Consider the following 239,991-nt stretch of genomic DNA (forward strand, 5'->3'; position numbering starts at 1 on the left):
CCAAATAGCTGGGACTACAGGTGCATGCCACTGTGTCTGGCTGGAAGTCATTTCACGTGAATACTCTGAGATCTGCCTTATTGGAGATGATGTCAGGATCACATACAGTATGTTATCTATCTCAGATAACATGGTGGCTCATGCCTGTAATCCCAGCACTTTGGGAGACTGAGGCAGGTGGATCATTTGAGGTCAGGAATTTCGAGACCAGCCTGGCCAACATGGTGAAACCCCATCCCTACTAAAAAAACACAAAAATTAGCCAAGTGTGGCGGTGCACACCTGTTGTCCCAGCTACACGGGAGGCTAAGGCACAAGAATCGCTTGAACCCAGGAGGTGGAGGTTGCAGTGAGCTAAGATTGCGCCACTGCACTCCAGCCTGGGAGACAGAGCAAGACTCCGTTTAAAAAAAAACAAAAAAAAAACTAAACTAAAAAACGAAGGAAAAGGAAAACATGGAGTTGTTCCTTTGGCCACATGCATGCAAATCTGTAAGAAAAGTAATGTTGTAGACATCAAGGGAATGGGTACTGTTCACAAAGGAATGCCCCACGACTGTTATCATGCAAAACTGGAAGAGTCTACAGTATTACCAAGCATGCTGTTGGGATTCTTCTAAACGGACAAGTTAAGGGCAAAATTCTTGCCAAGAGAATTCATGTACGTATTGAGCACATTAATCACTCTAAGAGGTCAGGAGTTCAAGACCAGCCTGACCAACATGGTGAAACCTTGTCTCTACTAAAGATATAAAAATTAGGTGGGCATGATGGTAGGCATGTGTAATCTCAGCTACTCAGGAGGCTGAGGCAGGAGAATCACTTGAACCTGGGAGGCGAAGGTTGCAGTGAGCCAAGATCACGCCACTGTACTCCAGCCTGGGCAACAGAACGAGATACCGTCTCAAAAAATAAAAATAAAAAATAAAAGATCAATAGACTGTTTAAAAAAAAAAAACAAGGATAAATTTATATAGCATGTTCAGCTCTGAAAACATCAGAAAGGTTGGGTGTGGTGGCTCACACCTGTAAAACCAGCACTTTGGGAGGCCGAGGAGGGTGGATCAGTTGAATCCAGGAGTTTAAGACCAGTCTGGCCAACATGGCGAAATGCCACCTCTACAGAAAATACAAAAGAAATTAGCTGGGTATGGTGGTGCATGCCTGTCATCCCAGCTATTTGGGAAGCTGAGGTGGGAGGATCATTGGAGCCTGGGAGGCAGAAGTTGCAGTGAGCCACAATTGAGCCTCTGCACTCCAGACTGGGCAATGGAGTGAGACCCTGTCTCAAAAAAAAAAAAAAAAAAAAAAAAAAGGAAAAAGAGGCCGGCCGGGCTCTGTGGCTCACACCTGTAATTGCAGCACTTTGGGAGGCCAAGGTGGGTGGATCACCTGAGGTCAGAAGTTCAAGACCAGTCTTGCCAACATGGTGAAACCCGATCTCTACTAAAAATACAAAAATTAGCCGGTCACGGTGGTGTGTGCCTGTAATCCCAGCTACTTGGGAGGCTGAAGCAGGAGAATCGCTTGAACCCGGGAGGTGGAGGTTGCAGTGAGCAGAGATCGCACCACTGCACTGCAGCCTGGGAGACAGAGCAAGATTCCGTCTCAAAAAAAAAAAAAAAAAAAAAAGGAGCTGGAGGATTTGTGTCTTGTATCAATGCCCACTTTCCAATGGGAACTTGCCCACAAAGTTACATTCTAGAATTTATAGTTAGACCTAGAGAAGGCAAGTGAGTCACCCAAGGTCACACATTTACACAGAGTTGAGAACCTAGATATCCTGACTCTGTAAAGATTGCTTGCATTTTTTTCCCCTAGCCCAGGGGTTGACAAACTTTTTCTGGAAAGAGCCAAATACTCAACATTTTAGGCTTAGAGGGCCATACAATCTCTATAACATGGCCAATTTTTAAAAAAATTTTTTTGAGACAGAGTCTTGCCGCATTGCCCAGGCTGGAGTGCAGTGGTGTGATCTCAGCTCACTGCAACCTCTGCCTCCCAGGTTCAAGTAGTTTTCATGCCGTGGTCTCCCAGGAAGCTGGGATTACAGGCTTGTGCCACCATGCCCAGCTAATTTTTGTATTTTTATTAGAAACAGGGTTTCACCATGTTGCCCAGGCTGCTCTTGAACTCCTGACCTCAGGTGATCTGCCCGCTTCGGGTTCCCAAAGTGCTGGGGTTACAGATATGAGCCCTACAGCGCCCGGCCTTTTTTTTTTTCTTTTAGTCAGGGTCTCATTCTCTCACCCAGGCTGCAGTTGCAGTGGTACCATCAGCGCTCACTGCAGCCTCAACCTCCTAGGCTCAAGCCATCCTCTTGCCTCAGCCTTCCAAGTTGCTGGGACTGTAGGCACATGCTACCATGCTGGGCTGTTTTGTTTTTGTTTTTGTTTTTTTGAGATGGAGTTTCACTCTGTCACCTAGGCTGGAGTGCAGTGGCGTGGGTCTCAGCGCACTTCAACCTCTGCCTCCCGGGTTCAAATGATTCTCCTGCCTCAGGCTCTGGAGTAGTTGGGACTATAGGCGTGTGCCACCACACCCAGCTAATTTTTGTATTTTTAGTAGAGACAGGGTTTCACTATGTTGGCCAGGCTGGTCTTGAACTCCTGACCTCGTGATCTGCCTGCCTCGGCCTCCCAAAGTGCTGGGATTACAGGCAGGAGCCACTGTGCCCAGCTGTTTTTTTTTTCATTATTTTTAGTAGACATGGGGGTCTCATTTAAGTTGCCCAGTGTGGTCTCGAGCTCCTGGGCTCAAATGATCCTCTTGCCTTGGCCTTCCAAAGTGTTGGGATTACAGGTGTGAGCCACTGAGTCCAGCTACACTGTTAATTTTTGTAGCTGTACCATTGTGGCACAAAAACAGCCATAGATAATATGTAAACATATGGCATGACTGGCAATAAAACGTTACGGATACTAAAATGAGAGTTTCATATACATTTCATGAGTCACAAAATGTCATTATTTTGACTTTTGTCAACCTTTTATTTATTTATTTATTTATTTATTTTTTAGACGGAGTTTCGCTCTTGTTGCCCAGGCTGGAGTGTGGTGGCGTGATCTCAGCTCACCACAACCTCTGCCTCCTGGGTTCAAGCAATTCTCCTACCTCATCCTCCCAAGTAGCTGGGATTACAGGCATGCGATATCACACCCGGCTAATTTTTTATTTTTAGTACAGATGGGGTTTCTCCATGTTGGCCAGGCTGGTCTTGAACTCCTGAGCACAGGTGATCGCCCACCTCGGCCTCCCAAAGTGCTGGGATTACAGGCATGAGCCACCGCGCCCGGCTGTCAGCCTTTTAAAAAATATAAAAACCATTCCTCACTGGAAGGCTGTTCAAAAACAGTGGCTGAGATTTGTCTTGTAGGCCATAGTTTGCTGGTCCCAGTTCTAGACTCTCAAGCCTAGAGAAGCAGAAATTTCTTTACATGCATCTTTTTTATTTGTTTGTTTAAGACAGGGTCTCTTGGCCGGGCACAGTGGCTCACGCCTGTAATCCCAGCACTTTGGAGGCTGAGGTGGGCAGATCACGAGGTCAGGAGATCGAGACCATCCTGGCTAACACGGTGAAACCCCGTCTCTACTAAAAATACAAAAAATTAGCCGGGCCTGGTGGTGGGTGCCTGTAGTCCCAGCTACTTGGGAGGCTGAGGCAGGAGAATGGCGTGAACCCGGGAGGCAGAGCTTGCAGTGAGCCGAGATAGCACCACTGCAGTCCGGCCTGGGCAAAAGAGTGAGACTCCATCTCAAAAAAAAAAAAAAAAAGACAGGGTCTCTCTGTCACCCAGGCTGGAGTGCAGTGGCACGATCACTGCAGCCTTGACCTCCTGGACTCAAGCAATCCTCCTGCCTCAGCCTCCTGTGTAACTGGAACCATACACAGGTACATGCCACCACAATGGGCTAACTTTTGCATTTTTTATTGTGACGGGGTTTTACCATATTGCCCAGGCTGGTCTTGAACTCCTGGGCTCAAGAGATCCTCCCACCTCAACTTCCCAAAGTGCTGAGCTTGCAGGCACGAGCCACTGTGCCCAGCCTACACGTATCATTTCTGTAATGATACAGAAGCTACTCTGCTATAATTTTTAAAAAATTAATAGACTATTTTGTTAGCAGTTTTAGGTTTACATAAAAATTGAGGCCAGGTGCAGTGGCTCACGCCTGTAATCCCAGCACTTTGGGAAGCTGAGCCAGGTGGATCACCTGAGGTCAGGAGTTTGAGACCACCCTGGGCAACATGGCAAAACCCTGTCTCTACTAAAAATACAAAAAATTAGCCGGGCGTGATGGCGCACACCTGTAATACCAGCTACTTGGGAGGCTAAGGCAGGAGAATTACTTGAACTCAGGAGGAGGAGGTTGCGGTGAGCCGAGATCGCGCCACTGCACCTAGCCTGGGCAACAGAGCGAGACTCAATCTCAAAAAAAAAAAAAAAAATTGAAGCTGGGCGCGGTGGCTCACACCTGTAATCCCAGCACTTTGGGAGGCTGAGGCGGGTGGATCACCTGAGGTCAGGAATTCGAGACCAGCCTGCCCAACATGAAACCCCGTCTCTACTAAAAATACAAAAATATTAGTCAGGTGCGGTGGCACACACCTGTACTCCCAGCTATTCAGGAGGCTGAGGCAGGAGAATCGCTTGAACCCAGGAGGCAGAGGTTGCAGTGAGCCAAGATCGCGCCATTGCACTCCAGCCTGGGCAACAAGAGCAAAACTCCATCTCAAAAAAAAAAAAAAAATTGAGTGGAAAGTACAATTCCCATATATGCCCTTACTACTACCCTCCACCCCATTTTCCCCAATCTCAGCATTAACATTAGTGTGCTACATTTGTTACAGCTGATGAGCCAGTATAGATCCAATACCGATACATTATTAACTAATACCTGTACTTTACATTAGGGTTCATTCACTCTGTGTTGTATATTCTATGGGTTTTGACAAATGTATAAACACATGTAGGCCGGACATGGTGGCTCACGCCTGTAATCCTAACACTTTAGGAGGCCGAGGACGGGGGATCACTAGAGCCCAGGAGGTCGAGACCGTCACGGGCAACATGGTGAAACCTCATCTCTGCAAAAATACAGAAAATTAGCCAGCTATAGTGTCGCATCCCTGTAGTCCCAGCTACTTGGGAGGCTGAGGTGGGAGGATCACCTGAGCCTGAGAGGTCCAGGCTGCAGTGAGCCAAGATCACACCGCTGTATTCCAGCCTGGGCAATAGAGTGAGACCCTGTCTCAAAAAGTGAAAATAAAGACATGTATATACTATTATGCTTGCCAGTTTGTTTATTTGTTTTGCGTTGAGACAGGGTCTTGCTCTGTTGCCCAGGCTGGACTGCAGTGGCATGGTCACAGCTCACTGCAGCCTCAACCTGCTGGGCTCAAGCGATCCTCCTGCCTCAGCCTCTCAAGTAGCTGGGATTATAGGTGTGTGCCACCATGCCTGGCAATTTTTTTCTTTTTTTTAGTAGAGATGAGGTCTCCCTATGTTGCCTAGTCTGGTCTCAAACTCCTGGACTCAAGTGATCCTCACCAAAGCCTCCCAAAGTACAAAGATTATAGGCGTGAGCCACCATGCGTCCGGCTTGCTTGCCGTTGTTTTTGTTTGTTTGTATGTTTTGTTTTGTTTTTGAGACGGAGTTTCACTCTTGTTGCCCAGGCTGGAGTGCAATGCCGTGATCTTGGCTCACCACAACCTCCACCTCCCGGGTTCAAGCGATTCTCCTGCCTCAGCCTCCGGAGTAGCTGGGATTACCAAGTAGCTGGGATTACAGGCATGCGCTACCATGCCAGGCTAAGTTTTATATTTTTAGTAGAACTGGGATTTCACCATGTTGACCAGGCTGGTCTCAAATTCCTGACCTCAAGTGATCCACCCACCTCAGCCTCCCAGGGTGCTGGGATTACAGGCGTGAACCACTGCACCCAGCCTGCATTTTTTTTACAAACAGATTTTCGCCATGTTGCCTACACTAGTCTCAAACCCCTGGGCTCATGTGATCCTCCTACCTCGGCCTCCCAAAGTGCTGGAATTAAAGGTGTGAGCCACCGTGCCCATCCAGTTGACAAAGTTTATTTCTTTTTTTTTCTTTTGAGAGAGAGTTTCACTGTTGTTGCCCAGGCTGGAGTGCAGTGGCGTGAACTTGGCTCACTGCAACCTCTGCCCCCCAGGTTCAAGCCATTCTCCTGCCTCAGCTTCCTGAATAGCTGGGATTACAGGCATGTGCCACAACACCTGGCTAATTTTGTGTTTTTAGTAGAGACGGGGTTTCTCCATGTTGGTCAGGCTGGTCTCGAACTCCCAGACTCAGGTAATCCTCCCGCCTCAGCCTCCCAAAGTGCTGGGATTACAGGCATGAGCCACTGCGCCTGGATGACAAAGTGTATTTCAAACACTGCGGAGAATTGTTGTGGTCTTAATTCATTTGGGGTAATCGGTATTGTCATTCTCATTGTCCTCTTGTGAGGAGGAATTAGGAACTTAGGTCTCTCTAGGGAGGCTACAGTTTTCCTTTTGGGGACCATTGTAGTAGAGAATTCTCACATTCACACATTTCATTTCCCTAAAGTTAGTCACCGGCCCATGTGGGTAATCTCTAAAGAGGACAACAAGTATTTAGCAGTTATTTCAGAGATAATTTTCTGCCAGCAAATATGGGAAACTTGCATGCATTTTTGAACTCTGCCTCTTCACATCTATTTAGAGAAATGTTCCCAAGTCTTTGTAGGCATCTGAGAAGCTAAAATCCCCAGGCATTTCCCACAGGGCAGGTTCGGCTGTCGTTTTGAGTGGGTAGCGATGGGCTGGGTGGCCTATTAAGTGAAAACATGGTGATCTGTGCACCCACAATGCCTAGGCCCTGCAGACACAAATGCCCAACTTGTTGACCTGTGACTCAGACTTAGACCCGAAAAGGAGATGTTATATACACTCTGTTCTTTATTGAAATAATCCAGCTTGAATGAGTTGGCTGGAAATATAGTATTTGTAGGAATAAATGGTCTTCCACATCAACATAATGGAATTCAGTTGAGAGGAATATTACTGGGGATGTAAATATGCTTTAAAAACAGGCTCGTGGTGGCTCACACCTGAAATTCCAGCACTTCCGGAGCCTGAGGCAGGCGATCACTCGAGGTCAGGAGTTGGAGACCAGCCTGGCCAACATGCGAAACCACATCTCTACTAAAAGTACAAAAAAATTAGCTGGCTATGGTGATGTGTGCCTGCAATCCTAGCTACTCGGGAGGCTGAGGCAGGAGAATCGCTTGAACCCAGGAGGCGGAGGTTGCAGTGAGCGGAGATCGTGCCATTACACTCCAGCCTGGGAGACAGAGCAGGACTCCGTCTCAAAAAAAAAAAAAGAAAGAAAAGAAAAGAAAAGAAAAAAGAGGCTGGGTGCCATGGCTCACACCTGTAATCCCATCACCTTGGGAGAAGTTTCTCTTAAGCCCAGGAGTCTGAGACCAGCCTGGGCAACATGGAGAAACCCTGTCTCTACAAAATATACAAAAATTAGCAGGGCGTGGTGGTGCATGCCTGTAGTCCCAGCTACTCAGGAGGCTGAGATGGGAGGATCACTTAAGCCTAGGAGATTGAGGCTGCAGTGAGCTATGGTTGTGCCACTGCACTCCAGTCTGGGCAACAGAGCAAGACCCTGTCTCAAAAAAATAAAAGAAAAGAATAAAAGTGTTACAACAATGCCAGCACTGTACTGGAAGACAGTAATCAAAGAAGTAAAACTGTATCTATTCACAGATGATGTGATTTTATAGATACGAAATCCTGAAGAACACACACACATACACACACAAACTTATTAGAGCTAATACATTCCACAAAATTAGCATCCATGATCAACACACAAAAACCTCTTACTTGTATTTCTGTACACTGGCAACGAACAACCCAAAAATGAAATTAAAAAACATTCTCGGCCAGATGCAGTGGCTTACGCCTATAATCCCAGCATTTTGGGAGGCTGAGGCGAGCAGATTGCCTGAGGTCAGGAGTTCGAGACCATCCTGGCCAACATGGTGAAACTCTGTCTCTACTGAAAATACAAAAATTAGCCAGCCGTGGTGGCAGGTGCCTGTAATCCCAGCTACTCAGGAGGCTGAGGCAGGAGAATCACTTGTACCCAGGAAGCAGAGGTTGCAGTGAGCCGAGATTGTGCCATTGCACTGCAGCCTGGGCGACAAGAGCAAGACTTTGTCTCAACAACAACAACAAAAAAATTATCAGGCAGACCCCCTGAGTACAAACAAAATTTTTTTCTTTTTTGAGACGGAGTCTCACTCTGTTGCCCAGGCTGTAGTGCAGTGGCGCGATCTCGGCTCACTGCAAGCTCTGCCTCCCGGGTTCACGCCATTCTCCTGCCTCAGCCTCTCAAGTAGCTGGGACTACAGGCACCCGCCACCACGCCCAGCTAATTTTTTTGTATTTTTAGTAGAGACGGGGTTTCACCGTGTTAGCCAGGATGGTCTTGATCTCCTGACCTCGTGATCCGCCCGCCTCGGCCTCCCAAAGTGCTGGGATTACAGGCGTGAGCCACTGCACCTGGCCCAAAATTTTTAATTAAAAATGTTTTAAATAGGCTGGGTTCAGTGGCTTTCACCTGTAATCCCAGCACTTTGGGAAGCCGAGGCGGGCTGATCGCTTGGTATCAGGAGTTCAAGACCAGCCTGGCCAACATGGTGGAACCCTGTCACTACTAAAAATACAAAAATTAGCTGGGTGTGGTGGCATGCACCAGTAATCCCAGCTACTCAGACGTTGAGGCAGGAGAATCGCTTGAACCCGGGAGGCTGAGGTTACAGTGAGCCAAGATCACACCATTGCACTCCAGCCTGGGCAACTGAATGAGGCTGCGTCTCAAAAAAAAAAAAAAATTTATGGTAGCTCACGCCTGTAATCCTACCACTTTGGGAGGCTGAGGTGGGTGGATCATGAGGTCAAGAGTTCAAGACCAGCCTGGCCAACATGGTGAAACCCCGTCTCTACTAAAAATACAAAAGTTAGCTGGGCATGGTGGTGTGCGCCTGTAATCTCAGCTACTCGGGAGGCTAAGGCGAAGAATTGCTTAACTGGGACCCAGGAGGCAGAGGTTGCAGTGAACCAAGATTATGCTGGCACTGCACTCCAACCTGGGCTGCAGAGCAAGACTCTGTCTCAAAAAAAAATTTTTTTAGTCCAGGCATGGTGGCTCACCCCCGAAATCCCAGCACTTTGGGAGGCTGAGGGCGGATCATGAGGTGAAGAGATCGAGACCATCTGGCCAACATGGTGAAACCCTGTCTCTATTAAAAATAGAAAAATTTGCTGGGCGTGCGCCTGTAGTCCCAGCTACTTTGGAGGCTGAGGCAGGAGTATCATTTGAACCCGGGAGGCGGAGGTTGCAGTGAGCCCAGATTGCACCATTGCACTCCAGCCTGGCAACAGGGCAAGATTCTGTCTCAAAAAAAAAAAAAAAAAGATGTTAAAACTTCATTTTACAATAGCATCAAACATATAAAAAATACTTAGGAACAAAAGAGGTCCAAGCCTGGGCACGGTGGCTCACGCCTGTAATTCCAGGACTTTGGGAGGCTGAAGCAGGTGGATCACAGGGTCAAGAGATCGAGACCATCCTTGCCAACGTGGCAAAACCCCATCTCTACTAAAAATACAAAAATCAGCTGGGTACACTGGCACACGCCTGTAGTCCCAGCTACTCAGGAGACGGAGGCAGGAGAATCGCTTGAACCCGGGAGGCCAAGGTTGCAGCGAGCTGAGATCGCACCACTGCACTCCAGCCTGGTGACAGCGCGACTCCGTCTCAAAAAAAAAAAAAAAAAGCAATATTACCTCAGTTGATCTGTAGATTGCCTGTCTGATATCTCTGTCAAGAGTACCAGCTGGGTTTGACAAACTGACCCTAAAGTCCATATAAAAACTCAAGGGGTGGGGCCGGGTGCAGTGGCTCACGCCTGTAATCCAAGCACTTTGGGAGGCCGAGGTGGGCGGATCACCTGAGGTCAGGAGTTCAAAACCAGCCTGACCAATATGGCAAAATCCCATCTCTACTAAAAATAACAAAATTTAGCTGGTTGTGGTAGCACGTGCCTGTAATCCCAGCTACTTGGGGGGTTGAGGCAGGGGAATCGCTTGAATGTGGGAGGTGGAGGTTGCAGTGAGCTGAGATCGCGCCACTGCACTCCGCATTGTTGACAGAGCGAGACTCTGTCTCAAAAAAAAAAAAAAAGGCCCGGCGCGGTGGCTTACACCTGTAATCCAAGCACTTTGGGAGGCCAAGGCGGGTGGACCACGAGGCCAGGAGATCGAGACCATCCTCACTAACACAGTGAAACCCCGTCTCTACTAAAAATACAAAAAATTAGTGGGGTGTGGTGACAGGCACCTGTAGTCCCAGCTATTCGGGAGACTGAGGAAGGAGAATGGCGTGAACCTGGGAGGCGGAGCTTGCAGTGAGCCGAGATCACGTCACTGCACTCCAGCTTGGGCAACAGAGAGAGACTCCGTCTCAAAAAAAAAAAACAACAAAAAAAAACAGGGACACAGAATAACCAAAACAATCTTGAAAAAGAGGAACAAAGTCGGAGGAGTCACATTTCCTTATTTATTTTATTTATTCATGTTTTTATTGTATTGAGATGGAGTCTCACTGTCGCCCAGGCTGGAGTGCAGTGGTGCGATCTCAGCTCAGTACAACCTCCGCCTCCCAGGTTCAAGTGATTGTTCTGCCTCAGCCTCCCAAGTAGCCGGGATTATATGCATGCGCCACCACACCTGGCTAATTTTTATATTTTTAGTAGAGATAGGGTTTCGCCATGTTGGGTGTTGGCCAGGCTGATCTCAAACTCCTGACCTCAGGGGATCCACCTGCCTTGACCTCTCAAAGTGTTGGGATTACAGGCGTGAGCCACTGCACCCGAGCTTGTATTTATTCATCTATTTTATTTATTTATTTATTTGAGATGGAGTCTGGCTCTGTCACCCAGGCTAAAGTGCAGTGGCACGATCTCAGCTCACTGGAACCTCTGCCTTCCAGTTCAAGCAATTCTCTGCCTCAGCCTCCCGAATAACTGGGATTACAGGTGCCTACCACCATGCCCAGCTAATTTTTTTGTATTTTTAGTAGAGACGGGGTGTCACCATCTTGGCCAGGCAGGTCTTGAACTCCTGATCTCATGATCCACCCGCCTTGGCCTCCCAAAGTGCTGGGATTACAGGCGTGAGCCACCACGCCCAGCCTATTTATTTTTCTTGAACACAGTCTCTGTCACTCAGGCTAGAGTGCAGTGGCATGATCTCAGTTCACTGCAACCTCTACCTCCCAGGCTCAGGTGATACTCTCACCTCAGTGTCTCCACTAACTGGAACTTCAGGTGCCCACCACCATGCCCAGCTAATTTTTTGTATTTTTGGTAGAGAAGAGGTTTCACCATGTTGCGCATGCTGGTCCCCAACTCCTGAGCTCAGGTGATCCACCTGCCTCGGCCTCCCAAAGTGCTGGGATTACTGGCATGAGCCACCGTGCCTGGCCGACTTTGAGTTATTTATTATTTTAATTTTTGAGGCAGAGTGTCGTCACTTTGTTGCCCAGGCTGGGTGGATTACAGGTGGCACGGTATCAGCTCACTGCACCCTCCACCTTCTGGGCTCAAACGATCCTCCCACCTCAGCCTCCCAAGTAGCTGGGATTACAGGTGCATGTCACCATGTCCAGCTAATTTTTTTTTTTTTTTTTTTTTGAGACAGAGTCTCACTCTTGTTGCCCAGGCTGGAGTGCAATGGCGTGATCTCGGCTCACTGCAACCTCCACCTCCCTCCTGCGTCCAAGCGATTCTCCTGCTTCAGCCTCTAGAGTAGCTGCGATTACAGGTGCGCACCACACGCCCAGCTAATTTTTTGTATTTTTAGTAGAGACAGGGTTTCACCATGTTGGCCAGGCTGGTCTCGAACTCCTGACCTCAGGTGATCCACCCATCTCGCCCTCCCAAAGTGATGGGATTACAGGCGTGAGCTACCGCTCCTGGCCTGTCCAGGTGATTTTTATATTTTTAGTAGAGATGAAGTTTCACCATGTTGGCCAGGCTGGTCTCTAACTCCTGGCCTTACCTGATCTGCCTGCCTCAGCCTCCCAAAGTGTTGGGATTATGGGCATGAACCGCTGCCTGACTTTAAATCTTACTTCAAAGCACGGTGACATAAGGATAGATACGTAGAATAGAATAGAGCTGACAGTCCAGAAGTAAACCATGTAGTTATATGGTCAACTAACTTTTGACAAGGGTATCAAGACCATTCACTGGGGGAAAGAACAGTCTCTTCAACAAATACTGTTGAGACAACGCGATAAGCCACATGGAATGAAGTTGGACCCTTACCTTACACGTATATAAAAATTAACTTGGCCAGAGGCAGTGGCTCACGCCTATAATCCCAGCACTTTGGAAGGCCAAGGCAGGAGGATCACTTGACATCAGGAGTTCGAGACCAACTTGGCCAACATGATGAAACCCTGTCTCTACTAAAAATACAAAAAGTAGCCGGGCGTGGTGGCACAATTTTGTAATCCCAGCTACTCGGGAGGCTAAGGCGTGAGAATCACTTGAACTGAGGAGGCAGAGGCTGCAGTGAGCCGAGATTACGCCACTGCACTCCAGCATGGACAAGAGAGTGAGATTCCATCTCAAAAAAAAAAAAAAAAAAATTGGCCGGGCGCGGTGGCTCACGCTTGTAATCCCAGCACTTTGGGGAGGCCGAGGCAGGCGGATCACGAGGTCAGGAGATCAAGACCATCCTGGCTAACAAGGCGAAACTCCGTCTCTACTAAAAAATACAAAAAAATTAGCTGGGCATGGTGGCGGGCGCCAGTAGTCCCAGCTACTCGGGAGGCTGAGGCAGGAGAATGGTGTGAACCCGGGAGGCTGAGCTTGCAGTGAGCTGAGATTGCGCCACTGCACTCCAGTCTGGGCGACAGAGCCAGACTCCGTCTCAAAACAAAACAAACAAAAATTAACTCAAAATGAACTACAGACCTAAATATGAGCTAACATTATTAAATTATGGGAATAAAACATAGAAGTAATTTTTTTTTTTTTTTTTTTGAGATGGAGTCTCACTCTTGTTGCCCAGGATGGAGTGCAATGGCATGACCTCGGCTCACTGCAACCTCCGCCTCCTGGGTTCAAGAAATTCTCCTGCCTCAGCCTTCTGAGTAGCTGGGATTACAGGCACCTGCCACCACACCTGGCTAATTTTTTGTATTTTTAGTAGAGACGGGGTTTCACCATGTTGGCTAGGCTGGTCTCGAACTCCTGACATCAGGTGATCCACCCACCTCAGCCTCCCAAAGTGCTGGGATTACAGGCATGAGGCACAACGCCCGGCTTACAAGACTTTTTTCAGACTGAATCTCGCTCTGTTGGCTCAGGCTGGAGTGCGGTGGCGTGATCTCAGCTCACTTCAACCTCCACCTCCCAGCTTCAAGCGATTCTCCTGCCTCAGCTTCCCAAGTAGCTGGGATTACAGGCATCTGCCACCATGCCTAGCTAATTTTTATATTTTTAGTAGAGATGGGGTTTCACCATGCTGGCCAGGCTGGTCTTGAACTCCTGACCTCAGACCATCCACCTGCCTTGGCCTCCCAAAGTGCTGGGACTACAGGCATGAGCCACCATGCCTGGCTACAAGGCTTTTAAAAATTAGCTGGGCATAGTGGTGCACTCCTGTAGTCCCAGCTAATCAAGAGGCTGAAGTGGGAGGATCACTTGAAACCAGGATTTGGAGGCCGCAGTGAGCTGCTGTGGTGCCACCGCACTCCAGCCTGGGCAACAGTGAGATCCTGCCTGTAAAACAAAACAAAATAACAACAACAACAAAATTATGTAGTTTCACCAAGAGGTGGAAGGTGGAAGAGCCTCACTGACATTCAGACCAATTTAATGACAGGTCTTGGATTGACATATACATATTTTGAGACGAAATTTTGCTCGTCGCTCAGGCTGGAGTGCAGTGATGCAGTATCAGCTCACTGCAACCTCTGCCTCCAGAGTTCAAGTGATTTTCCTGCCTCAGCCTCCAGAGTAGCTGGGACTACAGGCACCTGCCACCACGCCTGGCTAATTTTGTATTTTTAGTAGAGATGGGGTTTCACCACGTTGGCCAAGATGCTCTCGATCTCCTGACCTTGTGATCTGCGCCTTGGCCTCCCAAAGTCCTGGGATTACAGGCATGAGCCACCACACCTGGCCTGATATTTTATTTTTTTGAGACAAATTCTTGCTCTGTTGCCCAGGCTGGAGTGCAGTAGCGCAACCTCGACTCACTGCAGCCTCTGCCTCCCTGGTTCAAGCGATTCTTCTGCCTTAGCTTCCCCAGCAGCTGGGATTACAGGTGCGTGCCACCACACCCAGCTAATTTTTGGTATAGACAGGGCTTTGCCATGTTGGCCAGGTTGGTCTTGAACTCCCGACCTCTAGTGATCCACCTGCGTTGGTCTCCTAAAGTGCCGGGAATACAGGTGTGAGCCACCATGCCTGGCCGGGTCTTGGATTTTTATAAGAAGAAAAAAAAGGTGTGGGGTAGGGGAGAGCTGGGTGCAGTGGCTCATGCCTGTAATCCTGGGAGGCAGAGGTTGCAGTAAGCCAAGATCACGCCACTGCACTCCAGCCTGGGCAACAGAGTAAGACTGTCTCAAAAAAAAAAAAAAAAAAAAAAAAAAGAAAATTAAGGAAATAAAGCAGTTCCACTAGTGATGTTTTTCTGCACTACTGTTCAATGCTACCGACATTTTTGCCTTAAGAGAACAAGCTTAAAAGGCATGCTCACCCTGCGATTAAGACGCATCTACACAACACAAACGGATGCTGAGCAGAAATGACCCAGAGGCACCATCGTCTTATCAAGCAGTTTATTTCCATTTTCAGTTCTAATGTTGACTTTTTCATAAATATTCACCTGGAATCTCCACTAAGGCTCCTCATGAGCAGGGCCCAATTCCTAGAATGTGCTTGGTGAGTTAGCCCCTGGTATACAGTAGAGGCTCGGCAAATATTTTACTGCCTCCTAATGATTTCCCAGTGGCCAGCGTTTCCCAACATGTGAGATGTACAGTTCAAAAGGCCACAGGGAAACTGACACAGCAGGGCCATTTCAAAAGGGGAGGATCTTCCAATTCTTCTGATTTTAGGAAATTCTGTTGCGTGCTAACCTTGAACACATGCTAGCCTCCCTTTCTCAGATTTGGAAAGATCTAAAGTAATAGTTATTTCTCTAAAATGAAACATATATTTCATTATATATATATATATATATATATATTACAGATACCTTCTATCTATGGCAATTTATGTTGGATTATTCCATCTATGGCAATCACATCAAGTTTTCTTTCCTTTTTTTTTTTAAGAGATGGGGTCTTGCTATGTTGTCCAGGTTGGTCTTGAACTCCTGGGCTTAAGCTATCCTCTCGCCACGGCCTCCCGAAGTGCTGGGATTATAGGCATGCATCACCGTGCCTGGCCAAATTTTCTTTGTAAATACATTTGAGTGGTAGTAACTAATTTTAAAGGAAAAAAACCTGAAGTAATCTAGAGGTGGAACACAAATGAGGTAAAATATTAGAGAACTGATTCAGCAAGGACTAAAGATTGGGACGCAATGCCCTCTGCACAGTCTGGTTCTTGAGGTTGCGGTGGGTGTGTTTCCAGTGGCGTAGGTCGGTCAGATACTTCTGGCCTTTGGGAGTGCGTGGATGTGACGCGGTCAGTGCCACATGTGAACCAGGTGCTGCGAAGTCCTGTGAAAGTCACACACCATATGGTGCACTACAAAGGTATAGATTAAAGGCTGAAGCTTGAAACATACAAAAAAAAAATCCTCTATAGAGCAAGATATATTCCTAGTATTGAGCTGTTCCCAACCAAATAAAAAAAAAAATTAGGGAAAAAAATAAAAAAGGAAGCATTCCATCAGTGGCTGTATTGAACAAGTAATGTATCGTCAAGATATAATCACCCAACCTTTATTATTCCAAGTGCACTACTGTCAAGAGACATGTTACAGCCGCTAAGGACAATGTACTTCAGCTTTCAAACCTGGGCAAGAAGCCACACGACTGCATGAGACAAGCCGTGAGAGGCACTGCTCAGGAGGAAACGGCTGGGTCTCTTCACCAAAATTAGATTACAGCATATTCTGGGAGCACACGCCCTTGTACTGCTTACAAACCAAGGGAGAAAGACCAACGCATCCATCATCCCAACGCCTTCCCTGGAACAGGGAAATGAGCATCATTCTGTGGGAACAGCGTCTTTAGACTCTGCATCAGTTTGTTCCACTTCAGCATCCGCGGCAGCTGGGGCAGGAGCAACTCTGGTTTGGGCACTTTCTGCCTCTGCTGCCATTGTCTCGGCGCCATTTCCAGCCTCTGCAGCCTCACTTCTGGCCTTGGGGATGCCCTTCTCATGTGCCGTTCCACAGGGCACCTGCTCTTCCAGCAGCTGTTCAGCTTGAGGATCACTACCGGCCTCCGCTGTGTCCATGGGGCCTTCGTCCTCAGCCGGCTCCCCGTTGCTCTCTGGAGCGGGCGCTCCTTCCCCATCTACGGCCCTCACTGCTGCTGTAATCACCTCTGCTAAGACGTCCGCGGCCACCTCCTCAGGTGTCTCTTTCTTATCCTCACCTCCTAAATTGTCATCTCCTTCCATTTCTGGATCAACAGTTTCACTGGTGAAAGGGTCCTCACCCTGGCCAAAGAGGAAACACAGGTCAGTGTGGTGTAAGCAGAGCTCAGGAGGCCCATGATTGCTGGGATGTCAGCTTTTCAGAACCAGCAGTCCACAAGGGAAACACTTCTGTAAATTATGCCACAGGAGTGAATCCTACATGTTCTCAGAGCCTACAGATTCAGAAAACACCTCGGGGAGATATTCTGCAATTTTTTTTTTTTTGAGATGGAGTCTCGCTGTTGCCCAGGCTGGACTGCAGTGGTGCGATCTCGGCTCACTGCAACCTCCGCCTCCTGCGTTTTTAGTAGAGATGGGGTTTCCACCCACCTCAGCCTCCCAAAGCGCTGCGATTACGGGTGTGAACCACCATGCCCGGCCCATTCTGCAATTTTTCTTTTTTTTTTTGAGACGGAGTTTTGCTTTGTTGCCCAGGATGGAGTGCAATGGCGCGATCTCGGCTCACCACAACCTCTGCCTCCTGGTTTCAAGTGATTCTCCTGCCTCAGCCTCCTGAGTAGCTGGGATTACAGGCAGGAGCCACCACGCCCGGCTAATTTTGTATTTTTAGTGGAGACGGGGTTTCACCATGTTGGGCAGACTGGTCTGGAACTCCAGACCTCAGGTGATCCGCCTGCCTTGGCCTCCCAAAATGCTGGGATTACAGGCACGAGCCACCGTGCCTGGCCTGCAATTTTTAATCAAGCATGTACCAGCGAGGAAAAGTTCACAAGCCCAGCCTTAACTTGATGTTTTTTAAAAAAGGGCATGAGGCCAGGCGTGGTGGCTCACACCTGTAATCCCAGCACTTTGGGAGGCCAAGATGGGTGGATCACGAGGTCAGGAGATGGGACACCATCCTGGCTAACACAGTGAAACCCCATCTCTATTAAAAATACAAAAAAAAAATTAGCTGGGCATGGTGGCGGGCGCCTGTAGTCCCAGCTACTTGGGAGGCTGAGGCAGCAGAATGGCGTGAACCTGGGAGGCGGAGCTTGCAGTAAGTCGAGATCATGCCACTGAACTCCAGCCTGGCAGCCTGGGCGACAGAGTCAGACTCCATCTCAAAAAAATAAAATAAAATAAAATAAAAAAGGGCATGCAATAGGAAGTTAACACTACGTAATATTTTAGTTTCATTAAGGTACAGTGGCTCACGCCTGTAATCCCAGCACTTTGGGAGGCTGGGGCTGGAGGACTGCCGGAGCTCAGGAGTTCGAGACCAGCCTGGGCAACGTGGCGAATCAAGATTCAAATCCAAGTCTGACTCCCTCAGAAGTCAAAATTCTCCTACGTATATGCTAGAAAACTATCTGTAGTCTAAAACAAGCAAACTAAAAGTTATCATTACCAGATTAGGAAACATGTTTTAAAATATGATGCTTAGGGCAAGGCGCTCACGCCTGTAACCCCAGCAATTTGGGAGGTCAAGGCGGGAGGATCACTTGAGGCCAGACCAGCATGGGCAACAGAGCAAGGCTGTCTTAAAAAATTAGCCAGCGTGTGGCCGGGTGCAGTGGCTCACGTCTGTAATCCCAACATTTTGGGAGGCTGAAGCAGGCAGATCACAAGGTCAGGAGATGGAGACCATCCTGGCTAACACAGTGAAACCCCATCTCTCTCTTCTTTTTTTGAGACGGGAGTCTTGGTCTGTCGCCAAGGCTGGAGTGCAATGGCGCGATCTTGGCTCACTGCAACCTGCACCTCCCGGATTCAAGCAATTCACTGCCTCAGCCTCCCAAGTAGCTGGGATTACAGGTGCCCGCCACCACGCCTGGCTAATTTTTTTTTATTTTTAGTAGAGATGGGGTTTCACCATCTTGGCCAGGCTGGTCTTGAACTCCTGACCTCGTGATGCACCCGCCTCGGCCTCCCAAAGTGCTGGGATTACAGGCGTGAGCCACCACGCCCGGCCACGCCATCCCCCTGCAAAACATTAGCCAGGCGTGGTGGTGGGCGCCTGTAGTCCCAGGTACTCAGGAGGCTGAGGCAGGAGAACGGCATGAACCCAGGACACAGAGCTTGCAGTGAGCCAGGATCGCACCACTGCACTCCAGCCTGGGTGACAGAGCAAGACTCCATCTCAAAAAAAAAAAAAAAAAATTAGCCGGGTGTGGTGGTGTACTATTGCAGTCCCAGCTACCTGGCAGGCTGAGTGGGGAGGATCTCTTGAGCTCAGGAATTCAAGGCTGCAGAGAGTCTCTGCAGGAATCTCTTGGCTGGGTACCAAGAGAACAAGACCCTGACTCAAAAAAAAGACGCTTAGAAGCCTGAGCCCACACTTGACTCTGGAAACTTTTACCTTGCTTAAGCTGCAAAGGTAAAATATACATCAGTCATGTTTCCTCCCTCTTTTTTTTTTTTTTTTTTGAGACAAGGTCTCACTCTGCCATCCAGGCTGGAGTGCAGTGGCACGATCTTGGCTCACTGCAACCTCCGCCTCCTGAGTAGCTGGGACCACAGGCGCATGCCACCACGCCTGGCTAATTTATGTATTTTTTGTACAGACAGGGTTTCACCATGTTGTCCGGGCTGGTCTCGAACTCCTGAACTCAAAGTGATCCGCCCACCCCAGCCTCCCAAAGTACTGGGATTACAGGTGTGAGCCACCACGCCCGACCCAGTCATGTTTCTTCAATTGGTTATTTAGATTCTGTGCCTTTAATAGATGGAACTGTCAAATATGGAAGTGTTTAGTAACTGAGAGGAGGACAAAGGTCCTGAAGTCAGGTTGTGGACTGGGACTTAGCCACCTGCCCCAAATGCTAAAGTCCTGGGATGAACACTGAGCAAAATGGGTTTCACAAGGAAGAACTGGGAGCTCTTCTAACCAGCCTTCTCTCCATGAGCACCCACTTTGGGACTTCGATATGCTGCTCCCATCATGAAGGCTCTGGTTCTTCACTACCCCTCACCTTCAACCTCACTGTCAGTTGGCTCTGTCAATGAAATCTCTTTTTAGCTTCTCTCCTGGAAAATTCTCGTGTACCTTGGATTCTTTTTTTTTTTTTTTGAAATGGGGTCTCGCTCTGTCACCTGGGCTGGAGTGTAGTGGCGCAATCGTTAACTCCTTTTAACTCCTGAGCTCAGGGATCCTCCTGCCTCAGCCTCCCAAACTATTGGCATTACAGGCATGAGCCATAACTCCCAGTTCCCCGCTTTCCTTTATTTTAAAGACCAGTCTTGCTATGTTACCCAGGCTGAAGTGCAGTGGTACCACCATCACTCACTGTAGCCTCAAATTCCTGGGCTCAAGCAATCCTCCCATCCCAGCTTCCCGAGTAGGGCTAACCTTGGGTTTTTCTTAAAAAATCACCTAACCATCATTTGCTCAGAATTTTAAGGCTAAACATTCAGGATTTTTCATGGTAAAAATCCATTATGCACTGATTAATCAAGCAGCGCCACATCCCCAGAGTCCCCGGGCAAGCATTGACTCATTGGAAATCCCAGGTCATGTTCCTGAGCTTGATGCATTCCAGTGTCCCTCAACTGTCAAAAGACTCAGAAATGCTAAACGCTGCACTCTGGATTCAACTCCCTGCTCGTGGGGTTCATCTTCCCTTTTGAAAGCTTTTCCTGTCTGTGGTACTTGCAAGCACAAACCTTGAGGTATTTTTCCAGCATCTTCACTATATGTCTGTTGTTCAAAACACTCTTAGCCACATGGAGACTGGTTTTCTTGAACTGTTCAGCAGCCAACTGCAAAGGGAACCAAATGTGAGCTCTTAAAAATGGCAAAGATTAAGGAAGAGAATAAACCAGCCAGGCTCTGCCGAGTCATCCTGAGATCAGCCCTATGCAGAGAAGCGAATCTCAAAACGCCAGCCTCCAAGAATAGAGAGAAGGCTCCAGAGACTGTGCAACCAAGACTAACAAACTGGAAAAGCTGGGCAATCTTAAGAGATAAATGCAAAGATGCACCACTGATACCCATGTAGCACATGCAGAATTGGGGGTGAAACAAGAGCATTTACAAATGAAAGGCTGTGTGGACTCAGTGGAGGAAAAGGACAAGCTCTTTTCAGTTTTTGGGGTTACATTGATTTCATAAGTTCAACAACAAAAGTATGACTATGCTGGGTGTGGCAGCTCATGCCTGTAATCCTAGCACGTTGGGAGGCTGAGGCATGTGGATCACTTGAGGCCAGGAGTTCGAGACAAGCCTGGCCATCATGGTGAAACCCTGTCTACAAAATATAAAAATTAGCTGGGTGTGGTGGTGCACACCCGTAATCCCAGCTACTCAGGAGACTGATGCATGAGAATTTGGGAGATGGAGGTTGCAATCAGCTGAGATTGTACCACTGCATTCCAGCCTGGGCAATGGAGTGAGACTCTGTCTCAAAAAATAAAATTAAAAACAAAAACAAAAACAAAAACAAAAAACAAACACACAACCATGACTGCACCAAGTCTCTGACTGTTTTAGAGCCTGACTTGTTTGCACAATGGTCCCTTGTTTGTATACTGCTTTTCAGCTGATCTTTAACAGTACTGGGGCTGGGTGCAGTGGCTCACACCTGTAATCCCAGCACTCTGGGAGGCTGAGGCGGGTGGATCACCTGAGGTCAGGAGTTCAAGACCAGCCTGGCCAACATGGTGAAACCCTGTCTCTATTAAAAATACAAAAAATTAGCCGGGCATTGTGGTGTGCGCCTGTAATCCCAGCTACTTAGGAGGCTGAGGCTGGAGAATTGCTTGAACCTGGGAGGCAGAAGTTGCAGTGAACTGAGATCGTGCCACTGCACTCCAGCCTGGGCAACAAGAGTGAAACTCCGTAAAAAAAACACAAAAAAACAAAAACGTAAACCAAAAAACCAAAACCAAAACCAAAACCAAAACACAGTACTGTGAGATGGGTGGGCAGCTCTTGACCTCCCCATTTAATAGCTGAGTAAACTAAGGAGAGAGCTGCTAACCCAGGGCCAGAAAGTGACAGGCTGCAGAGCAAACGCAGCCACAGGCACTCTTCACTGTCTGCTTTTCTGCACTGACAGCAGGTAGAGCTGTCGCTGGATAGGGCCTCTATGGTCTGCAATGCTAAAAATACTCATGATCTGACTCTTTACAAAATAAGGTATTTTTCCAGCATCTTCAACACTTGACCCCTGGGCTCAACATTTAGCCTGAAGCCCCAGCAGCTAGGTAAGGACAGAACCAGTCCTTTAGTCCAAGTCCCCTGGGCCACTCGGCTTTCAATGGCCCTTCGGTCTCAGCTTATGGAAGCCCCCAGGCCTTCCGCTAGTGGGAAACTGACCAACGTGGAAACACTATCAGGAGAATCTCAGCTACTGCATTTAATCGAGTCTAAGCAACACATTTTCTCACATTTTTATAAAAATTGAGACGAATCTTACGACCCATCGATGGAAGTGATAGACTTGAAACATAGCAAGAACCCCTAAAGATGTTGTTATTCCCCATAAGACACAGCAGGCTCTGAGCCGCAGCCCTGCAATGAGCACCCCAGGCAGTGTGGGGAGGAAGACTCACCCTGCGGTTGTGATTGTGGTCCACGGAGTGCAGGTGCCGCTGGAGGAGCTGCGGCTGTGCAGGAATTAGCATGTCGCAGGCCAGGCAGTGAGCAGCCTCGATCTTCTTGAAGAAGTGCTCCTGGCCAATCCCTGCCGGGAAACGCATGTCTTGTAGGATCTGGGACAGCAAGTGATGCTTTCCTCCTACTCCCCATCCGGGCCCACATTTTCTCTCTGCAACTCTAAGGAATCAGAAGGGCACAGCCTGCCTTTCTATGGGGAGTATGGGTCAGCACATCGGCCTCTATAGCTGTGAATTCTGCACTTTTCAGCTTTTCTGTTCCTCCTGGTTGTTTCTTTTCAAACCAAGGAGGAAAAGATATGAAAGTGCTTAATGTCACTGATATAAGCTGCGATCTATGCAAGGCCACATCCGAAGGTTTCTTTCTTTCCATTGCTGCTGAGTGCTCTTCCCACGGGTCTCATCATCACCTTCTCAGCCAACTTGGGCTGGCTTCATGCCACTTTTTTTTTTTTTTTTTTGAGACAGAGTCTTGCTCTGTCGCCTAGGCTGGAGTGCAGTGGTGCAATCTTGGCTCACTGCAAGCTCTGACTCCCAGGTTGACACCATTCTCCTGCCTCAGCCTCCCAAGTAGCTGGGACTACAGGTGCCCGCCACCACACCCGGCTAATTTTTTGTATTTTTTTAGTAGAGACGGGGTTTCACCGTGTCAGACAGGATGGCCTCGATCTCCTGACCTCATGATCCGCCTGCCTCAGCCTCCCAAAGTGCTGGGATTACAGGCGTGAGCCACCGTGCCCGGCCTCGTGCCATGTTTTACGGGTCCTGTCACATGCCTTACTACCATCCAGGAAAGCACTCATCCTGGGATCACAACTCACCTTTGAAAGGATCTGGTTTTGGTTTCGCGGTTTCTTTCTCCATCAATTCCTGACGCCGCTTCTCAATTTTCTTATTTCTGTTTACAATGTATTCCTAGGTGGGATTGGAGAGGGCATAAAGTAAAATGAGAGGTGGGCGCATGTGGGCATTTCTCAGCTGCCAGGGCTAGGCAGGCAGCTATCAGAGTAGCTGCGTGGGGCAGCACAGCACGATGGCTGGAGCTCCTGGTTGTCCCTGTGACTCAGGGACTTACACAGCTACTCTATCTGGGAAAGGAAACCTTGGCCAAGTATAGCCTCTGATTTCCCTTCCTCCTTCAAGGATCCGGCACCTGCGGGATGGGCAGGAGACGCGGTGACGGGGCCCAGGTTTCCTTTACCTGGAGGAACTCCACGGTCTTGTCGGGCAGCTTGGTGCTTATGAACCGCAGGGTCTCTTTGTGAAATTTGCTTTGCAGATGCTTCTGGATCTCTTCGTCATCAAAGCTACGGAACTTGCATACAGAACAGGCAAACTGAATTCTGTAGAAGGAAAACAAGGAGGGGAGTGAAGCAGGGAGCATCAGCGAGTGAAGCAGGGAGCATCAGCTCACCTCTGGGGAGAGCTGAAATAGAAACAGGATTTTCAGTAATTTTTTTCTTTCCTTTTTTTTTTTTTTTGGAGATGGAGTTTTGCTCTTGTTGCCGAGGCTGGAGTGCAATGGTGCGATCTCAGCTAACCGCAACCTCTAACACCCAGGTTCAAGCGATTCTCCTGCCTCAGCCTCCCGAGTAGCTGGGATTACAGGGGCCCGCCACCAAGCTTGGCTAAATTTTTGTATTTTTATTTTATTTTATTTATTTATTTTTTTGAGATGGAGTCTCCCTCTGTTGCCCAGGCTGGAGTGCAGTGGTGCGATCTTGGCTCACTGCAACCTCCGCCTCCCAGGTTCAAGTGATTCTCCTGTGTCAGCCTCCCGAGTAGCTGGGATTACAGGCGCCCACCACCACTCCCAGTTAATTTTTGTATTGTGAGTAGAGACGGGGTTTCACCATGGTGCCTAGGTTGGTCTCGAACTCCTGACCTCGTGATTGACCCACCTCAGCCTCCCAAAGTGCTGGGATTACAGGCGTGAGCCACCGCGCCCAGCCTATTTTTTTTTGTATTTTTAGTAGAGACAGGGTTTCACCATGTTGGCCAGGCTGGTCTCGAACTCCTGACCTCAGGTGATCCACCTGCCTCAGCCTCCCCAAAGTGCTGGGATTACAGGCGTGAGCCACCGCGCCCAGACTTTTCTTTTTCTCAAGATGAGATTTCACTGTATTGCTCAGGCTGTTCTCAAACTCCTGGGCTCAAGCGATCCTCCCACCTCAGCCTCCCAAGTAGCTGGGATTAAAGGTGCATGCCACCGCACTCAGCCAGGGAAAGTGGCTGCTGAACCAAGAGTTCTGACTTCCCAAGGGGCAACAGAACGGCAGTTACCCAAACTTCCCCAGCTGAAGAATGGGAACACAGGCTTGCAGGTATCTCAGGAAAATGACTCGCATAGTAATCTGCTGGCACTGCAGCCCCTCTGGCCCCAAAGCCCCTGAGAAAACACCAGAAAGCTGCAACTGCTTGGAACTGGGGACACCCTAGGCTCTGGCTGGCAGCTCTTGGGGCCCAGCATCTAGCTTCACAGCTTCTCAGATGAGTTCCTCTCTGCAGGCACTGGGATGACATAAGGCAACCTCATTTTACGTGCAGACAAAACACCTCGCACAATTCAAAACACAAAACCCAGTATCAGTTCTGCCATGAGACTACACATAAAGACATGTCACATCAAATTCTACAGATAAAAAGTGAGGCTTCTTTGTCACAGGCTTTCAAAGCCTCCCCAAATGCAACCACGCTGCATGGCAAGGGAGAGCAGCCTGCAGGCCCCCAGGCCACCACACTGGGGTGCTCCCTCCCTGGCTCTCTCCTGGAGGCTCCTGCCCCTTCTGGTGTAGGGGTGCAGGCCCTGTGGCACTCAGGACTTCACCTCTGCCAACTCCACATGCCTGGCTTCTGACCTCTGACAAGCACCATGAAGACACCTCCGCTTCTGCAGACAGCCCCTACGTAGGCGGGGAGGGGACAATCTCCCGGGGCTCATACACAGCACTGTCAGGAAGCTACTGATGAGCTGTGTGCTTCCCTGCTACACCTCTGCCTCCCCGTGAGAATTCCTCCAAGTCCCTTCGAGATCCTCAGTCATGGCCAGGCGCGGTGGTTCATGCCTGTACTCCCAGCACTTTGGGAGACCAAGGTGCGTGGATCACCTGAGGTCAGGAGTTTGAGACCAGTCTGGCCAACATGGTGAAACCCCGTCACTACTAAAAGTACAAAAATTAGCTGGGTGTGGTGGCGGGCGCCTGTAATTCCAGCTACTTGGGAGGCGGAGGTAGGAGGATCACTTGAGCCCAGGAGGTGGACTGTTGCAGTGAGCTGAGATCGTGCCACTGCACTCTAGGCTGGGCGACACAGCAAGACTCCATCTCAAAGGATAAAAAAAAAAAAAAGAAAAAGATCCTCAGTCACTAGCGCACACTCTGAAGGTTTCTTTTTTTTTTTTTTTAAAGTCACCTGTTCATTGGAAGAACATACAAGATGAAAAAAAAGCAAAAAGAAAAAAAAAAAAAAAAGCAAATAGTAGTAAAAAAAATGTCATCTCTATACCCTCCTCCCAGTACTCTGGGAGGCCAAGGCAGGAAGATCTCTTGAGGCTAGTTCAAGAACAGCCCATGCAACAGAGAAAGACCCCTGTCTCTTTATTAGATTATTTAAGTTTAAAAATAATTAAAAAGAAAATGTCATCTCAGTTTCCATGTGACATGAAAAGTCATCTACTCTATCCATTTATCTGTTTAAAATAACAAGGGTTTCAATGTTCCTGTACCACTTAAGAAGAAACAGTTCTGCGTTTGGTTCCTGGCTTCGTTTTGCTAAGCATTTCTCTTTTTTTTTTTTTGAATCCTTGATTTAAGGTTCACATGGAACAGTGATTTTCTTTTTTTTTTTTTCTGTTCCTGAGATGGAGTCTTGCTCCGTCGCCCACGCTGGAGTGCAATAGCACAATCTCGGGTCACTGAGATGGAGTTTTTGAGATGGAGTTTTTATTTGAGATAGAGTTTCGCTCTTGTTGCCCAGGCTGGAATGCAGTGGTGTGATCTTGGCTCACTGCAACCTCCACCTCCTGGGTTCAAGCAATTCTCCTGCCTCAGCCTCCCGAGCAGCGGGGAATACAGGCATGCGCCACCATGCCGGACGAATTTTGTATTTTTAGTAGAGACTGGGTTTCTCCATGTTGGTCAGGCTGGTCTCGAACTCCCAACCTCAGGTGATCCGCCTGCCTTGGCCTCCCAAAGTGGTGGGATTACAGGCGTGAGCCACTGCCCCCAGCCCGTTTCTTTTTCTTTTTGAGACAGAGTCTTGCTCTGTCGCCCAGGCTGGAGTGCAGTGGTGCAACCTTGGCTCACTACAAAGTCCACCTCCCCAGTTTAAGTGATTCTCCTGCCTCAGCCTCCCGAGTAGCTAAGATTACAGGCACCTGCCACCATGCCTGGCTAATTTTTGTAATTTTAGTAGAGATGGGTTTCACCATATTGACCAGGCTGGTCTTGAACTCCCGGCCTCAAGCGATCCGCCAGCTCAGCCTTCCAAAGTGCTGGAATTACATGTGTGAGCCACGGCATCTGGCCCCTTTTACTAAGCATTTCTTTGAACACGACAATCACTGCCCAGACTGGGCGCAGTGGCTCACGCTTGTAATCCCAGCACTTTGGGAGGCCAAGGTGGGCAGATCACAAGATCAGGAGTTTGAGACCAGCCTTGCCAACATGGTGAATCCCGACCTCTACTAAAAATACAAAAATTAGCCAGGCGTGGTGTCAGGCGCCTGTAATCCCAGCTACTTGGGAGGCTGAGGCAGGAGAACTGCTTGAACCTAGGAGGCAGAGGTTATAGTGAGCCGAGATTATGCTATTGCACTCCAGCCTGGGCGACAGAGCAAGACTCCATCTCAGAAACAAACAAACAAAAAGAAAATCACTGTCCCATGTGAACCTTAAGGTCAAGGATTCCCCAGCATCACATGATCACTGGTGATTTCAGTTTCTAGTCAGAAGCCACTTAACTCCTGGCAGGGAGAGGCAGGCACATGGTGTGCTCACAATGACATCCTTTGGGCTCAACATTTTTGCAATCCTTTTCTATTGTGGGACAAAATCTTGATGGTAGGATCATCTCTCTACCTGTCTCCTAGCTATGTCAAACTCCAGGGGTGGTCTGGACTTGGATAAGGTGAACACAGGACAGTGTCTGAGATGCCAGACACCAGGCTAGGGGACAGGGATGCCCCTCAGGCCTGCAGGAGAGTAACAGAGCCCGCTGCTGAGCAGTTATGGACCACACAGACCCACCAGCAAGGCTGGGATTCCAGAGGAATAGAGACACAGGAGTCAAACACCAATCCTCTAAAGCAAGAACAGAAACCTAACCACCAAAGCAACGTCCCAGCCATCCTAGAAGACAGGTAGCTCGTGTGCTGGGAGCACGAGTGATGGTCTTTTCTGCACTCCCAATTGTTTACTGTTTTGCCTCCCACTGGTTTGGCCAGAGGAGTCAGGCCACCAGGCCCCCAGCATTGTGGAGCGAGGACAGGTGAGCTCGGCAGTGCCTCCACCGCACGAGTCCACCTCCTCCTGTGGGGTCGTGTGCCGGCGCCTCACCTGTCGGCTGCACGGTCCCGCGTCCTGTCTCTTCTCCTTTGCTTTTCCCTTCTCTTCTTCACATCCTCGTCCTCGTCCTCCTTCTCTCCTGTAACAGACAAGTCCCTTCGAGACGCTCTGAGTGGCCTGCAAAGCAGCTGAGCTCCAGGGCCTGGTCGGGGGGCTGCAGCTTGGCCACCGCACCCTGTGCCCTGCCACTGCCTGCACCACGTGGCAGGGTCCAGGATGCCCCAAGGCACTGTCAGAGACTCCTGGTGGACACGGGCCTGGAGTGAGAGCCCGGAGTAGTCACCAAACTCCCCACATGGCCTGAGGCGGCCAGGATGGGCTAGGGACACAGCCTGCCCACCCCATGTGCACCACAGCCCCCTGCTCCCTCTGTCCTCCCCATTCTGCTTGTCCAATCTCATGCCCTGCGATGGGGTCTTCTCCCAATATCACAGGAGAAGCCAATTCTCCCCGGATGAAGAGGCGGCAGCTGAAGGCCTCAGGAAGTGAAGCAGCTGCTCCGCCGCCCTCTATCCCACCTCTAGGTGGACCGTGACGAGCGTCCTGGCGGCCCCGTCTGAACTAGGGCCTCAGCAGGTCTGACAGTCCTTGCTGGCCCGACCTCTATCTTCCACTCACAAAAACCGTCAATCTAGGGCTTTCCCAGGGCTGCGTGGGAAGCAATCCTAGAAAAAAATTTGGGAAGAGACCAATTGGTCCTCCCGTCCATCCCCCGGGGCCAGCAGAGGAGCTCCTCGGAGAGCCACGCGGCCATCATCCCAGCATGAGGCCAGGGACGGACGCTGAAAAAAGGTTGGAGAAGCATCTGAACTGTAACCCCTACCCCTGATGCCAGTCCCGAGACTGTCCCACGAAGATGGCGACCGGCGTGCGCTGCTCAGAAGCCTCTCAAAAGGGCGTGTGGGATTTTTGGCAAGAGGTCACTGCCTGAAACTATGACTGCTGTTTAATAGCAAAGTCATCCCGGGTAGGTAGCAGGACCTGCGCGCAACAGACATGTCACCTTTGCTTTAGCATTGTGCCGCTAAGCGCTCGGGGCGCCCCGTGCTACGGACAGGACTGCTGCGGGTCGCGGGGGGGAGGACCGCAGAGGGCTGGCAAAGCCTGAACAGGAGGAATATCTAAGCCAAGGGCCTTCAGAATGGATGGGAGCAGGGCCACTGAGGAGCCAGCCTATGATCCTTGGGGTAACCAGCTACGGAAAGACCCACAGGACAGGTAAAGAAACGAGTGGCTTCAGGGTGAGCTCCAGGCCGCGGCACCTCAGGCCGCTCTGCCATGAGGGATTTAAGCCTGCTCTGCTGTTGCTGCAGACCCTCTGGTCTCCTGCATTGGACATGAAGAGACCTGCTGAAGGGCGCCTGCCTCTCAAAGACCCAGTGGGCCTGGGTGCTCCCGACCCCGCAGGTGTCTGCTGTCACACACTCGCAGGCACGAAGCAATGTGCAGTGCAGCTGCCAGTATCCCCACCACAGAGGCCCACAGCACAGCCCAGGGCAGGCGACTGAAGGAACTGGACAAAAGGAAGCCCCAGAGAAAACAGTTCAGGGAAATGCACTGGCCGAGGAGGGCACAGAAGATGGGCTGGGGGCCTCTTCTCTCATGTTTCTCCTTCCCTACAAACTTCGACTGTGGTGGACACCCAAGGCTGCCCCCCATCCCCACTGCAGCCCGCATCGGGTCAGGCAGACAGACCCGTTTCCAGTAAATGCTGCCCTAGACACTTTGAAGCAAAGTGTTGGCTGATCGCCACGGTCAAGGCCCATCTGGTGGCTGCAGCCCCTCTTCCCCCACAGCCACGGGCCCCTCCATCCAGGCCCCTGGCTTGCTCAGAAGCTGGGCAGTAGGTGCGGGGCAGCTGGGAAGACACAGGAAAGCTGCAAGGGACACGGTGATGCCTACCTCTTTGCCTCCCAGAGTCGCAGAATTCATCCTCCTGGAAAAGAGTATACACAAAGTCCGGCAGTGAGCTGGTGTGTCCAGAACTCTCCACAACCAGCCCAGTCCCTGGCCACTGCCTGGTGGGCAGTCTCACCCAAGACCTAGGTTGCTATGCCACCAAGAATGAGCCACAGTGTGTTAGGACCAGCCTCCGGGGCTCAGGACACGGCCTGTGTGTCCTGTTATTACTCCTAGTTGCCTTCAGAGATTCTGTGACAATCACCTTGCTAAAAAGCCACTCACCCACCCTCTCTCGGTTCCTCCTAAGCTGCAGAACTGCCTGCCCCATGACAAAGACCCACCCGTACAATTCTATGAACGGAGCCTGTTCACCAACCGTAGGGAGACAGAGTCTCACTTGGGGGATGCCAGTTCCCGCATTCTTCATAGAAAATGGGTTCCACCACGTTTCCTGAGCTTTTGTTTATATTTACCCAATGTCTTTTTTTTTTTTTTTTTTTGAGACGGAGTCTCGCCCTGTCTCCCAGGCTGGAGTGCAATGACGCAATCTCGGCTCACTGCAACCTCTGCCTCCTGGGTTGAAGCAAATCTTCTGCCTCAGCCTCCCGAGTAGCTGGGACTATAGGCGCATGCCGCAACATCCAGCTAATTTTTGTATTCTCAGTAGAGACGGGGTTTCACCATATTGGCCAGGATGGTCTCAATCTTGTGACCTCGTGATCCACCCGCCTTGGCCTCCCAAAGTGCTGGGATTACAGGTGTGAGCCACCGCGCCAGGCCTATATTTACCCGATGTCTTAATAACAATCACGTATAGATAAAAACGATTCAACTGAGAATCTGAACAGAGCTGACTCCTTAGGCAGCGAACATACGGCTAAATTAACAATCAGCAGGTTTACAGAGATTCCTAATCTCAAGACCAGCAAAATAGGGATCAAGTGAGACTCTGAAAACCTGAAAAGCCACCATCTCCTGCCTGTTCCCTGCCTGTGTGACTCTAAGGAGTTGGGGAAGGCCCTTCTTCCCACGCTGGACCTCCAGGCCCTACACCTCCAACTTGGATCAGAATCTACACTGGGGTGGCTGAGGCACCTCCCCAAGAGCTTGGGGTGGTCCCGGCTATGAACTGGCCCCACGTGCTGCCTGCCTGTGCCTTGTTGTGAGGATGGAAGGATGAGGACACCAGTCAGCGGCACCCGGCACGGAGCTGGCGGCAAATGAGCCTCCAGCCTGTGCTTGGAGGCTTCAGCCCACAGTCCCTGCACTTACTGGCCTAGAGACCAGGGAGAGGAACTGGGAGCTTTTTTCAGAAAAGGAATGTTTGTTGTAAGTTGAAAACTTTTTTTTTTTTTGAGACGGAGTCTCCCTCTGTCACCCAGGCTGGGGTGCAGTGATGCAATGTCAGCTCACTGCAACCTCCACCTCCCAGGTTCAAGTGATCCTCCTCCCTCAGCCTCCCAAGAAGCTGCGACTACAGACAAGTGCCACCACTCCTGGCTAATTTTTGTATTTTTAATCGAGACGGGGTTTCACCATGTTGGCCAGGCTGGTCTCCAACTCTTGACCTCAAGTGATCCACCCACCTGAGCCTCCCTAAGTGCTAGGATTACAGGTGTGAGCCACCGTGCCGGCTAAGGTGGAAAACTTTTAGAAACCTAGCTAAAAGTCAGGGTCCTGAATCCACACAGAGGTAGTCACATCTACCATGGCAGCTGCTCCTGCCCCTTTGTGAGGAAGGGTGATTAAAGAAAGAAGAAATCCCACACTAGAGGCAAAAGGGCTGCCTGGTGGACTTACACCCTTGAATTCTTCATCTCCTGAGCGGAAGTCACCAGCTGCGTCATCTGCCAGACACAAAGAAAGGAAAAGTCAGTCCCCGGAGAATGGTCCCATCCGGTTTCCGCCCTCCCAAGCTCGCCATCCAGGGTGAGTCTGCCCTGACCACAGTGGGGTTGAAACATGCCACCTGCGAGTGTCCACGACACAGATGGGGCAAGCAGAGCCCCCAGCAGGCAGCCGACCCATCCTACATCTGTCTGGCCCACCTGGCCCCCAGGACATACCATTTTCGGAGAAATCTCCTTCACTGTCAACCCGGGCCAGTTTGGTGTCTGGCTCCTCGTAAAGTTGGAACTGCTTCCGTTTCCTGCCCGTGCCATCTGGTCCGAAGCGGTCAAACCCTCTCCTCTTGGGCTACAGACAACAAGCACACCCCATGAGCTACTTACCAGGGCCATGAAGATGCCCCACAGAAAAATACAAGGAGGTTGTAGGATCAGACAACACAGGCACAAAAGGTCTTTTCAAAAAGCAAACAGACAACATAATTTGAAACTAAAAAGAAAATCATGCTGAGTGAAAAGAAGCCAGGAACAAAAGGCCACACGTTTCGCGACTCCATTTGTGCAAAATGTCTAGAACACACAAATTCAGAGACCAGTGGTGGTTGTCGGGGGCTGGCGGGGGCGGGGAAGAGACAGGGGTGACTAATAAGAAGAAGTTTCTCATCTGGTTGACATAAATGCTAAGATTAGACTGTGATGGTGGGGATGGTTGCACAATCCTGTAAATTAACTAAAAGTCGAACTGCGCACTTAAAAACATTTAAGTGAATGTTGAGATGGGGAAATTTTACCTCAATAAAGCTGCTAAAAAGAGAAGCAAAGGCGGCCGGAAGGAACCTTGCGAGGGCTTACCCGATCCCGATCCCGCATCCGAGGCTGCGAGCGGCCACATCCGTAGGGCATGGTGCTGTCATAGCCGCCCGCCCCCTGCATGCCCATCACGCCGTAGTCGGGAGCCATGGACTGGGAGAAGAGGGACGGAGGTGGCCGGCTGGGGGAGGGCCCTCCCAGGCCCCGTCCACCCACGTAGTTCAGCTCGTTCCAGGGCGTGGACAGGGGCTCAGAGGACGCAGCGGGGGGCACGAAGGGGTCGCTGCGCATGAAGGTGCCAGGGTTGCTCCGGTCCTGGAAGCGGCCCTGGCCCCGGCCCCGCATGAAGCCATCAAGGGAGCCCCGCTCCCGGGCCGGGTCTCGGCATTCACTGTACTGCCCCCCAAAGCTGCCATTGCGGTCGGACCCCAGGTCGAACTCATAGTCGTAGCTGTAGCTGGGGCGGTAGGGGTTGTGCTCCGGCAGGCAGGGCCTGGAGTCGTAGGACTCGAACGGCTGGAAGCGGAAGGAGCTGCAACAGAAGCACAGCCCATCGGGGCGGTCACCCCGATCACCCACTGCCACACTCCCTCAGTATAACCTCGACGCCCCTACATTCAAAACAGCAAACCAAACCACCCTGCATCCCACCTAAGTGCTGGGATGACCAAAACTGACCAACACCCTCCCTGGAACACTGCTGAGCAGGGGACAGAGCCCCTGGCCACAGGAATAGCATGATGTAGAAAAAAGGAGTCTCGGGGAGCTTAGCCAACAACCACGCCCAAGCCCCGCCATGAAGAAAAGCAAGGAAGTCCTACTGTAACATCACTGACCCCCCAACGAGCCCAACTCGTCAATGCCACACCCAAGAGGGAGGCGGGGACAGGCCCTCCCTCAAGAGTGGGTGCCCACTCCCATGTGCACAAAGGTGGGGATGTGTGGGGTCCCGGGGAAGGGCTTGGGTCCATAATCACCTCTCCCGGTCCTGTATGCCCTCCCCACCGCCGCCGCTCCCGCCCCTGCCTCCTTCCTTGGACATCATGTCCAAACGCTGGTTGATCTTGGCAATGAGGGAGTCGGAATTGTCGGTGCATGGCTCTGGGCCGTAAGAGGCCATGTGCATGGCAGGGGCCCCGGCCGCCAGGCCGCCATCATTGGCCTTGGCGGCCTCCCACGAGGCTGGGCCGTAGCTGTAGGTTGCGCCTGTGGTGACACTGGTGTTCTGGGCGCCGTAGTAATTGTAGTTTTCATAACCTATCACAGGGGGAGGAGCCAAGTCAGACTTCAGCAGCCACGAGGCCTGTCCATGGTGGACACAACCGGGGAGGGGCACCCGCTGCCACGGAGAAGGAAAACGGGTGTGGGACCCATTGCTGCTGGCATCACTTCACACTGCACTGTGACCTGCCAAGAGGCAGCAGGAGGTGGCCAGAGAAAGGGGCAGCCTCAGTGCCGAGCGGCGGGTTTTCCATGCCAGACGCTAGGACCTGTTTCCCATTCAAAGTCGGGTGACTGAGAGCCTGGGAACAGCAGTTCCGGCTGCTGACAGGCCCCACAAAGGACCGCTGCTCCCAAAGCACGGTCGCAGTCCTCCCCATCATGCTCCCCTGAGGCCGCCCACCACAGCCCTCTGCAGTCCCCCCATATACACAACAGCAGCCGTGGCTGACTGCGTCCTCAGGAACAGAGCCAGAAAGTCCACGCCAGACCTCCCTGACGGGCTGACCCGCCTGGCCTTCAGATCAGAGGCCCACTTGCCCGCCCACAGACCCCCCCACAGAAGGGCTTACCTTGCCAGCTGGCCACACCAGTTCCATATGCACCTTAGGGGAAACAAAAACACACAAGAGCCCTGTTTGCAGAACGAAGGCACTGACACCCCAGCTGTCACCTTGCTCCACCCTCCACAGCCCCAGGGCCAGGGCTTCCCTCCGCAGCGCTCAGGGAGACACCCTTGGGTGTTTTTAGCTCACTCAACTCCTACAGAGCACTAGGCTGAGAGGCTGAGCACAAGCAAGCCCTCTATCCCGGGCAAGGCCAACCGTCCGTCAGGGCAAGGGAAGGGACGCTGCACGCTCCCCAGGAAGCTCGTCCACTGTGGGCTGCTGGCCAAGAGGTTGGCCAGGCCAGGCCCCAGGCAGAGTCCTCGTAAAGGGCCAGTTCCCATCAGAAGCCAGAGTGCAGGCGCTGCCAACTGCACAGCAAGGCATTGGTGCAAAGTCACATCCTCAACTCAAGCGAAAAAGAGGACGTTATGTGCCACGAGCGACTTGGAAGGCCTCCTCCTGAAACACCGGGTGGTGGCTCAAAAGCAGCCCCACTCCCCATGTTGCCTGAGTCAGATCTCAGGCTCAGAAAACAAAGGAAGCCCTCGTGCCCTAAAACACGGGCTGGCAGAAAGCAGAAAGCCTCGCCAGCAGAGAGCATGCACTGGTCCGCCAAACAAGCCTAGCATCATGGCCCTGACTCTAGAGCAGGGGTCTGCAAAAAGTCCAGCCACACCCAGCCCACTTCCCGCCTTGGCACAGCCCTTAGGATTTTCGAATTTCAGTGCCCATAAATAAGTACCAGCACACTGCCCGTAGCCCTGTGTTCTCAGGCTCTGCCCTCAGCTAAGGATGAATTTTACGTTTTTAAATGGTTGGGGTAGTTTCTAAAGTATATTCAATGACAAATTTTGACATGAGATACATCACTTACACACTGGATCAAAACTCAGAGAACTATACAAATTAACAAAAACTATGAGCTATAGTGAATAATATCACATCAACATTGGCTGATTAATTGTAACAAATGCATCACACCAATGCAAGATTTTTTTTTTGTTTTTTTTTTTTTTTGAGATGGAGTCTCGCTCTGTTGCATGGGCTGAAGTGCAGTGGCGCGATCTCAGCTCACTGCAAGCTCCGCCTCCTGGGTTCACGCCATTCTCCTGTCCCACCCTCCGGAGTAGCTGGGACTACAGGCGCCCGCCACCGCGCCCGGCTAATTTTTTTTGTATTTTTAGTAGAGACGGGGTTTCACCGTGTTAGCCAGGATGGTCTCGATCTCCTGACCTCGTGATCTGCCCGCCTCGGCCTCCCAAAGTGCTGGGATTACAGGCGTGAGCCACCGTGCCTGGCCTTTTTTTTTTTTTTTTTTTTTTGAGACAGGGTCGTGCTCTGTCACCCAGGCTGGAGTACAGTGGCATAATCACAGCTCACTGCAGCCTTACCTCCTGGGCTCAAGCAATCTTCCTATCTCAGCCTTCTGAGTGGCCGGGACTACAGGCACGCACTGCCACGCCCCACTAATTTTTCATTAGTTGGATAAAAGGATCACTTGAGCTCGGGTCTCGAACTCCCAGGCTCAAGTGAGCCTCTTGCCTCAGCCTCCCAAAGTGCTGGGATTGCAGGCGTGTGCTGCCTCGCCCAGCTAACGAAAGATCTTACTAATGAGACCAGGCGTGGTGGCTCACGCCTGTAATCCCAGCGCTTTGATTATGGGATTGATTATGAGGTCAGGAGTTCGAGACCAGCTTGGCCAACATGGTAAAACCCTGTCTCTACTAAAAATACAAAAATTAGCTGGGCGCAGTGGTGGGTGCCTGTAATCCCAGCTACTCGGGAGGCTGCGGCTGCAGTGAGCCGAGATCACACCACTGCACTCCAGCCTGGGCAACAGAGCAAGACTCTGTATCAAAAGAAAAAAAAAATCATACTAATGAGATTTTTAGTACACTCACTACAGGTGTAGTGTACACTCAGTACACCTGAGTGGAGGTGGGTGGGCGTATGAAACTCCACTACTCAATCTAAAGCTGTACTAAAAAGTCTGGTAATTATAGAGAAAAAACACCTCGGATATACCCTCAGCTATTTACTCAGAATAACAAAAATATTTTGCCAAAATAGAGTATTGACTAACACACAAAAATTAGGAACTTCAAATTGTATTGTCTGTAAGTAACTACTGGCATTGTCCCATCCACTCTTTCACACATTTATGACTGCTTTCCTGCTACAGAGACTGTGGAGCCCATAAAGCCACAAAGATATTCACTATCTGATCTTTTACACAAAGTTTGCTGACTCCTGGGCTACTACTCTCCCTTGACCCAAGTTCAGCTCTGCCATGCTAGGGCCTTGAGTTAGGGGAAGCCCACGCCTCACCCGCAAAGCAGAGCCCACTTACCCTGGGTGTTGGCAGGTCCAGCACTCCACGCCCCGTAGCCTGCAAGAAGACCCCGTGAGTTAAAATTCTATTTGTCACACCAGAGAACGGGTCCTTTTGGGGGTACTCCTAAAGGGATCTCCTTACAGTTCAGTGCCAGCCTTAGAAGAAGGAAGACTCCCCCCCACCCCACCAAAAAAAAGCCATCACACAACTGGCTAATGGCGTCATCGCATTCCACCTGGCTGAGATCAAAGCAGAAAAAGAAGGGTGGGAAGTGGGCTTGGAAGTCAGCTCCGCCCTGCAGAGGGACCTTGGCCAAGGACCTCACCTCTCCAAGATTTCATCCACAACTGAGGCTAACACAAGACAATCCACTCAGCATGAGGACACGTTCCCCCACCCACCACACAGCTAGGAAACCAGTTCAGAGTGCCATCACAAGTACTTCGTAACTGAAAACAAGCATGGGAATTTAGTGACATAAATTGCATCTTTCTAAGCTGCACTTCCTGCCACTTTTTTTTTTTTTTGAGGCGGGGTCTTGCTCTGTTGCCCAGGTTAGAGCGCAGTGCCGCGATCTCGGCTCACTGCAAGCTCCGCCTCCTGGCTTCACGCCATTCTCCTGCCTCAGTCTCCGGAGTAGCTGGGACTACAGGCGCCTGCCACCACGCCCGCCTAAATTTTTGTGTTTTTAGTAGAGACGGGGTTTCACCGTGTCAGCCAGGATGGTCTCGATCTCCTGACCTCGTGATCCGCCATCCTCGGCCTCCCAAAGTGCTGGGATTACAGGCGTGAGTCACCGCGCCCGGCCCTTCCTGCCACTTTTAAGGCCTCCACGGATCCCCTGGACCTTTAAGTCCCAGAGCCTTCGCCTGGCCCTAAGGCATCAGACAGCACTCTTCACCCCTCCACACCCCCCGCCCACTATGGCATCTGTCTGGTCCCTCCAGGAAGGAGAATGGGAACTGTGTTCTCTTTATTTCTGTGTCCCTGGGGCCCAGCACTGAGCTGCGCGTGGGTGGCCATCATGCCTGTTAAATGACTTCACTTTGATGAGGCAGGAACATATCCATGTCTCCCTCACCAGAACAACCCCCCCGCCCCCGGCTAAGTGCCTAGTGCGTGCCGATACACCGCAAGCACCCAGCAAACCCTGTTGTCCGGAATGCCATTCAGAGACAAGGGAGCTAGGCTCATGGGTTACGAGACTTGACCCAGTCATACTGCTGAGTTTTGCCCTCTTGCTATGCTACGCCTTCCCCTCCGTCATACCGCAAAACCTTCTAAATTCGCATCCGTGCAGCAGAAAGGCAGACTGCAGATTCTAACAGCAAGTAACCAACCTCGAGAGACTGCTTCTCTGTGAAGCTCTAGTGTAAGTGGCACGCACTATTAACCTTAAAACGCTCCCGGAAGCACAAGAAATCAGGGAAGCTTAACTATCTCCACTGTGTCTGAAAGGTTTTCGGCAGGTAGGAAGAGGGGGTAAAAAAAAAAAAACCTCTCCAAACTAAGAATGAAAAGGAGGAATACAATACCTGCAGAAAAGATCTGATGGGAAAGAAGGGAAAAAATGGTGAAATCTACCCAGGCTGCGGAAGACCAGGAGAGCCAGGCTGAGCCTTCGCTAGGACCCGGAAGACACCAAAGCACACCGCGCACACTGCCGCCTCAGGACCGAAACCTCTCTCTGCAATTTCTGGTGCTGGGATACTTTTGCCCTGCCACTTCTCAAGATCGACAACTTCTCGAGCTCCTGCAGCCAGGATCAGACCACTAGCTTCTCTACAACCAGTCGAGCTCCACCCAGCATGTCCCAACTATCCCCTGTGGGCAAACTTTGCTCCCAGAAGGCTCTGATTCCAGAAGCAGGGAGCAGGCAGCTCGAGAAGATCGGCCCTACTGCAGGCCAAGCGCTAAATCCTAGTGGGGAAAGGACACGTTCCCTCCTGCACAGCTCCTCGGCCCCTCCAGGCCACCACAACAGACTGCCTAAAGGAGAACTGCCAATGTCACCAGCCCCAGGGCACATCAGGTTTCCAGCTTTGTACGAACACTCAGCATCTGCCCCTCACCATCCTGTCCCAAGCCAGCACGCGCCGGGTACAGAGCTGGAGCCCGGCGAGGCCGACTCTCGCGCCGGCAGCACTCGGCCCCAACGCGCTGCACCGGGGACTAAAGGCCCGACCCCGCGCAGCCCGACGGCTTCCGGGACAGTCGCCCTGGGCCACGTGAGCCCAGCGGAGACCCTACACGGCCCCGCGGGCCTAGGGCAGGTCGGGAGAGAGGCGGACCCCGCGGTCCGCCCGCGGCCCCAGACCCAGCTCCCCGGGTCCGACCTCACAACCCCACGCTGTAGCTCCGCCCCCCTAGCGCCGCCATTTTGTGGCGTCTTCGGAAGAGGAAGCCGGGAGTGCAAACCCCGGGGTCGCTGGGGCCCGGAAGGACTCCGCCGAAGGTGAGGGGCAAAAACGGCCCACACTGTCCAAGACGGCCCCACGAAGCCCACCGCGGCGTCTGCCCCAACCCCGAGTCCCGCCCGCCTCCTCGGGGCCTGGCGGCCAATCCGCACGCAGCGCCCCGGGAGCGACGGCGCCAAAGCCCAATGAGCGGCGCGCGCGCGCCCTGGCCGCCTCTCCGGAGGGCCCAGCTGCGGCAACCACGCTCGGGACGAAGGCCCGGCCCGCGGCAGTCTGCGCAGCGGCTGCGTCGCCCGCACAGAGCCTTCCCTCCCCGCTCCGCACCCAGCAGCCAACACAAACCTCCGTAGCCCTGGTCCATGTCTTCGACGCGGCCCACCAGCAGCCCCTTTTACTAGGCGACCACAGCACGCATGCGTTCAGCGCACCTCCGCCATCGACTACTGGAAGACCAGGCGCACACGTCACTACTTCCGCGCGCCCCCATTGGCTGGTCTTCACGAGGGCCCGCCCTCGCCGTCCCAGCTGGCCTTTCGGGCTGCTAAGATCCAGCTCCGTGGCCTGATGGGAGTTGTGGTCCCACCGCGGTGCCCGACGGCCCGGCCCGCGCGCATGCGCACCCCGCCCCTCTGCCCACCCCGCCCCGCCCGCGCGGCACAGTAACAGAGAAACCCGGAGGTGGGATGGGAAAACTTTATTAGGTTTGGTTTCCAGCTTCGGCCACGCGGGCCCCGCCCGCCCCGAGCTCGGGTCACGGGGCGCCCCCGCCGCCCTCCTCGTCGTCCTCCACGTCGAGGCCCGGGATGCCGCGGATCTGGCGTTGCAGCGCCCCTCCCAGCAAGGGCACGGCGCCCTCCTCCTCCTCCTCTGGGGGCGGCGGCGGTGGCGGCGACACGGCCCCGGGGGCTGGCTCTGGGGGCACGGGAGGCTGCGCCGGCACGCCCTCTGCGCCCTCCGAGATCCCTGCCGCTTCGCCCGGCGCCCCCTCGTCCAGGGCACCGCCCTCAGCCTCCTCCTGCTCCTTCTCCTCCTCGGGGCTGTCGGTGAAAGGGTTCTCGCCCTGTGGGGAGGGGCGCGGACACTGAAGGGAGGGAGCACAGGCGGGGACTAAGCTGGGGACAGGGCAGGCCCGGACCAGTGCCTCACCTTCAGGTAGCGCTCCAGCTTCTTGCTGATGAGCTTGTTGTTGAGAATACTGCGGGCCACCATGAGGGAGGACTTCTTGGACTGCTCCATCATGAGCTGCGGGCAGGGCAAAAGGAGCTGGAGAGGCTGCTCTGAGTGCCCTACAAGTTCCTGCCCCAACCCTGCCAGCTTAGAGGGACCCCACCCCGCCCCCGCACCCACGCACTTCCAGCCCCACCAACAGAGGGCCACTCCACAAGCATGGAACCACAACCTATCTGATCTTTGTTCAAATTCCCTCTCCTTCCACACCACACTTACTGTAGGTAAATAAAAATACAGATCTATATATCTCTATCTTTACGGCTGTATTACAGAAATCTGATTTGCTTACAAAAAAGCTATAAGCAGTGAACAATTAAGAAACTAAGAGCCAAAGGTGCAACCTGTAACAAGGTGCCAACTAGGCTAATAGGCAAGGAGCACTTTGGGGCCAACGGGGAAGATATAAAAACAGGAACAGATATTTAATGAAACGTCTTTTTTAACCCACAGAATTCCAAGAATGAAGAATTATTCCCAGTCATGCAAGGGTGAAGAGAGTCTTCTCTGCTGGTGGGAGGATCAACTGTTTCCGTATTTTTTGGAAAGCAGTTTGACACAATGTATGAAAAGTAAAAATCTGTCTCATTAATCCCTTCCCAGAACGTATCCTAAATTTAAGAACTGGAAACATGCGTGCACACTGATTGTAGTGGTGAAAAATGGGAAAACACCTAAACGTTCCTCAGTGCAGAAGAGGTTAAATAAATCGTACATTCAAAAGAACATCATGCAGCCCTTCAAATCGGGCTCATCTCTGCACTGGCATAAGAAAGGTGTATAATATAGTACTGTCTGCAGAGCATGCCAGAGCCATTTTGTCTGGAAGGATTTCCATCAATATGCTGGGCCATCTCCTCATGGTGGGAGTACAGGCAAATCTCACTTTGATCATCATAAAAACCATAAGGTAAAAGAAGGATATTTTTGGTGGGGTGGGAGAGCCCATTGAGTCCTTCCCACTCCATTTACATGTTTCAGAAAGCCTTCTCACTTGCTGTTTCTACTCTCTCCATCTTCATTTTTTTTTTCCTTAGCACGTTTTCTCTACTACTGGAGGAAAATATTAACAGACATCATACATGCTCACAATAAACTAAAGATACACAATTAGGATACTACTATAGACCGTTCCCCCAGTGACTCTCACTTGCCAACAGTTTATCCTCCTGGTTCTAGATGCCCAGATAACCACACCATAAATTCTCCCAAGTGAGGCACATTTATGTTGCTTCCAGATCTTCTCCACAATAACCCAGCAACACCAGAATAAACTTGTACACTTCCATGCTGGTGCTTTTCATTCTAACCAGGTTTGGTTTCAAAGTGATAGTGCCCAATTAACTGCAGAACATTTGCAAGTCATGCTTCTTCCACCTGTGTTAAAACAATGACCTGGTCCTCCTGCCTGCCCATCAGCACTGGATGTTGTCACTGTTGGGTATTTTTGCTGTGGATAAAAGACAGAAGAATCTGTGCTGCTGCCTCCCACGGCATTTCCCTGCCCACCGGCGAGTGAGTGCTCTGGTAAGCACACTGGAACACCCGCCCACAGTTTATAATTTTCTAACTATTTTCTGATCTTGGTTTTTATTTTTCACATTTAAATTTTCTTTTTTTTTTTTTTAGACAGTCTCGCTCTGTCGCCCAGGCTGGAGTGCAGGGGCTCTCAGTTCACTGCAACCTCCGCCTCCCAGGTTTAGGCAATTCATATGCCTCAGCCTCCTGAGTAGCTAGGACTACGGGCACGCACCACCACACCCAGCTACTTTTTTGTATTTTTAGTAGATACAGGGTTTTCCTATGTTGCCCAGACTGGTCTTGAGCTCCTGAGCTCAGGACCTCCACCCATCTCGGCTTCCCAAAGTGCTGTGATTACAGGCGTGAGCCACCACGCCCAGCCACATTTTCTAGAATTTGATACAGATTGAGTATCCCTTACCCAAAGTGCTTATGACCAGAAGTCTTTCAGATTTTGATTTGCATTATACTTACCAGTTGAGCATCCCTACTCCAAAAACCCAAAATCTGAAATGCTTCAATGAGCATTTACTTTGTCATGTCTGTGCTGAAAAAGTCAGATTTTACTAGGCACAGTGTCTCGCGCCTGTAGTCTCAGCTACTCTCATGAGGCTGATGCAGGAGGATTGCTCGAGTTCAGGAGTTCAAGGCTATAGTGTGCAATGATTTAACTTGTGACCAGCCACTGCACTCCATCCTGCACAACATGGCAAGACTCAATTCTTTTTTCTTAAGGAAAAAGGTTTTGGATTTCGGAGCATTTCGGATTTTTAGATGACGGATGAACTCAATCTGTATATGTTATGAGGTAGAGGGTCCAAAATTTTCTTTACCAGAAATGTACAAAACACACCATTTATTTCCCTACCAAATTGGCATATAGGTCTACCATCCCTTATCTATAAACTGGAAATCCAAAAGGCTCTAGAAAACAAGTCTTCCCCCAAAATTCATTTGGTGGCTAAATGTGAACTGACATTACATTTTTCATTTATATGTAAGTCATGTGAAGAATTATTTGTGACTCAACTACAAGGCACCTTCCCCAGATCCTGTTGGAGAGGTTAGTGCTAATACCATACTGTCTTTCTTTTTATTTTATTTTAGAGATAAGAGTCTCACTCTGTTGCCCAGGCTGCACTGCCATTGTGTGATCATGGCTCACTGTAGCCTCAAACTCCTGGGCTCAAGTGATCTTCCCATGCTAGCCTCTTGAGTAGCTGGGACTATAGGCACTCACCACCATGCTTGGCTAATTTTTTATTTTTTGTAGAGACGAGATCTCACTATGGTCAGGAACTCCTGGGCTCAAGCAATCCCACCTAAGCCTCCCAAAGTGCTGGGATTGCAGGTGTGAGCCACTGCGCCCAGCCTTGCATATTGGCTTTCTGAAGCTGAAAAATTAATTCTGAGGCTTCTGGCCCTAAGGTTTCAGATAAAATATCTGTACTAACTTTAACAAATTACTAAGTCTGAAATATACTGAGATCTTTGGCTAGACTCTCTATTCTGGTTCCACTGTTTCATTACTGTGCTAATTATCACTTTTTTTGTTTTTTAATTACAGCAGCTTTGTAGTAAGTTTTAGTATTTCTGAAATCAATCTCTCAGCTATTGTTAGACTGAATTTTACAATGTAAAACTTTAAAATAATTTCATTTCATTCAGTCCTACTCCCCGACTGATATTTTTGACTAGAAATGTGCTGTCTATATTAATTTGGAGAGAACTGGTTTTTGTTTTGTTTCACTATTAAATTGCCTATTTAAGAACACAGAACATTCCTCCATTCATTAAGGTCTATTTCTTTTTTTTTTTTTTTTTTTGAGATGGAGTCTCGCTCTGTTGCTCAGGCTGAAATGCAGTGGCATGATCTCAGCTCACTGCAACCTCTACCTCCAAGGTTCAAGCAATTCTCTGCTTCAGCCTCCCAAGTAGCTGAGATTATAGGCGCCCACCACCCCGCCTGGCTAATTTTTTGTATTTTTAGTAGAGACAGGGTTTCACCATCTTGGCCAGGCTGGTCTTGAACTCCTGACCTAGTGATTCACCTGCCTCCGCCTCCCAAAGTGCTGGGATTACAGGCGTGAGCCACCGTGCCCGGCTAAGGTCTTATTTCATATCCTTGGAGTATTTGCAGTTCTTAAAGATCTCAAGCCTTTCTTCTTCCCTCCCTGTTTTTTTTTTTTTTTTGAGACGGAGTTTTGCTCTTGTTGCCCAGGCTGGAGTGCAATGGCGCGATCTTGGCTCACTGCAACCTCCACCTCCCAGGTTCAAGCGATTCTCCTGCCTCAGCCCCCTGAGTAGCTGAGATTACAGGCGCCCACCACCACGCCCGGCTAATTTTTTGTATTTTAGTAGAGACAGGGTTTCATTATGTTGGCCAGGCTGGTCTCAAACTCCTGACCTCAGGCAATCCACCCGCCTCGGCCTCCCCAAAGTGCTGGGATTACAGGCATGAGCCACCATGCCTGGCCCTCAAGTCTTTCTTCTTAAATCTGTATTCTTAGCTATTTCATACATTGTGTGGTTATTTTAAGTAGTTTTTTTTCCATTTAAATTTCTAACTGGTTAATACTAGAATAGAGAAACACTACTACTTTTTGTACGCTATTTTGAATCCCATCACCTTACCAAATTCTATTAATTCTAAGAACATTTTGCTGGGATCATTCAGCTTTTCTAAGAGCATAATCACATTATTTGCACATAAAGAGAGTTTGCATTATACCAATAATATTGCTAGATTTTTTGTTTTTGTTTTTGAGACGGAGTCTCGCTTTGTCGCCCAGGCTGGAGTGCAGTGGCGCGATATCAGCTCACTGCGAGCTCTGCCTCCCAGGTTCATGCCATTCTCTTGCCTCAGCCTCCCGAGTAGCTGGGACTACAGGCGCCCGCCACCACGTCTGGCTAATTTTTTGTATTTTTAGTAGAGATGGGGTTTCACCGTGTTAGCCAGGATGGTCTCGATCTCCTGACCTCGTGATCCACCCACCTCGGCCTCCCAAAGTGCTGGGATTACAGGCGTGAGCCACCGCGCCCGGCAACTGTTGCTAGATTTCTTAGGGAACCATCCCTCCATTCCAGAAACAAACCTTACTTATAATGTATCATACATAGGGATCACTACTAGATTGATAGTTACTAATATTTTATTTAGCACTTTATTTTATTTATTTTTTTGAGACAGAGTCTTGCTCTGTTGCCCCGGCTGGAATGCAGTGGCATGATCACAGCTCATTGCAGCCTCAACCTCCTGGGCTCAGGTGATCCTCCCACCTCAGCCTCCCAAGTAGCTGGGACCACAGGCCCCAGTACCTGGCTAATTTTTTTATTTTTAATTTTATAGACACAGGGTCTCACTATATTGCCCAGGCTGGTCTTGAACTCCTGGGCTCAAATGATCCTCCCACCTCAGTCTCCCCAAGTGCTGGGACTACAGGTATAAGCCACTATATCCAGCCAACTTTCTTTCTTTCTTTTTTTTTTTTTTTTGAGAAGGAGTCTCACTCTGTTGCCCAGGCTGGAGTGCAGTGGCGCGATCTCGGCTCACTGCAACCTCTGCCTCCTGGGTTCACACCATTCTCCTGCCTCAGCCTCTCGAGTAGCTGGTACTACAGGCGCCCGTCACTACGCCCGGCTAATTTTTTGTATTTTTAGTAGAGATGGGGTTTCACCGTGTTAGCCAGGATGGTCTTGATCTCCTGACCTCGTGATCCGACTGCCTCGGCCTCCCAAAGTGCTGGGATTACAGGCATGAGCCACCGCGCCCGGCCAATCCAGCCCACTTTCATATCTTTAATAATAGTAAACTAATCTACAGTTTCATTTCGGTATCATCTTTATCAGAATTTTGGAATTAAGGTTTAAGAAGCTTCCTAAATATTGAGAGGACAGACTTCTAGCATAGCAGTCTGAGGTGTTCCCTGGAACACTCCCTAGTGAAACTGATGAAAAGTATTAAAAAACAACCATTTAAAGTCTCTGAAAATGTTCCTAAGGACATACAGCCCTATGAGAAAGATTTAATGAGGAAAAGCTACTAAAACTCAGTTCCATGAAGAGTTGTGATGTCTGAAACACAACCTATTGCATCCCTGCCTCCCCCAGCTTAGTGTGATGGAAACTCCACTCCAGACAGTACAGCCAAGAAGACAGGTCTGCCCGCATCTACCCAGCTCATCTCAGTTAAGGGGTATGATATCTTCCCAGGAGGAACAGAATGTCAGCATCTATTTTTCTGAGTTGGAGTTTCACTCTTGGTTGCCCAGGCTGGAGTGCAATGGCGTGATATCGGCTCACTGCAACCTCTACTTCCCAGGTTCAAACAATTCTCCTGCCTCAGCCTTCCGAGTAGCTGGGATTACAAGTGCCCGCCACCAAGCCCGGCTAATTTTTGTATTTTTAGTAAAGATGGGGTTTCACGATGTTGTCCAGGCTGGTCTTGAACTCCTGACCTCAGGTGATCTGCCCACCTTGGCCTCCCAAAGTGCTGGGATTACAGGCGTGAGCCACTGTACCCAGCCGGATGTCAGTATCTCTCATCCCGCCCCCAGCTACCTGCTGATGAGGCTAAGTTCTAGACAAGCATAGCTGAGAGAGAACCGTTCCTATCTTCTACCCAGCCACACACACGTGGAATGGAGGCTTGACCCTGGGCATGGCACACTAAGAATGTAAGGGCTCACATACCCATGGCTTGTTCATAAAGCGGAGGTCCCATGCCAGGAAAGGCAAACCAAGACCGGAGGCTACAGCCTACTGTACCTCCTCCCATGTCTCTCCTAAAGTGGCAGAGTCACTCAGAGAGAGGTACTCCATTGTCTCCAACCCCAGAGCCTTGGCTCAGAGATTCTGCCCACAGTGAGAGCAGGGCCTTAAATCAGTAAACTCCCAATCTCAAAGGAACTGACTGACTTCACTGGCAAGAGTGTTGGGAAGTGCAAGACTAGGGCCTCTCTCAAAAACAATGGAGACTAGGGAGAAAAAAAATAAAAAGGACATTGATAGCTTTTTGTTTCTTTCTGAATATTTATTGGAGTTAAACACTGATAGCTTTGTCCTTTTTTTTTTCCCCCACCACACAGCCATAAAAAAGAAGGACCGGTAGATTTGACAGTGATATTAGCTAACCCATAGGCTAACTAGGTTACCAAAGAGGACAAGGACCAGTGAAATAGCTAAGAACAGACTCCCTGGGTTCAGAATAAATCTCAAACAACCACCTCAAAAACTATCCCTGTTGGGCCTGGCGTAGTGGCTGACGCCTGTAATCCCAGCACCTTGTGAGGCTGAGGTGGGTGGCTCATAAGGTCAAGAGTTCGAGACCAGCCTGGCCAACATGGTGAAACCCCGTCTCTACTAACAATACAAAAATTAGCCGGGCGTGGTAGCACATGCCTGTAATCCCAGCTACTCGGGAGGCTGAGGCAGGAGAATTGCTTGAACCTGAGAGGTGGAGGTTGCAGCGAGCCAAGATCGCGCCACTGCATTCCAGCCTGGGCAACAGAGCAAGACTCTTGTCTGGGAGAGGGGGCGGGGAGGGGAGGGGAAAAAAATCCCTATAAAGGAGCCCAAATTTAATTGGATCAGATTGGGCAGCAATCTATGCCCCAAAACATTGTTGAAAACAATAAAGCAATCAGCCAGCAATTGGTAGAGTTTAACAGCTGAGTATGGTCTGGGAAAAAGAGCGAGCCCATGGCTTCCTCCCTCCAAGACACACCACCAGTTTCATACTGTGTGAGGATGAAAGAGACCTAACTAAAAAAATCTAGCTAGTCACTAAACAAATAGACAAGCAAATACAGTAACAAGACCCTGGGAGGGTGGGTGGGGGATCAGTGCCCAGAGTTGCCACAACAAATTATCTAAGATGTCTAGTTAACAGTGAAAAATTATGAGACATCCAAAGGAAACTCTGACCCAGGCACAGATGAAAAAGCAGACAATAGAAACTTCCTGTGACAGTGAACAGATGTCAAATTCAACAAACATTTTAAAGTAGCAATTGTAAATAGGTTTAAAGAAAACTCAAGTAGAAGAAGGTATAATGACACTGTCTCATGAAACAATTTAAACACAGAGATAGAAATGATAATAATAAAATGGTAAATCTTAGAGCTGAAAAGTACAATAACGGACACCAAAAATCCATTTGAAGGACTCAACAGATTTGAACTTAAGAATTAGTGAACTTGGGCCGGGTGCGGTGGCTCACGCCTGTAATCCCAGCACTTTGGGAGGCCGAGGCGGGCAGATCATGAGGTCAGGAGATCGAGACCATCCTGGCTAACGTGGTGAAACCCCCGTCTCTACTAAAAATACAAAAAAGTTAGCCGGGCGTGGTGGCGGGCGCCTGTAGTCCCAGCTACTCCGGAGGCTGAGGCAGGAGAATGGCGTGAACCTGGGAGGCGGAGCTTGCAGTGAGCCGAGATCATGCCACTGCACTCCAGCCTGGGCGACAGAGCTAGACTCCATCTCTAAAAAAGAGTGAACTTGGCCGAGCTCGGTGGCTCACGCCTATAATCCCAGCACTTAGGGAGGCCGAGGCAGGCGGATCACAAGGTCAAGAGATGGAGACCATCTTGGCTAACACGGTGAAACCCCATCTCTACTAAAAAAAAAAAAAAAAAAAAAAAAAAAAATTAGCCGGGCGTGGTGGTGGGCGCCTATAGTCCCCAGCTACTTGGGAGGCTGAGGCAGGAGAATGGCGTGAACCCAGGAGGCGGAGCTTGCAGTGTGCAGAGATGGCGCCACTGCACTCCAGCCTAGGCAACAGAGCGAGACTCCATCACAAAAAAAAAAAAAAAAAAAGAATTAGTGAACTTGTGTATCAAAAGAGATTATACAATCTGCAGAACAGAGGGAAAAAAGTGAGGTAAAATGAACAGTCTCAGACAACCATGGCACACTATTAAGTGATCCAACATACGGGTAATGAGCATTAGAAGAGGAAAGAGAGAAAGGAGTAGGAAAACAAAATACTTGAAGAAACAATGGCTGAAAGCTTTGGAAGGTTGATGAAACCTGTAATCTATACATCAAAGCAGCTCAGGCCGGGCGTGGTGGCTCACGCCTGTAATCCCAGCACTTTGGGAGGCCGAGGCGGGCAGATCACAAGGTCAGGAGATCGAGACCATCCTGGCCAAGATGGTGAAACCCCATCTCTACTAAAATACAAAAAATTAGCCGGGCATGGTGGTGTGCACCTGTAATCCCAGCTACTCAGAAGGCAGAGGCAGGGGAATCACTTGAACCTGGGAGGCGGAGGTTGCAGTGAGCTGAGATTGTGCCATTGCACTCCAGCCTGGCCACAGACCAAGACTCCGTCTCAAGAAACAAAAAAGCAGCCCAACAAACTCCACGTAGAATAAACACAGAGAGATGCACAAAGACATAATGAAGGTGCCAAGAGTCAAAGACAAGGGAAAAATCTTGAAAGCAGCAAGACAAAACAAATCATCACAAGGAAACCCCAATATTAGGTTAAAAGCCGACTTCTCAGCGGGGCACGGTGGCTCATGCCTGTAGTGGCGAGACCCTGTCTCTATTTATTTTTTTTTAATCAAAAAAGGGAACTCTGTAGACAGACACAAATTACTAAAAATGACTTTAAAAAAACCCCAGAATATCTGAATATACCCTATAACAAGTGGAGACTGAATTATTAATAATAATTAAAAAAACTAGTTAACAGGCTGGGCACAGTGGCTCATGCCTATAATCCCAGCACTTTGGGAGGCCAAGGCAGGCAGATCGCTTGAGTCCAGGAATTTGATACCAGCCTGGGTAACATGACAAAACCCCGTCTCTACAAAAAACTACCAAAACTAGCCGGGCAGGACGACACACATGCCTTTAGTCCCTGCTATTTGGGAGGCTGAGGTGTGAGGATCGCCTGAGCCTGAGAGGTGGAGGTTGCAGTGAGCTGAGATCACACCATTGCACTCCAGCCTAGGCGACAGAGTGAGACCCTGTCTCAAAAAAAAAAAAAAAAAAAAATCTAGTTAACAAAAGCCAGGCCTAGATGGCTTCATAAGCAAATTCTACGAAGCACTTGAAGAATTAATACTAGTATATACTAGTTCTTCACAAACTCTTCCAAGAAACCAGAAAAGGAAGAAAAATGACAACTGTATGAGGCCAGTATTAATTAACCTGATACCCAAACCAGACAAATATATCACCAAAACACTACAGACTATATCTTTTATGAATATAGATGCAAAAATTCTCAATAAAATAGCAGCAAAACCAATCTAATATATAAACATAATTACACACTATGACCAAGCAGGATATATCCCAGGGACACAAGGGTGTTTTATATCCAAATAAAATAATCTAACATACTGTAACAACACAATTAAAGACAAAAGCCACATGATCACCTCAACAGAGGCAGAAAAAGCATTTGACAAAGTCCAACACCATTTTAAGATAAAACACTTAACAGGACTAGAAGGGAACGTCTTCAACTCAATCAAGGGCACCTATGAAAAACCACAGCTGACATCACACTTAATGGTAAAGACTGGTGCTTTCCCTGTAAGATCAGAAAGATGAGGACATCCATTCTCACCACTTCTATTCAATACTGTATTGGAGGTTCTAACCAGGGCAATTAGGTAAGAAAAAGAAATAAAGTGCATCTAGATTGGAAAGGAGAAGTAAAACTAACTCTATTTGCAGATGACTGATGTTGTACAAAGAAACCCCTAAGAAATCCACTAAAAACTAGGTTGGGCGCAGTGGCTCATGCCTGTAATCCCAGCACTTTGGGAGGCCGAGGCGGGTGGATCATGAGCAGGAGATTGAGACCATCCTAGCTAACATGGTGAAACCCCATCTCTACTAAAAATACAAAAAATTAGCTGCGCGTGGTGGCAGGCACCTGTAGTCCCAGCTACTTGGGAGGCTGAGGCAGGAGAATGGCGTGAACCTGGGAGGCGGAGGTTGCAGTGAGCCGAGATTGCACCACTGCACTCCAGCCAGGGCGACAGAGTGAGACTCTGTCTCAAAAAAAAAAAAAAAAAAAAAAAAGAAATCCACTAAAAACTATTAGAACTAATAAACATTATTTTATGTTTTTATTTTTATTTTATTTTATTTATTTATTTTTTGAGATGGAATCTCGCTGTGTCTCCCAGGCTGGAGTGCAGTGATGCGATCTCAGCTCACTGCAACCTCCGCCTCCCGGGTTCACGCCATTCTCCTGCCTCAGCCTCCCAAGTAGCTGGGACTACAGGCGCCCGCCACCACACCTGGCTAATTTTTTGTATTTTTAGTAGAGACGGGGTTTCACCACGTTAGCCAGGATGGTCTGGATCTCCTGACCTCGTGATCTCCCGCCTCAGCCTCCCAAAGTGTTGGGATTACAGACATGAGCCACTGCGCCCAGCCTTATGTTTTTATTTTTTAGAGACAGGGTCTTGCTCTGTCCCTCATGCTGGAGTGCATGGTAGGATCATAGCTCACTGCAACCTCAACCTCATAGGCTCAAGCCATCCTCTTACCTCAGCCTCCTGCGTAGCGGGGACTACAGGCACTTGCCGCCACACCTGGCTAACTTGTTTCTTTTATACAGACAGGGTCTCACTATGTTGCCCATGCTGGTCTCAAACTCTTGGACTGAAGCAATCCTCCCACCTTCACCTCCTAAAGTGTTTGGATTATAGGTATGAGCTATAATGCCTAGCCATAGCTGAAATATTATTAAAATTATGAAATATTAAAAACGAATAGTTCAGTGAGGTTGTAGGGTATAATATCAATATATTGGCTGAGCACAGTGGCTCATGCCTATAATCCCAGCACTTTGGGAAGCTGAGGCAGGAGGACTGCTTGAGCCCAGGAGTTTGAGACCAGCCTGGGCAACATGGTGAAACCCTGTCTCTACAAAAAATACAAAAATTAGCTGGGCATAGTGGCACATGCCTGTAGTCCCAGCTACTTGGGAGGCTGAGGTGGGAGGATTACCTGAGCCCAGGAGGTTGGAGGCTGTAGTGAGTCATGATGGTGCCACTGCACTCCAGCCTAGGCAACAGAGTGAGACCCTATTTCAAGAATAAAAAAAAAAAAGTATTTTTATACACATGCAAAAAAAAATCCAAAAATATCAAGAAAACAATTCCATTCATAATAGTAACAGAAAGAATAAAATACTTATAAATAATCTTAACAGGCCGGGCCTGGTGGCTCATGCCTGTAATCCCAGCACTTTGGGAGGCTGAGGTGGGTGGATCCCCCGAGGTCAGGTGTTCAAGACCAGCCTCGCCAACATGGTGAAACCCTGTCTACCAAAAATACAAAAAATTAGCTGGGCGTGGTGGTGCGTGCCTGTAATCCCAGCTACTCAGGAGGCTGAGACAGGAGAATTGCCTGAACCCAGGAGGCGGAGGTTGCAGTGAGCCAAGATGGCACCACTGCATTCCAGCCTGGGCAACAAGAGCAAAACTCTGTCTCAAAAAAAAAAAAAAAAAAAAAAAAAAAAAAAAAAAAAATCTTAACAATAAAGAACAAAGCTTACACCCTGAAAACTACAAAGCATTTGAAAGAAATTAATTCATTTACTAGATCTCAGTAAATGAAAAGACATCCCATATTCATGGATTAGAAGACTTAATAGCTATGGTCAACTGACTTTCAACAAAGATGCCAAGATCATTCAATGGGGGGAAAACAGTCTCTTTCATTTCTTTTTCAAATGGTGCCGGAACAACTTAATATCTAGATGCAAAAAATAAAGTTAGACCCTTACCTCATACGATATAAATAAATTAACTCAAATGGAACAAAGACCTAACTGCAAAAGCTAAAACCATAAAATTCTTAGAAGAAAACACAGGGGTAAATCTTCGTGACCTTGGATTTATCAATAGATTCTTAGTTATGACACCCAAAGCATAAGCAATAAAAGAAAATTGGACTTTATAAAAATTAAAACTATTGTGCTACAAAGGACACATCAAGAAGGTGAAAAAACCCACAGAATGGGTGAAAATATTTGTAACTCATATCAAATATGGGACTTTACAAAAAGAACTCTACAAAAGACAATACAATTAAAAAATGCACAAAGAACTTGAATAGACATTTCTCCAAAGATACAAAAATGGCCAACCAGCCCATGAAAAGATGCCATTAGTCAGTCATCAGGGCTACACAAATCAAAACCACAATGAGATACTACTTCCCACCCACTAGGATGACTAGATCAAAAAGTCAGAAAATGCCAGGCGCGGTGGCTCATGCCTGTAATCCCACCACTTTAGGAGGCCAAGACAGGGGGATCACCTGAGGTCGGGAGTTCGCGACCAGACTGACCAACATGGAGAAACCCCGTCTCTACTAAAAATACAAAATTAGCCAGGCGTGGTGGCACATGCCTGTAATCCCAGCTAGGAGAATTGCTTGGACCCGGGAGGCAGAGGTTGTGGTGAGCCGAGATCGCGCCATTGCACTCCAGCCTGGGCAAGAAGAGCGAATCTCTGTCTCAAAAAAAAAAAAAAAAAAAGTCAGAAACTAAGTGTTGGTGAGTATGTGAAAAAATCAGGACCCTTATATGTTGCTGGTGGAAATGTAAAATGGTGCACAGTCACTTTGGAAAATAGTCTGGTGGTTCCCTCACAAGTTAAAGTGTTACTATTTGATCAAGACATTCCAGTCCTAGTCATATACTCAAGAAAAATGAAAACATATGTCCACATAAAAACTTGCACAATAATGTTTCTAAGAGCATTATTCATAATAGCCAAAAGGTGAAAACAACCCAAACACCCAAAAAGATGAATAAACAAAATGTGCCACATCTATCTACACAATGGAATAATATGAAGCCATATGAAGGAATGAAGTTCTGATACATGCTACAATGTGGCTGGACCCCAAAAACATCATGCTTAGTGAAAGAAGCCAATCACAGAAGACCACATATTATGTGATTCTGTTTATATGAAGTGTCTAGAATAAGCAAATAGAGAGAGATAGATTAGTAGCTGCCTAAGGCTGGAGGAGGACAAGAGGTTGGGGGGGCTGATAGCTAAAGGGTTTCTTTTTGAGGTGATGAAAATATTCTGTAATCGACTGGTTGATGACTGCAGAATTCTGTGAATACATGAAAAACCAATGAATTGTTTTTTTTTTTTTTTTCATTTGTTTGGTTTTTTTAGAGACAGGGTCTTGCTCTGTTGCCCAGTCTGGACTGTGGTGGTGCAATCATAACTTACTGTAACCTTGAACTCCTAGCCTCAAGCGATCCTCCCGCCTTGGCTTCCCAAAGTGCTGGGATTGCAGGCATGAGCCAACATGCCCAGCCCAAAGACTACTGAATTGTATACTTTAAATGCGTGAATTGTACAGTATGTGATTCTATCTCAGTAAAGCTGTTACCAAAGATAACAATAATAATTAGAAGCTTTCCATTAATCTCTACAGTCTAGAATTCTAAAAAATACAGTATTTAGACTGTATTCAAATTATCTCTGTAAACCAATGACTTCTGGTGCCTTCTAAATATCTTTCATCATCCTTCCAAACCTCTCTACGGTTACCAGCTGCTATGGCTTGTTCTTTTTTTTTTTTAACTTCTTTTAGGATCAATTTTGAGTTTATATTTTGCTATCACCTCCCCCGTATTTTCCAACTTTTTTTTTTTTTGAGACAGAGTCTCGCTCTGTCGCCCAGGCTGAAGTGCAGTGGCACGATCTTGGCTTACTGCAAGCTCTGCCTCCTGGGTTCACGCCATTCTCCCACCTCAGCCTCCTGAGTAGCTGGGACTACATGCACCTGCCACCACGCCTGGCTAATTTTGTTTTTGTATTTTTAGTAGAGACGGGTTTCACCATGTTAGCCAGGATGGTCTCAATCTCCTGACCTCGTGATCCGCCCACCTTGGCCTCCCAAAGTGCCCTGCCCATTGTTTTGGTTTTTTTGTTTTGTTTTGTTTTGTTTTTGAGATGAGTCTTGCAGATTGCTCTGCGAGTGGCGCAATCTCGGCTCACTGCCACCTCTGCCTCCTGGGTTCAAGCGATTCTTCTGCCTTGGCCTCCCAAGTAGCTGGGATTACAGTGCCCACCATCACGCCCAGCTAATTTTTGTATTTTTAGTACAGACAGGGTTTCACCATGTTGGCCAGGAAGGTCTCCATCTCTTGACCTCGTCATCTGCCCACCTTAGCCTCCCAAAGTGCTGGGATTACACGCGTGAGCCACCACGCCCGGCCAGATTTTCCAACTTTCATTAATGACATATAGTTTCCATCCTCTGCAGTCTTCTAACCCCTACTAGTTCCTAGCATAAGAATCTGTTTTTGGCAAGTTGCCTAAAGCTTCTCTGTTGCCAAAGCCAACTGACACTTTCCTTTTCTTCCCAGAACTCTTGGTGGCATTTCCCAATCCTGAGTCTCTGCAACCAGAGAGACCCCTGACCCTGTCCACCGTTCAGAATCATCACACCGAAAAAGACCAGAGAGGAATTGTGATGAGCATGGAAAAAGGTGGAGAAATGCTGCTTCCCACGCTCACCTTGGATGCGAACATCTGTTCATAAACCCCACCACCCTCCTCCAGGGTGAAGACAGCCAAGCCCCTCTTTGGCCCAGACCTGGTCCTGGGCCTCTTTGCTCTCTGCTGATACACAGCCCCTTCACCCCCACCTGCAACACAGCATGTCATCCATTCAATCAAAAAACACCTACTCTGGCTTCCATGCTAGGCACTGGAGCAACGCTGGAAAATGAGACAGAATTTGCTCATTCTCTTACCTTATGTTCTCCATGCTGCACAACACACTTCCCTACTGCTCCCTGCTCCCTGACAATCTTGGCAGCACCGCTGTCCTCCCAGTTCCCCAAGTCAGAAACCAGAGTCACCCCAGGCTTCTGATCACTCCCACACGCCAGCCCCCGGCTCCCTTCCTTCAACTGCTCTTCTCCCCTTCACTCCCAAGGTGGGGTCTCCTCTTGTCTGGAGACTGCAGGAGCTCCTCCTTGGCCCCCACCGCCCCACCCAGGAGCAGGCCTGAAGTCTCTAGTTCAACACCAACTCTAACCTGTTAATCCCACACTTGAAACTTTACTGCCTACAGGAACAAGCCCAGGCCTCTCAATGCAGCTCTCCTGAGCCTCAAGCCCAACCCCCTCCTCCAGCAACACTTGCACTGTATCATCTCCATTTGGTTTCTGAACCTAATCTGGCGCTGGCCCCTATGAACATGGAGGTCCCCATATCCCACAGAATATATCACCTTCTCCCAGGCAGAGTCCCCATCTCCCACCCCTCTCTCTGTAGCTGTGCTGCCTGCACTGAGCTGGAAATGTCCATATCCACCTCCTCCTGCCTCCACTGCAGTCCCTCACGGGCTGGCAGAGGTTCCAACTGCACAACCTCCCCAGAGGCCTCACTCAATCTACCCACAGGACAGAGGGAGAGCACTGTGGCCACTCACCCTGCGGTTCCGGTTGTGATCCATGGTCTTCAGATGCTTCTGGATGATCCCAAACTGCATGGGAATGAAGAGGTCGCAGGCTGCACAATGGGCTGCCTCCACCTTCTTCACAAAATGCTCCATGGCAATTTCTGTAGTGGGGAGGAGGGAGTCACCACTGGGCCCAGGTGCCTAAGATAGACCCAGGTGTTCGAGAAAAAACCACACCAGCTCCTCCTCAACTCGCCCTGCCACTTCCACCTGGGCCTGAGCCGAGGCTGGTCTCCTGACCTTCCCTGGGGGAACAGAAGGGTGTCCTGACCCTGCACCGAGAATCAGGAGGGCAGGCTGAGGCCTTGCCTGGTGGGAGTGGGCTGAAAATCTCCTCACCCTGGGTCAGATCCTGGTCTCTGTAGATTTGCTGGATGAGGCCATCAAGGTCCTCCACAGTTTTTCGGAGCTCCTCTGTCTTCTTGGTCTTGTTAGTGACGTACTCCTGCAAGGAATATAAAGGTTCATGTGGGCCGCCTTATGTTCTCAGGGGTCCAAGAAACTAAGAGCGGCTGTGTTACTCCAAGGCTCACCTGCAGAAAGTCAGCCGTCTGCTTAGGGAGCTTGGTGCCTACGTACTTAAAGTGTTCCTTGTGGAACTTGCTGTCAAGATGGCTGGCCATCTCGTCCTCATAGAAGGTCCGGTATTTGCACAGAGAACACACAAACTGGATCCTGCCACAGGAAGGAAACGAGGGGCTGAGGCTGCAAGTGTCCCAGGGGATAGTGCTGCCGCCTCACCCAACCCAGACACAAGCCCTGAAACAGGCCTTGCTCACGGGCCTCTGAAGTACGGTCCCAGCAGAGGGACAGGCTGGGACCAGTGGGGTCGGGAGTAGAAAGGGCCAGAAAGTCTGTAGGCTGCAGTTACTGCAACGTAGGGGACAGGGGAGGAGCTCTTCCTTCCCACAGGCAGGAGGCTGAAGCCTGAGACAGCAGCTGCTGCAACAGGCAACGAGTCGCTGGTAAGTTGCTGGAGGGCCTCGCTACCAAGGCTGGGCAGGAGCGTGTGCACTTGGCCCAGGTGGGGACCGGAAGGAAGGATGCCCTGGCGTGAGCCAGGTGGCCCTGAGGTGCAGAGTGGAGTACGCAGTCCCGAGGCAGGGCCCGAAAAGGTGCTGCATCTTCCTTCTGGGATCTGGGGGACTCAAAGGCCCAGCCCATCCTCTGCTCAGAATGCTTGGGGGTGGTGTCGGGAGGGATGGGAGGCAGCAGGCCTGGGCACCTGCTGCCTCATCTTCCTCTTCCAAGAAGAGACCAGTCTGAGCTGGAAGGAGGGCGCCCGCTCGGCCTGCCAGAGGGCAGCCTGGAGTCACCTGGGCGAGGTGCTCTGTCTGGGCCTGGTGTCCACAGTAGAAGCCCGGGGTCTGGGGCCTGGGCCGGAGCAGGCCGCCGTGGCAAGGGGCGGAGGAGGCCAGCCGCCACCGAGACCTCGGGGCGGGTCCCTACCTCTGCCGGACGTCCTTATCTGGGCCACGGGGTCAGCTTTGTCTGGAGAGCCCAGGGGCCGGGCGCCGGCGAGGCTGAGGAAGGTCCAGCAAGAGCAAGAGTCTGAGGCGGAGGAGGCAAGCGCCAGTGCGGGAGCCCTGAGGGCAGACAGACCCGACCAAGGGGCGTGAAGGGCTCAGCCGCAGACAGGCCCGGCCTGACAGGGCCGGCGGGCAGGGCAGAAGGCAGGCCCGAGGCTGCCACAGCCCACAGGTGCTGCCATCTCTCCTGGGCACGGCGGTGGCCTCTTGGCAGCTAGCTGGGGCGGCACAGGCGCCTTGGACCTTGAGTCTCTGATGAGCTGGCCCCCTCCCTCAGGGGCATCAGGCCCCCAGTGCACCTTGGGGTTCGTGCGCCGAGTGACCTAGCGCCAGAGCTTCTGAGCAACGGTGCCGAGCGGTGTCAGGTCTCGGCCCACAGACGCCAGCGGTCGCCAGGCGGCCGCAGAGGGGCAGGGGATGAGTCAGGCCTTGGGAGCTGGGCCTGGCGGGAAGCAGGGTCCATGCACGGCCGAGCAGGTGGCAGCTCCCAAGGGAGGCCAGAGGGCGGCGAGCTGGCAGAGCTATGGCCCTGCTCTCCTGGCGGCAGCCCCACAGCGAGGCAGAGGCAGAGGGGTGGAGGGAAGCTGGTTACCTTTCCACCATGCGGTCTCGCTGCCGCTTTTTCTGCTTGTCCTGACTCTTCTTGCCTGCCTGCAACTTGCGCTTGGTCTGGCCATTTTCATCCTGGGTGGTTAGGGCCCCTGTGGGAGCAGATGGGCACTGTCACCAATTTGGCTCTGCCAGGACAAGGCAGGCCCTGCGGCCTCTGGCTGAATCACCCACTGTCCACTCCAGAGGGTCCATCGAGAATAGCTGTCCAAGCAAGGCCTCTGGCCATGAGCAGGGCTGGGTATCCTGGGCTGTGCAGGGAGTGGGTTTGGCCTAGGCCCTAAGGAGTGGGGGCCAGGCGATGACCCCTCCACTCTCCAGGACACCCATGCTCTCTGTGCAGTGGGCCAGGAGGAGGCTGGAAAGCAAAGAGGGGGTATCTTTGTGGGGACACTGGCACATGTTCAGAGGGGCCAGGTGGTGGGATGCAGGGAGGCTGCTCACATGGCCCTGCCCACCCCCAACCGGGCACCGCGGCAACAGTGGGCTGACGCTGGATTTGCTGTTAGGTACCTGCTGGCGCTCATCACTCAGGTGGGGGGACACGGAATCCCAACAGGGGCTGGAGAGGCGCTAAGGGAGAGGACACGCACACCAGAGCCGTAAAAACTGCACCGAGGGTCCCAGATCGGACACCAGCCACTGAGGACTTGGAACTGCGCGTTACTGAGGGACCGAGGGCAGGGGGCGTGCCTGGGGTTCCCCACACTTTTACTAGCTGCCCCCATCTGAAGGCAAAACCAATGTGCTAGGCAGGGGTCACCACCATCCACAGCCTCCGCCTGGGAAGGAGGAGGAAGAGTGGGAAGGGGGTGGAGGTGGCGAAAAGAAAGCCCCCTGCCAGCGCACACCCGGGCCCACAAGGGAGGTCCCCAACTGGCCGCATGTCTGCCACAACCCTGCCCTCAGCTGGGTCCCTCCCACTGTGAGCCCCTGGAAGAGCTGCCCTAACACCAGGCACCCCAGGAAAACTCACCCTTCTCTGGATCCTCTTTGCCTTCTTCTCTCCCATCCTCTTTTCCCTCCTCGTCCTCTCCGTCCTAACAATTTCAAATTCCAACTTTAAAACAGGTGCCTTTTTTTTTTTTTTTTTTAAAGAAACCAAGTTTATTAGAGCAACGGTATATAGTAAAACAGCTGCTTGCTCCATAGACAGAGCAGGGCTATCCTATAGGCAGGGTGGCCCAGAGTAGCCCAGTTATTTACAATGGCTTTAAATGACAAGGCCCGGCTATGTGCCAGAAACCTCACATCCTCCCACTACCTGGTGCACAGGGGCTCATCCCATTTTCCAACAAGGAAACTGTGCCTCCAGCTAGGCAGCCTGTGCTTTCTGCCAGACCACACTGCCTCCCCATGCTGGTCACCATGCACGCAGAGCTGACACAGCACTGCCTCTGGCCCCCAGGGAGAGCACCACTCTTTAGGCCAGCTCGCCCTGCCTGCAGACAGAAAATGCCCAGCCAGAGCCACTTACCACTCTGGAGCCCTTCTCCACAGCCTCGGTGCCTTCAAGGCCCTCTGTGGCTTCCCCCTCGGTGCCCTCATCTGAAAGGGAAAAGGAGGTAAGCTCAACCCAGGAGTTCCCAGAGGCAGCGGGCAGGCGCCCAGTACCACCTAGTGGGCTCACCATTGTCTGAGTCGCTGTTGTCCGAGCAGTCCGTGCGGGTGGCTTTGCTATCTGGCTCGTCAGGACTGCCGCCCTGCTTTCTCTTCTTCTTCTTGGTCTGGGTCATAAAGGGGGGAAGCCGTGTCAGGGTGCATGGCACCCGGCCCTTAGCTCCGCCCCAGTGGGAACTAAGCTTCCCAGAGGGGAAGGCTGCCTCCACTCACTCGGAAGTCGGCTGTGGTCCAGGTCTTCCAGGTCCGCCTCATCTGCTTCATGCCATTGCCAAACCCGAAACCAAAGCGGGAGCCGCCCGGGAAGGCGCCCCCGCCTCGCATGCCCTGGAACATGCCGTACTCGGGGATGATGTTCTGGGAGAAGAGGGAGGGCAGCCGAGAGGCACCAGACATGCACTGGCCCCGGGCCCCCATGGGGTCTTCCCACATGCGCCCATAGCCTGAGGCCATTGGCCGGCCGCTCCGGGCATCCCGGGCCCAGCCCTGTGCCCTGGGACCGAAGGTGTCGTTGCCACGCATGCGGAACTGGTCGCGGTAGGCATCGTATTGGCCCTCATAGGCCATTTCCATCTCAGGGTCAAGCTCGCTGTAGTCATAGCCTGACCGGTACAGGTCGCGCTCACTCAGGACGGCCCTCGAGTCGCAGGACTCATAAGAGTCATACCTGCAGAGGCATGGGGTGAGCATCAGGTGGAGCCCCTCAGGATCCCTCACCTCCAGGCAACTGCTCCTGCCCTCCCCAATCTCCCAGTCCAGCACCCACCCTGCCCTGGTTGGGAGGCTCAATGTTCAGAAATGCCAATTAAAGAGTTCCAGCCTCTCAGCTGATATAGGGGCACCACTGCCCCAAACTTGAATGTAGCCACACACTGGCTTGGGGACCCTAAGAAGGACTGAAGGACTGACAACTGGGGTGGAGGCTCTAGTCCAGTGAGTCTCAACAAGGGGCAGAGCTGCTCCACAGCCCTTTGGGAACATGTGCACCATCTGTGGGAGCTGCAACGCCCAAGGCTGCTCCTCACGGGGCAAGGCCGAGCACCCCAGCACCCTGCAGGATGCAGGCAGGTCCAGCACAATGAATGCGCAGCCAGTGAGGCTGATGATACCCATGGGAAACACTGTTCTTGTCCCTCATGGCTGGGGAACCTTCAAACTCTGCAAAGTCCCTCATTACCAAAACAACTGAGACAAAAGGGGGAGTATTTCCCAGGGAAGACACTGAGAGCTTGCCCAGGGACAAGAAAAAGAGCTGTATTACATCAACCCTGGAGCCCAGAGCCAGACACCAAACTCTACATACCCTATATTGCAACTGGGAAGGCAGGCCAGACCTCCTCCCAGGACACAGAGGGCACCGCAGAGAGCTCTTTTAACCGTGACTGCAGCCCGCAGCCCACACCCCCACAGGCCTGGACCCCACACACCTCACAGGCACAGGGGCTCCCCTTGCACACTCTTCCCTAAACCTGGGCCACCAAGAGGCACCGGCAGCTCTAAGAGCAGCAGTTGGTGCTGCCGCTGCTCTGCTTACCCCGATCCCAGGCTCCAGGCTGTGGTAAGAAGGTGCTTAGCAGCAACGCAAGGCCAAGCCTCACATGCCAAGCCCTCAGCTCTGAGTGCTGCAGCTGTTGGGCCAGGAGTTACAGAGCCCATGGCATCAAGTCCCCTTGTGCCTGTTCCACACCCTGCCACCACAGCCCCGGGGCCTCCCTTGGCCCTATCAGTGCTCAGCCAGGCAACTCCTTACTCTTGGCTCTCACTCATCTGTTAGCTGGTGCTCCACTCTATCCCATGCTAGAGATACACCCACGCTCCTCACCAAAGCCTCGCACTGGGCATAAGCACTCCTGGGCCAAGTCCAGTTCAGTTAATAACAAATGCCCACAGCATGATGCTTTGGAGTAGGGCAGATCTGGTAGGCGAGGCCCAGCCCCACCATGTACTTGCTGCGTGCCTTCAGGGTATGACCTGCCTGCACTTCTGTATCCCCACCTGCAAAATGAGGACAGCAGCAGTTCCTCACAGGAGTGCTTCCATCAGGTACATGTTTGTAAGGCACAGGAGAGTAACCAGGAAATGCCCACACCTGCCCCGACCCTTACGTGGGGGTGGCCCAGCTCGCAGTGATCAGCCCCAAACGCTCGTCCCACCCTTCACACCAAACTCCATCTGTCCTGCCCTGACACCACGCAGGAGGCAAAGTCTCGAGAGAATTCCAAATGGCTGTCCTTGGAGGGAGGGGCAGCTGAACACTCTGTTTTTGAGGGCACAGTGAAGTCTGCCCAATCTGGGCTTGTTCCTCTCACCGCAAGCTGGGAAAGGCTGACCACCAGGCAGTGCGGCAGGGGTTGAGGGTGGGTGAGAGGAGACACAAGTCAGAGACGGGAAGTGCAACGGACCCTGCTGGGAGCCACAGCAGCACCAAGCAGGGGGGAGGAAGCAGACACAGAGGGGCACTCAGAGAGGAAAACGCAGTGGGCAGCAGGCAGGAGCCGCCCCTGCAGAGTCTCAACCACTAGGCAGGTGTCCACTCACCTTTCTCCACCTGAGCCGTACACGCCTCCTTGCATCATGTCTGTCTCCAAATGCGGCACCATATCTAAGCGCTGGTTAATTCTGGATAAAACGGAATCGGCACTGGCGCTACCCGAGGCACTAGTGTTTGCATTTGTGTCAGAGCTAGGCATTTCCCAAGAGTGTGAAGTGGCCATACCATACCCATAGTTGGTGGTGTTATCCTGGCCATAGCCATAGCCATAGCCATAGCCCTCGTAGCCTGCAGTGAGGGAGACAGAGACAGACAGATGGTGGGGGCAGGCAGAGGGGACGCAGACAGAGACAGAGACAAACACAGATACAAGGGTATCTTCTGTCACAGAGAGAGAAGACCCTAGCCACTGAGGCTAGATGGGCCTTGGTCATTCTGATGAGGGCCTCCTGTTAAGGAGTAGGTAACCCCAGAAACATGCCCCCTCCCCACTCCCAACCTTGGCCAAGCAGGGCAGCAGCAGAGAAACACAGCCAGGACAACCCCAAGGGACAGGACAGCAATCACAGGAATGACACTTGCCTCTGTTTGTCCCAGAGTTCCAAGTTCCATATCCTACAAAAAGTAAAAGGGCAGTTACATCTATACTTGCTTACAATACAAGGCCATAATTCAGGCGCAGACAATTATTCCCAGGACCTGACTGGTCAGAGCAGGCTGCACCTCCCCTAACCGAGAAGCCTTGAGCTTGCGAGCACTGCGCAAATGACCCAGGCCACTTGCTGCCCTGGTGCCTGGCTGCCTGTGGCTCTGAGCATCTGTTATTTAAGGATCCTTCTGTTCCCAACACTCTCAACTAAGGAACTTGGCTCCTATACTCCTCCCTTTAAGAGCCAGAATTAGAAGGTGACCTCCACACCCCAAGCTAAGCGCTAATCAGTTTATAGCAGAAAACCCAACCCCAGTCTCCCAAGAGTCTGCCTTAAAAGGGAGGGCCAACAAGCCCTTGAATTGTTGACTGTGCTGTGCTGGAACACATCAGTGAGAGAAGCCCAAGAAGCAACCCCTCGCTTGAGAAAAGCTGTGGAGAGAACAATCTGGATTATCAACTTAATATGCTCTGGATTCAATCACAACACATGATAAAACCTCATTCCTTCAGTAACATAAAGCCACTGAGAAGTGACAAAGTGTAAAGTCCCCTGGGAACTCTGAGTCAAACACACAGTTCCTCCCCAAAGGAGGGCACAGAGCAGGTGACCCCTTTCCCTGGGTCTCTGGTGAGACCCAACAGTTGTTTCCCATTCCATGTCATCTCTGCCCCGCAGAGGACATGCTCATCCCAGGGCAGGGGACCGAAGCTCAGTGAGACAGACAGCAGGGCAATAAGTGGCAGAAGCCAGACCACAGCAGGAAGAGTGTAAGTCAACTGAAAAGATGAGCCAGAGAGAACAGGCAGGCTGTCGTCCTGCACTTGGGTTCCTCCACGACCCAGTGCACAAAAAGAATGGGAAGAAATCAGAGAGAAGCTGAGGAACTGCTGATGACCACTATGTTTAACAAGAGAGCTCACAAAACAAAAACTCTTGGGCTGGAGAAACCAAAACAGAGGCTTCTCATCCATTTGTTTATGTATCCCCTGAGCACAGGGAACAGAGGCTTGCAGTCCCAGGCACTCTCAGGCATGGAGATCTGCCTGTTGGTAAGAGAGACGCTAACAGCCAGAGAGCAGCATGGGTAAGTCAGGAGTGGTAGCTGAGGAAAGAATGGAGCCATTCTAACAGGCAAGAGAGGCTGGCAGAGCCACATAAAGAAAAACACACAAGGCTGGGTGCAGTGGCTCACGCCTGTAATCCCAGCACTTCGGGAGGTCGAGGCGGGCGGATCACCTGAGGTCAGGAGTTTGAAACCAGCCTGGCCAACATGGTGAAACCCCTTCTCTACCAAAAATACAAAAATCAGCCAGGCGTGGTGGTGCACACCTGTAGTCCCAGCTACTCAGGAGGCCGAGGCACAGTTGCTTGAACCCAGGCGGCAGAGTTTGCAGTGAGGTGAGATTGCGCCACTGCACTCCAGCCTGGGCGACACGGTGAAACTCCATTTCAAAAAAAAAAAAAATAGAACAACACACAGGTAGCCCAGGCAGCTACTGTACACCTGGCCAAGTGACTGTTTGTACCAGGGACAGTGGGCACTAGCTATTCTAAAGAAAATAGGAGTTGGGTGTGGTGGCTCATGCCTGTAATCCCAGAACTTTGGGAGGCCAAGGTGGGTGGATTACGAGGTCAGGAGTTCGAGACCAGCCTGGCCAATATGGTGAAACCTCATCTCTACTAAAAATACAAAAATTAGCCAGGCGTGGTGGTGCGCATCTATGGTCTCAGATGCTTGGGAGGCTGAGGCAGGAGAATCACTTGAACCTGGGAGGTGGAGGTTGCAGCGAGCCAAGATTGCACCACTGCACTACAGGCTAGGCGACCGAGCGAGACTCTGTCTCAAAAAAAAAAAAGAAAATAGGATATGGAGGCAAAAGCAGATCCATCAGGGCTCTGCTTGGGAGGCTACAACGTGGTCACTGCAAGCTTCACCTGCTGAGGATCTGCCACAACAGAGTGAGGAGGCACAACGAAAGGAAGCAGCATCAACTCCGTGAACACCACTTTACCCATGATGGGCAACTCTCAGGAGTCCCTCCAGGCAAACACTCACTACATGCCACTTGCTATGCCTGGAGCAACCCAGACTCCTTGATGGACATCCCAGCTGGGTCCCTTCAGGAGGAAGCCTTCATCTAGACTGGCGTTTAGGGACTCCCCAAGACCTGCCCTTTCTGAAAGAACACCCCAACTCATTTCCATCCCCAGAAGGGATGAGATCATGGTTGACAAAAGAAATTTTAAGGAGAGAGAGAGAGAGATCCTTAAAATTTATATATTTATTATTATTAAATATATACATATATATGTAAAAATAAGATATATGTACATATATATTTTTGAGATAGAGTCTTGCTCTGTCCTCCAGGCCGGAGTGTAATGGTGTGATCACAGCTCACTGCATCCTCGACTTCTTGGGTTCAAGTGACTCTTCTGCCTCAGCCTCCGGAGTGGCTGGGACAACAGGCATGTGCCACCATGCCCAGCTAATTTTTTCTATTTTTTGTAGAGATAGGGTTTTACTATGTTGCCCAGGCTGGTCTCAAACTCCTGGGGGCTCAAGCGATCCTCCCATCTCAGCCTCTCAGAGTGCTGAGATTATAGGCATGAGCCACTGCACCTGGCCCCAAGGACATAATTTTTAAAAGAAAAAAGGACATGGTCACAGTATGTGATATTTATAGACCAAAAATAGAAAACAATTTAACACTCAACTTTAACATAATAGTTAATCAGATTACAGCCTACCTACTCAGTGACATATCATGTAAGCATATAAAAAGAATTTACTATGCCTTATGTGGCACAAGGAAATGCTTCTAACATAAAATAAAGCAGGACCAGCCAGGCGCAGTGGCTCACACCTGTAATCCTTTTGGGAAGTGGGGCAGGCAGATCGCTTGAGCCCAGGAGTTTGAGACCAGCCTGGGCAACATAGCAAAACCCCATCTCTACAAAAAATACAAAAAATAGCTGGGCATGGTAGGGCATGCCTGTAGTCCCAATTATGCAGGAGGCTGAGGTGGGAGGGCTACCTGTGCCCAGGAGGTGGAGGTTGCAGTGAGCTGAAATTGTGCCACTGTGCTCCAGCCTGGGGGACAGAGTGAGATCATATCTTAAAAAAATAAAATAAAATAAGAGCAGGACCCACAATTCTATCCACCTATAAATTATTAAACTACACAAAATCAGTAAGCTGATAAAAATTAAACATTAATATGGTAGGATCTTGGTTGACTGTTTTTCAAAATGTTATTTAAATGTTATATTGTTCTTGCAATTCAAGCCAGAAGGAAAAATAAATCCATCTCTATTCTTTCACAATTGTGTATGTAAAAAAATCTCAAACAAATCTACAAAAGAGCTACTAGAATAAGTGAGCTTAGCAAGGTTTATTACAAGGTCAATCTGTAAGTCAAATTTCAAATATTACAAGGTAAACCTACAAATCAAATAGCAATCAAATTTCTATATATCAGCAATGAATTGAAAGTTTTTAAAAGTACCATTTCCTATAGCACTAAAAGCATGAAAAACTTGGCGTAAATCTAACAAAGTATGTGTAGGATCTGTGTTGAAAACTACAAAACACTACATCGGTGAAGTGACATACTGCACTCATGAATCAGAAGACTTGATATTGTTAAGATGTCAATTTTCTCAAACTAATCTCAAACTAATCTATAGATTCTACAGATTTGATAGATCTATAGATCCAAGGCTCTCTCGCTCAAAATCTCAGCATGAATTTTTAAAAAAACTTCATAAACTGATTCTAAAATTTATATGCAAAAGCAAAGAAACTAACAATTTTGGAAAAAAGAACAAACCTGGAGGACTCATATTTCAAGATTACTACTAACCAGTAATCAAGACTGCATTGCTGGGCGAGGCGCAGTGGCTAATGCCTGTAATTCCAACACTTTGGGAGGCCGAGGCAGGTGGATCATGTGAGGTCAGGAGTTTGAGACCAGCCTGGCCAACATGGTGAAACCAGTCTCTACTAAAAATACAAAAAGACTGTGCTGCTGAACGAAATTTAGATGTACAGACCAATGGAACAGAATGAGAGTCCAAGAGTCCAGAAATAGACCCACAGTATATGGTCAACTGATTTTCAGTAAAGGTACGAAGGCAATTCAATAGAGAAAATATAGGCCTGGCACAGTGGCTCACACCTGTAATCCTAGCACTTTGGGAGGCCAAGGCGGGTGGATCACCTGAGATGGGGAATTCAAGACCAGCCTGGCCAATGTGGTGAAACCGTCTCTACTGCGTGGTGGCACATGCCTGTAATACCAGCTATTTGGGAGGCCAAGGCACAAGAATTGCTTGAATCTGGGAGGTGGAGGTTGTGGTGAGCTGAGATCGCGCCACTGCACTCCAGCCTGGGCAACAAGAGCGAAACTCCATCTCAAAAAAAAAAAAAAGAAAGAAAGAAAGAAAGAAAGAGGCCGGGCGCAGTGGCTCACGCCTGTAATCCCAACACTTTGGGAGGCCGAGGCGGGAGGATCACGAGGTCAGGAGCTCGAGAACATCCTGGCAAATACGGTGAAACCCCATCTCTACTGAAAATACAAAAAGATTAGCCAGGCGTGGTGGCGGGCAACTGCTCGGGAGGCTGAGGCGGGAGAATGGCATGAACTCAGGAGGCAGAGCTTGCAGTGAGCTGAGATCGCGCCACTGCACTCCAGCCTGGGGGACAGAGTGAGACTCTGTCTCAAAAAAAAAAAAAAAAAAAGAAAGAAAAAATGGTTTTGTTTTTGTTTTTGTTTTTTAAACAAATGGTGCTGGAACAATTATATATCTATATGCCATAGAAGAAGAAGAAACCTTAACCTATACTGCACACCTTGCAGAAAAATTAACTCAATATGGATCACAGACTAAATGTAAAACCCACAACTAAAACACCTAAAAGAAAATTCTAAAGAAAATATTACAGATTTCTTAGATATAAAAGCAAAACCATCATCTATTAAAGAAAAGATTGAATTGGGCTTCAAAATTAACAACTTGTGTTCTTTCTGACACAAGACAAGACACACTGACAAGAGAATAGACAAGCCACAGTCTGGGAGAAAATATTTGTAAATGGCATATCCGAGAAATGGCTTGTACTCAGAATATGCAACCCAGAGGGAAAATAATTCAAAAGGATGTGCAATTAGGGACTACATTTGATGAAAAGGGAGAGGCAGGGAGGGCAGGACAGGGAAGTCAAGCAAACCAAGTTTCTCCTCATTTATGAAACACCTGATACCTTCTCACTCAATTTCAAAATATTTTAAGTCTTCCCTTTTCCTGGGACTAGCTGCTGTTACTTGGGGAGCTTACTTAAGTCTCTTTATGCAGTGACCCCTGAAGGCATGTTAGCTGTGTAGGATCAGTCTTTCCCCAGATCTTGGTAGTAAAAGAAATTACCCATCTCAGTAACTAAGACATTATCCCTGTTAATTCCAAAGAGGGCTCCTTCTCAACAGATACCCCTAGAGTCACAGACAACCAAAAACCAGCTTTAACAGCAGTTCGGGCTGCCACAGCACACAAACAAAACAGCATCTGTGAATCCTACTGGTGGCTACTTCTGAATTAGCTAATTAGGTGTTTCTGTCCACGATGGAAAACTCAATCAGAGATCTTCACTCAACTCTGTGTGTGTGGAGTCTGCTGGCTTGAGGTGGCCTGGCTGAGTCTCCAAAAGCTGCCAGATTCACACACTCAGCCTCTCTCCCACAGCAAGGACATGCACTACGCTGGGACTAAGTTAATAGCTTGCTTTCTCCTGGACCAATCCTTTGGACTTTTTTTTTTTTTGAGACAGAGTCTTGCTCTGTTGCCAGGCTGGAGTGCAGTGGCATGATATCGGCTCACTGTAACCTCTGCCTCCCGGGTTCAAGTGATTCCCCTGCCTCAGCCTCCTGAGTAGCTGCGACCACAGGCACACACCACCATGCCCGGCTAATTTTTTGTATTTTAGTATAGATGGCATTTCACCATGTTGGCCAGGATGGTCTCGATCTCCTGACCTCAAGTGATCCACCCGCCTTGGCCTCCCAAAGTGCTGGGATTACAGGCAGGAGCCACCGCGCCTGGCCTCCTTTGGACTTTAATTGGCCACTGTGACTCCCAGTCCCTCCCCCATGGGGATTTGAAGCCAGGCCTTTTATCAAAGAGCCTAACTTGCTCAGGAACACAGCTACTTTTCCCATAATTGCCCGAAAGGGAAGCACTAGCTATTCAAATGGCCACACCATTTCACACAAGTTTAGGTTTAAAAAAGCATGACAGGGTGACAGCAAAGCCAAAGGCAACTAAGAAGACAAGGAACTGCTCTGCAGAACACTTTGGTTCCCACCAGAAGTCCACACTTACCATAATCACAGGTGGGCTGAGCGCTGGTATCCGAGTATGTCGACTGCAAAGTGGTTTCAGATCCCTGGACAAAGCCTAAACATAAAGACAGTGGGGTTAATTTCCACAAGCAAGTCACAGGGAAATGACCTGAGACTACCTAACCTTTGGTATAGGATTGCCAGCAGGCCCTTCTCTCAACGAAAAGCCACCAAAACCTCTAGATTCCACAGTTTAATTAGACCGTCAGAAAATATTACCCAATGGAAAGGCAGGCTATGTTTAACTTGCTATACCAGGAGGACTAGATTAAAAAATTATTTATTTATTTTTTAAAAACAAGGTCTCACTCTGTCCGGGCTGCAACGCAGTGGCATGATCACGGCTCACTGCAACCTCGACCTTCCAGGCTCAAACAATCCTCCTGCCTCAGCCTCCCAAGTAGCTGAGACTATAGGTTCGTGCCATCATGTGCAGCTAATTTTTATACTTTTTTGTAGAGATGGGGTTTCATCATGTTGCCCCGGCTGGTCTTTAATTCCTAGGCTCAAGCAATCCACCCTCCTGAACCTCCCAAAGTGCTGGGATTACAGGTGTGAGCCACAGAGCCTGGCCCCAAATAAAAATTTTTAAACATTTAAGCCAGTAGCCTATTTTGAGAAATGAACACCCAAGTTATCATTCTGTTAAATGAGGAAACTATTCAAATCCCTGAAGGGTGAGCCACTTGGAATTCAAACAAGGATGGAGGTTAGCTTCGAAACCATGTTAAAGCAAATAATACCCCCCTCCCTGTTCTAAATCTGAAACAGAAACTGCTTTTTATTTTGGTTTTCCCATTAAAAAGTGTGTATAACAATTATAACAATTATTTCTGGGCCGGGCAGTGGCTCATGCCTGTAATCCCAACACTTTGGGAGGCCAAGATGACCAGCCTGGGCAACAGGGTGAAACCCTGTCTCTACAAAAAAAAAAAAAAAAGCCAGCTGTGGCAGCATGTGTCTGTAGTCCTAGCTACTTGGGAGGCTGAGGTGGGAGTGTCACTTGAGCCCAGAAGGTCAAGGCTGCAGTGAGCTATGATTGCGCCACTGCATTCCAGCCTGGGTGACAGAGCAAGACCCTGTCTCAAAACAAAAACAAAAACAAAAAACAATTATTTCTTAAAAGTAATTATTTGGGGTGGCATGGTCATATGGAAATAAGTATTATTATATATACATAAAATTTCCTATCTTCTCAACTTTCGAACTATTTCTCAACATAAAATGAATTAGGGCTGGATGCAGTGGCTCAAGCCTGTACTCACAGTACTTTGGGAGGCCAAGGCGGGGGGTGGACTGGTTGAGGCCAGGAGTTCAAGACCAGCCTGGCCAACATGGTGAAACCCCATCTCTACTAAAAATACAAAAATTAGCTACTAAAAATACAAAAATTACAGGGCACGGTGGCTCACGCCTGTAATCCCAGCACTTTGGGCGGCCGAGGCAGGTGGATCACGAGGTTAGGAGTTCGAGATCAACCTGGCCAATATGGTGAAACCCTGTCTCTACTAAAAATACAAAAATTAGCTGGGCGTGGTGGTGTGTGCCTGTAGTCCCAGCTGCGCAGGAGGCTGAGGCAGGAGAATTGCTTGAACCCAGGAGGCAGAGGTTGCAGTGAGCCAAAATCATGCCACTGCATTCCAGCCTAGGCGACAGAGCAAGACTCCGTCTCAAAACAAACAAACAAAACCCCAAAATTAGCTGGGTGTGGTGGCACCTGCCTGTAATCCCAGGTTCTTGGGAGGGTGAGGCAGAAGAACTGCTTAAACCCAGGAGGCGGAGATTGCAGTGAGTGGAGATCGTGCCACTGCACTCAAGCCTGGGTAATAGAGCAAGACTCCATCTCAAAATAAATAAATAAATGAAATAAAATAAAATGAGTTAGTGCCAAGTAAGGAAAACTTCTACCTCTATCAGAAACCAGTGCTCCTACAGACTATGACTGATGCTAATCCTGACACTTGCTTTAAAACTACATTTAAAAAAAAACAACAACAACTCTACAGTTAGAAATACATATATATTTTTTTGAGACGGAGTCTCGCACTAGGCTGGAGTGCAGTGGCACGATCTCGGCTCACTGCAACCTCCACCTCCCGGGTTCAAGCGATTCTCCTGCCTCAGCCTTCTGAGTAGCTGGGACTACAGGCGCGTGCCACCATGTCTGGCCGATTTTTTTGTATTTTTAGTAGAGATGGGGTTTCACCATGTTAGCCAGGATGGTCTCGATCTCCTAACCTTGTGATCCGCCCGCCTTGGCCTCCCAAAGTGCTGGGATTACAGGCGTGAGCCACTGCGCCCGGCCAGAAATACATATTTTTGAATAATTTTCTCTCAGCACTGAAATTACGACAGATACCATAAGAGGCAGTATTTGCCTTTCCCATCAGAGCCAACTCATGACCTGAAAATTAAAGCCTATGCCTTTAACAGCTTGTTTACATCAAAAACCTACAGAAGTGCCTTCCCCCTGGGTAGGCGTTCTCTTATTTGTTGACAGTGTCTCCGTTTTATCTCTTAAGACCACAGCAGCAGCAGCCAACAGCGAACAAGTGCTTTCCCTGCAGGGTGCTAAGAACATTTGTCTGCAATGATCTCATTTCATCCTCACCACAGACAAAAAGGGCAGGTGGGCAAGATCCCTTACTCTGCAATTCCCCCAGGTCCAAAAGGGTCTGAACACCAAGTGTTTTCTACCAGTGTGGTGCCAAAACTCACGCTGGAGCCGTTTTCACCTGTAAGGACATTTATAATCTTTCTTTGTCCTACTTAGTGCAGAATTAATCTATTTAAATACAGGGTGCTTCCCCAGACCCCACGTGACTTCTCTTAAGCTAGAATTCCAAAATACATCTAGCTCCAAGGGTTCCAAAGACGGAGCTGTGAACCCAGCTTCATCTTCACTTTCCAGAGTAGGGACTGGGACCTGAGGAAGGATAAAACCGAGGGTATACAGATCCAGTCTTCTACCTTCCCTAAGTAAAGAGGCTAGAAATCCATTCAAATGGATTCCTTCCAGGGATCTGGACCTTCCTGAGATGCCTAAAATCCAGGCATTGTTGATTAATAGCTGTCCATAAGAAACACTGACAGCAGCTTTGAAGAGTTCACCCAGGGGAAAGCCTTATAATGTAAGGAATACCCAGCCCCTGCGGTCTCCACTGTTTGCTCAACTGGCCTCTGGAAACTTGTTCTTTCAGCAATTGGGCCACCAGTAAAATGGCCTCAGACTTTAGGTAATGTGATCTGTGAGTACTGCAACTGCAAATGACAGCCTACCACACCCTCACAAGAATACAGTCAGCAAGCTGCTGAGCAAAATATCTGTGTCTGTTCAGGCGAGAGGGGCCCTGGTTCTTCCCTAGGAAGGAAAGACGATCCATCAAACCCTCCAAGATCAATGGCAATCTCTGCTCTAACTCTATACCCTGCACCACATTAACATTCTGTTCCACAATACCATCTGCAAAGATCGCAGAGCAGGCCCTTCTGTAGCCAGTTGTGGCTCCTATTATGAATAATTCTTTTTTTTTTTTTTTTTTTTGAGACGGAGTTTCACTCTTGTTGCCCAGACTGGAGTGCAATGGTGCGATCTCGGCTCACCGCAACCTCCACCTCCCAGGCTCAAGCGATTCTCCTGCCTCAGCCTCCCGAGTAGCTGGGATTACAGGCATGCGCCACTACGCATTTTGTATTTTTAGTAGAGACGGGTTTTCTCCATGTTGGTCAGGCTGGTATCAAACTCCCGACCTCAGGAGATCTGCCCGCCTCGGTCTCCCAAAGTGCTGGGATTACAGGCGTGAGCCACCACGCCCGGCCTAAATTCTTAGCTGGTTTGTAAAGTGTTCTCTTGGTACAATTTATCAGCCTGATTAGCGCTGGTTGAAAAAAATAAAATATGCCCTATATGGCCCTATAAAGCTAAATGTTAGATCACAGATTTCTTTTTGTTTGTTTGTTTGTTTTTGAGACGGAGTCTCGCTCTGTCGCCCAGGCTGGAGTGCAGTGGCACGATCTTGGCTCACTGCAAGCTCCGCCTCCTGGGGTCTCGCCATTCTCCTGCCTCAGCCTCCTGAGTAGCTGGGACTACAGGCACCCGCCACCACGCCCGGCTAATTTTTTGTATTTTTCATAGAGATGGGGTTTCGCTGTGTTAGCGAGGATGGTCTCGATCTCCTGACCTCGTGATCCGCCCGCCTCGGCCTCCCAAAGTGCTGGGATTAGAGGCGTGAGCCACCACGCCTAGCCCACGGATTTCTTTCTTTCTATTGTTATTAGAGACAGGGGGTCTCACTGTCATCCAGGCTGGAGTGCAGTGGCACAATCACTGCTCACTGTGGCCTCAGCCTCCGGGGCTCAAGTGATCTTCCTACTTCAGTCTCCTTTATAGCTGGGACTATAGCCACGCACTACCAGGCCCAGCTAATTTTTGTTTTCTTTTTCTTTTTTTGTTTTGAGAGACAGGGTCTCACTATGTTACCCATGCTGGTGTTGAATTCCTGGGCTTAAGCAATCCTCTCACTTTGAGACCATGGATTTCTAGTTCTGCAGCAACACTCCTTGCTTTTAACCAATCTCTCGTCAACTTTTTTTGCTCAAAAATACGAAAGCAGGCCAAATGCTGTGGCTCATGTCTGTAATACCAGTACTTTGGGAGGCTGAGTTGGGAGGATCACTTGAGCCCAGGAGTTCAAGACCTGCGTGGCAACATAGTGAGACCTCATCTCAGAAATAAAAAATTAGCCAGGCATGGTGGCATGCACATGTAGTCACAGCTACTTGGGAGGCTGAGGTGAGGTGGGAGGATTACTTGAGCACAGGAGGGCGAGGCTGCAGTGAGCTATGATTTTGTGCCACTGCACTCCAACCTGGGCAACATAGTGAGACCCTGTCTCAACAAAACAAAACAAAAGCTTCTCAGTTTTATACTTTTCCTTTCTCCTTTTTAAAAAAGAGTATATATTTTCTTGAGACAGGATCTTGCTCTGTTGCCCAGGCTGGAGTGCAGTGGCATGATCATAGCTCGGCAACGTTGAACTCCTGGGCTCCAGCAAACCTCCCAGAGTCAGCCGGGTGCAGTGGCTCATGCCCGTAATCCCAGCACCTTGGGAGGCCAGGGAGGGCGGATCACAAGGTCAGGAGATCAAGACCATCCTGGCTAACAAGGTGAAACCCCGTCTCTACTAAAAATACAAAAAATTAGCCGGGTGTGGTGGCGGGCACCTGTAGTCCCAGCTACTTGGGAGGTGGAGGCAGGAGAATGGCATGAACCTGGGAGGCGGAGCTTGCAGTGGGCCGAGACGGCGCCACTGCACTCCAGCCTGGGCGACAGAGCAAGACTCCGTCTCAAAAAAAAAAACCAAAAAAAAATCCCAGAGTCTCGCTGTCATCCAGGCTGGAGCACAGTGGCACAATCATGGCTCACTGCAGCCTCAACCTCACAGAGCTAACTTTTTTATTTTTAATTTTTATAGAGAAAGGGTCTTGCTATGTTGCCCAGGCTCATCTCAAACTCCTGGCCTCAAGCAATCTTCCTGCCTCGGCTTCCCAAAGTGTTGAGATTACAGGTGTGAGCCACCATGCCTGATCTAAAAAAAAAAAAAGAGTCTTATTTGAAGGAGTAACACAGAGTACCAAAAATTAAAAGATAACTGGAATTAGGTTAGGTTGCCTTCAATCTTTATTATCTGAGCCAAGAGTAGGGTGACAACCATCCTCAAAGATGGTCTCCATTCCTGCCTCTTAACGTTATGTAGATCCCTCCCAACTAATAGAGCTAGCCAGTGCAACCAATAAGATTTATGAAAATGACTGAGTGTGACTTCTGGGATTTTCGCCTTGCTCTTTCTGGGATCATTCAGTCTGGAGAAAACCAGCCACCATGTTGTGAGGATACTCCAGCAGCCAGCCCTAGGGAGAGATCCATGGGGCCAAGAATTATTGGCCAGCATCAGCCTGCCAGGCATGGGAGTTTAAGTCACCTTGGAGGTGGGACCTCCAGCCTCAGTCAGGCTTTCAGATGACTCTAGTCCACATAGAGATCCTAAATGTAACCTCATGATATTCCAAGCTAGAACCACCCAGCGAAATCACCTATCCATTCCAAACATAAAGAAACTGTGTGAGACAATAAATGTTTCTATGACAAGTACGGTAGCATTTCAGACCTTTGTTTGAGGGCCTGATTCTGGATATTTCTGTGCTGTTTTCCACTGCTCTCCTCTTCCCCTCTCAGTGCTAGAGATGCAGCTTCCTTTCCCACGTATAAATAAGGTAACTGGGTTCAAAAGCAGGGCGAGTTAATAAAAAAATTTATCAGTCACCTTTTATGTTTAATAATGCTAACATTTGCTTCGAGGCCTCTAGGACTTACCCTTAAAGCTATTGGTTGTCTGAAATGTGAATTAAAATGCCTTTGACTTTAGTGCCCTACTTCTTAAATAAGGGGAAGACTCACATTGTAAATTACTGTGGTTTTCAGTTTATCAAGATAAAGGAAAAACTAATCATTACTTTTTTAGCTTGGCTATCTCAGTGCCCACCCAAACCCAGAACTACAGCCTACAAGACCTAGAGCTGGAATTCAGGCTTGGTCATTAGTGACCTTGTATCTCAGTTTCCTCATCTATTAAAAAAAAGAGCTCCATTACTCAGCTACCCCACAGCACCCAACCATTCATCTTCTGGTTTCTTCAAGAGTCCTGTTTTTAAAAACCATGAAACTGTCTTCCAGTTCATGGTAAGACTTGGTGAGAATTATATTCCAATCCCAGGGATGTCAGGAACAACCCTATAGTCTTTCCTCCTGAACTAGGAAAGCTACAAAAAGGCTCTGGCAGAGCTGCCCAACTTGGGCACTACTGATGTTTGACGCCAGATACTTCTTTGCGGTAGGTGTCATTGTGTATACCGTAGCAGGGCAGCATCCCAAACCTCCATCCACTAGATACCAGCAGCACTCCCACTCCCATATGTGACAACCAAAAATGTCTCCAGACATTGCCAGATGTCATCTGGGGCAGAATCACCCCTGGATGAGAACCCACTGGGCAGGGGGATGGTTGCTAGAAAAACTGGGGTTCTTGGAAAGCTCCTGACCTGGCAGCCAGCGTAGAGGGGACTGGCACTACCTTCTTGCCTATGCCAACATAAAGTGGTCTACAGAGGAGCCCCACAGACTCACGTTGCATTCTCAGTTCTCAAAATTCCAAGTAGAATGCAGGTTACCTGGCAACTACACACGCTCAAGCCTATAATACCCTCACCAAACGGGGAGGACTAGTGTAAGTCTCCTGGCCGAGAAGCCTCATCAGTCACTGCCAAGGCAAACCCAGGAGGCCTTGGCAATTCACCCAGTGATGATTTACAGTCGCCCAAGCATATTGCGGGGGGCGGAGAGGGGCTCTGGGATCTCGTCACCCACTCTCCCTTTCAAATCCCATTGGCCTCCCACTGGCCTCCCTGGCTGATCTTCTAACAAGCCAGGCAGTTCCTGCCCGTAAGCCTTTTACAGCAAAAGCTCCCTGGGCTAGATATCTTTATTCGCTCACTCCATTTAGGTCTCTGCTCAAATGTCACCTCTTTACAGAAGGCTCCAACCACTCCACGTAGTGGAGCGACCCCCGCACGGTACTGACCACCCTAAAATATATCCTACACTCGCTTATTTGCCTATTAAGATCCTCGCCTCTAAACTGCTTGAGGAATTCTTGTCTGTATTCCCAATACCCAGTCTGTACCGGACACGGTTCATTTGACAGACGCAGAGGGAATTAACATGGAACCTTGTCATTCCTTGCAGTTCAGCCCCTAGGGGCCCAAGGCTCCCCGCTCAGCCCAAACCCTTCCAATATTTACTTATCCCCCTAGGGCCTGGCGCCTTTCCCAGTTCTGAAATAGACAAAAGGGGGTGGTGGGTGGGATCGGGATGGGGGTGTAGAGCTGCGGCGTTTTTGCAGAGAAACTGCGCGGGGGAGGACGCGACAATGGCGACGGCAGCCGAGCCTGCTGCCTGCTCGCAAGGACCAAGGCCTGAGAAAGGGAAACCTAAGGCGTCGAGGTCCAGGAGCGCAAGCCAGGGACGGAGGTGGTGGGGGCGGAGACCTCGTGCGCTGAGGCCCGGACCCACGGACACAGGCGACAGAAGCCAAGACATCAGGCGGCCGGGAGCCGGGATGCCGGCTGCAGACACAGAGAGCTGAGGCAACGAGGCGTGAGGGCAGCGACCCTGAGGCGACGGGCCAGCGGCGCCATTTTGTGACCGCAGGGAAGGCAGTGACGGGGCCCCAGGGGAGGTGCGGGCGAGCCTGGTGCGGCATCCGCACGTCCCTGTCCCATCCCCCACGCAGAGCCCGACCCCACCCTGCCAGGCCCACCTGTGTAGCTCATGGTGGCGGGCAACACAACATCCGACGACGCCGGCTTCTGCTGCTCTGAACATCCGACGCTGCGATAGCTGCTGCTAACCACAGGGTCCCCTCCACACACACCCGAGCCCCGCCTCCCGACCGCATTGGCTCATACCGGCCTCGGCTTCACGTCTATTGGAAGGAACCGCTGTCTATCTCTACGCCTCCTCATATCAGTGGCTGGAAACTGCTGGCAATCTCGTGAGAGCCCCGCCTTGTTCCCGCCTTCTGTTATTCTAAGGCCTCAGTGATTGGCCTACAGAAGCCGGCAGAGAGGCGGAGTCCTATAGAATTTGAGGGGGCGGAGCTGTGCACTACGGAAAGGCCCAAGGCCCAAGCATGGTCGGGCTGGAGCAGCGCCCGTGCCCTGGAGACCCGCCAGAGGGAGTCGGGTCTACGGCTCAGGGCAGGGCTGGGATACCAACTCCGCCACCGAGGTGCTGGGTAGGGGACCTAGCTAAGTCTCTCAACTTCTCTGGCCTTCGGCTCCAAAACAAGCATAGCAAAGCCATGTTGAGAAGAGAAAATTAAAACAGCACCAAACAAGATGCTGGACACACGTTTCAACGTTACGTGACAAAGTGTGTGTAAAGAAATCATTCTGGTGCCAGTGCACTGAATAAATGTGATTAATCGTAACAAAACGATAATATATTTATATGGCATATGCTTATATGTGTAATAATTCCGTTTGTATTGTGTGTCATTCGAACGCTCCTTCAAACCTGCAAAAAGCTTTTAATCCTCACTTAAAACTGAAGCTTGGAACTCATGATTTGCTCAAGGTCCTTGACAGTTACGTGTTAAAATGGGAGCTGTGCTTCTAAAACCCTCCTGATTCACTCTGGGCTTGAGAGATCCTGCAATAGTGCAGCCGGGCACCAGTCATGTCCTCAGTCTGTTTCCTGGGCATATGGAAACCCTGCCAGGGACAACTCATAATTTCTAGAGATGACAGAGCTGCACCGAAAAGGGTACTTAACGTGTGTGTTTGTGAAAACTCATTAAGCTGCGCAATTACGAACTTCTACACTTCGTGTGTTTTAAAACTTTTTTTAAGGTATGCTGTTGCTTTTTGATATTGTTGATTTCTTTAGGTGTAATAGTGGCATTTACAACGTTCAGAGAAACATACTGAAATACTAAGAAATTAACTGATCTTATGGCCAGGATGTGCTTCACACAATTCAGACAGGTAGAGAGAGAAGGAGGAAGCAAGGAGCTATAAGATAAATCTCTGACAGCTGAAGACATTGGTCATGGGTTGGTGATGGATAGATGAGAGTCCATTTTACTGTTTGCTCTACTTTTGTATGGTTGGAATTCTCCATGATAAACTGTTTTAATAAAACTCCCCCCACCCAAATGAGGCTTCTGCAGAACTTGCTGCCATACGGAACAAAGCCACTTCTGATGTGTTAAGTGAGCAAACTCCAAACATGAAGCAGAGATCTGATGGATAAGCACTCTGGCTTTGGGGTTCATCTCCCCATCAGCCTCAGGGATGCCTGCCTGTCTTCCAAACCAAGGCAGGGCCCCAGGGCACGTCTTCTGCGCCCTGCAGGTTCGTTCCTTCATCGCACTTGCCACAGTCATCATTGTACCGATTTGATTTCGTTCACATCCAACACCCTCAGAGACCACGGCTCAAACGCTGAGACTTTGCTGCCTGAGGTACATTGAAGTGGCTTGAGCAGAGAAGAGCAATGCTCAGAAAGTTTTAGGAAAACATCCTCCTGCAAGAACTGGAGGTGACTCTTCCAAGGACACACATGACCCTCACTTCACTGCATGATTGGTGGGGAGGAACTTGCCGTATGACTTTATAAGCTCTTGTATCATTTGACTGTTTTTTGTTACATCTAGCCTATACCACTTTTATATTTCAAAAACTGACTTACGGGCCGGGCATAGTGGCTCACGCCTGTAATCCCAGCACTTTGGGAGGCTGATCACTTGAGCTCAGGAGTTCAAGACCACCCCGGGCAACATGGTGAAACCCCCGTCTCTACAAAAATCACAGATATAAGCCAGGGGTGGTGGTGCATGCCTGTGATCCCGGCTACCTGGATGGCTGAGGCAGGAGAATCACTTGAACCCAGGAGGCAGAGACTGCAGCGAGCCGAGGTCCCTACACTGCACTCCAGCTTGGGCAACAGAATGAGACCCTGTCTCAAAAAATAAAATAAAAAAATAAAAACTGACTTATGAAAAGTTGAAAGAGGAAGAAACACCTTTGAGTCAGCTCACAAGATGCTCTCCCTGCTTCCTAAGTCCTGGATACATCCACCCGCCCACAGCACAGGATGGAGAGAAGTGGTTGCGGCCTTCTGCCACCAGGCGAGATGTGCGTCCTGACCCCACAGGAGCAGACGTGTGGGCCAAGACCACCCTTGTGGGCGTTATTGCAGCCTGTTAGTCCCTCCTTCCCAGGAAGGGGTATGGTGGGAGGGCCCAGAAAGCAGGGCTGGGGGTAGAGGTGGCCCCTTCTGTCCACACGCCATGAGGTCGTTCCCACTTTCCAGCACTTGACCGTTTAGTAAAAACGATGAGCTGAAAAACCACATGCAATAAACAAGAAGGAGCAGCCAACAAAATCTCTTAAAATCTCAGAAATGTTCAATAAACATTTGCAGAGCGAGAAAATAAATAACATCGCAAAGGAGCCAGTGGCTCCTCTTTTCCCCGCATGTTCCTTGGGTCAGGGGTGCATGTGTCTCACTAGAAGTCACATGTATTAAAAGCAGGTGAGTTCCAGCTCTCTACACCCCCACTGGCCCCCACCCAAATGCTCCCAACGGGTCCCTGACACCCTCGCTGGTAGCTCCTGCCTTTGATAAGCTCCTCTAGCCTCAACTGCTTCTTGGTCCTGGCTCCCTTCCCAGACGGGCTGCCCAGAACCCTGGTTCGTCTGCTCACTGGAGCCGCTTTGCCAGCCAGCCAGAGACCCCCTCCCAGCCATGGCCTAAAGAGCCAACAGCTGGGAACTTGGGCTCATCCCCAGCTGCGTCTGGTCGGCTTGGCGGCCAACTGGAAAACCCAGGGCCTCCATGGCACTCTGGACAGAGGAGGCCCCGATCCCAGCCCCGGCTGCCAGCCAATGCCAGCCTGTCCACTTGACAGAAAAACACACGCTGGCCGCCTGCCCCAGGGCGTTTCCAGAAGAGAAATTTAATCTAATTTACATACTTCTAGGTACATTGATAACCAAAATGTGGCCACTGAAAAAAGTTAAAAGGTCATTCAGCTCCTGGCTTCTAGCTGGCCCAGGATTGCAAAATAAAAAGATCCACGTTCCTTATTCTCTACACAAAACGCGTTTTTAAAAAAGTGAAAGGTCTAGGGAGCTATACATAGAAAGCAACAGTGAAAAGGGAGAGGGAGCAGGAGTGGGGGAGGAGAGTCCCACCCCCCAACCCCACCCTCCAGGGCCCCAGAGCCCCTGAGGCTCTTTGGGGGGCCTTGACATGGCAGGAGGCAGCTGTCAGCTCTGAGCTCTTCCCAGCTGGGAAGGCCCCTCTTGGGGGCAGCCAACAAGGATTTCCGTGGCATTGTGGGCTCAGTGGGGGGCTCCCAGGCCCCAGCAGGCCCCACAGAGGGAGCGTGGCTTCCCCTGAGCAAGCACCGTGGCATGATGTGGTCGTTCAACCCAGGAACTGGGGGTCCGGGGCAGGTCCCGGGTCTCACGAGGTGCGTGTTGTGTGTGTTCGCATGTACATGTGTGTGAGAGGATATTCATGGGGGAGAGAGGGAACCAGAACAGGGGTCTTTGGGGTCTTTGCAAATGGCCACGGATGGCAGACATCGCCCTGCCTGGCTGCTAGACGGGGGAGTGCTGTCCTCCCCTGTGACCAGATCGGCTGCCACCAGAGACCTGGCTGCTGCCCCTGCTGGACCAGGTGGGCATGGGCTGAAGGAAGACACCCTGTGGCCCCAGAGTCCTCGGGCTGGGGGAAGGGCGGCTAGCTGGCTCCCGGCGCCCTGGCTGTAGTGTGCCCGGCCCCCAAGGGGCGCCGGTTTGAGGTTTTGGCTTGCTCCTTTGGAAACGGAAAGAAAGAGGAAGAGGGACGAGGACACAGAGGAGGAAGAAGAGGAGACAGAGGTGGCACGAGAGGGGATCTGGAATGCTTTTGTGTTAGGGAGCCTCTGCCGCCGCTGTCTGTGCCTGCGGGGCCTGGGACTCCTCAGGTGGGGGGTCCGCTTTGGAGAAGTTCATCTCCAGGATGTGCCGCTGTAAGTGCCGCACCCACTCTTCCTGGATGGAGAGGGGGCCCTGGAATTCCACCTCACAGAACCTGCATGGGGGAACAGAGAGAGGGAGTGGCCAGTGCTGTGAGGAGAGGCGGAAGCATAGCCTTGCCAACATCCCTGGGCACACCTGCTGCTACTCAGTGTGGACAGAGCCAGCCCAGGAGGCGGGGGAAGAGGGACCCAGAAGTCAGGTGTTTCCTGTGGACAGCCACCTCCATTCACCATGGGGTCATGGCAGGGTCTCACAGAGACCCCTGCCTCTATGCTCAGAAGTCACTGGTGCCAGGTAAGGGCTACTGGCTTCCAGGTACCCCTGCCATCTGGCAGATACATAGAATCTGAGACAGTAGAGGGCACAGAGAAGCAAATCCTACCCAACGCGCCAAGCCCCCCTCCTCCTCCTGTCTTCCTGGCACCTAAAAAGGCCTCACAGCACAGAGGCCTGGAGCCCAAGCTCCATGGCTCAAGATGTGGCTTTGACTCTGACTTCTGACTTGGCCTGTATGGCCTCAGGCAAGTCACCTCACGTCTCAGAGTCCCAGTTCGCTGCTCTTCAATGTACTTGTGGACTTTGGTAAGAATTAACTAAGATCTACTTTTTTCTTGAGCCAGACACTAGTTGAGTGCTTACTTACCATGTGCCAGGCAGTTCTGAGTGCTTTATAAATATTAAATTCACTTACTCCTCGTAACAAATCTGTAAGGTAGGTTTGTTATCAACTCGCTTTTATGAGTGAGGAAATTGAGGTAAGGAGCAGGTAAGTCCTTCCCTGAGGTCACTAAGCTGGTAAGTAGCAGAGTTGGGATTTGAACCCAGGTCTCGCAGGCTACAAAGCTCAGGGTGTCAGCCTTTAGCCTGAGCCCCACCACACCCAAGGGCAGCCACTGAGGCGACACCTCCCAGCTTCCACCAAACCCTATCCTGTTCCAAGGCTCCGGGTGACCAAGGTCCACTCAGGTGGTCTCCCTCCCTCCCCCAGGGGCAGCCTACCTGCATTTGAGGGTGTAGATGTTGCCCACGAACTTGACAAGTGATGTCTGGGGGGGCCGGGGCACCAGGGAGGGGACTGGCCGGACTCGGGGTGGGGGTTGCCGCACCTCCTCCAGCTTCTGCTGTAGGTCATTGGTGTCCTCGCCTCCCCGGGCTGCGGAGGCATCTGGAGGGCGGGCTTGTCGGCGTTCAAATTCTAAGGTGGAGAGGGGGAGTGGAGATGAGTGGGAAGGGTGGATGCTGCAGAGACTTGGAATACACAAGAGCTGAGGACTGATGCTACCTGGATGGGTGGGATGGGGGATGGATGGGTAAATGGGTAAGCAACTGGAGAAAGGACTTAAGGGCCATGGCAGAGTGCCTGGGGAGTGGCTGGGTGGGCCTGACAGGTGCCCGCTGTGCTCCCGACCCTCCTCCACCAGCACTCACTGTTGATGTTCTGCCGCTGGTGCTCCTCAGCCTTCACGGTGCCTGGCGGGCTGGCTGCCAGAGGCCGCTCACCACCGTCGGCTGCCCGGCCAGCCTCGGGCCCTGGCTCCCCTCCAGCACTGCGGCCGACCACGGCCAGGCCCCCGGGTGCCAGCCCCAGGGACGGCCGCTTGTCACTGTCACGGCCATGGCCGGCACTGCGGAACTTCTTGGTGAAGGGGCGGCCACCCTGGATGTAGCTGCGGTAGGCGCCCACCTTCTGGGGCCGGTGTTTGATCCACTCGCTCAGTGTCTCGATGGGCGAGCCATTGACGCACCACTCGGTCACGCCGAACTGCCGCAGGTGTGCCCGTGCGTGGCTGGCCAGGGCCTTGCGGTTTTCAAAGTAAAGGCCACACAGCTCGCAGCAGGCCTCGGTGGCTGCGGGGCGGAGGGGGTGCTGCTGAGTCACAGCCCGAAGGGGGCAGGTGCACCCAGATGGCCCTGACCAGGCCAGGTGCCAATCCCGCCTCCCACATAGACCCAGCCATGGGGGCCCCACTTGGGGTCAGTGTGCACGCTTGTGGCATTGCCTGGCCTGGCAGGGCCTGGCGTTCGCCCTCCCAGGACCCTGCCGCCCGCTGCTTACAGGAGTGGGAGGTCTTCTCATGAAGGGTCTTTGCCTTGAAGGGCAGTTCAGTCTGGATGTAGGTCTTGGCCTTGACCTCTGCTGGGAGGAGGCGGTCCTCCTGCAGGGGCCGCTTGGCTGCCACTGAGCCCAGGTAGCCAGTGGCTGAGGGCTTGGCCCCAGTGATGGGCGTCAGGCTGAGCTCACGAGGAACCTGGGCCGGCCCTGCACCTGGTTTGCCTGGCCGGCCAGCCAGGGGCGACAGCGGCAGTGGGGACTGCACAGGCCCAGGGGCCACGGTGGGAGGCCCGTCCTCAGCCAGGGCAGGGGCCAGGTCTCCAGCCGGTGGCTCCTTCTTGATGAGGCACGGCTTGGACTTCTTCTTGAGGATCTCTCGCAGTGTGTCGATGGGCGAACCATTGACGGACCACTCGGTCACACCCATCTGCCGCAGGTGTGAGCGCGCGTGACTCGACAGGCCCTTGCGGTTCTCGAAGAACTCGCCGCAGAACTCACAGCGGATGTCGCGCACCGGCTCTGCCCGGGACGCTGCAGGGGATCCAGGGTAGGGGGAAGGAGAAGGAGGAGGAGAAGGAGGAGGAGGAGGAGGAGGAGGAGGAGGAGGAGGAGGAGGGGGAGGGGGAGGAGGAGGAGGAGGGGGGAGGAGGAGGAGGAGGAGGAGGAGAAGGAGGCGGCGGCTGCGGGCAGGAAGCCTCCAAGCTCAAAGCCCCCGTATCAGTGCCAGCTGCCTAGCTACCCCTGTCCACACCACCCACCAGACCGCAACAACCTGCTCCCTCATCTGGGCTTCCAGAGGCCCTTTTAACATCTGGCTCTTCTGCTTGTTCTGTCACTTCAAATTCTAGCTGGCTTCAAGATATCTCCCTGTATGATCCTGGGCAAGTCACTTTCCCTCTCTGAGCCTGTTTCCTCCGCTGCAAAATGGAGATGAAAACCCCTACCTCCCAGTGTTACTTTGGGACGGTCTAAAATGGGAACAGCTCTGAGCATGGGGCACAGAGCTGGTACACAACGCACGTGAGCGCTAAGGCACAGCCTGGGCTGCCCTCACCTGCTCAGCACACAGTGGGCATCCAATCAACCTGAGCAGAATGAACACAGTGCTGGTGTGACAGGCAAGCAAGCAAGTGACATTACAATGATGGCATACAGAGTTTTCTGTAACCAGGTGCTGTGCTAAGTGCTTTATCCCACTTAATCCTCAAGAAAACCAGACAGAGTTGGGACTATGCTGATCTCCATCTTCCAAATGAGGAAACTTGCCCAAGGTCACATAAAGCTAGACTGTGGAGGAACAGAGATCTTAACTCACACTTGACTCCCAATGTCAAGCACTTCATTACCAAAAATGTCAGAAAGACACAGTTCAGACGTTCACTGCCAGTTCCTACGCTCCTGCTGTAGCAGACATCACTAATGGATCCCCACAGTCTTTCTCCCTAGGAGTCTGGCTGGCAGCCACTACCAATCGATTGAAATGGCACAAGAGATGGAATCTTTCTGCTGTCACTGAATGACACAATCCTGCTTCTCAAATGAATAAAGGACAATTGAGCAGCAGCTCAGTTGCAGGGGTCTGCGTAGCAGGAATACACAGCTAACCCTGTGTCCTCTCTACCTGCGTGTCCTCCCTTCCAATTCAACCCTAGGCACTCTGGATACCCCCAAGGGGAGGCAGGGAGGAGACCCCTCCAACTGTTCTCCCTGCCCTACTGCAGGGTCACACTTACACAGGTTCAGGGGTGTCATGTCTTCCCGTGGTGCCCCCCAGGGACCCTCAGATGGGTGCAGTTCCCCATGAAGGGCCCCCGGCAGCATCTCCCGCTTGATCTCCACCCGTATTTGTTCAGGCTTCAGCTTCTTGGGCAAGGAGGGTGCAGCCAGGCCTGGGAACATCTTTCGGGCCGTAGGAGGAGGAGAGGCAGTTGGTGAGTGGCCCAGGGGGCTGCCCGGTGGTGGTGGCAACTTCTTGGCCAAGGGTGAGATGTGAAGGTCCGAGGGGCTGCGGGCTTCCAGTGAGCTGCCAGGACCTGCGCCGCCCATCATCTTGGCCAGGGCTTTTGGGCTTGGCCCTGGTGGGTTGGGAGGTCCACCAGGCCGAGACTGGGTCCGTCTCTTCAGGATCTCCCGCAGCGTGTCGATGGGCGAGCCATTGACGTACCACTCGGTCACGCCCATTTGCCGCAGATGGGAGCGCGCGTGGCTCGAGAGGCCCTTGCGGTTCTCGAAGAACTCACCACAGAACTCGCAGCGGATGTCTCGTGCTGGCTCTGGGCCTGAGGCTGCAGCAGGAGGAGAAAGGGGCAGTTAGCATCGTGGAACTGCCAGCATGGTCACCTGCAGGAGTGTCCTGGTCGGCTGGGCGTGGGCGGCAGCAGCACGCCCACAGGTTAGGGTGGTGAGGGCAGGTGCAGGTAAGGGAGTGGAGGAGCGGGGCTGGGGGCCAGATACCCGGCAGGAGTGAGGGGAGGCTCCAGAGAGCACATGGGCCCTCAGTCCTGGCGGAGGAGGATGGAACCAAGATTCCATTGCTCTGTGGGTCCCAACAAGGACAGGGTGAGGCAGGGAGGCAGCCTAGGTGCTATGTGCCATCCAGACAGGGGCAGATGTGGGTGCTCTGCACACTAAAAGGCAGGATCTCCCCACCTTGGCCTTCATTCTCAGGAAGGGTCATGGAGGTCAAAGGCCAAGAGAGAGGGCCTAGCAGCCCACTGCCAACAAGATCTCTGGGCAGAACCGGCCCACTGCCAAGGGCCCCTGTCTACTCCCTGCCCCAGCAGGGAGGGGGCTGTGACCCCCCCCGGGAGGGGCTCCAGGGCCCGCAGTGAGGAGGGGGCAGCTGAAGCGAGAACCTACAGAGGTTGAGAGGAGACGGCTCCACATCAGAGGCCCAGAAAATGCCGGCGGCTGCGGCGGCCGAGAGGTCCTGCTTCCCCCAGGGGCTGGCCATACCCGCGGCCTTCAGCTTGGCCTTCTTGGCCGGCGGTGGGGGGGGAAGCAAGGAGAGGGCCGCGGAGGTGGGAGGCGGCCGCCCCGGGTGGGCCAGGGCGCCGCGCCTGGGTGGGAGGCGGATCTGGACGCCGTCCCTCCTGATGAGCCCGTGGAGCACGTCTATGGGGGATCCCTTGGCGTCCGGATCGCTGACGCCCAGGTGGCGCAGGTGGGCACGGGCGTGGCTGGACAGGCCCTTGCGGGTCTCAAACCAGGCACCGCACAGCTGGCAGTCCAGCTCTCTGCCCCCGTCACTATCTAAAGCTGCGGAGACAAAACACAGGGGGGGTTCACGGCCGCCACCTTGGCCGGCCTTGGGGGCCTGAGGTAGGAGGGTCTGGTGTGATTTTTGGCTGCTCAGGCAGTTGGGGGGTCCAAGACTCAGGCCGCAGATTTCTTTTGAAGTTTAGGAAGCAAGACATCCTGTTTCCTGCCTAGCCCTTTGGCATCGAGGGGAGTGTAGAGAGCTTAAGGACTTTGGGTAGACAGGCAGTGACCAAATTCTAGGTAATCAGATACTCCCAGACCCTCTCCCCTAGGATCCCTGCTATGGGAGCTATTTGGGGGCGATGGTGGCTGCTGGGCTCACGCAGCCAAGGGCACACCTGCTCAAGGCCCTGCCCCTGGAAGCATGGCAGACTCAGTGGAAGCAACTTCAAGGGAACATGAGGTGCCAAATGGGGGGCTCCATTGGGCAGGGGGTGAGACCCTGGGGTCACCCCCAGACTCTAATGTCCACAAAGATATGGGAAAGCCTGATGTTGTAAGGGACGTCCTTGTTAAACCTGCTCACTGCACCTGGAGGGTTTCTTCCCAAACCCTGCCTGCCGTGCCCACAGGCAGCCCAGGAGGTGGGGCTTCACCGGCAGGCGCAGAGAGCTGCCTCTGCATGGTGGACAGCCAGGAAGACTTGATGACAGGACCAATCGTGGGCACCTCCCATCAGGTGATCCCCTGTCTATCCAAGATGCTTCCAACTACCACTGAGAAAGCTAGGCCACAGGAACCCTGGTTACCTTCACTGCCCCTACCCACAGGCCCAGAGAAAGCCAAGAGCTGCCCCTCAGTGGCGAGCATGACCCTGGCAGGCTCATCAGCCGCAGTGAGGCTTTCAGGGGAAGATCAGCAAAGTAAAGTGGGAGGCACGATCCACATCCAAGGCGGCCCAAAAGGAGATGCAGAGGCTTGACCAATACTCTGGCCTGGCTGGCCCAGGACATGGGAGCTGTAGTCCCCACCGCCCCCACCCACCCTGGGCCCTGTCCCTGGGCTACAGCCCAACCTGAGGTCCCGTCCCTCCCAGCGCCAGAACCTCCCTCGGCTCTTGGGACCCACACTCACTGAGGTTCAAGGGCCCCTCATCCTCAGACTGAGGCCACTGTGCCTTTGGGGAGGCCGGCCGGGGGCTCAGGGACAGCTGGGGGCTCTTGTCCTCAGGATTCTTAGGGGTAGGGGAGCCCGCCAGGGCCAGTGGTGTCTTTTTGAGGAGTGGAGAGCTGGGTGGGTGGCCCAGGCCCTTGGCCGAGAAGCCGGGAGGTGACTTGATGGCTTTGTTGACAGCAGGGGCATCCAAGGGCTTGGCCAGGGTGAGCAAGCCGGGCCGGGGGGCCCCGGCGACCACCTCCTTCAGTGAGCTGGACTTCTTAGCCAGGCCTGGGGGCAGCCCAAGGTGGGCGTCAGGCAGACCCTTCTGCTTCACAAGCTCGTAGAGGAGGTCGATGGGTGCGCCGCTGCTCTCCGACTCTGCCACTCCCAGCTGCCGCAGGTGGGAGCGCGCGTGGCTGGACAGGCCCTTTCGGGTCTCAAAGCAGGCACCGCAGACCTCGCAGGTGGTCAGGCTCTGGGCTGAAGGGCAACACAGAGGCCGGGAGAGCAGGCTGTGAGGCCCGCGGCCCAGCTCTCCCGCTTCTCCTCCCCCGAGAGTCCCACTCACCCAGGCTCCATGGAAGTGTTTTGCCTCCGTCAGACCCCCCAAACCTCACAATGACCCTAACGCAGAGAATAGCTTGGCTGCTTTGCCAATAAGGGTTAGAAACTGAGACTCAGAGAGGGAAAAGTTGTGCCCAAGGGCACACAGCAGGAGATACAGCCCTTCTGTCATCCAGCCAGTGGGACACCTTTCACAACCTTTCAGGCCTACGGGGTGCCCTGGCAACAGGTTCACACAAACGCTGACCTGACAGCCACATGCTTCACTGAACTAAGTTCTAACCACCCTCTGTGGCTCAACTCCTGCCCGAAACACTGGTCCTTGCAGTCTCCTGCACCCTCTTCCACAGAGCCTTTATCCTTGCCTATCTGCTTCTCTGTCTCCCCGTTCCCCAACTTGAATGGCCCTCAAGAGCAAGGGCCAAATTCATTTTGCTCTTCTCACCTCCCTGAAGTCCACCCCAGGGCCCGTCACTAGTCAATAACAACCTTAGGATCAACAGACGAAGAAATGGTGTCATGCGAGAGACTGCACAGCTAGCAAAGGCCAGATTCAGCAAATGAGCTGGGTCTGAGTATGAGCTCTGGACCACCACACCCACTGCTTCTGGATGCTGTCCCTCGCCCCGTGAGGGTGCAGCTCAGGGCCACGCATGCCCAGGACAGTAGAAGTTCAAGAGAGAAGACAGCTGAGTGCCAACCTTGGTGCCTCAAGGTGCCAGAGGGAAAACTGCGGGCAACCTTGGGCCCCACATTAACCCCAAGGCACGAGAGTGCTCCTGTGAGTGTAACCAGCCTGGCCAGCATCCCCTGCCATGCCACCTGGGCCACTCACCCTTGAGGTCCTGCAGCTCCTGTTTGCTGCCATGAGGAACCTCTGCAGCCACTTTGCTGCTCAGCCGACTGGCCACCTGCTCCAGGGCCCCAGGGACAGGCAGGCTCTTCTTAGGGAGCGAGGGAGAGCCCAAGTCCATGGCCACCATTGCGTTTTCCTCAGAACCCAGGCCTGTGGGTTGGGGAGACAGGCTCAGCCCAGACAAATTTCAGGCTGTCTATACCCAGAACTAAGAAGATGGCCTTCTTCCTTATCCTTGATGTCTGCTCTCACTCTGCGAAGCGACTCACCCCAGGAAAGCTGAGGTTCCACCATAACCCCCAGCACCAGTCCAGTGCAGGGACACTGAGGCTGCCACTGACAGCAGACGCCAGCAGCTGCTTCCACACACTACAGCATGGACAGGTCTGGGGTCTAATGCAAATCTGAGCCCAAACTCCCATCCCAGAGGATCTCAAAGAAAAGATCTCTCTGGGCAGAACTTGTGAGGGGGAACGTCTGCCTGTCTCGAGGGTGAGGGTGGGAGGCACTCAGAAAGGGAATTCAACACAACACCAGGGTCAGGAGGCTGGAGAGGCCACGCAGAGGCAGGGAGCCAGGGAGCCAGGGAGCCAGGGACAGGGAGGTGGCTTCACAGCACTTGTGAGGAATCTCCACCAGACAAGACAGCTGGGGCTGCAGAGACAATGGGGGACCAGGGGTGGCCTACTCATCACAAGCTGGGCCCTAAGTGGGGTAAGGTGTCTGCACCTACAGCGATCTGACTGCGGACAGAAAGAGTTGGAATCACAGAACTTTGTGTTAAGTTTCTGAGACATCTATCAGGCCCGCAGCATCCCTGGGTGAGGAGTGTGTGGCAGAGGGAACCAAGGGTGAATTTTCACGTCTAGTTGTTCAAAGGGGCCTGGGAGGCCAGTTGAACTCCAAATTTAGAGTTCAGAGCAAAGGATGAAGGAACTGTGCCAGATGGGGCCTTGGAGGCGTTCAGTGGGATGTAACGGGGCAGGGGGCCATGTAGGTTCTATGCTCAGTTTGAGTCTCGCAGAAGCAAAGAGTAGGCGCTGAGGACTGGGGCACCGAGGACTTTGTCAAAGTCTCCGGGTCGGGTGGGCGCGTCTGTCAGATGGGGCAGGGCTGAAGTGAGTTTCCGCACCGGACGGACCGGAACCGTGGCAAGGGACGCTCCCGGGGCTCCAAAGGGGGCAAGGGACATCTGTCAGACGGGGCAAAGGTCTCGAGGAGCGGCAGAGGAGTGTTTCTGAGGCCTGGGACCCTGCGAGCGGCGACAGAAGGCCCTGGGCCCACACAACTAAAGGGCCTGGGGGAGGGGGGGGTCCCGCAGACTGGACGGAAGGCGTCGGGGGCGGCGGCACCGGCAGGCGGGATTCCGACCTTCCCCTCCCCGCACCCTCCCAAGCGCGGGCTCTTACCGGGCGCGGGAGCGGACGCGGGCCCGGGCCCCGGCTCCGGCTCGGCCTTGGGCCCGTCCCGCGGCGGCGGTGGCGGTGGCGGTGGTGGCGGCGGCGGCGGGGGTGGGGGCGGCGGCGCGGGGGGTGCCGCGGGGCCCGGGCTCGGGGGGCTGGGCGGGGGCGCCCCCGCGGGCGCGCGCTCCCGGGCGCCCCCCGCGCGCGGCCCCGCCGCCGCCTTGCTCTCCGCTTTTGTCACTCGGCACTGGGCGGTGGAGGCGGCCATCTTGGCTCCGGCGCACGCGGGGCGGCCGCCCCAGGCGGGAGCAGCTGAGCGCCGAGTGCCGAGCGCCGCTGCCGCCGCCGCCAAACCCGCTCCGCCCCGCCCCTCAGGGCGCGCCCAGGGTGGCCTGCCGAGTGCCGAGCGCCGAGCGCCGAGTGCCACGAGCGAAACAGTTCGTCTGGGCCCTGAGGGCGGGCGGCTGCAGCTGCTGGAAGCTTGTCGCGCGCCCTGGCTAGCGGATGCACCCACGCTGGGCGCCCAGCGGCCTCTAACCGCCGCCCCAGCCCAGTCCCCGGACATCTCTATCCCTAGGATGGGAATCTTCCGGCCTCACTCAGACCCCCTTAAACAACGTCCAAACTCTTAAGAGCCCCGACGGGCGGAGCTAGGACCTGCCCTAGGACCCTGCCCCATTCCCTTTCCGGAAAGTCTCCATCTCCGAGTCGGTGATCCTGGAAAACACCTGATCTCCAACCACAAGAATCCCTCCAGTATTATCCTGTTATTCAACCGTCCCCCGACGGTGCCGTTCCGCAGACCTAGGGAACCCCACAAGGCCGGCAACACATTTCAATCACCGCCTGCTTCTCTCTCCGATTGTCCCCAGCTGTTCCTTGACAGTTGGGTGGGGCTAGAATCGGAACATTGCCCCGCCCCCAACCTGGCACCCGCCCCCTCCTGCCCACTTAGGGAGAGGGGGCAGGCTTCTAACGACAGCCTTGCAGCGCCAGTGCCCAGACCTAGCCCTAATGTTGCATATCCTTACTTAAGGCAAGGCTTCCAAGATCTTCCCAATCACTCCTTAACCGCCAACCCTCTGCCTCGCAGTTATTCACTGAAAGACTGGTCATAGCTCTCCCTCCCAAGGACAAGGCCAGGGCAGTGCCAAACCTGGCTCCTCTCATCCGTAGGCTGATTCCTTATACCCCAGTGCCTCCTGCACCCCTAGCCATCCTCAGAGCCAGCTCTGTCTCGCAGCCACCCCTGAGACACTACAAGCCAGACGTGGGTGAGCTGAGTGCCTGGGGAGCAGCCTTTAGCAGAAGCAAGAAGCCTGAGGTCAAGTCCCCACTCTGCCCCTTCCTGAGGTGTCACCTCAACCAGCCCCTGTCCTCTCTGAACCTCCAAGGAGAGGGGGCTTTGATAGCCCCACCCTCCCCTTTGCAGACTCATGAATGCCCTTCAAGTGGGCTTGTGAGTAGGTCTGACTGAGCCCAGAGTACAGATCTAGGTAGGACCCCAGCAGCTGCAAGTAGGAATAGTACCGAAGGGGCCGGGTGCGGTGGCTAACGCCTGTAATCCCAGCACTTTGGGAGGCCAAGAGGGGTGGATCACTTGAGGTCAGGAGTTTGAGACCAGCCTGGACAACATGGTGAAACCCCATCTCTACTAAAAATACAAAAAAAATTAGCTGGGCATGGTGATGGGCGCCTGTAATCCCAGCTACTTGGGAGGCTGAGGCAGGAGAATTGCTTTAACCCGGGAGGCGGAGGTTGCAGTGAGCCAAGATCGTGCCACTGCACTCCAGCTTGGGCGACAGAGCAGGACTCCATCTTTAAAAAAAAAAAAAAAAACAAAAGGGCCAGGCGTGGTGGCTCACACCTGTAATCCCAGCACTTTGGGAGGCCGAGGCGGGCGGATCACAAGGTCAGGAGATCGAGACCGTGCTGGCTAACACGGTGAAACCCTGTCTCTACTAAACAAAATACAAAAATTAGCCGGGCGTGGTAGCAGGCGCCTGTAGTCCCAGCTACTCGGGAGGCTGAGGCAGAAGAATGGTGTGAACCCAGGAGGTGGAGCTTGTAGTGAGCCGAGATCGTGCCACTGCACTCCAGCCTGGGCGACAGAGCGATACTCCATCTCAAGACAGAGCGAGACTCCATCTCAAAAAAAAAAAAAAAAGAAGGAATAGTATCAAAGGAAGCCCCAGCCTCCAGCAGTCCCAGGGGCGATTCCCCCTGTTCAGACACTCTCCATTCCTCAGAGCCCAACTACTTTTTGTAGCCAAGTTCTCTGCCTTGTAAAGGCTCGTGCAAAGTCAGGCTGTGCAAGACTGGGCCCTTCACTTGTCCACTCCCTTTGCAGTGCCCAGTCCTGGGCTCCTTCACCAAATAGGACTTATGGATTTCCAAGCCATCCTCCACTAGAGACACCACCAAACAAGCTGCTCAGAAGTCTAGCTCTACAGCTGTGTGGCTGTGGCAAAGAAGATGACCTATGGTTTCCTTATCCTTAAAACAGGGACATGGCCGGTGCGGTGGCTCACGCCTGTAATCCCAGCACTTTGGGAGGACGAGGCAGGTGGATCACGAGGTCAGGAGATAGACACCATCCTGGCTAACATAGTGAAACCTCGTCACTACTAAAAATTAGCCAGGTGTGGTGGCACGCCCTGTAATCCCAGCTACTCAGGAGTCTGAGGCAGGAGAATCGCTTGAACCTGGGCAGCGGAGGCTGCAGTGAGCCGAGATGGCACCACTGCACTCCAGCCTGGGCGACAGAGTGAGACTCTGCCTCAAACAAACCAACCAACAAACAAAAAAAAACCAGAAACACAGCAATCTTAGTTGTACAGACTTACATTGAGGCATAAATGAGATTTAACACATGTTAAAATCTTAGTACAGGGGCCAGGCGTGATGGCTCAGGCCTCTAAATCCCTGCACTTTGGGAGGCTGAGGCAGGAGGATTGCTTGAGCCCAGGAGTTCCAGACCAGCTTGGGCAACACAGCAAGACCCCGTCTCAAAAAAATAAAAAATTAAAATTAAAAAACCTTAGTACATAGCAAGCATTTGATAATGGAGGAGCATATCAGGTCTGCCAGATAAAGCAAACATTGGTTGAAAATCTAGACTCTAGGCCGGGTGCAGTGGCTTACGCCTGTAATCCCAGCACTTTGGGAGGCCGAAGCGGGCAGATCACTTGAGGTCAGGAGTTTGAAACCAGCCTGGCCAACGTGGTGAAACCGTCTCTACTAAAAATACAAAAATTAGCCAGGCGTGGTGGTGCACGCCTGTAATCCCAGCTACTCAGCAGGAGAATCGCTGGAACCTGGGAGTTGGAGGTTGCAGTGACTGAGATCGCACCGCTGCATTCCAGCCTGGGTGGCAGAGTGAGACTTCATCTCAAAAAAAATCTAGCCTCTAGGCTGGGCACAGTAGCTCACGCCTGTAATCCCAGCTCTTTGGGGGCCTGAGGCAGGCGGATCACTGGAAGGCAGGAGTTTGAGACCAGCCTGGCCAACATGGTGAAAACCCATCTCTACTAAAAATACAAAAGTTAGCTGGGCGTGGTGATGGGTGCCTGTAATCCCAGCTACTTAGGAGGCTGAGGCAGGAGAATCACTTGAACCCCGGAGGCGGAGGTTGCAGTGAGCCAAGATTGTGCCACTGAGCTCCAGCCGGGGCAAAAGAGCGAGACTCCATCTCGAAAAAAAAGAAAATCTAGACTCTAGATCTGCACTATCCAATAGGATCCCCACTAGCCTGGCACTAGCTTCATTTCAACTTCTTAACAGCCATACATGACCAATGGTGTCCCTGTAAGACGTGCAGATATCTAGAGAATATTTCCAGCCATCATCTCAGAAAGTTCTATACAACAATGCTTCTCAAGATAGAAGATGTCATTAACAGCAAAGAATCTGGGGCCCAGCTGCCTGGGTTTTAAATCCCTGTTTCACCCTTTCCAGCTGTGTGACCTCGGGCAGGTTAATTAAACTCTCTGTGCCTCAGTTTCCTCATCTGTAAAGTGGAAGAAATAATAACACCTGCCTTATAGGATTGTTGTGAGGATGTAAATGAGTTCATGTTTGTAAAGTGCTTAGAAGGATGTCTGGCTCCCAGTAAAAGCTCAGTAAGCATTTGTCAAAGTCACTGGCAGGAAAGATAGTGAAAAACTGGATCCAGAAAGAGACCTGGCCCAGATCCTGAGTGAAACAGAAAGGACACCTAAATAGCAGGGTGGTTGTAAGGAAAGTCATCAACATACTTTGTAAAGTGACTCAAAATGCTTCCAGGAAAGCTGAGCGGCTGCCCCTCCAGCCCCGCCCCTCCAATGCTCTGGGCCCCTGGGAAGGATGGGGCTCCAGCACAGCCCGTCCCCTCCCCTTACCATCTCCATAGGCTGGCCCAGGGTCCTCAGCCCAGGTGGGTGGAAAGGGCACCGTGAGAGGTAAGCGGGGCCGACGGGAGGTCAGGAAGCTGCCAGGCGGACCTCCAGGCTCTCGGCCTAGGGGGCTGGGGGGCTGCTCAGCCGCAGAGGTGGCCAGCAGCTCCTGCAGGATGTTGATGGGTGAGACAGTGAGCTCCCAGTTGGTGATACCGAAGTCACGTAGGTGGGCCCGGGCGTGGCTGGAGAGGCCGGCCCGTGTGTCGAAGCCAGCCCCGCAGAAGTCACAGCGCATCAGGCTGAAGGTGCCTGGGTCAAAGTTGGCCACTGTGGAGAGAGGACAGGACTGCCTGAGGTGGAGAGGGGGCTACTCCCCAGCCCCAACCCCTCCCCATATTCAGGGCTTCACCCTGGACTGCCTTTCTTCCCCGTGGCTGTCCCTTTTGCTCCTGCCTGCTCCTCAGCTCTCAGCTCGTGCATCCTCCCACCCCATTCCAGGAAGCCTGACCCTCCCAGATACCCCCTTCCCACATCTGGCAACATCAAGGAGGGTCCTCTTCTGCAAAAACCCTTCTCCAGGGCCAGGTGTGGTGGCTCACGCCTGTAATCCCAGCTCTTTGGGAGGCCAAGCGGGAAGATCTCTTGAGCCCAGGAGTTTGACACCAGTCTGGGCAACATAGTGAGACCCCATCTCTATCAAAAAATTAGCTGGGCATAGTGGTGCGTGCCTGTAGTCCCAGCTACTTGGGAGGCTAACGTGGGAGGATTGCTCGAGCTTAGGAGTTTGAGGCTGCAGTGAGCTATAATTGCCCCATGGCACTCCAGCCTGGGCAACAGAGCAAGACCCTGTCTCTTAAAAAGAGAAAGAAAGAAAAAGAAATGCTTCTCCAGTTGTGGACCTGCCATCATCTATGAGAGTATTTGATTAATAGCCTTCTCGTGACTATTTTTACTCATGATCACCCAAGTGCTGTAAATTAAATATTTGTTGGATGAAGAAATGGACAAATGGATGTAATGCCCTCTGCTGGGAGCCTTCTCTGAGCCCTGCAACTGGAGTTAGGGACTTTGGCTCAGCTTCCCCAGCCTCCTGGTTCTCCCAGCTTTCCCCGCATCTCAGCCCTGCTCACTCGGTGTCGTCACTGCCTGGTTTCCTGGTTGTCACCCCTTGCCCCCAACCCCTAGTGCGTAGACACACAGACACACACACACACACACACACTCACACTCAAACACCATACTGGCACCTCCCCAAGTGGGCTTTGTGTCTGCCAATGTCAGAACCACCCAGGGTGCTCCTGTTGGAAACAGACTTCTGGAATCAGAGCCTTGTACTGTGGGAACTGACAAACCTTACAGGCAGCCCCAGGGGGTTCTGAAGCTGGCCAGTGTGGGGTGGAGGGGGTCCCACCACTCCTGGACTGGGCCATGAACTCCAAGAGTCCAAGAACTGCTATTCTGTCCACTGCTGTGTCCCCAGGTCCCCAGAACAGAGGGGAACCTTTCTCAGTAAATATTTGTTGAATGGAGGAATGAATGAAATTCTCTGCCTGAGGCTGACTCTTCTACCCACACTCCTTCCTCCAGTGGCTGGAATGGCCAGGGGACTGGGGCGTCTCCACACATCCACCGACCAGGTGGCCTTTACTGTGGCTCTCAAGTCTCTCAGGAGCAGAGGCCCCAATGTCCCCCTGCTTGGCGCTAAGGGAGAGAATTTAGATCAACGGTGGGTTGCCCAGCCATGTGTCTCCTGGGCCTTTAAAAGTGAAGCTGCCCTACCTTTTTTCTTCTTCTTCTGGAAGGAGAACCTGCGCTCAATGGCCTTCACCTCCTCAGCGGAGATGAAATGGCGCACATTGTAGCTGACGCCCACGCGGTTCAGGTGGCCCCGGACGTGGTTGGCCAAGCCGATGCCGTTGTGGAAGCGATCGGGGCAGTAGGGGCATTTCCGCTCCTCGTGCTTCAGTGCCATGGCCGGGTCCCCATCCAGGAGTGTGTCCAGCCCCAGCGGGCCGCCCAGCGGCGCGTCCAGGAGCAGGAAGTCCAGGGGGTGGGCGCCTGCCAGCCCCAGCTCCTCGGGCTGCAACCTTGGGGGCACCCTGGCTGCCGCCATGACCTGCGGCCCCAGCTTCGCCACGAGCACAATGGGTACCATCCCTCGGAGCTGCTGCTGCTGCCCCTGGGTGGCCTCTACTGCCTGCAGGGCCTCTCGGAATGCCTGCTTCAGCTCCAGGGCCGGCTGCGGGATGAGGCTGGGGGTGGCTAGGGGTGAAAAGACCCCATTTTCAGGGGAAAAATCCATCTCAGAGGTCAGCACTACATCCTCCTCTTCCTCCTCCTCCTCCTCCTCTTCGCTCCAAGGGCGCCTCCGTTCCCCCAGCCCTTGTGGGTGGACGGTGCTTTTGTTTCTCCCGAGCTGTAAGGAGTAGGGGGTGGATGCTAGCGTGGAGGGAAAGGCCAGCCTTCCGAGAGGCCTCTGGCCCGTGCCATGCAGGAGTGGTTTTGACAGCGGGAAATCTCTGATGCTCAGCTGCTGGCATCCTGGGCCAAAGGCCAGGCTGGGGTCGTATCCAGCAGGGTTCTCCCGCCACATGGGGGCCAAGGACGGCTCGACTTTGCCAAAGTAGTCCACAGCAGTGTCAGGGAAGCAGGCGTGAGCATCCTGGCTAGTGCCCGGCTGGCTGGCAGGGTCTTCCTCATAAGCCTCGCCATCCTCCTCCCAGTGGGGATGGGCATGCACCAGCCTCACGTGCTCCCTGAGCAGGCTCTCGCTGGGCGCGGGAAAACCACAGAAGACACAGGCGCTGAGGCCAATGGCAGCTCCGTAGGGCTGATAGAGGAGGGCGCTGGCCTCAGGGCTGGGGCTGCCAGCCCCGCTGCTGCCTCCAAAAGGCTCTTTGGTGGTCTGGCCTGGGGGCTCACGCATGTGCAGCTTGGCATGCTGCACATAGGCCCTGGAGGAATTGGTGCCAAAGACACACTTAGGGCACTGCAGCCGTGCCTCCCGGCCCTCGTCTCCTGGAACTTGCTTCAGCTTTTGGATCTCCTCAATGATCTTCTCCCGGGAGGCCTGGTGCAGCTGCCGGTGCTGCTCCAGGGCAGTGGGGTCAGCAAAGGCCCAGCCGCACTCCCCGCAGGCCAGCGGGGCCAGGTCCGCAGGGGGCTCCTGGCCCGGGGCTCGGCGGTGCTGGCTCATGTGCTCCAGGAGGTGCTCCTTCTGCTTGAAGTAGATGCTGCACTCGATGCATGGGAACACGGCCGGCTCCTCGTCCTCGTCCTCATCTGGGCTGGCCACCCCTTCGGCCACCTCCTCCAGCAGCTCACACAGGTAGGGCCCGGTCCGGATCGGGGGCAGTAGCGGCTGCAGCCGCTCCACAGAAGCCTCCGAGTTCACTGTCCAGGTCTGTGTGGCTACCTCCGAGGCTGACGTGGGTAGGCCCCACTCGGACGGCTGGGCCAGCCCCTCCAGGTCCTCCAGATCTTCTCTGCCACCCACCACCGCCATGTCCAGCGTCTTCGGGGTGTCTTCCACTGGCACAAACACCCTCCTGAAGGGGGCGAGGGGTGGCGGCTGGGCAGGCAGGTCCAAGTGCAGCCCTGCGTCCTGGGGGGATCCCTGCTCGTCCTCATCTTGGAGCCAGTCGAACCTGGGGCGGCCCTGGGCATGTTTCTCCAAAAGCCTTGGTTCCCCCCGGTGGTGTAAGAACCTTCTAGAGCCCTCTAGCTCAGCGTGGGGTTTCATGGTTCTCACAATGACTGAGTCCTCGAATCTCCGCTCAGATAGGATGCCCTCCCCAGCCTCCTGGACAAGGGGGTGCTCCCAGGGCCCCCGGCCATCAGGGGTACCTGGGAAATGGCCCAGGAGATGGGGTGGTGGGGAGCCCGGCCGGAAGTCCAGGCTGCCTCCATCCCAGCAGCTGCAAGGAAGTGCCAATGGGGACAGGTTAGCCATGGGCCGCAGTTTTCCTTCCTAGGGTGGTGATGGGGGTCCTCCCAGGCCGTTTGAAGCAGGCCCCAGAGATCCAGCCCGAGGGTGACAGGGGTGTGGGGGTGAGTGTGGGAGGTAGGGGGAGTCCACGTGGATCCTTCCGGACCTATCGGGTCAAAAGCCAGGTTCAACTCCTAGGATGCACCTGTCCACAAAGCCTAGCCCCACTGCATTGTGAGGGAATGTACAGAGACCACCCCTGGGCCACACGGGGATGTGGCCACCTCTAAGAAGTCTGGTGGCAACAGTCAACTCTCATCTCTCCCCAGGGAGGACCCAAGCCTCTCATCTGTGCTCCAGGCTGCTTCTGTCTTGGTTCTCCCCAAACTGGGGTGATTTTGCTAATTTAGTTTCACCTCTCCCCCAGATTTGGCGATTAACTTTGTGGCAGAACAGTTCAAAGGAATGTTCCTTTTCCCTGCATCTCCCCCTCCAGAAAGGCAGAGTCAGGAGAGGTTGAAGGTCCCTGCTAAGCCTTTGGCCCCAGTGATCCTGACCTTCTTGGGCAGAGGGGTGGGAGTGGGGTTGGGGGAGGCAAGGTAACCACTCTGGGCCTCAGTTTTCCAATCCTGAAATTGGGGGTAATTCCCAAGAACTGGGAACCCCTTTGTTCTTATACAACCTCTGTGGAGCTTTCTCATAGCCATCATCAACAAAAGGTGCTTGCAACACAAGGCAGGTGCTTCTTTAAATGCTCACAACCACAACCTTTCAATGACCCCGCAGGCTGTAGGGTGAAGATGACACAACTCAGTGCTTGAGAAATGCTTTGTTTCACCTCATGCCTGGCCCAGTGTGGGTTCTTATTATGACCATTTGAGATCGGTTCTCCCTTCCTTTTCAAGATCCTGCCTCCATCAGGGGATGCCAATCATGCTTATTGAACAGATGTGGAAATGTTCCATTCAGATGTTGGGTGGAGACCATAAGGTCACCTTTCTAAGCTCCATCACTGACATGCGATACTAAAAGGACCATCCTCCTGGGGCTGTGGCAAGGATTCAGTGGGGATAAACACATGTTCAGAGCATAGCTCATAGCAGCTATTATTAATTAATTAATAATATTCTTGTTCATTCTGAGAGCTATTAGTAATCCTGATAAACTTACTATGACCTGGCCAGGCATGGTGGCTCATGCCTGTAATCCCACCTCTTTGGGAGGCTGAGGTGGGTGGATCACCTGAGATCAGGAGTTCTCGACCAGCCTGACCAATATGGTGAAACCCCATCTCTACTAAAAATACAAAAACTATCTGGGCATGGTGGCAGGTGCCTATAATCCCAGCTACTGGGGAAGCTGAGGCAGGAGAATCGCTTGAACCCAGGAGGTGGAGGTTGCAGTGAGCCAAGATCACGCCACTGCACTCCAGCCTGGGCGATAGAGTGAGACTTTCTCAAAAAAAAAAAAAAAAAAAGATGACTATGATTTATTAGCACCTGCCAAGCCATTTAATAAAGAGTAGGGACCATCAGCATTGCTCTTGATTCCCGCTCTCACCCAATGCCCCTTGGATCCTCAAGGCGAATTCATGAGATGCATCTTATGGACTCCATTTTGCAGATGAGAAAACTGAGGCCCAGAGAGGCCTAGTATCATTCTAAGGGTCACCTGGCAGAGAGAGGACTTGAAGGGTCCAACATCCAGGCTCCTGCCCCTCTGGCCCTGCTCCTGGCAGGGATAATGAGAGTTGACCCTCTGTGTTCATCCCAGACCTCCCCCAACCCCAGCACACGCCCAGGGGCTTGCCTGCCGGGAGCTGACTCCTCCTCCTGCCTGGCCTCCTGATTCCCTCCTGTCCCCTTCTCATTCCCCAGGGGCTTATCTGAGGCCTGGGCATGTCCTGCTTGCCCCCCTGCCCTCCCTGAGGTCAGGGCCAGCATGGCACTCACCAGCTGCTGATCCGATGGGTGGCGGAGGTGACACGGGGGAGGGCTTCGCTGAGGCCGGGATGGGGCTGCCCGTCTGCAACAGAGAGGGGAGACCCTGAGGGGCTGGGGTCCCCCTGGCCGGGGCCCTCCACACCCCAGCTCCAGGAGCCCTGCCAGGTGCCTCAGAAAGGCCCTGCTGGCTCCCAGTTCCTCTCCCTGAGAGGCCCGTGGCCTCTGTGGTCCTGAGCCCTGAAAGGGGTTTCTTTGGAAGAGTCCCCTTGGCTCTCCTGGGGGACCCCAGGGCCTTGCTGCCTTCCAACCCTCCTCTCTTTCCCCCAACCCAGCAGCCAGGGTGGTTTTTTACAAGCCTCACCCTGGTAAAAACTCACCTGGCTTCTCATTATACCTATAATAAAAACCAGACTTCTATTTTTTGAGACGGAGTCTTGCTCTATTGCCCAGGCTGAAGTGCAATGGCGCAATCTCGGCTCACTGAAACCTCTGCCTCCTGGGTTCAAGCGATTCTCCTGCCTTAGCCTCCCGAGTAGCTGGAATTACAGGCATGTGCCACCATGCCTGGGTAATTCTTCTATTTTTAGTAGTGACGGCGTTTCGCCATGTTGGCCAGGCTGGTCTCAAACTCTTGACCTCAAGCGATCCACCCACCTTGGCCTCCCAAAGTGCTAAGATTACAGGTGTGAGCCACTGTGCCCGGCCTAAAAACCAAACTCTTAGCCGCCACCTACAAGGCCCTATGAGGTCAGACCTCTGCTGGTCTCTCCAACCTCCCCTCTCTCTCCTGGCCCTTCAATGCCTCCATTCTGACTGTATGGGCCTCCTCAGGAAGCCCCAAGCCCACCTAACTCTTTTGGGCCTCAGGGCCTTTGCACCTGCTATGCCTTCTGCCCAGGGCACTCATCTCTGACCGCCTAACTCAAATGAGCCCCTATGATTTTCTCTCTCAGCACCTGTTTCATTTCTTTCTTAGAACTTTCTGAAATCACCTGGCTCTTTCTTGGGATGACTGCTTGCTGGGTCCCCTACTAGCATGTAGTCACAGTAGACCAGGTTCTTTGTCGGCTTCGTTCACTGTAGCATTCCAGCACCTGGCATGGAGCAAGTGCTCAGCAAATCCTTGCCAGATGATGAATGAGGCACCTGTTCTAACCTGAGCTGCAGAGAGCCCATCCCTGCCTTCTGCACCCTCTCCCAGGCCTATGTCCTGAAATCCAATCCCGTCCTGGGACCCCCTCCCCACCAACACAGATGGAGCCAACTCTCTATTATCCGCCTGTGGAGCCAATGCCTGGAGCGACCACAGGAATCCTGGCCTGCATCTCTGCCCGCCACACTTGCCTGACGCGGGTAAGCTTGCCAATCGGGGAGCAGGCCAATTGCCCGGGCCAAGGTTAACACACTGGGGGAACTTGTGCCCCGTCCAGAGCCCGACAGATGCAATTGTTGGATTAGCCTCAATTTGAGGATGGTCCAGAAAAAGGGATAGGGCTGGGGCGAATTCTTTTTCCAATCCCTCATCATCCAATTGGCCCGAGAAATTGAGAGCTGACTGTTGAGAGTCAAGGGATAAAAATGGAGGTAGGGTGGGGAGAGGGTGTTGACCAGAAAGGTGTGGTCACTGGCTGAGGGTCCTTCTTCTGAACCCAAGAAAAGGGTTGTGACTGTTGTGTGACCTCTGGAAGGGGTGGTGGGGGTATGGAAATTTGCATCATCTACAGCGCAAGGTGTCTCAACATCAGCACCATTGGCATTTGGGGCCAGATCATTTTCTGGGGTGGGGTCCATCCTGTGCATTGCAGAATGGTGAGCAGCATCCTTGGCCTCCACACTCCAGATGCCAGCACCTCCCCAGCCCTCGGTCATGACAACCAAAATTGTCACCAAACATTACCAAAGTGTCCCCTGGAGGGGGAGGTGAATCACCCCCATTTGAGAACCACCGGGATACACTGATGGGCAGCAGAGCTGTGCCTGGGTGCAAGGGCTGGTTTTAGGATGGGGGTGTTGGAGAGGGCGTTCAGAGTTGGGAAAGAAAGGCCTGGCCCAGCCAAGAAACAGGGTCTCTAGAGAACATGTGAGTCATAGATTTGACTTTTTTCAGGAGAGGGCAGCCGGTTCACATATAACCTGCCCTAGCATGACCTAGAGGTGTGGGTCTGAGGGTCCCGGGCATCCTGCTTTTGAGGTTCTAGGACCCCAAGCTCCCAAGATTCCGGGCGTCCCAGATTTGATGATTCTGCGATTGCTGTTGTCTAAGAATTCCAAGAGCCAGGGGACCGCGTGGCCTCTTTGTCTGAGAAATTCCAGCGAGGCTCCTATTTTTAGTGGCAGTGACTTTGGAGGAAGCAGGCCAAGCAGTGCCCTGTGTCCAAGACACCTTGGGGGTGGGGGCTTCACCCAGAGGCCTCCACAGTTGATGGGGATCCAGGAGTCCCTACGGGTCAGATGAGGCGCTAGGTCGCAGCCCTTAGGCAGTGGCCATGCCAAGGGGCCCTTGTTGGCTCCTGCCATCTGGGTTCCCCGAGAGAGTTTGCAAATGCTGATGGCAAGGGGTGTCCATAAGCAGCCTGAACTCCAAGCCTGGGGTTCAACTTGGTAGAGTGGCCAAGAACCTAGATTCTGGAGCCAGACAGATCCGAGTTCAATACCCCAGGGGTGCCCTGAAGGGCGTGCCTCTCCCACTCCGAGCCTTGGTTTCTTCCTCGGTGCAATGGGAACAGCCACCGACCCAGTCTCGCAGGGCCAGCAATGGGTGCCAGCAAGATTGTAGTAAATGCTCCATCCAGAGAAGTGGCGGTGGAGGGGAAGAAGGCTGGTGGGAGGCCTGGGGGATCAGGGCTGGTTCAGCGATGTCTCAAGGGGGAAGCTTGAGGCTAGACCCCAGAGCCTCAGGTCCGGTCACTCCATGCTCTGATTTTCTCCCCAGGCTGGGGCCTCAAGACAGCAGAAATGATATGTCATTTGTCCCTGGGTGCCCTGTCCCCAACACAATGCCAGGCATGTACCAGACTCTTCATCGATCCATACAGACCACCTCAGCCCCTGAGTCTTTTCTGAACCTGGGAGGCCCAACCAGAGAGGCAGGAGCTGCAGAGGGGGTGTGGGAGCTCTGGGTAAACAGCCGTAACGGGGGACAGAGGAGGCAGCGGGCACACCCCTGCCCAGGCAGGGAAGTTTGGAGGTGGCCACTCCAGTGTGCTCTTGGGGGGTCTGAGGGCTGAGTGGGGATAAAGGAAGGCCCAGGCTTTGGGGTGGAATAGCAGCCCCAGAGCCTGTTCCTATTTATAGGCATCACAAGACTAGTAGGGCAGGTGCCCGTGTCCCGGAGGGGGAGATCAAGCGGGCAGAGAGGGCAGTGGGAGAGACGTGGTGTCCCAAACCCAGGCATTCTTCCAACATTCAGGCCATGACCTCACTCCAAGTCAAGCCATTCCTATCCCTGCCCCCAGCTGCTGAGGGAAACCTTCAAGGGTGGGCCTGGCCCCCCTCAGCAGCCACATTTCTCTCTTCCCCAAGCTATAAAACAGATGCATGTATGAGACCCTGGGTGATTCCCCAGTGGGAGTGAGGATGCACCTACCTGCCTGCTTTTCCCCTCTCCCCAGACCTGGGGCATCTGCGAGGTAGAGAAGAGATGTCCAATCCCTCAGAACCAGACCCAGAGAGGACCCTGGGATCCCTAGAGCCTGTACCCTCAGGCTCCCACAAAATCACAGTCCCCGCCCAGCCCTGGCCGGCTGTGCGACCTGGCACAAGATCCTGCCTCTCTCTGAGCCTCAGTTATTAACTCAGTTATTAATGGCTTAGAGGAGGGGATTGCTAAAGTTTCCCTGAGTGCTGATACTCTGGAGTTGGGTGTACCCTCTGCCCTCAGGGGTCTCACCTTGCCACCCCACTGCCTGACACCTGCAGATGCCACCAGCTACCTCTAAGCCTTTGCATGTACACAGCCCCCTGCCTAGATGCTTGCTTCCCCCTTGGTCTGGCTCATTGTCCCTCATCCCACCTCTCACTTCCTGCAGGAACTCCTGGTTGCTCCCCACCAGGTGCTTTCCTCATCACAGCCCCAGCCGCTGTGTCATAACACCTGGTGACATAACACCAGGTCATAACACGGTATCATGACGTCTGTCTCCCCAGCCTCAGATGGTGGGGTCTATGAGAGCGAGGATGGTGTGTGCTCAGTCACCGCTGTGCCCCAGGGTGTGGCCCCTAGAAGATGCTGTGTATTTATAAATATCCAAGCATCATGAGTGGTAAAGGTGGCCAGAGCAGGTCAAGGATCTGTAAGGATGCAGCAGGGTGGTTAAGAGTGAGGGCTGTCAAGCCATGTTACTCCCTGGCTAGGTGACCTTGGGCAACTTATGTCACCGCTCAGGGTCTCAGTTTCCCCATCTCTGACACGGGATAATAATAATGAAGGCTATTCCACAGGGTTCTTTGGAGAATGACAGAAGATGATCTTGCAAAAGCCTTGGCACGGAGGAAGCCCTTGATGAGGTGTTTGGAGATGGGGGTGGGGGGTGTGATGCATCAGCCCACTGTTTTCCAGGCATACCAGCCTCCTACCAGGTCCTTGGACACGTCAGGCTCCTCCCCACCTCAGGGCCTTTGCACTGGCTGTTCCCTCCACCCAGAATGCCCTTCCCACCATTCACTCCATGCTCCATTCAAATGCCACTCTATCAGGGAGGGTCTCCCAGGTCTCCCAGGCATGATCCTGGCACTCTGTTTAATGCCTTCACAGCATCTGTCACTACCTGTCCTTCTGATATTTGTTTAGTTGCTTGTTGTCCATTTCCCCTACTAGAGTGTCAGCCCCTTGAGGGCAGGAATTCTTGCCTCTTTGGTTTACAGCTGTCTTCCCAGCGCCTAGCACATACCCTGGCACACCGAAGGTGCTCAGTATTTAATGAATGAATAACACGTCTGGAGGTGGGGAGAGTGTGAGATACCTTTTTGCTGGGTAAACCGAGGGGTGGCCAGCATCGCTGACTACCCAGCCTCTCCCTAGCCACTACAGAAGCTGTTTTGGCCCATGGTTCAGGAACAGGATACACCCAGACAGCCAGAGGGAGCTGGGATAGACTGATGGGAGTGGGGAATACCTGTGGAATAAGTGGGCTGGGGGCAGGGAGTCTGGGGTGCTGAGATGGGCCTCTGGACCCAATTAGTATGCTCAGAGGAGGAAGCCAGGCTGACCTGAGTTCAAGTCCCAGCTCCACACCACCCAGTGGGGAGCCTTGGTGTGGTCACTGGCTCCCAGGACACCTGTTTTCACAACTGTCAAATAAGAAACTAAACAGAGTACAAAGAAAAGGCTCTGGACCCAAGCGGAATCAGCATCCCAGCTCAGCCGCTGCTGCGCTGGGTGACTTGACTCTCTCTGAGCCTTGGGGAATGGGCTGGATGCTCCCTGGGGGCCACACGGCCCATTCTCTTACCAGAGATGCCACCTCTGCCATCCAGAATGTCTCGGGGGCCCTCCTTGGTGACAGGCAGGTAACGGGTGGACCGGAAGATGCCACCTTCCCCCTCAGCAGCTTCGGCCCCACCCTCGATGTTTTCCCTTGGCGCCGGGCCAGGCAGTCTCTCTGGGCCTCGGGGACGATCTGGTGCAGCCAGGCTGCCTGCCAGAGATCCCTCCATCGGATTTTCTCTGCTTGGATCCACTCAGCTGCTGGACCGGCTCAGCGGGGCATTGTGGGCCTGGGGATAGAGAGAAGGAAGTACTTAGGGGATGGAGGAAAGGGAATCTGCCTCAGTTTCCCATCCCTCAAAACCTCAGTCCTCAACTTTGCAGCTCACTGCCTCAGTTTACCTCCCAGCCCAGGGGAGCTAATGGTGTTCAGACCTTTTCCACACACCTTCTATCTCAATGGCCCCTACCCTCAGCATGCCTCCGTCTCCCCATCAATAACTCCTCCCCTTTATACAGATCCTGCACTGCCTCAGTTTACCCATATTGACACATGCACACTCAGCCACCTGGTCTTCTTCCATCAATCTTACCATTTCTCCAGACGCCTCCCTTCATTCACACACAGCTGCACTTTCCCCAGTCCTGCCCTCACATCCATGCACACGCACATCCTACTGCCATGCCTTCGTTTCCTCGGCAAGAATCCCAGCCACTTGTACACTCTGATCCTATACACCGTCAGGAGTCTCCCATCATTACCCCTTTACTTTTCTCCATTGGGTTGTCCCATACCAATGATCCCTGCACTTTTCCTACACTCCAACCTTTCCCCCACACAGGACCTTAGGGTTCTCCAGCATTAACCCCTTCACCCCCCTCCACACACACAGCCTCAAGTGACCCCAGCATTAACCCTTTCGCTTCTCCCCAACATTATCCCTCATGCATACCCAGCTTGGGCTCCTCCATTCCCCCCACCCCCTAACCAAGATTGCTCTAGTCCTCGGGCGAAAGAAAACGATAGGGCTCCTGGTCCAGAAATGAGGACCCTGGGGAGCGGGGGTTGTCCTCTCTACCTATAAATACCTTCAAGGTAACGGCGGAAAGTGAAGGGCAGGAATGAGGCGCCCTCCCCAGGGAGATGGTGGGGAGGCCGGGCCCAGGCAACCGGGGCGGGGCCGGGGCGCCAGGCCTGGTTGCAGGCGCTGCCCTCGGGGGCCTGGGGATTCCCAGGGGGCTCCTCCGTGGGCTGGCAGTCTTGGTGGGGGTCCCTACCCAGGCCCGGAGGAAGCACCTGCGGTTGTCCACTGGGTGGGCACTGCCCGCGGGGAACGGGCGGGACCGCAACTTCGGAGCACTTTGGCAGCGTGGGGAGGGGGCTCCTACCCGGACGCCCCCCAGGGGTCGCAGAGGTGGGGGCTGCGCCGCGCGGGCCCACTCCTCGGGGGTCCAGGGTCCGGGGGATGCGCCCTCCGCCCGTGCACCCCGGGGCAGGAGACCCCGCGGGACGCGCCGAGGTAGGGGGGACACCTGCCCCAAGACCCCCGCCCCTCCCCCCACCTGCACGGCCCCGCCCCCGGCCAGGCCCCGCCCCTGAAGGCCCCGCCCCCGCCCCCGCCCCGGGGGGTCCCGCCTGGCCCGGCCCGGCCTGGGGCCTCCCCCGCCCCGCTACGGCTCCGCCCCACCCGCGGGCTCCCCAGGCCGGGCCGGGCCTCACCGGGGAGGCGGCGCCGCCGGCCAGGTGCCGGGGCTCGGAGCTCCCCTCCTTGGTGCGGCCGTCGCTGCCGCTACCGCCGCTGCCGCTCCCGGTGCCGGTGCCGCGGCCTCCGCAGCCGCCGCCGCCTCCACCGCTCGGGGGACATTGTCCCTTTAAATCGCTCCCCCCGCCGCCCCGCCCCCCCGGCGCGCCGCCGTGACCTCAGCGCGACAGCCCCGCCGCGCCGCCATGATGGGGAGGTCCGGGGCGCCCCCCCCACCCCACCCCCCACTCGCCGCCCCGGGGGGGGCGGCCAGCGGGCGCGCCGCCATGTTGGGAGTGGCCAAGCGGGTCACCCTTAAAGGGCCCGCACGGCCTGAGTCCAGGGAGAGGCCCCGTTACCATGACAACACCCTTGTCGTCCCACACCCCAATGGCTCCTTATCGTCCCACTGGTACTTCCAATGGTAGGCTCGCTAAAAGCACTAAAAGAGTGGGGAGGGGGCAGAGAAGTTCCCCCATGGGTCATTGATGGGTCATTGATAGGTCATTGAAGACTCCACCCAGCCAATTTTTAGCCTTTTGTCCCCTGCCCCCCATCAGCTACCTTCCAACCACAAGCTCACTCCCTCCTTCCCAATCATCCACACTGGACTTCAGCACCTCCATGTCCCTAGAGTTGCCCTAGGTCTTCAGTCCTAAGTCACCTTCTCCACCCAGTTCCCAGGATCACAGCTTCCAGGACTACCCCATCAGACACACATCATGGCCTGTTGTCTTGTCTTATCCACCATGTATCCAGATATCTAACCACCTAGCTATCTCATCCACTTCCTCAATCTATCAATCACTCATCTACCTATCCAATGAACTAATCACCTATCCACCCACCCCTCCAACCACCTATTAATTCACCCAAACACCCACTCAACCCACCCATTCACTTCCCATCTACCCACCCATTCATCCAGCACCCAAGTAAATACTCATTTATCCATACAACCAAGCAAGTACCCAACCATCCCCACAAACATCTTTCCGCCCAGCCCCCCAAACATCCATCCACCAGTTTGTCTGTTGATTTGGTCCCTCCACTAACATGTAAGTTCCATGAGGCCAGGAGTCCTGTCTAGTTCATTATTGTTTCTCCACTGCCCAGTTCTCAGGCGTCTCAGGAGACCTCAACATATGTACATATGATATATATAATCACAACATTGAAAAAAATTTTTTCTTACTATGAACCAGGCCTTTTCTAGGCAGACATACCCAACCTGGTTAACCAACTACCCAGCTACTCACCTACCAGGTCAAACATACAGCAAATGCTAACCTATCCGTCTGCCGTTTGCTCCACCCACTCTACCCCTCACCCATCCACTCACCCATGATTTGAATGACTCGTTTACCCATTCATACACAGTATCCAACCATCTCCACACCTGACCCCTTTCCTTTATCCGCCTCCCAGACCCATGGCCTCCGTGACATGAGGAGGGCCTAGGAAGATGCTCTCACTGTGGGATTGGGAGGTTGCCAGGGGTGGAATCCGTGCTTCATTGAGAAGCAGGTGCTGCCTATAACAATGGTGAATACCTTTTATCGAATGCCTTTAACTATGGGTCCTCTCACTGTGTAGGGAACTTTATGTCCATTTCACAGATAAGAAAACGGGCTCTTAAGAGAATGAAGGTCTAAGGTCACACAGCTGGTGAGAACTTGTGTACATGGCCCTCTCCATGAGACTTCTAATTAGGGGAGAATTTGGGAGAGATGAATAGGGCTTGCGGGGCAAATGCCTAAGAACTGGCAATTCTTAGTGGGCAAAGAAACCACCAATTTCACTGAAATCAAGATTTTACTGGGCAACTTCATACTGCCAGAGTGGTTGGGACCAGCAGCTCCACTCCCCACTGTAGGCCAAGTAGGGCTAAGGCAAGGTCAGACACCCCCCCTAAGATGGCTATCTCTCTGCTCCCAGACCACGTGTGATGAGGCAGGATGGGCAGCTCAGGTGGTGTCTCCATTGAGGCAGGGTGCTTTGAGGGGCTGGGGTTGACTCCAAGACCCCCGCGTCCTTGGAGAAAGCTGCAGGCTCTGGACAGCATCCCTCAGCTGAGCCTGAGTTCTCTCCATCTCATTTAGGCGGTGCTCCTGGGGAGGCAGTGGTGATGGGGTTCAGAAACCAGGAGAGGGCTGCACCGCAACCCTTGCTCCTCCACCGCCCAGACCTGCCCCAGGGCTCAGATGGCAATCTCACCAGGTTTTTCAGACTGTGCCCTTCATTGCTTGTTAGGTTGTGCTCTGAATCAAACTCTGAGCTCCTGTGGGGGTCGGGGGATTGGGGCGAAGGGCAGAGGCTAAGGAAGTCCCTTCCAGCTCCTGGTGGGAGTGCCAGGGACTCCGGGGGCGGAGCTTGGAGTGGAGGCGGAGCTTGTTCAGACTGAAGGGCGGGGCCTAAATATGCTTGAAGAAGGGTCAGACCCGAGACGGGAATGGTTGGAATGACAGGACCTATCAATCATCCCTTGGAGGTGGGGTTTGGCCAGTCCTGGGTGGGGTCGTGACTGAGCTGGACGGAGTGCCCAGGCTGAGATATCTCAGTGCCCGGCCCAGCCAGGTTGGGAGGGGCTGATGGAGGGGTGGGGCCTGGATGAGAGAATCTGCCAGGGTCCTAGGCCGACCTTCGTTGGGTGGGTCCACCTGGGGGCGGGGCTTGCCAAGAGGCAGGACCTGGACAGACTTATTGGGGCGGGGCCAGGGTGGGGCTTGGCCGTGCTAGGCGTGGTTTGGATCGGGCCCACCTGGGGGCGGAGCTAATGGAGAGGGCTGGTCTCACCCAGCACGGAGCCTGGAGTCCAGATCCTGCAGCTGGCCCCGCAGCTGCTCCTGCTGCTCCGTCAAGGCCCGGATGTGGGTGCTCAGCGACTCCACGAGGCGGGAGAGCACTTTCTGCTCCTCACGCAGAGCGGCCACCTCGCACTGCAGCTCTGCCAACTGTGGTGGGAGAGCTGCTGTAATCTGACCCGTTGTCCCGCCCCTGTGTCTCCCCGGAGACCCTGACCTCCCAGGCCCAAGCGCTCAGCGTCATCACCGGCCTGCCTAGTTGGGGAACATCCCTCCTGCGGTACAGCTGGGGAGACTGAAGCTCAGAGAGGGTCGGGCTAGGCCTGGGGTCACACAGCGCAGCGAGCTGGGTACTTGAACCCAGACTTGCCTGGCCCTTCAGTCTTCCCCAGTCGCGTCCCTGTTCCCACTCCCCAGGCGCGGACCTGGGCCTGACCTTACCTTGTTCACAGGTCGGTGCGTGCCCAGTGCCTGGTTTCGGTCTTGCGGCTGGTCCATTTGGCGCTGCCAGGGTACCGACGGCTTCCGAGGCAGCGAGGCGGAGTCCCGGGTCCAAGGCCGGGCGCGGGGCGCTGGTCCCGTGCTCAGGGAGCCTTTGGGTCGCGGCCAGGGCCCCGCAGATTGGCGGCGGCGGGCAGGACGCCGGACCGGGACACTCTGCGTGCGCTGCACCGGCCGGGGCCGCCGCAGGGGCCGCTCTTCGTCCGGCCGTGGCCGGGCCCAACTCTCTGAGCGGCGAACGCTGCGCAGAGACTGGCTCTTGGAGATGAGAGGGGTGTGCTTGGGGAGGTCCCGGGGGGCCAGGAAGCCGGGCTTCTCCCCTGCGGAGAGGCTAGGGGTGGGATGGAGGATCTTAGACCCTCTACTGGCCTCTGAGACGACCCCATCCCGACCTGACCAGAAGTGACCTCACCCCCAGGTGAAATTGTCCTTTCTTTTTTTTTGAGACAAGGTCTTGCTCTGTCGCCCAGGCTGGAGTGCAGTGGCTAGATCATAGCTCACTGCAGCCTTGAATTCTGGAACTCAAGCTATTCCCCAGCCTCAGCCTCCCAAATATCTAGAACTACCAGCACATGCCACTATACCCAGGTAATTTTTTTTTTTTTGGTAGAGATGGGGTCTCCCTGTGTTGCCCAGGCTTGTCTTAAGTTCCTGGCCTCAAGTGATCCTCCTGCCTCAGCCTCCCAAAGTGCTGGGATTACAGGCATGAGCCACTGTGCCTGGCTCCTGTCCTTGACTTCTGACTATAATACTGTCCTCTCTATGACCCTTGACATCTCTCCACCCTAACCTCTCCTCTCATCCCCGACCTCAAACACACTGTGACCTTTGACCCAACCCTTTCTATAACCTGTGATTCCTGTCTGACCCTGGGCTTGACCTCTGCTCACAATGATCCAACTTCACCTCTGACCCCTGTCTGAGCCCTGCTCCTTCCTGTTCCCACCCATCAGACCCCAGATCAGACTTGAGGTTACCTGGAGTGGACCTGGGCCGGGGGCAGTGGGAGACGCATTGGCACTGACACAAGCACAGGCTGGCCCTCCTCAATGGCTCGCAGGATGGTGGGCAGCGGTTCCAGGGTGTCTCGGGTTGTCTGGTGAGGCATGCAGGACAGAGACTGAGCAAAGTCTCCAGGGTCAGAGTCTCCCAAGCCTTCTTGCCTCCCTACTCTGGGTTCAGGCCATACCTGGTCAAGCTCAGCAAAGATTGTACAGAGCTGGGCATGCAGGACAGCTAACTGGAGGGCCAGATCACCACTGCCCTGGTAACCACTGGGGGCAGCATCCACATCCACCATGGCCACCTGGTCCAGGAAGCATTGCATGGCTGGTCCATGTTCCTCCAGGAAGCTATTCATGAAGCCCATGTAGGCCTCCTTCTCACCGAACCTGGATCAGGGCCAGGCTGGGTGGGTCAGGTCAGGCACCTGCCACCCCCATACTCCCAGCATGGTCCCCCCACCCCAGCTTCCCAGCACCTACGGGGCATGGTTGGCGAGGTTCTGGATGACCTTGGCAATCAGTGTGAGGGTGCGGGCTGGGCCGGGTGCTGGATGGTCTGGTGCTAAACCAAAGAGGCTGGGTGCCAGGATGGCAGGGCACAGGAGCCGCAGGAAGAGGGAGGCGCACACCAGTCGGGGGCCCAGCACCTCAGAGCCACGTTCTTTGCATGCTTCTCGCCAGCTTGAGAACACGATGCCCAGCTCCGCAGGGAACCAGCTGGTGCAGAAGAGGCAATGAATGGTCAGACGGGGAGGCTATGGGCATAAAGGTTAAAGTCATAAGGTTGGGAGTCCCAGAAGCACTGCATGATTGGTCCATGATCCTCCAGAGAGCTATTCATGAAGCCCATGCAGGCCTCCTTCTCACTGAACCTGGGGTCTGGGCTCCAGGATTGGGAATATCTGAGATAACAATGCTTGGGGTTATGAGTCAGCATGGGGCCATGGCTTATGGTGTAGCTATGGTAATCGCTGGGGATAATACTCTTATAGTTGGGGATACAGGGTCACATGAAGACAGAGGTTATGAGCTTGGATGTACTTATAATTAGACATGAGACTGGTGGGCCAGAGTACAAGATATAAAGTAGGATTGGGGCTCTGGAGGTCACCTAGGGTCAGAAGTCACTTGATTGAAGTCAGGGATTAGGTATGCAGGTTAACCTAGGGTCAGAGGTCAAGGGATTGGAATTCCAGGTCTCCTGTGATCAGTTGCATGGGATTTGAGGTGGAGGGTCACTTAAAGCCAGGGATCATGGACTTGGGGCATCATCTGGTCATAGGATTGAGGTCCTATGTTAACTGGAGCCAGTGGCATGAAATTGGGGATATGGAATCAACTGTGGTTACAGGACAAGGAATTGGGTCTCAGGTTACTTGGGGTCAGTGGTGATAGGGTTGCATGGTGATAGGGTTGCCAGATGCAGCAAACGAAACTTCAGGACATCCAGTTAAACATGAATTTCAGATAACGGAGTGATTTTTATTTATATTTTTACTTTTATTTGGGACAGGGGCTCTGTCAACCAGGCTGGGGTGCTGCGGCATGATCTTAGCTCACTGCAGCCTTGAATCCTGAGCTCAAGCGATCCTCCAGCCTCGGCTGGGAATACAAGTGTGTGCCACCATGCCTAGCTCATTTTTAAAAAGCTTTTTGGAGAGATGGAGTCTTGCTATGTTGCCCAGACTGGCCTTGAACTCCTGGGCTCAAGCAATCCTCTTGTCTCGGCCTCCTAAAGCATTGGGATTACGGGCGTGAGTCACCACACCTGGTTCAAATGAGTAATTTTTTAGTATAAGCATGGTCCCAATTATTGCATCAAATTTAACTGAGTGTCTCCTGTATTTTATCTGGCCACCCTAAACTGGAGGTTGGGGCTAGCATGGTAAGCAGGGGTGGGCTAAGCTGCTGGGGCCCTGATTCTCACTCGTAGGAATGGATAATGGTTTCGAAGACCTCCTCGCAGCTGTTCCGAAGTCTGGCCTGGTGCTCTGGCAGCTCCGAGGCTGGACATTTGCTGGGGTCCACTTCACAGTCCTCAGTAGAAGCACAGAGACGCCGCACAACCTGTCCTGCAGCCCAGCACAGCCAGATAGGGGCTGGGGCCATGACCACCAAAACCTGCCACACCCATCCTCCAACCTTGTCTTCAGGTTATTCCGGAGGCACCCAACATCTTGGGGAGCTCCCAATTGTCCCCAGGATCCTAGCACCCCCAAAACACCACTCACTACCAGAATCCAGGTTGCTCAAGGACTCCTAGAACTTCACCCAGGTCCCCTAGCTCACCAGCAGGCCGCTGACATGGACTCTCCCCCAGCTCACCCAGGGTCTCCTGGAGGTAATCCTGTGCCACGAGCTTCATGTACTCATCGATAGCCTTGGTGGCCAATGTGTTTTCCCGGAACAGCAGCGCCTCACGGCCTCCACAGCGCGCCAGCTCCGCAGTGCCCAGGTCAGTCACCAGCGCCTAGGAAGGGCAGGAGGTCAGGTTGCACCAGATGCAGACAGAGTCCAAGGGAATTCGGATCCTTGGCTGGTCCCTCACACCAGAGGCACAGGCCCCGCCCCTCGTAGCTGATGCTTAGGCCCAGTCCTTACTGCTGGGGCTCATAACCGAGGCCGGAACCTCTAACCCTCACAGCAGAAATTTAAGCCTTTCAGCGCTGAGGTGCAACCTGGGCCCCGCCCCTCACGCGTGATGCTCAGGCCCCTGTCGCAGCTGAAGCTTAGGCTCCGCCCTTCAAAGTGTCCCGCCCCTTATGGGTGATAATTAGGCCCCGCCCCTCACAGCTGAAGCTCAGGCCCAGTCCTTCAAGGTGCCCCGCCCCTTACAGGTGCAGCTCAGCCCCAGCCCCTCACAGCTGACGCTCAGGTCCCGCCCTTCAAGGTGCCCCGCCCCTTACGGGTGATGTTCAGGCCCCGCCCTTCTAGGTGCCCCGCCCTTCTAGGTGCCCCGCCGCTTACAGGTGACACTTGGACCACGCCCCTCACACCCCTTCAAGGTGTCTCCCCCATTACAGGTGTAACTCAGGTCCTGCGCCCCAACTCCTGCCCGAAGCGCGTTATCGGTCTACCTCTGGTAGCCCCGGTCCGCGCTGTCGCGGTGCCGCACCTGCGCCCGGCCGGTGGCCCGCAGCACGCGCACCATGGCTGCCGCCAGCTCCTCCTTGGCCTGCGCAGGCAGCGCGGGCTCCAGGGCCCCGCAGAGGCGCGCATAGTGGAAGGTGAGGAACTCCGCCAGCTCCTTGTAGCGCTCGGACGGCAGCACGCGCAGGCGACGCGCCCGAATCCGCGCCCGCAGCGCTGCGCCTGCCGGCGCCCCGAGCAGCGGGAACCAGCGCTCCAGACCGGCGGCAGGCGCGCGTGGGGCGCCCAGCTCCTCCAGCGCCAGGGCCACGCGGCCCAGCACCGCGCTTCCCGGGCCCAAGCCGCGCAGCCGCAGCGACAGGCGACGTGCCGGTGGCAGCGCCTCGAAGTGGAAGCGCTCGGCCCAAAAGAGCTGGCCTGGGCCGGCCCGAGGCGCCGTGCGTGCCAGCAGCGCGCCATCCAGCCACAGCTCGGCGCGCACGCCGGGTGCCCCCGCCGCTGCCCGGGGAAGCCCCTTCGCTTCGTGCACCCACACGCTCAGCCATGTCTCTTCCCGCTCCACGTTGTCCTGCAGATGGGAGTGGGATGGGGGGAAGCGTTTTGGTTTGTTGGCACCCCGAAGAAGGCACCGCAAGTGAAGCGTGGAGCCTCAAACCTGTTGCGTCGGGTCCCTAGGGAGATTGCTGGGCCTTTGGGGAAAGAAGTGGAGCCACGGGAGTCCGGAGGCGGTTACGCGGAAGTCTTCTAGCTTTTCTGGGCTCTCCGGGAGAGTTGGGGGCTCCAGGGCATAGAAGAGTAGTACTGGAGTAAAGACTTCGCGATTGCCTGGCAGGCAGGGCTTTGGGTGCATATGGGGCCGGGAGTGGACAGAAAGGGCGGGTCTGATATTCCCGGGGCTGGTAATAGATGGAAGGGGAGTCTTGGAGCCGTTGCAACGATGCAGGCGGGGCAGGTGTGTTGGGAGCGCGGGTTATGGAGCGAGCTGGCTTTGGGTAGAGTGGAAGGGGCGGGCCAGGCCTGTGGGCGGGGTCTCCGTGTCCCGCTTTTCTGAGGGCAATGACCTGGGTGGGCTGGAATTGGCGACGAAGGTCCTCGATCCAGCGGTCTCTCTCAGCGGCCGAGCGACAAGAGAAGCAGCGGCTTCCACCCGTCCAGGTTACCTGTTGGGATGGAGAATCCAACGGTGTGATCGAGGCCAAAGGTGAAGCCAAAGGGTGGGAGGTGGGACTGAGGTGGAATCGAGGTGGATTGTCTGCACTTACCTGAAAGCAGTGGGGCTCCCCCAGGAGGCTGGGGTGCAGTGGCCAGATCCGCACATCCCGCTCGGCGCCCAGGTCCAGTTCAGAGAGTGTGGCCAGCGACTCCCTAGAGCCCAGAGCACTGGGGGGTCTGGGAAGGGGGTGGGTGAGCACACCGTCATTCCTGCCTCTTCCCCATCCCCCATAGCCTGAAGGGTAGAGGAAGGCCAGGAAGGACTTCAACCCAATTCGGATCTCGTTTCTCCCCTGTGCCCCCTCCCCATGGCACCTCCTTGCTTTTAGGATAAACTCAACTCCTGGTGACCTACATGACCAAGCTGAGTCCAGATGTTGTCACCTCATCTCCCTCCACCTAATCCATCACTTTCTGAGCTCCAGCCTCCCTGGCCTTGTTTTATTTTATCCTATTTATTTATTTATTTATTTGAGACAGAGTCTTGCTTAGTGCGGTGGCTGGATCTCAGCTCACTGCAACCTCCACCTTCCAGGTTCAAGTGATTTTCCTTCCTCAGCCTCCCAAGTAGCTGGGATCACAGGTGCCCACCACCATGCCTGGCTAATTTTCTAATTTTTGTATTTTTAGTAGAGATGGGGTTTCACCATGTTGGCCAGGCTGGTCTTGAACTCCTGATCCCAAGTGATCCACCTGCCTCAGCCTCACCAAAGTGTGGGATTACAGGTGTGAGCCACTGTGCCCAGCCCTATTTATTTATTTATTTATTTATTTATTTATTGAGATGGAGTCTTGCCCTTTTGCCCAGGCAGGAGTGCAGTGGCACAATCTTGGCTCACTGCAATGTCCACCTCCCAGGTTTAAGCGATTCTTCTGCCTCAGCCTCCTGAGTAACTGGGATTACAGGCATGCACCACCATGCCTGGCTAATTTTGTATTTTTAGTAGAGATGGGATTTCACCACGTTGGCCAGGCTGGTCTTGAACTCCTGACCTCAAATATTCCACCTGCCTCTGCCTCCCAAACTGTGGGATTATAGGTGTGAGCCACCACACCCAGCCCTATTTATTTTTGAGACACAATCTTGCTCTGTTGCCCAGGCTGGAGTGCAGTGGCATGATCTCTGTGCACTGCAGCCTCAACTTCCCAGGCTCAAGCAATCCTCCCACTCAGCCTCCCCAGTAGGTGGGACTACAGGTGCCCGCCACCATGCCTAGCTAATTTTTGTATTTTTTGTAGAAATGGGGTCTCACTATGTTGCCCAGGCTGGTCTTGAACTCCTAGACTCAAGCAGTCTGCCCACTTTGGCCTCCCAAAGTGCTGGGAGCCACTTCACCCAGCCCTCTTGGCCTTGTTTTACTTGCTTTTTTCGGCCTCTTGGCCTTTGCACTTGTTGTTCCTTCTGCCTGGAATGCTTTTTCCACCCCCCTGTTGGCCTAGTTAACTTCCATCCACCCTTCAGATCTCAGCTCAAGGGTACCTTCCCTAACCCTCCCAGACCAGTTGATTGACTTAGCTCCCATTTTAGTTATTGTGTCAGACTTTGCCCCCACCCTGGCTCTGTGCTAGATCATTCAATGTCCCCAGCATCAACTGATGTGGGGCAGAACACAGAGGCCACAGGGGGTGTTTGGTGTAGATTGGAATGATATGCAGGAGGTGGAGGAGGAGGGGCCAGTGTTGAACCCCAGCCCCTCCAGCCTCTCATACACCCTTACCCATCCCGGGGCTCCAACCTGGCCTTTTTCTTCTCTTTCAGCCTCTTGAGCAACCCCTGTGGGGAAGGGAATGTCAGCTGGACAGAAATCTGTGCTCCTTCCTCAGCTCCTTCCCTCCCAAGACATCCCAGAGGGTCTACTGGTCTTGGAGGACCAACACCAAGCTCAGGCTGTATTAGCAGGAATAATAAGAGCAACCAGCAGCTCCTAATTCTTTGTTCATTTGTTTTTTTAAGACAGGGTCTCGTGCTGTCGCCCAGGCTGGAGTACAGTGGTGCGATCATGGCTCACTGCAGCCTCAAATTTCTGGGCTCAAGTGATCCTCTTGCCTCAGCTGGGACTACAGGTGAATGTTACCATGTAGAATTGGGGACTTGCTATGTTGCCCAGGATGGTCTTGAACTCCTGGTCTCAAGCAATCCTTCTGCTTCAGCCTCCCAAAATGTTGGGATTACAGGTGTGAACCACTGTGCCTGGCCCAAACTCCCATTTGTAAAGCATCAATCATATATTCTCCTATACTATTCATTTATTTATTTAAGAGATGAAGTCTCCCCATGTTGCTTAGGCTGGTCTTGAACTCCTGGCCTCAAGCAGTGCTCTCTGCTCAGCCTCCCGAGTAGCTTGGACTATAGCTGCGCACTGCCCTGCCTGGCTCCCGCACTCTCTATTGGCTTCCCATAAACAACCCCTAGAGAAAGGTTATTTCATTAGCTCCATTTGACAGACTGGGACTCTGAGGCCCAAAGAGGGTCAGCAACCTGCTCCAGATCACCCAGCAAGAGTGCCCTTTCAGCTTTGAGGGTCTGAGAGTCTTGGCTCTCCCCTCTACCTCCCACCTTCACTGGCTGCCTTACCCGAACGTTGTGGACCTGGTTGGGACCAGCAGTCTCTGGTTCTGTTTTTCCAGGCATCCGATCTGTGGGTCGTTACGGGTGGCAGGTTGGGGGATTGGAGTCATCTTAGATTCTGCCCCACTTTTAGAGCCTCCCAAATGCCCCAGGCCTTTCCACCCCTCAAGCTTACCTGGATCCCTGAAGTTCCCCATGGCCACGTGGATGCTGCCCTCGGAGCTAGCACTTCCCACCCGGGGCCTTCGAGGACCCTGTTCTCCCGCAGGAGTGGGTAGTCAGAGAGGGGAGGCAGGCAGGCAGGCAGACCGAGAGAGAGGCAGACACCTTCCCATTATCCTCCCTCCAGCCCCTGCCTCTGTTCTGCCCTCCTCCTTTTTCTTTCTTCCCTCCTCCCCTTTCCCAGGTGCCCCCTCTCACCTCCTCCTCTCCTCCAAGCAGCACCAGCTTCCCATCAAGCAGGGTGAAGCCCCCAATGTCCCAGACAGGCACGTTGGGTGTGGGGGCCTCAGGGATCTGTGGGGTAGGGGGCTCCAGCTCTGGCTCCGGCTCCAGCTCTGGGAAGAAGAGGAGGCACTGGGGGACTTAAGAGATGTTTTCTCTCCCTCAGGCTACCCTTTCCATTCCCGAAGGCTCATGGTGGCTTCCCTCCTAGGTGCCCCCCACCCCAGCAGCCGTATCAGACTGTATGACCTTGGGCAAGCTTTCATCGCTGTCTGGGCCTTGTCCCCACTAACCATGGGTAGCAGACACAACTCACCTACCATGTGCCCAGTACCCTGTATACCACTCCACACACCTTCTTGCATTGAATCCTCCAAAAGCCATTCAAAGGGCTATGATAACAGGCTCAGAGAGGTTGAGTGACTTGCTCAGGGTCACACAGTTTGTGAGTGGTTGGGCTGGGCTTCAGTCACAAGCATTCTTCTCTCTCTCTCTCTTTTTTTTTTTTTTTTTTTTTGCATTCTTCTCTTAACCAAGACATTATGTGGGTCCAAGAGGTTAAAAAACAGGACAGGGGCTGGGCAAGGTGGCTCATGCCTGTAATCCCAACATTTGGGAGGCCGAGGTGGGGCAGATTGCTTGAGACCAGGAGTTTGAGACCAGCCTGGGCAACATAACAAGACCCTGTCTTTAAAAAATAGCCTGATGTGCCTGGGCTCTGTGGCTCACACCTGTAATCCTAGCACTTTGGGAGGCCTAGGCGGGTGGATCATCTGAGGCCGGGAGTTCAAAACCAGCCTGACCAACATGGAGAAACCCCGTCTCTACTAAAAATACAAAATTAGCCAGGTGTGGTGGCACATGCCTGTAATCCCAGTTACTCAGGAGGCTGAGGCAGGAGAATCTCTTGAACTTGGGAGGCAGAGGTTGCAGTGAGCTGAGATTCCGCCACTGCACTCCAGCCTGGGCAAGGAAGTGAGACTGTGTCTCAAAACAAAAACAAAATGGGAATATAAGCAGTGAGAATTAAATGAGCTTCCAGGAAATAGGAGGGCTGAATTAGCCCTCCCAGATTGCCTGTCTGTTCCCTTGTTTTTACCACCAGGAGCAATAAATGATAACTCCCGCTTATTAACGGATCACTTAAAATATGTTGGGCCTGGGGCCGGGCGCGGTGGCTCATGACTGTAATCCCAGCACTTTGGGAGGCTGAGGCGGGCGGATCATGAGGTCAGGAGATCGAGACCATTCTGGTTAACACAGTGAAACCCTGACTCTACTAGAAATACAACAATTAGCTGGGCATGGTGGCGGGTTCCTGTAGTCCCAGCTGCTCGGGAGGCTGAGGCAGGAGAATGGCGTGAACCCGGGAGGCGGAGCTTGCAGTGAGCCGAGATCGCGCCACTGCACTCCAGCCTGAGCAACAGAGCGAGACTCCATCTCAAAAAATAAAAAATAAAAAAAATGCTGGGCCCTAGGCTAGTGTTACATTCCTGAGCCCTAATTCTTGTGATATCCATTACTCTTCTAGATCCCCCTGTGTGACACTTAGCATCATCTGTCATTTTTTTTCTTTCTTTTTTTTTTTTTTCTTCCATTGAGATGGAGTCTCCCTCTGTCGCCCAGGCGGGAGTGCAGTAGTGCAATCTCAGCTCACTGCAACCTCCACCTCCCGGGTTCAAGCGATTATCCTGCCTCAGCCTCCTGAGTAGCTGGGAGTACAGGTATGTGCCACCATGCCCAGATACTCTTTTTTTTGTATTTTTAGTAGAAACAGGGTTTTGCCATGTTGGCCAGGCTGGTCTCGAACTCCTGAGCTCAGGTGATCCACCCACCTTGGCCTCCCAAAGTGCTGGGATTACAGGTGTGAGCCATCATGCCTGGCCCATCTGTCATTTTCTTGTTGATGGATTTCCTGTCAATTCCACTACACTGTGAGCTCCATGGGGCAGGGAGGGTCATCTGTCTCTTTCACTAGTGTGTCCTCAGTGCTAAATCAGGGCCTGGCACATACAATAGAAGCTCAACAAACCTCTGCTTGAATAAATGAATGAATATGAGCAAATAAAATTATATACTCTCCAAAATGGAGATCATTATTCTCACTGAACTGATGGAGAGGCTGAGGCTTAAGGGCTCAGAACAAAGACACGGAAGCTAGAAGGTAGGAGAGTAGGAGGCAGGCTGAAGATGGATATCCAGGTAGGAAAGGATGGGCCTGAGCCATTGAAGGAGAGACCCGTTGGGGCCAAGAGCCGTTTAGCCTCTGGACAATACTATCATGGGTTTACATTCACTGTTCCTTCCTCAGATGGACCCTCTGCCCACAGGACCCCGGCAACTCCTCCTACCCTCTTTAGGGGGAAAGACGGAACAGGGTAGCTGGGCCCCAGCGGCTTCCTGCTGGGCTTTTGCACTCCCCACAACTTCCTGTGTCTGTATGGTTGATGCTCCGGAGGCAGACAAAACCCAAGCATCCGGCTTCCCAGCCCGGCCCAAGCTCAGGGTGGGGAAACCATGTACCTGGGGCCTCCTGCTCCGGCTCCGGGTCTGGCTCCGGCGGTGGGTTCTTATGCCTCCCCCAGAGGGCCTTGGAGAGTCGAAGGCGACTGGTCCGTGACTCCTTGGGAGGCGCAGATAGGACCCGACGGAATATCGAGCGAGGGGCTGGCTGGGTGCTGACCATGGGCTCCTGGTGGCTCAGGGCCCTGCCCCAGCCAGCAAAGCGGCCCCAGCGGAACCCTCCAGCCGCCTTCTCCCCACCGCCCCCTGTGTGCCAGCGGTAGGAAGTCAGCGGAGAGGTGGCTGTGGGCTGGGTTTGGGAGGTCCGGCTTGGCGACGGTGGGTCCATGGTTGGGGGGGGGGTCTCCTGGGGGACGAGACAGTGACAGTAGTGCCCAGTGTCTGTCCACATACTGCCCTCATCTCGGCCCCCTCCCCACCCTCAGCTCTGCCTCCAGGAATCCCCCTGCCCCCACCTCCACTCCCTCCCTTACCTTGGTTTCCTGACCAGCCCCAGAATCAGCAGCCGTCTGCACCCCGCCTGGCTTCCTCCCTCGGAACCCAACTCCACGTGACCCTCTCTGTCCCACCCCACCCCACAGCCAGGCTGGGAGGGCACAGTGCGGGCAGGTTGCTGGAGGTTCGAGGGAGAAGAGAGGAGGTGGGTTACCAGGCTTCTAGCAAGAAGGACCCAGACTGCCTCCCTGACGGGGAGGCAGCACTTGCCCCTCTCTCTGAGCCTCCGTTGCCTTCTCTGCAAAATGAGTACAGGCTGAACAAATGCTGGCGAGAATACAAAGCACCTAGAACTCTAATCCACAGTTGGCCGGAGTGTAGACCCATTCACTCATGTTGGGAAACGGTTTGGCAGGATCTACTAACACTACTAGCTGGATCTTCTCTGACTCAGCAATTCCATTGCTAGGTAGACGTCCAATAGATATGCCCCCCCAGCACAATGCATAATAGCCCCACATTGGAAGCAGCCCAAGTACCCATTAGTGGGAGAAGGAATAAATTGTGATCTCTTCGCACAGCAGAATATCATACAGCAGTGAGAACAAACTAAAGAATGATTTAACTTGGGTGAATCACAAACAATGTTGAGCCAAAACCAAAACCAAAGCCATAAAATGCCAGTAATCTGAGCTATTCAGGAGGCTGAGGGAGGAGGATCGCTTGAGGCCAGGAGTTCGAGGCTGCAGTGAGCTGTGATCACGCCTGTGAATAGGCAGTGCACTCCAGTCTGGGTGACATAGGGAGACCTCATATCTAACTTTTTTTTTTCTTTTTCCCCTCCCTGCCCCCGGGAGACCCCATCTCTGAAAAGCAATAATAAATAAATTTAAAAACCCCAAAACAATGAAGAGTATACACTTTGTGATTCCATTTACATAAAGTCCTAAAGCAGGCAAAACCATGTCTAACAAGCAGGGTATCAGTTTCTTTTGGAGGCACTGGTGGCTGGGAAGAGGGTACAAGGGGGGCTTCTGGAAGATGGCAAGATTTATTATTACTCTTATTATTATTAATTAATTTATTTATCGAGAAGGAGTTTCACTCTGTCTCCCAGGCTGGTGTGCAGTGGCACGATCTTGGCTCACTGCAATCTCTGCCTCCCGGATTCAAGTGATTCTCCCTACTCAGCCTCCTGAGTAGCTGGGACTACAGGTATTCACCACCATGCCTGCCTAATTTTTTTGTATTTTTAGTAGAGACGGGGTTTCACCATGTTGGTCAGGCTGGTCTTGAACTCCTGACCTGAAATGATCCGCCCGCCTTGGCCTCCCAAAGTGCTGGTATTATAGGCGTAAGCCACCATGCCCGGCCCTTATTATTATTATTATTATTTATAAATGAGTTCTATAAAAATAATATAGAGCTCATAAAATAAAAATATAATATTTATATTACATAGTAATATAAATAATATTATATTATACATAATATGAATATTTTTTTTTTGTAGATGAGGTCTGTCATCCAGGCTGGAGTGCAGTGGTGCCATCATAGCTCTCTGTAACCTCCAACTCCTGGGCTCAAGAGATCCTCTCGCCTTAGCCTCCTGAGTAGCTGGGACTACAGCTGCATGCCACCACACCTGGCTAATTAAAAACAATTTTTTTTGTTGTTGTTGAGATGAGGGTCTTGCTTTGTTGCCCAGGCTGTTCTTGAACTCCTGGCCTCAAGTGATCCTCCCACCTCAGCCCCCTAAGTAGCTGGGATAATAGGCACATGCTACCATGCCTGGCCTATTTTTTTTAAATTGAGGTAAAATTCATATAACACAAATTTAGCATGTTCTTTTTTTTTTAATAAGATTTTTTTTTGAGACAGGGTCTTGCTCTGTTGGCCAGGCTGGAGTGCAGTGGCACAATCACAGCTCACTGCATTCTCGACCTCCTGGGCTCAAGCGATCCTCCTACCTCAGGCTCTCGAGTACCTGAGACTACAGGTGCATGCTACCTGGCTAATTTTTAACTTTTTGTTTGTTTGTTTTTTGTAGAGATGGGGCCTCACTATTTTGCCCATGCTTGTCTTGAACTCCTGGGCTCAAGCAATCCTCATGCCTCAGCCTCCCAAAGTGCTGGGAATACAGGAATAGCATGAGCCTCTGTGCCCAGAGAGACGAAGCCTTGTTCTGTCACCCAGGCAGGAGTGCAGTGGCTATTCCCAGGCATGATTGTGGGTCACTGCAACCTTGAATTCCCGGGCTCAGGCAATCCTCCTGCCTCAGCCTCCTGAGTAGCTGGGACTGCAGGTGCATGCCACCATGCCTGGCTAATTTTAATTTTTTTTTTTTTTTGTAAAGAGACAGGGTCTCACTATGTTGCCCAGGCTGGTCTCCTACTCCTGGGCTCAGGCAGTCCTCCTGCTTCAGCCTCTGTAGTGGCTGGGACTGCAGATGTGTGCCACCACGCTTGGCTTAACATGTTCTATTTCTTGAGCTGGGTCCTGGTTACATGGCTGTGTGCTGTTGTGAAAATTCATCAAGCTGTGCCCTTGGGAGCACTTTCTTGTATCTCTGTTAGGCTTCCACAGATGTTTACTTGAAAGCCAGAGGTAAGTAAGTGCCATTCTGAGGAATAAATGAGTCAGCATAAATCCGGTCCAGGAGCCGAGTACCAGCTGGCCCCTCTCCCTCTGTGTGACCTCAGACAAGTCATTTCCTCTCTCTGAGCCTCGGTTTCCTTATTTGTACAAGATGATAATATCAGTTTCAAAAGATTCATGTAAGCCTTTGTCTAGTCAACAAATGTTTCCCGAGTGCCTATTACATGCTAGGTGCTGGAGAGGCCGCAGAGAACTAACCAAACTTGGTTTCTGCCTTCCTGGAGCTCACAGATGATGGAGGTAGATAAGATCCTAAACTCATAAGTGAGACATTTCTAGCTGGTAAGGAGGACCTAGAAGGAAATAGGCTGCAGTGAATGCTGAGCAAAAATGCCACTCTTTGAGCTGGAAAAATCAGGGAGGACTTCCCTGAGGAGGTGACATTTGCAGCCATTTGTATCTAGCAGATGGAGTCCACTATGTCTGTGTAACAAGCATTCCAAAAGTGCCAATGAATTAACATGTCCCTGAGAGCAGCCCTCACCTAATAACTGGTGGGAATTAGTGTATAAATACCCCAGTTCCCTCAACCCTTGTGTGGGATGACTCAGGTATGTGTCCTATGCTCTCCCCCAGGGCTTCCAAGTGAGACTGAGCTCTCTTGCCTACAGTGGAAACTTGCTTGAAAACACATTATTCCCTGGCTGCCTCCAGTTCCCTGCATCGGTACCTGGGTTGTTCACCTCTCTATTTTTTCTTTTTCTTTTTTTTTTTCCTTCCTTCCTTCCTTCCTTCCTTCCTTCCTTCCTTCCTTCCTCCCTTCCTCCCTTTCTCCCTTCTTTCCTCTTTCTTTCTTCCTTCCTTTCTTTTTTTTTCTTTGAGACAAGCTCTTACTCTCTTCTCCAGGCTGGTGTACAGTGACGCAATCATGGTTCACTGCAGCCTCGACCTCCCAGCCCAAGCAATCCTCCCACCTCAGCCTCCGGAGTAGCTGGGACTGCAGGCACACAACATTGTACCTGGATAATTTTTTCTTTTTTTGAGACAGGGTCTCGCTCTGTCTCCCAGGCTGGAGTGCAGTGGTGTGATTTCAGCTCACTGCAACCTCTGCCTCCTAGGCCCAAGTGATCCTCCTACTTCAAGTGTGTGCCACCACTCCTGGCTAATTTTTTGTATTTTTGTTAGAGACGGGATTTTGTCATGTTGGCCAGGCTGGTCTTGAACTCCCGAGCTCAGGCGATCCACCCTCCTCAGCATCCCAAAATGCTGGGATTACAGGCATGAGCCACCGTGCCTGGCTATGCCTGGATAATTTGAAATTTTTTTTTTGCAGAGATGAGATTTCACTCTATTGCCCAGGTTGTTTTCGAACTCCTGAGCTCAGGTGATCCCCTCACCTCAGCCTCCCAAAGTGCTGGGATTACAGATGTGAGCTGCTGTGCCCTGCCCTGGGATCTCCTCTCAATAAACTACTTGTACTGGAATTATTGTCTTAAGGTCTGCTTTTGGGAAGACCCAAACTAAGACAATGCATGATGATGCATGAACAGAGACTTTGTTTCCATGCTGTCTTTATTGGAGGTCTGTGGCTGGCAGGGTCCTTGGGGGTGGCTCCCTCCTGGATCTCTCAGAGACACTCCTGGCAGGTCTTGGCTTCACAGTCTGGAAAAAGACAAGGGAGTGTGAGGCTTGGGGGTGGTTGTGGTGTGTGGCTGGGTCTGCCCTTCTGGTGGTGGAACCCTGGATCAGGGAGGGGACAGTGGCCCAAAGTGAGAGAGTGAGGACAAAGCCAACTATAGGCCGAGATGGATGTGCTAGTCAATAGCTTAATGAAATGGAGTGGCAGTATGTAGGTAGCACGAGATTGTCCAGGTGTGATTCTAAAATTGTTTTAGTGATGGCGATCAAGGGCTGGGATGAGGTCATCAGGTCAGAGTTGTGCTGGCATAAGAGTTGTCATCAGGGGTTAAGGAGTCAGGGACGAAACAAGCAACCTCAGAGTTGAGATTGTCTGGACAGAGAATTGCAACACACAGGATTAAGGACTGGACAGAGGTTGTGAAGGCAAAAGGTCACAGCCTAGGTTCATGTTGTGTGGACAGAGGGCCTTCGGGTAGGGGCAGGGGTGAGGTCAAGGTTCGGCGGGCCAGGATGAGGTGGTGCAGCCTGACAGGTTGTGACTTGGGTAGACAAGTCATGAAGGCCAGGCTGAGGTTGTGAGGGCAGAGGGGCTGTTGGCAGGTGTCAGGGTCCATGCCCTGGCTGGAAAGGTAGAGGTATTAGGAGCTGGGGAAAGGACAGGCTGGCTGGGTCTGGGGCTGAGCTGAGGCTGCATAGGCAGAAGTCACAGGATCAGGGATGTTGCCCGCAGAGTGACCCGCAAAGGCTGGGCCTAGGTTTCCTGAATAGACGTGCCGCCGGGAAGTTGGGGGCCTGGCTGAGGCTGTGCGGGCACAGCTGTTACAGGCAGGGGGCAGGGGCCTCGTGGAGCTTGTGTAGACGGAGGGGCGGCGGGCCGTGTAGTGCAGGCTGCGAAGACTCACCGCGGTGAAGTGCGGCCAGGTGCGCAGCAGGTCGAAGAGCGCGTCGCCGGGGCAGTCGGTGCGCACCAGCTGGCGGTGGCCCAGCAGCGCGTAGTCTGGCCGCAGGAGGCCGGCGCGCACCGCACAACTCGGGAGCGTGTCGCGCACCGTGCGCAGAGCGGCCTCGGTGGGCAGCGCCGCGGTGTAGTTGCCCACTATGGCCACGCCGAAGCCCCGGGAGTTGTGGCCGAGCGTGTGGGCGCCCACCCAGTGCCAGCCGCGTCCCTCGTACACGTAGCCGTCCGAGCCCACCACGAAACTGCAGAGGGGAGGGAGAAGCAAGCACCATGCGGCGTGAGGGGGACCCGGGCCCTTATCCGCTCCCCTCCCCGATTCTGTTGGTGTGCCAAGGGCCACCGACCCCAAGACCCGCGCGGTCGCGCTGCCTGTGTCCCATCCAGCTCTGTTCCACTCTCACACCAGCTGCCACTCCAGGACCGTTCGGTTTCTCTGGATCCGCCCTTCAGTACTGGCACGCCCCTTTCTGCCCTTCTCCTCCCCACCTCTGCCTTTTCTCAAGCCCAGTTCTTGCCCAATTCAGAGCGCTTTTCTGTTTTTGGGGTTTTTTTTCTTTCCTTCCTTCCTTTCTTCCTTCCTTTCTTCCTTCCTTCTTTCTTTTTTTTTTTTTTTTGATGGAGTTTCACTCTTGTCGCTGAGGCTGAAGTGCAAGGGCGCGATCTCGGCTCACTGCCACCTCCACCTCCCGAGTTCAAGCGATTCTCCTGCCTCAGCCTCCGGAGTAGCTGGGATTACAGGCGCCCGCCACCACGCCCGTCTAATTTTTTTTTAATTTTTATTTTTAGTAGAGACGGTGTTTCGCCATGTTGGCCAGGCTGGTCTCGAACTCCTGACCTCAGGTTATCTGCCCTCCTCGGCCTCCCAAAGTGCTGGGATTACAGGCGTGAGCCACTGTGCCCAGCCTTCTCCCCTCCCCTCGCCACCCCTCCCTTCTTCCCTTCCCTTCCCTTTTGGAGACGGAGTTTCGCTCTTGTAGCCCAGGCTGGAGTGCAACGACGCGATCTCGGCTCACTGCAACCTCCGCTTCCCAGGTTCAAGTGATTCTCCCGTCTCAGCCTCCCGACTAGCTGGGATTACAGGCATGCACCACCACGCCCGGCTAATTTTGTATTTTTAGTAGAGACGGGGTTTCTCCATGTTGGCCAGGCTGGTCTAGAACTCCCGACCTCAGGTGATCCACCCGCCTCAGCCTCCCAAAGTGCTGGGATTACAGGCGTTAGCCACCGCTCGCGGCCTCCTTCTTCTTTTCGAGACGGGTTCTCGCTCTGTCACTCAGGCTAGAGTGCAGAGATGCGATCATAACTCACTCAAGCCTCGAACTCCTGGGCTCTAGCGATCCTCCCACCTTAGCCTGCCGAGTAGCTGGGACTACAGGCGCGCAACACCATGCCCAGCTTTTTTTTTTTTTTTTTTTTTTTTTTTGAGACGGAGTCTCGCTCTGTCGCCCAGGCTGGAGTGCAATGGCGCGATCTCGGCTCACTGCAGGCTCCGCCTCCCGGGTTCACGCCATTCTCCTGCCTCAGCCTCCCAAGTAGCTGGGACTACAGGCGCCCGCCATCACGCCTGGCTAATTTTTTTGTATATTTTAGTAGAGACGGGGTTTCACCGTGTTAGCCAGGATGGTCTCAATCTTCTGACCTCGTGATCCTCCCGCCTCGGCCTCCCAAAGTGCTGGGATTACAGGCGTGAGCCACTGCGCCTGGCCTTTTTAAGTTTTTTTTGTTTGTAGAGATGGGTGGTGTGTGGGGGGGGTGTCTTCCTATATTGCTCAGGCTGGTCTCGAACTCCTGGGCTCCAGCGATCCTCTCTTCTCAGCCTCCCAAAGTGGTGAGATTACAGGCGGGAGCCACCGCACCAGGCCTCCTTGTCTGTTTTAGGCCATCTCTGCCTGGCCCCAGACCCAGACTCTGCCACAGGTCCCGCTCCTCTCCCAGATCCCGCCTCCTGTACTAGTTCTCTACCCTGACTCGAGTCCCATGATTTAGCTATTCCCGGTCCCTATTAAGGCCCCGCCCCTAGCCTAAGCCACGCCACCTCTCCAACTTTGCTCTACCTATCAGGACTTCTCCTTGGTCTTGCCAGCTTTCCTCGGGTTCAAGCCCGGTCCCCTGCATCAGGCTCCGCCCACTCAGACCCCATCCCCGAAAGTGGGCCCCGCCCCCTCCCCGGTCGGGCCCCTCCTACCTGTAGCCGATGTCTCCCCAGCCTTGCGTGTCCTGGTGGTAGCGCTGCATGGAGCGCATGTTGGCTGCGCAGCGCGTGAAGTCCGTGCAGGGTGGTGCAGGCACGTAGGTGTGATGCACGTACAAGAATCCCAGCGGCAGCTGCAGCAGCTTCGGGCGGCCCCGATAAGGCGCCGCTCCCCAGCGGCAGCGGGGGTGGATGGCCGGGCATCCTACAGGCAAGGGGGTTGAAGGCTGGGGTCAGGAACTGTTTCTCTGCCTGTTCCTCCACCCGCATTAAAGCGCACATACAGACCATCCCTCAGCCTCCTCTCAGATTTGGAAAGGGTCCAGTCTCACCCCACATTGGTCCTCCCTGGGGACCAACTAACTATACTCAACTAAATCTATTTTATTTTTATTAAAAAAAATTGGGGGTGGGCCGGACGTAGTGGGTCTCACCTGTAGTCCCAGCAGTTTGGGAGGACGAGGTGGGTGGATCACTTGAGGTCAGGAGTTTGAGACCAGCCTGGCCAACATGGTGAAACCCGGTCTCTACTAAAAATACAAAAATCAACCAGGCATGGTGGCACATGCCTGTAATCCCAGCTACTTGGGAAGCTGAGGCATGAGACAACTTGCTTGAGCCTGGGAGGTGGAGGTTGCAGTGAGCTGAGATTGTGCTATTGCACACCAGCCTGGGTGACAGAGCAAGACTCTGTCCCCCCAAAAAAAAATTGGGGGTGGGGGCAGGCATGGTGGCTCACTCCTGTAATCAATCCCACACTTTGGGAGGCGAGGTGGGTGGATTGCTTGAGCCCAGGAGTTCAAGGCCAGCCTGGGCAACATAGTGAGACCTCATTTTCTAGAAAAAAAGAAATCAGATTTCCCAAAGCAATCTACAGATTCAATGCAATCTCTATCAAAATATCAATGTCATTTTTCACAGAATTAGACAAAACTACCCTGAAATTCGCAAGGAACCAAAAATGAGCCCAAATAGCAAAAGCAATTCTAAGCAAAACGAGCCTGGTATCACATTACCTGACTTCAAATTATACTACAATACTATAGTAACCAAAACAGCATGGTACTGTTACAAAAATAGACACATAGACCAATGGAATGAAATAGAGAACCCGAAGTAAAGCTGCACACCTACAAACAATAATTTTCAACTAAGTCGACAAAAATAAGCAATGGGAAAAGGACTGCCTATTCAGTAAATGGTGCTAATGGTGCTGGGACAACTGGCCAACCATATGCAGAAGAATGAAACTGGACCCCTAACTCTTACTATATACAAAAATTAACTCAAGGACAGATGCGCTGGCTCACGCCTGTAATCCCAGCAATTTTGGAGGCTGAGGTGGGTGGATCACCTGAGGTCAAGAGTTTGAGACCAGCCTGGCCAACATGGTGAAACCTCGTCTCTACTAAAAATACAAAAATTAGCCGGGCATGGTGGTAGGTACCTGTAATCCCAGCTATGTGGGAGGCTGAGGCAGGAGAATCGCTTGAACCCAGGAGGCAGAGGTTGCAGTGAGCTGAGATCACATCTTTGCACTCCAGCCTGGGCAACAGAGCAAAAACTCTGTCTCAAAAAAAAAAAAAATTACTCAAGATAGATTATAGACTTACATGTAAGACCTGAAACTCTAAAATACCAGAAGAAAACCTAAGGAAAACGCTTCTGAACATTGGGCTAGGCAAAGAATTCATGACTAAGACCTCAAAAGCACAGAGCAAAAGAAACAAAGTAGACAAATGGGACTTAATTAAACCAAAAAGCTTCTGCACACCAAAGATATAATCAACAGAACGAACAGACAACCTTCAGAATGGGAGAAAATATTTGCAAACTATGCACTGGTATGGGACTAATACCCAGAATTTACAAGGAACTCAAACAATTCAAGAAAGAAAAGAAAGAAAGAAAGAAAGAAAAAGAAAGAAAGAAAAAGAAAGAAAGAAAGAAACCCACTAAAAAGCGGGCAAAAGACATTAATAGACATTTTTCAAAAGAAGATATACACATGGCCAATAGGCAAAGGAAAACATGCTCAACATCACCAATCATCAGAGAAATGCAAATTAAAACCACAATGAGATATCATCTTACTCTAATCAGAATAGCTATTATTAAAAAGACAGAAAAGCCGGGTGATGGCTCACGACTGTAACCCCAGCACTTTGGGAGGCTGAGGTGGGTGGATCACCTGAGGTTAGGAGTTTGAGACCAGCCTGGGCCAACATGGTGAAACTCTGTCTCTACTAAAAATACAAAAATTAGCCGAGCATGGTGGCAGGCACCTGTAATCCCAGCTACTTAGGAGGCTGAGGCAGGAGAAACGCTTGAACCCAGGAGGTGGAGATTGCAGTGAGCCGAGATTGTGCCATTGCACTCCAGCCTGGGAGACAAGAGTGAAACTCTGTCTAAAAACAAAACAAAACAAAACAAAAATAATAATAATAATAATAAATTGGAACTATCATTCAATCCAGCAATCCCACTACTGGATATCTACCCAAAGGAAAATAAATCATTATATTAAAAAGATACCTGCATTCACATGTTGATCAGGGCACTATTCACAATAGCAAAGGTAAGAAATTAACTTAAGTGTCCATCAAAAGAGAATTGGATAAAGAAAATATGATATATATTACAGGCCTGGATGGCTCTGGGTCTGAGAGCCCTGGACGAAGGTCAGGCCCAGGTTTCCAGCTAGGGTGATTGCCAGGAGGTTGTCTACAGTGGTCGGCAGGAAATGGAATACTACTCAGCCGTAAAAAATGACATAATGTCGGCTGGGCATGGTGGCTCACGCCCATAATCCTAGCACTTTGGGAGGCCGAGGTGGGTGGATCACGAGGTCAGGAGATCGAGACCACCCTGATAAAATGGTGAAACTCCGTCTCTACTAAAAATACAAAAAATTACTCAGACATGGTGGCACATGCCTGTAGTCCCAGCTACTCGGGAGGCTGAGACAGGAGAATTGCTTGAACCCAGGAGGCGGAGGTTGCAGTGAGCTGAGATTGTGCCACTGCACTCCAGCCTGGGCAACAGAGAGAGACTCAAAAAAAAAAAAAAAAAAAGAAGAAAGAATGTCTTTTGCAGCAACATGGATGGAACTGGAGGCCATTATCTCAAGTGAAACAAGTCAAACACAGAAAGGCAAATACTGTAAGTTCTCACTTGTAAATGGGAGCTAAATAATGTGTATGCATGGATGTAACGTTTGGAAAGACAGATAGTGGAAATTCAGAAGGGTGAGGGAGAGAGAGGAGGGAGGATGATGACAGATTGCTTAATGGGTTGATGTATGTTATTGGAGTGATGGGTACCTAAAAGCCCAGACTTGACCACTATGCAATCTATGCGAGAAACAAGGTTACACTTGTACCCCATAAATTAATGCAAATAAATATAATGAAGCAAAACAAAATTAGATGAACTCCTATTCATCCCTCAAGGCCCAACTCTGGCATTTCCTCACCTGTGCAGCTGTCCCACCCACCCCCGACCAGATCCCTTATTGCCCCCTCTGGACTCTCCTAGTCCTCAACTTCCCTGAATATACGGGGTGGGGGTGTCTGTATCTGTAATGGGAAGGATCACAGGGTGTGGGGAACTTCCTCACCCAGGAAGGCCTCAGTGAACTCCTTGGTAGCATTGGCAGCCACCTGGGCCAGCTGTTCTTGGCTCATGCACTGAAGCTGGGGGTGTACTGGCTCCAGCCTCTGTAGAAGGACAAGGGTTCCCCACACCTGCTGGGCCAGGATGGAGGCTGAAGTCAGAGCAGCACCATTCTGCCGTCGGAAGTTGCTGCGGAACCCTGGGTCTCTGGCCACCCCAGCCCCATAGTACTGGCTCAGCAAGTGGCTGAGGGATGGCTGGGGCTCAGGAGTCCGGCTCAGGTAGTCTCCAAGGATGACCCCATCCAGGGCGCCATTGAGGAAGGCCATGGTTAACAGAGATGCCTTGGGGTCCAGAAGCATAAAGGTCCGAGGGGCAGAGAGCTGGTCCCAGCAGCCTTCAGTTCCCAGGTCTGGATGTCTCTGGGTCTGGGAACCTCGGAGGAAGGTCAGGCCCAGGTTTCCAGCCAGGGTGACTGCCAGGAGGCTGTCCACCATGGTCGGTGGGGACTTGGCTTTGGCATCTGGCAAGGAAGCTTGGACATCTGGACAGCCTTTTGTAGCATCTGGAGTGTTGGCTCCAATATCTGCAGTGGTGACATCTGGAGAGCCATCCCTGAGTCCTGGGGAGGAGGTGGCTCTTACATCTGGAGCAATGGCCACAACATCTGGAAAGGTGTCTCCAGTCTCCCAAGGGGCAGCCATGCTGTCCAAGGGCAAATTTATGACCCTGCGCCCTTGCAGCCCTGCCTCCAGCCCCGCCAGCAGAGGCTCCACAGCCACGGTTGAGCCATCGGGTGCCAGCACCACCCCATATTCCTTCCCTTCTCGTACGTCATGTCGGGCCACCTCCTTGGTCAGGCCTAGCAGCTCTGGGCTTAGTGGGCAGGGATCCAACTCTGTAGCATTGAGGCTCCGTGCCCCCAGCAGGAAGTGGTAGAGGCGATTGTGGGGGCCGGAGTTTGGAGCTGACATCAGCCACGCAGAAGCTGTGTGTCTGGCCTTGGCAGCTGGCACTTTCTGCTCCAGCTCAGCCAGGGCCTGGATGACAGAGTCCATGAGCAGGGGCAGGGAGGCTGCAGGAGGAAAGAATGTGTTAGCCCAGCCCCACCCATTCCTGAGCCTCCTCGTATTGATTCCACATCTTCCCAATGCTCCCAGCCCTCCATCTGATAACCCCATGACCCCCAACACTATCCTTGTGTAGATGAGGAAAGTGAGGTACACAGACTGTTGCCTGTTGGTTAAGGAGCTCAGACTGTCTGTGAGTACTGGGGAGCCATGGCAGATTTATGAGCAGGACAGAGGTGTGACGAACCTGGCATTCTAAGACTCCTTTCTTAGGCTTAGATTTATTAGGCTGCCATAAGGAAATGGATTTTTGGGGTGCCAGGATAGAAAAGGGGAGACAGTGTGGAGGTGAGAGATGAAGGTGGCAGAAGGTAGGTAGTGACATTGCAGTGGACAAAAGTGGAAGAGTCCCCAGATCTTGAGAGGGAGAGATGGATGGTCTTTTGTAATGAATTGAAGTTAAAAATTGGGGATGTTAGAGGGAAAGGTATTTTGAAAGATGCCTGGGACTGGCTGTGGTGGCTTAGGCCTGTAATCCCTGCACTTTGGGAGGCTGAGGTGAGTGGATCACCTGAGATCAGGAGTTCAAGGCCAGCCTGGCCAACACCGTGAAACCCCGTCTCTAATAAAAATACAAAAATTAGCCAGGCATGGTGGTGTGTGCCTGTAATCCCAGCTACTTGGGAGGCTGAGATGGGAGAATCACTTGAACATGGGAGGTGGAGGTTGCAGTGAGCCGAGATTGCGCCACTGCACTCCAGCCTGGGTGACAGAGCAAGACTTTGTCTCAAAAAAAAAAAAAAAAAAAAAATGCCAGACGCAGTGGCTCACACCTGTAATCCCAGCACTTTAGGAGGCAGAGGCGGGTGGATCACCTGAGGTCGGGAGTTCAGGACCAGCTGGATCAACATGGCGAGACTCCGTCACTACTAAAAATACAAAAATTAGCTGGGCGTGGTGGCACACACCTGTAACCCCAGCTACTCAGGAGGCTGAGGCAGGAGAACTGCTTGAACCCGGGAGGCAGAGGTTGCAGTGAGCCAAGAACCCCCCACTGCATTCCAGCCTGGGTGACAGAGTGAGACTCCATCATAAAATAAATAAAATAAAATAAAATAAAATAAAATAAATAAAAATAAAATAAAATAAAAAATAAAAATAAAATAAATAAAATAAAATAAAATAAAATAAAATAAAATAAAATAAAATAAAATGGCCTGGAAGGCAGGGGGAAGAGCAGGATGGGCTTGTGCCATGTTGGGGAAATGTCAGTGGCTGAACTGCAAACCTAGAAATGCTAAGTTAGGCTCAGAGCTGGTTCAGAGATGGGTTATCAAATAATAGCTAACTCGCCGGGCGCGGTGGCACGTGCCTGTAGTCTCAGCTACTCGGGAGGCTGAGGCTGGAGGATCGCTTGAGTCCAGGAGTTCTGGGCTGTAGTGCGCTATGCCGATCGGGTGTCCGCACTAAGTTCGGCATCAATATGGTGACCTCCCGGGAGCAGGGGACCACCAGGTTGCCTAAGGAGGGGTGAACCGGCCCAGGTCGGAAACGGAGCAGGTCAAAACTCCCGTGCTGATCAAATAATAGCTAACTTTCAGTAAACATTTACTATGTGCTAGCTACTAGTCTAGTTGACTTATATATTAATAATTTAACGCAGTTAATCTTCACAACCCTTGTGAGGTAGGTCCTTTTAGCCCCTGTCTTAGTACATTGGTGCTGCTATAACAGATCTCTGAGGTTGGGTAATTTATGAAAAACAGAAATTTGGCCAGGTGTGCTGGCTCATGCCTGTAATCCCAGCACTTTGGGAGGCCGAGGCAGGCGGATCACTTGAGGTCAGGAGTTTGAGACCAGCCTGGCCAACATGGTGAAACCCCGTTTCTACTAAAAATACAAAAGTTAGATGGGTGCGGTGGTGGGCGCCTGTAATCCCAGCTACTTGGGGGGCTGAGGCAGGAGGCTCTCTTGAACCCGGGAGGTGGAGGTTGCAGTGAGCTGAGATCATGCGGCTGCACTCCAGGCTGGGCAACAGAGTGAGACTCTGTCAAAAAAAAAAAAAAAAAAAAAGAACAGACATTTATTTCTCATAGTTCTAGAGGCTGGGAAGTCCAAGATCAAAGCACTGGCATTTGGGACTTCCTAGCCTGCAGAACTGCAAGAAAGTAAATTTCTCTTCTTTACAAATTTACTCAGTTTCAGGTACCCTGGCCTATATAGAAGCACAAAGCGACTAAGATGGTGTCCCTTTAAAGATGAGGCATCTGAAGCACAGAGAGGTTAAGTTACCTGCCTAAGGTCACACAGGAAGGAAGTGGCAGAGGCAGGATTTGCCTTTGTCTTTTTTTTTGTTTTTTTTTTGTTGTTTTTTTGAGACGGAGTCTTGCTCTATCATCCAGGCTGGAGTGCAGTAGTGCTCAGCTCACTGCAACCTCCTGAGTTCAAGCAATTTTCTGGCCTCAGCCTCCTGGGTAGCTAGGATTACAGGTGCCTGCCACCACGCCTGGCTAATTTTTGGTATTTTTAGTAGAGATGGGGTTTCACCATGTTGGCCAGGCTAGTCTCGATCTCCTGATCTCAAGTGATCTGCCTGCCTTGATCTCCCAAAGTGCTGGGATTACAGGCCTGGACAGTAGTAGAATTTGAATCCAGGAAGTCTTACTCGACACACTCTCCTGTCTAGAATCTAGGTTCTTCTCCAGTCCACCACCTAACCTGTGTAGCTTTGCTCTTCTCTGCAAAAAATGCTCTTTCTGGCTTCTCCCCCAAATCATTTCTCTTTCTTCCTAGCCTAGCTCTTATGTCTCCTCCTCCAGGAAGCCTTCCCTACTTTTGCTCCCCAGGCCCCAGATTCCTTCCCTTATCCTTGCCTTGACTTTGTGGAGCTGGGAATATCTATGTCCCCATGCTGGAGCTTCTTTGAGAGCTTGAGTCTCCAGCCTCACTCCATGCAGGGCAAGACATAGATGGGACAGTAGTACGCCTTCTGCAGAGCCAAGAGGTTTGGTCCCAGGACTCTGCCCCCTGACTCACCTGTCCCTGGGTCTGACCACAATAGCAATCCGAGTAGGATCCAGAGGACACCCTGGGCCATTGTTGCAGGATTCCAGCTTCCAAGGGGTATTTCTGGTTGGCCTCGGCAGAGAACCTCGGCAGTGCTGGAGGGAGACAGGCACAGAGAACTGAGCAGAGCCTTTGACCACTGTCAAAGTCCAGCGGCGAATGACAGACCTGCCTCTCGTAGAGCTGTGGGCGGGAGGCAGCAGGGACATGGGGCAGCGTACCCTGGGTCAAGGTCATCTGGGCATCATGGTCTCCCCCAGTCTCTTCTGTCCCTCCTAGGCTGAGGTCAGTGGTCAGTAAGCCAGGCCCATCCCCGGAGGGGCCTGGAGACCAGGTGGTTCAGACTCCATAAACTCTGCCCATTCTCCAGTGAGGTGGACCGAGGCAACCCCTCAAGTCCTGTCCCTCCCCATAGTGACGGCTCTGTAGCCGCTGCTGGCCACCAGAGGGGACTCTCAGCTGCCGCCTGCTGTACTGGTAAGACCGGCTGTGTTGAGGGAGAGGAGAGAAGCAGAGGCCTGAAGTTGGCACTGCCTTCTGCTTTTTTTTTGCAACCAACACTTCAGGCTAAGGCACAGCATCGGTGCGGGGGCTGAGGACAGTGTTTGCTGAGGCCTGAAGTTGGCACTGCCTCCTGCTTTTTTTTGCAACCAACACTTCAGGCTCAGGCAGAGCATGGGTGCAGGGGCCGAGGACAGTGTTTGCTGAGGCCTGCTCTGAGCCCATGGGGACCAGGGGCTGTCACCTCTCATCCAGTTCCAGCCCTTGATTTCAAGCCACCAGCAGTAGCTGAGAGCAGGGGTTGAGCTTGAGTGTTCAGGACCCTGGCATTGTCCCAGGAGCTGACTTCTGGACTCACCTGGGCTGACAGTGAAATGTCCTTCCTCTTCTCCGGGTGCCCGTGACTGAGACCTGCAGAATGGGCCCATCTCCCCTTTATTCTGGCATCAGATAGGGCAGGTTGACATGACTGGGCTGTTGTGTATGTAAATTGCTTCCCTGTGGGGCTCCCACCTCAAAACCAGCCCGGGGAGTTTCCAGGAGACCCACCGGCTGGAGACTCAGCCAGGGCGGGCCTGGGAATGTCCAGCCTGAGCCAGGCCTGGGATTCCCCTGGGGGCCACCCCTGGGGCCTCCTCAGGTGTCCTCTTTCTGGGGACCTCCCAGAAAAAAGCTGGGCACATAGTGGAAGCTCAGGATGTAGGGTGCTACGTGATAGAGTGAATGGGGGACACTTCCCATGGGAGTAAGAGACAATGTCCTCCTCCAAGCTCGTTTCCCAGGATTTGGGGATAGGAGCTTTGCCTGGGAGAACCATGTGAAGGTTGTGGGCTGAGGCAGGGACTAGGTTGAGGCATCCTCCTTGCCGCAAAATTTAAGGCAGTGTTGAAAATCTAAGTCACCAATAATTTTTTTTTTTTTTGAGACGGAGTCTCGCTCTGTCACCCAGGCTGGAGTGCAATGGCACTATCTCAGCTCACTACAACCTCCACCTCCCAGATTCAAGCAATTCTCCTGCCTCCCTGCCTCAGCCTACCAAGTAGCTCAGATTACAGGCATGCGCCACCATGCCTGGCTAATTTTTGTATTTTTAGTAGAGACGGGGTTTTGCCATGTAGGCCAGGCTGGTCTTGAACCCCTGACTCAGGTGATCCACCCAACTTGGCCTACCAAATTGCTGGGATTACAAGCGTGAGCCACCATGCCCGGCTGATAAATAATTTTAAGACTTTTTTAGAACAGTTTTATTATTATTATTATTTTTAAAGATGGAGTCTTGCTATGCTGGCCAGGTTGGTCTTAAACTCTTGGCCTCAAGCAATCCTCCTGCCTCGGCCTCCCGAAGTGCTAGGATTACAGGCGTGAGCCACTGCACCCAGCTTTATTTTTTATTTTATTATTATTATTTTTTGAGGCAGGGTCTCCCTCTGTCACCCAGGCTGGAGTGTAGGGCTCACTGCAGCCCTGCCTCCCAGGTTCAAGTGATTCTCCTGCCTCAGCCTCCCAAGGAGCTGAGATTACAGGTGCCCATCCACCACTTCCAGTTAATTTTTGTATTTTTAGTAGAGACGGGGTTTCAGCATGTTGGCCAGGCTGGTCTCAAACTCCCAACCTCGGGTGATCCACCCGTCTTGGCCTCTCAAAGTGCTGGGATTACAGGCTTTTTTTTTTTTTTTTTGAGACAGAGTCTCACTCTGTTGCCTAGGCTGCAGTGTAGTGGCACAATCTCGGCTTACTGCAGCCTCTGCCTCCCAGGTTCAAGCTATTCTCCTGCCTCAGCCTCCCGAGTAGCTGGGATTACAGGTGCCCGTCACCACTCCCGGCTGATTTTTGTACTTTTAGTACAGATGTAGTTTTACCATGTTGGCCAGGCTGGTCTTGAACTCCTGACCTCAGGTGATCCACCTGCATCGGCCTCTATTTTTAATTTTTTATAGAGATGAGGGTCTCGCTATGTTGGCCAGGCTGGTCTCATCTCCTGGACTCAAGGGATCCTCCTGCCTTAGCTTCCCAAAGTGCTGGGATTACAGGCGTGAGCCACCATGCCTGGCCTAGAGCAGTTTTAGGTTCGTGGCAAAATTGAGCAGAAGTTACAGAGAGTTCTACTCCCTGCCTTGACACATGCACAGACTCTCGTATTATCACTATCCAGCACCAGAATGGTATATCTGTTACAATCGATGAACCTTCACTGACACATCATTATCACCCAAAGTTCATCATTTCCATTAGGGTTTGCTCTTGGTGGTGTACATTCTATGGGTTTGGACAAATGTATAATGACATATGTCCACCACTAGAGTGTCATACGGAGTACAGTTGACCCTTGAACAACATGGGTTTGACCTGTGAGGGTCAACTTATACCTGGATTTGTTTCAGTAAAAATTACATAGACTGTGCCTGCCTCTCCTCTCTCCCCTTCCTCCTCTTCCACCTCTGCCACCCCTGAGACAGCAAGACCCCTCCTCTTCCTCCTCCTCAGCCTACTCAACATGAAGACGGTGAGGATGAAGACCTTTATGATGATTCTCTACTTAATGAATAGTAAATATACTTCCTCTTCCATATTTTCTTCCTTCTCTTCCTTCTCCTTCCTTCCCTTCTCCTTCCTTCCTTCCCTCCCTCCCCCCTTCCTCCCTCCCTCCTTTCTTTCTTTCTTTCTTTCTCTTTCTTTCTTTTCTTTCTCTTTCTTTCTTTCTTTCTTTCTTTCTTTCTTTCTTTCTTTCTTTCTTTCTTTCTTTCTCTTTCTTCTCTTTCTTTCTCTTTTTCTCTTTCTTTCTGGCAGAGTCTCATTCTGTCCCCCAGGCTGGAGTACAGTGGCGTAATCTCAGCTCACTGCAGCCTCCATCTCCTGGGTTCAAGCGATTCTCCTGCCTCAGCCTCCTGAGTAGCTGGGATTACAGGTACCTGCCACTATGCCCGGATAATTTTTGTATTTTTAGTAGAGATGGGGTTTCACCATGTTGGGCAGGCTGATCTCGAACTCCTGACCTCAGGTGATCCACCCACCTCAGCCTCCCAAAGTGCTGGGATTACAGGCGTGAGCCACTGCGCCTGGCACGTGGATTTTTTTCAATAAATTACATGGAGTGTGTCTGCCTCTCCTCTCTCCCCTTCCACCTCCTCCACCTCTTCCGCCTCTGCCACCCCTCAGACGGCAAGACCAACCCCTTCCCTTCCTCCCCCTCAGCCTATTCAACATGAAGACGATGAAGATGAAGACCTTTATGATGACACACTTCTACTTAATGAATAGTAAACATACTTCCTCTTCCATACGATTTTCTTAGTAACTCTTCTTTTTTCCCAGGTTCAGGTGATTCTCTCGCCTCAGCCTCCAGAGTAGCTGGGACTACAGGCATGCACCACCAAGGCTAGCTAATTTTTCTATTTTTAGTGGAGATGGAGTTTTACCACATTGGCTAAACTGGTCTTGAACTCATGACCCCAGGTAATCCACCTGCCTTGGCCTCCCAAAGTGTTGGGATGACAGGCGTGAGCCACTGCACCCCACCTGATTTCCCTTTAAAGCTTGGAGTTGGGGCAGAGACTGCCTTGTTTTAAGCCAGGGGCATGTCATGGATGGCAGGCTCTTTCCTTAGGGTCTACGTAGGATTTGTGACCTTCTGGGGCAGGACCCTTCCTCCAGGGAGCCTCTGTGGTTACCCCTTGCTCCCCTTACTCCCTCCCAGCTCCCTGACCTGCTGTTCCTCCCTTCAACCTAGGCTGTGCTTACAGTGCTGGAAGGTTCTTTGTCCAGTTTTGTCTCCCCAAATCTAGGAGATGCTGAGTTTTTTGGGGGTGTCCAGAAGTGCCCAGCACAGACTCAAGACCAAGTGAGTGTCAGGGAGGGATTGCTAAATGCACAAAAAGCCTGATGAATGATGTGGGGCCAGTTTGGGGTCAGGATCTGAAACACACACATGTACACCCACATTCAGGCACTCACACACCAACGCATCAGGGCTGGGCTGGGCCTGGGAGGCAGAAGGAAGGCTGGAAATCCCACAATGAATCACCTCTACCCCAGGTTTCCTTCAACCTCAGGAGGCCCACTTGTCAGGATAAATCAAGGCCTCTTGGCCGGGCGTGGGGCTCACGCCTGTAATCCCAGCACTTTGGGAGGCCAAGGCGGGCAGATCACCTGAGGTCAGGAGTTCGAGACCAGCCTGACCAATATGATGAAACCCCGTCTCTACTAAAAATACAAAAATTAGCCGGGTGTGGTGGCATGCACCTGTAATCCCAGCTACTCAGGAGGCTGAGACAGGAGAATTGCTTGAACCCAGGAGGCGGAGGTTGCGGTGAGCCGAGATCGCGCCATTGCACTCCAGCCGGGGCAACAAAAGCAAAACACTGTCTCAAAAAAAAAAAAAAAAAAAAAAATCAAGGCCCCTCCAGGCTGCAGAGAGACTAGAGGGGTTACAAGAGTAGCCACTGATTATGGAGCAGGGCCGGCTCTCATGAGTTGTAGCATTGGCACAGATAGGCAGAGCCTCTGGCCCTGGATCTTAAGCGAGGCTGGGATGAGGCCAGAGGAGAAGGAACTTGGGGCAGGGCTGGGCTTGGGCTCAACGTCAGAGTCGACAGCATTCACTATGATGGCACTAATGATGCTAATAATGAAGACCCCGCTCGCTACTACTGTTACAGGAATGGGGTCCCGATCCAGACCCCAAGAGAGGGTTCTTGGATCTCGCGCAAGAAAGAATTCAGGGTGAGTCCACAGAGTAAAGTGAAAGCAAGTTTATTAGGAAAGTGAAGGAATAAAGAATGACTGCTCCATAGGCAGAGCAGCCCTGATAGCTGCTGGCTGCCTTGTTTTTTTTCAGACGGAGTTTCGCTCTTGTTGACCAAGCTGAAGTGCAATGGCATGATCTCGGCTCACTGCAACCTCTGCCTCCTGGGTTCAAGCGATTCTCCTGACTCAGCCTCCTGAGTAGCTGGGATTACAGGCATGTGCCACCACACCCGGCTTTTTTTTTTTTTTTTTTGAGACGGAGTCTCGCTCTGTCGTCCAGGCTGGAGTGCAGTGGCGCCATCTCCACTCACTGCAAGCTCCACCTCCCTGGTTCACGCCATGCTCCTGCCTCAGCCTCCCAAGTAGCTGGGACTACAGGCGCCCACCACTACACCCGGCTAATTTTTTGTATTTTTTTTTTTTTTTTTTTTTTTTTTAGTAAAGACAGGGTTTCACCGTGTTAGCCAGGATGGTCTTGATCTCCTGACCTCGTGATCCACTCGACTCGGCCTCCCAAAGTGCTGGGATTACAGGCGTGAGCCACCGTGCCTGGCCTAATTTTTTGTATTTTTAGTAGAGATAGGGATTCACCATGTTGGCCAGGCTGGTGTCAAACTCCTGACCTCAGGTGATCCTTCCGCCTCGGCCTCCCAAAGTGCTGGGATTACAGGCGTGAGCCACCGCGCCCAGTCTGGTTGCCTATTTTTATGGTTATTTCTTGATTATAGGTTAAACAAGGGGTGGATTATTCATGCCTCCTCTTTTAAGACCATATAGGATAACTTCCTGTCATTGCCATGGCATTTGTAAACTGTCATGGCGCTGGGGGAGTGTAGCAGTGAGGATGACCAGAGGTCACTCTTGTCGCCATCTTGGTTTTGATGGGTTGGGCTGGCTGCTGCTGCTTTTTTTTTTTTTGGAGGAGTTTCACTTTTGTCACCCAGGCTGGAGTGCAGTGGCGCAATCTTGGCTCACTGCAACCTCCACTCCGGGGTTCAAGTGATTCTCCTGCCTCAGCCTCCCGAGTAGCTGGAATTACAGGCGTCCGCCACCACACCCGGCTAATTTTTGTATTTTTGGTAGAGACAATGTTTCACCATGTTGGCTAGGCTGGTCTCGAACTCCTGACCTCAGATGATCTGCCCACCTTGGCCTCCCAAAGTGCTGGGATTGCAGGCATAAGCCACTGCATCCGGCCGTGCAGGCTTCTTTACTGCGATCTGTTTTATTAGCAAGGTCTTTATGACCTGTATCTTGTGCCAATCTCCTATCTCATCCTGTGACTTAGAATGCCTTAACTGGGAATGCAGCCCAGCAGGTTTCAGCCTTATTTCACCCAGCTCCTGTTCAAGATGGAGTTGCTCTGGTTCACAGGCCTCTGACACTACTAATAAAAAGTGCTGTGTGTGGGGCTCTGAGCTAAGGTTTTATGTGCCTGTGCCTGTGGTTATTTTTTTTTCCTTTTTTTTTTTTTAATCACTGGGATTTGTTAAGCAATGTTCTACAGCAGAAGTCAGAGAACCTCAGCTTATGAACTGGATGTCTGTTTTTGTAAAACTGTTTTTTGAGGTGAAATTCACCTAACACAAAATTCACCATTTTATTATTATTTTTTTTTTTTTGAGACCGAGTCTCACTCTGTTGCTCAGGCTGGAGGGCAGTGGCGGGATCATGGCTCACTGCAGCCTCGACCTCTGGGGCTGAAGGGATCCCCGCCCCCAGCCTCCCAAGTAGCTGGGACTACAGATGTGTGTCACCACATCCAGCTAATTTTTTGATTTTTTGAAGAGATGGGGTCTTGCTTTGTTGCTTGGACTGGTCTCGAACTCTTGGGCTCAAGTGATCCTTCCACCTTGGCCTCCCAAAGTGCTGGGATTACAAGTGTGAGCCATCACACCTGGCCAAAATTTACCATTTTAAAGTGTGCGGTTTAGAGGCACTTAGCATATTTACAGTGTTGTGCAGTTGTCACCTCTATCTAGTTCTAAAGAATTTGCATACCCCTAAAAGAAAACCCTGTCCTCATCAGCAGTCATTCCTCATTCACCCTTCCCCTGCCCCTGGCAACCACAAACCTGCTTTCTGTCTCTATGGATTCGCCTGTTCTGGACATTTCAGATCAATGGAATGTCACACTATGGCCTTTTGTGTCTGTCTTTTTTTTTTTTTTTTTTTACTCAGCATCATATTTTCAAGGTTCATCATCATAGCCTGGATCAGTGCTTCATTCCTTTTCAGGGCTGCATAATATTCCATTGTGGGAAATGATCACGATTTGTTTAGGTGATTGAATGTTTATTGGAACACACTTCCTTCCATTCATTTACATTTCTATGGCTGTTTTCCTGCTATAATGGCTGAGTCACAAAGCAGAAACTATTGACTATCTGGCCTTGTCCGCATCAGCAGTCACTCCTCATTCCCCCTCCCACAGCCCCTGGCAACCACAAATCTGCTTTCTGTCTCTACGGATTCGCCTGTTCTGGACATTTCAGATCAATGGAATCTCACACTACGGCCTTTTGTGCTTGTCTTTTTTTTCACTTAGCATCATGTTTTCAAGCTTCATCGTTATAGCCTGGATCAGTGCTTCATTCCTTTTCAGGGCTGCATAGTATTCCATTGTATGAAAGGATCACAAATTGTTTAGGTGATTGAATGTTTATTGGAACACATTCCCTTCCATTCATTTACATAGCTATGGTGGCTGTTTTCCTGCTATAACAGCTGAGTCACAAAGCAAAACATATTTATTCACTATCTGGGCTTTTTTTTTTTTTTTGAGATGGAATCTCGCTCTGTCGTCCAGGCTGGAGTGTGGTGGTGTGATCTCGGCTCACGGCAACCTCTGCCTCCCAGGTTCAAGCAATTCTCCTGCCCTGCCTCAGCCTGGCTCTTTTTTTAAATTCTTTTTTTTTTGAGACAGAGTCTCACTGTGTCACCCAGGCTGGAATGCAGTGGCACGATCTCGGCTCACCACAACCTCACCTCCTGGGTTCAAGTGATTCTCCTGTCTCAGTCTCCCGAGTAGCTGGGACTACAGGCATGTGCTACCATGCCCGGCTAATTTTTTGTATTTTTTTTAGTAGAGATGGGGTTTCACCATGTTAGCCAGGATGGTCTCGATCTCCTGACCTCGTGATCCGCCCGCCTTGGCCTCCCAAAGTGCTGGGATTACAGGCATGAGCCACCGTGCCCGGCCTATCTGGCCTTTTAATACAAACTTTGCTGACCCCTGCCGAGCCAGCTCGCCTGGATTCAAATGCCTATGCTGCTGCTTACTGGCTGGAGAAGGTGGCTTTATCTCTAGTCTTCATTTTGTCCATCTCTAAAATGGAGGAATAGTACCAACTGCAAAGGGTGACTGTTAGGGTTAAATGAGTTGATACTTGTATAAAGTGCCTAAAACAGTGCCTAGCATGGCTGAGTGTGGTGGCTCAAGCCTGTAATCCCAACACTTTGGGAGGCTGGAGTGGGCGGATCACCTGAGACCAGGAGTTCGAGTCCACCCTGGCCAACATAGTGAAACCTCATCTCTACTAAAAATACAAAAATTAGCCAGGCGTGGTGGTGTGTGCATATAATCCCATCTACTCAGGAGTCTGAGGCAGGAGAATTGCTTGAACCCGGGAGGCAGAAGTTGCACTGAGCTGAGATTACTCCACTGCATTCCAGCCTGGGCAACAAGAGTGAAACTCTGTCTCAAAATTAAACAACAACAGCAAAAACAACAAAAAACCCACCCACCCACACACAAAAACACGTGGAATGCACTTGATGAGTAGGGAGTAGAGGATGGTGATGTCCTGGGTTCCTGTTGTCCCACCCGCCTGCCCCAGCCTCCCCAGCAAATGTTTAGCCCAGCCCATGGGAAAATCCATTTAATTATTGTCATGGCTGGATTCCCATCTCCTAGAGGAGTCCAGACTCATAGTCATGCATTATTTCTCCATCTGGGGCACCTGTCCAAGCCCAAGGCTTCCCTGCTGGCCCCTGGTCTTCCAGTAGCCAGCTGGGCCTTAGGGCTGGGCCTGGAGCCGATCTGGAACCACAGCCAAATCATGAAAGCCAAGGTCAGCCAGCCCCCAAATCAGTCGAGCCCAATTCACTAAAAAGAGACTCAAGTCATGACATGAGCCAGCGACCGTGCGGCCCCCAGCTGGGGCTTTTCTGCCATTCCCAGTGGGCAGAAGTTGACTTCAATTGCATCTTTCTGGGACATCAGAGGTGAGATTTAATCTCTCAGGCAACTGGTCCTGGAACTGGGGAGGACAGAGTTTAGTAATTCGAGATGTGGGATACTGTAGAGATATGGTGAGCTTAGCTCTTGCCAGTATGTGAGGGGCCAAGACTGAGTGTGGGGGGATGGGGCCATATGTTAGCGCTTCCTGGTGGAATATTTACAGAGCACCCACGGGCTCTTAGCTGTCATCACCCTGCTTCAGAGAATGACACAGGGCAAAGGGCTTTAAACATATCTTCTATAGAAAATCCCAAACATATTCAAAAGTAGAGAGAATTGTAAAAAACCCCTACGCATACCGATCACCGAATTGACATCTTCAAATCACAATTCATCTTGTTTCTTCTATACTCCACCCATTGTCTCTCTTTTGTGATATTATCTGCTATTGACGATCATTGCCAGGATCTATTAATTCATTAGTAGGAATAACATAATGACATTTGAGTGATAATATTCCTCTTTCATGTATTAGCTGAAATACTTCTTTTTATTATTATTATTATACTTTAAGTTTTAGGGTACATGAGCACAACATGCAGGTTTGTTACATATGTATACATGTGCCATGTTGGTGTGCTGCACCCATTAACTCGTTATTTAGCATTAGGTATATCTCCTAATGCTATCCCTTCCCCCTCCCCCGACCCCACAACAGTCCCCAGTGTGTGATGTTCCCATTTCTGTGTCCATGTGTTCTCACTGTTCAATTCCCACCTATGAGTGAGAACATGTGGTGTTTGTTTCTTTCTCCTTGTGATGGTTTGCTGAGAATGATGGCTTCCAGCTTCACCCATGTCCCTACAAAGGACATGAACTCATCATTTTTTATGGCTGCATAGTATTCCATGGTGTATATGTGCCACATTTTCTTAATCCAGTCTATCATTGTTGGACATTTGGGTTGGTTCCAAGTTTTTGCTATTGTGAATAGTGCCACAATAAGCATACGTGTGCATGTGTCTTTATAGCAGCATGATTGCTAATCCTTTGGGTATATACCCAGTAATGGGATGGCTGGGTCAAATGGTATTTCTAGTTCTAGATCCCTGAGGAATCGCCACACTAACTTCCACAATGGTTGAACTAGTTTACAGTCCCACCAACAGTGTAAAAGTGTTCCTATTTCTCCACATCCTCTCCAGCACCTGTTGTTTCCTGACTTTTGAATGATTGCCATTCTAACTGGTGTGAGATGGTATCTCATTGTGGTTTTGATTTGCATTTCTCTGATGGCCAGTGATGATGAGCATTTTTTCATGTGTCTTTTGGCTGCATAAATGTCTTCTTTTGAGAAGTGTCTGTTCATATCCTTTGCCCACTTTTTGATGGGGTTGTTTTTTTCTTGTAAATTTGTTTGAGTTCATTGTAGATTCTGCATATTAGCCCTTTGTCAGATGAGTAGATTGCAAAAAATTTCTCCCATTCTGTAGGTTGCCTGTTGACTCTGATGGTAGTTTCTTTTGCTGTGCAGAAGCTCTTTAGTTTAATTAGATCCCATTTGTCAATTTTGGCTTTTGTTGCCATTGCTTTTGGTGTTTTAGACATGAAGTCCTTGCCCATGCCTATGTCCTGAATGGTATTGCCTAGGTTTTCTTCTAGGGTTTTTATGGTTTTAGGTCTAACATTTAAGTCTTTAATCCATCTTGAATTAATTTTTGTATAAGGTGTAAGGAAGGGATCCAGTTTCAGCTTTCTACATATGGCTAGCCAGTTTTCCCAGCACCATTTATTAAACAGGGAATCCTTTCCCCATTTCTTGTTTTTGTCAGGTTTGTCAAAGATCAGATAGTTGTAGATATGCAGCATTATTTCTGAGGGCTCTGTTCTGTTCCATTGGTCTATATCTCTGTTTTGGTACCAGTACCATGCTGTTTTGGTTACTGTAGCCTTGTAGTATAGTTTGAAGTCAGGTAGCATGATGCCTCCCGCTTTGTTCTTTTGGCTTAGGATTGACTTGGCAATGCGGGCTTTTTTTTGGTTTTACATGAACTTTAAAGTAGTTTTTTCCAATTCTGTGAAGAAAGTCATTGGTAGCTTGATGGGGATGGCATTGAATCTGTAAATTACCTTGGGCAGTATGGCCATTTTCACGATATTGATTCTTCCTACCCATGAGCATGGAATGTTCTTCCATTTGTTTGTATCCTCTTTTATTTCATTGAGCATTGGTTTGTAGTTCTCCTTGAAGAGGTCCTTCACATCCCTTGTAAGTTGGATTCCTAGGTATTTTACTCTCTTTGAAGCAATTGTGAATGGGAGTTCACTCATGATTTGGCTCTCTGTTTGTCTGTTATTGGTGTATAAGAATGCTTGTGATTTTTGCACATTGATTTTGTATCCTGAGACTTTGCTGAAGTTGCCTATCAGCTTAAGGAGATTTTGGGCTGAGACGATAGGGTTTTCTAGATATACAATCATGTCATCTGCAAACAGGGACAATTTGACTTCCTCTTTTCCTAATCGAATACCATTTATTTCCTTCTTCTGCCTGATTGCCCTGGCCAGAACTTCCAACATTTTGTTGAATAGGAGTGGTGAGAGAGGGCATCCCTGTCTTGTGCCAGTTTTCAAAGGGAATGCTTCCAGTTTTTGTCCATTCAGTATGATATTGGCTGTGGGTTTGTCATAGATAGCTCTTATTATTTTGAGATACGTCCCATCAATACCTAATTTATTGAGAGTTTTTAGCATGAAGGGTTGTTGAATTTTGTCAAAGGCCTTTTCTGCATCTATTGAGATAATCATGTGGTTTTGGTCTTTGGTTCTGTTTATATGCTGGATTACATTTATTAATTTTTGTATGTTGAACCAGCCTTGCATCCCAGGGATGAAGCCCACTTGATCATGGTGGATAAGCTTTTTGATAAGCTGCTGGATTCGGTTTGCCAGTATTTTATTGAGTATTTTTGCATCAATGTTCATCAAGGATATTGGTCTAAAATTCTCTTTTTTTGTTGTGTCTCTGCCAGGCTTTGGTATCAGGATGATGCTGGTCTCATAAAATGAGTTAGGGAGGATTCCTTCTTTTTCTATTGATTGGAATAGTTTCAGAAGGAATGGTACCAGCTCCTCCTTGTACCTCTGGTAGAATTCGGCTGTGAATCCATCTGGTCCTGGACTTTTTTTGGTTGGTAAGCTATTAATTATTGCCTCAATTTCAGAGCCTGTTATTGGTCTATTCAGAGATTCAACTTCTTCCTGGTTTAGTCTTGGGAGGGTGTGTGTGTCGAGCAATTTATCCATTTCTTCTAGATTTTCTAGTTTATTTGCATAGAGGTGTTTATAGTATTCTCTGATGGTAGTTTGTATTTCTGTGGGATCGGTGGTGATATCCCCTTTATCATTTTTTATTGCGTCTATTCGATTCTTCTCTCTTTTCTTCTTTATTAGTCTTGCTGGCGGTCTATCAATTTTGTTGATCTTTTCAAAAAACCAGCTCCTGGATTCATTGACTTTTTGAAGGGTTTTTTGTGTCTCTATTTCCTTCAGTTCTGCTCTGATCTTAGTTATTTCTTGCCTTCTGCTAGCTTTTGAATGTGTTTGTTCTTGCTTCTCTAGTTCTTTTAATTGTGATGTTAGGGTGTCAATTTTAGATCTTTCCTGCTTTCTCTTGTGGGCATTTAGTGCTATAAATTTCCCTCTACACACTTCTTTGAATGCGTCCCAAGAGATTCTGCTATGTTGTGTCTTTGTTCTCGTTGGTTTCAAAGAACATCTTTATTTCTGTCTTCATTTCGTTATGTACCCAGTAGTAATTCAGGAGCAGGTTGTTCAGTTTCCATGTAGTTGAGCGGTTTTGAGTGAGTTTCTTAATCTTGAGTTCTAGTTTGATTGCACTGTGGTCTGAGAGACAGTTTGTTATAATTTCTGTTCTTTTACATTTGTTGAGGAGAGCTTTACTTCCAACTATGTGGTCAATTTTGGAATAGGTGTGGTGTGGTGCTGAAAAGAATGTATATTCTGTTGATTCGGGGTGGAGAGTTCGAGAGTTCTTTCTTTCTTTTCTTTTTTTTTTTTTTTTGAGACGAGTCTCGCTCTGTTGCCCAGGCTGGAGTGTAGTGGCACGATCTCGGCTCACTGCAACCTCCGCCTCCCAGGTTCAAGCAATTCTTTGCCTCAGCCTCCCGAGTGGCTGGGATTACAGGTGCCCACCACCACGCCCGGCTAATTTTTTCATATTTTTAGTAGAGACGGGGTTTCACCATCTTGGCCAGGCTGGTCTTGAACTCCTGACCTTGTGATCCACCCGCCTTGGCCTCCCAAAGTGCTGGGATTACAGGTATAAGCCACCGCGCCCAGCCTCGGGGTGGAGGGTTCTGTAGATGTCTATTAGGTCTGCTTGGTGCAGAGCTGAGTTCAATTTCTGGATATTCTTGTTAACTTTCTGTCTCGATCTGTCTAATGTTGACGGTGGGGTGTTAAAGTCTCCCATTATTATTGTGTGGGAGTCTAAGTCTCTTTTTAGGTCTCTAAGGACTTGCTTTATGAATCTGGGTGCTCCTGTATTGGGGGCATATATATTTAGGATAGTTAGCTCTTCTTGTTGAATTGATCCCTTTACCATTATGTAATGGCCTTCTTTTGGTCTTTAAAGTCTGTTTTATCAGAGACTAGGATTGCAACCCCTGCCTTTTTTTGTTTTCCATTTGCTTGGTAGATCTTCCTTCATCCCTTTATTTTGAGCCTATGTGTGTTTCTGCAGGTGAGATGGGTTTCCTGAATACAGCACACTGATAGGTCTTGACTCTTTATCCAATTTGCCAGTCTGTGTCTTTTAATTGGAGCATTTAGCCCATTTACATTTAAGGTTAATATTGTTATGTGTGAATTTGATCCTGTCATTATGATGTTAGCTGGTTATTTTGCTCATTAGTTGATGCAGTTCTATAGAAAGAAACAGTCTCGGCTGGGTGCGGTGGCTGACGCCTGTAATCCCAGCACTTTGGGAGGCCGAGGTGGGTGGATCACCTGAGGTCAGGAGTTCGAGACCAGCCTGGCCAACATGGCCTACTAAAAATACAAAAATTAGCTGGGTGTGGTGGTGCATGCTTGTAATCCCAGCTACTCAGGAGGCTGAGGCAGGAGAATTGCTTGAACCTGGTGGGTGGAGGTTGCAGTGAGCTGAAATCACGCCACTGCACTGCAGCCTGGGTGACAGAGCGAGACTCTATTTCAAAAAAAAAAAAAAAAAAAAGGAAAGAAACAGTCTCTTCCATTTGGTTACCCAGTGGTACCATTCATATGGGAAAGGCAAGATGAGCACTTGATTCTTGTTCTTTTCTAGTTTATTTATTTATTTATTTATTTGAGATGGAGTTTCTCTCTTGTTGCCCAGGCTAGAGTGCAATGGCATGATCTCAGCTCACTGCAAACTCTGCCTCCCAGGTTCAAGCGATTCTCCTGCCTCAGCCTCCCGAGTAGCTGGGATTACAGGTGCCCGCCACCATGCCCGGCTAATTTTTGTATTTTTAGTAGAGACGGGGTTTCACCACGTTGGCCAGGCTGGTCTCAAACTCCTGACCTCAGGTGATCTGCCCACCTCAGCCTCCCAAAGTGCTGGGATTACAGGCATGAGCCACCCCGCCCGTTTATTTATTTATTTATTTATTTATTTTTGAGACAGAGTCTCGCTCTGTCGCCCAAGCTGGAGTGCAGTGGCATGATCTCGGCTCACTGAAACCTCTGCCTCCCAGGTTCAAGTGATTCTCCTGCCTCAGCCTCCCGAGTAGCTGTGATTACAGGCGCCTGCCACCACACCTGGCTAATTTTTGTATTTTTAGTATAGACGGGGTTTCACCACGTTGGCCAGGCTGGTCTCGAACTCCTGATCTCAGGTGATCCACCCGCCTCGGCCTCCCAAAGTGCTGGGATTACAGACATAAGCCACTGCGCCTGGCCCGTTTATTTATTTTTATTTATTTATTTATTTTTGAGACGGAGTCTCGCTCTGTCACCCAGGCTGGCATGCAGTGGCATGATCTCGGCTCACTGCAACCTCTGCCTTCTGGGTCCAAGCAATTCTCTGCCTCAGCCTCCTGAGTAGCTGGGACTACAGGTGCGCACCACCTCGGCTAATTTTTGTATTTTTAGTAGAGATGGGGTTTCACCATCTTGGCTAGTCTGGTCTTGAACTCCTGACCTCGTGATCCACCCGCCTCGGCCTCCCAAAGTGCTGGGATTACAGACATGAGCGCCCAGCCTTGAGTCCCTTAATATCCTCAAAAAGTAAACACTGAGATTTTTTTCCCTTATAGATTTACGATCTCATTAAACTAATGAAATATGTCAATACATTGCAGTTTTTATCATTACTGATAATCAAATTGGCTTCCTTCTTTGGCTGGTGGGAGTCTCTTTATGTTGACTCCTGTGTTCTTTTGGCATGGCTCAGAGTCCTAGGTGGCTTTCTTGCTTCATGACATAACAAGATGTTCTAACCGGATGCTGTGGGAACATCTTGTTCATTTCCTGCCACAGGCCTGGGATCAGCAATTTCTCCCAGGAACCCTTATTCCTTTGATTGGAAAATGAGGAATCAGCTCCACAATCAAGGAGCTGAAGTGCTCATGGCTAATAAGTTAGTTTTGTTTCTAGGTATTTTCACTGGACACAAATAGAAAATCCCCCACTATTTTTTTTTTAAAGACGGAGTCTTGCTCTGTTGCCTAAGCAGGAGCGCAGTGGCGCCATCTCGGCTCACTGCAACCTCCACCTCCCGGGTTCAAGTGACTCTCCTGCCTCAGCCTCCCGAGTAGCTGGGACTACAGGTGTGCATCACCACGCCCAGCTAATTTTCGTATTTTTATTAGCGACGGGGTTTCACCATGTTGGCCAGGATGGTCTCGATATCTTGACCTCGTGATCTGCCCACCTAGGCCTCCCAAAGTGCTGGGATTACAGGCGTGAGCCACTGCACCAGCCCCCCACCTATTTTTTCTTTTTGAGAGGGGGTCTCCATCACCCAGGCTGGAGTGCAGTGGTCCCATCTCGGCTCATTGCAACCTCTGCCTCTCAGGCTCAAGTGGTCCTCCCACCTCAGCCTCCCAAGTAACTGGGACCACTGGTGTGCCACCATGTCCAGCTAATTTTTGTATCTTTTGTAGAGACAGGGTTTCACCATGTTGCCCAGGCTGGTCTTGAACTTTTGAGCTCAGGTGATCTGCCCACCTCAGCCTCCCAAAGTGCTGCGATTATAGGTGTGAGCCACCATGTCTGGTCTCCCACTACCTTTTTAAAATTTTTAAAAAATATATATAACATGGGCCAGGTGTGGTGGCTCACACCTGCAATCCCAGCAATTTGGGAGGCCGAGGCAGGTGGATCACCTGAGGTCAGGAGTTTGAGACCAGCCTGGCCAACATGGTGAAACCCCACCTCTACTAAAAATACAAAAATTAGCCGGGCATGATGGTGGGCACCTGTAATTCCAGCTACTCAGGAGCCTCGAGATATATATATATATATATATATAAAATGAGTTTGTATTGATGCTTCCAATTCATATTTTGGACTAAATGCCTTTTATTTAGCCTGATCAATTTGATACCTGCATTTTTATTTTCCCACACTGAAAATCCAAATTCTCACCACCACCAACACATTCACTCATTTGCTTTATTCCACAATACACACACATTAATCTCAGAAGAACACACCAACAGTATCTTAAGTGATATGGTTATGGGAAACAGTTTAACATTTTTTCCCCTGTCCCATTTCATTTTGGTATATTCCACTAGGGATGTACCATTAAATTACTGAGCTAAAATACTTTCTTTCTGATTGGTTATGCCGGTAACCAGAAGTGTTTAATTTCTAGGGCCTTTTTTTTTGAGTGTAGAAAGTATTTACTTTAAAAATAGCTACAATACTCGGGAGGCTGAGGCAGGAGAATGGCGTGAACCTGGGAGGCAGAGGTTGCAGTGAGCCAAGATCGCGCCACTGCACTCCAGCCTGGGTGACAGAGTGAGACTCTGTCTCAAAAAAAAAAAAAAAAAAAAAAAAAAAAAAAAAAAAAAAATTACCTACAACAATAAAAACAACATCTCACAATAAGATTGTGCATTATAACTGCAACTATTAATAGAACCACTGTTCAATTAGAAAATACCTGAAATAGGGCTGGGTGCAGTGGCTCATGCCTGTAATCCTAGCACTTTGGGAGGCTGAGGCAGGTGGATTGCCTGAGCTCAGGAGTTCGAGACCAGCCTGGGCAACATGGTGAAACCCCATCTCTACTAAAATACAAAAAATTAGCGGGGCTTGGCGGCATGCGCCTGTAATCCCAGCTACTCAGGAGGCTGAGACGGCTGAATTGCTTGAACCTGGGAGGTGGAGGTTGCAGCCAGCCGAGATTGAGCCATTGCACTCTAGCCTGGGCAACAGAGCAAGACTCCATCTCAAAAAAAGAAAAAAAAAAAAAGAAAAGAAAATACGCCAAATAACAGGATTAATAATGTCATAATAACAATTATCATTAATCTATTATTATTTATTATTATTATTTTTGAGACAGAGTTTTCGCTCTTGTTGCCCAGGCTGGAGTGCAATGGCACCATCTCGGCTCACCACAACCTCCGCTTCCCAGGTTCAAGTGATTCTCCTTGCTCAGCCTCCCGAGTAGCTGGGATTACAGGCATGCACCACTATGCTTGGCTAATTTTGTATTTTTAGTAGAGACGGGGTTTCTGCATGTTGGTCAGGCTGGTCTCAAACTCCCGACCTCTGGTGATCTGCCTGCCTCGGCCTCCTAAAGTGCTGGGATTACAGGCATGAGCCACCGTGCCCGGCCTGTTATTATTAATATTATCGTTAATATTAATCTGTTACTATTGCAAACTTCACCTATTACATCCACCCCCCCCCCATTTAAAAATATCATTATAAATATAGTACCTTAGGCCAGGCACAGTGGCTCAGGCCCATAATCCCAGCACTTTGGGAGGCCGAGGGGGGTGGATCACCTGAGGTCAGGAGTTTGAGATCAGCCTGGCCAATATGATGAAACCTCGCCTGTACTAGAAATACAAAAAGTAACCGGGCATGGTGGTGCATGCCTGTAATCCCAGCTACTCTGGAGGCTGAGGCAGGAGAATCGCTTGAACCCAGCAGTGGGAGGTTGCAGTGAGCCAAGATCGTGACACTGCACTCCAGCCTGGGCGACAGAATGAGATTTTGTCTCAAAATAAACAAATAAATTAATAAATTAAAATAAAAATAAAAAAATAAAAAATAAATAAATATAGTACCTTACCACATGCAGCTTTGAGTTACTGGGTCATTCGGACGAAGTAATACCACATTACTTTTTTACTGTGGTAAAATACACATAACATACAATTTACCATTTTAGCCATTTTTACGCGTACAGTTCTAGGGCACTGAGTACATTCGTGTTGTGCAACCATCACCACCAGCCATCTCCAAAACTTTTTGGCTTCCCCAGCTGAAACTCTGTCCCCGTTAAACATTAACTTCCTATTCCCTACTCCCCGCCAAGCCCCTGGCAACCATCATTCTACTTTCTGTCTCTATGAATTTGACTGCTGTAGATACTTCATATCAATAGAATCATACAATATTTGTCCTTGTGACTGGCTTATTTCACTTTCCTATAATTAGATAAACGCATATATAATTCTGCCAGATATTGCCAGTTTTCTCTCCCCAGGGATTACTTTGCATTCTCCATTAGTTAAGCATGTGAGTGTGTAAGATACTCCCAAGCCTTTTCATTTGACCTGGCAGACTCCTATATATTCTTTAAAACCCACCTCTGGCTGGGCGCGGTGGCTCAAGCCTGGAATCCCAACAATCTGGGAGGCTGAGATTAATAAGGGGATTTACACAACACTTTCCTGAGGACAGACCACGTTCACACCTACCTCCCTGTTGGAGCCTCAGGACCACCTTAAGAGGGAAGGAGGAGGACCACTCCCATTTTACAGTTGAGAAAAATGAAGCACAGAGACGCTAAGATGTGTACCTAAGGCCACAGAGCTGGTAAGTGTCAGAGCCAGGCCTAGATACCTACCTGCCTGCTTTTCCTGAAGGGGAATTCTTATTAACAGAGGGACAAGGTTGCTTCTGATAGGCTGTAGGAGCCGGGGTGCAGTAGGGGGTGGGGGTGCGGGGAAGGGGAGGGAAGAATCTGATTGGCCGAGGAACCGAAAAGTGGAAGTAGTTGGTAGGGTGGGTAGACAAGCAAAGTCTGATTGGCTGGAAAGTAGGATATGGAAGTCTGATTGGGTGAGAGTTAAGAGAGTAGTTTAGTTGACTAAGGCAGACTCTGATTGACTGAGGGGTTGGAGAGCAGCGTTTAGTTGCGGGAGGGGGAAGAGGGCGGAGTCTAATCGGATGAAAAACAGGAGACTGGGGTTTGATTGACTGAGGGATATGAGAGCATTTAATTTGCTGAGGTGTGGGAGGGTGGAATCTGATTGGCTGGGGGAAACTCAGCATGAAGTTTCCCCGGGGGTGTTAGCAATGTCATTTCTGCTCTCCTTCACAAATCCCGTGTCTCTGGGCCCTGGTAGAAGGAGGTGGAGATTAATCTCCTAGGACTATGGGGAAATGGAGGCAGATGTGTGTGGAGGAGGGGAGGGGGCTGAGTCACTCCAGGCAAAGGCCAGAGAGAACACCTCCCCAACCATACCTGCTGAGAAAGAATCTTGTTCTCCACCTCCCATCACGCCTCCTCCAGAGTGACCACTAGGATTTATGGCCCAGACGAGAGAGGTGTCACCCAGCCCCTCTATAATTCCCAGGGAGGAAGCAGGGGTCCTCTTCACTCCTTCCCCCTCCCAGCAGAACCCCTTCTCCCCAATCCTCTCCCTTCCTAGGGGACCACACTCTCCATCTCTCTAGTTTCTGATGACAAGGACCTCTCCTCCCTCCACCTGCCTGCCCAAAGGCATCTTCTTGCACCCACTGAGTTTTTTTGTTTTTTGTTTTGGGACGGAGTCTCGCTCTGTTGCCCAGGCTGGAGTGCAGTGGCGCGATCTCGGCTCACTGCAACCTCCGCCTCCCGGGTTCAAGCGATTCTCCTGTCTCAGTCTCCCGAGTAGCTGGGACTACAGGCGCCTGCCACCACACCTAGCTAATTTTTGTTATTTTTAGTAGAGACGGGGTTTCACCATGTTGGCCAGTATGGTCTCAATCTCTTGACCTTGTGATCCTCCTGCCTCGGCCTCCCAAAGTGCTAGGTTTACAGGCGTGAGCTACCTCGCCCGGCCCCCACTGGGTTTTTATCGCTATTGTCTTCCTCCACCGGGAGCTTCTCTCCCCTCCTTTCCTCCACCCCAATCTTCCTGTTTGACTGTCTTTATCTCTCTTCCTTCACCCTTCTTCTTCTCTTCTACTCACTCCGTTAAAAACTCCAGCCTAGGCCAGGCACGGTGGCTCATGCCTGTAATCCCAACACTTTGGGAAGCTGAGGCTTGAGTCCAGGGCAACATAGTGGGATCCCCCCTGCCCATCTCTACAAAAAATTTAAAAAATTAGCTGGGCGTGTTGGTGAGCGCCTGTAGTTTTAGCTACTTGAGAGGCTGAGATGGGAAGATTGCTTGAGCCCAGGAGGTCGAGGCTGCAGTGGACTATGTCTGCACCACTGCACTCCAGCCTGGATGACAGAGTGAGACCCTATCTCAAAAACAAAACAAAACCTCCAGCCTAAATGATGCCCAGGTGGAAAACCTTGGAGTTACATCCAGTCTGTCAGCAAATCCCATCAGCTCCACCTTTTATTAAACAAATCCCAAACTCTACCACCTTTCACAACTCTAAGTTCCTTCAGGGTTGGGCAGTGAGGAAGCAAGCTCTTGCTCCCCGTTTACTCTGTTCATGATATTGCAGCCAGAGGAAGCCTGTTAAAACCTCTCAGGGGACATCCCTTCTCTGCCTAGAACCCTGTATGGCTCCCACCTTCCTCAGAGTAATAACCTAAGCCCTCTCAGTGGTCCCCCAGGTCCTAGACAACCTGTCCTGTCACTTCCCTGCATTTATCTCCTCCCGGTATCCCCCTCACTCACTCGGCTGCAGCTTCACTGGCCTCTTGACTGTTCTTTAAGGCATGGTCCAGCCTCAGGGCCTTTACACAGGCTGTGCCCTCTGCTTGGAATGCTTAAGATCCCTGTTCAAATATCAACTCCTCAGAGAGGGCTTCCACATCTCCTTACCTTGCTAGGTTTTGTCCCATAGCATATATCACATAGATTATACACTTTTAATTTATGTGTTTTTGTTTATTCACTGCAGAGCAATGACTGGTACCATGTGCAAACTTGGCATTTGTTGAATGAATATGTGCTATGTGACAGCTGGGGCTGGGGACAAGGCAGAGAAAGAGAAAGATCCCTTTTACCTGCGTGGAGTTTACAGCCCTATCCAGGGCTAAACAAATCATTCCAAGAGGCAGGCGCGGTGGCTCATGCCTGTAATTCCAGCACTTTGAGAGGCCGAGGCGGGTAGATCACCTGAGGTCAGGAGTTCGAGACCAACCTGATCAACATGCTGAAACCCTGTCTCTACTAAAAATACAAAATTATCTGGGTGTGGTGGTGCATCCCAGCTACTTGTGAGGCTGCGGCAGGAGAATCACTTGAACTCGGAAGGTGGAGGTTGCAGTGAGCCAAGATCGCGCATCGCACTGCAGCCTGGGCAGCAAGAGCAAAATTCTGTCTCAACAAAACAAAACAAAACAAAACAAAACAAAAACAAAACAAAAAAATCATTCCAAGAGCAATTTTGCTGGGAGCGAGGACACTCAGGGGCTGTGGCTGCATTGAGTATGGGCTGGAACTAAGCCCAGTGACTGGGGAAGCCCTCAGAGAAAATGGCCTGAAGTAGGAGTTAGTTGGGTGGGTGAGAGGAAGATAATTCCAAGCAGAGAGAAGAGCATGTGCAAAGGATTTAAAGTTGGAGAGATGGTCTTTGATGGGTTTGGCAAAAATGGTCCCAAGTGGCTTGTGTGTGGATGGGGAGAAGGAAAGTGACCAGCACATGTTAAAAGGGGCCATTTAACACCCCACTTGCCTCTCACCTTTGAATTGCTTTCCTTCCTTCCTTCCTTCCTTCCTTCCTTCCTTCCTTCCTTCCTTCCTTCCTTCCTTTCTCTCGCTCTCTCTCTTTTTTTCTTTTTTTTTTTTTCAGAGTTTTGCTCTTGTTGCCCAAGCTGGAGTGCAATGGCATGATCTCGGCTCACTGCAACCTCCACCTCCCAGGTTCAAGCAATTCTCCTGCCTCAGCCTCCCAAGTAGCTGGGATTACAGGTGCGCGCCACCATGCCCAGCTAATTTTTTGGTATTTTTAGTAGAAATGGGGTTTCACCATGTTAGCCAGGCTGGTCTCGAACTCCTGACCTCGGGTGATCTGCCTGCCTTGGCCTCCCAAAGTGCTGGGATTAGAGGCATGAACTACCATGCCCAGCTGAGTTGCTTTCTTTGTTTGAAATCTCTGATATCACCTGTTCTGTTTCCACTTTTCTGCCTCACTGTTTCTGTGTCCCAGGAGGCTGATGTATATGGACCACTCAATGAGCTCCTTTGTCTTGTGGCTTCCAGTTGGGTTGAAACAACAGGGAGCCATAGCAGGCATTGGAGGGAGGGAGGAAAGTGAGGTTAGGGTATTTGTAACTCATCTTTCCATGCAGGCTGGCTGTGTCCCTCCACTGGAGGTTCAGAACTCTTGACAGGTGGACCTCTTTGCATAGCCCTGTCTGGTCCAGGTTCTAGCAACTTTAGTTCCTTGGCCCCAGGTCCTAGGGCTGGTAACTAATTTCAGCTGTTACCAGCCCCTGGTGTGCTGCACTATCCCTTTGAAAATAGTGCTTTTTATTAAACTCTCTACAAATTACTCCACTTAAGTGTTCGGTCTGTTTCCTGCCGAGTTCTTTTTTATTTTTTATTTTTTTGAGATGGAGTCTCACTCTGTCACTCAGGCTGGAGTGCGGTGGCACGATCTTGGCTCACTACAACCTCCGCCTCCCGGGTTCAAGTGATTCTCCTTCCTCAGCCTCCCGAATAGCTGGGACTACAGGCGTGAGCCCCCATGCCCGGCTAATTTTTGTATTTTTAGTAGAGACAGGGTTTCACCATGTTGACGAGGCTGGTCTCGAATTCCTGAGCTCAGGAGATCTGCCCGCCTCGGCCTCCCAAAGTGCTAGGATTAGAGGCATGAGCCACCGCGCCTGGCCCTCTTTTGTTTTTAGAGACAGGGTCTCACTCTGTTGCTCAGACTGGAGTGAAGTGGTGCAATTGTAGCTCACTGAAACCTCAAACTCCTGAGCTCAAGCAATCGTCCCACCTCAGCCTCCTGAGTAGCTGGGACTACAGGCGTGTACCACTATGCCTGACTAATTTGTTATTTTTTATAATTTTTACAAAAAATTATTTTTTTTAGAGATGGGGTCTGGCTATGTTGCTCAGGCTGGTCTTGAACTCCTGGACTGAAGCAATCCTCCTGCCTCGACCTCCCAATAATAATAATTATATATATAATTATTTTATATATATTATATATATTTTATATATTATATATATATATATATATATATATAAAGTATTTATTTTAATTGAGGTGAGGCCGGGCACAGTGGCTCATGCCTGTAATCCCAGCACTTTGGGAGGCTGAAGAGGGAGGATCACTTGAGGCCAGGAGTTTGAGACCAGCCTGGCGAACATGGCAAAACCCCGTCTCTACTAAAAATATAAAAAAATTAGCTGGCTGTGTGTCACAGGCCTGTAATCCCAGCTACTTGAGAGGCTGAGGCACGAGAATTGTTTGAACCCAGGAGCCGGAGTTTGCAGTGAGTTGAGATCGCACCACTGCACTCCAGCCTGGGCAACAGGTGAGACTCTGTCTCAAAAAAAAAAAAAAAAAAAAATTGAGGTGAAATTCACATAACATAAAATTAACCCTTTAAAGTGTAGAATTCAGTGACATTTAGTGCATTCACAATGTTGTGCAACTATCACCTTTATCTAGTTCCAGTGTTTTTGTCAGCCCAAAAGGAGGTCCTATTACCACTCCCCCTGGGTATGGGCTTCTCTCTCCATCCCCCCTCCCCCAGCCCCTGGCAACCACTACTCCACTTTCTGTCTCTGTGAATTCACTTAGTCTGAATATTTCATATAAATGGAATAATGCACTGTGTGACCTTTTGTGTCTGGTTTCTTTCACGCAGCACAATGTTTATGAGGCTCATCCACATTGCGGCATGGATCAGGGTTTTATTTATTTTTATTTGTATTTTTTTTTCAGACGGAATCTCACTCTGTCCCCCAGGCTGGAGTGCAGTGGTGCGATCTTGGCTCACTGCAATCTTTGCCTTCCGGGTTCAAGCGATTCTCCTGCCTCAGCCTCCCGAGTAGCTGGGATTACAGGTGCCCGCCACCATGCCCAGATAATTTTTGTATTTTTAGTAGAGACAGGGTCTCACCATGTTGGCCAGGCTGGCTCAACCTCCTGACCTCAGGTGATCCACCTGCCTCGGCCTCCCAAAGTGCTGGGATTACAGGCAAGAGCCACCTCGCCCGGCCTTTATTCTTTTTTATGACTGAGTAATATTCCATTGTATGGATGGACCACAGTTTGTTTATCCATTCATCTGTTGGTGGAATTTGGGTTGTTTCCACCTTTGGCTATAATAAATCGTGCTATCCCGAGCACTCCTCTACAATTATGTGTGAGTAACTGTTTTCTTTTCTCTTTCTTTCTCTTTCTCTCTCTCTCTCTCTGTCTCTTCTTTCTTTCTTTTTCTTTTTTTTTGAGACAGGGTGTCATTCTGTAGCCAGGCTGGCGTGAAGTGGTACAATCTCAGCTCACTGCAATCTCAGCCTCCCAGTCTCAAGCTGTCTATCCTCCCACCTCAGCCTCCCAAGTAGCTGGGACTACAGGTACGCACATCATGTCCAGCTAATTTTTTATATTTTGTAGAGATGAAGTCTTGCTATGTTGTTCCCCAGGCTAGTCTGGAACTCCTGGGCTTAAGTGATGCTCTCTTGCCTCAGCCTCCCAAAGTGCTGAGATGACAGCTGTAGACCACTGTACCTGGCAAGTACTTGTTTTCAGTTATTGTGTGTGTATACCTAGGAGTGGAATATCTGGGTCCTATGGTAATTCTGATTAGCTTTTTGAGAAATTCGCAAACTGTTTTCCACTGCGGCTGAACCATTTTACGTTGCCACCAGCAGGGTATGGTGAGATCCCTCTTCTTTTTATCTTTGACTCCCTGCCATGACCTGCCACATCCACTCCCAGACAGCTTTCTACTACCATTTCCCAAGTCCAGCCACAGCCTCCACTTCCTCCCCTCCCACTTCAACCTCACCCCACTGAGCCCTGGGCTGTGGCAGGCTGAGGGCTCTGGTGGCATGGGAACCACACAGCTCTAGAGCCTGGGTTCCTTGATGTCTAGGTGCCAGTGATGGTCCCTACTACCACTCTTCTCAAACTCCATCTCCAGCTCCAGCTCAGTGCTGCTGCCTGTCCTCTCTATAAATGTAGCTATGATCTCTGAGGTCAGGAGTTCGAGACCAGCCTGGCCAACATGGCAAAACCCTGTCTCTACTAAAAATACAAAAATTAGCCGGGCGTGGTGGTGCAAGCCTGTAATCCCAGCTACTCAGGAGGCTGAGGCAGGAGAATTGCTTGAACCCGGGAGGTGGAGGTTGCAGTCAGCCAAGATAGCACCACTGCACTCCAGCCTGGGTGACAGAGCAAGACTCTGTTTGATTAAAAAAAAAAATAAAAGGCCAGGCGTGGCAGCTCATGCCTGTAATCCCAGCACTTTGGGAGGCCAAGGCAGGTGGATCACCTGAGGTCAGGAGTTTGAGACCAGCCTGGCCAATACGGCGAAACCCCGTCTCTACTAAAAATACGAAAATTAGCCGGGCTTGGTGGTGGGCACCTGTAGTCTCAGCTACTCGGGAGGTTGAGGCAGGAGAATCGCTTGACCCCGGGAGGCAGAGGTTACAGTGAGCCAAGATTGTGCCACTGTATCCAGCCTGGACAACAGAGCAACAGAGCGAGACTCCATCTTAAAAAAAAAAAAAAAAGGTGGCTGTGAGCCCCACTTCTGCCCTCCCCTCCTCTTCTCTGCCCACCTCCCTCCTGAGTGATCTCGCTGACCTACTGCCATGCCATCCACCGTCTTCCCAAGGCAGGTGACTCACAGATGCAATTCTCAGGAGGTGCCCTCACGCTGAGCCCAGCTGCCTCCTGGATGTCTCCCTGAATGTCATCCCATGAGACCCACGAGACTTTTAGACTGAAGGTGACCCACGGTTTCCCAATCTTAGCACTGTCAACATTTGAGGCTGGATTATTCTTTGGGGGTGGGGGTGTTCTGGATGTTGAATAATATCTCTGGCCTTCTCCCACTAGATGTCAGTTGCACCATCCTGAATTCCCCCACCCCCACCTCTACCCCCCACCCAGCAGTATGATCTCCTGATGTTGCTAAACATTCCCTGGCGGAAAACTCTACTCTCCTGGGATGGCCCCAATCAACTGCAAACTCAAACAGCTGATGTTTGTCCAGCCTGGGCCCTGTGCCAGGAGTGGGGCTGAACACCACCTCATCACATGGGCTTCTTCTGCATTTTATCCATAGGGAGATGGAGGCTCAGAGCAGCCATGTGACTAGCTCAAGGCCACACATCCACGAAGCCCACTCTTAGTGCTCCAGGCCCTTTCACTTACTCCTCCTTCCTGGTCTCCAGCTCTTTGAGAGCAGAGAAGCCAGGCAGATGGCTTCTTTTCCTTCTGTCTTCCCTAGAACCCCGTATTTAGCCAGTGGCCAGTGGAGATGACCTCCGGGACCTCATCTTTAACCCCTTCCTGGGTCTCAGCTACCCCCACCCTTTGTCTCTGTCCCCTGCAGCCACTGGAGGGGTCCCTCTCAAACTTCACTCTATGTGGATCTCTGCATTTTCCAAAGTGCTTCTAGTAAGCTCCCCCTTGGCCAGAATTACTGGCAAAACAAAATTCATATCCCTAAAAAATAGGCTTTCATGCTGCGTTAATTATGAATAAAAAATTAATAAAATAAGCTCTTCCTCAGAAGTAAAAAAGATTAAAGACACAAATAAATATAAATAATTTTTTTTAAAAGTTCTAGGAGCTGGGAGAATGGCTTGAGCTCAGGAGTTTGAGACCAGCCTGGGCAACATAGTGAGACCCTGTCTCTAAAAAAATGAAAAAAAAATTAGCTGGGTGTGGTGGCATGTGTCTGTAGTCCCAACTACCCAGGAGGCTGAGGCAGGAGGATGGCTTGAGCCCAGGAGTCACCCCAGCCTGGATGACAGAGTGAGACCAATCAACTAACAGGGGGCACCTCCCCTACTCAAGCACCATCCATGGCTCCCCACTGCCCACCAGATCAAGATCCAGCCATTCAAACTGGCCTTCACAGTCAACTCCTGCATCCCTCCAGCCTCCACACCTCTCACACTCCAAGGCCAGGGAAAGCCATCTGCCAAGTCACACCCTCCAGTTTCTCTGTGCTTGAGCTCTACCCCCTCTCCTGCACTTGTTGAAATCCAACCTCTCCATGCAGTCTCAGCTCAAATGTCACATCCTCCACGTCACCTTCCCTGACCTCATGTCTGCCTCCTCCAAGCAGCAAAACTTCAATTACTTGTGTCTCCTCTTCTTCACCAGGAGACATGCCCCACACCTCCCACGCCCTCTTCCCAAGGGCCCAGCACCAAATGAGAGCGTACTCTTAGAAAAAAGAAGGATAAGGAAGTCTTCTAAGTTTACCACCTGCTGGGGCAAGTGGAGATTCTTGTCTTCTCATCTGTCTGCCCACGTGCTAAGGTCAGCCACACATCCACCCACCGACTCGGGAGGACAGACACATCCAGAGGCGGAGCTGACTCTGTCTCGACACATCTGGAGTAGACGGGTTGGCCAAGGACAACATCCTGGCCAGAGGGTCAAGGTGTCTGGCAGTGGGTGGGGAGGAGTGGCGGAGGGCGGGTTGGCGGGGAGCAGAACCAGTCTGGTGCTGCTTGTTGAGGCTGGAGGTCTTCCTGGAGGAAGAGGCTGCAGAGCCTCCAGGGGTGGGTGCGGGGGAGAGGTTAGGCCCAGGATCCAGAGAGAGGGGAAGGGCTGGTTCCCAAGGGCTGGTGGAGCCAGAGAATTCCTGAGGGCCCCAGAGGAGGCTTCTCGGGGGGTCAGTGGGGCCCCAGGGGGTGATGGTTTAGGGATCGCTGTCCAAGCTTGGGAGCAAACCTGGAAGTAAGGGCCATGGGGGGTGTTGGTGTGGGAGGAGTGTGGTCCAGAGCGGGACTTGGGCGCTAATGCGGCCCAGCAGTGGCAGGAGGGCGGGGAGCCTGATGGTTTGGGACTTCTAGGTGTCCAAGTCTCTGTCTCTCTTCATCTCTCCATCTCAGCCTCAGTCTCTCTCTCTTTCCATCGCTCTCCACCCCTCCACACGCCTATTTCTTGTTCTCTCCTTTTCTAGGGGGCAGCGCTGGAGTCCCCGCCCAGAACCCTGCGGGAGCCCGGGGCGGGGTGTCCGGGGGCGGACCCCTCGGCACGGCCGGGCGGGGTTAAAGGGTTGGGCTGTGGGACGGCGTGGTCAGATCCCAGGTAGTGGCGCCGGTGGATCCGGATCGAGGGCAGGAGGCTGAGACCCGCGGGTGAGTGCGCGCGTGGTGAGGGCTGTAACCTGAGCGCGGCCGCAGCGCTGCGCTGGAACCCGAGGCTCGCGCGGTTCGGTGCTGGCGGGGCAAGGGCGAAGGTCTGCGCGCGGCGGCGGGCGGGGCGCAGCCGGCCACGGGGACCCCCCCAGGACCCAGGACGGGGCTGCATGCCCGGGGCACTCGTGGGGAGAGGGGCACGTGGGTGTGTCCCCGACGTTTGCTGCATTTGTGAGTTTTTTTTTTTTTTTTTTCTGTGTGCGCCTCGGAATCCTAGGCGCATCCTTTTCTCTGGGTATCTGTGATGGGCAGGGGGCCTCCAAAAGACCCCTCTGGTGGTCAGGACATCCCAGATGGGTTCAAGCCCCGCCCTGGGACGCCTCTTTGGGGCTGAATGGGGATTCGCCCTGAGATTTCACCACTGCACGTTGTCTTGACGGGGAGGTTGTAGTACATTCAACCGATGGGGTTAGGCTTGTGGTCCAACTGCTATCAGGAACCCTCTGCCCATCCATGCCAGACGCAGAGCCCCTCTATGAAAAGACGGTGTTCTTCTGGCCCCGAGAGTTGGCTCTGAGGGTTGTGTGAGGTCCTGGGGTTGGTCCCAGGTGATGTTCGTCTGATAGATGCTGGAAGGATGATGTTTTCTGGCCTCCCAGGGGCCTGGCCCAGCCCGGGTATGCAAGTTGGCCGAGGCTGGCCACCTGGGGAGTCGCAGGCTGGAGAGGCCCAGGCTCAGGGCATCTCTCCTGGTTCATCTGCCCGCTCACCCCTCATTCATGCACTCATTGTGTGTCTCACCGCCCCGTAGGCAAAGGAGATGGCCAGGGCTGGCTGCGCACCCAAAATTCCTCCTACCCTGTGCCCCTTGCTCCACCCCTTATTTCTAGGTCCTGGAGCTGTGCCCAGCCAGGGCTGGCAGCATCAAACTCCTTCTTGTGTAACTCCAAACCCCAAAGAGAAGGAACCTCCCCAAATCTTCCCTACCACCCTCATTTTACAGGCAAGGAAACTGAGGGCCAGAGAGAAGAAGCCTGTGCCTGTGGATACCCAGTGCTCAGTGGGAGAGCTGGGATTTGAAAAAACAAGCCCTGTTTGACCCCAAAGCCTCGGTCCACTTTCCGATGTCCCCGGCATCACCAAATGGCCCAGCTTGGGTTTCTGAACAGTAACATTAACTCTGGCCTGGTGTCTGGCGGTGACCCAGGTTGGTATCTGCAGAGGGGCTTGGATGACTTGAGAGGCATTCAGGGAATGGGACCCATCTCTCCTTCCTTCCTTTCTTTCTTTTCTTTTCTTTTCTTTTCTTTTCTTTCTTTCTTTCTTTCTTTCTTTCTTTCTTTCTTTCTTTCTTTCTTTCTTTCTTTCTTTTCTCTGTCTCTCTCTCTTTCTTTCTTTCTTTTTTTTTTTGTTGTTGTTGAGACAGGGTCTCACTTTGTCACCCAGCAGGCAGGAGTGCAGTGGCATAATCATAGCTCACTGCAGCCTCGATCTCCTGGGTTCAAGCAATCCTCCTACCTCAGCCTCCTGAGTATGTAGGACTACAGGCATGCACCACCACTCCTGTCTACTTTTTGTATTTTTGGTAGGGATGGGGTTTCACCATGTTGCCCAGGCTGGTCTTGAACTCTTGGGCTCAAGTGATCCACCCGCCTCAGCCTCCCAAAGTGCTGGGATTACAGGCATGAGCCACTGCGCCTGACTCATCTCTCCTTGTTGATAAAACTTGGACCTGATTCTCCAAACCCCAGATGGCCAGGTCACAATAATGAACGTGATGGCAGCACCAACAGTAATGAGAGATATGATTGATCAAAGGCTTACTATGTGCCTGGAAGATTGCAGCCCCATGAGGTGGGTAAATAGGGCTTCTGTCTTAATGGATGAAGAAATTGAGGCTCAGAGAGGTGCAGACACTCACCCGAGGTCGCACAGCAAAGAGGCAGACCTTTATAGAATCTTTTCTGAGGCTCATGTCCAGGTGTGGCCACACTTGGGATGGTGGGCAGAAACAATTACAACCCTGCAATGGTCTAGATTATTAGTGGTTTTAAAACTTCTTTTTCTGCCAGGATCCCCTTTGGGCCAAGGAAATTATTAGCAAAAGGTTTGAATATGATCAAAGCTGCGATAGGACTGTCTCCTTTACCACATTTGCCAACTTGGCCCTGCCCTCATTAGTCATAAATGACTCTGAAGCTCTTTCTCAGAACCTTAGAAATTTAGAGTGCTGAGTGGAGACTGAAGACCTAGAAGCCAGGCTGAGCGTGGTGGCTCATGCCTGTAATCCCAGCACTTTGGGAGGCTAAGGCTGGAGGATGGTTTGAGCCCAGGACTTTGAGACCAGCCTGGGGAATATAGGGATACCATATATATATATATATATATGTATATATATATATATATATATATATTTTTTTTTTTTTTTTTTTTTTTTTTTTTTTGAGATGGAGTTTTGCTCTTGTTGCCCAGGCTGGAGTGTAATGGCGTGATCTTGGCTCACTGCAACCCCTGCCTCCCGGGTTCAAGCTATTCTCTTGCCTCAGCCTCCTGAGTAGCTGAGACTACAGGCATGTGCCACCATGCCTGGCTAATTTTGTATTTTTAGTAGAGATGGGGTTTCTCCATGTTGGTCAGGCCGGTCTCGAACTCCCGACCTCAGGTGATCCTCCCTCCTCGGCCTCCCAAAGTGCTGAGATTACAGGCATGAGCCACCGCGCCCAGCACTATATTAATTTTTTTTAACAAAAAAATTTAAAAAAAATTAGCTGAGCATGGTGGCAGGCGCCTGTAGTCCCAGCTACTCAGGATGCTGAGGTGGGAGGATCACTCAAGCCCAGGACAGGGAGGTTGCAGTGAGCCAAGATCACACCACTGCACTCCAGCCTGAAGGACACAGCAAGACCATGTCTAAAAAACAAAACAAACAAACAACAACAACAACAAAACAACTTAGAAGTCCCCTCTCAGCTCCAGTCTTCTGGGGTCTGGCACTTTGGGGGAATATGTGAGTCTCTGGGGTAAGCCAGCCCTCTGATGTTGAGGAAGCCAAGGTGGTACCATGAATCAGTGGGGACGGGGGCAGGCTACCTTGACTACAGGCTTGGAGTGAAAAGGAGGGCTGGGATGTGGGGTGATGGGGCCAGCGTTGGGGTGCTCTTCCATCAGGCTCCTGGCTGGTCCCAGCCCCTGCAGTTCAAGAAGAGGCATGTATCTCGTACCTGGCGTCGGCCTGGGTCCGTGCCCTCCACTCCTTCTTGGGAGCCCACACACCTTGTATAACAAGTCCTCAGTGGGTGAATGGCTGGGCCAACCTGACAAACCAGCGCGACCTGGGCGTGGGCCGGGACACAGAGCCAGTCGCTGGCTTTCACCACCACCAGATAATGCGGGCCCTGGCAGGGCAGGGCCACCTCTGCCAAGGCGGGCCTGCTGGATGAGATCGGGGGCCGGTGTAGATAGGGAGTGGACATGCCAGCCGCCCACAGCATTCTGAGGGTGTCACCTTTGAATTGCTCTCACTTCTATCAAATAGCAATAATAGGAGTAGTCATCATGGCTAACATTTTGTGAGCTACGTGACAAGGCCTTTCCATGCCTCATTTCACTGAGCCGTCCCAAACACCTTAGGGGGTAGGTCCTGTTATTATCAACCCATTTCACAGATTGGCAAAGGGAGGCTGATGGCAGGGACTGGGTTCACCCAAGGCTGCTAACCTAGGGAATAGGAGAGCTGAGATTTGAACCCAGGCCTGTTGAAGTCAAAAGCGAACATTAAATTAAATTAAATTAATTTTAGTTTTTGAGATAGAGTCTCACTCTGTCCCCCAGGCTGGAGTGCAGTGGCAAGATTTTGGCTCATTGCAACCTCTGCCTCAGCCTCCCAAGTAGCTGGGGCTACAGGCATCCACCACCATGCCCAGCTATTTCTTTTTTTCTTGGTAGAGACAGGGTTTCATCATGTTGCCCAGGTTGGTCTTAAATTCCTGACCTCAAGTGATCCTCCCTCCTCGGCCTCCCAAAGTGCTGGGATTACAGGCATGAGCCACCATGCCTGGCCTGATTTTTTTGTTTTTTAGTAGAGATGGAGTCTCACTATGTTGCACAGGCTGGTCTCAAATTCCTTGGTTCAAGTGATCCTCCCATCTTGGCCTGCCAAAGTGCTGGGATTACGGGCATGAGCCACTTCACCCGGCTGATACCTTTCCTCCATTATCTAAACTCCATAGTTCACATTAGGATTCACTCTTTGTGTCATGCAGTAAACTAATGAATTTTTATAATTGATTCAATTTTTTTTGAATGGGTGACATGTGCTCATGGTATAGGAAACCAAAACGACTGGAAAAGTGGATAGTAAACTTAAGTTTCCCTTCCACCCCTGTCCCGAGTTCTTTCAGGCCCTTTCCAGAGGCTGCCACCATTTTTCCTGGGTCCTCAAAGCTTTTCTCTCTCTCTCTCTCTCTCTCTCTTTTTTGTATTACCATTTATTGGTGACAAACACTAAGTTTTACTTGCATTCCATGAGGAGAAAAACTCCGGTGTAAACAATGAATGGAGGCAGTACTTAACTCGCAGGAGTACCAGGCTTTCCATACGGACCACACACAGAGCCTCAGTGCGCACACTTCTTTTTTCATTTTTATTTTTTTGAGACGGAATCTCGCTCTGTGACCCAGGCTGGAGTGCAGTGGCACGATCTCGGCTCACTGCAACCTCCGCCTCCCGAGTTCAAGCGATTCTCCTGCCTCAGCCTCCTGAGTAGCTGGGACTACAGGCGAATGCTGCCGCGCCCTGCTAATTTTTTGTATTTTTTTTTTTTTTTTTTTTGAGACAGAGTCTCGCTCTGTCACCCAGGCTGGAGTGCAGTGGCGTGATCTCGGCTCACTGCAAACTCCGCCTCCTGGGTTCACGCCATTCTTCAGCCTCAGCCTCGCTAGTAGCTGGGACTACAGGCGCCCGCCACCTCGCCCGGCTAATTTTTTGTATTTTTAGTAGAGACGGGGTTTCACCGTGTTAGCCAGGATGGTCTCGATCTCCTGACCTCGTGATCTGCCCGCCTCGGCCTCCCAAAGTGCTGGGATTACAAGCGTGAGCCACCACGCCCGGCCTAATTTTTTGTATTTTAGTAGAGATGGTGTTTCACCATGTTGTCCAGGCTGGTTGCGAACTCCTGAGCTCAGGCAATCCACACCCCCCTTGGTCTCCCAAAGTGCTGGGATTACAGGCGTGAGCCACCGCACCCGGCCCAGTGCACACACTTCTGTGTATAGTAACACAACATCAAAAGCAACACAACTGTATAGAGAAACATAGGTCATTCTTTTCAGCCCTAATTGAGATGTAATTAATAGTATCGAGCACTCTGGAAAATCAGTCTGCAGTTTTATGTGAACTATATGGAGATCATATCCTGTAGTGTAGTGAAAGCTAAGTCCTCAAGAGCCGTATGTATAGACACATGATTTTTTTAAACAGTATTTAAAATGGAGATCAAAGTTCATTTGTTTAAGTCCTGTTTGCATTAACAAAAATAAAAATAAAATAAAAATGGAAGCAAATGATCATCTAAAGTTTAAAATTCCTAAATTGTCCAATTTATACAACTGTGGGAGACTTATTCAAGGTTTTTGAAAGTCCAGGACTGTTTCAGCTGAACCACAGGGCACATAATTTGCATCACTGAAATGGTGCTGGGTTAGTCAATGAAATAAAAATGTCTAACTACATACACGTGGATATGATCTTTGTCGGTTAGATTATTGATAAAGTCAGTCTCAGAAAAGTTTCCAAACTGTGCGATATAACTGGATACAGTTGAGAAACTCTCAAATGAAAATTTTATGTAGTGTCGTCGGGCACGGTGGCTCATGCCAGTAATCCCAGCACTTTGGGAGGCCGAGGTGGGTGGATCACGAGGTCAGGAGTTCAAGACCAGCCTGGCCAAGATGGTGAAACCCCGTCTCTATTAAAAATACAAAAACTAGCTGGGTGTGGTGGCCCAGCTACTCGGGAGGCTGAGGCAGACAATTGCTTGAACCTGGGAGGCGGAAGTTGCAGTGAGCCAAGACTGTGCCGTTGCACTCCAGCCTGGGTGACAGAGTGAGACTCTGTCTTGAAAGAAAGAAAGAAAGAAAAAGAAAGAAAGAAGGAAGGAAGGAAGGAGGAAAATTTTATATAGTGTCATACCAATAAAAAGGAAATAATGAAACTAAGAATACAGATCACAGTTGGAAGAGAAAGCAGTGGTGATGGTGTGGGTACTGCAGGATGTGGGGCCGTAGCACACTAGAAGTTAGGTCATGCTGAATAGGAAGCATTTGACTTTCTCTGGTGCTTTTAGCTCTGGGGCTGGTTGAAGGCCTCTCTCTGGTGTGGCTGTCCAGGGTTTGTCCCAAGTAAGCCAGCTTGAGAAGGGGTCATGCTTTCAGTTTCTTCTTTCACACGGGAAAAAAAAGACCAAACAGGAAGGTGCCCAGGGTGTGGATCTGCTGGTGCCCCAGGAGAGCCAGCTGGCTGGGCAGCCCTTCTTCCCCAAAGGCAGCTGGTATTGCGTAGGGACAGCCAGGTCACCGAGTGGCTGTCACAACAAACCCCAGCACAGTCCAGCCCGGCCACAGCTACCTCCTCTGTTGTGTTCCCTGCTGCTGCCCATATCCTTTACCCACCGTGTCTCTCGGCCCACTAGAGGTATCAGAAATTCCAAAATTTCAAAGCAGTTTTAATATTTTCAGTGTATATGTTGGGATTTCACAATGGTTCATGGCCAGAAAAGGTTCAGCACCTCACACACAGACATTGATCCATTTCCTGTTCTTGGCATCTCTGTACTTTGTTAGTCCAACTCAGACAGCAACTTTAAGGTGTTCAGTGCAGCTGGCCAGGCACGGTGGCTCACGCCTGCAATCCCAGCACTTTGGGAGGCGGAGGTGGGTGGTTCGCCTGAGGTCCGGAGTTCAAGACCAGCCTGGCCAATATGGTGACACCCCGTCTCTACTAAAAAGTGCAAAAATTAGCCAGGTGTGGTGGCGCATGCCTGTAATCTCAGCTACCCAGGAGGCTGAGGCAGGAGAATCGCTGGAACCCGGGAGGCAGAGGCTGCAGTGAGCTGAGATAGCACCACTGCACTCCAGCCTGGGCAACAGAGCGAGACTCTGTCTTTTTTTTTTTTTTTCTTTTGAGACAGAGTCTCGCCCTGTCACCCAGGCTGGAGTGCAGTGGCGCGATCTCGGCTCACTGCAAGCTCTGCCTCCCGGGTTCACGCCATTCTCCTGCCTCAGCCTCCTGAGTAGCTGGGACTATAGGCGCCCACCACCACGTCCAGCTAATTTTTTGTATTTTTAGTAGAGATGGGGTTTCACCGTATTAGCCAGGATGGTCTTGATCTCCTGAACTCGTGATCTGCCCGCCTCAGCCTCCCAAAGTGCTGTGATTACAGGCATGAGTCACCGCGCCCGGTCGAGACTCAGTCTTGAAAAATAAAAAAGAAAAAGAGAAAGATGTTCAGTGCAGCCATATCATAGCAGGACTCAACATCCTTGCCAATACTATGTGTTAGATATAAGGGAATAAGTACATTCTATGTCTTTGTACTTTAACCAAGATATTTGTACTAGACATGCTCACAGGCACATAGTACATTCTACGTCTTTGTACTTTAACCAAGATATCTGTCTGTGCTGGACGTGCTCACAGGCATGTCCCAACTCGCAGCCCATGCCCTTTCCTTATTTGGAAATATTATTGCTTTTCTAAGTCCTTTTGCAGGCAACTTCCTCTTTTCCTTTGCTCTCTATTGCCTTTACCTATTTAGGAAAGTTTTAAATTATTAGCCAGTCGGGTTTAATTTAGATTGTGAGGTCTCGCTCCAGCCAATGGAGACAGGACACAGTAGCAAGGACAAACTGCATAAGGGATAAAAATTGCTTCCCTCCTTTGTTCAGGTGTGCTCTCACCATTATTCCATCTGCAAGGAGCACCCTTTATGCAGAAAGTAAAATTGCCTTGCTGAGAAAACTTATTATCTGAATGCTGATTTTTACTTGCAGTACCGAGGAACAAGCATTGTTTCTGAATAAACATTTTACTTATAACACTATGGCTGATCAGAGGCGGCTGAGAGGAGCAATGGATAAGAGATACAAATTCATTCTTGTTGTTTTTGGGGAAGTCTTTGTATTCAACCTGGAATCCCTGGACTCTGGAAAGATAGTCCAGTTGCTCAGAGGATCTCATGAGAGGTCCATGGGGTATGTGGCCTGAAGAGATGTTATTCTTTTTTTTTTTTTGAGACGGAGTCTGTTGCCAGGCTGGAGTGCAGTGGCGTGATCTTGGCTCACTGCAACCTCTGACTACCTGGTTCAAGCGATTCTCCTGCCTCAGCCTCCCAAGCAACTGGGATTACAGGCACGCATGGCTGATTTTTTGTATTATCAGTAGAGAAGGGGTTTTGCCATGTTGGCCAGGCTGGTCTTGAACTCCTGACCTCAGGCAATCCGCCCACCTCAGCCTCCCAAAGTGCTGGGATTACAAGTGTGAGCCACCGCGCCCGACCTCAAATGATAATTCTAGGGTTTCCCCACAGTGGCTGCACTTTTTTTTTTGTGGGTGCCAGACAGAAGTGTTCTTGTTTGACGGACAGGAGGACCCCAGCTGTGGAAAGTATAGGACTTCCCCAATGTACCATTCATGGTGGTCTTCCCATGGGCATCTGGTGGACCTCTTGTCATGATTCCCATTTTGTAGTGGAGAAACTGGAGGCTTCCAGAGAGTGTCCCAACTGGGGACTCACAACATGTGGTCCTGCCTGGGGGCAGAGCCAGGGGTTGTTTGTCCTGGGAAGGACTTCAGCCCATGCCTAGTAGGGGGACGGGGAGGTGAAGCGGACACAGGGCTCCACAACTCCCCTCTCTCACCCTCCCCAGGCACCCATCTCCCCATGTACCCAGCCACCTGGAGCAGGGATCCCTCTCTAGGGCTGGCACCTTCTCTTATCCCAATTCTTTCCCATTTCATTCATTCATTCCAGAAGACATTTCCTTTGTTGAGATTTCAGCTGGGATTTTCCTGGGTGCGGGTTGGGGGCTGTAGCTGTGATTTCACTCAGAAGTCTTCCAGCTCTCTTTAAGGCTTACTGGGAAGATGGAGTGAATGATAGTGAAAATCATCACACATAACAGGCACTCAATGATTCTTTGGAGAGTGATCTAGGGGAGGTGGCTGATTGTGGTGCAAAGGAGTGGACCATCAGGGCAGAGCTGGGGTTGGAGGATGAGGAGCCGGTGTGGGCACAGCTGAGGAAAGGAATGTGGATGGAGGGAACAGAATGTGCAAAGGCTCTGAGACGGGAAGTTGCTTGGCCTGTGGAAGGAGTGGCCTGGAGCGGCCTGAGGTGAGCAAGTGAGGAGGAGGGTGGTGGGAGACAGGGCTAGAGGCATCAACAGGGGTAGGCCATGTAGGTTGTTGTGGTCCATGACAAAAAGTCTAAATTTAGCTGGATGAGGTGACTCATGCCTGGAATCCCAGCACTTTGGAAAGCTGAGGTGGGAGGATTGCCTGAGACCAGGAGTTCAAGACCAGCCTGGACAACATAGCCAGACCCCATCTCTACCAAAAATTTAAAAATTAGCTGGGCATGGCTGTGCATGCCTGTAGTCCCAGCTACTGGGGAAGCTGAGGTAGGAGGATCTCTGGAGCTCAAGAGTTTGTAGCTGCAGTGAGCTATGATTGCACCACTGCACTTCTGCCTGGGTGACACAGCAAGACCCTGCCTCTAAAAGAAAAACTGTGATAAAAGGCCGGGCACGGTGGCTCACGCCTGTAATCCCAGCACTTTGGGAGGCCGAGGCGGGCAGAACACGAGGTCAGGAGATCGAGACCATCCTGGCTAACATGGTGAAACCCCATCTCTACCAAAAAAAAAAAAAAAAAAAAAAAAAAAAAAAAAAAAATTACCTGGGCGTGGTGGCAGGCGCCTGTAATCCCAGCTACTCAGGAGGCTGAGGCAGGAGAATAGTGTGAACCCGGGAAGCGGAGTTTGCAGTGAGCCGAGATCGCGCCACTGCACTCCAGTCTGGCGACAGAATGAGACTCTGTCTCAAAACAAAACAAAACAAAACAAAACAAAACACAGAAAAAAAAAAAAGAAAAACCGTGAAAACAAAAGAGTCTAAATTTCATTTGGAGCAAAGTGGGGAGCCATGGGAGAATTTTGAGCAGGGAAGGTTCATGATCTGATTTAATTTGAGGAAGATCCCTCTGGCTGTGTGTGCAGAATGGACTTCTTGCAGGGAGAAAGGATGGAACTCAGGGGACCAGTGGGAAGGGGCCACTGCAGTGCTGGCCTGATGTGGGTTGGGATGATGGGAATGGAGAATGATGAATGGATTCTGAAGATGTTTAGGATGGACAACTAGCAGGACCTGGCAACAGATTGGATGTGGCCGAAAGGGGGAGGAAGAGGGTGAGGTGAATCTGAGAGTCTAGGAGATGCCCCCAGGGGGATGTTCAGGAGCTGGCTGGACCTGGCAGTGCTGGACACTGAGACATGGGAATTGCCTTTGAGATAGGATTTCTGAAACCACGGGAGGGGTGAGATCCTCAGGATGTGGGCACAGAGGAAAGGGGAGACAACGTGGCTCTTAGAAGCCCCAACATTTACAAACTGGGTGAAGAAAGATGGGCTCAAAGCAGACTGAGAATGGGAATTTTTTTTTTTTTTTTGAGACAGAGTCTCACTCTGTCGCCCAGGCTGGAGTGCAATGATGCGACCTCAGCTCACTGCAACCTCTGCCTCCCAGGCTCAAGCGATTCTCCTGCCTCAGCCTCCCGAGTAGCTGGGACTACAGGCGCCCGCCACCATGCCCGGTTAATTTTTGTATTTTTAGTAGAGATGGGGTTTTGCCGTGTTGGCCAGGCTGGTCTCGAACTCCTGACCTCAAGTGATCCACCCGCCTTGGCCTTCCAAAGTGCTGGGATTACAGGTGTGAGCCACTGTGCTCAGCCAGAGGAGGGGACTTTTTGAGGCTGAAGTGGAGGATGGGCAGGAGTGAGTTCCTGAAGGGCTTTGGATGCCAGGCTGAGGGGAGTAGGGAGCCATGCAGGGTGTTAGAGCATGGGAGTCACAGGCTGTTAGAAAGGGGATTGTGGTGGCTGGAATGGGAACTGAACTGCAGCCAGGTGGCTCCTGGGGGTGGATGTGATGATTCATGTGACCCCTGTTGGCTGAATATGTTGACTCCCTCTCAGCACTTTTGGGCCTGCCAAGATGGTAACACCCACCCCACACCCACTGACCGGGCTGCAGACGAAAAGGTCACACTGGTGTGGACCCAGAGATCATCTTTTTATAGTCACCCCCAGGTACAAACAGGGAAACTGAGGACCAGGCCACATAGCCAATCGGTGAGGAGGCAGACATAGAATCCAGGTGTTCATCGTGTATGTTTGTGTCTGTGTGTGTGTGCGCGTGCACAAGTACACGCATGCATTTAAAAAGAAAGTCTCAGCCCGGCGTGGTGGCTCAAGCCTGTAATCCCAGCACTTTGGGAGGCCGAGGCGAGCGGATCACGAAGTCAGCAGATCGAGACCATCCTGGTTAACACGGTGAAACCCCGGCTCTACTAAAAATACAAAAAAATTTAGCTGGGCGTGGTGGTGGGCGCCTATAGTCCCAGCTACTCAGGAGGCTGAGGCAGGAGAATGGCGTGAACCCGGGAGGAGGAGCTTGCAGTGAGCTGAGATCGCGCCACTGTATTCCAGCCTGGGCGACAGAGCAAGCCTCCATCTCAAAAAAAAAAAAAAAAAAAAAAAAACAAAAACTAAAAAAAGAAAGTCTCTTTCCCTTTTTTTGCTGCTTTTTTTTTTTGAGATGGAGTTTTGCTCTTGTCACCATTTATTGGTGACAAACACTAAGTTTTACTTGCATTCCATGAGGAGAAAAAGTCCAGCGTAAACAATGAATGGAGGCAATACTTCACTCGCAGGGGTACCAGGCTTTCCATACGGACCACACACAGAGCCTCAGTGCACACACTTCTTTTTTCATTTTTATTTTTTTGAGACGGAATCTCGCTCTGTCACCCAGGCTGGAGTGCAGTGGCACGATCTCGGCTCACTGCAACCTCCGCCTCCCAAGTTCAAGTGATTCTCCTGCCTCAGCCTCCCGAGTAGCGGGTACTACAGGCGAATGCTGCCACGCCCTGCTAATTTTTTGTTTTGTTTTGTTTTGTTTTGTTTGAGACAGAGTCTCGCTCTGTCGCCAGGCTGGAGTGCAGTGGCACGATCTCGGCTCACTGCAACCTCCGCCTCCTGGGTTCAAGCAATTCTCCTGCCTCAGCCTCCCGAGTAGCTGGGATTACAGGCGTGAGCCACCACACCTGACTAATTTTTTGTATTTTTAGTAGAGACGGGGTTTCACCATGTTAACCAGCATGGTTTCGATTTCCTGACCTCATGATCTGCCTGCCTTGGCCTCCCAAAGTGCTGGGATTACAAGTGTGAGCCACCACATCCAGCCGTGATCGGCTTATTTCACTGAACAGGATGCCCTCAAGGTTCAACCTTGGTGTAGCATGTGTCAGAATGTCCTTGCTTTTGAAGGCCGAATAATATTCCATTATATGGATGGACCCTATTTTGTTTACACATTCATTTGTTGGTGGGTACTTGGGTTACTTCCACCGTTTTTTTTTTTTTTTTTGAGACGGAGTCTCGCTCTGTCACCCAGGCTGGAGTGCAGTGGTTCGATCTCAGCTCACTGCAACCTCTGCCTCCCAGGTTCAAGCGATTCCTGGGCCTCAGCCTCCCCATTAGCTGTGATTACAGGTACCTGCCACCACACCTGGCTAATTTTTTGTATTTTTAGTAGAGACGGGGTTTCGCCATGTTGGCCAGGCTGGCCTCGAACTCTTGACCTCAGGTGAGCTGCCCCCTCAGCCTCCCAAAGTGCTGGGATTACAGGCATTAGCCACCCCGCCCAGCCTACTTCCACGTTTTAGTGATTATGACTTGTGCTGCTCTGAACATGAGTGTGCAAATATCTCTTCGAGACACTGCTTTCAATTCTTTGGGGGTATATCCCCAGAAGTAGAATGGATGGATTATAGGGTAATTCTATGTTTAATTTTAATTTTTCTTAAGATACAGGATCTCCCTATGTCACCCAGGCTGGGGTGCAGTCGCACGATCATAGCTCACTGCAGCCTTGAACAACTGGGCTCAAGCAATCTTCCCATCTCAGCCTCTAGAGTAGCTGGGATCACAGACATGCACCACCACGCTCAGCTTGTTTAATCTTAAAAGGAACCACCAGTGGCCGGGCCTGTAATCCTAGCACTTTGGGAGGTGGAGGTGGGTGGATGGCCTGAGGTCAGGAGTTCGAGACCAGCCTGGCCAACATGGTGAAACTCTGTCTCTGCTAAAAATACAAAAATTAGCCCAGCATGGTGGTGGGTGCCTGTAATCCAAGCTACTCGGTAGGCTGAGGCATGAGAATTGCTTGAACCCAGGAGGCGGAGGTTGCAGTGAGCTGAGACTGTGCCACTGCACTCCAGCCTGGGCAACAAAAGCGAAACTTTGTCTCAGAAAAAAAAGAAAAAAAAAAAAAGGAAACACCATATGGTTTTCCCCAGTGCACAACAGTTCCAATTTGTTCACATCCTCAACCACACTTATTTTCTGTTTTTTGTTTCAGTTGCAACCATCTTAAGACTGGTCATGTAGTCTGTATTTTAAGTCATAATATCCATCCCAATTGGGATCTCCAAATCTGATGATGACCCACCCAGCTGTTTTCCCAGGAAGTGTTAACTAATAAAAATTTCACTTCTGCAGCTGGGCGAGGTGGCTCACACCTGTAAATCTCAGCACTTGGGAGGCAGAGGTGGGAGGATTGCTTGAGCCTAGGAATTTGAGATCAGCCTGGGTAACGTCATGAGACTCTGTCTCTACAGAAAATAGAAAAAATTAGCTGGGCATGATGGTGTGCACCTATAGTCCCAGCTACTCTGGAGGCTGAGGTGGGAGGATTGCTTCAGCCTGGGAGGTTGAGGCTGCATTGAGCCATGATAGTACTCTTTAGGGTCACTGTTTAGCCTGCGTGATAGAGTGAGACCCTGTCTCAAAAAGAAATTTCACTTCTTTATTTTTATTATTTTTATTTTGTTTCGAGACGGAGTCTCACTCTATCGCCCAGGCTGGAGTGCAGTGGCACGATCTCAGCTCACTGCAACCTCCGCCTCCCAGGTTCCAGCTATTCTCCTGCCTCAGCCTCCCGAATAGCTGGGATTATAGGCGCACGCCACCACGCCCGGCTGATTTTTGTATTTTTAGTAGAGATGGGGTTTCGCCATGTTGTCCAGGCTGGTCTTGAACTCCTGAACTCAAGTGATCTGCCCACCTCGGCCTCCCAAAATGTTGGGATTACAGGTGTGAGCCAGTGCACCCGGCCAACAAATTTCACTTCTGCATGGAAAATGTGGTTTGGCGTTGGCTGGCAGAAGATCTAAGTGAGGCGTGGTGTGGTGGCTCATGCCTGTAATCCCAGCAATTTGGGAGGCTGAGGTGGGCGGATCACTTGAGGTCAGGAGTTCAAGACCAGCCTGGCCAACATGGTGAAACCCCGTCTCTATTAAAATACACACACAAAAAATTAGCTGGATATGGTGGCAGGTGCCTGTAACCCCAGCTACTTGGGAAGCTGAGGTGGGAGAATCGCTTGAACCCAGGAGGCAGAGGCTGCAGTGAGCTGAGATCGCACCAATGCACTTCAGCCTGGGCAACAAGAGCAAGACTCTGTCTCCAAACAAAAAACAAAAAAACTCACAACAACAAGATCCCATGAGAACTCACTCACTCACTATCTGGAAGACAGCACCAAGGGGATGGTGTTAAACCATTCATGAGAAACCACCCCCATGATCCAATCACCTTCTACTAGACCCCATCTCCAACACTGGGGATTCCAGTTCAACATGAGATTTGGGTGGGGACACAGATCCAAACCATATCAGATTCTCTGAGATGAGGCTGGTACTGCCCGGAGCATGGTGGTGCACGGCGGATGACAAGCCCTTCCTGCCTGCTCACTGTTTTATTAACATTATGGTTACCTAACTGCTTTGTTTTGGTTCCTTAGGAGCTGGCCCTAAAGCAAGGACCTGAGTGCAAGTAATTTTTTTGGGAAGTAATCACAGAAAATACCAGCAAGGAAGAAGACAGTGAACCCAAAAGAATTGAAAACAGGTACTCAGATAAATACATGTACACACATGTTCAGAGTAGCATATTTCATAATAGCCAAAATGTAGAAACAGCCCAAATGTCCGTCCACAGATGAATGAATAAAGAAAATGTGGGGCCAGGTGTGGTGGCATGCACCTGTAATCCCAGCTACCCGGGAGGCTGAGACAGGAGGATCACATGAGGCTGGGAGGTCAAGGCTGGAGCGAGTCGTGATCATGCCACTGCACTCCAGCCTGAGTGACAGAACCAGACCCTGTCTCAAAAGAAAAAAAAAAAAGGAAATGTGGAATATCCATACAATGGAATATTACTCAGCAGTACAAGGAATTAAGCTCTGATTGATGCTACAATGTGGATGAACCTCAAAAACAGGATGCCGAGTGAAGGAAGCCAGACACAAAAGGCTGCATAGCATTTAATAGATTTATATGAAATATCCAGAATACTTAAATCCATAGAGACAGAAAGCAGATTAGTGGTGCCAGGGGCTCCAGGGAGGGAGAATGGGAAGTGGCTACTAACAGGGATGGGGTTTTGTTTTGGCATAATGAAAATGTTCTGAAACTAGCTGGGTGAGGTAGCTCATGCGTGTAATCCCAGCACTTTGGGAGGCCAAGGCGGGAGGATCGCTTGAGCCCAGGAGTTCGAGACCAGCCTGGGCAACATGGCAAAACCCTGTCTCTACAAAAAAATACAAAAATTAGCTGGGCCTGGTGGCATGCACCTGTAGTCCCAGCTACTTGGGAAACTGAGGTGGGAGGATTGCTTGAGCTGGGGAGGTTAAAGCTGCAGTGAGCCGTGATCGTGCCACTGCACTCCAGCTGGGTGACAGAGGAGACCTTCTTTCAAAAAGAAAGAAAGAAAGAAGGAGAGAGAGAGAGAAGGAAAGAAAGAAAGAGAGAGAGAGAGAAAGAAAGAAAGAAGTCCTGAAACTAGATGGAGGTGGTAGTTGCATTATATGTAAATGTACTCAATGCCACTGAATTATTCCCTTTAAAATAATTAATTTTGTGTTATGCGAATCTCATCTCAACTGAAAAAGAAGAAAAAGAAAAAGAAAGAGGGGGAAAGGACTTGGCCAATAGGGAGTTTCCACTGTGGGCAGCTGGAGTTTAATCTCATTGGGGAAGCCTAGAGTGAGTGTGGAACCTATATCTCAGGGTCATTGCACCCAAGGGGTGAGGGAGCTGGGGTATTTATCCACCAATGAGCCTCAGTCATTGGTTGAGAGCTGCTCCTTTGGGAGGGGTGTCTTGGTTTCCCAGCCTGACTGGCTATGCCTGGGCAGAGAACGCCCTATGGTCAAGAGGGTGGCCTTGTAAAAGTCAAGGCTGAGAGCATACGAGCAAGGCCCCGAGTGCATCCATCTGTCCAGCTGGTTGGAGATCATGGCTGGGGGATGAAGAGGTATCCTTGGTGTCTGGAACTCACATGTGCTGGGAACCTTCTGTGCACTAGGCACACCATGCCTTACCCCATGGGTCATCGTCTTGTGCATGGCACCGACCCCCTGACCCTGTGTGTCCCCAGGATGCTGCCCATCACAGACCGCCTGCTGCACCTCCTGGGGCTGGAGAAGACGGCGTTCCGCATATATGCGGTGTCCACCCTTCTCCTCTTCCTGCTCTTCTTCCTGTTCCGCCTGCTGCTGCGGTTCCTGAGGCTCTGCCGGAGCTTCTACATCACCTGCCGCCGGCTGCGCTGCTTCCCCCAGCCCCCCCGGCGCAACTGGCTGCTGGGCCACCTGGGCATGGTAAGTGTGGCCAGGCAGGACTGGGCTGGGCTGGGCTGGGCAGGTGCAGGGTAATAGGTAAGGATGGTGGGCCTGCTGGCTTCCCACAGCCTCCCAAGAATCTGGTTGGGGCTAGCAGCAGATTTATATGATGGGGTATGAGGCTGAGGCTCAGAGAGGGCAAGCAGTTTACCCAAGGTCACACAGGTGGGAGGAGGCAGAACTAACTTTAAAGATGAATTATTCTGGGAGGCTGAGGTGAGAGGATTGCTTGAGGCCAGGAGTTTGAGACCAGCTTGGGAAACATAGTGAGACCCCGTCTCTACAAAAAATACAAAAATTATATGGGTGTGGTGGTGCACACTTGTAGTCTCAGCCACTTGGGAGGCTGAGGTAGGAGGATTACTTGAGCTTAGGAGTTCGAGACCAGCCTGGGAAACACAGTGAGACCCCATCTCTATAAGAAAAATTACAAAAATTAGCTGAGTGCAGTGGTACACACCTGTAGTCCCAGCTACTTGGGAGGCTGAGGCGCGAGGATTGTTTGAGCCTGGGAGTTTGAGGCTGCAGTGAGCTATGATTGTGCCACCGCATTCTAGCCTGGGTGACCTAGGGAGACCCTGTCTCTCTAAGGAAAAAAAAAAAAAGAACTCTCTCTATAATTTTATAGCTATCACTGTACAATAGGTACCTTTACCTTTGGAGTTTGGAATCCCAGGGCAGGGTTGGAGGAGGAGAGGGGAACACATCCTATTCCCAATGTGGTTCTATTCTTCTCCCTTGAATGCTGTGGTCCCAGGTCAGGACTCTTACCCTTTTATTGCATTGAATTTTTTTCTTTTTGAGACAGGGTCTCGCTATGTTGCCTAGGCTGATCTTGAACTCCTAAGCTCAAGCAATCCTTTGTCCTCAGCCTGCTGAGTCCTTTTTAATTTTGCAGATATGTGCCAAGTATTTTTCCAGGCAAATATTAACTCATTCAGTTCTCTTGACAATTCTAGGAAGTAGGTCCCATGACTAGCCCCATTTTGCATGGAAGATTACTGAGGCACAGAGAGGTTAAGTAGCTGACCTTAGGTCACACAGCTTGTAAGTGGCAGAGCTGGGGTTCAAACCCAGCCTGTCAAGCTCTAGCCTCCTTGATCTCAGTTCTACCCTCTGATGCCTCTAGTTTCTGTAGTTAGTTTCTAGATGAGATAGGCTAGACTTTTCCTTTTTTTTTTTTTTTTCGAGACAGTCTTTCTCTGCCACCTAGGCTAGAGTGCAGTGGTACAATCATGGCTCACTGCAGCCTCTACCTCCTGGGCTCAAGGGATCCTCCTGCCTCAGCCTCCCAAGTAGCTGCGACTGCAAGCCTGCAAGTGCATGCCCCCACGCCTGGCTAATTTTTGTACTTTTAGTAGAGACAGGGTTTCACCGTGTTGGCCAGGCTGATCTCAAACCCCTGACCTCAAGTGAACCACCGTGCTCAGCCTCCCTGTTTTTAGTTCTACTCTCTGATGCCTCTACTTTCTGGATGAGATAGGCTGGACTTTCCCTTTTGGACTTTTCTCCTTCATTTCTTCCATCCCTTACCCCTGCTCAGGCCTTACCCTCTACTGCTGGTCCATGGTCCAGCCCCCTCCTTGAGTTCCTACCTCCAGTTTCATCCCTTCAGTCCATCTCCCATCCTGGCCCCAGAGGGATTCTTGGATTCAACCACATCCTTGCCCCTGCTCACACACCCTCCATGGCTCCCTATTGCCATTCAGAAAAAGGCTGGTGTTCAAGGCCCTTTTGGCTCCAACCTCTATCCTCCTCACTTGTTCCACCATCCCTCCCTAGCTCCATAGAATCACTTCCCACTCCTGTAACAAGGCTCCCACCTCCAAGGCCTTTCCCAAAACTGTACTCTCTGTCCAGGTATCCTTCTCTGCTAGATCAACTTCTGCTCATTTTTCATGCCCCATCTCCAGTGCCCTTACTCTAGAAAGCCCTCTCTGGGTTTGATGGTTGTCCTAGAGGGAGTGGCCAGGCTCTAGTGCCTGGAGGAGTTGGCCAGGGCCAGCTCTAAAGCCCAGCCTTGACGTTGTCCTGCCCAGCTCCTGGACCCACGGGGGCTGGGTGAGGCTGCAATTGAGCCCTGGGTGTGGACATGATCAGGGCTGTGCCTGACGGGGAAGGAGACACAGGAGCTAGAAAGGAGTCATTTGTTGGTTGAATCATTTGGCAATTGCTGAGCCTTATCACCGGCTAGGCACTGGGTTAGGCTCCTTTGTAGCTGAGCTCTTCTCTAATTCTCATAGCCTGTGAAGTGGGGATGGATCTGTCCTATTTCATGGATTCACACTTTTATGGATTTGAGCACAGAGAGGTTAAGTGGCTTGCTCAAAGTCACACAGCCGCTGAGGGCGGGTTTGAACTTGGATTTTTCTGACGTTGAGCCTGAAGCTTTCCTGCCTCATACAGCAGGTGAGGAAGTGCAGTTTTGTAGCTAGGTGGCCTGGGTTCAGGTACTAGCTTTGCAGATGATGCCAAAGCTTGCCCATATTCCTCTCAACCCATTTTTGGATGCAGTGGCCTGACGTCCAGCTGCCAGCTCCTGCATTCTAGGGGCTATCTCTGGTGGCTGGAGCCCACTCTGCAAGTGAAATAAAGGCTGGGCACAGTGGCTCACAACTGCAATCCCAGCACCTTGGGAGGCCAAGGCAGGAGAATTGCTTGAGCCCGGGAGTTTGAGACCAGCTTGGGCAACATAGCAAGACCCAGTTTTTACAAAAAAATTAAAAATTAGCCAGGCTTGGTGGTGCATGCCTAGAGTCCCAGTGCCTGTCCTGCCACTGTCGCTTCTGTGAGCTTGGGAATTAACGCCCCCAGGAGTGACCCTCAACCAATGACTGATGGGCATTGGTATAAATACCTCAGCTCCCTTGCCCTCAGGTGGAGTGACTCTGAGGTGCAATGCGCTACTCTGCCCTCCAAAGCTCCCCAGTGGGACCGAGCCCTGGTTGCCCTTGGTGGTAATTTCCTTGACAACTCATCCTTTACTGGTGGTCTTCTTCCCCTATCTCACGACCCATGTTTTTGGGGATCATGCCCCAAATAAACTACCTGCCCTAGAACTCTTGTCTCAGGACTTCCTTCTGGGGGAGCCTCAACCAGAACAGTCACCTACTTAACTTGCAACTTCAGAAAAACCATTCGACCTTGCTGAACAAAATAAAATGAGGAAAATAATAGCAACGGTCTCATAGGGTTCTTGTACTGATCAAATATGCCAGTACATGAAAAGTCTCCACCACAGTGACCAACACAGTGCAGGCACCTGTATGTGGTAAAGATAACAACAGTAGTAACATCTTATTACTCACATAGCAAGTACTTGATAAATGCCAACCATGATCATTATTGTGTTTATCATTACTATTTTTATTTTTATTTTTTAAGAGACAGGGTCTTGCTCTGTCACCCAGGTTGGAGTGCAGTGGGGTGATCATAGCTCACTGCAGCCTTGACATCCCAAGCTCAGGTGGTCCTCCTGCCTCAGCCTTCTGAGTAGCTGCGACTACAGGCATGTCCCACCAAGCCTGGCTAATTTTATCTTTTTTTTTTTTTTTTTTGAGGTGGAGTTTTACTCTTATCGCCCAGGCTGGAGTGCAATGGCATGATCTCGGCTCACTGCAATCTCTGCCTCCTGGGTTCAAGCAATTCTCCTGTCTCAGTCTCCTGAGTAGCTGGGATTACAGGCGCCCACCACCAAGCCCAGCTAATTTTTGTATTTTTAGTAGAGATGGCCTTTCACCATATTGTCCAGCCTGGTCTCGAACTCCTGACCTCAGGTGATCTGCTTGCCTTGGCCTCCCGAAGTGCTGGGATTACAGATGTGAGCCACTACACTTGGCTACTATTTTTAGCTGTTGAACATCAGCCATGGGTCAGGCCCATGCTGGGGCTCTTGCTTTGTTATTTCATGAATCCTTTCTCCTGCCCTCAGAGGGAGAGTTGATTCTCCTCCATTTTTTCAGATGAGGAAATGGAGGCCCAGGGAGGTGCAGCCAACTGCCTGAAATCATAATGTAGCACTATTGGGCTTGTTTTGAGACTACAGGAGGTGGCAGGAGGAAGGCAGTGGGGGAAGCTGGGGCTAGGTACCTCCTCATTGCTCCTCCCTTACCTCTTGCAGTACCTTCCAAATGAGGCGGGCCTTCAAGATGAGAAGAAGGTACTGGACAACATGCACAATGTACTCTTGGTATGGATGGGACCTGTCCTGCCGCTGTTGGTTCTGGTGCACCCTGATTACATCAAACCCCTTTTGGGAGCCTCAGGTACGTGGGCTGGGCCTCCGAGCTATGGTTGAGTCCTCAACTCCCAGAGCCTATCTGAGATTCTAGTCAGGTGGGATATCCAGAGGAAGGGTCATTTGAATAGGGCTTTGAAGGATGAATAAGAGTTTGCCAAAGCAAGAATGGCAATCCAGATTGTGAGAACAGTATGGGCAAAGATGTAGCAATGACTAAGAGTTCCAGAAACTTCGAGGGAATGTCCATCCATCTGGCAGTCAGAGCCAAGCACGTTTGGGTAGGCAGTTGTTCCCTATGGTTTTGTTAAGTAAGTGTTACTCAATCCCTGGCCATGGCACGCCCATCATTTGGTTCTGACATTCCCATTATGGCCAGGACTCTTGGTGACTCAGCCTGCAGCCTGCTATCATCACTTGGGCTGACTCTGACTGGCAGGGAGGGAGATGTGGAAGAATTGCTTCTTCCTCGTGCAGTCCACACCTATCCCAAGATATGAGACTCCCAAGTCTGCTTGGCAAGCTCTTGCTCAGCCTTCAACACCCAGCTCCAATGGCCGCCTCCTCCAGGAATCTTTCCCTGGCTTCCCAGACAGACCTATTCTCAGTCCTAACCCTTTGGACCTGGGTATGTCTGTGTCCAGCTCTATCTTCCTCATGAGCGGGACTCTGGATCCTCAGTGTGGCCTTGTGTACCTGGTGTATTAGTCAGTTCTCACACTGCTATGAAGGACTACCCTAGACTGGGTAATTTATAAAGGAAAGAGGTTTAATTGACTCACAGTTCCGCAGGGCTGGGGAGGCCTCAGGAAACTTACAATCATGGTGGAAGGGGAAGCAAACACGTCCTTCTTCACATGGCGGCAGGAAGGAGAAGTGCCAAGTAAAAGGGGGAAATTCATCAAATTTCGTGAGAACTCATTCACTATCATGGGAACAGCAACATGGGGGTAACCGCCCCCATGATTCAATTACCCCCCACCGGATCCCTCACATGACACATGGGGATTATCGGAATTATAATTCAAAATGAAATTTAGATGGGACACAGCCAAACCACATTACCTGGGCACCTCCAGAGGTATCGGGACATCTGAGAGAACTCACTCTCAAATGAACCAATGAGCTCCAGTAGGTCAGGCATGGTGGTTCACATCTGTAATCCCAACACTTTGGGAAGCTGAGGCAGGAGGGTTGCTTGAGGCCAGGAGTTTGAGACTAGCCTGGGCAACACAGCAAGACCCTGTCTCTCGAAAAAAATAAGTAATTACCCAGTGGCAGTGATGTGCACCTGTAGTCTCGGCTACTTGGGTGGCTGAGATGGGAGGATCACTTGAGCCCAGGAGTTTAAGACCAGCCTGGGTAATCTAGTAAGACCCCATCTGTACAAAAGCATTTAAAAATATTAGCTGGGTGTGGTGGTGCATGCCTGTAGTCCCAGCTACTCAGGAGGCTGAGGTGAGAGGATTGCTTGAGCCCAGCAGATGGAGGCTGCAGTGAGCTATGATTGCACCACTGCTGTACTCCAGCCTGGGTGACAGAGCAAGGCTTAGTCTCTAAAAAAAAAAAAAAAAAAAGTGGGAGATTCCAGGAATTTTAGGATCTCTGTCCCAGCTTTGCCTCTACAAACACGCATCTGGGGACCATCTCCAGGGCTGCCACCCAGGAGCTTTGAAAGAAGCTGCCATCTTCCCCTTCCGCAGCTATTCCCTCTCAATGCCTTGTTGTCTCCCGTTATTACATTTGTGAAGGGATCACGATCCCTATTGAACTAAGGGGAAAACCTAGACCTTGGGAGGGAGAAGTGACTCTTCTGAGGGATGAATACCAACTTGTGGGAAGAGCCCTGGGCCAGGACTGAGGTGGGTTGGCTTCAAATTCTGGCCTTGGCACATGCTTGCTGTGAGACCCCAGCCATTTATCTAGCCTCTCTGGATCTCAGGTTTTGATCTGTAAAATGGGTGCAGTTGTGAAGCCTGAATAATATAATGTGGATAAGAGGCCACGTGCAGTGGCTCATGCCTGCAGTCTCAGCACTTTGGGAGGCCATGGCAGGAGGATCACTTGAGCCCAGGAGTTCAAGACCAGCCTGGGCAACAGAGCAAGACTCTATCTTTACAAAAAATTTAAAAAATTAGCCAGGTGTGGTGGTGCGTGCCTATAGTCCCAGCTACTTGGGAGGCTAAGGTAGGAGGATTGCTTGAGTCCAAGAGGTTGAGGCTGCAGAGAGCTATGATTGTGCCATTGCATCCAGCATGGGCAACAGAGTGAGATTCTGTCTCTAAAAAAATTAAAAAAAAATCCTATGGATAAGCATTAGTAAGGGTTTCTCTTCTGCCTTCTTCATATACGTTTTTCTTTCTCTTTTCCTCCTTCCCTTTCTTCTTCCCCGCTCTTCTCCTCCTCCTTCTACTTCTCTCTCTACTCCTCCTCTTTCCCCCTCCTCCCTTCTCTTCTTCTTCTTTCTCTCCTCCTCCTTCTACTTCTTTCTTCTTCTCCTTCTCCTCCTTCTCCTTCTTCTCCTCCCCATCCCCCTCCTCCTCCTCCTCCTACTTCTTCTTTTTCTTCCTCTTCTTTTTAGACAGAGTCTCACTCTGTCACCCAGGCTGGAGTGCAGTGGCATGATCTCAGCTCACTGCAGCCTCTGCCTCCCGAGTTCAAGTGATTCTCCTGTCTCAGCCTCCCGAGTAGCTGAGACTACAAGTGTGCACCACCACACCTGGCTAATTTTTGTATTTTTTTTTTTCAGTAGAGACATGGCTGCACCATATTGGCCAGGCTGGTCTTGAACTCCTGACCTTAAGTGATCCTCCCACCTTGGCCTCTCAAAGTGCTGGGATTACAGGCGTGAGCTACAGCGCCTGGTCTCTCTTCTTTCTCCTTCCTCCTCTCTCCTCCTCCCCCTCAGAGCATCAGTTTCCTGAGCACCATCCTGCCTGGTTCTGAGACTCCAAACAGACCGAGGAGTAGTGCCCCGGCAGGGGCTGGCATGTAGTAGATGCTTAAGCCTCTTGCCCTCCCCTCGTCCAGTGGAGGGAGGGGATGTTCTGTGTACCCCATCAGAGAAGCCAGATAGGGAACTCCAGGATGGAAAAAAGGGTGGGGCTGTGAGTCAGCCTGGAGTGAGGCCTCTTGGCCCCAGGGTGCCCCCACCTGGAATTACACAGATCAGGCTCCAGTCACAGACACCACCCTGGATCAGGACCTCCTGGGGCCACACCTGGGAGTAGCTTGCTGTTCTGAGCTTGGAGCTGCACAGCCCTTGAGCCTGGAGGAGGGCCCAGCTCCTGTTGGAGCTTCAGTTTCCCCATCATCTTATGGGCCTTTGGACTAGGAAATGTTAATGAGAGAAAGTAGATAAACATGCTTTATAGAGAACATGATGATATATAGACATATAATTGTAGCTTGCTTTTATATCATCTTTTTAAAATGGAGGTGAAATTCATGTAACATATAATTAACCATTTACAAGTGAACAATCAGTGGTATTTAGTGTATTCACCATGTTGGGCAACCACCAGCATTCTCCAGTTTCAAAATTTTTAGTCACCCCATAAAAAAACTCTGTACCCATTGAGTAACCACTTCCCATTTCCCTCTCCTCCCATCCCCTGGTAACCTCGAATCTGCTTTCTGTCTCTATGTATTTGCCTACTCTGGGTACATCATAGAAAGAGAACCACATAAAATGTGATCTTTTTGTGTCTGTTTTCTTTTACTCAGCATAATGTTTTTGAAGTTCATTCATGTTGTAGTAGGAATCAGTTTCATTCTTTTTTTTTTTTTTTTTTTTTTTGAGACAGGGTCTTACCCTGTCACCCAGAGGCTGGAGTACAGTGGTGTAGCCATAACTCATTACAGCCTTGAAATCCTGGGCTCAAGTGATTCTCCTCCTGCCTCAGCCTCCCGAGTTGCTGGAACTGCAGGCACGCACCACCATGCCCAGCTAATTTTTATTTTTATTTTTGTAGAGATGGGGTCTTGCTATGTTGTCCAGGTTGGTCATTAGGGCTGAATTCATTTCACTGTATGGATTTTTTTTTGTTGTTTATCCATTCACCTTTTGGCTGTTGTGAATCATGCTACTATGAACATATGTGTTCAAGTTTTGGGGTGGACATATGTTTTCATTTCTCTCTTGGGTAGATACCTAGGAGTAGAATTGCCAAGTCATATGGAATTCTGTACTTAACTTTTTAAGGAGCCACCTTGCTGTTTTCCACAGAGAGTGTGCATTAATTTTCTACTAACAGGAAACCCAACTATTTATCTCACAAGTTCTTGATGCCAATAAAGAATCATTTTAACCATAGTAATAAAAATAGCCAACAGTTGGTCAACTATTCATTTACCTACACATGTATTTAATGAGCATCTACCATGTGCCAGGAACACAAGAGCTTGTTGAGTCTTACAGGGATGCCATGAGGCAAGATTGTTCTATTTTCTCCTTTGGCAGTGGTAACATGTCCAGGCTTACATATCTAATTAGTGGCAGGGCTGGGATTTGAACCCAGACCTGGCTGGCCCAGAACCCAAGCTCTCAAACATAGTGATATGCAGCTTTCTGAGCATGAGTTTCTCCATGCTGGCACCATGTGGGGGTATTTCATACACCGTCTCATCCATGGTAGGCATTACCATCTCTCCCTTTTTTTTTTTTTCTTTTTAAAAAACATTTTTGTAGAGACAGAGTCTTGCTGTGTTGCCCAGGCTGGTCTTGAACTTCTGGGCTCAAGTGATCCTCCTGCCTCTGCCTCCCAAAGTGCTAGGACTGCAGGTGTGAATCATTGCACCTGGCCTACCATCTCCTTTTTGCTGGAGGGGAAAACTGGTGAGGAACGTGGACACAGACTTTCCTGGCATTGTGGTCAGAGTTGGAGTGGAAAAGGAACCTGAGGATGAGAGAGCAATGGTTCAGCTGAGAAGGGGGTTTGGAGAAGGCTTCCTGGAGTAGGTGTCAGTGAAGCTGGGCCTCGAAGGATGCCTAGGAGTTTGCCAGAGAAGGAGTCCCAGATGGAAGGTCCTGCCAGTGCCTTGATGCAGATGTGTGAAAATTCCAGGGGAATTCAGGTGATTTAGGGTGGCTGGAGTGAAGGTGATATGTTGGGGGGAATAGGAAATGAGACTGACAGTTAAGCAGGAACTGGACAGCAAAGTGAATGAACTTGTACTTTATCCTGGGAGTGATAGGGAGCCACGGGAAGTATTTGAACAAGACAGCTATTGACCAGATCCTGGTGTCAGAAAGATCCCTGTGGAGCCTATCTTGGAGTCCAGAGTGCAGAGAGGAGAGGAGTGACTAGACTCCTGCTTTCCTCTTCAATGCTGCCTCCTCCAGGAAGCCTGCCCTGACTTCCAACAGCCCTTTTTCTGAGCCTTCCTTAGCACCTAGCACACTTTCTACCTTCTTGGTAATTGCATGGTGTGTCTCTGCTTCCCTTTCCTGCCCCACTCAGGAGCTCCTCCAGGGAGGGCATAGAGCTGAGCCATCTGTGTGTCCCCAGCATCACCCAGCTTGGGTTGGGCACAGAAAGGCAGCATAAGAGGTGTGATGAATGGGGGGATGAGTGGGCCGATGATTGTGTAGGCAATTGGCCAATTCCTAGGGAGTGTGTCTGTGTAGGTGGCTGAGTCGCATTCAGGTAAAAGTGATATCACTCGAATTTCAGATACTTCCTTCCTGGGCCTCTGCCCATTCAGCCCCAAATCCGTTCAGTATATAGGAGGAGGATCCATCCATCCATCCATCCACTCATTCATTCATTCATCCATCCACTCATCCATCCACCATCCACCTATCCACTCATTCATCCATCCATCCACTCATCCATCCATCCACCATCCACCCATCCATCCATTCATCCATCCATCCATCCACCCACCCACCATCTATCCATCTGCTATTCATCCATCCACTTATTTATCCATCCATGTACTCATCTGTCCCTCTACTCATCCATCCACCCATTTATTCTTTCATTCATCCATCCTTGGATTGACTTATTTATTCATTTAATAAAAATTTATCTAGCACGATATATCAATAATCAACACGAACCCTCCTGTTAAGGGGCTTGTAACTAAGTGGATACAGTCCAGAGTGACTGCTGGGTCAGGGGTGGGGAGAAGCATTCAAGTTCTCATACAGGATGAGGGAAGAGTGTTTGGGGCAGAGAGAACAGCTGGTGGAAAGTCTCAGAGAAGAGAGAGCACGTGGTCTTTTTAAGGAGCTGAAAAAAGTTCTGTGGTGTGGCCGGGCATGGTGGCTTATGCCTGTAGTCCCAGCACTTTGGGAGGCTGAACTTGGAGGATCACTTGAGCTCAGGAGTTCAAGACCAGCCTGGGCAATATGGCGATACCCTGTCCATACACAAAATTAAAAAATTAGCCAGGCATGGTGGCGTATGCCTGTAGTCCCAGCTACTCGGGAGGCTGAGGTGGGAGGATCGCTTGAATCCAGGAATTGGAGGCAGCAGTGAGCTATGATCTCACCACACACCCCAGCCTGGGTGACAGAGCGAGACCCCATCTCAAAAAAACAAAAAACAAAAAGTTATGTGGTGTTAGTTCTGTGACGTTGAATGGGGGGTGGAAGACAGAGGTGTCTTGAGAGAGATTTGGACAAAGGCAAATGATTCAGGGCTTTGAAAATGGGCTGGTATGTGAGGGTGATGGGTGTGTGAGCAGGAAGGGGCGTGGTCAGATCTGATAGTCAGATGAGATTCTCCTGGGGCCATTCATGAGGGACACACTGGAGAGGGTGAGGCTGGAGGCTGGGAGCACAGGTGTGATTCAGATGGCCTGAGCTGGCAGAAAAAAAAGGGGGTGGATTAGGGGAAGACTCAGGTGAAGAAGTCCATTCTGGATAGACAGCTCAACCTGGTCAAAGGTTCAGAGGTGATCCACAGCAGGTGATGAGAATAGGGTTATCTGGTGTATGTTGAAGGATGAGGTGGTGGGAGAGGCATACAGGGGCCAGATGGAATTGGGTTTCAATGCCAGGCTGAGCCCGAACTTTTTACAAGTGCAATGGGGAGCCATGGGAGGTGTTTGAGCAGGGGAGGCTCATGTACAGATCAGTGTTTTATAAGGATTTTTTCTCGGGTAGGTGTGGAGGACGGACTGGGTGAATACAGTGGGAGGTTGGAGCCCAGTGAGGAGGACTAAGGAAGTCATAAGCAAAGGTCAAGGATTGGAACTCTGTTTTGAGGCCAGGCACGATGGCTCGTGCTTGTAATCCCAGCACTTTGGGAGGCTGAGGTGGGTGGATCACTTGAGGTTAGGAGTTCGAGACCAGCCTGGCCAACATGGTGAAACTCTGTCTCTGCTAAAAATACAAACAAATTAGCCGGGCATGATGGCGGACACCTGTAATCCTAGCTACTCAGGCGGCTGAGGCAGGAAAACTGCTTGAACCTGGGAGGCAGAGGTTGCAGTGAGTGGAGATCGCACCACTGCACTCCAGCCTGGATGACAGAGCAAGACTCCGTTAAAAAAAAAAAAAAAAAAAAAAAAAAAAAGAACTCTGCTTTGAGTCATCATTTTCCCTTTGCCCTCCACAGCTGCCATCGCCCCCAAGGATGACCTCTTCTATGGCTTCCTAAAACCTTGGCTAGGTGAGTGCAAGTGGGTAGGCTGGGGCTGGGGCTTTAGAGAAGAGAGGGAAGAGCACGGGGTTCCTTGGAAGGTTTCAGAGTAACAGGAGAGGTCCCTAACCTCAGTCTTCTGGGCCCAGGGGATGGGCTGCTGCTCAGCAAAGGTGACAAGTGGAGCCGGCACCGTCGCCTGCTGACACCCGCCTTCCACTTTGACATCCTGAAGCCTTACATGAAGATCTTCAACCAGTGCACTGACATTATGCATGTGAGTCCTAAGGCTTTGAGGGAAGAGGGTGTCTTGGGAGTGAGGTTGGTCCAGGCTCCAACTCATGCATGGGCAAGCCATGTGATGTCAGGAGCCCTCACTGACTTTATCTATAAAATGAGCTTGTAGTGAAAACGCAGTCGGGTCCTTGTTAGGCTGACTCCCTCTCTGTGGTTTCCATGCACAGTCACCATGTATCTCTCTTCCAGGCTAAATGGCGGCATCTGGCAGAGGGCTCAGCGGTCTCCCTTGATATGTTTGAGCATATCAGCCTCATGACCCTGGACAGTCTTCAGAAATGTGTCTTCAGCCACAACAGCAACTGCCAAGAGTGAGTGTGACCCTTCTTGGGAAGATGGAGCCAGCTGCTCTAGGAGCAAGATGGTGGCAGGAGAAAGGGAACTCCCAGGCATTAGACAACTCTGGCCTATGGGAGCTCTGCCACGGATGGGCCATGTGGTTCCAGGAAACTGACCATCTCTCTGAGCTTCACTTTTTTTTTTAATCAAAAAAAATGGGCATCATAATTCCTTCCCCATAGTCATTGTGTGAGAATTAAATGAGATAATGTGAATCAATGGCTTGGTATAAAGTAGGTGCTTAGTAAATGTTAGTATTTTTTCATTCCACTATGAAGAGTATGTGGTCTTTGGACAGTGTCCTCCCCACTTTCTGAGGCTCAGTTTCCTTGTTTGTAAAAAAAGGATGACAATCTCTTACTTTCTGAGAGATGCTTTAAGGATAAAATGATGCAGCGCTGCCCTGGCACATAGTTGATGCTCAGAGAATATTTGTTGAGTAAATCAATCAAATAACCAATGCCTTGCTTCATTCATTCATTCATTCATCAAATATTCATTGTGCACCTACTATGTGCCTGGCACCATGATATTGCTGCTGAGGACAGGGTGGTGAACAACAGACAGTCACAGTTCTGTGAAGTTTATAGTCTAAGTGGGGACATAAGGAATAAGGGAGATAATTAATGCAAAACTTGCAACACATAGTAGGTCCTCAGTAACAAGCTAATGACTTCTTTACTCTAGGCATTATAGGGGCACGTTCCAGTTGGATAAGGCAGAGATTGTCTTAGAAATTAAATAATTAATTCATCCAAGAAATATTTACTGAGTGCCTAGTAAGTGCCAACCCTGAACTAGGTGCTGGGAACACCATATTCAACAAGAAAGACAAGATGTTGCTTTTCTAGAGCTTCCATTTTAGTAGGAAGACAGGTAATAACCATGAACAAGTAAATAAACAAGAAAACGACAGACTGCAATAAGTGCATGAAAACAAGCCCACTTCAGGACTGAGGACAGCTCCCTTCAAGCCTGCTTCACCTGTTAGTTTTTAAAAAATAATAGCTTTGTTGAGACACAATTCACATACTATACCATTTACTCATTTAAAGAATACACCTGAACTGCTTTTAGTATATTCAGAGTTGTGCAACCATTACTATAATCGATTTTAGAATATTTTCATCAATCCTCCCCCTACCCCAAGAAACTTCATACACTTTAGCAACCCGTGCCCTTCCCTTTCTCCTTCAGGTCTAGGCAATCACTAATCTATTTTCTATCTCTATAGATTTGCCTGTTATGGATATTTCACACGGATGGAATCATACAGACTTTTGTGTCTGGCTTGTTTCACCCAGCATAATGTTTTAAAGGCTCATCCATATTGTAGCATGTATCAGTTATGTATTTCTTTTCATTGATGAATAATGTTCCATTTACCACATAATACCACATTTTGTTTATCCAGTCACCCATCGATGGACATTGTTTCCACTTTTCGACCATTATGAATAATGCTGCTATTAACATTCATGCACAAAGTTTTGTGTGAACATACATTTTTAATTCTCTTGGCTATATACCTAGGAGCAGAATTGCTGGGTCATATGGTAATTCCATTTTAAACATTTTGAGGAACTGCTAAACTTTATTTCAGTGGGTTTCAACATGGTATGAAGTGGTTGTACCATTTTGCTCTCCCAACCAGTGATGTATGAGAGCTCCAGTTTTTCCACATACTCACTAACACTTGCTTTTTGTTGTTGTTGTTGTTTTGTTTGCTTTTTAGAGATAGGATATTGCTCTGTTGCTCAGGCTGGAGTGCAGCCCAACACTTGTTATTATAAGTTTTGATTTTAGTCACCTTAGTGGGGTGAAGTAGTATCTCATTGTGGTTTTGATTTGCATTTCTCTGGTGACCAGTGCTGTTAAGTATCTTTTCACATTCTCATTGGAAATTTCTGTCTTCTTTGGAGAAATGCCTATTCATATCCATTGCCCATTTTAAAATAAGTTTTAAGAATTCTTTATTTATTTTAGGTACCAATCCCTTATCAGATATACAATTTGCAAATATTTTCTCCCATGCTGAGGAGTGTAACCATTTAGTTTTAGTGATGCTACAATTACTATGCCTATGTTGAAAGTCTTTATCCCTCTTTGGGCCTGTTCAAAAATACACCTGAGACTGGGTGTGGTGGCTCAGACCTGTAACCCAGCACTTTGGGAGGCCAAGGCTGGAGGATCACTTGAGCTCATGAGTTCAAGGCTGCAGTGAGCTATGATTGTGCCACTGTACTGCAGCCTAGGTGACAGAGCAAGACCCTATCTAAAAAAATAAATAAATGAATTTAAAAATAGAGTTAATATAGGGCTTCTCTTTGTTATCTATTCAATGGGGACAGGAGGCTTATCTTAGCCAAGCCAGGGGTGTGCTATGCTAGGGGAAGGGGCTACACTCATGGATCCCCTTCTCCTTGGCAGGAAGATGAGTGATTATATCTCCGCTATCATTGAACTGAGCGCTCTGTCTGTCCGGCGCCAGTATCGCTTGCACCACTACCTCGACTTCATTTACTACCGCTCGGCGGATGGGCGGAGGTTCCGGCAGGCCTGTGACATGGTGCACCACTTCACCACTGAAGTCATCCAGGAACGGCGGCGGGCACTGCGTCAGCAGGGGGCCGAGGCCTGGCTTAAGGCCAAGCAGGGGAAGACCTTGGACTTTATTGATGTGCTGCTCCTGGCCAGGGTGAGGCTGGGCCCTGGAGGGTGGAGCCCTGCCTGGGATGGCCTCCCGAGGAATTGCATGTAAAATGATAAGTGTTAAAACTCCATTAGGTGTGGTGGCTCACACGTGTAATCCCAGCACTTTGGGAGGCCAAGGCGGGAGGATCCCTTGAGCCCTGGAATTGGGGATCAGCCTGGGCAACATAGGGAGACCCTGTCTCTACAAAAAACAAATAAGTTGGGTATAGTGCCACATGCCTATGGTCCCAGCTACTTGGGAGGCTGAAGCAGGAGTCTGGCTTGAGCCCAGGAGTTGGAAGCTGCAGTGAGCTATGATGGTGCCACTGCACTCCAGCCTGGGCAACAGAAGCGAGACTCTGTCTCAAAACAAAACAAAACAATACACATGCTCAAAACAAAAAGAAATTCACATGGGTCTGGGATGGGGTCAGAACATGTAAGACTTACTGCATGAGTTTTCTTGGGCTGCTATTACAAAGTACCACAAACTAAATGGCCTAAACATCAGCCATTTATTCTCTCACAGTTCTGGAAGCTAGAAGTCCAAGATCAAGGTATCTGCAGGGCTGGTTTCTTCTAAGGCCCGTGAAGGATGAATCTGTTCCAGGCCTTGCTCCCTGGCTTGCAGAAGGCTGTCTTCTCCCTATGTCTGCGGATCATCTTCCCTCTGTGCCTGTCTCTGTCTTCGTCTCTTTGTATAAGGATTAGGGCCCTGCCCTAATGAGTTCATTTTGTCTTGATTACTTCTGCAAAGACCTCTCTCCAAACATGGTCATAGCCTGAGGTACTGGAAGTTAGGACTTATGAATTCTAGCGGAGGCGGGGTGGGCAGGGAACCATTCAGCTCATCACAATTGCAAAAATGAAATACATGACCTTGGGCTGGGCGTGGTGGCTCATACCTGTAATCCCAGCACTCTGGGAGGCCAAGGCAGGTGGATCACTTGAGGTCAGGAATTCGAGACCAGCCTGACCAACATGGAGAAACCCCATCTCTACTAAAAATACAAAATTAGCCGGGCGTGGTGGCACACACCTGTAATCCCAGCTACTCGGGAGGTTGAGGCAAAAGAATCACTTGAACCTGGGAGGCGGAGGTTGCGGTGAGCTGAGATCATGCCATTGCACTCAAGTGAAACTCCGTCTCAAAAAAAAAAAAAAAAAAAGAAAAAAGAAAAAAGAAAAAAAAGAAATACATGACCTTGAAGAGATGAGACACTTCTGTGGTCACTCATTGGTGTGTCTGTGGACCTTTTGGGTTCTGGATTCAAATAGTCCTGGATTCCAGTCCTGGCTCTGTCGCTTAGTGGATGTTTGACCTTAGTCATTGACTCTTCTTCCCAAGCCTCAGTTTCTCCATTTATACCATGGTGATCATAAAACCTGATCACAAGTTTGTCAGGCATCCAGTGGGATGCTTGGTGTTGGAGGCTGCTCAAGAAATATGAACTTCCTTCTTCTCCTCACTGTTGACTTTCTGTCCCTCTTTACATCTTTCTTTTCTTTTTTCTTGTTTTTTAAAAATGTAATTTAAAGTTCCAGGATAAGCCGGGCACAGTGGCTCACGCCTGTAATCCCAGCACTTTGGGAAGCTGAGGTGGGAGGATCACCTGAGGTCAGGAGTTCAAGACCAGCCTGGCCAACATATTGAAACACCGTCTCTACTAAAAATAAAAAAAAAAATTAGCCGGGCGTGGTGGCATGCATCTGTAATCCCAGCTCCTCTGGAGGCTGAGGCAGGAGAATCGCTTGGACCCGGGAGGCAGAGGTTGTAGTGAGCCAAGATTGCGCCACTGCACTCCAATCTGGCAACAAGAGAGAAACTCCATCTCAAAAAAAATTTTTTTAAATTAAATTGAAAGTTCAAGGATACGTGTGTAGGGCGTGCAGGTTTGTTACATAGGTAAACATGTGCCATGGTGGTTTACTGCACCTATCAACTCATCACCTAGGTATTAAGCCCTGCATGCATTTGCTATTTATCCTGATATTCTCCCTCCTCCTGCCACCCTGATAGGCCCCCAAGTGTGTGTTGTTTCCCTCCCTGTGTCCGTGTGTTTTCATTGTTCAGCTCCCACTTATAAGTGGGAACATGTGGTGTTTGGTTTTCTGTTCCTGCCTTAGATTGCTAAGGATGATGGCTTCCAGCTCCATTCAGGTCCCTGCAAAGGACATAATCTTGTTCCTTTTTATGGCTGCATAATATTGCATGGTATATATGTACCACATTTTCTTTATCCAGTCTTTCACTGATGGGCATTTGGGTTGATTCAATGTCTTTGTTATTGTCAACAGTGCTGCAATGAACATATGTGTGCATGTATCTTTATAATAGAATAATTTATATTCCTTTGGTTGTATACCCGGTAACGGGATTGCTGGGTCAAGTGGTATTTCTGGTTCTAGGTCTTTGAGGAATTGCCACACTGTCTTCCACAATGGTTGAACTAATTTACGTTCCTATCAACCTTTTAAAAGCGTTCCTATTTCTCCACAGCCTCACCAGCATCTCTCACTCAGGGTCTTGCTCTGTCACACAGGCTGGGGTGCAGTGATGCGGTCATGGTTCACTGCAGCCTTGATCTCCTGGGCTTAATCCTCCTGCCTCAGCTTCGCCAGTAGCTGGGACTACAGGCATGCATCACCACACCTGGCTGATTTTTTTTTTTGTAGAAATGGGGTCTTACCATGTTGCCCAGGCTGGTCTTGAACGCCTAGGCTCAAGTGATCCTCCCACCTTAGCTGCCCAAAGTGTTGGGATTACAGGTGTGAGCCACCACGCTGGGCACTTTCCATCTTTATTAGACAAGTTGCATACTTCCATCTTCCTGGACTAGTTCCCCCCACAGCTTGGCTTAAGAGAGAGAGGGGAGCCAGGCGTGGTAGCTCATGTCTGTAATCCCAGCACTTTGGGAGGATGAGGCAGGTAGATCACTTGAGGCCATGAGTTCGAGACTGGCCTGGCCAATATGGCGAAATTCCATCTCTACTAAAAATACAAAAATCAGCTAGGAGTGGTGGCATGTGCCTGTAATCCCAGCTATTCAGGAGGCTGAGGCACGAGAATCACTTGAACCTGACAGTCGGAGGCTGCAGTTAGCCGAGATTGTGCCACCGCACTCCAGCCTGGGTGATAGAGCGAGACTCCATCTCAGAAAAAAAAAAAAAAAAAAAAGATGGGGCGGGGGAGATATCTGAGTTTTGAGGAGCCCCTAGGATGCGGAGGGTGGGATGAAGTGGGCTGAGCACCCCTCTACTGCCCATTCCAGGATGAAGATGGAAAGGAACTGTCAGATGAGGATATCCGAGCCGAAGCAGACACCTTCATGTTTGAGGGTGAGGATGTGGGGTGAGGCTGGAGGAGGGCAGGAAGGGACATCGTTGTCTGTAGACAGCATCTCTGCTTTCTTCAGGCAGCCTCCATTCAGTTACCCTCATCTCCCTGCAGGTCACGACACAACATCCAGTGGGATCTCTTGGTTGCTGTTCAATTTGGCAAAGTATCCGGAATACCAGGAGAAATGCCGGGAAGAGATTCAGGAAGTCATGAAAGGCCGGGAGCTGGAGGAGCTGGAGTGGTGAGTGTGGGGTCAGGGGAATGGAGGGGGGCAGGTTGAGGCCAGAGCCTTGGGTGTAAGCCTCTGCTCTCCCACTTACTGATTGTGTGACCTCAGACAAGCCACTTTAGCTTCCTGAATTGCAATTTCTTCAACTATAAAATGGGGGTGGTTATAGTGCCTATGCCCACCTCATAATGCAGAAGTTCTCAAAGTGTCCTAGTCAGCAATTATTGCAATGATGCTGCATAACAAACAGCTCCCAAACTTAGTGGTTTACAGCAAGCATTTGTTTCTTGCTTTTGTACGCACACATTTCTTGCTCTTGTCTGCTCATTACTCTAATTGCTGCTGGACTTGGCTGAGTGGAGTGGAGTTGCTTCCAAACTAAGAGCTGGGTTCAGATCTGCTTCATATACTCCCTTTCTGTTCTCTTTGGACCAGAGGCTACCCTGGGTCGTGTTCTTCTCAAGGCAGATTCCAGAAGCACAAAAAGCCATGAAATTTAAAAGCTTTGCTTGGGCCGGGTGGGGAGGCTCACGCCTGTAATCCCAGCACTTTGGGAGGCCGAGGTGGGTGGATCACCTGAGGTCAGGAGTTCGAGATCAACCTGGCCAACATGGTGAAACCCCATCTCTACTAAAAATACAAAAATTAGCCAGGCACGGTCATGGGCGCCTGTAATCCCCCCTACTCGGGAGGCTGAGACAGGAGAATCACTTGAACCTGGGAGGTGGAGTTTGCAGTGAGCTGAGATTGCACCACTGCACTCCAGCCTGGGCTACAAGAGTGAAACTCTGTCCCCACCCCCCCACAAAAAAAGATAAAATAAGTAAAAACAAAACAAAACAAAACAAAAAACAAAAGCTCTGCTTGCACTAGAGGATTGCATTGGCTAAAACAAGTCACGTGACCAAGCCCAGCATGAATGGGGCAGGACATATACTCCACTCACCTGAGCAGAAGGCACTGAAGAATCATATGACAAAGGGTACAGGTATATAATTCTAATTCAGGGAGGAAGTGGAGAATCAGAACACATATCCAGTCTCTACCAGATTCATGCTATGTAGAGTTGATTCTGGGTGATGAAAAGAAAACACAACATTAGGCTGGGCGTGGTGGCTCATGCCTGTAATCCCAGCACTTTGGGAGGCCGAGGGGGGTGGATTGCTTGAGCTGAGGTGTTTGAGACCAGCCTGGGCAACATGACTAAACCCTGTCTCTACAAAAAAATACGAAAATTAGCTGGGTGGGGTGGCACGTGCCTGTAGTCCCAGCTACTTGGGAGGCTGAGGTGGGAGGATTGCTTGAACCCAGGAGGTGGAGGCTGTGGTGAGTCAAGATTACGCCACTGCACTCCAGCCTGGGTGACAGAGTGAGACCCTGTCTCGAAAAGGAAAACACAGCCGCAACATTAAATAGCATCAACTCACACAGTGAGGAGGTTCCTTTCGGTTCTATTTCAACCTTTTGCCTTATGGCCTCAGGGGGACATGCTCAGTGGGGTGCTACTGTGTCCTGAACACTTTGCTAATCTTCCTTTTAAACAAGTGGAGAAGATGTCTCAGGTTGAGAGAGTTGGGTGGGAGTTGGTGTGTAGCCACGATTTAATAACACACTACTGCTTTCACAGTGGTGTTTGTATGGATGAATACCTTTATGCCAGGGATGCTGTTTGCCCTTTATAGCAACAGGAAGTTTATTTTTTTTTTAAGACACAGGCTGGAGTGCAGTGGCATAATCATAGCTCACTGCAGCCTCAAACTCCTGGGCTCAGGCAATCTTCCTGCCTCAGCCTCCTGAGTAGGTGGGACTATAGGAGTGTGCCACCACAACTGGCTAATTTTTAACATTTTTTTAAGAGATGGGGACTCGCTGTGTTGCCCAGGCTGGTCTCAAATCCCTGAGTGCAAGCAGTCCTCTTACTTTGGCCTCCCAAAGTGCTGGGATTATAGGTGTGAGCCACTGTGCCCAGCCATAAAGTTTCTTTGAAAGAGAACCTGGGCCAGGTGCGGTGGCTCATGCCTGTAATCCCAGCACTTTGGGAGGCTAAGGCGGGTGGATCACTTGAGGCCAGAAATTCAAGACCAACCTGGGCAACATGGTGAAGCCCCGTCTCTACTAAAAATACAAAAATTAGCTGGGCGTATTGGTGTGTGCCTGTAATGCCAGCTGCTTGAGAGGCTGAGGCGTGAGAATTGCTTGAACCTGGGAGGCGGAGGTTGCAGTGAGCTGAGATTGTGCCACTGCACTCCAGCCTGGATGAAACAGCAAGACTCCATCAAAAAAGAAAGAGAACCTGTTAATTTAAAGAAACTAATCTAATCTAGAACATGAACCAAGAGTTATCATTAGCCCAATTTTGGGCCCTAAAGTCCAAAGGAAAAAATATTAAGTAAATGATATTATAAGGAGATAATGCACTTTTCTTTTCTTTCTTTTTTCTTTTTTTCTTTCTTTCTTTTTTTGAGATAGGCTCTCACACTGTGGCCCAGGCTGGAGTACAGTGGCATGATCACAGCTCACTACAGCCTCCTGAGTAGCTGAGACCACAGGTGTGTGCCATCATGCCCAGCTAATTTTTTAACTTTTGGTAGAGATGGGGTCTCTCTTTGTTGCCCAGGCTGGTCACGAACTCCTGGGCTCAAGTTATCCACCTGCTTCAGCCTCCCAAAGTGCTGGGATTACAGGTATGAGCCACCATGCCTGGCCTGCACCAGTTTTTTTTTTTTTTTTTTAAGACAAGAGTCTCACTCTGTCACCCAGGCTAGAGTGTAGTGGTGCAATCTCATCTCACTGCAACCTCCACCTGCCGGGTTCAAGCAATTCTCTTGCCTTGGCCTCCCAAGTAGCTGAGACTACAAGTGCACGCCACCACACCCAGCTAATTTTTGTGTTTTCTAGTAAAGATGGGGTTTTGCTATGTTGGCCAGACTGATCTTGAACTCCTGACCTCAGACGATCGCCCATCTCAGCCTCCGCAAGTGCTGGGATTACAGGCGAGAGCCACCATACCTGTCCTGCAGCAGTTGTTTAAGTACAGAAATGGACCATAAAAACTGGCATATTGCTGTTGCCGTGAGTCCCCTTGGCTGTCCTGGCACCTTGCCTAGGTGCCCTTGGACCTCCACATAATTCATCAATTAAAGGCTTAATGCTGGGCCCAGCAGAGGGCCCAGTGCTAGTGCTGTTCTGAGCGGTCAGTGCTCAGATACTTTGCATCCTAAGTATTAGTACTGGCCGGGCACTGTGGCTCATGTTTGTAATCCCAGCACTTTGGGAGGCCGAGGTGGGTGGATCGCCTGAGGTCAGGCGTTTGAGACCAGCCTGGCCAACATGGAGAAACCCCGTCTCTACTAAAAATACAAAAATTAGCCTGGCGTGGTTGCGCATGCCTGTAATCCCAGCTACTCGGGAGGCTGAGGCAAGAAAATTGCTTGAACCTGCAAGGCTGAGGTTGCAGTGACCCGAGATGTGCCACTATGTTCTAGCCTGGGCAACAAGAGCGAAACTCGGTCTTAAAAAAAAAAAAAAGAAAGAAAAAGGAAAAGAAAAAAACAAAAAAACCACTAAGTATTAGTACTTCCCACCTGTGCATGAGACAACTGCAAATGGCAGAAGTTGGAGCAAGTCTAAAATCCTGGACTGGTTTCTTGCCCAGCTGCCCCTGAGAGAGAGAGAGAGAGAGAGAGAGAGTGTGTGTGTGTGTGTGTGTGTGTGTGTGTGTTTCGGGGAGGTGGTGCCATGGTGGCTCGGCCTCTAGTTATATCTCCATTCTCCCCAGGGACGATCTGACTCAGCTGCCCTTTACAACTATGTGCATTAAGGAGAGCCTGCGCCAGTACCCACCTGTCACTCTTGTCTCTCGCCAATGCACGGAGGACATCAAGCTCCCAGATGGGCGCATCATCCCCAAAGGTGCCTACCATGTTCCGCCTGCTGCTGGTGCACTGCCTCCAATGATGTAGCTGCTCTATTGTCCACAGGGGCCTGGCCATGCCTGCCCCAGGTGCACTATCCCTGCAGATGGGATAGCTCTCTGTGTGCCTGTTGCTTCTGGGGTGTTGGAGAAAACCCAGTTGTGTGTGCAGGGAGATAGAGCCGGGTGAGTCCAGGTGGAAAGGAAGGAGGCAGTGTCGCAGGGATGGGCCTGTGAGGGTGCAGTTGGGGAGGGTCAGTTTCATTCAGTTGCCAGTTACTCCCTGGAGACCAAGCCCTGTCTTGGTTGATACAGGGGACCCTGGCTCAGGTTTTGAGTATTGCCCTTTCTGAGGGAGATACAGCAGGGCACAGACATTCCCAGGCGTATGGAATCAGGAATGGGCTAAAGGGAGAGACAGGGGCTGGAGTAGCTCAAATATGGAGAGGAATGCAGGGAGGGCTGCCTGGAGGAGGGAATGTGGGAGGTGAGGCTTGGAGTGTGGAAGTGAAAGAGTGAGCATGTTTATGGAGTAGAGCCTCAGGATGCAGATTTTAAAAGGCCTTGAGTGCCAGGTGATGGCGCTTGAACTCAATCCTGGGGGCAGCAGGGAGCCAAGGTAGGTGTTTGAGCCGAAGAGGAGCAATGTCAGATCTGCGACTAAGAAGGATCCCTGTGTGGCCAGCTTGGCAGCCAGAAAGAAGATGATAGGTTCCTCTTAGGGAAAGGTGGGAAGAGTGGATGGGGCAGCAGAATTTTTTAGAGAAGGATGGACAAAAGGTGGTGGCAGATGGCTCATGGGAACATCATGGCTCTAGGGAGACCCAAGTTGGGGGATGTTTCTGGAGGAGGCCCTGGCTCCCCTTGGCCCCACTGATCCCATCTTTCCCCACAGGAATCATCTGCTTGGTCAGCATCTATGGAACCCACCACAACCCCACAGTGTGGCCTGACTCCAAGGTGAGTGCCTGCCCCAGTCCTCCCTGCCCTCAGGTCCTCCCCTCCCCTGCGCCCCAGGGAGCCAGAGAGCAGGGCTGGTTGCAGGGCCTGAGTGCGCACACCCCTCCCCACTCCGCATTTAGCCATTTATTCACCCACTCATTGTTAATTCATTAGGGCAGAAAATATTTATTGAGCACCTACTGTGTGCCAGAGTGTGTGCTGGGCTCTGAAAATAGAGGATGATACTGTCTTTGCCTTTACAGGGCTCACAGTGAAGTTTTGGGGAAGACAGTAAGCAAATAAATAAGATTTTGGGTATTGATACATGCACAAAAGAAAGAAAAACTGGGCCAGTTCCGGTTTACAGGTGCAGTGGCTCACACTTGTAATCCCAGCAATTTGAGAGGCTAAGGTGGGAGAATCGCTTGGGCCCAGGAGTTTGAGACCAGCCTGGGCAACACAGCGAGACCCCCATCTCTACCAAAAAGGAAAAAGTTGGCCCAATGTGGTGGCTTGTGTCTGTAATCCCAGTGCTTTGGGAGACCAAGATGGGAAGATTGTTTGACGCCAGAAGTTCCAGCTCAGCTCAGCCTGGGCAACACAGTGAGACCCCATTTCTAAAAAAAAAAAAAAGTTAGCCAGCCATGGTGATGCACACCTGCAGTGCCAGCCACTCGGGAGGCTGAGGCAGGAGGATCGCTTGGGCCCAGCAGTTTGAGGCTGCAATGAGCTATGGTTATTTATTTATTTATTTATTTATTTATTTATTTATTTATTTGAGACTGGGTCTTGCTCTGTTGCCCAGGCTGGAGCGTGTGCAGTGGTGCGATCTTGGCTCACTGCAACTTCTACTTCCTGGGTTCAACAGATTCTCCTGCCTCAGCTTTCCGAGTAGTTGGGATTACAGGTGTGTGCCACCATGCCTGGCTAATTTTTTTGTATTTTTAGTAGAGATGGGGTTTCACCATGTTGGCCAGGCTGGTCTTGAACTCCTGAGCTCAGATGATCCATCTGCCTTGGCCTCCCAAAGTGCTGGGATTACAAGCGTGAGCCACCGCGCCCAGCCTGCAATGAGCTATGATCGCGCTTCTGCACTCCAGCCTGAGTGAGACTCTGACTCTAACAAACAAACAAACAAAGACAGACAAACAAACAACAAAAAAGAAAAACAGGTGGAGGGGGCACTTTAGCTCGAGTGGTTATGAAAGGCCTTGCCGAGGAGATGTTTGAGCTGAGAACTTAGGGGATGAAGGATCAGGGAGAAGCCTGTTCTAGGCAGAGGAAACAGCAAGTGCAAAGGCCCTGAGGTGGAATCTCACTGGTGCGTGTGAACAACAGAAGGAGGCAGCTGTGGCTGCATTGCAGGAAGTGCAAGGTGGAATGGAAGAGGTGGCCCTGGGGTGCTCCCCATCCATCTTTACTGACCCCCAGAGGCTCAGGGAAGGGGGCCAGGCTGGGATGTCTGGGGCAGCCCCCAGACTCATCTCCAGGCTGTTCCTCCCTAGGTGTACAACCCCTACCGCTTTGACCCGGACAACCCACAGCAGCGCTCTCCACTGGCCTATGTGCCCTTCTCTGCAGGACCCAGGTAACCCCTCTATTTCCCCCAGTCCAAGCCAGCTGTGGAGGAACAGAGGCAGGGAAAGATCAGGAATGTGCCTCTCAGGAGCAGAGATCAGATGGCACCCAGGCGTCCTTTCTGAAGACCCAGCACCCTCTCCCTAATGCGCCAGCAGGCCCCCAAATCAGACTCTGCAATAGCATCCTGGGTATTGAGCACCAACGGTGTGTCAGGCCCTGAGTTCTGGGCTCCCACGCTCCCATTGGCTCTATGATGCCTTTGTCCCCGTTTTTACAGATGAAGGAACTGAGACTCAGAGGGGGCGCCATGTATCCAGGACACACAGCTAGTAAGAGGCTGTACCGGGATTCAGACACTCAACCCCAAGGTCACATTAATTGAGCGATTCGTGGGGTCTCACTTTAACCCTCACCCAGCGTGGGGTTTCACTTTAACCCTCACCCAGCCCAGGATGCTTGCTTCATCTTCAAAGGAGGCATGTGACGCCCGGGGACCAGTGCTCACACAGAAGCTGGGCCTGAGCCCTGTCCCCTCTTCCTCCAGGAATTGCATCGGACAGAGCTTCGCCATGGCCGAGTTGCGCGTGGTTGTGGCACTAACACTGCTACGTTTCCGCCTGAGCGTGGACCGAACGCGCAAGGTGCGGCGGAAGCCAGAGCTCATCCTGCGCACGGAGAACGGGCTCTGGCTCAAGGTGGAGCCGCTGCCTCCGCGGGCCTGAGCGTGGGCGCGCCCCTGCGGCTCCCGAGGGTCCAGGCCCCGCCCCCAAAGGACCAGGACTCGCCCCAAAGATCCCGAGGGCATAGGCCACCCCCCTCGAAGTTCAGGTTCAGCTCCTGGATGACCAGGCACCGCTGTTGAGCAGCCTGGTGGTACTGGCCACGCCCCTCAAGGCAAGGCTCCGCCCCTTAGGGGGCCTGATCCCGCCCCTTGAGGCTTAGGTCCCGCCCCCTGACTTCTCGCACCTGTCCTGTTTGAGGGACCAGGGTCGACCCTGCCCCCTTGGGCTCAGGCCCTGCCCTTCTGGATCAGGCCCCGCCCCCAGGATCCTACGGATTGAGGTCCTCAGGCCACGCCCCTGCAGATCCAGGTCTCCAGGCCTTGCCCACTGAGCCTTCAGAGGACCTAAGACCCACCTATGACTCAGGGCCCACCACCCCCCACCGCCCCCAACTGGCTGAACCCCTGGCAGGCTTCCAAACTGAGGAAAGCTGGAGCCTGACGTCAGAGCTTTTAACCCGGACATCACCCACCTGAGGCCCTCAGCTCATACCGGCAGACTGCTCAGGCGTGAGGCTGGATCGTAGGGTTCGAGGCTTCTTGCTTTTGTTGTTGTTTTGTAAACTCAGACCCTTGTAAGCCCCTTCCTTCCTCCCTTGCCCAAAGACCCTTTGCTGAGTGTTCTGTTTTTGCAGAATAAAAGCAAAGGATGCAGACCTACCCCACCCTCCACCCCTAGCTCAGCCAGACCCTTACACGTGGAGCCCCCAGCATGGGAATGAGGGGCTCTGCAACTGAGCGAAGCTGCGGGCTAGGAGGCTGGAAAGCCATTTATCCTAGGACATAAACTCAGATTTTGGGGGGCAGTTTGTGTGTTCATTTATTTCATCAACAGATCACATATTGTTTGCTGGCACTGCTTCAGAACCACAGGCAGGCCCTGTTTTCTGCCTTCTTAGGGGGTGGGGGACAGATGTTGAACAAATAATTCCAGGTGTAAAGGTTTATTTACACCTGTCCTTTGGACAGGTGCTCCAAAGGAGAGGCCCCGGGTGCTGGATGAATATAGCAGAGGGATGGGGATGGGTCAGGGAGAGCTTCTCCGATGCTGGAATGGAAGTTGAGTGGGTGACAAGGGGAGGGAAGAGTATTCCAGGCAGAAGGAACAACATCTGAGAATACCCTGAGCTGAGGGAGAACAGAATGTGTTTGAGGAACTCACCAGGGGCCAGGTGGTTGGATCTGGGAAGTGGGGGCAGAATGAAGGAAGGGGCCAAATGCACAGGCTTTATGCTGAGGGCAATAGGGAGCCATGGAGAGTGTGTGAGCGGGATCAGGACAGGACATGGCCAGATCTAGGGCTGGCAGGGAGGTGACTTGCGGGGTTGGGACCCTGGGAAAGAGGGAAGCTGAGGTCCAGACAACAGGAAGGGCCAGGATTGGGGTGACTATCTAGCAGTGGGGGCTGAGGGGAGGGAGGCGGTAAGGGTGATGCTCAGGTATTTGGCTGAGGGAACTTGATGGTAGAGTAGTCCCTGATATGGGAATATAAAAGATGGGGGCCAGGCGTGATGGCTTACACCTGTAATCCCAGCACTTTGGGAGGCTGAGGCTGGAGGATTGCTTGAGACCAGGAGTTAGAGACCAGCCAGGGCAACACAGTGAGACCCCATTTCTACAAAAAATAAAAAATTAGCCAGGTGTGATGGTGCACATCTGTAATCCCAGCTACTTGGGAGGCTGAGGCAGGAGGATCACTTGAGCTGAGGAGTTTGAGGCTGCAGTGAGCTATGATCACACCACTGCACTCCAGCTGGGGCAACAGAGCAAGACCCTGTTCCAAAAACAAACAAACAAAAAAAGGTGGGCAATGACAATGTCAGCAATTTTATACATATAAAATGCTACACTAAAGGAAAATGATACTGCTATTATACCACATATATAATATATATATATGCAGTATATATACCATCATTATATATATAGTGGTGGTATAATAGTGGTATCATCTTCCTTTTAGGTAGCATTTGCCTGTAGACTATTTCCATCTAGGTCACTAAAGACAATAATATTAATTCAACAGGCCGGGTGCGGTGGCTCATGCCTGTAATCCCAGCACTTTGGGAGGCTGAGACAGGTGGATTACCTGAGGTTAGGAGTTTGAGACCAGCCTGGCCAACATGGTGAAACCCTGTCGCTACTAAAAATACAAAAATTAGCCACATTTGATGGCGGGCGCCTGTAATCCCAGCTACTCAGTAGGCTGAGGCAGGAGAATTGCTTGAACCTGGGAGGTGGAGGTTGCAGTGAGCCGAGATTCTGCCACTGCACTCCAGCCTGGGCGGCAGAGTGAGATTCTGTCTAAAAAAAAATTAATTAATTCATCAAATATTTCTTGGGCAATCTGCCGTGAGACAGGCACCGTTTGAGCCCTAGGTTCCCAGAGTTTACCTCTAGGGAGGAGACATGATAAATGATAAATAAGTAAAGAAATAAGTAAATTCACACAGGGCCTTTTTTGTGACTTTTTCTGTGACAGAAATGGGGAGTTCTGAGCAGAGGAGGGACAAGCTTTGTCATACGAACTTTTTTTTTTTTTTTTTGAGACAGGGTCTTGCTTTGTTGCTCAGGCTGGTGTGCAGGGGTGCAACCATAGCTCACTGCAGCCTTGGCCTCCTTGGGCTCAAACGATCCTCCTGCCTCAGCCTCCTGAGTAGCTGGGACCACAGGCACACACCACCATGCCCAGCTAAGTTTTGTATTGGTTATCGAGACGGGGGTCTTACCATGTTGCCCAGGCTGGTCTTGAACTCCTGGTCTCAAGCGATCCTCCCACCTCAGCCTCCCAAAGTGCTGGAATTACAGGTGTGAGCCACCATGCCAGGACTTCCATAGGACTTTGTGTGCTCTGTTAAACAGAGACAGTGTGAGGCAAAGATGAGACTAGGCAGATCAGTTAGGGGTGACTGCATTCGTCCAGGTGAGACATGATGGTGGCTTCAACCAAGCCGGGGTCTTTAGATGTGATCAAGAGCAATTGGATTCCAAGGAGGAGAGACTGTTCACAAAGGCAGTGCTGTCAGGCTTGGTGGTGGATAAAACGTGAAGTTTGAAGGAAGTGGGGGACACTAGGTTTGGGCTTGAATATCTGGAAAAATGGAACTGCCATCAGCTGACGTGGGGAATGCTGAGTGGAGTAAGTTGTTTTGTGGGAGATGTCAGGATGTCAGTTTCGGTTCAGAGGAATTGGACATGTCAGTCGAATAAACGGTTCTCCAATTCAAGAGTTTTGGGTTGGGCATGTATATTTGGGAAGCCTTAGTATAAATATTTTATATATTTTTCCAAAAACCAGTGAAGCGATTTCAAATGGGGATGATTTTTCCTACCAGAGGACATTCGTTGTTGTTTGGAAACATTTTTGGTTGTCACAACCGGTGGTTACTATTCGCGTCTAGAGGGTAGGGACCCAGCACTCTGCTAGACATTCTACAAGACACAGGATACCTAGCTCAATAAAACAAGTAATTATCCAGTCCCAAAGGCAAGCAGTTCTGCTAATTAAAAACCATGAACCGGAGAACCAAAAAAAAAAAAAAAAAACCAGAAGAAAAGAAAGCAAAACTTTAAGACTGGGTGAGATCTCATGTGTGCGTGTGTGTGCGCGCACGCGCGTGTTTGTGTGTGTGTATGTGTGTGTGTGTGTGTGTGTGTATGGAGTAAGGGCTTAAGGGAGCCCTGGGGGTGGTCTCCAAAGTTAACCTAACGATTATGAGGCCAGGCGTGGTAGCTCACACCTGTAATCCCAGCACTTTGGGACGTCGGGGTGGGCGGATCAGTTGAGGCCAGGAGTTCCAGACCAGCCTGGCCAACATGGTGAAACTCCATCTCTACTTAAAATACAAAAAATTAGGGCAGGGCGCGGTGGCTGACTCCTGTAATCCCAGCACTTTGGGAGGCCGAGGCGGGCGGATCACGAGGTCAGGAGATTGAGACCATCCTGGCTAACACGGTGAAACACTGTCTCTACTAAAAATAAAAAAAAAATCAGACGGGAGTGGTGGCACGCGCCTGTAGTCCCAGCTACTCGGTAGGGCGAGACAGGAGAATCTCTTGAACCCGGGAGACGGAGGTTGCAGTGAGCCGAGATCGCGCCACTGCACTCCAGCTTGGGCGACAAAGCGAGACTCGGTCTCAAAAATAAATAAATAAGTAAAATAAAATAAAAATAAAAAATTAGCCGGACGTGGCGTGCATCTGTAGTCCCACCTACTCGGGAAGCTGAGACAGGAGAATCGCTTGAACCCGGGAGGCAGATGTTGCAGTGAGCCAAGATAGTGCCGCTGCACTCCAGCCTGGGTGACAGAGCGAGACTCTGCCTGAAAAACAAAAAAACAAAAACAAAAACAGAACTTTTTTTTTTTGATTGAGTGCTTCCTGTGTGCTCTTCCCATATATTCCCATTTAATCCTCATACTGACTTGTAAGATCACTTTTTATTATTCCGTTTAACAGAGGTAGAAACTGAGCCCCCGAATGAAGTGACTTACCCAAGATCATTCGGTGCGGCCTCAGCGCTGGCGCTGAGTCCTCTTCTGCCCCACCCCTCAGGCTCCCAGTCCTGGTCTAGGTCCCTACCCACGTAGCGTAGAAGGGGGCGTCGACGGGGGTTGGGCTAGAGTTGGGGCGTGGAGGAGATGAGCTAAAGCGGGGCTGGCTGTGCGAGGGGCAGTAGCAGCGGCGTGTGTCCTGGGGCGCCCCCCGGTGGCCTGTGCTGGGGTCGTCGGCCGGGATCCCCTGTCCGACGTACTCCGGGGCTGAATGGGAAACAGACAGTCCCAGACCCTACGTGAGCCACCCGGATCTTGCAGGTGTTGCCTCTCCTACACCCCCCTCCCAACCGAGGGTCTCCAAGAGCGCATCCTTTGCCAAACATCTCCTGGGCCCTTTTCGGCGCAACCTCACCATCCACTAGCAAACAAAGTTAGCCTTGAGATCCGACATATGTGGGCTCAATCTAGGCTCTTCCTTCCTAGGGGCGGCCTTGGGCACGTGACTGTCCCTCTCTGCACCTCGGCTTTTTCTTGTCATGCGAATAGTCCGGTATCATCATGCTTGTAATGCACACTGAGTTTCCGCCAAGGGCCACGAGGGTGAATAAATGAGAATGAGAAGGGGAGGAGTAAGGTCCCTGGGTCCCCGGAGCCCTGTTACACGTACTGCAAGTGTAATTCTCAAAACACCGAAGTCTGGTCCTGTCGCTGGCGGCTGTGGGACCTCCTTCCTCCTGAGTGTGAAGAACGCTCCCTCTGCTGGACAATTTGGAGACAACAGGTACTAAGGCATCCATTCTCTATTCGTTCAATTTTGTGTCCGTGCACGTTTGAGCGTGCATGTGTGACCGCGTATGTGTTTGGGTGCATTTGGGTAACTGTGTGTGCATGTGTTGTAGTGTGCACACGAGTGTGTGTAAACGTGTATGTGTCGGTGTGACTGTGTGTGCGCATATGGGTGGGTGTGTTGGAAGGAGAGGAGAGGAGAACTCCACTCACTGAGTCACTGTAACTATCCACACACACCAGGCTGTGTTCCTGCTCATGGCTGGAGCCACTGTCAGAGCCCTTGCCTCTGTCCCCAGGTCTGACCTGTGCGGTGCAGGCAGGACATTCTGGAGAAATCATGCCCTTGGAGGAAGCTGTCAGTAATGACTGGTGGGTATTGGTGGATAAATACCCCAGCTCCCTCTCTCTGGGGGTGAAGACTCCCTTGTTCTGGGAGGTGCATGTTCTATTCTGTCTCCCTGAGATACTAGGCAGGGCTGAGCCCTAGCTACCCACAGTGGAAACTTCCTCAATAAAGGTCCCTTTAACTGCTGCTGCCTTCCCTTCCCCATCCCTCTTCTCCATTGCCCTAATTGTGTTTCCAGGGATCACCTCCCAAAGAAACGACAGGCAGTTGAACTCTTGTCTTATGGTCACCCTCCTGATAGAGGATTTGCACTCAACTCCTTGTATTAAGGTCTAGTTCCAGGGAACCCAAATTAAGACACACATGTGTGCTGGCTCCTCCAATCCCCAGAAGCCTATCAGTGTGTGCTTTTTTTTACCAACGATGAATGTGAGGCTCAGAGAGAGCAAATCACTTGCCCAAGGTCACACGGCAGTGAGGGAGTGGCAGAGCCTGGCTTTGACTATGGGCTGTCTGACCACAAGCTGGGTGCTCACTCCTCTCCTGACAGCCTCCTCCCTCCTCAAGGACATGGAAGGAGCAGGGAATAAGTTATAAGTGTAAAATTTGAAAGGGAAATTCTTCTGCTTTCTGCTTCTGCTTCCTACCTCTGGCCAGCAGTTTGGTGTGCTCTTTTTTCAGTTTTTAAAAATTAAAAAACGTTCATATATATATGAACATTTTCCAATGTATATAAAAGCATCTACGCACACGTTACCGGTTTTTTTTTGTTTATTAAAAATTTTTTTTTTTTTGGAGACAGGGTCTCACTCTGTCACCCAGGCTGGAGAGCAGTGGCATGATCTCGGCTCACTGCAACCTCTGCCTCCTGGGTTCAAGCGATTCTACTGCCTCAGCTTCCTGAGTAGCTGGGATTACAGGCGCACCACCATGCCTGGCTAATTTTTTTTTGTTATTTTTAGTAGATATGAGGTTTCACCATGCTGGCCAGGTTGGTCTTGAACTCCTGACCTCAAATGATCCACCCACCTTGGCCTCCCAAAGTGCTGGGATTACGGGGGTGAGCCACCGCACCCGGCCTTTTTTTTTTTTTTGATGCAGGGTATTGCTCTGTTGCCTAGGCTGGAGTGCAGTGGCTCAATCTCAACTCATTGCAACCTCTGTCTCCTGGGGTCAAGCAATCCTCCCACCACCACATCCAGATGCTTTTTTTTGTATTTTCTGTAGAGATGGGGTTTTACCATGTTGCCCAGGCTGATCTGGAACTCCTGGATTCAAGTGATCCGCCTATGTTGGCCCCCCGAACTGTTGTGATTACAGGCCTGAGTCACTGCACCCAGTCCATTATCAGTTTTTTGATGACTCCAAACTTGTTGGGAAATATATCTGTTTCAATTATCTATTACTGTATATTGAACTACCAGGAAACTTAGTAGGTTAAAACAATATACAGGCCAAGCTTGGTGGCTCACGCCTGTAATCCCAGCACTTTGGGAGGCCGAGGCTGGTGGATCACCTGAGGTTGGGAGTTCGAGACCAGCCTGACCAACACGGAGAAACCCCCTCTCTACTAAAAATACAAAGTTAGCCGGGCGCGGTGGCGTGAGCCTGTAATCCCAGCTACTTGGGAGGCTGAGGCAGGAGAATCGCTTGAACTAGGGAGGCAGAGGTTGCGGAGAGCCAAGATCACACCATTGCACTCCAGCCTGGGAAACAAGAGCGAAACTCCATCTCAAAAAAAAAATAAAATAAAAAAGATATACAAGTTTTTTTTTTTTTTTTGGTATGTGTGTATGAACTCCTACCTGTATCAGAATATATACAACTTTTAGTTTGCTCACAAGTTTATAATTTGGGCAGGGCTCAGCCAGGATGGCTTTCTCAGTCCTACACAGCATCAGTGTGGGCAGCTCATTTGAGGCTGGAAGAGATACTTTGAGGTGGCTCACTCTCATGGCTGGCAATTTGGTGCTTCCTATTTGCTGGGGGTCTCAGTTTCTGTCACATGAGGCCTCTCCACGGGGATGCGTGTGCTTCCTTTTTACATGACAGCTGGGTCCAAGGTGTCTATTTCAATGGGCCTAGAAGGAAGCTATAAGGCTTCTTATGACCTAGGCCCTGAAGTCCTAGAAGACACAGAGACAGCCCAGATTCAAGGAGTGGGGAATTAGACTTCACCTCTGTATCAGTTAAGGTCCTTCAGAGAAACAGAATCAATAAAATCAATCAATCAACCAACCAAGCAATATTTATATATTTATTTTAAGATATATCTGGGTTGGGCGTGGTGGCTCATGTCTGTAATCCCAGTAGTTTGAGAGGCTGAGGTGGGCGGATTGCTTGAGCCCAGGAGTTGGAGGCCAGCCTGGGCAACATGGCGAATACTCACCTCTACAAAATTACAAAAATTAGCTCAGCATGGTGGCATGCACTTTTAGTTCCAGCTACTTGGGAGGCTGAGGTAGGAGGATCGCTTGAGTGCGAGAGGTCAAGGCTGCAGTGAGCCGTGATCACGCCACTGCACTCCAGCCTGGGTGACAGTAAGATCCTGTCTCAAAAAAAAAAAAAAGTTATATCATATATTTATCTTAAGTCATATTTTTAACACCTTAAGATATGTATATATATAGATAGATAGATAGATAGATAGATAACTACAACTATATATATATAAATTCATTTTAAGACATATATCTGGCTGGTCACGGTGGCTCAGGGCTGTAATCCCAGCATTTTGGGAGGCCGAAGTGGGTGGATCACCTGAGGTCAGGAGTTTGAGACCAGCCTGGCCAACATGGTGAAACCCTGTCTCTACTAAAAATACAAAAATTAGCTGGGTGTGGTGGTGGAAGCCTGTAATCCCAACTACTCGGGAGGCTGAGGCATGAGAATAGCTTGAACCCAGGAGGCGGAGGTTGCAGTGAGCCGAGATTATGCCATTGCACTCGAGCCTGGGCAATGAGAGTGAAACTCCGTCTCAAAAAAAAAAAAAAAAAGACATACATCTTTAAGGAATTTGACTCATGCTGTTATAGGCTGGCAAGTCGGTAATCTATAGCTGCAGCAGGTCACCAGGCTGGAAACTCAGGCAGGAGCTGATGCTGTAGTCTCAAGGCAAAATTTCTCATTTTCTGAAAAACTCAGTTTTTGTTCTAAGGTCTCTCAACTGACAGGATGAGGCTCATTCACCTAATCCAGGGTAATCTCTTTTACTTAGTCCACAGATTGTCTGTAATCCCAGCACTTTGTGAGACTGAGGTTCGAGGATCTCTTGAGCCCAGGAGTTTGAGACCAGCCTGGACAACATAGGGAGATCTCATCTCTACAAAAAATAGAAAAATTAGTTGGGCATGGTGGCACATGCCTGCGGCCTTCCAGCTACTTGGGAGGCTGAGGTGGGAGGATCGCTTGAGCGCAGGGGGTCGAGGTTGCCGTGAGCTATGATTGCGCCACTGCACTCCAGCCTGGGCAACAGAGAGAGAACTTGTCTCAAAAAAAGAAGCCCACATTGTAGATGGTAATTATATCCACAAAACACCTTCACAGCAACACCGGGTTTAGTGTCTGACTTAATAACTGGTACTACAGCTGAGCCAAGTTGATGTAAAACACTAGCCGTCACAGCCTCTCAATGGGGAGGTAGCAAAGAGTTTGCTGCCAGTTTTAATCTAGTGCATAGGGAGAGAAGGGGCAGCAAATGACCTATTTTTATGACATCACACTTCCCAAGGGTCCACTCTCCAAGTCTCCCTTCTGAGGCTTGGAGTGGTGGATGGTGGTCGGCTAGTTTTGTTTTGTTTTGTTGTTTTCAAGATGGAGTCTTACTCTGTTGCCCAGGCTGGAGTGCAGTGGTACGATCTTGGCTTATTGCAACCTGTGCCTCCCAGGTCCAAGCGATTCTCCTGCCTCAGCTTCCCAAGTAGCTGGCACTACAGGTGTGCACCACCATGCTAATTTTTGTATTTTTAGTAGAGACAGCGTTTCACCATGTTGGCTAGGCTGGTCTTGAACTTCTGACCTCAGGTGATCTTCCTGCCTCGGCCTCTCAAAGTGCTGGGATTATGGGCGTGAGCCACAATGCCCTGACCATTTTATTTTTTCTTTTCTTTTCTTTCTTCTTTCTTTCTTTCTTTTTTTTTTTTTTGAGACAGGGTATTGCTCTGTTATCCAGGCTGGAGTGCAGTGATGCGATCTCACCTCACTGCAATCTTTGCCTCCTGGGTTCAAGTGATTCTTGTGCTTCAGCCTCCTGGATAGCCAGGATTACAGGTGCATGCCACCACGCCTGGCTAATGTTTGTTGTGTTTTTAGTAGAGACAGGGTTTCGCCATGTTGGCCAGGGTGGTCTCAAACTCCTGACCTCAAGCGATCCACCTGCCTTGGACTCTCAATGTGCTGGGATTGCAGGCGTGAGCCACCGCACCTGGCCAAAATATATAATACATTAAAAAAATAAAGTTTATTGAAAAAGAAGAAGAGAGGAAATCATTGAGTAACATCGAGTAACATGCTCTGGTGGTGGTTCCTAGCTCTTGTGTGATCTCTGAACTTTTCCAAAGTTCCCTTCTAGGATTTCTGTCTCCCAATCCAGTTCATCTGGTCTTCTGTCACCCGGGCTGCAAATGTGGCAGTTACAGCTATACCTGCTGGTCCTGCCCTCAATATGGACTAAGGGGCTTGTTGGGTTTGCAATTCTTCTTCTTCATCATCTTTTTTATTTTTATTTATTTATTTTTTTGAGATAGGGTTTCACTCTGTCACCAGGCTGGAATGCAGAGGTGCAATCCTAGCTCATTGCAACCTCAACCTCCTGAGTTCAAGGGATCCTCCCACCCCAGCCTCCCAAGTAGCTGTGACCACAGGCATGTGCCACAACACCTGGCTAATTCTTTGTATTTATATATGTATATATATATATATATATATATATATTTTATTATTTACTTTTTCAGAGATAGGGTCTCGCTGTGTTGCTGGTCTCGAACTCCTGGGGTGAAACGATCCACCTGTCTTGGCCTCTCGAAGTGTTGGGACTGCAAGCATGAGCCACTGTGCCTGGCTGGGTTTTGAGTTCTTGAGAGTGTTAAATGAAACTTCAACACTGGCTTCTGGTGTGAGTGTTGGGTGAGATTTCATCAGTCACCACATGGGTCTCCAGTGCACCCTGCTTCTCCTGCATCTCTTGGTTGCAGGCACCCCTCTAGCCCTGATTATCTCAGTGCATTTGAAGATGGAAGTGAGAATGAACATGCGTGTCCCACCTGGTGCTGGGTCTTTATACAGTGGCCCTTATGCAGAGCCCACTCCTTTATGTCATTCAGGTTCCTGCTCAAAGGTCTCCTCTTGGGACATCCCTGCCTGATCACCGAGTCCAGAACAGCCCCCTCAGTCACTATCTAGCTTGTCTCATTCTGTTTATTTCCCATAAGAGAAGTGGCATGTCACCATCTCCACCATGCACTATTGGTTAAGCAACTTGAGTATCTTGGGACCTCAGCCTCCCAAGTAGCTGGGACCACAGGCATGTGCCACCACACCTGGCTAATTTTTTTGTATTTTTGTATTTTTTTTTGCAGAGATGAGGTCTCACTGTCACCCAGGCACTATAGGTTAAGCAACCAATAGTGCGTGGTGGAGGTGGTGACATGCCACTTCTGTTCTCAATCCCAGGCCAGTCCAGATTCAAGGGGAAAGAAATTAAGCTCTCCCTCTTGCTGAAGACAGTGACAAAGACTTTGCGGCTATCACCTTTAAGGGGTCTGGGTTAGAATCTGAGATTCTGCATTTCCAAGATGCTGCTGGTCCGAGGACCACATCTTGAGTATCCACTTCTTATAGCTCATGGCTAGAAAAGTCCCTTTCTTCCCTAAATATTTAATGAGCACCTACTATGTGCCAGGATTCATTTTCACCCATGCTAATGTTTAATTACTTCATTGTGTGGCTGGAGCAAGTTTCGGCACCTCTCTGTTTTTAATTTTCCCCCTCCCTCTTCTCCCCAGACCTAGCTGGGCACCTACCCTGTTGCCTCCCACCTACTCCAGGGGGCCCTGGCCTTGCCCCTGGCTCGTCTGTGGGGTGGACCAGGTGGAGCCACCCCAGTAGAGAAGGAGGAGAATCTGTACATCTCAGCTTGCTGGCAGCTCCAGGGCCCTCCAACATGCTCTAGGACCTGAAGCTGGATCAGGCAGGGCTACATGGTATGTAGTTAGCTCTTAGTGGGGGAAGGAAATTTTGGACATCTCTCCAACATTCGATCAATTACAGGAGGAATACCTATCCTGATTTTCTCATTCAGCAGCTCCATCCTTCAAACTTACTCTCATCTTGGGGCTGGGCTTGAGGGCTCACGCCTGTAATCCCAGCACTGTGGGAGGCCGAGGCGGGCAGATCATGAGGTCAGGAGTTCAAGACCAGCCTGGTAAACATGGTGAAACCCTGTCTCTACTAAAAATACAAAAATTAGCCAGGCGTTATGGCGGGTGCCAGTAATCCCAGCTACTTGGGAGGCTGAGGCAGAAGAATAGCTTGAACCTGGAGGTGGAGCTTGCAGTGAGCTGAGATCGTGCCACTGCACTCTAGCTTTGGCAACAGAGCAAGACTCCACCTCAAAAACAAACAAACAAAAAACGAAAAAAAACCCAAACACCAAGAAAACAGAAAACCCCACTCACCCTCATCTTAGCGCCTGAGGGCTAAGAACACCCAATAGGGGATTTCAGGACAGTATCTGAACAAGATGTGCCCCTTTAAGGCCAACATCCCATTTCCCAGATAGGAAGACCCAGTCCCGGAGACCCAGCACTGCCCTCAGTCAGAGCAAGGACGGGGCAGAATGAGGACTCCACTCAGAGTCCCTCGGCTCTGCCCACCCACGCCTGCCCCCTGTCCGCCCACAGCCCCTCTCACTCTTGCCCCCTATGCCTCACACCCCACCTTCTACACTGAATAATTTTTCCCATTATAGTGATTCCAGAGTCAGCTACTTAAGAGTCTTGGCCAGGCGTGGTGACTCACGCCTGTAATCCCAGCATTATGGGAGGCCGAGGCGAGTGGATTGCCTGAGGTCAGGAGTTCAAGACCAGCTGACCAAAATGGCGAAACCCCGTCTCTACTAAAAATACAAAAATTAGTTGGGTGTGGTGGTGGGCACCTGTAATCCTAGCTACCTGGGAGGCTGAGGCAGAAGAATAGCTTGAACCTGGAGGCGGAGCTTGCAGTGAGCTGAGTTCATGCCACCTCACTCCAGCCTGGGCAACAGAGCGAGACTCTGTCTCAAAAACAAAACAAAATAAAACAAGCACCAAAAAAATGAAAAAACCCCACTCACCCTCATCTTAGTGGCTGAGGGCTGAGAACACCCAATAGGGGATTTCAGGACAGTATCTGGACAAGATGTGCCCCTTTAAGGCCAACATCCCATTTCCCAGATAGGAAGACTTGAGCCCAGGAGACCCAGCACTGCCCACAGTCAGAGCAAGGACGGGGCACAACGAGGACTCCACCCAGAGTCCCTTGGCTCTGCCCTCCTATGCCTGACCCTGTCCGCTCATGGCCCCTCTCACTCTTGCCCCCTGTGCCTCCCACCCCACCTTCTAGACTGAGTAAGTCTTCCCATTATAGAGATCCTAGAGTCAGCTACTTAAAGGTCTTGGCTGGGCACGGTGGCTCACGCCTGTAATCCTAAAACTTTGGGAGGCTGAGGCGGGTGGATCGCCTGAGGTCAGGAGTTCAAGACCATCCTGGCTAACAGGGTGAAATCCGTCTCTACTAAAAATACAAAAAAATTAGCCAGGCGTGGTGGTGGGCACCTGTAGTTCCAGCTACTTGGGAGGCTGAGGCAAGAGAATGGCGTGAACCTGGGAGGCAGAGCTTGCAGTGAGCCGAGATCACGCCACTGCACTCCAGCCTGGGTGACAGAGCGAGAATCCGCCTCCAAAAAGAAAAGAAAAGAAAAAAATAAAGAGTCTTGATGAGTTTCACTTGCTGCTGAAGGCTTCTTTCCTTTCTATCTAGTTTTCTAATCCTCACTGCTATGCATGCAAATAAATTTGTTTAAAACAAACAAAACCGACCACAGCTGCCTGGTTTACTCTTCCAGTTCTCCTCTTAATCCCCAGAATCTGACCTGGGTAATCCTCAGCGAGGCTGGATTCTTTGTTCTTTGTTCCTGTTCCTGGCCGTCATGTGTCACCTCAGCCCTGGGCTGGCTGGAGGCAGGACTTGAATTTCTGCCAGGTTGTGCAGTCAGAGGCCAGAGACTCCCTTCTCCAAGTCTCCTAATTCTGCACCGAGAAATGGCGCTTGGTGTCCTCCCAGCCCACTTGTGGGAGATGTTTGGGTGCAAGGCTTGGCCTGCCTGGTTCTCCTTGCCTGACCCTGAATTCCCAACCTCATGATTTACGTGGCCTTGGAAGGGCAGGGGCAGCTGTAAACTTGGGGTCCCAGAGTCATCTTGGCCCCAGGTTCAAGCAGGAGATACTGAAGTCTGAAGATCCAGTTTCCACTCTGAACTGTGACACTGACTTGGTTCCTCTCTGCACCCAGCTGATACTGCCTGCAGGTTTTGGCCAGCTGCCCAGGCAGGGAGGAGGCAGCCAGGCCTATGGCCTACGGGGATTGGCTGCCCCTGACTGCCCAGCCTAGCCCAGCCTTGCCTAGGTGAGGGGCCAGGGACAAAGAAGCCCCAGGAGGAGGGAAGAGGAAGTTGTGGGGGACAAGCTGCTCCTGACAGAAGGTGCCAGGCTGGAACTGTCGGGGCTGGAGGGTCCTGGTCTGGGAGAGGGAGGGGCACTGCCCAAGGCTGGGGTGGCTCCAGGGAGCTGGTCCTGGTGGGGCTGATGGGTTCCTGGTAACTGAAACCAAGACCCTGACAACCTGCAGTGATTCAGGCTGGGCCTTTCAGGACTCTAATCAGCCTTCCTCTCTCTCTTTCTCTCTCCCCTCTCTCTTCTTTACTCTCTTCTCTCTCCGCCTCTTCTCCTGGCTGTACCTGGGTTTCCCTCTCTGCTTTCAGCCCTTGTTTTCTCATCTCTGAGCTCTCCCTGCCTCCAGCACCTCCCATCCCTGCCCCTGTCCAATGTCCCCGAAGCTCCCCGGGCTCTTTTTCTGGGCCTCAGGACCTCACCCTCCATCCCGTGTGCCCTGCAGGATGTCGCTGCTGAGCCTGTCCTGGCTGGGCCTCGGGCCGGTGGCAGCATCCCCATGGCTGCTCCTGCTGCTGGTCGGGGCCTCCTGGCGCCTGGCCCGTGTCCTGGCCTGGAGCTACGCCTTCTATGACAACTGCCGCAGCCTCCAGTGTTTCCAGCAGCCTCCAAAACGGAACTGCTTTTGGGGTCACCTGAGCCTGGTGAGTGTGGCAGCAGGACGGGTCTGGGGTCTCAGGGTGGGTGGACTTCTAGAGGGGCGGGAATGGGGCTCAGGGAGCTGGATATTGAGGGTGCGTTAGGGTCTGGGACATCAGAGGAGTGAGGGAGGCCGAGGGGAGCCCCTGTTTCCTCACTGCCCCAACCGGATTCATTCCTCCTCTCTGTCCACTCCATGGCCCCAGGCCTTTTTCTTTCTCTCTCTTCCCCACCCTAAGCCTGCTTTGGCTCAAGTTCCTACTTGTCTTCCCCACATTAATGCACCGTTGTATCCTTGTTCTACTGGGGGCTTCTAGGGTGGAGTGCACAGAGCAGGTACTCCCTGGCTGCCCATGTTTTTTTTTTTTTTTTTTGAGACAGGTTCTCGCTCTGTCACCCAAGCTGGAGTGCAGTGGTGCAATCATAGCTCACTGCAGCCTTGACCTCCTGGGCTCAACCAATCCTCCCATCTCAGCCTCCCCAGTAGCTGGGACTACAGGCGTGCACCACCAGACCTGCTAGTTTTTTTTTTTTTTTTGTAGAGACAGGGTCTCACTATGTTGCCCAGAGTGGTCTCAAACTCCTGGCCTCAAGCAATCCTCCCATCTCTGCCTCCCAAAGTGTTGGGATTACAGGCATGAACCACTGCACTTAGCTTAGTCCACAATCCTTATCACTGGACTTGAGGTCTCCTCAGGAGGAGAGTCCAGAGTCCACTCTCTGCCTGGCCCATCTCTGTGGGCCTCAGGCTGGTGTCTACTCCTCTCTGGGCTGCTGCCTCCCCATAAGATTTGCTATTTCTCCCTACGGCACCCACAGGGCACAGCTGGGCCAGAGGAAAGATGTGGCTGGTTTCTCCCTCCGTGTCTTTAATCGGGCACTTTTTTTTCTTATATTTCCCTCCACCCCTGAGATATGTCAACAGGCCCCATTGCTCAGTTTGGATAACAGTTGACTACTTTTCCTTTCAGAAGGGATCATTCTGGCCTCTGCCCTAACAGCCAAATTCCCTGGGAGGAGATTCCTCATCTCCCTCATCCTAGCCTCCTCCCTAGAGGACTTTTCTCCATGCTGTGTTGGCCCTCTACTGCCAGAATCATACCTTGGGTTGGTCATTATCTGTAAGGGCGCCACTCCAATGCCATTGATTCAAGTGTTGCCTTCTCTGACCACAATCCCCTCTCTCCTTCCAGCTTTTTCTGTTCACTATCTCTCAACCTTTTTTTTTTTTTTTTTTGAGATGTCGTTTCGTTCTACCACCAAGGCTGGAGTGCAGTGGCGTGATCTCAGCTCACTGCAATCTCCGCCTCCCAGGTTCACGTGATTCTCTTGCCTCAGCCTCCCAAGTAGCTGGGATTATAGGCGCCCACCATCACGCCCGGCTAATTTTTATATTTTTAGTAGAGATGAGGTTTCATCATGTTGTCCAGGCTGGTCTCAAACTCTTGACCTCAAGTGGTCTGCCCACGTTGACCTCCCAAAGTGCTGGCATGAGCCACTGCACCTGGCCCACTGCTTCTCATCTTACACCCTGTTGGGACTTCCAGTTCTCTCTACACCCCAGTCTAGCAGCTTCTTCCAGTCCTTCCTAGGCATAGTTCCTATTATTTGCTCATGGGCTGGTTTCTGGCCAATGGGACTTTCTTTCCTGGCCATTTGGAAGACCTTTGCCTTGGATGAGCTCAATCGCCCATGTTCTGTCTTTATTTTTCATTTTTTATAGAGACAGGGTCTCACTATGTTGCCCAGGCTGGTCTTGAACTCCTGGGTTCAAGCAATCCACCTGCCTCAGCCTCCTAAAGTGCTGGGATTACAGGCATGAGCCATGGTGTCTGGCCACCCATGTTCTCTTATTTCTTCTCTACAACAATATTAGAGAAGATCACAAAGCAGGTCAGATGGGTGATATGTAAATTCCCTCCCACCCACCTCCTGTGCACCTCATTCTGCACCCAGACCTTCAGCCTGCTTGCTCTGCTGTCCACTCAAAGACAGAGTTTCCTCCACTCACTCCCTTTGTTTCTCTGATCGCCCCTCACCTGCTCTCCACCCCATCCTGCTGTCTTGAGGTGACCGTGACCCTCAAGCCCCCAAATCCCATGGACACCTCCCAGCCCCAACTCATCTACCTCCCAGCAGCTCTCTGAATTTGTGACTACTCAGTCATTCCCAGTACCTCCTTTTTTCTTGGTTCCAGGACGTTGCCATTCCCTGGTCTCCTCTGACCTTCGTGTGCCCCCGTGTCTCTGCTGTTGGCTCCTCACTATGGGGAGATCCCCCATGGTCCTAGTCATTCCTCCCTCTTGCCTCTCTCCGGAGGTCACCTCCTTACCCAGGGCTCCAGCTTCTAAATTGACCATCAGTTCCCTCTAGAAGTGAGCTCTGAGTTTACCTGTCCTGAGCTGGAGGTCATTGCTTCTCTCCTCTTGGGGAGGGGGTGGTCTCAGAAACACTTCCATTCCAATCGGTTTGAATCTGAACTCATGGCCCCCCTCCCTACACTGTCCCCCATTTTGGTCTAGTCCTTCAGTTTCCCAGACCCCACGCTTTGGGGTCTCCTGATGTTCTCCTTCTCTCATCTGCACATCCTGTCCCTCAGCACATCTGCTGGTGCTGCCTGGCACAATCTCTCCTCCGTCAATTCCTTCTCTGAGTCCTCCTGCCTCCCCTGGCTCCATCCCTTGCCACCTCTCTACTGGACGCCTCCCACGGGCTCCTCCCTGGTCTCCCTGTTGCCGTGCCCAATCCTTTCCTCCACTCTCTCCTCAGCCCCGGACAGACTTTTTCCTTCTTTCCTTCCTTCCTTCCTTCCTCTTTCTTTCTTTTTCTTTCTTCTTTCTTTTCTTTCTCTTTCTTTCTTTCTTCCTTCCTTCTTTCTCTTTCTTTCTTTTTCTGTCTAAAAAAGGAAACCATTTATAAAAATTACAGACAAAAGCACACAAATTACACTACAAATCCATTAGAGATACTATCAATTGGCTAACAGGCAAAAGTTTTGCCTACACAGTTTGAATAAATAGAGACAGAGATTGTTGACAAATTTAAGAAAATCGATGCAATCTCATAATCAATAAAGACAATTCCAGATGTTACTTTTTATTTTATTTTTTTATTTTTTTGAGACAGGGTTTCATTGTGCCGTCCAGGCTGGAGTGCAGTGGCATGATCTCAGCTCACTGCAAACTCCATCTCCTGGGTTCAAATGATCCTCCTGCCTCAGCCTCCCTAGTAGCTGGGACTACAGGCATGTACCACCATGCCCGGCTAATTTTTGTATGTATATATATGGTTTTTTTCGGAGACAGAGTCTTGCTCTGTCACCAAGGCTGGAGTGCAGTGGCATGATCTCGGCTCTCTGCAACCTCTGCCTTCCGGATTCAAGTGATTCTCCTGCCTCAGCCTCCGGAGTAGCTAGGATTACAGGCGCCTGCCACCACACCCAGCTATGTTTTTGTATTTTTAGTAGGGACGGGGTTTCACTATGTTGGCCAGGCTGATCTTAACTCCTGACCTCGTGGCTGTCCCGTGGCGGCCTCCCAAAGTGCTGGGATTACAAGCTTGAGCCACCACCCCTGGCCGCTTTATCTTTTAGAAAATATTTTATTTCATTTTTATGCTATACCTTTGTAATAGATCATAATATCTGGTAAATTGGATTTATCTTCTTCAATCTTTTATTTTAATTTTATCTTAACTTTTTTTTTAAGAGATGGGATCTCACTTTATAGCCCAGGCTGGAGTGCATTGGCATGATCATAGCTCACTGCAGCCTTGAACTCCTGGGCGCAAGGGATCCTCACACCTCAGCCTCCTGAGTAGCTGGGACCACAGGCATGCACCACCATGCCTGGTGGATCTTTTATTCTTAAATTGACCTAGCTTTTGATGAACTTTAATTTTTCCAATTAGAATAAGATGGTTAAGTTCCTACAAAATAAAATGCTAGATTTTTTATTGAATTGCTTTGAATATGTTGATTAATTTAGAAAGAAATGAGACTTTTATAATGTTAAGTCGTCTCATTCTAGAGTGTTGAGGGGATTTTATTGAAACAATTTTGTAATCTTTATAGAGATTTTCCCCTCGTCTTTGTTAGTATATTCTATTATTAATTTGAGACAGGGTCTTGCTCTGTCACCCAGGCTGGAGTGCAGTGGCATGATCTCCGCTCACTGCAACCTCCACCTCCCAGATTCAAGTGATTCTTGTGCCTCAGCCTCTTGAGTAGCTGGGATTACAGGTGCAAGCCACCACACCCGGCTAATTTTTATATTGTTAATAGAGACGGAGTTTTGCTATGTTGGCCAGGGTGGTCTTGAACTCTTGACCTCAAGTAATCAACCCGCCTCAGCTTTCCAAAGTGCTAGAATTACAGGCATAAGCCACAGCACCTGGCCTCATCATATATTTTTAAACATTTTTTAAATGCAAATAGGTTAACACTTTTAAGGAGACCCTCTATATGTTGTGTTTTGCTTAGAAATGCTTCTAAAAATACCATATCAAGTTTTCTAATACTTTTGCAACTTTGGTTTTCTCATGCTTAAATCCTTGATTCTTCTGGAATTCATTTTGTTATCGGATTTAGGGTCAGAGGGAGGTTGGAATTGCCTTTGCAAAAATTATAACTGAGGACATAATGACAGTGAAAGAGATCAGACCTAATCGACTCCATCTTGCTTGTAACCTTTAAGCTGTCTTTCTTCATTCCTGGGCATAGGCTGAACTAACTTTGGGAAGGAATTCAGTTCTTGGTTTGAGTCTGAAACCAAACTGATAATAGCCCTTGCCCGAAAACACCCCCTGTCTTGATAAATCGGCTCTTTCTAGGCAGCGGGCAAGGTGAATTCATTGGGCGGTTACAAGTTGGTTCGAGGGTCTCTCTGGACTGCAGGAGTGCTGTGTTTGCCCCCTGGATAATTGTTGGGTGTTACCTTAGGGATGACCTGGCCCAGTTGCCCTTCCTGACCATGTGCCTGAAGGAGAGCCTGCGGCTGCATTCCCCAGTCTCCAGGATCCACCGCTGCTGCCCCCAGGACGCGGTGCTCCCGGATGGCCGGGTCATCCCCAAAGGTGCCCACAGTTGGGCAGGCGGGGAGGGCTTTGGCCAGGGCGGAGGTCCCATCATGTGGTGGAGTCCTTGTCCTGACTGCACCTCCTCCCCGACAGGGAACACTTGCACCACCAGCATCTTTGGGATCCATCACAACCCTTCAGTCTGGCCGGACCCTGAGGTGCTACCCCTTCCCCCTTCTCCATCCCGGGGCCTGGTAGGGGGAGGAGTCTTTTCCCAGGGAAGCAGATACTCCCTCTCTACTCCACCCACATCTGTACTTTTTTTTTGTTTTGTTTTTTGAGACGAAGTTTTGCTCTTGTTGCCCAGGCTGGAGTGCAATGGAGCGATCTCGGCTCACTGCAACCTCTGCCTCCCGGGTTCAAGCGATTCTCCTGCCTCAGCCTCCCTAGTAGCTGGGATTACAGGCATGTGCCACCACGCCCGGCTAATTTTGTGTTTTTAGCAGAGACGGGGTTTCTCCATGTTGGTCAGGTTGATCTCGAACTCCCAACCTCAGGAGTTTCGCCCCTCAGCCTCCCAAAGTGCTGGGATTACAGGCGTGAGTCACCGTGCCCGGCTTCACATCTGTCTTATATGCGGGTGGCTGGGTGTCCTGAGACCCCCACCCAACAGCCCTAACTTGCCCACCCACCAGGTCTATGACCCCTTTCGCTTCGACCCAGAAAATCTCCAGAAGACATCACCTCTGGCTTTTATTCCCTTCTCAGCAGGGCCCAGGTGAGGCTAAGGGGCTTCTGAGGCGGGCATGGGGTGAGGGTGCCACAGGTGGAGGCAAGGTCTGACTTGTGGGGCCACGTGTTTCAGGGAGTCGAGGGTTTTAATAAGATCCCAGGAAAAGGGGGTGTGTGTCCTCAGACTTCCCCACTCCTACGTCTGCTGGTTTGGGGGCTGGAGTCTAAGCCAGGCTCGGAGGATATGCAAGCCCACATGGGGGTCCCAGGCACAGAGTCCCTCTCTCTGCCCCTCAATCGGATCTGGGTGGGGTTGGGAGTCCCAGACGAGGTTCCCGGCGCGATGGGGCCGGGATGGGGGTCCTGGGCACAGTCAGAGTCCCCACCCCCTCCCCCGGGAACTGCATCGGCCAGACGTTCGCCATGGCTGAGATGAAGGTGGTCCTGGCGCTCACGCTGCTGCGCTTCCGCGTCCTGCCGGACCACGCGGAGCCCCGCAGGAAGTTGGAGCTGATCGTGCGCGCGGAGGATGGACTTTGGCTACGGGTGGAGCCCCTGAGCGCGGATCTGCAGTGACCCACCACTGTCAGGTCTCAGAGCCACCCGCGCCCTCCTCAGGCACCTTTGCAGATTCCGGGGAATCAATCTGTGCCTGAGTCCCACAGACAGCCAGCAGGGGGCGTCGGAGAACTGCAGGGATCCAGGGCCTGGCGAGGGTAAGGCGCAGTGTTTCTGAGCCAAGACCCTGACAGCCTCTCTGGTTGAGCACAGTGGCCCCGTGCTGAGGGCGGGTTGTCCCAGAGCGCAGGTGGGGACAGTATCCTGTGGGCGATAGGGAGCCATGGCGGGTGTTTGAGCAGGAGAGGGACCAGGGTTGAGGAGGCACCTATGGGGCAGGTTTGAGGCTCTGAGTCACTGAGGAAAACCAGAGCGGCACTACATCCCCGCCCCTCGATCTCAATTCTCATCTCCTAATACATCCAGTTGTTTTTTTTCCTCTCACCTCAGGGTTCTTCACTGTTTTCATTGTTCTTAAACGACTGCACTTATTAAACAATAATAAGCCTGGTTGTTTTACAGTGTGTCTGATCATTGAAAGTACCTGTATTTATTACAATGACTGTCATTTTTGTCATGGGGTCAGTGTTTCGGTTATCTTTGCCTGGTATTGGCTGCCATATTTGCATATTTGAAATAATATTCGTAGGATTTAAAGAAGGCAGCGTTCTCTCTCTCTCTCTCTTTTTTTTTTTTTTCTGAAACAGAGTCTTGCTCTGTCACCCAGGCTGGAGTGCAGTGGCAAGATCTCGGTTCACTGCAACCTCTGCTCCTGGGTTCAAGCGATTCTCCTGCCTCAGCCTCCCAAGTAGCTGGGACTACAGGTGACTGCCGCCACCCCCGGCTAATTTTTTTTTTCTTTTTTTTTGAGACGGAATCTCACTTTGTCGCCCTCGCTGGAGTGCAGTGGCGTGATCTCGGCTCACTGCAAGTTCTGCCTCCCGGGTTCACGCCATTCTCCTGCCTCAGCCTCCCGAGTAGCTGGGACTACAGGCGCCCGCCACCACGCCCGGCTAATTTTTTGTATTTTTAGTAGAGACGGGGTTTCACCATGTTGGCCAGGCTGGCCTCGAACTCCTGACCTCAAGTGATCCGCCTGCCTTGGCCTCTGAAAGTGCTGGGATTAACAGGCGTGAGCCACTGTGCTCAGCCAGAAGAAGGCAGCTTTGTCTAGGGAGCAGTCTTTGGAGGACTGCTGGTTGAGGTTTATGTTCATGACCCTCTAGGCTTGTGGTGACCAAGGTCACCCAGGAGGTTTAAATTTAAGCTGAAATCACACTTGCAAGCTGTTTTATTTTTTTCTCACTGAGAGATGTAGCCCTTTGAGGTCTCCACATATGCAAGGAGGGGATTTTTACCATTTTCCCTCCTTGTATCACACCTAGGCTTAGAATTTTTTTTTTCCTGCAATCACAAAACCGTTAAAAGAGTTTCAAATTTTCCTGATTTGAGAAATGCCTTCAGAGAGAAGGTATAATTTATATTCACTTTATCTCTAGGTTTCTGTTATTATTTGAATCATGTTTTTGTGATTTTTCACTCTTCTTTTTTTAAAAAAATTATTTTATTTTAAGTTCTGGGATACATGTGCAGGACGTGCAGGTTTGTTACATAGGTAAATGTGTGCCATGGTGATTTGCTGCAATGTGACTGCAGCAATGTGATTTGCTGCATGGTGATACCTACCCATCACCTAGGTATTCAGCCCCACATCCATTGGCTGTTTGTCCTGATGCTCTCCCTCCTCCTGCCCCCACCACAGGCCCCAGTGTGTGTTGTACCCCTCCCTGTGTCCATGTGTTCTCATTGTTCAGCTCTCACTTATGAGTGAGAACATGCAGTGTTTGGTTTTCTGTTCCTGTGTTAGTTTGCTGAGGATAATGGCTTCCAGCTCCATCCATGTCCCTGCAAAGGACCTGGTCTTGTTCCTTTTTATGGCTGCATAATACTCCGTGGTGTATATGTACCACATTTCCTTTAACCAGTCTATCACTGATGGGCATTTGGGTTGATTACATGTCTTCGCTATTGTTTCACTGTCTTTTCATGTCATTTATTTATATGAAGAATTGAAGAAGCATCTACCTTTTTTTTTTTCTTTTTTTGAGACAGAGTCTCATTCCGTTGCCTAGGCTGGAGTGCAGTGGCGTGATCTCGGCTCACTGCAACCTCCACCTCCTGGATTCAAGTGATTCTCCTGCCTCAGCCTCCTGAGTAGCTGGGATTCCAGGCTCCTGCCACCATGCCTGGCTAATTTTTGTATTTTTAGTAGAGATGGGGTTTCACCATGTTGGCCAGGCTGGTCTCGAACTCCTGACCTGAAGTGATCCACCCACCCCGGCCTCCCAAAGTGCTGGGGCTACAGGCGTGAGCCACCGCACCCAGCTGCATCCAGCTTTTTAAAAATGCTGGAATTTTGATCCAAATAACTTAGTTTGCTATTAATGGAAGCAACAAGTGTAAAACAGAATGTTAAATTGTCATGATCCAGTGATTGTTCCACTCTGGGATGCGTTAGAACTGATAATTGCTATTAAATTTATAGATTTCCACACCACACAAGCCCACGTCAAAATGTGAAGCAGAGTACTGCACATCAAGGCCGAGTGCAGTGGCTCATTCCTGTAATCCCAGCACTTTGGGAGGCCGAGGTGGGTGGATCACTTCAGATCAGGAGTTGGAGACCAGCCCGACCAACATAGCGAAACCCCATCTCTACCAAAAATGCAAAAATTTGCTGGGCATGGTGGCACGTGCCTGTAGTTCCAGCTACTTGGGAGGCTGAGGCAGTAGAATTGCTTGAACCTGGGAGGTGGAGATTACAGTGAGCTGAGATTATACCACTGCACTCCAGCCTGGGCAACAGAGCGAGACTCTATCTCAAAAAAAAAAAAAAATTAAAAAAAGAACTGCACATCACCCAGAAATCCTGGACTTTGAGCTGGCTGGAGGGAGCAGATGGAATTTGGATTTGATTTGGCCTCTTGATTGATCTCTGTTTTCAGAACAGACCCCACGGTCATGTTCCAGCTCCTCTCACTCTGCTAATGTCTTTCATTACTGCCACCATCTGACTTGCACTTATGCAACCCAACTCTTCCCCTTCTGGAGCCACCTTCCTCTTGCTCCCTTTCACTAAGATGTCCCAACGGGCCATGTTGCCCAACCCGGATAAAAGCTGGCCACTCACTTCCCCTTTCAGAAGCCTACTCTTGTCCGTTTCTCTCCACCATACCCTGCCCTCTGACTTAGGCCTGCTCTTACCTTTGGGGGATGCAGCCTCGGTGTGTTCATTTGTAAATGGCAAGATTGATGGGCCTGTTCACAAGGGCAGTGGGATGGTGAACAGGACACACTAGTACAGAGCCTGGTGCAGAAGCTGCTCCCAGGTGGGAGCCACCATCCTGATGGACAGTTAGGGTCACCTCTGCTCCTCTGCAGGCTGCTGAGAAGGGAAGGTTCCTATGTATAGACCCTTTTCCATGAGAGGAACTGAAGCCCGGGTGGACCAGCCAGAACATGAAAGGATTTGGGGACCAGCCCTAGCGCATATCCTGAGGCCACACTGCTGCCCACAAACTGCCCTTGTGGAGCCCACTCCATATGACTCTCCATGGGCTGGAACCACTCTCAGGAAAAGAATACATTTTCTCTCAAGCCAAAACAGACCTCTCTGTTGGCAGACAGTGTGTCTTCTCCCTCTGCCCTGGAATGCACCCTTGGGGCTTGGAGATGTCCCTGATACAGAAGGAACAGGAGGAAGCAGAGCTTCCCTTTATCCATGCAGAATCTAGACACTGTTTACTGCTGAGGCTGCACCACCGCCAGAGGCGGCAGGCAGACCTGCGATCTTAGTCAGGGTTCTCCTTAGAATCAGAATCAATAGAATATATCTCTATCTATGTTTGTATCTATCCATCTATCTAGAAAGGGAGGTAGAGTGAATAGGGAATTTATTACAGAAATCGTCTCTTGTGATTAGGGAGGCTGAGAAGTTCTACAAGATGCTCTCTGTAAGCTGCAGAACTAGGGATGCCTGGTGGGGTAGTTGCATCTGAGTCCAAAGGCCTGAGAACCTGGAGTTCTCATGTCCAAGGGCAGGAGAAGATGGATGTCCCAGCTCCAGAACAGAGAGCAAATTCACTCTCTGCCTTTAGATCTATCCATGGAGTTGCAGCAAACTCCTTCAAAGAGTGACTTATCTTTGCAGAGTCAAAGGTTGTTTTTTTTTTGTTTGTTTGTTTTTTTTTTTTTTTTTTTTTTTTTTTTTTTTTTTTTTTTGGAGACGAAGTCTTGCTCTGTCAACCAGGCTGGAGTGCAGTGGCGCGATCTCGGCTCACTGCAAGCTCTGCCCAGTGCCGCGCTCTCGGCTCACTGCAAGCTCCGCCTCCTGGGTTCACACCATTCTCCTGCCTCAGCCTTCCGAGCAGCTGGGACTACAGGCGCCCGCCACCACGCCCGGCTAATTTTTTGTATTTTTTCGTAGAGATGGGGTTTCACCGTGTTAAACAGGATAGTCTCGATCTCCTAACCTCGTGATCCACCCGCCTCGGCCTCCCAAAGTGCTGGGATTACAGGCGTGAGCCACCGCGGCCGGCCAGTCAAAGGTTTCTTTTCCCACTCCACCTAGGCTTTCAGCTTCCTCTAAGGGGAGTGATGGTTTATGAAAGAGAGAGTGAGTGGGGAGGCAGAGGGCCAGTGGGCCTCTAGGATTCTGCTACACCTGTGTATGTAATTCTAGAAACATTCTCAGGGCTGTGCGCAGTGGCTCACACCTGTAATCCAAGCACTTTGGGAGGCCAAGGCGGGTGGATCACGAGGTCAGGAGTTCGAGCCCATCCAACATGGTGAAACCCCGTCTCTACTAAAAAATACAAAAATTAGCCAGGCGTGGTGGTGCACGCCTGTAGTCCCAGCTACTCGGGAGGCTGAAGCAGGAGAATCGCTTGAACCTGGGTGGCGGAGGTTGCAGTGAGCCGAGATCCTGTTACTGCACTCCAGGCTGGCAACAGAGTGAAACTCCACCTAAAAAAAAAAAAAATAAATAAATAACAACAACGACAACAACAACAACAACAACAGCAACAACAAAACATACTCAGGCCTGCTCAGGCCTGGTCTTGTCATCGGTTGCTGTGGGGCCTCCTTCCTCTCTTGAATGTGAAGGAGGCACCACTGGACAGTTTGGGGAGAACAGACTCCAAGGTGTCTGGATTATTAGTTTGTCTCTGTGTTTGTTTGTGTGTGTGTGACGGAGAGAGAGAGAGACAGAGGATGTGTGTGGGTGTGCAATTGTAGGTGTGTGTGTGACTGTATCTGTGGGACTGCATTCACAGCGTGTGCAAGTGTGTTTGTGAGTGTATGTAATTGTGTGCATGGGTGGCTGTGATCACATATGCATATGTCTGTATTACACCCTGTGTTGGCGACTGAGTGTCTGAGTGTGGTGTGCATGTGTGAGTGTGTGTATGTTGTTGTCACTGAGCCACTGTAGCTGTCTACACCAGGCTGTGTTCCTATTCATGACTGGAGCCACTATCAGAGCCACTGTCCTTGACCCCAGGCCCGACCCTTGCAGTGCAGGCAGCACATTCTCATGCCCTTGACCCCACATCTGACCCTTGCAATGCAGGCAACACATTCTCATGCCCTTGACCTTACATCTGGCCCTTGCAGTGCAGGCAGCACATTTTCATGCCCTTGACCTTACATCTGGCCCTTGCAGTGCAGGCAGCACATTTTCATGCCCTTGATCCCATGTCTGACCCTTGCAGTGCAGGCAGCACATTCTCATGCCCTTGGAAGCAGCCCTCAATAATGGGTGGTGAGTATTGGTGGGTAAATGCCCCAGCTCCTTTTCCCTGAGTGAGATGACTCTGAGGCGCCTGTTCTATGCTGTCTCCCAGAGGTGCCATGGAGGGCTGAGCCTTGGCTGCCCATGGTGGAAACTATTTTAAATAAGTTCCTTTTAATTGCTACATTTCCTTTCCTGTCTCAGTTTTCAGTTGTCCTACTGGTGTTTCCTGGACTTACCTCCCAAACAAACAACTGGCAGTTGAAATTTGGTCACCTCTAAATAAATTATTTGCACTTGAATCCTTGCATCAGGGTCTACTTCCAGGAAACCCAAACTAAGACAAGCATGTCTGCTGGCTTCTCCCATCTCAATAGGCTTATCACTGTGTCCTTTGTACTGAAGAGGAACATGAGATTCAGAGAAGACAAGTCACTTGCCCAAAGTCACACAGCTGATTAGTGGCAGGTCCAGGTTTGACCATGGGTCATCTAATCCCAAGCTTGGTGCTTGCTCCTCTCCTGAGAGACGCCACCCTACTAAAGGCCAGCGGAAACAACATAGGAAGTTCGAAGCCATCAAGGGCTTTGCTGCATGTGCCAGAGGGAACCAAGGCTCATAGCTGGTGTCTGTGTCCTTGTCCTGTCATTAGAGTAATAATGGCATGCACATGCTTGTGGCTGATTATGTGCCAGGGAATGTTGTTGTAAGCACTTTACTCTTTTAAACTCACTTAATTTTCACAACAACCTTGCTATGACTCCTGGTTTTCAGGCAAGAAAACTGAGGCAAAGAGAAATAGAGACTGGCCCAAATTCACACAGCTGGTTGAGAGTTGAACGAAGCAGCCTGCACCTGGAGTCCCTGTTCTTCACCACGACACTCTCTGGCTTCTCACAAGTCATATAGATGGAGTTCTACTAAATGTCAGGCACGATGCTAAGCAATTTCTTTTTTGTTTTTGTTTTTGAGACAGTGTCTCGCTCTGTCACCTAGGCTGGAGTGCAGTGGTGCAATCTTGGCTTACTGCATCCTCCGCTTCCTGTGTTCAAGTGATTCTCCTGCCTCTGCCTCCCAAGTAGCGGTGATTACGGGCATGCTCTACCACCCCCGGTGAAGTTTTGTATTTTTAGTAGAGATGGGGTTTCACCATGTTTGCCAGGCTGGTCTCGAACTCCTGACCTCAGGTGATCCATCCGCCTCGGCCTCCCAAAGTGCTGGGATTACAGGCGTGAGCCACCGTACCCGACCAGCAATTTCTTTTAAAATATAATTTGTAATTATATATATTAGTAATTATAATTAAACATGCTGTACAACCTCATATAATAAAAGGAAACAATTGCTAAGTGTAAGCATTGAGAACAAGAATTCTCCCTTCAACCCCCTGCTCCCATTCCGACAGCTGGGAGAATGCTTATGATGTGCTTATGTAAACTTCAGCACCCACATAACTGGTGTGTTGAGAGGTCCCATCTTTTTGGGGAATGTAGCACTTGGGTCCTGGCAGGGAACCCACAGGGGCTAAAGGAGGGGGTTTAAGGAGGAGCTGTTTGCAAAGGTGTGGGCAGGGCCAAGGGGAACCATGAGGGATGGTGCAGCACCCTGGAGGTTACCATCCACCGAGAGCTGTCACCACTCCCAGGCTGGTGGTGCCAGGAAACAGCTGCTCCTGGAACCAAGATCTGTGGCTGAAAGAGGAGGGCAGAGGACAGACCTCATTCTGCTCTCCCCACTGATCATCAGTGGATCTCCCATTGACCAAACTGCCATCTGCTTATATGACTGGAGAGGCTGCAGGCAGGTGTCCAAAGCCTCCTGTTGTGGTTCATTCCTGACAACGGGTCAGTGCTGGTCCCCCCGATCCCACAGACTGAGATCCACTCAGCTTCTCTGCCTTGGGTGGCCCCCTTGTTCACTGACTAGGCAGGCACTTGAATGAGGAACAATATTCTGTCTCTCCCTGTACTCTCCTCTTTTCCCTGTCACAGGGAGGGTCTCTGTTGTTCATGTCCTGAGTCCCTCCATCTAGGGCTGGTGGCTGGTGTTACAGGACCACCAGGTTCATATCCCTGCTGTGCAATAACAGAAAATACACCGAGACAGAAGTGTTTGCAGCAGAGAAAAAGTTTAATGATCACAGGGTGGCCGAGCTGGGAGATGGAAGGAACTCTCAAATACATCTCCCCCAGGAGTTCTGGGCTGGAGTTTTTAAGGACTCCATGGAGGATGAGGGATTAGAAAATGGGGGTCAC

At 50.9% G+C, this 239,991-nt stretch overlaps 6 protein-coding genes across 23 annotated transcripts; 1 reads left to right on the forward strand and 5 right to left on the reverse strand.

Annotated features, from left to right (window-relative positions):
- Positions 1 to 14,923: 14,923 nt before the first annotated feature.
- Positions 14,924 to 39,517, reverse strand: AKAP8 (A-kinase anchoring protein 8). 3 transcript variants are annotated; one of them, XM_003813585.5, is made up of 14 exons: positions 39,359 to 39,517; positions 36,615 to 36,653; positions 34,229 to 34,261; positions 33,413 to 33,692; positions 32,478 to 32,967; positions 31,845 to 31,974; positions 31,579 to 31,625; positions 29,779 to 29,812; positions 27,868 to 27,955; positions 23,514 to 23,655; positions 23,134 to 23,227; positions 22,250 to 22,380; positions 20,360 to 20,455; positions 14,924 to 16,774 (listed from the first exon to the last, which is right to left on the reverse strand). In XM_003813585.5, exons 1-14 carry the CDS (start codon positions 39,375 to 39,377, stop codon positions 16,319 to 16,321), a joined length of 2,079 nt encoding a protein of 692 aa, XP_003813633.3. In that variant the 5' UTR covers positions 39,378 to 39,517; the 3' UTR covers positions 14,924 to 16,318. The 3 variants fall into 3 exon arrangements, with proteins under 3 accessions (XP_003813633.3, XP_054959216.2, XP_054959217.2); XM_055103241.2 differs by lacking the exon at positions 39,359 to 39,517 and adding an exon at positions 38,672 to 38,929; XM_055103242.2 differs by lacking the exon at positions 39,359 to 39,517 and adding an exon at positions 38,135 to 38,656.
- A 178-nt stretch (positions 39,518 to 39,695) lies between these two features.
- AKAP8L (A-kinase anchoring protein 8 like) lies at positions 39,696 to 78,065 on the reverse strand. Of its 2 annotated transcripts, XM_008966109.3 has the most exons (15): positions 77,918 to 78,065; positions 69,523 to 69,597; positions 63,074 to 63,106; positions 62,722 to 62,779; positions 62,539 to 62,619; positions 60,214 to 60,667; positions 60,011 to 60,107; positions 59,858 to 59,928; positions 59,357 to 59,420; positions 58,364 to 58,472; positions 56,776 to 56,917; positions 56,582 to 56,687; positions 56,213 to 56,343; positions 40,163 to 40,258; positions 39,696 to 40,076 (listed from the first exon to the last, which is right to left on the reverse strand). In XM_008966109.3, the coding sequence occupies exons 1-15, from the start codon at positions 77,928 to 77,930 to the stop codon at positions 39,768 to 39,770; spliced, it is 1,839 nt and encodes a 612-aa protein (XP_008964357.1). In that variant the 5' UTR covers positions 77,931 to 78,065; the 3' UTR covers positions 39,696 to 39,767. The 2 variants fall into 2 exon arrangements, with proteins under 2 accessions (XP_008964357.1, XP_003813631.1); XM_003813583.5 differs by having other exon boundaries at positions 62,539 to 62,779.
- Positions 78,066 to 80,532: 2,467 nt separating this feature from the next.
- On the reverse strand, positions 80,533 to 108,980 carry WIZ (WIZ zinc finger). Of its 9 annotated transcripts, XM_034944798.4 has the most exons (13): positions 108,821 to 108,980; positions 107,126 to 107,390; positions 101,685 to 101,757; positions 97,584 to 99,721; positions 95,808 to 96,131; positions 90,005 to 90,175; positions 88,582 to 89,085; positions 87,106 to 87,504; positions 85,980 to 86,531; positions 84,250 to 84,777; positions 83,622 to 84,041; positions 83,193 to 83,388; positions 80,533 to 82,245 (listed from the first exon to the last, which is right to left on the reverse strand). In XM_034944798.4, exons 2-13 carry the CDS (start codon positions 107,328 to 107,330, stop codon positions 82,086 to 82,088), a joined length of 5,670 nt encoding a protein of 1,889 aa, XP_034800689.3. In that variant the 5' UTR covers positions 107,331 to 107,390; positions 108,821 to 108,980; the 3' UTR covers positions 80,533 to 82,085. The 9 variants fall into 9 exon arrangements, with proteins under 9 accessions (XP_034800689.3, XP_034800690.3, XP_034800691.3 ...); XM_034944799.3 differs by lacking the exon at positions 90,005 to 90,175 and having other exon boundaries at positions 108,821 to 108,975; XM_034944800.3 differs by lacking the exon at positions 87,106 to 87,504 and having other exon boundaries at positions 108,821 to 108,975.
- Positions 108,981 to 110,638: 1,658 nt separating this feature from the next.
- On the reverse strand, positions 110,639 to 123,573 carry RASAL3 (RAS protein activator like 3). Of its 4 annotated transcripts, none has more exons than XM_034945122.4 (18): positions 123,463 to 123,573; positions 122,990 to 123,335; positions 120,443 to 120,579; positions 120,198 to 120,276; positions 120,029 to 120,090; positions 119,190 to 119,227; positions 117,504 to 117,630; positions 117,303 to 117,401; positions 116,267 to 116,809; positions 115,477 to 115,621; positions 115,079 to 115,223; positions 113,632 to 113,868; positions 113,337 to 113,538; positions 113,125 to 113,243; positions 112,088 to 112,478; positions 111,639 to 111,796; positions 111,060 to 111,123; positions 110,639 to 110,953 (listed from the first exon to the last, which is right to left on the reverse strand). In XM_034945122.4, the coding sequence occupies exons 2-18, from the start codon at positions 123,315 to 123,317 to the stop codon at positions 110,810 to 110,812; spliced, it is 3,018 nt and encodes a 1,005-aa protein (XP_034801013.3). In that variant the 5' UTR covers positions 123,318 to 123,335; positions 123,463 to 123,573; the 3' UTR covers positions 110,639 to 110,809. The 4 variants fall into 4 exon arrangements, with proteins under 4 accessions (XP_034801013.3, XP_034801012.3, XP_057156538.2 ...); XM_034945121.4 differs by having other exon boundaries at positions 119,172 to 119,227; XM_057300555.2 differs by lacking the exon at positions 111,060 to 111,123.
- Positions 123,574 to 123,883: 310 nt separating this feature from the next.
- Positions 123,884 to 142,338, reverse strand: PGLYRP2 (peptidoglycan recognition protein 2). 3 transcript variants are annotated; one of them, XM_008966107.4, is made up of 5 exons: positions 138,534 to 142,338; positions 134,432 to 135,502; positions 130,807 to 131,017; positions 128,566 to 128,863; positions 123,884 to 127,684 (listed from the first exon to the last, which is right to left on the reverse strand). In XM_008966107.4, the coding sequence occupies exons 1-5, from the start codon at positions 138,592 to 138,594 to the stop codon at positions 127,595 to 127,597; spliced, it is 1,731 nt and encodes a 576-aa protein (XP_008964355.1). In that variant the 5' UTR covers positions 138,595 to 142,338; the 3' UTR covers positions 123,884 to 127,594. The 3 variants fall into 3 exon arrangements, with proteins under 3 accessions (XP_008964355.1, XP_034801017.1, XP_054959294.1); XM_034945126.3 differs by having other exon boundaries at positions 123,884 to 128,863; XM_055103319.2 differs by lacking the exon at positions 138,534 to 142,338 and having other exon boundaries at positions 134,432 to 138,264.
- Positions 142,339 to 166,904: 24,566 nt separating this feature from the next.
- CYP4F22 (cytochrome P450 family 4 subfamily F member 22) lies at positions 166,905 to 211,467 on the forward strand. 2 transcript variants are annotated; one of them, XM_003813579.6, is made up of 14 exons: positions 166,905 to 167,699; positions 182,836 to 182,942; positions 184,473 to 184,695; positions 188,837 to 188,981; positions 196,522 to 196,575; positions 196,695 to 196,822; positions 197,032 to 197,153; positions 199,612 to 199,879; positions 203,148 to 203,214; positions 203,327 to 203,456; positions 207,223 to 207,356; positions 208,253 to 208,317; positions 209,805 to 209,887; positions 210,425 to 211,467. In XM_003813579.6, exons 3-14 carry the CDS (start codon positions 184,474 to 184,476, stop codon positions 210,600 to 210,602), a joined length of 1,596 nt encoding a protein of 531 aa, XP_003813627.1. In that variant the 5' UTR covers positions 166,905 to 167,699; positions 182,836 to 182,942; position 184,473; the 3' UTR covers positions 210,603 to 211,467. The 2 variants fall into 2 exon arrangements, with proteins under 2 accessions (XP_003813627.1, XP_034800820.1); XM_034944929.3 differs by lacking the exon at positions 166,905 to 167,699 and having other exon boundaries at positions 182,306 to 184,695; positions 210,425 to 211,464.
- Positions 211,468 to 239,991: the final 28,524 nt, after the last annotated feature.

The sequence above is a fragment of the Pan paniscus genome, chromosome 20 (assembly GCF_029289425.2).
Source record: "Pan paniscus chromosome 20, NHGRI_mPanPan1-v2.0_pri, whole genome shotgun sequence".
NCBI classification, from domain to species: Eukaryota; Metazoa; Chordata; class Mammalia; order Primates; family Hominidae; genus Pan; species Pan paniscus.

Coding starts and splice junctions, on each gene's coding strand:
- AKAP8 (XM_003813585.5), bottom strand. Junction 34,262..36,614: donor TGGACCTGCCAACACCCAGG/GTAAGTGGGCTC, acceptor GTTTCCCCTAAG/GTGCATATGGAACTGGTGTG. Junction 23,228..23,513: donor AGACCGTGGAGTTCCTCCAG/GTAAAGGAAACC, acceptor AATCCCACCTAG/GAATACATTGTAAACAGAAA.
- RASAL3 (XM_034945121.4), bottom strand. CDS start 123,317: ATGGACCCACCGTCGCCAAGCCGGACCTCCCAAACCCAGCCCACAGCC. Junction 117,402..117,503: donor GGGAGCCCCACTGCTTTCAG/GTAAGTGCAGAC, acceptor CCATCCCAACAG/GTAACCTGGACGGGTGGAAG. Junction 113,539..113,631: donor AACCTCGCCAACCATGCCCC/GTAGGTGCTGGG, acceptor GCCCTGATCCAG/GTTCGGTGAGAAGGAGGCCT.
- WIZ (XM_034944798.4), bottom strand. CDS start 107,330: ATGGAGGGATCTCTGGCAGGCAGCCTGGCTGCACCAGATCGTCCCCGA. Junction 90,176..95,807: donor TGGGCCAGCCTATGGAGATG/GTAAGGGGAGGG, acceptor CCCAACCCACAG/GCCTGGGTTCTGAGGAAAAC. Junction 84,778..85,979: donor CATGACACCCCTGAACCTGT/GTAAGTGTGACC, acceptor GATCCCCTGCAG/CGTCCCGGGCAGAGCCGGTG.
- PGLYRP2 (XM_034945126.3), bottom strand. CDS start 138,594: ATGGCCCAGGGTGTCCTCTGGATCCTACTCGGATTGCTATTGTGGTCA. Junction 135,503..138,533: donor GTGGTCAGACCCAGGGACAG/GTGAGTCAGGGG, acceptor TTCCTCCTGCAG/CCTCCCTGCCCCTGCTCATG. Junction 131,018..134,431: donor GTTCACTGAGGCCTTCCTGG/GTGAGGAAGTTC, acceptor CCTTGCCTGTAG/GATGCCCGGCCATCCACCCC.
- AKAP8L (XM_003813583.5), bottom strand. Junction 56,688..56,775: donor AGACGGCTGACTTTCTGCAG/GTGAGCCTTGGA, acceptor TATTCCTTGCAG/GAGTACGTCACTAACAAGAC. Junction 40,077..40,162: donor AGCTGGAGCGCTACCTGAAG/GTGAGGCACTGG, acceptor CCCTCCCCACAG/GGCGAGAACCCTTTCACCGA.
- CYP4F22 (XM_034944929.3), top strand. CDS start 184,219: ATGCCTGGGCAGAGAACGCCCTATGGTCAAGAGGGTGGCCTTGTAAAA. Junction 184,696..188,836: donor TGCTGGGCCACCTGGGCATG/GTAAGTGTGGCC, acceptor TACCTCTTGCAG/TACCTTCCAAATGAGGCGGG. Junction 199,880..203,147: donor ATGTGCTGCTCCTGGCCAGG/GTGAGGCTGGGC, acceptor TGCCCATTCCAG/GATGAAGATGGAAAGGAACT.